At 39.7% G+C, this 288,358-nt stretch overlaps 6 protein-coding genes across 10 annotated transcripts; 4 read left to right on the top strand and 2 right to left on the bottom strand.

Moving 5' to 3' along the window:
* Nucleotides 1-51,155: 51,155 nt before the first annotated feature.
* mkln1 (muskelin 1, intracellular mediator containing kelch motifs) lies at nt 51,156-77,230 on the top strand. 2 transcript variants are annotated; one of them, XM_053313991.1, is made up of 18 exons: nt 51,156-51,269; nt 52,346-52,415; nt 56,707-56,849; nt 58,547-58,635; nt 58,735-58,844; nt 60,084-60,276; nt 60,386-60,463; nt 60,873-60,938; nt 63,491-63,603; nt 64,146-64,358; nt 65,176-65,397; nt 65,490-65,619; nt 71,092-71,239; nt 72,241-72,355; nt 73,663-73,802; nt 75,113-75,215; nt 75,414-75,468; nt 76,833-77,230. In XM_053313991.1, the coding sequence occupies exons 1-18, from the start codon at nt 51,190-51,192 to the stop codon at nt 76,952-76,954; spliced, it is 2,190 nt and encodes a 729-aa protein (XP_053169966.1). In that variant the 5' UTR covers nt 51,156-51,189; the 3' UTR covers nt 76,955-77,230. The 2 variants fall into 2 exon arrangements, with proteins under 2 accessions (XP_053169966.1, XP_053169965.1); XM_053313990.1 differs by having other exon boundaries at nt 60,386-60,502.
* Nucleotides 77,231-83,209: 5,979 nt separating this feature from the next.
* podxl (podocalyxin-like) lies at nt 83,210-105,167 on the bottom strand. Its single transcript, XM_053314051.1, has 8 exons — nt 104,683-105,167; nt 90,114-90,566; nt 87,307-87,647; nt 87,158-87,181; nt 85,987-86,110; nt 85,851-85,897; nt 85,640-85,759; nt 83,210-85,226 (listed from the first exon to the last, which is right to left on the bottom strand). The coding sequence occupies exons 1-8, from the start codon at nt 104,726-104,728 to the stop codon at nt 85,032-85,034; spliced, it is 1,350 nt and encodes a 449-aa protein (XP_053170026.1). The 5' UTR covers nt 104,729-105,167; the 3' UTR covers nt 83,210-85,031.
* A 25,288-nt stretch (nt 105,168-130,455) lies between these two features.
* LOC128353082 (histidine ammonia-lyase-like) lies at nt 130,456-143,989 on the top strand. The gene is made up of 20 exons (XM_053313773.1): nt 130,456-130,697; nt 131,299-131,350; nt 133,363-133,390; nt 133,477-133,551; nt 133,641-133,713; nt 133,810-133,876; nt 134,020-134,057; nt 135,019-135,144; nt 135,609-135,748; nt 136,016-136,063; nt 137,168-137,315; nt 138,347-138,442; nt 138,557-138,615; nt 139,162-139,242; nt 140,929-140,994; nt 141,311-141,476; nt 141,692-141,826; nt 141,922-142,030; nt 143,363-143,432; nt 143,530-143,989. The coding sequence occupies exons 1-20, from the start codon at nt 130,460-130,462 to the stop codon at nt 143,584-143,586; spliced, it is 1,872 nt and encodes a 623-aa protein (XP_053169748.1). The 5' UTR covers nt 130,456-130,459; the 3' UTR covers nt 143,587-143,989.
* Nucleotides 143,990-144,026: 37 nt separating this feature from the next.
* On the bottom strand, nt 144,027-151,391 carry nfyba (nuclear transcription factor Y, beta a). Of its 3 annotated transcripts, none has more exons than XM_053344101.1 (7): nt 151,162-151,391; nt 148,833-148,926; nt 148,595-148,725; nt 147,139-147,336; nt 146,943-147,012; nt 146,767-146,846; nt 144,027-144,637 (listed from the first exon to the last, which is right to left on the bottom strand). In XM_053344101.1, exons 2-7 carry the CDS (start codon nt 148,924-148,926, stop codon nt 144,605-144,607), a joined length of 606 nt encoding a protein of 201 aa, XP_053200076.1. In that variant the 5' UTR covers nt 151,162-151,391; the 3' UTR covers nt 144,027-144,604. The 3 variants fall into 3 exon arrangements, with proteins under 3 accessions (XP_053200076.1, XP_053200074.1, XP_053200075.1); XM_053344099.1 differs by having other exon boundaries at nt 146,943-147,021; nt 151,162-151,356; XM_053344100.1 differs by lacking the exon at nt 151,162-151,391 and adding an exon at nt 150,863-151,070 and having other exon boundaries at nt 146,943-147,021.
* A 461-nt stretch (nt 151,392-151,852) lies between these two features.
* LOC128385245 (thioredoxin reductase 1, cytoplasmic-like) lies at nt 151,853-164,752 on the top strand. The gene is made up of 15 exons (XM_053344098.1): nt 151,853-151,869; nt 152,642-152,781; nt 154,964-155,036; nt 155,217-155,333; nt 155,432-155,574; nt 156,853-156,968; nt 157,062-157,287; nt 157,370-157,409; nt 158,275-158,363; nt 158,607-158,683; nt 158,776-158,929; nt 159,100-159,207; nt 159,303-159,398; nt 161,648-161,782; nt 163,154-164,752. The coding sequence occupies exons 2-15, from the start codon at nt 152,692-152,694 to the stop codon at nt 163,217-163,219; spliced, it is 1,530 nt and encodes a 509-aa protein (XP_053200073.1). The 5' UTR covers nt 151,853-151,869; nt 152,642-152,691; the 3' UTR covers nt 163,220-164,752.
* Nucleotides 164,753-166,090: 1,338 nt separating this feature from the next.
* Nucleotides 166,091-258,629, top strand: chst11 (carbohydrate (chondroitin 4) sulfotransferase 11). 2 transcript variants are annotated; one of them, XM_053313965.1, is made up of 4 exons: nt 166,091-166,252; nt 232,772-232,857; nt 257,062-257,291; nt 257,496-258,629. In XM_053313965.1, the coding sequence occupies exons 1-4, from the start codon at nt 166,150-166,152 to the stop codon at nt 258,118-258,120; spliced, it is 1,044 nt and encodes a 347-aa protein (XP_053169940.1). In that variant the 5' UTR covers nt 166,091-166,149; the 3' UTR covers nt 258,121-258,629. The 2 variants fall into 2 exon arrangements, with proteins under 2 accessions (XP_053169940.1, XP_053169939.1); XM_053313964.1 differs by having other exon boundaries at nt 166,091-166,267.
* Nucleotides 258,630-288,358: the final 29,729 nt, after the last annotated feature.

The following is a 288,358-nucleotide window of genomic DNA, read 5'->3' as shown; positions in this document are numbered from 1 at the left end:
AACCCAACAGCAAAATTAATTAGGTATAGTACTCTTAACCAGTTAACTTTCATTATTAAGCCATAAACAAGCAGCTAGGTTACAGCTTAGAGGTATTTAATGTCTATCAACAGCTAACGTAATGTTAGTTATGACTGCATGATGTCTTGTGAAGCTGCTCTGCACTGGCTAATTCTTGACAGTTGCCATACTAGTGGCTAATGTTAGCAAGCCAGCTAACAACATGTAAACGTGACAACTTTGTAGCAACATTTTTTCCTTATTGGACAGCTATAGTCGTCCCCACCTTTAGTCACCGCACCAAGCTAACAAGTCGATCCCTGACCCGTCAAATTAATAACGTGTTACTGGAATTAGTAACTTGTGTAATTACATAATCCCTTTATTAAATAAAGTCACAATCTTACAACCCATGACGACAAATCTTTACGAAACAAGATCAGAGTCCGAGAAAAGTTTCACCGTGCTTTTAGGTGAACTACCCCTTTAACCAAGTAAAGCACTGCATCTCCAGCGTGTAGTGGTGGTATCTGGGTCACAGCAGCGAACATAAATACAGCTGCTCAGAGAAGGGGAGAGCAGGAAAACAGGAGCTGTGTCTCCAATTAGAGAGCATGATCCATGGCCACACACACACACACACACACCAGGGTCAAACCTTTATGAGTATGTGTGTGTGTGCATATAAAAGTGAGAGAAACAGTGCACACGTGTGACCTGAGCGATGAGCAGGTTTCTCACTAATGAGGCCGAACTCTTGTTTACCCCCCGCAGAGATTCACCTCATGACGGAATGAGGTCTCTGTTTACACACCTACACACACACACACGCCGGTAAGCTAGAACAAAACAGAGCAATAAGACAAATGCAGCCCCTACCTGTCAGCCCTCTAGATAAAGATGTGAAGTTGAACTACGCGTGTGTGAGAAGATACAGCTTTTATGAATGTGATACTGATGCAGTGTAGGGTAAAGGTACAGCAGTGCCACGCCCAGCCTGCCATTCACAAACACTGGTGAGATTCCAGGAACACCAGCAAAACGTGGGACAGCAAACTGCTGAGTCAACAGTGTGTATGTGTGTGTGTGCATGTGCATCTACGTGTGTGTCTGACTGAAAGGGGGTGTGAGAAAGCAGGTAAGATTTTGAGTATGGAGAAACATGTGAGAGGGAGGTGTGGGTGTGTGTGCGTGTCTGAGAGGAAGAATACAAGCCCGGTCTCGCCAGCGTTTAACACGTAAATTAGTAAAACCTTCGTGACAGTGCTGACCTTTGACAGAACAGAGAAAAAAATGGAGGAAGTTATCTTAACCTATTAAGCTGTGTTGCACCATCCAGTTTTAGTTCTCTGTCAGAGTATAAACAGCTCCATGAAAGAGGAATTCTTTTCAGACAGTTAGTAGACAGTACAAACATATCTGTCAGTCAGTAAGCAATCTCACTAGCTTTTACGTTAGCTAACTGACAGCTGAATCATTTAAGGCGGCCCTGGCTCCAGAAATAAAAGCGATATTATTTTTTTCCAAAGATATTAGTACGTGACTCATTGCTGGAACAGTGCTACAGCGTTACTTGCATGAAACTTTTTAGTAATTGAATGATTGGTACAAAAGGATGAACAGCTGTGCTAAAAAATGTAGCAAAAAAAGGACAAGTTTACAACTCCTGTGGTGCATTTCAGCATGAAATGTCTTTAAATTATGTTATGTACACTGCTAATAATGGTAAAGATTACAATGTTGAGAAAACTGACCACACAATGTGTAGCTTAATTTACTTTTGGATGAATTCAGAAACTACGAACAATATAACGTTAGCTACAGTACAGAAAATTGCCACAGATCGGATTTGCAGCTCTTGAGGGCTGTACAATTCGTTTTCTATATTCTTTACATTTTGGTACCACTTTCTAATAAGGCATACTTCATAAAAGCATTTAAAGTCACAAAAATAACTTTGTAAACACTTTAAACACATTATATATACATACATATTTACCAATGTCTTATCTATTAGTTTAAGACACTGATAAGAGCAACTTCAGGTTTGCCAGGTTGTAAAAGATAGTCATTAGTTATCAATAACTTATGCAATCATAAATGACATGCCAAGTCTGCAGATATTAATATATAGGTTTCTTTCCAAGAAATGTCCACTGGACTGGTCTTTCTGATGAACTGAAAAGCTAATAAAGTCACACAAGTGTCATATTAGAAAAAGGTACACACCAGTCAAATAAACCCAAAGGCTGTTCTTATCAGTGGCTCGTAACTGATCTGTAAAGCATTAGTAATCTTTTTATTAATCAATAATAAAATCATTATTTGTAATTTATAAACCCTTAATGGAGAGTGATGTCATATAAAGTGGCTTTCTTGTTTCATACAATGGCTACATACATGCAAATAAAGCTCATTTGTACTTCAGTCGTCACTGTAACCTGATGCCATAAAACACGTGATACAATACAAATAAAACAAAGCAAATTACTGACAGAACAGTACAACCCGCTCAATACACACCCACAAGGCAGAAGTTGTAAGGTTCCTACTGTGTCTGGGGTCCATTCTGGAGGAAAGAAAGGCAGAATAAAAGGAAGAAAGATTTGTAGAAAAAGAGATGTGACGAGAGGAGAAAGAAATATAAAGGCTGTACTCCAAGTGAAGGCTTCTTCAGTCTCTTGCTTCCCTTCAACACAGAGTATGTTACGTCCGTCACAAAGCCAATGATTCACAGGAAACTTGAGTGTGTGTATGTGTGCGCGCACTGTAATTCATAATGCAACACCATTAAACGTGTCGTCACACCAGAACTGACTCAACAGGCAACCAACTACCAGAGAGCTCCTATCTATCTAATCTATCTGTCTTCCCGAACATGATGGAGAAGGTGTGTTTCCTGTTTTCTGAAAGTGTGTGTGTGTGTGTGTGTGTGTGAGAGAGAGAGAGAGAGAGAGAGAGAGAGATGTCCAAAGAACTTCACCTTCATTCCCCAAAAACCACAGAGCACAACAAAAAAACACACAAAACATGAAACGCATGCCTGTGGTTTACCCTCACGCTGTGGCTGCTGTGTGTGGGAGTGTGTGGGAGTGTGTGTGTTTGACAGGTGCTGGTGCACAATAGGAAGTGAGTTAGAGATCAGGAATTCAGAGAAGTGCCTTCAGTTTCGATGGCGGGAAACCACGAAGGGGCAATTTGTACGTATATATAGACCCACACCCACACACTCACGGACCACTCAACATATTCATCATCATGAGTCACAACTAACTCTTTATGTGTGTGTGTGTGTTTGTATGTGTGTGTGTCCTACCATCCCCCTGCTCATCATGAACTTTAACCTAATTCTGCATCATTCTATCCTCGTCCCAAGTCACCTGATATCCTTGTGGTCACAGCTTTTTTACCCATAATCCCAAGCTGCCATGTACAACATTTCACATGTAGGAAAAGGACAAAATTTCATCATAGCTAAAAATTATTATTATTATTCAAATTAGGAAGTTCCCTTATTTTAAGGTATTACCACAGATTGATGTTAGTCACTGACATGAAAATCATCCACAAGTTGCCTTAAGATTGTTAGCTTTGTGCTAAAACATTGAATAAGAGGAAATACCTCAACAGCCTGAAAATGTACGTAAATATTACGCTTTCTAAAACAGCATCATCATCATCATCATTTTAAATTGGTAGAAACAAAGTTAAATTACATTATTGATTGCATATATTGCCATTCATTATTCATAGCTGCATCATAACATTGTATGTAAAATTAACATATTGTACCTAGTTTCCAGTTTCAGCAGATGCTTTGAATATCCAGGTGAGTCTGTCATTCCACACGAAAAAGGTTATTTATTAAAGGCGCTGTCAGCTCAAGTGGTGAGCACAGTAGTGCCACAGTCTGGTCTGGTCTGGTTAGGAATACAGGGACCATGTTGAGGACAAGGTGCACACTAGGTACCGCCCTGCCTTCCCTCCTACAGATTTTCCATTACCCTACTTCCTGTTTCCATTACAGGTACGCTGACGGGTGTGTCATTATGAGATTAGGTTTGTAAACTTTGTAGTTTTCTATGCCGTCATCCTGCGTTGTTCCGTGTGTAATGACAATGCTGGTTTACATTTAGGATGGAACCCCAGTATAGTTATTGTAGTTATAAAAAACCTTTCTAGATATTAAAACCCTTTTTAAACAAACCTTGGGCACACACCATTTAAAGTTTAAAATGAGCATCTGGGTGTTGTAGAGGAAAATGCCCACAATACAGTGATTATGGCTTAGCCCAATGGACACCGACAATAGTGGTGATTGTAGGAAGCCAGTGAGGGATCATGTCCATAGCAGCTGCAATGGGTTAGCTAAAGGACCTGTTCGCAGTGACAAGGACTTCCAGTTTTCTACTGGCAGAATAATGGTAGATATCTTTATATTACCGAAAACCCAAGTATAAAAATCTTTATACTTTCATTTGGTATATTATGGGGAGTTTCTTTTCTTTTTTGCGCATATATTTGTTTAATTTCCATTATTGGATATCTCCTGGGACTTTATTCATAAAGTACCAGTCAAAAGTCTGGACACATTTTCTCATTCAATTGGAAGATGTGTCCAGTTTTGACTGGTACCATATGTATGCTCAGTGTTGTTTAAAGTCAACATATTGTCCTGTAAGATGCTGATATACATAATAGAATTGGTTGTTGATTTATGTAACTAAATAAGTCTGACCGATGGGTGCTGTAAACAACCTTATCAGGAAATAAAATTACTATTCATTAATTTGTTCATTAATTCACATACATCAAGTATGTTATAAGAATTACACAAATTACACTAATGCCTTGATATAAATATAAACTTGGCTACAGCAGCTATGCTAACAGCCAACTTTTTGAAATATGAAATAAAATGGGTTAGGTATGACCACTAGCTTATAGTAGCTAATGTTAGCATACTGACTTAATTAGTTGTTGGTTGGTTGTTAGTGTGTCTACATATATTCAATGACCGATAGGTCTTGTATACCAAATTACCAGATAATAAAATTACTATTCATGAATTCTCATGCATCAAGTGTAGTAAAATAAGAAGAAGACATTGGCTACAGCAGCTATGCTAACTGCCAACTTTATGAAATAAAATGATGGTTTAGGTATGACCACTAGCTTATGGTAGCTAATGTTAGCAAAAGGATAGATACTCCATTCCAGGATAGAGATGCTCCATTGATTTAATTACTCTTCTCATCTTCTACCGTTAGACAACACTTTACCATCCCATAACTGTCACTTACTGTCACTTTGTAAATCAAATTAGGCTGTGTAGTTACATTTTAAAACTGAAGCTAGCATGCTAATCTCATGACAAATGTTTTTGTTATGACATTTGTTATGGCAAAACATTTTCTGGTTCTGGTTTACATTTGCTCTGTATTGTATTAAATATGATGCATACTCACGCGGTAGCATGAAACAGCACAGTAAATGATTTACCGGTTTACAAACGGATGATTCTATGATTCAACGTTTAATGAGTAACTTGACCAACAGAATTCAAAAGCCTCTAACACAGTGACATTTTATCACCACTTCCTTTTCACTTTATCAGCTCAGAACAAATAAAGCAGCTACTAAAACAAGACCTAAAATCCAACATAACATGCTTCATTCTCTTCATTTCCTCCATTCATTCATCTCCCCCCATTTATGTCTAAGCCTTTTCATCCTCTCGTCCCGCTCGTGTGCCTGCCAACATACATCAACGTCAGGTGACGACAGAGAGAAAATATACACACATCTACACTCCCAGAAGAAGCTGTGAAGGCCACACAATGTGGTTAGGAGGCAAAGTTCACAGTGAGAGGGAGTGGCATAGTGTATAAGGGCCAGAGACATACACACATACACACACACGCACACACACACACACACACACACACACACACACACTAACAACCTTTCACAACAGGTAGGATCACGCTGTTCGCCCACACACACATTCTTGTCGTTCCACAGTCAGGTAATTTAGTCCAGTGAGGAGAAGTACAATGAGGTGTTAACAACAGTGAACAGACACACACACACACACACACACACACACAGAGCATCTTCAGTTTTAATACTAACATGCTTTTCACTTTAATCTGGATTCCTGTAAATTGGAAATTAATGACAGATGATCACAAGAAATCCCTTGCAAATACATCACTTGCTCACTTATTTAGAGCACACAGAGAGAGAGAGAGAGAGAGAGAGAGAAAGAAGGAGTGAGATTCAGACCTTCTTTCCAGTATTAGCCTCCATTTCTGCCTGCTTATTTGAAGCCTATAGGCGTCTGCAGCATACATTAACATCCAGTGAAGCCTGTAGAAAGAGAGAGAGAGAGAGCACATGGTTACATAAGAAGCCCCTGTGAGATGGACAGCGTTTACTGCCTGCCCTTTGTTATCAACAGCCAGCAAGCCTCACAAGTCCCAGAGGAAAAAAAATAAAAAGACATAGAGCAAGCGGTTACATAAACGCCATTAAATGTAAATAAACACACATGGAGAGAAACAAAGCCATGAATTACACACATACACACACACACACACACACACACACACGCCTGCTGTAAACAGAATAACAGAACAATTTATCTGCATCTCTCCCCCTGATCTCTTCTCCGACTTTCATCTCTATCCCCAACAGTTCTCTCTCTTTTACAAGATCCATCTCAGCATTGCGGGAATGTGATCATCAGCTGTGACCTTTAACCCACTCACTGCTGACTGCAAAGGGACTAATGCAAGTTTGTTTAGGAGAAGTGAAGATGGAAATGGGATGAGATAAAGTATTACTCAGTGTGTTGTTTGACCTTTTGAAGAGCCTGGAGGGATAGAGGAGAAGGTTAGAATCTACTTTCAGTGGTGTCTGTTGGGATTGTGTTTGATCATTTCGCAGATGAAACAAGAATATCTTTCGAAATTTTGCTTTTTGTGCCCTGCTACCTGCTGGAGGAGAGTCTGATGTAGTTCAATCTATCCATCACAGCAACTACAAGCCAGACTGACATAACATTTGGAGGAATAGATGAACTTCTAACTTTACCACTAGCAACACCCTCAGGCTAAAATTTAATTTTATATATTGTGGGCAATATTTTAGACCTTGTGGATACAGACAAATTGACTTACATAGCAACAGCAAAGAGATGATAGGAAACGAGAGAAGAGATGAAAAGGTAAATATATAGGAATGTATAAGAATACAATTACAATAATGACTGTCATTCAGTCAGAGACACTTAAGTGAAGGAACTGACCATTAGTAGCAAATACAAATCAAGTTAGATTTACCACAAAAGACTCTGCTCCCAGCAGCGACAAGGACTCTGGGAGACTGCTGGGAGAACTATTCCACCACAACAAATGAGAGTGAGAATGACAAATATATGATCATGTGGTCTGAGGGAGTTTTTCTATCAGCACACCTTATATTATGAAATATCAGTGTGTGTGTGTGTGTGTGTCTGTGTGTGTGGGTGCGCATGTGCATAGTCACGTCAATGTCAAGCTGTTCCATACGTCAATCACACACCAAACACAAACACATATCACACCACTTGGTCGTATTAAGTGACAACCAGGCAGACTAATTAAAAATCGACTCCTCTAAGATTAGCTCTCAGTGGGCACACCGCCACCTAGTGGATGAATATAAATCATTTTTACTTAACAAAAACATATTTTACATGAGCACTAGTATACCAGATAGACATTTTCTATCACTTAGTGTTAAAGCTACAGCTTCGGTAAGAATTTTATGTAAATATGACAATTACACTGCGGTGCCACTAGATGGCATCAACATGCAAAGTTGCCTAATACAGCTGCCTCGCTAACAAGCACTTCCATTTCACTTTCACCTCTTTGATTTGATTACAATTTGAAACAGAAACGTTTCACTCCACGAGGCTAGTTCTATCATTTAATGCAATCGTGGTCATATATCTCCAAAAACTCAGCTGCCAGCTGTCTGCTGAGTAATTTTTATGGACATCTCATAGTTCTGAGTGTTTTGTGTGCAGTCCCCTTTAGCTGTGCTTAGGGGAACTGCAGTAAGAACTGTATAAGCTTACAGTGTGTGTGCAGTCAGAGCAGTAAAATCTACTGCTGTTGCTCTGGAGATTTAACTGTATCCACAAACAATGTACTGTTTAAAACAAACGCAAAATACATTGTTACATAGGCAATTAAAGGACAAATCCCCATAATACAAATCACATTATGTAGAACTAGAGCCAGATGTTACTACAACAGCAGCCACAATCATTTTTACTAAGAGATTCACTGCTAGATTCTATCAAATCTCATACTATCTCATACTTTCACTATCTCATACTTTCACAGCTCCAAGGAGCTTCATTTCTCATATCCAACCTGTATAAATCACTCAGTGGGGTATTGAGAGATAGGTCTTTACAGTCAATCTAAAATCAGCACCCCTGGCTACTGGCTTTCCACTCTGAGGGGCCGAGCCTGCAAAATGTGACTGACAGACAGAGAGGGGAGGATGCAGAGACGCATTGGCGGTGTTGTTCCCACTGCCCTTGGATTCTGAGACATTTATCCACAGGGTTTGACAGACGGGTTGCAAAGCCAGGAGAGAGAGAGAGAGAGAGAGAGAGAGAGAGAGAGAGAGAGAGAGAGAGAGAATCTGATTGGCTGAGAGACCTGTCACTGCTCGAGGGACTCTTGAGCATTAAAATAATATAACAACTGCAGGGTTAACATGACCGCAGCAAGGAGGCCAAAGTCTGCATCCCACTGGCTGGAGGGAAACATCAATCACCACAGTTTCCTTAATGATGCAACCGCAGCACTATGACAATGCTCCTTTTCTGCCAACAACCTCAGCAGTGTGTGTGTGTGTGTATGTGTGTGTGTGTGTGTGGTTTGATCTCTGGGCGCTGGTTTTGCTGCATCCACAGCACCGTACATCGTGTTCCTGAATGGCGTCTGACAGCAGCCCTCCACACTGCCAAAGAATGTGCTTCCTGGCACAGGCCCGGACCTCTGATTGGCCTGTACACACGCACACTCTCTCTTTCCCTCTATTCAACACACACAGCTGCTTGGTACCTGATACATTCACACACACTTAAAACAACAATAATCTTCACTGAGATTCTCTCATCTGGTATCTGTGACCCCTCATTTATGATGATTAGTGCTTTATTATTTGTCTTCATTTTCTTTCTGGTTTCATTCACTTTCCTCACAACAACGTCACTGACTTCTGTTTCCATGATGAGTTTCCTACATAGTCCAGAATGCATTTCATCATTTGTTGCCAAAAGCAGACACAAATCTGCACTGCATCCTGTTCCATTGCTGTTATAATTCTCCCTGCTGTTGTTTGTTGACATTCATTCATTTGTGGTCATTCATCAAAACATGATTAACGACCACTTTTCCACCACCCAAGCCACAACCACCAGAGCTCAGTGCTGAAGCAAATAACAAAGTTACTCAAGACGCATTTCCTCTAATGGCCACTAGATGGTGCCTAAGTAAATACCACAACTACACTAGAGTGAATGGGAAAGCCCCCAAACTTCTCTTAAGGAAAAAAAAGTCAAAACATGTTTTTCATAAGCAGTTTTGGTTTTGATTGCTAATTTCACTTCTGTGTGTGTTGGAAAAGATTTCGATTATTTCTGGGGCATGCTAACATGAAGCACCCTGTAGAGAGCAGTTTCAAAGAGCTGGTCCCCATGTTATTTGCACGTCATGCTTGACCATAACGTGCACAGTGACGCGGAACATGCACGCTCACGAGTCATACACATTACTTCAGAGCGCTGTGAGGCATAGGCTACTGACAGCTGGTGGTGGTAATGCGCCTTAAAATGTCACAACCTGAGATGAAGCTGCAACAAAAATATGCTAAAAAGAGGTTTGCAAATGGCTTAAAAAAGTATGAGATTGACTGAACAGAGCATGAACAAGCTCAGCATTAATGTGATATATGTTGTATAAGAACAAAACTGTGTAGTCATAATACAAAACACCTTCATTTTGGGGACATGTTTGTGTGATGCAACTTACTGGACTTTAATTTACTTTGCTGTTGATTAAAAGTGGTACTTGTGGGGGGAATAACAAGAATCAGAAAGAAATTATATACTACATGTCCTGATAATGCTGTATAACCTGACACAGCTATTTTTAGGGTGGAATTTCCTTTAAATCGAATTACAATTTTACTGTCTTAAATCAAAGCTGATAGACTAATATTTGAATCAGACTGAATAAAATCCCCTTCAAAGGGGATTTTCTTGACTAAAAGTGCAAGTTACGAATTAAGATACAGAGAATGACAGAGACTGTTCCCATTAAACTGTCACGCCATGTTTCGTGTTGTGGTCAGTTCGCATACAGTCCTCTCTGTGTCATCTCTGCACGGTATGTCATTTTCATAATGATCATCAGTGGAATACTTGGACTGAGGCGAACGTAGATTTGTGTTTTCATGTGTGTTTTGAGGGCAGAGGAAGGTTTGTGAAGGGTTAGATCAATGAATGTATGTGTGTATGTGTGCATAGTCCGAGATCATCACATTACAACTCCCAGGTGAAAACCCCACGGCAGGCACAGGCAGTTGATGTGTTACCACAGTGACACACAGCACAAGCGACTGCACAGTTTGAGTCATAACACAACGGATGAACTCTGACACTCATTAGAGTATTTCGCTTACGGCTGTCTGCTTATGAATGTTACTCTCACTTTTCAGCACTGAACCAAGCAAGAGAAGATGAAGTCTAACCATTTCAGGAAGAATCAGGCAAAACCTGGCCGACTGAGATACATTTGGGTTGATTCTTACAAGTAATTTATATTAAAGGTGTGGGTGATGTTTATGTTTAGAAGTCCAAAAATGTAACAGTGACTTATAATGATTACTTTATATGAAAGTTTACACAAATAAATCTACAGAAGATTTGATAAAACTGACTTTCAGCCAGTTTCATAGCAAAATATCTATACCTTTTGGATTCAAGTCTCCTGCTTTGCATTTCTAGCTGTTTAAAAAACGAAGATGGGCCTGCACACATGGCTCAATATGTCTAAGAATGACATCTATATTGGACAATTATTAATTTTACCTCATACTTTAAGACTAATGCCAATGTTCAGTGCCAAAGCAGACAGTAATCTGCCCCTTATGTAGAGAGGCCTGAGTGAAAGATGGGAGTGTAGCACGTCTGACTTTCCTGCAAGAGACTGTCACAGACCTGCAATTTACATTTGTCTTTTTATAAAATGTTTGTAGGTAACCTATCTTATACTTCATCGATGCCTTTGCCAATAGTGGTTGAAAGATTTTTGAGACCTACAATTGAAAATGAAGCCAGAAAAGGTAGAAAAGGTCTGCCTTAACCACATCCATGGCCCAAACCTCAACCTTAAAATAAAGGTAAAGCAAACTGGCAGAGCTTTATTTTTGGGAGCACAGTCTGGAGATTAGTTTTGTCTGGAAGTCTCAGTTCACATTGCACTAATCTGCAAGATCGGCACTGGTACTGATCATGGCAGGATTAGTCTCTAATGTTATTAAGTTACATTCTCACAATCTGTTGGATCTGAAAATATGACTTAATGATTCCCATCATCTTAATTGTCATACGTAACTGTTGATGGTTAATCTAACCTATCTTACAATTCATTGCCTACATATTGGTGTAGAATAGCTATCAATCAATCAGTCAAACAAGTATATTTTTCAAATGTAGCACCATTTAGGACCCTGGTGGTTTGAGGACAGAAGGTCTTCTAGAGCCATTATTGCCGACCTGTTGTATCCCATACCTTCTTCCCGACCGCAGCAGGTAGAAATGGTCATTATTTGGGTGGTTGGGAACCATAATGATTCTCTTAGCACCTAGTGTAAAATCAGCACCACCTATTGTGTGTTCACCGAAACAGACCTGACTACTCTTTGCGGGGCCATGCAGTCCTATTCGGTGCTGTTTCTGTACCAGACAGTGATGTTCTCCATCAGAACATTCAGGATCAGTCGAGAAGAGCTGCGTCAAAAACTACTCAGGTAAAAGTAGCAAAGAAGCTGTTCTGAAGACTGATTAGAGAATCATTACTCTGTTCGATGTCACTGTACCCCGCTCTAAGTTTAGGACTGATTTCTCTTTACCAGGAAGCTTTCTTGCTCATCACCGTTCTAAGAAAAAAAGCACTTCAAAGAAAACTGAAATAGAAGCTTCCACTGATTGAGCTTTGACCGCTGAAATATTGGCCGCTCTGAAATTCAGTTTCCTCAAACAGAGTTGAATGTCAAACAGTCTAATCGAGGCTCACACCTGTCCACTTTGGTATAATCATGTTTTGAAAAAAGCTCCTGCATACTGTCTGGCTCACTACTTTTGTTATATTAAGTTGCTGTAGCGTTTCAGTCTATCCAACCTTCGTCAGACATATGATATGCAATGTTTTGGTCTATCCGTCTACCCGGTCTATCCGTCTCATAACACATGCCGGATATTGCACTTTCCTCATAGGCATCTGCCACTACTCAGATTCCTTACTTTAATGTATAATCAGGTTGATTATTTTTTAAGTTTTTACATAATAATAACAATTTGTTGTTAAAATGTACAGGAATAGTTTAAAACTTGTAATTTTCTCTTAGTTTTTCTTGTTTTGGAGAAAATTACGCAACTTAACAGTCTCAAGAAGACAGAAAGTGTTAGCACTGTACTGTAGGGGGCGCTAGAGCCCTACACCACTGGATATAATTAGCCTACCTGTGATATTTTTTTATTTTCGATAAGCAAAAGAAATCCTGATAATATACAAATATTCGCAAAATCTGTGCTCATTTACATATGTGAATTACTGAATGGAAGCACTTCCACATGACAGCTGCTCAATTACAGAACTGACAATACCTGAAGTTGTAACTTTCAGCCTCTGCAGGTGAAATGCATGAAGCAGAGCCTCTGTAACCGCTATCAGCTGAAAAACAAACACTTTATATGGCAACATCCTTCATGCTGCAGCTTATTAAAAAGTGAAATAACATTACACAGAACTGTATTAGCACAGCTGCAGAACAATGTTCCTAATAAGTGGAGTAAACGTCCTCGGGGAAAAGAAAATGAAGTCGATTAAAAAGCAAAGCGCTGCACATCTGAGCAAGAAACATTGTATAAACACGTTTATGGCAATATGGGAAAAAAAGCATTGCTTCAGCTGACTGATGCGTCCAAACACATGTGTGCACTTTGACCCTGACGCCCTGCTCCCATGTCTCCCAGTCACACCAGCCCGAGAGGCGACGGGGGCAGAAAAACACACTCCAGCAGCGGATAAGACACTTTGATCTTTAAATAACAGCCTGAAAAACAGCCACCAAGCAGACATAACAACATACGTGATCTCAGAGAGTACTCACGGCTGTGTTTTTTACCCAGCGTTCAGCAGTCAGGAGGGGGGTGACGGAGCAATGGCAATAAATGCTCCACCAGCTTGTCATGTTCTTGCTGCTTTCACCAATCTTCTCCTCTCTCTCTTTTTTTTTCTTTCTCTAATCTCCTCTCCACACTGGTTTTGACATCACGGTGCTCGCTCGCTCTGCCTCGTGTGAACATGAATGAAAAGAGGAACATGACTCACAGATAGCAGTCCCACTCACAGACCACAAAACACACACACAATTCTAAGTAACCCGATTGTGCTTACGTATATGTATATACGTGTGTACGCTGTGTTCCTTTGAAGCGTGACGTTCACCTGCATGGCTGCATGAATCAGAGCAAAGAGGCAGAGGAAGATGATGGAGCTTAGGTCAAGGTCAGGTGTGTGTTGCTTGAACACACATACACATGCACACACATATGATGATAAACAGCAGGAGAGAACAGAAAGCAGAGGAGCAGAATATAATTACCTGTGTTGTTCTGCCTGACCAACGTCACTTCAAACTCCAGTGACAATGAACAAAAAAACAAAAACACCATCCTTAATTACAAGAGGAAGTCAACTTTGTGATTGAAAAGAAACCAGTCGACCTCATCCACACTATCTGAACCTGAGTTGGAGGAAAGTCCCACACACAGTCTCAGTTTCTTGTCAGAGTGAAACTCTGCATCCTGCAACAAGCTACGAAAAAAGCATAGCAGTCACTCCAGTCATAGTGGCAGGTCTTACACCAGCTTTTTGGGGCCCGGGAGAACCAATAAGCAGCAGTTAGGGTGGAGACTCAGCAACCTGCCAATCACAATACTCCAACTTGTTGTTCCTGCAGCAGGGATGGTGCAATCTGGCATCTTTACAGCGAGCAGTACAAAAAGGCAGGTTACACAGCAGCTCAGGCGTGAAATCAGAGGCACCGCTGTAAAACTCCTGGGTCACCTATCACCACGTTTTGTGGCTCAGGTGGATAAGCACTTTGAAAAGGCAAACAATGACCAGGAGAAATGGTGACAAACATACACTATGTGGTATGTGTGCATACTGGCTTAGAAAGGATTAGCAAAGCTCCAAGTACACATAACAAGTCCTTCAAATGAAATCCCACATATAAAAATATTTCCAATCTGACGCACCTGCCAGAAGGATGATATCATTTGTCAGAACCTTCCAAAACCGCCACAAATCACTGCTGGATTCATGAATCTGACAATGCTATGGTTAAGGTTTTATTAAAGGAAGGGTTCATAGTTTTCAAGTCTGACTTAAAACGACGGTTGGGAGCCAGAATGATCATTAAAATAGGTGTTTTCTTGCTGTAATCGTTTCTGCTGTTCATACTAACCATGAAGCACTTCCAATGTTAAAAATCAATAGCCACAAAATCCCAGTCAGGTGTGAAATATGTTGGACAGAGCTGAGCTATCATGGCAACACATCTGCAATGCTGATCCATCTAAAAAAACATCCGTCTGCTTCTACAGCTACTGAAGGAGACGGACCTAAAGATAATCGGCAAACTAGTTGTCAACATTTGCAACAGCTCAGTGTGACAGAAGTGGTGACATGATTGCCAGTGATATGTTGCCTGTTAGCTGTGTATGGGGGAAGGATTTAGACAGCTGATGGCATACGTTAAGCCAGAGTAGACTGTACCTTCTCAGAAAACCATGACGTACATCGATTGCACCGATACTGTTCGTGCTGTATTACCCCTAACGGACAAAGTGGCTATAATAACGGATGCATGGACCTCCCTTGCTATGGAATCATACCTTACAGTTGTTACATGCAATTACATAAACGAAGAATGGGAAATGAAAAGCACAGTACTACAAACTCAATCGATGACAGAGAGACACACAGCTAAAAAACAACTACCGAGGACTAGGGTCTGAATGGAAAAATTGGACTATGCAAGTAACATATACATAAGCATATGCGATTCACCCTAAAAGAGGTTAGTCTGTCTGTCTTTTGCTAAATAAAAAATATATTTATCTCTGTACAGATTACTAAACCACCACTCTCAGTTCTGTTAGAGGCAGGTAAGCCCATTGTGAATAACAACTTGTTAACTACTCACTTTGATATGTAAAGCTACATCTTTGTAATTCAGTATAAGGCACAGGCTATTGTTTAGTCAAGTCTGAAGTATTTTTCAGAAATTAAGCTGTGGTTGGTTACAATTACATAATTTAGAAATGTTTGGGGCGACTTCGATGTCAAGGTTTGTATAGCCTACAGTTTTTTGAAGTTTAATTAGCATTACATAAAGACACTTTTATTTTCTGTCTGTAAAGTTTATTTTCAAATCGAAACTTTGCACTGTTATGAAAATTCATCTACAATACAATATACGCTTACGCATCTACAATAATACCAGTACCGAAAAAGACTGCAGTTACATGCCTAAATGACTACAGGCCAGTGGCTCTCACCCCCATACCTGCCAAAGCAATAAGACTCCTTGATAGCAGCATTTTTTTCAATTAATTCATGTTTCTGTGAAGAAAAGAAGGGTAAACAAAAAATGTGTCAGATATCCACTTGTTATGACTAACTCAGACTGCTGAAGACTCATAAGCTTCACATCTACTTTTAAATGACTGTGTGGATTAATTTACATTGAAAGCACCTTCAAAGGCTCTAATGAACTCCCATTCAAAAAACTTCTCATGAAGAACTGAGTCAGTACATGTTTTTCAACAATTCATGGTCTCAATTTCTAGAGTGTTGGTGATCATTTTGGAAATTACTGCGCTGTAATAGGATTTGAAGATTTACAGAAGCTTTGATGTCTGCTGTGTGGGCGCTGATTGACAACTGTGACTGACAGTTCACTTCCACCACATTGTTTGATGTTACTTGACTCTTAATTTGGAGGGTCCTGGCTCCAAACAAAAAAGATGGTGCCGACCATAAGCTGCAACTCTGGAGGGGTAAAGCATGCTAGTTATATATATGATTCTTTAAAGTGCAGCCCATAAACTTAAAGTAAGGGACTGAAATGGCGAGAATGACCTTTAAAGTTCATCAAATGACACTTAAATTAAAAAAATAATTGCACAAAACCACATATTTGAGAAGTGGGGATTCTTTTTTATCAATTTTACCTTTATCTTTTGTCCTATTTATATTTTTCAATGGTGTACTCTGCATTAACGGTTGCTGAGGGTGTGTTCAGCATCTTCGTTGAATGTTCACCCCTGATACAACGCCACATCATAACCAACCTAGTCCACGTCAAATCAAGGGTCATATATTGATCACTTTATGGGTGGTTTGTCTGATCTTTTAAACCGACAGGAAGTGTGATGTGCAAACAGAAAAGCTGAGCTGAAAGGAAATGGTCTGAGGTTTCTTAGTTTGCTGATGTTGAAACACGTTTCCAAGTGGACTGGTCTAGTTTAAGTTCTGGTTTACCTCCTGTGAACCATTGACTGTGAGCCCTTCAACAAATCACAACACCCTCTCTTCCAGAGTCCTATCCCCTCTAATTTTAATTAAATGACTATTATTCATTATATTAATGCAAGAGTGCAAGGAATTTATGATTATCTTGCGACTGAAGCTTTTTCTAACGTCATGTCGCACTGTAAGCTCAATCACGTTTCTATTGATGAAGAATCTGGACCCCTGAGGGAAATAACTGTCTCTTTAGCTGCAAAATGCTCCACTAAGTTCACCAGCTAGTTGCCAACACTGTCTGTCTGCTGTTGGGTGAGAGAAGATGAAAACAGTAAAGTTGTGGGTTGTAAATCCGAAACAACAAGCTAAAAGGTACTAAAACTTTTCGGAGCTCTGAGAGGGTCTGCAAAGTCAGGTGAACCCTTTTAGGTAACACATAACCTATTGATTCATTTTTAGAAAAATATTGATCAGTGCTAATAGATATATGTTAAAGCAGGATGAGCTGGTAAAGACCACTTAACACAGAGGTGTTCAAACTATTCCATAAAAGACCATGTGGCTGCAGGTTTTCATTCCAACTAAGCAGGAGCATTCCAGGCTTGACTCATTTAATTAACCACTTAACACACGCCCCTGTTTTTTATGCTGTTAGCCTAAACGACATGCCCAAGTTGTGAGCAGCACAGATCCCACATAGTTTGAGACTCAGAGATGTGTCTGGTATCATTGGAAAGGAAACACTCTCAGGATTCTTGTAAAAGTGTCTGTGTGATTCTGTGACTTACTGACAAAGAGTGGCAGAGGTTACAATGATGGGGTTGTTTACTCGCCCATAGGTTTGCCTTTACAATGACATGTGTACAGACATTCAGGGACCACTCAGCAGGATATAGACACAATGAGGCCACAGCCACAGGTCTTGGCTTCATTCAGTCCAATTTGGAGTCAAAAGACCAAAAGATGAATTTTTCAGAATTATTTTTCAACAGGTATGTCCATGCGTTTTCCTCAGGTCCTTTTTGGAGACTCCAAATGGACACTTGGTTACCAAAGCTGTATAACCGCAATCAAACACCTACAACTTCACATCCCCTTTCCCTACAATCAAAATCTTGGTCTCTAATGAAAGCTGACGCCATATTATTATTATTATTATTATTATTATTATTATTACATATAACCATATTTTTTTGTTTAGCCATATCTATCTATCTATCTATCTGTTTATTTTGGTATAAGTCATATGTCAAGTCGAAGAAGAACCAACCGTGTACCAAAATGCCGAGTGCGTAATGGTTCAACTCTTTTACGCACCGGGCGCACGCCGGTTACGCTTGGAGTTTGTTTATGGACAGCCAAACCTAATAGCTTAGTGTCATACACCGTTGGAAACCTCTGACTATTGGCTAAAAGGTTATCAACTTCATTTCACCGAATATTTCCATAGGCTAGAACAGCAGTCAATCAAAGCCATGTCGTCATTGTTGTCGGTCACATGTCCTCATTGGCTTTGGAGACATGTACTGCCTAATCCTAAACACCGATTGGCTGGTGTGTGGTGTCGTCAGAAGCAGAAGAGGCTCACGGTCGTAAACATCTAGTCACGTTAAGAGAGTTGAGATGAACGTGCAGGTCAGGAAATGACGTAAACGGACCGTATATGTTTGTTATTTGTGTTATTACGTTACGTGTTGGACTAAATACATGGACATATTGAGGAAAGTATTTCGGTTTTATGGAAACGGATTTCATATTTCACAAGAATGGATATTTGGCGAGCTGTACAGAAAGTCCTGAGTCATAAGATGATCGTTGTGGATAAAGGGAAGACTTTGAAGGTATGTAGGCATTATAGCTTTTCTTTCTTAGCTCAGGGGCTAGCCGAGCTAATCGCTAATACTATTACGGCTGTGAGCAACCATATATGTCGTGAGTGGTCTTGAATGAATCAGGACAATCTAAGCTTTCCAACGATGTACGGCATGAATATATATGTTTAAGGGTTGGTGTTTAAAACATCCAGAAGAACTTGTGGCTAGCTCCTAACATCCGCCCCGTTCCGTAGACGGAACAGCGTGCGTTAAGTGGTTAACTGATCTCAACTGGTCTTCAGACAGTGCTATTGATTGGTTGGGACAAAAACCTGCAGACACACTGCCCTTTATGGAATAGTTTGGACATGCCTGGTGTAAGACAAACACAACATCCAACACAGGTAGAATTGAAAACCCAAATGGGTTTAAGTCAAGTTAAAACTGAGAATGGAAAATCTCAAATTTAGTAATGTAGTTGCAAAGAAGTTCAGCAGAATACTCATTCAAGTTCATCAAAGTCAAGCATTTCTTAATTGAATGTATGTGGTCCAAAATTCCACAGATTAAGTTTTCATTGGTTTAATTTTCTTTGTTTAAACATCTAGATACATGATTAAATACTAAATTCTAAGCTGGTTGAGATCATATTTCAGCACGTAAAAGAAGTGACACACAACCTAATGAAGGCATTTTATATGATTTCTTTACCTCTAAATAGACTGATTACAGCCAACTAATTTTCTTAAAGCTGGTGACTAGTGTTATTACAGATCAGTATCCATTCTGTCTGACTGAATAGATCAAATCTGTACCTATAATGAGTCTTCCAACTCTGTTCTTTCTCTAATAACCACTCCATCTTTTTGGTTTTCATTCACCTGATGGTTTCTCTCATAAAATATCTTCATACAACCAACCTGTGGCTACATCTGCTCCCTTTATTTAATTATCTCCACTCTGTAACAGTTTATATCACTGTTTATTTAAATACCTTTATTTACAAGTTACAAGGAACATTTTCAAAAAGTTGCGCAGCCACTTTTATCAATTAGTCATTTCATTTTCATATTTGCTAATTTCTTACAAACAGGTCAAATTTCAGGCTTTCACTGAAATTCTTTTTTCTTTCTTTTGGGTTAAAATGACCACACCTAAAGATTTACAGAATGGTTCGTTTTAAATATTTTAAAGATTTTATACAGACATACTTACATATATTTTTTAAATTATTTCATTATTAAAAATAATAATTATTATTTGTTTGTTCTCAGGGTCTTTGTTCTAGTTTTTGCTCTTATAATCTCCTTTCATTGTTTTTAGCCTTTTAACCCAAGATAAAATTAGAATTAAAACCATAATTATCAAGCACACAATTCATAAAATACAGGTCCTTGTCATGTTTTCTACTGCAATACATGGGTGTGCTGGTTCATTACTGACTTAAACCGAAATTGACTTATATGGTACTTTGAAGACCTGATTCTGAAACTGACATGACCAAATTAGACTATCTCTGTTCTTGCTTAGTGAAATAAAACTGCCTTGAAATCACCCCATACTCTGAATCAAAACTCATCAACATATGAAAAGACAGTAAGGGGACTAAATGACACATCAGGAGAAGAGAAACAGAGCGCAAGTTAATAATAAAGGTTTATTATTGACACATTTAGCACTCATGTACTTTTCTTTCTCAGCAGCAGTGAGCAGCAAGCCATCTGCTCTGCTGGTGTGGTTTAACCAGTAATAACCAGCTCTGAGAGGTGAATGTGAGTTCGGTCAACTGTTAGAAATGTTCTGAGGACAGGTTTCTAACTGACTACACACTTTCATATAAAACATTATACCCCTTTATTACAACAAGGATGTACTGTTTCTCTCCTGCCCTTACATGGGATTGTTCAGCAACAGCTAAACAAGCTACTTCATCTAGAGACTCTGTGATTATAAAAGGATAAGACTACAGAGTTCACACTGCATTCATTTAATTAGAAATATTTGAAATTTCAAAAGAAAGTGGACAAACAAAGACCGATTCCTCTACTCAACTAATTAGTTGAGTAGAGGAATGCAAAGAGGCCAAATGTGTAAATATCTCCACATTTGGCCTCTTTGCAAATGTCTGCCTGATGGATGTGATTTAATTTGTGCTGCGGTGGGTTACTGTACCCCACTAAAACTGCTCTTACAGAGTACAAAAAAAGTCACTCATTTAAAGGACCAGTGTGTAGGATTTAGTGGCATCTAGTGGTGAGGTTGTAGATTGCAATAAACTTCATGTGATTGGAGGTTTTCATTCTAACCAAGCAGGAGCACACCAGACTTGACTCATTTAATCAACTGATCTCACTCTTCGGACATTTGATTGGTCGGTGTGTGTGCTTTTGATTGGTTAGAACACAAACCTGGAGGCACAGGACCATTTATGGAAAAGTTATTCTTATTTTTAGGTGATTATACACTTATAAAAAACACTTGTGAATATTATATTGCAATTTTGCCAACATGTCCCCCTAAATCTTCCAAAATGGTTCTTTAAACCAGGGGTATATATGTAGCTTCAGAAGTGTTTTGACACAAAGAAAAGCAACCTGAAACTATGTGAATGGTTTTTCCTGCTTTCATATACATCTTATGTATATCAAAGAACACATTATGATAAAAGTGATTGTCGTGCTTTGTTATCGTGCACGATGAATGTATGTATTACTGATTACTAACCCTGCTTACAACATGCAGAGAAGGTTGCAGGAGATGCGGTCAAACCTGAAGAGCATCTACAAATTTGTTTCTTAGGCAACTCAACAAGCACCAGTTTAATACTCTGGATTAGTATGAAACAGATTGGGTACATGCAAGACATATAATACAATGAACATGACATATGGTTTCTTTGTCCATGTAATTATAGAAATTTCAGATACATAGGTATCAGTTACTGTAGTGGCAAACAATCATCCAAAAGATTAGTTAGGCCATGACATCCAAAAGTATTCCTTGATTGAGATAAGCAGATAAATTGAGGAATTGTTGAGAAAGAGCTGGATTGGTTCATCATGCCTGAAGCTGATTGCTAAGCGCTTTGTAACAACTGAAAGTGACCTAGATGAGTATACCAACATTTTTATCAACTCAGAGCATCTTCAAGAATCTTCCTCATGAATGGGCAATGATGCAAGATATCTTGCAGAGTTAGTTGAACTACTGTAGCTGGCAAACCAGTGACATGCTAGCTAGCTGGAAATATGCTGTACTTAAGTGGATTTCAAACTCTCTGACTCTTTGTTCACTTAAAGGTCTCAAAGGTCTTTGTTCACTCAAAGGTCAGTTCTTTCAAGATGGTTTGCAATGGTCAATAGCAGGAATTTGCAAGTCAGAGTTCACCAAAATTAAACTTTATGTCAAAGATTCATGCAGATTGTCTTTGTATGAGTGAATTCACAAGCTCAATTGCAAGTTATTTTCTCTGGACAGTAAGACGAGAATATTTAGATATAACTGGAGTTGAAGATAGAAGAAAATATACGAAATGTAATTTTTTTGTTTTACAGTGAGTTGAACTTCTGTCTGCAAGAAAATGTGGTCATGATTAAATGTAAATATTGTCACATTCATACCAAAGTCTGAATCTCTTAACCTTCTTCAAGGGGAATCTTAGACCTCTAAGAGCCTGTAAATACCTAGCACAAACATGCAATCAATCTGAAGTAGGCTTCCTAGGAATCCTGTGCATCTGCAGAAGTTTCCCTTTAATCAGTCCTCTAGAGAATTCACAAGAAATTCCGCTCTAGTGCTTGACATGGAGGCATTTGCCCAGATTGGCCACATAACACCATTCTTGAGCAGGGTTAGTAGGAAGGAACTGAGGCAGCAATGGGTCTTTGAGGAAAGTGTCCAAGACAACAATTGACACATGGGAAAGACGGGAGCCCAGAACACAAACGCATACAATGTGCATTTGATTGCATGCTCTTGCATCGTAGTGGGTTGACTGAACAGAAGCATCGTGGCCACAGTACTAATGACAGCTAATACAGCAACTGATTACTCATAGGCAGAATACTGTTTAAGAAAAAAAACTCTTGTGTTACTGTCAAATGAATCCTCATATCCAAAAAGACTTTGTGTTCTTTTTCTCTCATTTTGAAACTGAAAGAAACACTATGAATGCATAAAGAAAGGGGACACAAACCTAGATATAGGTACACAGGCTATCTGACAAGTCCTAGCCTTCCCATTGAATACACAGGCACTGTTGCCTTGACACTCCTGATATTCACTCAGCTTTATGATTCAGGTGGAGGCGTTCTCCCTATAATACAGTATACATGTTATGTAAGGCTTTCAGCTTAGCTTTTGGTTAGTGAGTTGGTTTTGTGTCGCCAGAAAACACAAAGCTCTTATAATGGCTGAATCGGGAATATGTATTTAGTCACAGCTTCCAATAACGGTGTCTTCAGTTGATATCTTGTCATTATGCATACAGTCTTATGCCAATTATTTAGCATTTGGCACAAGGGAACTGACACCTTTATTGTTAAAATTGCTTTTCTATGGTGATAAAAAGGGCTAAACCCACTAGAAGACATCCTGTAAAAGAGCTTAACTGCCTTAATCACAAATAAATGATAAAATTCCAAGATCCCTTAAATGCCTGGATTAAGCAGACCTTAAATGCTCATATAAAACAACACTCAAGTAAATAAAAGCCTCAATCGTTCATGTGGTAAGAGAAACATGTAGAGATTCACTTTGGTCTTTGGTGTCCGTAATCACTCGGCCATCCAGGCTCCATCTTCAGAGGAATTCCCACAAATGAGAAAGCAACATGAATTACAGGCTTAACAGATCATATCGACAAAAACAATTTCCAATAGACTTGAAAACCACCGGAGCGAGATGGTCCATCCGTCAAGTTTCTGTTTTCTCATTATTTCATCGTGCCTCAGTTGAGTGTTTTCATATCAGTGCTGCATTATGTTACGCTCTAATTCCTGTCAATCACCTGACACCCACGGGAAGAAAATGAAGTCTTTTCTTGGATATAATCCCTCACAAACACAAGGGAAACAAGGAGCTAAGTAATCTGCATTTAAATGGCCAAAAAATCAAATTTTCACAACATTTGGACAAAGAACATTGCTTTAAGGTAGACTTTAAGTCCAACTGATAACAAATTGCATTTTTCTGCTACAACATTTTCTCTGCAAATTACGTGTCCTATGTATTCCTTTGAGAAAGAGTCCACAGCTGCTAGATGTGTGATGTTGAGATAAATGCTAACAGCAACAGACTAACATACAATAACATGCTGATGTTTAGGTATGGTTAAAATGTTCACGATCTTAGTTTAGTGTGTTAACATACTAACATTAGATAAGTAGCACTAAACTCTGGAGGGAGTTCCAGAGCATGGGGACAGCAACAGAGAAGACTCTGTCCCCCCAGGTCCGACTCTTGGTCCTGAGACGGGTGTAAAGAAGGTTAGCATCTGATGAACAGATGTTATGGGGGGGAGTGTATAGGTGCAGCAGGTCAATGAAGTGAGAGGGGGTCGTGGAGGGATTTGAAGGTGAGGAGGAGCAGTTTATATTGGACGCGGTGAGGGATGGGGAGCCAGTGGAGGTTCTAGAGGACAGGGGTGATGCGGTCATTAGAACAGGTTTGAGTGAGGAGTCAGGCAGCAGAATTCTAGTAGATATTTTAGTTTATTGAGAGCTTTGGAGATGGAACCAAAGAGAATGCTATTAGAGTAGTCTAGATGGGAAGTGACAAAGGCGTGAATGAGGGTTTCATCAACTGAAAAATTTAGAGATGAGTGGAGATGGGCACTGTTGTGGAGGTGGACGAATTAAGTTTCGGTTATCTGATTGATGTGGGGTTCGAATGTGAGATTAGTGTTGAATATCACGCAGATGTGAGGGGAGGGAGACAGGGTGGAGTTAGCAATGGTGATGGAGAAGGGGGGGGGGGGCATTTAAGGACCAATGTGTAGGGTTTAGTAGCATCTACTGATAAGGGTGCAGATTGCAAAAAACCCAACTGAAAGCCCCCCCTCACTCCCCCCAAGCATGTAGCCATGAAACTTGTGAAAAACACAGAAGGTCCTCTCTAGAGCTAGTGTTTGGTTTGTTCATTCTGGGCTACTGTAGAAACACGGTGGTGCAACATTGAAGAGGACCCGCTCAATATGTAAATATAAAGGGCTCATTATGAGCTAACGAAAACACAGCAAATTCTTATTATCAGTTGATTATACACTAGTTTAAACATAATTATGAATATTATACTCCATTTCTGCCAGGTCTGTTCCGCTAGATGTTGTTAAATTCTACACACTGTACCTTTAACTTTCTAGTTAGTGTCTCCCTATCTACATTTATGGACACATATCTTATGCTGTATCTCTTCTTACTGAGTGATTGTAGATGGACAGCATTGAAAAGCTCTAAAAATCACCCTGTCAAGTCAAGACTGCTCAGTTTATATGTCTAAACATTGTACTTTTTATTTCTTGACACTAGAGCTGGGCGATATGGCTGAAAACTGTATCACGATAGAAGTGTTTCATATCAATCGATATCGATAATTACTGATTTATTTTAATGACCTATTTAAAGGTCATTAAAATAATGGGGGGAGATAATCAATTTAAACACTTTTATTGTAAACCTAACATTCCTCTGATTTTAATCACCTGTTATCAATCAAGGCAGACAGGGAAAATATAAGGTCAACATAACCATGGAAAGCACTCAAATAAATAAATACACATACTGTAAAAACCAGTCTATAAGACACAGTCTATTTTGGAGGGTCTTATGCTGGGGAAAATGCTCATTTGAATGCACCAGTAGTTACTAATTTATAAACACATATTTTTATACTCCAAAACTTTCTCAATTTACTTTTATTAGAAACACAATTTAAACACACAGATTACATCTAAAACAGTGTGTTGGGTTAATGGATAATGATCCGGTAAGGATTTAACAGAACTGGACCGGTATATTAACTCAGACCGGGTTCGGGTTAGGCTGAGTTTCAATTAAACCTTTTAAAATAACCCAGTTTACATATTTAATACAGTGGGTAGCTGTGTGCTTACTCGAGTCTCAAAAACTCTTCATCAGAGCTGTCACTGTGTGTAAATAGACTACTGCACCCGAGTCACGCTTTTGTACATCGCGTTTCAACATCAGTTTGGTCTGTAAATACTGATACCTCACAGAAACCAGTGTCTGAAATACTTCTGATCAACACAATCATCTTTCTGTACAAAATACCGCATTAATGGGTCTATTTTCATTAGCTGCAGACACAGCTGGAGCACTGTTCTTAGGACATTATAGTTCATAAGTGTGGATGCTCACATCGTTATCGCTATAGTTATCTATATACGTTGCTAGGTTATCAGGGAGCGAGTGAGTTTGTTCATGCAACCAACCTTGCTTCGCCTTTTTTTCTTACAATGAAGTGAAACTATCGAAATTTCTGCCAAACTTATTTTTTATTGATATTGATAATGTTTCTATCGTAATATCTATTGCTATCGCTTTATCACCCCGCACTACTTGACACCACCGCCAACAACATGAACACCAGAGAGACAGGAGCATTTCTTTTTTTTTCTCTCATTCAGTAATACAAATTCAACAATTCAAAACAACTCATTTTGACATGCTATCCAATACAAAAAAAGAGATTACTTTTTTTGATTTCTTGTTTCAAAAGGATATTTGAAAGTCAGTTTGTTGCAGAGTCAGCTCATATCTGCTATGTACATTTCCCTGTAGCTTAGCCTGTATATATTGTCAACTACGTACAGAGGGGTCAAGGACAGACCAATCTCTCATAAACTTAATGAGAGTGAGTGCAACACGTGTAAAAGAGAAAGGAAACCCACACCCTGTGAGTCTAATTCAATGTCCTGTTCATCTCTTTTCTGTCTCTTTTCTCCTTCTTAGTTGAAGGCGTGTTTACATTTCACACAGGAGAAAAATAGAGAGACAATAAAACCCTGTTTATTAGGAAATGGCTCCTGTGTGCTTCACTGACGGCACCACCTGACCTGCCTCCACCTCCCTCCACCCTCCCCAAACCCAGTGCGGTTGCTATGGAAACACGCCACAAGAGGCAGTGATTTTGCCTCTCTGAGTGGACTGAGTCACCAAGAAAACCCGAGGATCCAGGCCAATCAGAGACTGCCAGGAGACCAATTCGGAGAGCCAATCGTGTGTCGAGATCAGGATGATAGAGATTAACGCTTCACAACTTTTGCTTTTCATCTGACTAATCACCCCTGGGTTTTTCACTCTGTTTTTTCTTTAGTCATTGTTTTTTCTCACTTTCTACCCTCTTGACGCCATCCCCAACTGCAACTCTGTGTCACAATGACTCAGGTTAAATAGTCCTGGCAGCAGGTTATTGAAGCACACAGGTCACCACCACCTCTAACTCGAGGAAGTGATACAAAAATAAATAGCTCTCAGTGACACATTGCCTGGAACACATTCAATGTCCAAACAGGAAGAAAAGTGTTTACTCCATTAACCATTCATGCTTGTATGATCTTAAACTGTTATAACTCTACATCAGTAATCCAATAACCAGGTTATTTCCCCAGCAAGTAATTCATCCAGAGCCGAACTCTAAGACACCAGGCTAATATTGGACGATAAAGAAATTAATTAAATGGAGTATACCTCTTTCTTTATGTATTAGCCGAATTACAACAAATAATGTATAGTTATATTAGTTTTTAGGTCAGTAGTGCAGTTACGCACTGTTTTAGGCAGGTAAGTCTGACACAATAAAAATGGCCCATGGAACAGTTCCAGGAAAGGACTCGTGACTGGTTTCTGACTTTTGGTTGAGTTTATGCAGCTAAAGCTACTTAAGGTAAAATGGCATTCATAGTTAAAGATAAGGGTATGTCAATAATGTGACGTAAACTGCAGTCTCTTGAGTCAAATTCATGCAATATGTCAATCCAAACAGCCACCTCAGTCCAAATTAGAAACTCGCCTGAGACAGTTTGGTGTCAGCAGTTGCACGCTACTTCCCCCTTTGCTTACTTAGAGAGGATAGTAAGCACTCTCATGACAGTATGAGGCTGCTTGTCAGGAAAACATGTGATTTTATATGCTGGACAGTTACAAGTGTCCACAGTGGCCATTGCATGATAATGGACTATTAAATTTCCCTTCATTTCCCAAACGTCTCCTGAGCCAGACATCAAAATTGAGCTATCTGATTGAACCACAAAGTAAGGAACATGGCTAATAGTTAGGTACTGTGTGTTTCATTACAGTTTTATTTTGATGATAACACCATTCACTTATCTGTGACATGCGAAAATCTAATGTAACCATGGCACAAATAGACGTTATAAAGTGTAGTAATATTTCAGTTACAGCAACATCATATCTAGTTTGCTAACGTTATCTAAAATTAGCCACAATGTGGTCACCAGAACACGTAGCGCTGTAGCAGCAAAACCTCTGAAAACTGAAAATAGTGGTGTGTGCTATATTGCTTAAGACTGCAACTTTTCGTATGTAAGAGGAAGACTGTTACTTTCGTCTTTAAAAAGTTACATAGTCTATCTTTAATAATCAAGGGTTCAAGTTTATTTATTTGTCATTCCAACCATATCTATTAAATCAATAGAGTGGAACTAAATTGCATTACTCAGGACCAAAGTGCAAGACGAAATAGAACAAATGACTATCATACTTAAGAAACATATACAAACAATTAAATCAGCTAACAAACAACAACAAAAATTTCACCTATAAGACTGGAGATATATCGTATTTACGTGATAGCTGCTTAGAGTATCATTTGTCTGTTTTGAGCATTGGTTGTACACATCCACAGAAATGAACGCTATATGTGTGTGAGATGCAATACACACATGAACAGTAGGGGCAGTGTAGAGACAGTATGGGGATGTGACGGGGTCAGTAGAAAAGTTTATACTATATATATTATCACTCATATATATATTTAAGGTGTACAGGCAGCATTTTATGTATATTTGATCTTTTTGCTTAATTCTAATTTATTCTTTTTTTAAAAAGTTTAGTTATTGAATTCTCAGTGAACTATATTACTGCAGTGTTTATTGTTAAACCATAAAATATCATGCCTCCATTCCATAGCTTTGTCACAAGTGTTTGATAACCACATTTAAAGGAGTGGAGAACAAAATGTTTTACTCCCTAATATCATTTGACCCTGAAGTCCAGTATCGGTCAGGCACTATTTCAGGCTCGCAATCAAGATCAATCAAAGTGGGTCAATTAAGTCAAAGGAAAAGTTTGAAGAAATAACAGTATTTCACCACAAAGTGCTGCTTTACATAATTAATAAAAGTTCCTTGATAAAACAACTGGTACCTTATATTACCTTATATTTGAAGTTGAAATCACAAGAACTAAAATATGACTGTGCTGACTTCAAACTAAAATTCTGACTCACTGCGAACAAAACACTGTCTGCCTTTAGCCTGTAAGCCACAGTTATCAGCGCATTTGTTTGTTGCGATATCTCTGTTTCCTAGCTGTCAATTAAACACATAGATGGCAGCCCACTCAGCGGCTTATCTTTTACTGAAGCATCTCCAGAGATTTTTACTTCCTTTGAGTAGTATTTTTGACAGCAGAAAGTAATGACTTATGTGATTATGGTTGTTCTATCTCGTTTTTAGAAAATGTTTCGCTTTATCCAAATCAGCTCAGTCCTGCTCAATACAAATGAGTCAAATTTCAGGCCACCGCCATCCTCCATTATAAGGAATTACTTAATAGGAAAGAGGAGCTGCAGGCAATACTGTAGAGGATTTATCGAGGCCAGTTTGGTAGCATACGCAGGACCTGCTGACACGACGGAAGCAGTGCGGGTCATAAAGATAAGACAGCTTCGAATAATGGCTTTTACTGCCCCACTGCACAGTCCAATACTGTACACCCAGCTTCTCCTCTGAGGCCCCGAGGGCTCTGAAGAGAGGAGCTCGGTTACTGCAGGCGCCACACAAACACACACACACACACACACACACACACATACACACACACACACACACACACACACACACACACGTCAACCACTTATGCAAATACATTACCCAGTCTTTTCTAAGTAAATCACTTAACCTCATCTCTCATCTTCTTCCTCCTTTCTCTTCTAAACATGAGCAAAGACACACACATTCTCTCACATAACCAAAGACAGACGTCCATTGGAATCACATATTTTAACTGACTTAAGTGAAAACGCCCCCCCCGGGGAGCAGCAGAGTGGAGTGTTTATGAATCACTTGCATTTCTCCCTCATAAATATGAAATGAGCTCAATTAAGGCAAGCGTGCTGTGTGGGATCGCTCCTTGACATGGCTCTAATTGAAATGAACAGCAGCTTGGCCCTCCCCTGCCGAGGCCTGCCTAATGCCATTAGAGGGGATCTGAGGGCACGGCTCTGTGTGTGTAAATGTGGGTGTGTGTGCGTGTGTGTGTGTGTGGTTCGTCTGACACTCCCACACACACACACATCCACCTGACTATTTAATCATACACTAATCCTCATTCATACCTCAAACAACAGCAAGGACACTTATTGAATGAAGCAGACGCACACACAGAGGCGGCGCACACTCTCTTCTTGTGTAAGAAAAACCTGTAAAAAATGTTAAATAGGAACAAAAGTGCTGGTTGTGCGCCAGCAGCATCTTGGATTAATAACATCCTCCCCATCATCCATCACTCATCTAACACCTCAATGAACTGACGCAAGTCATAATGAGCACAAGCGACCTGACATGCATAAATGCAAACAGAACAGAGAGGTGTTTTTTTTTTTACTTGTACATTGTTCCCATCTAGTGGAATTGAAAAAGGACTGCAGCTATAGGTGGATTAAATGCACACACACACATACACACACAGCAAGATGTATTTATGCCTTGGGTGCAATCAGTGTTAACACTATCAATAATTCATCACATGAGCCTGTAGCATAATAAGAGAAGAAAGCTACATGTTTCATGTTGGATTTCCCAAGCCCAGGGGCAGCTACAGTGACACACACACATATATGCACACACACACACACACATGCCGCGAGCACCGCTGTTATGTAACCAATAGCCACGTGTTGCCGTGGGAACGAGGAAGGAGCGGGGTGTCAGGGCGCGGAGAGAGAGACACCAGACAGAGAGAGAGAGAGAGAGTATCAAATCAATACGATGACACTGCGAGATTGTTGGTTTAAAGTGGCCCTTCCCAGAAAAACACACACATATGGGCGTAGATTTGGTTAGAGATGGTACATGTCCCTACCAGTATCAAGGTGTTGCTGGATTGTCCTTACTAATATTTGTATAGATCTTAAAGAATCAAATTGCTTTAACGTTTACAATCAAATCTCAGCAAGGTTGCCAGGTTTGTGTGTTCATGGTAAAGAATGAAAGAGCAGGATATGTGAGATACTCAAGCTGATGATCTGTTACCCCTCAACTTCAAGCTGTATGCATTGTAGACTAGCAGCATCCTGGTAGCAGTGGAGTCAGTGAGGTGGAGAATCTGAAGCTGTTAGTACTGTCAGGAATCATTTTATCATGAAAATCCTGTCAGCAGGAGTCTGAGCAGCACAGACACACAGACAGGTGATCTGCAGACTCTCAGGTGGGCTCTGATGTCAAAATAAGTTTAGAGCTGAATAGAAAATAGAACCAATAGAGTTTTTTTGAGATGATTTAAAGATAGATTTGAGCATCACTGTGGTTCTGTCAGGAAACTCTTGAGGTGAGGTTTGCTTACAGAAGTTGTTACTGAGTAGCATATTACCTGCAGGTTTCTATACATTTATTTTAACATAGTGTGTATTCATAAATGCATATGAAGTAGTTTTGCAAAATCAGGCTCTTTATGTGTATGTGTGTTTGTGCATGTGTGCCAATGAAAGAGAAAAGTGATAGAAAGCAAGTGCACATACACAGTTGTTTACGCTATCTGACAAAAAAATATCCTTATCGAGGTTAAAACCAAACCTACGCCCTTGTCATAAAACTCATGACATGCTTGGGATGGTTCGTGCAGAGCTAGAGGGCCGTGACAGCCACAACAAGGCTGCTCATTTCCCACACGATAACAAACTTTTTTTTGTTCTTTAAATCAGCCTCTTGAAGCTGCACTCAATATTTTTATATCAACAATGAATCAACTGACTGTGTGTAATATGAAAGGGCATTTTAGCCTCTTCAAGCTCATTGTTGGTTTTACAACCTGCAGCTTTACTGTTTTTGTTCAGTCTTTTTCTAGATAATAACTGTATTTATAATAGCTTTCATATGTAAATTGCAGCTCAAGGTGATTTACATTTGACGCAAACAAGCACAGCAAGTTAAAATCAACAGCAACCAGCTGATGGACATGTATTTAGCCTCTAAAAAATGGTGGAGACCAAAACAGAGCTAAAAGGAGAGTTAATATCAGACTTACATTTGTCAGATAACCAGAAACAAGACTCCAAATGAATGCTACATTACTCTGTAACTGCAGAAATAGGCATGTTTGCTAACACTGTCACAACAATGTGATAAGTAGGGCCCAACCGATACTGGATTTTTGGAGTCAACGCCAATACTAATAATAGGGAGTAAAAATCTGATATCGATATATTGGCCGATAACATATGTACAGAATATATACATAAACACTTTTTTTTGCAGTGATCCCTCAAATGTGGTTATCAAAGACTTGTGAAAAAGATATGCAATTTTACAGCATAACAATAAACTTTATTTTAAAATAATATCATTGCACTGAAACAGCACACTTCTTTGGGAATTGAATCATTATAATTAGCTATGAAAAAAAATCAGCACATATCAGACAACATAGTCACCGATACAGATATATCTGTGATAAGTCAATATCGGCAGATAATATCAGATGACTGATATATTGGTCGGGCTTTAGTGATGATATACCAGTGTTGTATTAATGTGTTGCTAAGTGATAAAATATACTATATAGATTGAGCATTACTGTACAGCAATTACTTATTATACTAAGAAATGCTTCGGTGTCAACATCTAAAAAGATCACTTATATTATTTGGTTTGGGAAATGTGCTTATTTGCTTTCTTGGAAAGAGTTAGATGAGAAGATCAATACCACTCTCATGTTTGTACACTTAATATAAAGCTATCAGCAAGTAGCCTATTAGTGTGGCTTAGCAGAAAGGTAAGAAACAGGGTCAAACAGCAAGCTGAGCTTAGCTAAGCAAACTGGCTGCTGGTGATAGCTTCAATCTTTAAAGTACAGGCATGAAAGTGGTATCTCAAATAGGTACATTTCCCAAAATGTTTAAGTGTTCCTTTAAAGAATGCAACTGGCCAACGCTCTATAGAGAACAAACTATGACTGTACTTTCAGATTTTTTTTTTCAAATACTTGGCAGTGTTGTACTGCAGTTACTTAACTGGTTGAGATATAAAGTGATGCCAACTCTGTTCCTGTGTGTCTGCTTCTTTGGAACAAAAAGAATGCTATGAGTTGGAGTGTGTGTGAGTGTGTTACAGAAGCAAAGACAGTCCACAGACAACTGCACTCTCAAAAATCAAAAGTAACATTTAACTTCTAGGACAAACCACAGAGAGAAGAATCCCTGGTCTGGTCTGGCCTGTAAAAACAGCAGCTCCATCTCCTATCTATAGTTCTGCAACTGAGGGCAGCAGAACTTTTTTTTTTTTCTGGGAAAGTCGTGCTCTGCTGTTACATCAGGCAGAGCCAGAGGAAAAGGCTATAAACGGCAAGTGTTCCAGGTTCATTTTCGACAAACTAGGCCAGTCATGCTGACGTAAAAAGCCAGCGAGGAAGAGGGGAGCAAGTTGCATCGCTCGACATGTACGAGTGGATGTGGTTGATGAGGGATTAACAAGTGCATGTTTGTGTGTAAAAACATTACAATGTCAGCAGCATCAGCGGCACCACATCAACAGGCTTTCTGAGAAATCAAAGCTTTCTGTGTGCTGGGATTTTTTTCTGAATTTGCAGGAACTTGAGATCATTGTATTAGCCCCACCTAACCCTGGCACTTCCTCCTGTAGAGTGAACTGGTATGGCTGGTCTACTTGGTTCCAGTCACTAGGGAAACTGGTGCCATGGAGAGACCCCCCCCCCCTTCTTGGGCTGGACAAACACAGATGACACACCAAAGAAACTCTCCCAGCCGGCACCCAGAGACGGATGTACAAACCGGCAGGAATAAATCCACAAGCAAATACAGCCGTGTCAGTAGCAGAGGCCCGAAACCGGGTATCATCGACTAGTTTGTCTGTTTTTTTGTTCTCCATCTTCTTCCCTTTTCACTTCTCTGACCTCACAACTGTTTCTCTAACCCTTCCCAACTCTGCATATTTCCCCCCCCCCCTCCATCTCTCTCACTCCTGGCCTCCATTCAGTGCCGGTGTCACCATCCCTTCTGTTGCCTCGGGGATGTATCTCACTTTAGTGGGCTCGCTGATGGGTGTGAGAGTGTGTCAAGGGAAGAGGAGGAGGAGGAGGTGGTGAGAGATGGCAGAGCATGCCAGGCGGTAAACAGACGACAGACGAGACACTGGTCGGAGTTTCGTTGCCATGGGATGCTATGACACACAGGAACAGTACGAACTTCCTGTGGCCCTCGTGACCTAGCAGATAAGAACTGCTAGGTTCACTGGACGCCAGCAACCCCAAGCCGGAGAAATTTCCCTGGCTTTGCTGACCTTCAGTGCTGGTTTAAGCGGTTAGGGAAAAGGTCAGTGTGGTCTACTAGCTGATGGAAATGAGCACTTCCCCTTTTTCAGCTATGTGGTTTTGGGTGTCATGCACAGACGCCAAGCAGCATGGGATACATGACGCACGCTAAGCGCTCTCTCTCTCCCTCCTGCTGTATCTCTTTCCATCTGTGGCTGAACAAGACACTGGAGCATGGCTAACATAGCAGCGTTGGTTCATGTGACACTCCCCGATGCCTTTGGCCTACTTAGCGGAGCTGTAGCAGTCTGTACCTCTTCTAAAACTATCTCCTTTAACTAACTCCTCTCCAACTAACCTCACCACTCATTCATACATCACAAACCAAAGTATAACCACTTAGGCTATGTCTGTGACTCATTTCTCTCCTTGATCCACCTTTGCATCAGATATACAAACTCTTGTTGTGCGTCCAAGTCTTCGTCAAACCCTACAAACATCATTTTTAAAAGCAGTGCAGAGTAAGTGGAATGCAACGTGCCGGAAACAAACATGTTTCTTGCTGAGGTACAAAGTGTTTACTTCCCGTTTTACTTTGGTGATACAACCACTGAAACATGTATATGTGTCATGCTTTAACAAAGTTGTAAAGTCAGCAAACTGACTCAGCAATGTCAGTGACACAGCTCTACTAATCTAGCTAACGTTAGCTAACGTTAACAACCGTATGCTACTGGTCCAAGTGAAGATAAGTTCATTTATTTCTTCAAATACATAAAGGTTTTATTCTTATGCCTCAGGGGGTGCCAACTAATTGTCTCTAACCCTAACCCATATTGTTGTCTGACCCTCAATACAATGACAATAAAGCTACTACTACTTAAATTCTCGTAAAGATACACCGTTTCCAAAGATAACAAATCCATCAGACTGAATTTTGGGGAATAAAATGATAGAATGTATGTATATTAAATATTTTAACATATTAAATGGCGGTGTGTAGACATACACATATTAGTAGATCTGCTGTATATATTAATACTATCATACAGTGCAGTTAAAGGTAGTTTCTACAATTAAAGAGGCTCTGTGGTGGATTTTAAAGCCTGCATACGTAACTTTTGTGAACAGTGGCCAATATGTCCTCAAGTGATAGAGGATGAATGGTAAGTAATAAAATATAGTGTAACACTAGTTCAAGCAAAGTAGAAGACCCATAAAAGACTGAGCCAGTTAGCTACAAAGTAATAGCAATCAAATGTTAGCTAACGTTAGTTATCATAAGATACTGCTCATGTAACCGATGTATTAAGTAAATAGTCTTATTAATTTCACCATAAATCCATTTTCCTCTTTTGTTAACATTTCATGGTTGATTTTAGTGTATGTTTGTTTCTGTATTTATTTATTTTGTTAATTATGTTTTAACTGTGTGACCTATGACATTTCGTTGATGTGACTCAGTTTCCAGACTTGCTGAGGAGAGGTCAGCAGACACATGTTAATATGAGCTTTTTTTTAGCACTTTGGTGCAGCATGCAAGTTATGATCTTAAAGCGACTCTTACCTTTCTTGCATTTCACACAGCACTTTGAAAAAACTTGAACAGCAGAGTGTATTGAATCCAACATTTAATTGATTATAAATTCACTTAAGATGAAGATCTTATTTCATTTTAAAACTCATATAGTCTCACTTTAAATTCTATTAAAGATACATTTCCTAAGATAAAAAAAATAGTGAATTGCGATAGAATAAAACACACAAGACAACTTGAGTATTTCTCTTCAATATAGTGTTATTTATATTTCACTTAGTGCTGAAATAAGCACATCAGCATTACTTGCGATACTGTCAGAATAAAATGTTTTTAATATTTAAAGAACTGCAAAGAACTTCCCTCCAAATATTGCTCCAAATATCTCTCCTTCCTTCCGTTTATTCTCACAAATCTCTTTCCAGAATATATTATCCCTCCTCCAGTGAACTCTTCTACAAATCCAAATGTCCTTCCCGCAACTATCACTTTTCCACTCACTTCCTCTCAATAACTCTTACTTACAGTAACTACACCTACTGTAAATATCTCCTCTAATAAAGCTCCTCCCTGAGGATCTTTTCTACTACAAACTAATTTCATCAACCATCCATACAACCCCCCTCCACCCTTTACTCTATCTGTCATCTCTCCTCTACCTTCTCTACAAACATTTTCATCTCCATCTAACTTGTTTTCCAACTGCACCTCTTTCTCTTCAAACCTGCTTTGAAATCCGTCTTCTGCAGCTTCATCCTTTCAGACTGTATCATGTCACTAATCCCCCTCAACACCCCCCCCCCCCCCCCCCCCCCTCCCCCCGAAACCGGCTCGAATCTCCTCTAAACTCTTCATCGCTCTCCATTCTGCTCCTGTGAATACTTCCTGGTGGCAGAGCTCTCTCGGTCATGCTCCGCAATGCGAGTTCCTTTCTCTTGGAAGCAAATCAAAGCAAACAAGGGGGAGCGTGTGTGTGTGTGTGTATGTGTGTGTGTGCTTTATGTGTACGTGAAGAAGGAAGTGGTTAGATTTGGGGGGTGGGCAAAAAAACACACTAACAATCAAGACCTTCTTGTTAAACCGCAGCTACGACACAGACCATCACCTATTTTTTACTCTCTCTTTACATTTCTGTGTTTAAATTTCACCCCTGCAGCTCATTTTACTCCCCCCTCCTTATGCTTTAATTGCCGTGACCAGCAGACATATGGGCAGTGGTCCGTTGCCAGAAAATGTTACATCTTTGTTTAAGCCAGGCCTGATGTCCTTACAGTACCACAGCCTTGCCAAATGAGAGGATGTAGAGGAAAATACAGTCAGTTAAAGCCAAATACTGTAATGTTAAATAGTCTTTTTCTCTCTGTCGCTCTGTCCTTTCCTCCTCCCGTCCTCTCCTCCTCTCTAATAAAGACGTGGGCAGTTTTCTCCTCCATTACCCCGTGCCCTGCTGAGGTTTCATTTCACGTCCTCCCCAGGCCGGTCGTATGCCAAGCAGCTCAGTGCCAGGCCACAGTCTCCCTGCCAACTCACCCTCCATCCTGCAGGCTGCTTAACAATGCAATCCACTGCTCACCTCTGACCAGACCAGCTTCATTCAGCTTTATCGCAACGCCTCCTGGAAGGCACGCAATGCAGTTAAAGCCTTTAGTAGATTATATACCACAGTAGGAAAAATCAACATGTTGGTAGGCCAAAAAAAAAAAGGGTAATAAATCACAATCTGCGGTCATTAGGCATGAAATGAAGTATAATTATGTGATTACAAGGTTCTCTTATTTTAAGGATTAAACTTAAAATCATGTCTCTCTAAAAAATATGCAGCAGAGAGTCATTCATGTTGGAATGCATTGTGCATAATCCCCAGAAGATTATTTTTATTCATTTGGGCAACCCCTGACCTTTTCAGTGCCATCACAGAGAGGTCAAAACGTCCAATGCATGAACATTTTGTTATGGCCAGATATTATGAAATGTACTCACAGCATTTAGGATCCCCAGAGGATGAACCCCTTACGGTGTGTCATATGGCACATTTAGATATAAAGTCATAGATGCAAATACAAATCCCTGCATTGTTTAAAGTGTAAAATTTGGTTTGTGTTTTGTCTGAACACACAGTAATACTTTCTATGACCCTCTGACATTTCTTGTAGTGCCACCATCCAGCCAGAATTTCAGGGTAGATTGCCTTGGAAATTGAATTAATGCATTCATGCTTCCCAGAGGATGAACCCTTTTCATTGTGAATGCTGTTTTTTTCTGTGGTGTCACAGGCCAAAGTACTGTGTTAACTTAGTTACTGAGCACACGTTCATGCTCCTGAGAGGATGAACCCGATCCATGTTAGACACTAAATTAGTTTCTCTCAAGTGCCAGAATATAATTGTTGGACACAAGATACTGTATCTCATATTACAAACCTCATAATCTACCAGATTAGACTGGCACTACATTTACAAGCTCCCCAGGGGATGAACCCTTTACATTTTGGCCCATAAATAATCTGTCCTCTATTGAGCATATTCAGGCTCCACAAAGGATGATCCCTTTCCTCTCTAGACACTCAATGGACAAAATAATAAAAAAAATAAAAATGTTTATCTCATAATCTAACAAGCTAACAGAAATTAGATTTACTAAGCACATTCAAGGTGTGTCATACTGTGTATCTCTCAGTCTAACAGGCAGACTGCCATTAAATTTACATGCATGCTTCTAAGAGGATGGATCTGAATAAACTGTGCAGCCTCTTGGGAACACCAGCAGGGCTTCATCATAAAATGTGAAGTAGCCATAGATGAACCCTGTTTCCTTATTGATGTCAGCCTGAATAGGTGAGTACACTTGAAACCTTATCGTGGGTAAACTGTTTTTCCGTAGTCATTTCCCCTCCACGAATTCCCCAGATAATACATTCTGTCAGATGGCTCATGGGGCCTTTCATGACCTGCTTTGAGAACCTTCTTCCCATGTCCATTTTACATCCCTTAGGAAGCCCGGCGTTTGCTGAGGAAATATTTGAGGAGTGTCAATTACCGAAGCTGTTACGAAAGTCTTCTAACAGCCAAGAAAGTTCGAGTGTGTTCAGTCTGGGAGGGCAGCTGGCCAGAGAGATGATGAGGTCACTGTGAATAGCAACCAGGGAGGTTGGCTCCGAACTGGAACAGGCAACGCTCTGAACAAACAAAAGCCTGTGTCACTACTTTTAGTGAGCGGAGGGTAAACACATTTCATAATCAAATGCGCACTTGCCCAACCTACACGGACACTGACTCATGTTTTGCTGCATGTTTGTTGATTTGTGGCAGCAAAAGAGAGAGGGGGGGTGGGTGAAGATCCTGCCGTCGACAGCTGTAATGAAGGAGGTGATCGCTCATTAGTTTATTTGTTCCTGTCTCACTCTTTTATCTGTGTCTGTGGTTTTCCTGTCCCTTCACCACCACCCCCCTCTCTCTCTCTCTCTCTCTCTCTCTCTCTCTCTCACTCTCTCTCTAACTCACTCTCTCCCTCTGCAGCAGTATAATGTCTGCAGCTCTCTCGCCCCTCCGCTGCCTCCTGCGTCACTTCCCTTCCTGGTCGGCTGTCATGTAAACACAAGCACACCCCTGCTCACAGGCGTGCTCTCACATACAAGCTCGAACACACACACACACACACACACACACACACACACACACACACACACACCACACATACGCCACACACACACACATACACCCAGTCACATGGGAGCTGCTAATTATGACCACATAAACCCAGCGGAAATACAACTTTCACAGCTGGCTGTTCGAGCTGCACTCACACATCGAAGCATATAATTCAAAGACACGCACACACGCACACACACACAAAAAAAAAATGCACCATTTACTTCAATTATTCAGCAAACGCACACCAGAGGAAGAAGAAAAAAAAAGTAATGGGCTCATTTCTCAGATTAGCCTCTGATGCCGGGGCTACAAATAGCAAGGATTTTTTTTCTGTAGCGGTGCTGGTGAGGAGAAAGGACTGAGAGCCACAGACAGAGATTTAGTGAGAATAATGGAAGGATGAAGGTTTAGCTGCATACGTCGGGAGTAAGAGAGGCTTATTTAAATCAGAACTAAACATCTATTCGTCGAGGGCGAGCATAAACATCTAAAAACATCTGACAGACGTCATGGGCAGCCTGTGACGCAGATGGAGAAAGTCTGTCTTTGGTTGAGCACATGCATGCACCTAGAAAAACAGACAGATAAACAGGAACACACACACACACACACACATATATATATATATATATACATGCACAAACAGGCATGCACAGGTCATGTTATCGCTTCTGGACTCCTGTGACACACTCCAGTCATCTCAAGCATGTCACTAATCTGAGGTTCAAGCTCATTGGTGGAATTCTGTGCATATAGGTTTGCCAAGTAATGCTCTCAAGGGCGGAAATAACAGCTTACAGCTCTCAAAGTTCTCTTCAAAAGGGTGATGGATTTGTTCTCGGCTAATAAGGCCAAACACAGCAGGATTAATGCTGGTTAATGGTTAATGCTGCAGGATTATTGCAAATTTCATTATCATGCGAGGGACTGGAGGACAGCAAAGCTCATGCTCTACCCTGCTTGTACACGTCGGGGCACATTTTGTTGGTTTGTTTAGCAGGGAATGAAACATAACGCCTCGACTCAAAGCACAACACGTTCAGGTTTTTTTTTTTGATTCACAACAACAAAAAAGTGCGGTTGACTTCTAGTGAAGCAGGAACCAGTGATAACATGAAACAGTCAGAGTATTGATAAAGCAGATACGCCACTCCTGATATCACTCATACCGAGAAACAATGGTGTTCAGAGATCAGCTGTTGGTTCCTTATGCATTACAGAGTCACTGTTTGGCTGTTGCATGATGTCTATCCTTTATTCTAACACTCATACATTATATTTCCCACATCAAAAATGCTTTAAGTGGGAAAAATGGGGCAACAACCCATTGGTTCCAGACCCAAAATCTCAGCCTAAATTGCCACCTTGGATAATTTTATTGATTAATTTGATGTAATTGTTTGTTGGGGAACTTGCTCAATTAGGGCGGGTCATGCATTATTTCTTAATCTTGTGGCCCCATCATCTAGAGCAGGGGTGTAAAAACTCATTTTAATTTTAATTCAGGTCCCACATACAGTCATATTTGATCTCAGGTGGGCCGGACCAGTAAAATCATTGCATAATAACCTATGAATAATATATACATATTATAACTTTACCATAATAAACCATCTAGGGGCACCTTGGTAAGAAATATTGATAAAAATGTGTCCAAGGAAAAATGTGTCCTTCAAATCTGAATCAAATTGTTATTTCAAATTGGACGTTCACTGAAAGATCAGAAGACTTGACAATAAATGGTGGGTGAAAATAAATGAGAATAGCATCATGTTTTACTGAAAAACTGCTGCAATTTTTATACTTTGCATAGTTATCTAGTTGGGCTGGATTGGACCACTTGGGGGGTCCGGTTCTGGCCAACAGGCTTTATGTTTGACACTCCTGAGTGTTGAAATCTACTTTTATGCTTTTATTTTGTCAGTTGCAGTCTACAACATCAGAACAAAACATTCAATCCCAAACTTTAACTTAACATTCCTTAAAGATAAATAAAAATTTGACACCTACAGTTCCAATGCCAGCTAAACTCACCCTGCCGAGGAAGATTGTGTGATAGGTTCGAAAGCTCTGCCACAGTTATTAAATGGACTCTGTGGTGAGATTGTTTCAGTCACTTGTTTTATTGCATTTATTACAGTATTTTAGTTTGTATGGTACTCTGTTTGTGGATATTTGTAAATTATGTGAGGAGGCCGATAGGGGCCCAAGAAGAAATTCTTGCCCTGGGGCCCTCCTAACAAGCTAATCCAGCCATGGATAGAATACAGCCAATAGCAGTGAGTATTTCAATTAGAGCTACAGCTAATGATTAATTTCAGTATTAATTCATCTGTTCATTTTTTATTTTATGTATTTATTTATTTTTTAACCAATAATTGTTTAGTCTATATTTAGAAAACTGAAAAAATGCTTGTGACATCTTCAAGATGCTTGTTTCGTCTGATCCAAAATCTGTCAGTCTAAAATGATATAAAACGTATAAAAACAGTAAATTGTCACATTTGAGAAGCTGGACGCAAAGAAATGGATGACTTAAAATACTAAATTCATTTTCAAAATCCTTGTCATTTAATTTTTCTGTCAAATGATTTTTTAATTGAATTGTTTCAGCTCAAGTTTTAGTCATTTTGATGGAATTGTTTATGCTGCTAAAAAATCTTTACTGCCTCTCCACTACAGAATATCAACTTTAAGATATAAGAATATAGAGATAAATGTGATTCTTACATGGTGGTAGATGATTCATTAGGGATCCAAATACAAAACCCCTTACAAACATTGTCATGGAAAGATGTGCTGAGTGTGACAAGAACGTGGATGACCATTTCTCGAAAGCTCCTCCTCATAATCTCAAATTAATCACCAGATGATGCGAAATCGTGTCATAAAGAAACTCTAGAATCTAAAAAAGAGGGGGTCATTTAGCGAGTTTCCTCTCCGCTACTTCTCTTTTTCTAAATGTCTGGACATCTCTGCACATCAGCTACCTCCTCCAGTCGGCCTAGTGTGAGAATCATCCTCCGGAAGAGACACTTTGCATTAACACACTCAATTGTTTCCCCTCACCGTTATAGAAGACTGAAACTATGGCCCAAAATTAGAATGTCTGCGCGCTTACAGATGTGGCTGCTGCTGTTATGAATCAGCAAAAATGTTGATTGCTGTGTGTGATAGAATGGGTGTGTGTTTATGTGTGTGTGTGTTTGCGCAGTAGTCAGAGCAGCAGGCAGGTGTTTTGTTTTTTTTGTTTTCCTCACTGGCTCGTATTAAAATATTGAAGAGCTTACAGGCACATCTCCAAACATCCCACAGGAAAACGGGGACGTCTTTGTTAAACAACAGAGCCTCTGCTTAAAAGCTCCAACATTCATAAATTATTTTCACAGCTCAAAAAGAAAAAAAATCCATTCTCACAGTTAACACACTGCCACTTTGTAAATCTTTAATCCGACTTTGCGGCATCACTGCCTGTTAAATTGGGGACATTTAAATTGCTACTTTTTTCTTAATGAAACCGACACAGTATTAAATCTGTGCTTAATCCTTTGCTGTAAATGTCACACAAAAAGCATCAACAACTTCACTTGTTCTCGGTAGCTGGACACAGAGCTTCAGGTTGGGTTTGGGTTAATAAAAAAAAAAAAAAAAAAAAGAGGGGCGGGATGTTTCCAGTGAAGCTCGGAGCGCAGTGCTGAACATCAAAACACAGCTTTCAAGCTCCATCTCGAGGCCTTATTCCCACTTGTTTACTTCAACTTCAATTTCTATGTGCGCAACACCACCTGGAATGCGGACACTGGCGAACGCAGAGTGCGAGAAAAGCGCACATGGTACGTGATTAGGAATCTCATCAGTAGGAAGATTGCGCTTTCTCCAAACCAATACACACTTTCCAAAAAAAAAAAAAAAAAAAACAGCTGAGAGATGCGGGTCCTCACTAGAATATATAGCACACTACCAGGCAACAACACAAGCGCGCAAACGCACCTGCAGCAGCAAGACAGAGCCGATCCCACATCAGCCGAGCTATTACAAATAACTTGACTCACGCTGAAAGACGCTCCTCTTCTGCTCCGGGACCGGGACGCCAAATGCGCGCTCTTACAGGCGACATGTTCCTCCGCTTTTTTTTAAAGTGCGTGTTATAGCAGGCAGGTGCAGCTGCGAATAGAGAGGTCCCGTCCGATGAGGCGCAGTGAGTCCAGCTCAGCCCGCCCCGATCAGGATCGGCTGCGGGCTGTGCTCGGCCCCGCTGTCCCTGTCCCCGCAGGGCTGCTGACTGTCGGCAGATGACTGCGCAGGCTACATTTTGACCTCCTCTCCATCAGCCAACAGCTCAGCTCACTCTGACTCTCTGTTCCTGCCTTTTCATTATATCATGTCCATGTGACACGCTCAGGCCTCTGTCAATGGAAACTTAAAGGGACCTCCCACGTGATGGCGCTTCTGCGCGCTCACGGCGGGTAATGCGCGTCCCGGGGAAATATGATGCTGCGCCCTTAATAAAAGTAAAACAGAAGGCCTGAAACCACTCACGGTGCTTTACCGTGTTTTTACCGGAATGATAGCGATGATGATTACTGTGGAATAGTGTTGTTGTGATAGTGATGTCAGCAGTAGTGAAAGAGATGGAGATAACTGTTAGTGGGTGGGTTAGTTGGAATGAGGAAGATGATCATAACTTGTGATGATGAGGAAGATGACAAAGATAACTGCGATGATTATAAAGATAAATATTGGGCATAGTGGTTTTGATGATGATGAAGATGACTGTTAATGGTTGTGATGATGATAATGATCAGAAAGAAGATAACTTAGTTGTTGTGATGATGATGATGATGGTGACCAGAATAAAGATAACTGTTAGTGATTGTGATAATGATGATGAAGATGAAGATAACTCCTAGTGGTTGTGATGATGGTGATGATGATGAAGATGATCATGATCATGAAGATACATGTTGGGTCTAGTGGTTTTGATGATGATGAAGATGACTATTAATGGTTGTGCGACTGATGATGATGATGATAACAGTTAGTGATGATGAAGATAATAGTTGTGATACTGATGATGAAGATAACTGTTAGCGATTGCGGTGATGGTGTTGATTATCAGGATGAAGATGATTGTTAGTGATTGTGATGATGATGAAGATGAAAAAAACTGTTAGTAAAAGTGATGATGAAGATAATGGGGTTGATGAAGATGAAGAGTATATTATTGTTGTCAGTCATTGTAATGATGATATAGTATAAGCTGTTGGTAGGACAATAATGATGGTGACTTTGAAGGTGTTTCTGATCAAATCAGTGGCAGTGACTATGATGAAGATGATGGTGTTGGCTCAGGTGTTTATGGTGGTGATAGAGATGAAGATGAGATTAACGATGCCTTTTATTGGCCATTTCTTCCTTCCACAATGAGGTCATGCTGTTTGTGACATCACCATGGGATGACTCACATTGGTGGGAAACACAGCTTATCTCATATCAGAGACAGACAACTACGACATCCTCTTATGATGCCACACACGACCAGGATGACCAAACTGGCTAAATATTGAACATGAAACCTATGTTTCTATTTTAGCTGTGAGAAAACATCCAGCTCAGATATTAGAAGACCTGTGAGCACATGTAATGCTAATTATTCACAAGAAACAAAAGTTGGATGTAGCCCATATACCATGTTAACCAAGGTTAACCTCTACTGTGTGTTAAACTTTAACATGCTGGCTAACATGTTAGCAGTCATTTCAAAGTACAGCTGAGGCTAACTGGAATGTGCTTGCTGAGTTTAAAGGCATACTATATGAGTTTAAAGCTGCTCTAATCAGTACTTATTTTTTAATCTATGCTACATTGTATCTATTGTGCTGATGTACTTGTTTTACTTCCTTTTTGAAAAACGTTTTATTCTTTAATTTAATTTTTTGATATTTTCAACTCTTACTTTCACAAAAGCCCTCCTAGGGACAGATTTTGCAAATTAGCATTAGCTATAAACACTGTGATAGACAGTTCTAGCCTGTGTCTGTATATTGTATCTGTCCCTATGAAATAAACCATAATAATAACAATAATACTTTACATTAAATATTCAAACTATTATGTGTAGTGTTACTTGTATTGACAAACTCACAGACTTATCATTTGATTCTACCATTCTCCTGTCAACTCCGTCAGCAAGTTAGCATCTTTTAGCCTGCTGTTTTGGTTCAGTGTCATTGCTCTCATCACCTTGTTTTTCAGAAGCAGTAGACAGAAGAAAAGAAAGCCTCTAAAACCCCACTGCATGCTTCCTGCCTGCCACCAAACAACAATGTTTTCCTCAGGAGTTGTTGAAAGTGAAACAGAGCTAAAATAAGAGTGAATATTAAGCTAACATCATGGCTAGCATAATGTCTGCTCAATGTGTAGCCTAAATAAGTTACCGTTTGCTAACAGGCTCATTGTTCCCACTTAATGAGGTGATACATTGTGTTTTAATTAGTTATTTAGTTTTATTCAAGATTTATTTGGTAGGGACAATCATCATTCAACATTTTAGCTCACACTGCAACATGAATGTGTCAGCGTTAGCCAAGAAGCTAGTTTTCATCTGTAGCCCCTGGCCTGGGCAGGTCAACAACTTAGCCAAGCACAATAAATAGAAAAGAAAAGATAGAAAAAATGGTAATAAAATAAACATTACACATTACATTTGAACTATAAATAGCACATGATAGTGTCCAACATAACATTTCTTTGGCCAGTAGATCACAGTTTGACTGGCTCCTTGGATATTTTCACTAGCTCGGCTGCCAAAAATGAAACTAACTCCTTTTCCCATCATTTTGGTGATTTATTCATTGTAATCTTAATACATACAACAAGTTAAGGTAAGTTTATTTGTATAGCACATTTCAACAACAAGGTGATTCATAGTGCTTTACACAGAACATGCATCAAGACATGATATATAATCAACACACGGTTATTGTTGATATGTTACACAAATATGCTAAATATAAAATTAGGCACATATTGAAAGTTTTATAAATGTGGTTTTCTCCATATTTAGTGTAAAGCCAGAGAGGGAATGTTGTATGTAGGGAAAATTAGGCTACATTTTAGTGAATATGGATGACTTTGATAATAAACTCAGTAACAATAAACTGGTTAACAGCTCTGTGGCATAATTCATCCTCTCCTCTGTCCTCTTTCCTCTGCTGCTGCTGGTCAGACTCACTGCTGCAGGTACTGCTTAAGGTACTACTTTTTTTTAGAGGAGGGGCAGGCCTAATGTCTACAAGAGCTCAACTTATTTTAACATACTAATTTAAGTAGATTCAGTCGTTAGATACAACAAATGTCTGTTTTCAGCTTGCAGTTCACTCCTTGTATAACAAGGTCTGTACAGATGTAAAACATAGTGGCTGTGGATGAGAGGGGAGTTGACATCTGGAAGTTGAAGATATCATATTTAAATTTATGTTCTGCTTGTTTAACTGCTGTTTGATAAATTGGCCGTTCTGTCCAGTCAGACTAAGGACCAGTTGTGAAAAAGCCTATTTTTTTTCGATCAGTGGTTAAGGTTAGGGTTAGGTTAAGTTAAGGGTTAGGTTTAGGCAAGTAGTAGTTATGGTTAGGGTCTGGTTAAGTCTCCAGGAAATTAACATAGGGTAAGTCAGTGTATTGTCCCTAAAAGTAAACAAGGGTGTGTGTGTGTGTGTGTGTGTGTGTGTGTGTGTGTGTGTGTGTGTGTGTGTGTATGGAGCTAGTCTGTTTCTTCCATGGACATTTCTTAAAAGTATGATGGATAAATGATGCCATGGTGGGAAAGACTGCATGTAAAGGGACTTACCCATGACTCTGACTGGCTGGTGACAGCCAATCTGGCCACAGGCCATTGAGGCCAGCAGTTGTGTCCCAAGTGACCAAAATGTCAAATAAATTAATTAATAAATCAAATGTGACAGTTAAAGTTTAGTAATGTGGTTCTAATGTTGGATGAGAGGGAACTTTGACCAGCTGGTAATGCAAAGTCACAAAACTCATTATTCATCGTGCAGCGAGATATTTCACTCTGATGCAAACACACAGATTTGATTTATTGTTCAAGTAGCCTTCTGCTGCAGCTAAAACCCCCTTCAACTAGATAGTTACAGCACATTAAAATAGCATGACTAAAATCCTGTAGGGTGCTATGAGTATCAGTATATATCATATATCATGTCAGTTATATTACCTAATCCGAAATCTATGTGAGAAACGTGTGCAGATTTGCATTTGAGGACACAGCCACGCTTGCCAGTGTTACTCAATAATAAAACCATTCTCACTTGTGCTCTGTGTCTGGGGTTTAAATCCATATAAATGACCAATGCCCTTCCATTTGCAGTAAGTGGAAGCGCAGCTCTGCCAAGTGCTGGACGTGCACTTAGAAGAAACCCCATTATCATTCACTTCACATCATCGAGCCTGGAAGAGGTCCACTTGCAGATGATTCATCAAAAACTAACACCAAGATTTTACATATATATCAAATCCAAAGTAAAGCATGCAGAGTAGCTTGTCTCCACACTATCTCCTCTATGCTCCCTTCACTGCTAATCTCTATTTTAACAAGTAATCTAGTGTTTTGCTATGATCTAAAAACCTCTTCATGTTGGTTCCCACACAAAATCACAGTCATTTGTCTTACCGCCTTTAAAATAACTTCTAGAAGATGCCTCAAACAAGAGAAGCTGCAATTATCTCACCCCAGTGGATATTATGCTTGAAATAAAAATCAGGTTTGAAAGATGAGTGTGAATTTGAAAATACAGCCCTCTGACTACAGGCTACAAATATTTATTCAAGCTGTCAGAAAGATTAAAAAAAAAAAAACACACACACGCACACATACAGTAGATAATGTAGCAGCTGGTGAAATTCATAAACTCTTTCAAGAGCTCTATTTGACTTGATTTTTCCCTCAGTGTGATGGAGGGTCTCGGCCCACTTCGCCGGCTGTTAGGACCGTGTGAACATACCAGAGGTCCGGGATGTCCGAGGCTTGTGGACCCCCTGTGGTTTGAATTAGAGGGGATTACAACTCTCGCCAACAAAAGACACCTCTCCGCTTCCCCCGCCTACGTTTTTGTGCTATCTGTTCCTCTCATCCCCCCCCGTCAGGGCTGACTGGATGAACAAGTGACACTGCCAGCTAAAAATGGCTGCTTTTGTGCTGCTAAACCATTGAGAGGGTATAAAAAAGACATCTATCGCCTGTTTGTAGGGATTTTTATGTAGGACTGCAACTGACAGCTGATGTAATTATCAATTAATGTCTTTTGGTTAATCAATTTAAAAGAAGCTAGTTAGCATGAAGAATATTTTTACTTTTGATACTTCGGTATCACTTCGGCTACTTCGGTATGTTTACTTGAGTAACATTTTCAACTCAGGTCTTTTACTTGTATTGTATTTTTAGATTCTACTTTCACTTACAGTAAATAAAGAACCTGATTACTTCCACTGCTGCTCTAAACACCTCAACGCTCATGTTCGCATGGCTGTAGATTTTCAGTCTTGTGTTAACTAACTGTACAAAATAAACAGATAAATAAACAGAAACCAGACAGTGGAAACAATCTGACACATTTATCGCTAACCAATCCAAAAACATACACTTTATATTGAGCATTTGAACATCTGATAGCGATACATTGTGACAGAATATCATTTTACTTGAGATCTATATCACTCAACACCTTCTTATACTGGTTGAGCATCCCTCTAAGCAGAGGTTAGAGTGAAGGACTTGAGGGAGGAGGTGGAAGCAAAGTTATGTTTAGTACCATAACAAGCTACAGTAAAAGAGGTCCAGTTAACTGGAATGACTCTATGACCATTACTCATCAGATGATTCATCGGCTCTTTAAACTGCCAATGACTCGACAGGCAGTGAGACAGTGAGATCACACACAAAGGGTTGCCTTGACAAAAGACTTTGAGAAAGCATCTTCAATGTTAAATACTACATTACAACAGTATCTACAATATGTATGATCTGATTCTATAATCAATGTCGTGACTTGATAGGACAAGACAAGACATACCTTGATAGGAGACGATGAAAAGGATAGATATGGTGTTACAAGTCTTGTCACAAGACTTTAGAGGATATGACGACAACCCTGCAAGCAAGCTTTATTAACCGTTTTAATACTGTCTATAATAAAGTATAACTTTTCAATCTTTTGCTTTTCTATCTGAATTGGACACTTGATGAATGCCTGAGGTGAAATTCAGATATCTGAATCTCACACCACACTCCCCAAAATTTCAAGCAATAAAGCACACCATACCCCTGTGCCAAAATTTAGAACCGATTGATCTCATGTGAATAATGTGAAGTAACAAGCTCAGTATACCTAGCAGGCAAATTAACCAATAGGCTGACATGTGTAATCAGTCAAAAATACTCTGGTTAATGATGAACCATATCCATCCCTACTACATCTTTCTAATGTGCATATTTGCATTTATATTTGCATAATTTTTCAATAACAAAACATGGGGCTATGTATTTTTTCAGGAACAATGTGCACAGTGAACAGAGGAGGGCTACTAGGGGCCCAGCAGTTCATTTTTGCCCCTGAAGCCCCCAAGCAGGTTAATCTGGCCATGCCACAGCTAGGTCTGTAGTCCTTAAAGGACAGGTTCACAATGTTTCAAGTGTGTCTTAAAACAACAGTCAGGAATACTGAAGAAGGTTTTCCTGACTGTTGGCTATTAAAGTATCAAATGTGCTTTCAATAGAAGTGATGGAGGACAAAATCCACAGTGTGTCCACACAGTCATTTAAAAGTAGCTTCTATTCAGCTTCAGCAGTGTGAGTTAGACATATCAAGTGATATCTGACACATTTACAGTCTTTTTAGCATCAAATAGTGTTTCCCTGTTGAGCTGTGGTGGAAGTAGGCCTATAGTAACAAAAAGAGGGACTTTGGCACTAAAAACACTGTAACATTGAAACATAGTACATTTGACACAGTCAGAAAGCTGAAACTTCATATTAGCTTCAGATACACTTTTAATCGATTTTCGCCCAGCACTGTGGATTGTATGAAGGTAGAGAGGAGGGGCTGTATTATAAGTGCATTATGAAGGGATCCTCTAATGGTCAGTATGGAAAGGATGGATGATTACAGCAAGTAAAACATGCTTCAATGTTAATTTGGGCTCATGACTGTTGTTTTAACACAAACTTAAAAATCCTTTAATATCTGCACATAGTTTCTGGAAAGACAGACTTCTTGTCAAATGCAATTTCAATGTTATTTTTCAAAGCTGTTAGCAATAGCCACAGTAAAAGGTTTTATAATGTTATTTTCTAGGTGAATCTGATGTTGTATTATGATGGACATGCAAACTCTGACTCGGTAATTGCACTGTATTATATTTCACTGCATACTTTAAACAAACAAAACAAAACGAAACAGGGTGTACTGTCTCTTTAAGGGCCGTCACCGCTCGCCTCTCGCTAGCCTCCCGCTGCTTGTTATTTTCTGCAACAAGATGGCTGTCGTTCCTGAGAGCAGAGTCCTCACTTTCAGCGTTTTTAAATGGAGCTCTTACTCCTCCACATATTTACCAGAGTGAGTAGCGTACATGTTAGTTGTCCAGACGTTTGCATGAGATTCCGTAGTTACAGGTGGTCTTTACCGCTTCAGTGCACCAATGCTTCTCTCTGGCCTAGCTCGTCTGCGATCCCAGCCAGCTAGCGTTAGCTCAGTCAGCGGCGGTGGGGGCGTTTGGTTTGGTCATCCCCGCCGCTCGGTCGTAATGATGCTATTGATTTATTGACAGCTTTTCGGGTAAACAGCAGCATATTGAGGATTACATTAAAGATTCGGTGGCGTTGCACATGTAGTTGAAACCTGTAGTTCATTTCTAATGACAAATATAATGTACATATGTATGTATTTGTTTATTTTTCGCTGTCACTGTCATAGCCGCGTTTTTAAACATAAACTTATGTTGTCCTCTTTTCGGTAGAGCTTGTTTTGAATCCGCAGTCTATACAGCAGCACATAATACAACTAGTCATAATACAACTCAGACCAATGAGTTGCCAAAACACTTCAGTATTTTTAAAGTTGAGTCAGGAATGTGCAATCTGGTACCCTAGTATATGAAAAACGAGCGTCCACTTTAGCTACGAGCAGGTAACTAGCTGCTGTTATCTAACCCAAAGAGCCCTGCTTTAGCAACACATGCTAATCGGCTTGTTTACCCACTAACTACCTGAAACTGGTGTAACAGACTGTCAAACTTTATGTTCCCTTCTATAAATAAACACTCTTAGGAAATAAATGAATAGTGAGTGAAGTTATTACAGTTATAGCACATTCGCCTGTTGCTGCTTTAGCTCATAATTTATCTAACGTTAACCTCAGCCAGCTAACAACAGTTAGATAGTGCTTATATCATTTAATGCACTCATGGCACCTGCTAGCACAATCTAGCTGCTGCTGCTGCATTGCATAAACAGTAGTGTTGTTTACAGTGAGGTGACACACACACACACACTCGAACACACCTCTGTATATTGTGATTCCTATGTCTGAAGTTAATGTTAAATATCATCTGCTGTGTCTCAAGTGTTGCTGCTGTAATAAGTCAACTCTCTCTCTCTCTCCCTCTCTCTCTCTGTGTGTGTGTGTGTGTTTAGGAATATCTTAGTGGACAAACCTAACGATCAGTCTTCCAGGTGGTCCTCTGAGAGCAACTACCCTCCACAGGTAGGTCCGCTGCTCCTCACACAACCTGTCTCTTCCTGTGACTTCACTGTTCCAGATGGAGCCTGACGTGCAACAGCAGTTTGCCAAGATTGCTGCTTGTTTACTCATTTGTGCAGGCGAAAATATGCTCCCAGGTACCTAGACGAGAGATGATAGATTACAGGAGAGAAAGCCTCGGGAGGTGTGTATCCTGTATCAAGATCAGAGTTCAGAGGAAGTTTCTTGTACACCACAGGCGTCTATTGCTGTTGATTATTACAACCATTTTCATGTTGTTACAAGTTAAGTTTCTGAGTTTCTCCACAGACCCTAATTGGCTCTTCCATATATTTAACCTGCAAAGACGGTTGTCGATTTTGTGCAGTGAATATCATGTTTGAGTTGATATCATTGACAGCTCCAGAGTTTTGGCTGTCAGACTGTGTATCTGTGACCCGCTTTTCTGCTGTCATAACTCTCCTTGTGTGAACTCTCTGCCCCTGCACATGCACACATGTAAACCTACCTGCCCCTCTGGAACCAGCTCTGTCCTTTTGGTATTGCATGTAAACAAATCAGGTTACTGCAAAAAAAAAGCAGACTGTAACAAGGTTACATAAGTGCTTGTAAGCACATTGAGGGACTGCTAATTACAATTGTTGTCATGTGGTGGGCACCAAGCCATAATCACTGCTGTTAATACAGTAGATAAAATGACATTAGCTCAAACACTATGAAGATTTTAACTGTTTAAATATGTTAATAGTTGGTACAACATTGTGAGTGTATCCCTGAAGGTGTGTGTGTGATTGAAATAATATGCATTGGTCTATTTAATTTAAGGTATTTATGAAATATCCAATTTATTTGAAGTACAAAAAAAGCATGTTTAATTACAGCTTCCAGTGTGGTGAAAATGAAATTTTAAGCAGAGAGTCTCTGTTGTCTGCTGTGAGCACACAGCCAGGTCAATTGAAGTGTCTACCTCCCTCACACAATGACCACACTGGTTACTCGGTGTGTGTGTGTGTGTGTGTGTGTGTGTGTGTGTGTGTGTGTGTGTGTGTGTGTGTGTGTGTGTGTGTGTGTGTGTGTGTGTGTGTGTGTGTACCTGCCTTCTGAACCCACGGACCACTGCAGGAAAAATGTTGGCAGCCCCAGTTTGAGGTTAAATGTGAAAGTTTGCGTCAGACGGCGAGAGGAAATGAAGCCTTTCAAAACAATGGTTAACCACTCTGTTGTCACCTTGTGTACGCCAGTCACAAATAGTCTCATCAGTGTTTATGTTTACAGGGAAGCAGCAGGTCCACAATAGTACAGCACACAAATCTAGTTAAGTTTCTTAAATGGCAACATAATAACTTTGTAATGATGTTTTGAGTCTTCAGTTATTTAATTGAGCGACAGTCACATGTAATTGCAGTGTGATTATTAGATTATTTGTTGTGTAGTCTAGTGTGGTGGTGGTTGAGAAGTAATATTGGTATTAGAGCTGTGATGATTCAGCAGGTAATTGTCAAATTAAAACAGAATTAACACAGCTTCTCAACTGTGAGGATGTGACATACCCCTTTATCGTAAACATATTCAATGAAATATCTTTAAACTGTGAGACTAAACTGATTGAAAGGAAATTGTAATCCGATTCATCAGATTAAGATTATCCTTAGTCGAACGCTTAACTGGTAAACAAGACTAATGTCACAAGTAGGGCCCGGCTGATGCCAATATTAGGAAGAAAAAAAAATACCAATACCGATATATTGGCCGATAAAGTTATATGTATACAATATTTACATAAACACACATTTTTTTGCAATGATCCTTAAAGTGTGGTTATCAAACACTTGTGACAAAGATATGTAAAGGAGACTGTGATATTTATAGTTTAACAATAAACTTAAAATTAATTAAAATGACATCAACCACTGAAACTGTAAACACAGCTGAGAATTTAATAATTATAATTGGGTATGAATAATAATTAATCAAAAGCAAAGAACAAAAACATGCATATATTTTAACTTGATATAGAAGAAAAGAATCAAGTATAAATACTAATATATATGTGATATCATATATATGTCAATATCGGCTGACTCATATATCAGTCGGGTTCTAGTTTCAAGTGTAAGTTTTAAAGAAAAGACTCATTCTGTCTCTTTTTATATATATATATATATATATATATATATATGTATATGTATATGTGTATGTGTATGTATGTATATGTGTCAAGCCCGAAATTATTCATACAATGACAATAAGACAATGTACAAGAGGCATCATTGTGGGAAAAAAAATATTTGTCAGTCATGTTTGACATTTGAACAAAAAGTGGCATGTCAAAAAAAGTCAAAAAATTTGCCAGGGGTATGAATAATTTCGGGCTTGACTGTATATATATATATATATATATATAGATATAGATATAGATATATATATATCTCTATTCATATTCTGACTAATAATTTGCCTCTACACCAACTCACATTCATAAATTCCCCTACAGTCATGGATAGATGTTTGATTAATCTTATGCAAAAAAGACATTCACAATCATTTTATGCTTTATAATACCACTTTTATAATAAACATAGATCAAATTTGTACATGTGTGTATATAAAAATGTGTATCAGCTGCTCAGAAATAAACAAAAAGATGCATTTTATTTCCATGTTTGTATACTGTGGGTCACATTAGGATAAGTCCAGCTAAAAGAAATGTGTATAGAGTGTTTTTACGGCTTGATCAGTATGTAAGGGTTAATATACTCATACACAGTGGAGACTCCAGGAAGTTAGCATTTAGCAAGCAATTAACTTCATTGATTTTCTATAGATGAACAAACAAGTGGTTAATTGGTGAGCTTTAGAGTAGACCTGTCATGATAACTACTTTTATTGGATGATATATTGTCTCATAAATAATATATTATTATATATTGTCATTTTGAAGATCATTTTATACCACTGATTTAATAATAATAATATAATAGTATAATAATGCAAAGGGGGGCGGGGCTGGGATTGAAGAATCTGTAAAAACACAAACTGCCATTTTGGGTGGGGACAGAGTTATTTACCTTTAATTCTATATAAGCATTGTGTATATATAACAGACAGATATAATAGAGGTATTGATCTTCTCATCTTACTTTCCACCTAAAAGTGAATACCCCCCCCCCCCCCCCCCCCCTCCAAAAAAAAAAAGCATGTCTGGAAAATCTAACCAAATGATTCCTTCATTCATTAGAGACTTTTAAAACAAACTACGTACTGTAACTAATATGGTTTTGGGGTGCAGGGGGGGGGGGGGGGGGGGTTGCATATTGGTTTTGGCTTCAGGAAAACCAGATCAGCCTACCGAGACACTAAATCCCTGAGCCAAAGTTCTAATAGGCTTGTCAAAGGGAGGGAGAGTGGAGCAGAGTTCAGCTGAGATGGATGCAGGAGAACAGTGAGGTGGAGTATGGAAGATGGAAGCAGTGGAAATTGATCTCATGGAAAAAGAAACAAATGTAATGCAGTTATAACTTTATGAATCCAATGTTTGACAGGTAAAATCCTCAAATTCCCAATGTTGATCCACACAGTGATATGATTTTAGCTGTAGTCTGTTTAAATAAGGTAAATAAAATAGCTCTGATATCTTGTTTTGGGCATCAAAGCGGCACCAAACATCTGTAAATGATGCCCTCGAACATGTGAGTCATGCGGAGGATCAGGCCTTGTTATCACATGTTGACTCATCATGATAAACACAGTCCACTTTCATCTGTTAGTTAACGTAAAGGGTGAAAGTTTCTATGTGGAAAAAAGTCAGTGACTAACATATATGACTGAAGGTGTAAATGTGTCTGTCTGTCTGTCTAGGTATGTGTGTATGTGTCTGTCTGTCTGTGTGTGTGTGTGTGTCTGTCTGTCTGTCTGGGGGTATTTGTGCTCGCGTGTGTGTGTGTGTGTGTGTGTGTGTGTGTGTGCGTGTGCGTGTGCGCGTGCGTGTGTGTGTGTGTGTGTGTGTTTGCTCCACATGTGTAATCAGTGTTGTGTCCTGTGGTGTCTTCTGTTTGTGGACATGCAGGCAGCAGGTGATTAGTGAGTAGATGTCTCTGCTTGTTAAAGCAGGACCATGTGGTGGCTGCACCTCATATATCCTATGTAACGCCTCTCACCTGATCCTATAAGCACCAGCAATTTCCTACACACACACACACACACACACACACACACACACTAATAGCATCGTAACTCTCCTCTTCTCTCTCAGTATGTCTCATGTCTCCTCTCTCTTTTTTTTTTTCTCCTTCAGTTTTTAATCTTGAAATTGGAAAGGCCGGCGATTGTTCAGAGCATCACCTTCGGGAAATACGAGAAGACGCACGTGTGCAACCTGAAGAAGTTCAAAGTGTTCGGCGGGATGAGCGAAGAGAACATGACAGAGCTTTTGTCCAGGTGAGACGGAGCTGCTTCCGCAAACCAAAACAAAAAAAAGTTTGCTTTTTTGTGTTTTTGTTTCGCAACAGGAAAAACTGAAGTTGCAGCTTTAATGAAGAAATTGCAGCGCGGCTTGCAACATTTTTCTTGTCTTAGAAGGAGAAATTGGGTTTGCTTTTATGAGTTTGTTGGGGATTATGTACAGTCTGCCTTAGGAAACAATTTCAGGGGATAGAAAGTCTCATAGACAACAAAATATCGAGTGAGGAAGTTGGATTATTGAGATGTAGGACTGATTTTTTTTTTTTTTTTTCCTGGGCTCTGGACTCACAGTGCTGCTTGTGAACACAGTACACTTTTATTAGAATACATTTTCAATCCACTACATCAGTATTGGCTCAGACACTGACCTGATGAAGTGGACTGGATGTCAAACAGATGTTACTATCCACATTAAGCAGCGTCTGCATGAATGTTGTTAAATGGAATAAAAAATATACAAATATAAAACATCAGCTGGAGTTAAAATGATGTTTTTTTTGACACACTCTGTCTTTACATTCGTCCACCTGCTCTGTCGATACCTGATGAACTGCTGCCATTTATATTTTGCACCCAAGCTGTTAATTGGTGCTCTTGAAGAGCTTAAAGACAAACTGTTGCAGATATTCAGATAATCAGTTCATTGTTGAAATAATTGTTTTTGGAAAATTACCAAACATTCTCCCAGTTCCAGCTTGTAAATTGTGAAGATTTTCTGCTTTTCTTTTTCTAACCGGAACTCTTTTTGGATTGGAGACTTTTAGTTTGATAGGACAATGATTCAACTTTTAAAGAAATAGTGTAATTGTTCTCTGACTTTGTATTGACCAACAGATTCATTTAGTGTAGATCAGCCAGGTCCAAACGTTTCCATAAAAGGTCATATGTCTGCAGGTTTTTGTTCCAACCAATCAAGAGCACACGATTCCACCAATCAGCCGTCTAAAGACTGATATCAGCTTATTAAATAAGTCAAGCCTGGTGTGAAAAGCTGCAGCCACATGAACCTTTATGAAATAGTTTGGACACTTGTAGTTTAGATTCATCAGCAATGAAATAATTGCTGCAGTTCACAAACACTGAGAATGAACTTTCCAGTGAAGGAGGAGACAGGAGAAAGAGGAGATGTCATTTCTAAGGATTTTAATAATTAATTTTAATTATAATAGTGAGTTGCAGTGCAGCTTTATCAGACTTGCATGTCTTTGGGAGGGGTGAGGGGGCAAAGCAAGGAAGCTGATGTCTCGTGACATTGGAAGTAAATTGGATAGTGTGATTCTGATTAGTGATTAGAAACATATGAAAGCCTTCTTTGAGTTTGACAGTCCTCTGTGGAAATATATAAATGGAATCAACCCCCTTTTTTTATTTCTTTATTTATTTTTGAATTGCAACTGCAGGAAATGTTAGTAAGGGCTAAATCACACCATCTGGTTAATCATCCGGTTTTTATATTAGCAGACAGCCTGTTGGGTTAAAGAAAGCGACAGATCGTAGGTGCCAGCTGCCCCCAAAAAAGTGAGAAATGAAGTTTGGCCCATCGCCACAGTTGGAGGACTTATCTGAAATGTATCAGCAGACGGACGTGCTCGGCATCCCGACTCAGCAAATATAATCAGCCAAATGGCTGCATCATCCACACTCACGCTCTCTTTTTTTTCTTTCTCTATCAGCGGCCTTAAGAACGACTACAACAAGGAAACATTCACCTTAAAGCACAAGATCGACGAGCAGATGTTTCCCTGCCGATTCGTCAAAATAGGTGAGATTTGGTTGTGGTTTTTGGGGGGGGGGGGGGGGGGGGGGTCCATGTGGACCCAGCTGGTCGTGTTTTAAAGCTGTCCTCCTTGTTCCTTCTCAGTGCCTCTGATGTCTTGGGGTCCTAGTTTTAACTTCAGCATCTGGTACATCGAGCTGCACGGTATCGAAGATCCAGATGTGGTGCAGCCCTGCCTTAACTGGTACAGCAAGGTGAGGCTGCAGGTTTGAGCTGTGGGTCAGTGGTGGGAGAGAGTGGAGCACCCACACTGTGTTTTCATTGGTCAGATCAGTGTTCACACAGCTTAATAAGAACCAAAGCAGGGCTAAATGAAAGCATACTTCCATCAACTTTTCATCATTTGTTCCCAGCCCTTTTTTTACTTTTTTTCCCTTTTTTGAAAAAAATCTAGTTGATCAAGTTGAACTCGGTGCTTGGACATGTGCATCATGTAAAGTTTGGGTTTGACTCCAGTTCATGTTGTTACAGTTGCTTAGCCTTGGGTACATTTAGACAAGATGAAAGCAAAAATCCTTCCACTTATTCCACATAAAACATTTGTCTGTTGTCTGTCGAGTGGTGATAACTTTATTAACACTGATGGAAACAACACATCAACAAAACAAAACATCCCTGTATCAAAACCAAAACTACATATTTTTTAATATGTTTAGGGATGCACAATAACTTTTTTTTAATACCGATAACTTTCAGCTCCTAAAGGCTGATACCGATAACACACACACACACACACACACACACACACACACGTATATATATGACATTGACATTAATACTATGAACACACTCAAAAAATGGAGATATATATAGAAAACTGATGCACTGACACAAGTACGTTTGGTTCCTGTACTGTTTATCTACTCTTCTACCTCTTGATGGATCAGAGGAAGATTTTTTTTACTGAGAAACAGCATCTCTGCCTTTTAGCATGTAAATCTGTGTGTCCAAACATGCACACACACACACACACATATTACACACACACACATCATACTTAATCTAATCTCTAGTCCCAGGCTCTTATCATATCAATAACATATGTTATTGTCTGTCATATCTTTTTTTTTTTTTTTTTTTTTAATGTTCTATGTCATAAAAAAACGCGTAAACTCAAGAAACTTGTAAACTCAAGCTGTAATAAACTGGATTTATCCTTTAACACAGCTGCACAGGAGCTTTACACAAATAATATTCCCTGTATAGAAAATATGGTTTGTTATGGTCATATCTGATCAAGTATTTAGTGCCAGCATTTAATACCCCTGATACTCTGTTGCTGGTACTTTAACAGCATTGAGTTACAGCGTTCAGCTCTCTCTCTCTCTCTCTCTCTCTCTCTCTCTCTCTCTCTCTCTCTCTCTCTCTCTCTCTCTCTCTCTCTCTCTCTCTCTCTCTTCCTCTCTCTCTCTCCCTCTCCTCTCTCTCTGCAGTACAGAGAACAGGAAGCCATCCGCCTTTGCCTCAAGCACTTCCGGCAGCATAACTACACAGAGGCCTTCGAGTCGCTGCAGAAAAAGACCCGGATAGCTCTGGAGCACCCCATGCTCACCCACCTGCACGACCGGCTGGTGCTGCAAGGAGACTTCGACGCCTGCGAGGAGCTCATAGACAAAGCTGTGAGAGGTATCGACTAAATCGTTACAGGTTACGGTTGGACTTAGGTTTTTTTTTTTTTTCAAACTGTGCTAACGGTGAATTTGCCATATTTGATCCTCTTCTCTCCTTCACTCAGACGGTTTGTTTAACCAGTATATCAGCCAGCAGGAGTACAAGCCCAGGTGGAGTCAGATCATCCCCAAATGCAACAAAGGTACAAGCGCCCAAGAAATCAACCGAGACGACATGAACAGTGAGACCATTTTTTCAAAGCGGGAGGGAAATCCCCCCCCATCCGTCAATTTAAAAAACCTTTCAGTATAATATGACAGCTTTGCCAAAAAAACAAAACACTGTGTGTGTTGCCCCCTTTCTCCCTACTCACCCACCCTCTCGCTCCTCCCATCATCAACCCATTCCATTCCACACCATCCTCTCTCACTCTCTGCTTTTCCTCTGCGTCATCATCCACATCCAATGTTCACACGCCCTTCCTCCCTCCCTCTCCACCTCTCTCTCTCTCTCTCTCTCTCTCTCTCTCTCTCTCTCTCTCTCTCTCTCTCTCTCTCTCTCTCTCTCTCTCTCTCTCTCTCTCTCTCTCTCTCTCTCTCTCTTTTTCGCAGGTGACGGCGACGACAACAGGCCAGGGATGAGGGGAGGGCATCAAATGGTCATTGACGTCCAGACGGGTGAGACCCACGCAGCCAACGTTACGACTTGGCACTTTTAACCGAAGCTATGACTCACATCCTCCTACACAGGCTCAGAACTCGATGCTCTATTACCGTTTAATCAAATTTAACCCCCCCCACCCCCCTCCCACCCACCCACACACACCCCGTCCACCTCTCCTCCCAGTTCGCCCACCTCCAGCCCTGCTTCTCCGAAACAAAACTGTCCTAAGGGCTTTTTTCTTTTTTTTAAGAGTGTATAAATCACCACTTTTGTTTTTACAGAGACACACAACTATTGTTTTTTTCCCGTCTGAATCGGGTGTCATCGGCAGTGTTGGTGTACTTTCCCTGCCGGCCAACTCGAAAAGACAAAAGCCTGTATTGTGAAATAAAGTAGAATAACATTTTAAAGCATCAAAACAAATAGAATAAAAAGCCCATAAACTGTTCTTAATTAATGTATACATGGAAAAGTTCTCAAAGGTGCAGTGTGTTGAATTTTAAAGGTGCAGTGTGCAGAATTTTAAAGGTGCAGTGTGTAGAATGTAGCAGCATTTAGTGGCACGGTCTTGGCAGAAATGGAATATAACATTAGTAGTTTTAATTAGTGTATAATCACCTGAAACTAAGAATCCTGTTTTTGTTACCTTAGAATGAACCCCTTTTATATCTGCACAGGGAGCCATGTTTCTACAGTAGCCCACACCGGACAAACAAGTCACATACTGGCCTTTCTCGTTTTTTGTGAGTTTCATAGCGACCATACATTCTCCTACAGTCTTGGAGGAGAGGTATTTAGGTGTTCAACCTCACTATGAGATGCCAGTAAATCCTACGTACTGCACCTTTTTAATGACAAGTATTTAATATGACATGAAATGTAATGTGAAAGACATACAATACAATCACACAGTATAAAAGAATAAGAAGCTCAAACAAATATTGAAAGTAAAGCTGTGGGTATAAATAAGTGTAGGTGTTAGTACATATGGCTGTTTAACACCATCTGCTATTTCCAACACGCTCAGTGACTTAGCTTTTTCTCATGATCTATTAGTGTACGTGATATAATTTTTTTTTTTTTTAAACCGTTAAAAGTCGTAAAACAGTTTCTGCTGCCAAAGGAGAGAGGAGAAAAATATTCTTCTAGGTTGCAGTAATGCAATAAGATTATAAAAGGTATCTACACGGTCAGAGATCATGAAGAAAATGAAAATGAAAGAAACTTAATGCCACTGTACAATGTAATTCAGCCTCGAACATATATCTATATCTACTGATCATTTTGTCTTGTAACTTTATAGTAAACTCAGGCCTTGTATGTACCTGTCAGGATGCTGTAGGTTAGCTGACGTCTTGTTTTCTGTTTTGATCTGATCCTTTGACGTTAACAGAGGATCAATGCAGCATATAGGTTACTGTTGTGATATAGCCTACTGCAGTTAGAATCTTTATGATATCAAGAAAACCTGCAATCAACCTAAATGTGTGTCACGTCGCGATACAGCACCTGATCCCATTTAGAGCTTCTGAGAACCTGAGTACGGACTTTTAAACTTTACGGTTCACCTCCACCTCCCAATCCCAGCAGCTTCACATGCGATCACTGTGTCCTTTTTTTAAAATGAGGAAAAAAAGCACTTTGCCTTGAAGCGCTTCATACAAACAATGTAATCTTAGTGATTAATAAATTCAATAATTACCATCTCTGTGATCCTTCAGCCAAAACAAACCTATTTTTACTCATTAGCAGTGACTCACTGAATACTTTTCGGCTCTCACAACTCATTTTCCAGTCGGCTCTTTGTTTTGGAATTGTAACAGTAATAGCAGAACTTAGTTCCTCCTACACAAGGTTCTGATCCAATCGCAACTTCCCATAACTGTACTCAGCCTGAGCAGTGATGGCCTGTGTTTGACCCAGACACTGTTTTCACAGCAGTAAGATCACTAAGCCACTTAATTAGAGACACAACACACACCTTGTTAGAAAGTATTTCCCTAATGTGTTGTTGGGAATATTGCTAGTGATTGGGAAAAGTTCACTCTAAAGACTTGGAATTTTAGCTGCAGTACGCATGTTCAGGCATTTCTGATTATGTGGTATGTGATCAATTTGTGATCACTTATTGTTTCCTCCTTTAGTGCATAAAACAGTCATTAAAAGCAGCAGTTTACTCACAACCATATGAGCAAATGAATCAGGAAAAAAACACTTTGGGTAACTTTTAAAAAACAAAACAAACAAACAAACTGCTGTATATTCTTCATGTGGGGCTGAGAGGAGAAATCTCATTCGGCAAGCCTTTAACAACAGCTCCACACTCCTCTCTGTGCTCTTTATACAAACCATCGCTGGATACTTAAAAAAAAAACACTGTTGGAGACATTGAAGGAAAACTGTGATGCAGAGCTGTTCGGCTTTCATTTGAATTGTTTCAGTAAAATAAATGGAACAATAATTCCGTGTTGGCACGAGTAAAGAATTAAAAGGCTCAGATCAGGGTAAAAAAAAAAAAAAGATTGGTCAGTTTGCCACATACTGAGCAGTGTTTGTGCTCCTGCAGAGACTGTGTACCTGTTCGGGGGCTGGGACGGCACACAGGACCTGGCTGACTTCTGGGCTTACAGCGTTCAGGAGAACCAGTGGGCCTGCATCTCCAGAGACACTGAGAAAGAGGTGAGAGGATGTTCAAAGCTGATATTTTTATATTTACGTCATGTTGGGGAACGCCCCAGAATGTTTTCTTATTAACATCCTTTTTCCCCTTGTCAACTTTCATCCTGTTTAATTTTGAGCATTGTTTTAGAAAAGCAGATTGCAGTTTAAAAGTTTAGCTGATTTTCTGATTTACCTTCTGGCACAGCGTTGTTTTCATCTAATGTAGACAGAATTCAGGAAGAAGTTTTGTTTTTAATTAACGTTCAGGGGTGTGATAGAGCTGAGTTGTCAGTATGATTTATAGTTTTCATCAGTGCCTCAAACTCTTTAATAAGTTCAGGAACAAAATGTTTAGACGGTTCTTTCTTTTTTCCCTCTGTGGAACATATAGACTGTTATCAGCTATAGCAGACATTTGAGTGAAATCATTTGTTTGCATTATATCTGAACTGTCCAATCATCAGGACAGGTTTATTGACTGGTTTAAAACATTAAATGAATATAAAATGTTAAACAACTATGTGTGACAGTCTCTTTTTCTCTCTGTGTGTCACATCCAGAGCGGTCCCAGTGCTCGCTCCTGCCACAAGATGTGCATCGACTCCCAGCAGCGTCAGATCTACACGCTGGGCCGTTACCTAGACTCCAGCGTCAGGAACAGCAAGTCTCTGAAGAGCGACTTCTACCGCTACGACATCGACGCCAACACCTGGACGCTACTCAGCGAGGACACGTCAGCTGACGGAGGGCCAAAGCTGGTCTTTGACCATCAGGTAGCTGAAGATGAAGATGTTATTTGAATTTCTTATCTTGACATTTTCAGTTTAATGTTGTTGTTTGAGTTGTCCTTATGAAGTTGATACAATATACAATATAGGTTAGAATTTGCAAAAGTAAATATACACCTTGTGAAGTGTAAAAAAAAAAAGTCAAATATTAGCCAGGTCGCTGCCTGGAGAACAGTAAATAAGTAAATCAATTAAATTGCATTTTATTAAAAGATGAGGCCTAAGGCTCAGTTTAATGCTGATTGTTTATTATGCACATAAATACTGTATATATGAGGTTTATATATATTGAAATGTGTTTGTTTGCAGATGATGCCTTCATTTATTTTGCTGTGAATGTGAACTAACTTTTGAAAATCAATCAATCAATGTCAATCAATCTTTATTTATATAGCACCAAATCACAACAAAAGTCATCTCAAGGCACTTTACACATAGAGCAGGTCTAGACCCACATGAGAAATTAATGGAAAAACAGTAAATGGAATTGAAATGTCTAAATAATAGGTTTGATTTGAACAGACTTTCAACAGAAATGTAGTAAAATATACCTGTAAAAATGTATCAAGTCAAAATAATTAGAGATAATGTCATAGTTTTATGATATGAACGCAAGGTTTCAAATAAATCTAGTCAGATACAGGCAGGACTGACCCAAAAATCAGAAAGTGTGCAGCAGTCACTTAATCCTTCAACACAAATAGCGGAAAGCAGGAACTCATCCTGTCGCCCTTCACTTCCTCCCCTCAACCTCCGTCTGAACTTTCCCGCTTCCTTTTTTTGCCCACCGCTCTTCCCGCAGATGTGCATGGATTCGGAGAAGCACATGATCTACACGTTCGGCGGTCGCATCCTGACGTGCAACGGCAGCGTGGAAGACAGCCGGACGTCGGAGCCCCAGTTCAGCGGCCTCTACGCTTACCACTGCCAGGCGGGAACCTGGAGTCTCCTGCGGGAAGACTCGTGTAACGCCGGGCCAGAGGACGTCCAGTCCCGCATTGGACACTGCATGCTCTTCCACACCGTGAGGCCACAGTTTGAGTTTGTACTAGAGCTCAAATGTTCATCATAAACTGAATTAAACTAATCTTCCATTGCTCTCTCTTCTCTAAACAGAGAAACCGCTGTCTCTACGTGTTTGGGGGTCAGAGGTCAAAGACGTACCTCAATGATTTCTTCAGCTACGATGTGGACGGAGATCATGTAGAGATCATATCAGACGGCACCAAGAAGGACTCGGGCATGGGTAAGATTTATCATCTTAAAAGTTGTGTAGTAGACGCGAACATCTGGAATACAAAAAAACTAAATTTGTAAAGGCAGGAAAAGGTCCACACACTGTAGCTTCCAATACACGTATCATTTATTTAGATATCAAGAGTGAAGTTTGGAGCCCATTGCTCTTCTTCAGACTAAAACAAGAACATATAGACGGCATCTTAAATAGATCAAGGCCCAGGTCACCTGACAGTCACATGATGTGTCAATCTTATTCTATATTTACAGCTGTACATATAAGTGTAAAGAAGATAATACATCCCATAATAGTTATACTATAAAAGAAAACATGACAAACAAAAATAGAAAACCAAATATCATGAAATGTATATACACATATGTATAAAAGATATGTTTAATGAGGCTCAAACGTCAGTCTTGACATCCCAATAAATCATACCTGGATTAAGATTTATGATCTGTCATGCATTGCTCGTGCACTCTTCTCTCTGTTGGATAAAAACATTCAGGAAATTCTAGCTCATTTCAAAGAGGTTATTGTAAATATTTCACACCATAAACTCCAAACATTTCCAAATTGATAGCCTATTGATGTGTTTTTTATAAAAAAATACACTGTGGTTGTGACACACAATAGCATATTAGTAATTAGTAACATTGTTACAGTACTTCCTTTCATGCCCTTCCTAGAATTTAGTGACAAGGAAAACAGCTTCAAACAAGTTTTGACGTCAACAAGCTGTTGGGAAGATAAGTTTGTTAAATTGTAACTTTCCACAGTGATCGTTGAGAGCACTTCCTCTCTTCACTTCTGAAGTCATTCATGTGAAATTAATGTTGAATTGATTCCAGGCATTCAAGATCTTCCAAATTTCTTTGTAAATGAAGTCATTTTGTGTGTGTGTGTATGTAGGTGTGTGTGTGTGTGTGTGTGTGTGTGTGTGTGTGTGTGCGTGTGCGTGCATTTTATTCACCCTTTTTTAATTCAATTTGCCAGAACTCCAGATACTCTTCATTTTAAGCAGTTTATATGCAATTAAAGGCTTTATAATTGAAACAATTGAATAGAAAACAAATCAACATCAACATAGTAGAAAACAACATATTTAGCAAGAACTTGATACATAAAATAGTAAATGAACATGAATCCAACATAAATCTTCATACTCAGCTCATGTTCATTGTTGCTATCTTCAACCAATCACAGCTGAAACACTTGAAGGTAGAGCTGCAACTATTAGGTGAAACGATTTTTTTTTTTTAGCAAAAACTATCTGGTTTCAGATTGTATTACTGATTAATTCATACTAATACAAACTAATACTAATTAAAAAATCAACTCATTAGCATTATGACTAGTTAAAAAAAAATATATATATTAGTGCATTGAAGGTTTAATGATAATAAGAGAGGGAGGAGTGAGGAGTGATAATGATGTCAGTGTGATAATTAAACTGCTAGCTGCTGGTCACTTGCTAAATTTTATAATACATTTAAAAAAAAACCCAACACCAAAATGATTTGACATGAATTGAACATATTTGAATAAAAAAAACCCGAAAATATTTACTATAATCATGACCGGTTCAATTTCTACCGAAAGTGGAAGAGTGTCAGAAAAACTCCCTTTTTATATCAGCCCTTGTTTAACTCACCAGTTCCTCAAGTAAAGGAATCTTAAGCCAGTTTACTGTCCAAATACATTCCAGTTATCAGGAATACATGCCTGACATTTCCCTGCTGAGATAAATGTGGATATATAAACACAAAGACATCTAAAATACTGTCACTACTTGGAAGATCCTGTTTTCCAAGTAGCACATTTTTGTTGGTGTTTTGCACATTTACATGCAGCTCATTCTGTAGGTATTTCATTATACAGTCCTGCTTCTCTGGATCATTGATTTTTTTTTTGATTGACTCTGACTCTGAATCATTCCTTGACACATTCTTTTTGTTTTTGCTGCCCCCTTTTTGGACACCATCACCTGACTCTCCTATAGTGTGCAACAATAGGTTTTATTCCAACATGTGGCTCCATCAGACAGTATAAAGAGCTAGTGGTGGTGGCAGACTGCTGTGTGCTCTCTGTCTCCGTGACAGATTTTGTGCTTAAAAAGCTCCGTCAGACAGTCAGATGCTTCCTGCCCCGACAGACCGATACCTCGGCTGCACTCTCAGCTCCACCTCAAGCGGCCATATAAATAGATTCCTCTCTTCGCTGATCACACACCTCTTTCCCAACCCGCCACAGCCGAGCAAGCAGAGAGAATCTGGACGCAGCGAGGCTACAGGGAGGGAGGGAGAGAGGGAAGGAGGGAGGAAGGGAGGGAGAAATTGACATACTCAAAATGGGTGTGTGTGAGAATCAGAGCAAGAAAGAACATAATGTGTTTTGGCAGGAAGGAAGCATCAAGCTCAAACAGTCCCCTTCTTTCTGTCTCCTGTTTCATAAATCAGCCTCACATGTGCTCACCACTGCAGCAGCATCTCCTCCACACACACTCTGATATCAAAGAGCCAAAATCATGTTAGGCTATGTTAGTGTCATTAATGAAAAGTTATCAGCATGGCTCAACAACAGCGGGAAGTCTCATCTCAGAGCTAGCCTTACGTTAACAATAGTGTTACTGTTGTGGGGGTATTGATGATGAATCATCAGTTACTGTCAGTCGTCTGGTTCTGTGAAGCTGGCTGGAAAAACCACCCTCCTGTTTTTCCCAAACAGAGAAAACTCCTGAATAAAAGATCTATTCAGGTCTGATTTGGAAGGACTTTGCTTTTCTTTTCTCTTATTCTCTATTTATGATGAGTATAAACCTCATCAGAGCTCAGCCAACTAAGAGTTTAGTTTCTATTTCAGAACAGTCAGAAAGAATCTCAATTCTCTTTTGAAATCACGACTTGTCAAACGTGTTGAGCAAAAACCGAAACCTAAACTTTAACCAAATAGAATATAAAGTGCAGTCAGTTTTGACCTGCAACAGACATGTTGTATCATATCCTGCCGTATCGTACCATTTTTTTTTTTAGGAATATTATAACATGAGTATTATACAGGGTAATTCAACTAGTGCTCAGATTTGTATTTCTGTCATTGTTAATAACACAGCTTTCATTTTTCATGCATTACTTGTAAATAACATAACACATCTCCTTCTGCCTTCATGAAATATATTAGGCATAAATAATGACACCTTTTACATTTAAGCCTGATATTTTATACACATATAAGAAGCCTTTATCATAGTAGGAAGAACACAGGTGTTACTACTAATGATCACGCTGGTCTATTCAAGTGTGCCAGTTAGACATGACAGTGTGACTGTGAGTCAATGCACACAATAGCAGGACCCTGAAACGTCTGTCAGTACGCTTCTTTTTAGTATCAATCAATGAAGCAGAAACAAAACCAAAAGCCACACACAAACACACACACACTTTCTCTCATACATCACACATGCATACACACTTGAAAGAAGGCACTTCTATACGCCTCTGTTACACTTCTGTTAGTACATTTTTCTGTAGTAAACTTTGTACTTACTTGCATAGCGCGCAAATTTCAACAGGTTAATGTTGTCTCACATAAAACATGGCCGTTGACAGTTAGCTAGTTAGCAAGCTAGAATTAGCATTCACATTACCGTTCACAGTACCAAATCATTACAGACTGCTAAATTAACTCAATAAACCTACTGATGGCTTATATGTGAGTATACTGGTGCTTAGTGCAAGGCCATGGTGTCATTAACATTAATAATCGACTTAAACTAATCTTAGTTTTAGTTCATACCTAAATGGTGTATTTGTTCAATTGTATCTTGATCTAAGTAAAATCTAAAACTATCTAAATAAAACAGGTTTGTTAAGGATTCAGTGGTCTATGATTGGTGCTTATGTTGTATTTCTTCATATTAGACAATGAAGAAATACTGTCCACATCTTGTTAAGTAGTTGATGGACCGTGAAGACACCAGGGACAAGCAAGGAAATAAATCCAGGACGTAATCATTTTATCCCTCACTTAGTCTGATATGTTGTATTCCGTGTGTCTGTACTCTGTAGCGTTGTCAATAAAGCTAAAGCTAAAAGTCCCTGTCAGTGCAACAAACCTAAGTGCTGCATCACGAGTCGACTTTATCACATCATCAGAGATCCAGCTCGAATGCTGAGTCAGTCAGCGCCAGACTGCCTCCAGCTTATCACGAATTTTATGTCTGTTGTGCTTCCTCCTCCGTGTGCACCATTCTTGCGGAGGAAAAAAAAAAGTAATATGAACTTCTTCAGTGTGATGGCTAAAAATGGTGCTGCACTGAGCTAAAAGTTCACTATATATAGACATGGTGAAGCCGCATTAGATAACATCTCTAATAAGCAAATATATGCACAGAGCCCAGCTGGCAAGGCCTGTCTATTGATTTAGAAGTTATGAATTTTATTGTCCTTAAACACAAATATAAAGCTCCAAACATTTTTATCATCACCAAACATTCATTAGATTAATAATAAACATTTATTGCATATTTTTTGTTACCACTGTGTATTTATATCACATTTTTAATAGACAATCCTTCCTATACTACTCAGGGCTGCACACCAAGCTGAAATCTGATCAGTTGCCTAAAGCGATGTTACTCAAGTCAGCGTCGTTTATGGTTGAAGGCTACAAATTTTGATAATGAAAAAAAATCTGTGTAGAGTTAGACTGAAGTGAAATTCTAGTGAACCGGCCTGCACAACAACCCTGAAACTTGCTCATCTAGGTTGCTATTAACAATATGATCGCTTGTGTTTGTCCTGCTGTGACATGTGAAAAAAAAAAAGGGGGGTTCACAGTAAACCTGCAGGCGTTGGTGCTTTGCTTTCTACACACAGCTTTGTCTCAGGTCTGCCCCGCACCAGCAGAACGCCGTCGCCACCGCCTAGTCCACACAACACCAGTTCAATTTGCATGCAGCTCACTCCTCCCTCTCTGCCCGGGCCTTGTTGCCATGGCGGCGCGTTGCTATGTTATCAAGTCGTCAAGTCAATTTTATTTGTATAGCCCAGTGTCACACATTTGCCTCAAGGGACTTTACAGCCTGTACAGCAATACAACATCTTCTGTCCTTTTTAGACATTTGATTTCAATGAGGAAAAAGTCCCTTTTTAAAAAAAAAAAAAAACTCAAACAGGGAAAGAAATTGAGAAAAAAATTTGGAAGGGTAACAGAGGAAGATCCCTCTCCTAGATGTTGTTTATACAGAATAAAACAGAAATTACAGTATTGAACAGGAAAACATATTCAAATGGATTTATAATATATATATGTATGTATGAATATTGCTGCTCACTGCTTTATTTCTTTATATTGGGGGAAAATGAAGTCCTCTTAATACTGAAGCCTTATTATTTCTATTCTAATACTACTGACCTGAAGACTAATTTCCATTATAATATCCTGTTGATGTATTGTTTTTTGTTTTGCCTCCGTTAGTGCCGATGACGGGCTTCACCCAGCGAGCCACCATCGACCCCGACCTCAACGAGATCCACGTCCTGTCGGGCCTCAGCAAAGACAAGGACAAGCGTGAGGAGAACGTCCGCAACTCCTTCTGGATTTATGACATCGCCCGCAACAACTGGTAAGAGAGAGAGAGAGAGAGAAAGAGAGAGTGGAAGGGAAAAACAAAGAGAAAAAAACCACACACACACACTTTCTCTGCCGCCGACATGTTCCTGTGATCATGAGTGCAGTGATAAACACACTCACAGGAAATACTGACACACACACATACACACACACACACACACCAGGCTCTTTCTTGTCGAGATCTTCACCACAACAGACAGCAGAGAGCAAGCATGCAAAGAACACAAACACACACACTTTCACACACACACACACACACACACACTTTCACACTAGCACACGTCAACACTTTTTATGTAAATATCTACACAGTGTTTCCTGACCTCTCCACTCACTGATGATCCTCAGTCCTCCACAGAGGAACTGAATGTTCCCTGTGTGTGTGTGTGTGTGTGTGTGTGTGTGTGTGTGTGTGTGTGTGTGTGTGTGTGTGTGTGTGTGTGTGTGTGTGTGTGTGTGTGTGTGTGTGTGTGTGTGTGTGTGTGTGTGTGTGTGTGTGTGTGTGTGTGTGTGTGTGTGTGTGTGTGTGTGTGTGTGTGTGTGTGCATGCATGTACAGAGAGAACAGGCTGTCGGGTCTGCAGCCCTCACTGTTCCAGTACATTGATTTCAGCTGCTGTTCTTGTACTCCGTGTCCAGTGAAATAAGTCAACGAGACACTTGCAACATTATGTGGATGTGTGCCCTTTCCTTTCTACTAGGCGTGTGTGTGCATGCATGCATGTATGTAACAAACTGATTTGTTGTATAGCTTTTCCTTAAGGGCCTCAGGAAGGCTTTGGTGTTACGTTTTCTTTTCTTTCTGTCACTAATTTAAATTTGCTTCCTCTTGTTTTTCGTGTGTGTGTGTGTGTGTGTGTGTGTGTGTGTGTGTGTGTGTGTGTGTGTGTGTGTGTGTGTGTGTGTGTGTGTGTGTGTGTGTGTGTGTGTGTGTGTGTGTGTGTGTGTGTGTGTGTGTGTGTGTGTGTGTGTGTGTGTGTGTGTTCCTGCTCAGGTCATGTGTGTACAAGAACGATCAGGCAGTGAAAGAAAACCCGAGCAAGGCTCTGCAGGAGGAGGAGCCGTGTCCACGCTTTGCACACCAGCTGGTCTATGATGAGATGCACAAGGTAACACACACACACACACAGCTCAGACTCACTCACACACTTATCTCACACATCATTTTCATGACAAACACTGAAATAGTGACACTCTAAAACACTTCTCTTTTTTTGTGTAAGCTCAGTTTTATCAGATTTGTTTTTCATGCTGCATGCAGTTAACACGTCTCCTCACAAGCTGTTCATTCACACACCTGCCTGTACTTCTCCATCAGATCTGTTCTTTTGTTAAATCAACACTGATATGAGCCTGTTCCTTTGTTTGCACTGTAAAAACATTATCTGAAGACAGCCAGCCTTCTTCTATCTCTCCTAACAAAGCTGCTGAAGGATGAGAGCTAAGAGTCAAAGTCATGGAAAGGATGATAAAACCCTTTGTGACTCAATTTGCAATCTTAAGATCAAAAACATAACATAAGCTGAAATACAACAAGTTTAGCTGTCCATGCATGACATCATTTGTAAAAAAAAACAAAAAAAAGTCCAGTTCATTGTTATAGCCATTATTGATTTTTTTTTTTTTTTGCATAATAAATCAAAGGGTGCACATAACAGCACAGTTTGTCAGTGGGGTTTATCTTTGGACCCATCAATGCAACTTTATTTCTAAAGCACTTTGCACACAACATACTTAATCCAAGGAAACAAACATAATAGAAGAGAAGAAGAACAAAATAAAGAATAGTAGCAATAGGAATAGAAGTGGTGGTAGTAGTAGTAGAAGTAGGAGAAGCAGTAGTTGGAGTAGAAGTAGTAGGGATAGCAGCAGTAGTAGTAGTTACGGTACACAGAGCCTGTAGTGGTAACATAGAACTACAGAGACTTCAGGAGAAATACCTGAGCTGATTAAGTTAGGAGCAGTTAAAAACAGCTAATGAGCAGAAATGTGTTTTTAAGTAAAGTCGGGGAGAGAAACTGACAGTGGGAGGAAGAGAATTCCATTTTTTTTTTTTTTTAAGGACAGTGATAGAGAAAGTGTTTCCGTAACAGTTTGTTCTGGATCTCTGGGCGGACAGAAGCTTTTAGTCAGATGATGTCAGCTCTCTGACAGTGTGATAACTGGACAGGAGTCCTGTGTTATAACAGGGGGCCAAATCATTTAACAGCTTGTAAAATCAGCTCTGTAGCTAACAAGCAGCCATTGATCTGAGTTTGGAGATGATGCTGAGCTAAATGAAGCTTAAAAAACACATGTAATGCTATACTGAATGTGCAGAACCATCCTGTTTTGTAAGTTTAAGAAGCATGGATCAGGTCTGTGTGTATTTAAAGACTGAAAGTTTGAATATAAAATGATATTTGTGTGTTTCCAGGTGCATTACCTGTTTGGTGGAAACCCCGGCAAGTCTTGTTCTCCCAAGATGCGACTGGACGACTTCTGGTCCCTCAAACTGTGTCGGCCCTCCAAGGAGTACTTGCTCCGCCACTGCAGATACCTCATCAGGAAATACAGGTCTGCACTCTTTATTTCTCCCACTGCTGCTGCGTCATTTAGACAAGTCAAACTTTATTAGCCCACAAAGAGAAATATGGTTACACACAGGACTATGATGGACATTACCCTGAGATAGATCACAGGGTAAAACAATACACTGTGAGATAAATTCAAAATTAAGTGCAAAGAACAGTTAAATGCCTGAATTGCTTAGGTGCAGAGATCACATGTGCAAATTGAGACTACTAATTGCTGCACAGACAGAAGAGACTCTGTATGTTTCTGTCCTCCGAGCAGGAACTGTGCACCTACAGCCTGAAGGTAGGAGCTCACAGTCTCTGTGCAGGAGGAGGGGGTCCGGGGGAGGGGTTCAGGACAGTCAAATATGCTTACAAGCTGACTCACCCCAACAACTTTACTGACCACTGTGACAAGCCAGCCAAGCCTGTTCCTGTTGCCATGATTCATGAACCAGGCCACAAAACAGGAGGACAGAACAGTCTCAATGAAACTTTAATAGAACAGTCATCACTGTAGTGCACACATTAAAGCACCTCAATTTCTCAACCACAGATGGGGTTTTTTTTTTTTAGATATTACATCTGCATTTCATTGGAAGCTCAACTTGTTGTCAAACACTGTACACAAACACTTGTGATTTTCCACCAGGTCAGTTTAATTCTGCTCAGTATCTTTATACTGGTATTAAACAGATCAGGTGTTGTCCAGTGATTATCAAGTCACATTCAGTGCTTATAAAAGTGTAACAACACTATCTTATAAACCTGCTAGAACAGTGTCATTAAAACATACCTGACCTGTAAAACAGTTGTACATAGTATAGAAGAATAATCCTTCAAATGTAGATATTAGGGACGTCACTCCAGATATGCAAATCTTTCTTAATACTATCATACATTTATTTACTACCTTTATTATATTTTACCTTCACCAGCAGAGCAGACTGTAGAGGAGTGTGTCATTCTGTGAAGATGAAAAATAACAAATATTTCAGGATAAAATAGCTTTTATGTCATGATTGACCTTTTACCTAGTTATGGAGAGTCAGACAGTCCTCCACGCTGGTCATGATGGGAGAGTGAACACTGAGCTATGGGCAAGGCACATTCATTGGCTACTGTTGCCATCTAGTGGCCGGCTGTTGTAACTGCAGCCACACTGTGTGTGTGTGTGTGTGTGTGTGTGTGTGTGTGTGTGTGTGTGTGTGTGTGTGTGTGTGTGTGTGTGTGTGTGTGTGTGTGTGTGTGTGTGTGTGCTGTGCTGTGCTGCGTGTGTTGTTTTATCATCAGTGTGTTTTTGTTGTCCAGGTTTGAGGAGAAAGCCCAGTCAGAGCCACTGAGCGCGCTCAAGTACCTGCAGAATGACCTGTCACTCACTGTGGACCACACAGACCCTGATGAGACCAAAGAGGTACCGCTTCATCATTTCTATCTTATGTCAATATTTTCTTTTCCATTTTGGCTGTGTTGGCTTTGGGAAAGAAATAGCTGGAATGAATGACTGTGTTAGAGAATGTAGAGGGGGGAGGGGAGAAGAAAGACAAACAAAGATTAAAATGAAGAAAGATTAAATGTTGAAGTGACTGGAATATTTGTGTTGTGTTCTCAGTTCCAGCTCTTGCCCTCGGCTCTCTTCAAGTCCAGCTCTGACTTCATCCCTCTGGGTAAGAGTCTGATCACTACACCAAACACAAAACACCCAATTGTCCACATGTATGCAATCATGCACACAAGAAGACAGGAAGTGGAGCATTCATTGATTGGGCTCTACAATTGATGGAATGATGGCTATAAGAACATTTTTAAACAGCTTTAAGCAACACATTTAATCTGGTAGTTAATTTTAATTTATTTCTATTCAATGTCTAATTATTTTATTTGTATATTTTCTATTTTATTGTATTGTAATTTTATTTTTGTATCTGTAAAGCAGTTCAAGCTACATCCATTGTATGAAATGTGCTCTACAAATTAATTTTATTATTATTATTATTATTATTTTTGTTATTATTTAGTCTGTTACTGAACAGGATTCTGCTGGATAATGAATATTGAAACTATGTATGCGAGGCACCCATGAGCTATAGGGAAGCAATAAATGCTTCATATAAAATAAAACACACAGCACCACAGTTAGGCTTGTCTCAATAATTATGTTACCAACTTCTCATCCAATAATGTAATTATCAACATCATCATGACTATATATGAACTTATCATAGGATACATGGACATTTTTTGACCTCAGTATTGCCACACTTCACATTAGCAGCTAAGAGGCTATTCATGTCACATTGTCCATTCCTCACTGTGTACGTCCTGAGTGGAGACTGCAGAAGAATTAAACGTAAATAACACAATGACTGTGTTTTGCCGACTCTCAAATCCCACGCCCCCTTGCATTATTATACTATAATATTATCATTATATCAGTGGTATAAAATGATCTTCAAATGACAATAATATCATTTATCGTGATTATTTCAAAGACGATATATTGTCCAATATCAGTAGTTACTGTGTCAGGTCTCGTCTCAGCAGCTGAATTCGTCCCAAACTGACCCAGAATCAGATATTTAATTGACAGCAGATTGCATTGTCTGTTTTCACAACATCACATCAGAACCTTCAGCACACATAACAGAATTTTAAGCATGACTGCATCTTTGTTGCCAACCTGTTGCCCCGAGAGTTGTAGTTAGTCACGCCAAGTTTTTATGTCTGCAGCGTCGTACCTTCAACTTTTTATCAAAGAAACAGATATTTGCCAGTGCAGTTGTTGTTGTTCTTCTTCTGTGCTGCTGATCCAAGTGTATTTTAATCAATACATATGTGTGTATATTGTATAACATATTTTACTCATTAACAAATCATAAGCCCTCCGTCTTGTCTTGTTTTGTAAGCTGAGATGGATTCAATTAGTTCTTTTCCTGTTTCTCGCATGCCTCTCTTTTCGCCTCTCATCCTTCTATTCTCTCTTTCCGTCAAACTCACTCTTCCTCTCCTCTCCTTTCCTTTGGTGTCTCAGGTTTCTCAGACGTCGATCAGACGTACGCTCAGCGGACGCAGCTCTTCGACACACTCGTCAACTTCTTCCCGGACAGCATGACGCCGCCCAAGGGCAACCTGGTAGACCTCATCACCCTCTAGCCAATCATCCTCACCCACACACCGGACTTGACTGACTGACTGAACACCCCCCCCCCCCCCCCCCACACACACACACACATGCACCGGATAGAACGGAGGAGACAGAGACCAGTTATTTTTCTATTTCTTGAACCCCTGCTCGCGGGATTCCACTTCTTCACCCTGATCTCCTGCTGTTCTGTCAGGCTTGTAAACACATGCGTAAAACAACATTGTGTGATTCGGAGACGAGAGAAACTCCACAACGACCTGAAGGGGGGTGTGTGTGTGTGTGGTTTTTTTGTTTGTTTGTTTGTTTTACCCCCCTCCCCCAACCTCTCAACCCCTTTGGTTTCTCTTACTGACCAAGAATTCCTAAAGCCTGATAAACCCCCTCCAAACTCTGCCAAACATCGCTTGTGTTTTCACACACACACACACACACAAAGTTTAAGCCAAAAAAAGAGGACTGTTTGCAGTCCACCCTCCCTCCCTCTCTCCTTCTTTAATTTTCCTGTTTTTCAAGTGTTGGGATTGTGCTTTGTACTCACACAAACGCCCACACAGCGGATCACAGGCATCCATCTGTGCTCGGGCCAAAACAGATGATGAGATGACATTTGCTCAGGCCAAGTTTTGTTTTGCCCCCCCACCCCCACCCCCACCCCAAAAAAAGTGAAATTTAAATCCACCACTATTTAATTTATTTGAAGGCAGGACCGGGTTGTACACGATAGAGGAAACCATCATTCACTCTCCACGACTACAAGCTCATCGGTTCTTCTAGTACATTCTCATGCATCTGTGGCTTATTTGAAGCTTTCATTCAGACAATTGGATTGGTTCAATCTCCTGTTACACACGCCCCCATTAATGATTGTGACAGCCGCGCAGGTGCAAGAAAAAACAACAACAAAAAAACAATTTTTAAAGTGTTTGAACAATAGAGGACTGATTTAAAGATAAAGCTGAATATATATCTTAATATTAATTTCTATGGTTTTGGTTGTTATCCCCTGTAAATCGGGCTGGTAAATTAACATTTACTACCAAGACATTCCCTCAGTAATTAATGGACTTCATTCTAAGTGGTTGGTGTACAGAATATGTAAATATACATATGAGTTTTTTCTCAGATTGACGACGGTGCTTTGTGCACCCTCTTTATAAAAAAAAAAGTCACACGCAGTAATCTTTTGGCTCCACATTAAAATCTCATCATATATTGGGAAGACCTTTTTAAAACAGCTGGCGTGTGAATGAAGTGTTAGTGCCAGTAGTCCAGCTTGATAATTACAGTGGAAAGAGTTATTTTTAAGACTGTTTGTCCCAGTGTGTCGACAAGATGTTCCCTCAGTGTGACGAATTAGTACCCAGAATTTACTTATCTCCTTTTTTGTGTTCACCTGGATAGTTTTTGTGAAGTAGACAACAGTGTCAATTAGAACACTCTGAGAACGTCCGCCTCATCCAGCACAACCATGGTCACTTTCCAAAAATAGCTTACGCAGGCATTTATCTGTTATTTTACACTAATAACCTTCGCTCTATGCTATTAAGCCAAGACCTGCACTCCAATCAGTATACTGCTAATACCCAGTGGCCATGGTTAAAGATAATCTAACAGACACAATGAATTCAGCCACATAAGATTTATTTGCCAACTGTGAGCTAATGTCAGACCCTGCCCAAATCTTCCACATGGAGATCCAAGGTGAATACCCCGGAGGATTCGGGGTCTCGTTCACATCACGGATGTAAGTCGAATAATTTACCTCTGCTGTCACCAAATCAGTTTCAGGGGGATTTTCGGGGTCAATGTTTATTGGTGCTTACCGCTCCCTCAAAGTCCCGCCTCGTCATGTTTCTTGTTTATCGTCTTCCGTGACTCTCCGTCAGACACTAACAGATTGATTTTCAGTCAAATCACTAATTTCCCATCCACAAAAAACTGTGCTCATTGGTCACATGAAGGCAAGAAACGACTATCCAAGTACATTTCTAACAACTGTGATGCATCAGAACACTATGTGACCATCATCTCTGGTACATTTAACTAAGACTGTTAAGCAGAATTTGTACATAATTTGTGTGTGATGTACAGGATCAATACTACTATCTTTGAGCTGGATGAACATTGAGGACAAAATCAGTATGTCGCATCAACAAGGGCAAGATTGAAATGTTTTAATGACAGCTTGGATGTTCAGTTATGGGACTCGATGACTGACGTCCATGGTCAAACCTGTGATCAAAGTCAAATTCAGAGGTGCAGTTGTACAGATTCAAGTTGAAGACTCAAGGCATGAACTAGTTTGAATCCAGTTCAGTGGCTTTATAAAGGCAATGATTGACACTAAGGGACCATGTATTAAAAGCCCATCTAGCGACTGGCAAACTACAGTGACTATTATGTCATCGTGTTAAATGCTATCTCTGGAAAAGCCTGAAATATTTTCAAACCATTTGGATAAAGTATGTTCTATCTGCTGCTCGATTTTACAAAAAAGATAAGAGAAGAGTTTTAACCTGCCTCACCAGTTCCAAATCTTTCTAATCCTGGTAGCTAGAAATGATGTAGTGAAACACAAGGAAATTGTGGAGGTGTTGCTTTGTATGAAAATGGAAAATAATGGAAAGAAATAGAGAAATATAATCAATAAGAAAACTATTCCATGTTGGTTCACATCATACAAATCATTAAGAACATACTGTATATCATTTCAGGCTACAATCTCTGTTTTAAATTAGGAAATGGAGTCAAATTTTGGAAAGCTTTTAAAAAAAAAAATCCAGATGGACAGAGGAGCCTTTCAGAGATAAGGAATAACTTTGAAAATGTTGAAAATAATAGAATCAGGAAAACAGAAGGGTTAGCTGTGTGATTTGATTGTAATAATAATAAATGAAAGACAAAAAGTAAGGCTAGATAAATGCTAAACAGTGGATTACGGGTCACCAGAGGGAGGGGAGTCACTAGGTGAGTGAACTGGCTCAGTAATATCCAAGCTTTTGTCTACAGTAAAGTCAGCTAACATTAGCCACCATGAGGTACTGGACCTCCTAGACCAAGACTGCAGCAGCAAAAGATCTCAGTGCACAGTCATTTTTAAGAGGGAAGATGTGTTCTTTTTAGTGTGTTTTTGAAAACCACCTTACAGAGACATACAAAAAATAATGACATTATAAAGTATTTAAAAAAAAAAAAATCATGTCACTTATATAAACACAAAATCAGACTTGATGTTTAAAAAAGAAAAGAAAAAAAAGATTTGGTACATTTTCAAAAATGTGCTTATTTGCTTTCTTCTTTCTGCCACGAATCGGATAAGAAGATTGATACCTCACAGGCCTGTATGTAAAATATATGAAGCTACTGCTAGCAGTCAGTTAGCTTAGCTTAGCGTTAAGACTGGAAACGGGAAATGGGTTACCTGGCTCAGTTCAAATGTAAATCTGAGAAGGACCTATAAAGCTTACCAATTAACACACTCAAGTCTTTGCTGGTTGTCTGGCAACCTTACAATGACAGTAGGTTACCGCACCTGGCCAGAAAACAATGTAGCACATAATCACCTATAAAATTACTTGTCATTTTAACACTTAAGTTTTTGTATGTATTAATCACATAATATATAATGTGTTAATTAGTGAGCTTTAGAGCTGCTGGTGGTTGGATGTTGTTACCTTGATATAGAGCCAGGCTAGCGGTTCCCTTTATTTATGCTAAGCTAAGCTAACTGCATGCCGGCGGTAGCTTAATTTATGAGTGGTATAAAATCTTCTCGTCTCGCACTCTGCAAGAAAGCAAATAAACACATCTTACCAAAATGTTGAACAATTCCTATAAATGTACATGACTTGTAGCAAATGGGCTGAGCAAAGAACACAGGTATGGTCCTTTAAGTGTCAGACAAGAGCCCCGTATTTCCTACTTGAATGGAATTATTTGATGCTTTACATTGATTGCACTCGCTCGCTAGCTTCGCTCTCTTTATGAAATTGACAGCGTGCATATTTATTCTACAACATGAAGAACTTTCCATTGAATGCACTATTATATAAAATGTTAAATCCTCTCAAGATGTTGTTGACGGTGATTGCGGGTGCCGTGCCGCTGCACCAATCATCACTGTACATATTAATCTTGTTGGTTTTTGTTTGGCTGACACTGGAGATGAGTCATTTTTTCTGTCACTCCACACTCACATTCTAGTTGTTTGGCACAGTTTAGCAGAAGCTACTCTGACAGCTCAGACAGCAGAGGAACACTGCTGCTTGATAGCATTCTAATTATTAGGTAGTTAATTATAAAGTTTGTTTTGTTGGAAGACACGGACGGCATGTGTGTTGTGTGTCTGTACATGTTTGCCAATGCTTTTTGCTGCCCTGACACAGACTAAAAATGACACAGATCTGTAATTCTTTATAAGAAAAAGACACTGCTCATTGCTTAGAAGATTAAACTACTATGCGAGGGATTATTTATAATATTTTGACAACCTTTAGGGCTCATCAATGTTGCTGTGGGGTTTATTTTGTTTTGTGCCAGAAGAAAACTGTGTTTTAAAAAGAATAATTAAAAGCACCTTTGTATAAAAAAAAAGAAGAAAAAGCCCCACAATGCCAAATACTGCTTTTCTTTTTGCTGTTTTAGGGTAATTATCCTCCACATAATGTCTGCTGGATGGAATGATATTTTCTCATTTTCTCTCCTTTTTTTTCACTTTTCCATCTTACCCTTCTCTGGACCCCTGGGTGGGACTCAGGAGTTGTAAGGCTGGTACTCTCAGATCAGTGAGCACTACTCTGTGGATACAGTGAATGTGTAGAAAGCCTTGTAGTATTGCATTGTATGTAATGTACATAATGAATAAAGATTGTATTTTGTTCAGGTTTTCTTAATTACCGTCTCTTGTTGGTGTTTTCTGCCCCCTTGTGGCTGAGCTCAAGCATTACTAAGATATATTAAAGCTGTATGGACGATGAAAGCTGCTAAACCAAAGTTGGAAAAAAAAAGTCCTTTTATTGAACAGGTAGAAGAACATTTACAATATACAGTTTCCAGTGTGTCAGACCCCTGTTGTATGCTTTCATCAGCAAACAAACCATAAATACAATAATTACTGATAACGCACTTTGGTGAAAATGGCACAGCTATAATGAAAGTGAAACTATACACACATATAATAATGATAATAATCATAATAATGACAAAAACAATAACAAAGTCAAACGTTGGATTGGAGTGCCCAAGGTGATGGATTTACATGTATATAGTTTGAAGTGAAAGTAAATAATATATTAACTTCTTAACTGGTTTAAAGGGAAGTAATTACATTGAACAGGATTCAAAAATACAAGTTGAAACAAAAGTATGCCTGTTTTCTGCTACAAGGTTGAAGTCAGATGACTCAAACCCTCCAACAACAGTGGAAAAAACTACAGTGTCAAACTATTTACAATGTTTTCTTTAGAGATTGCGCCAAATTATTGGCACAGCGTCAGTACTGAATATCAGAAGAGCAAAGTCAGCATCAAATGTGATAGATTTTCTGTGGAGGCTGAATTTTTGTGGTATTACTGCTGTTTAAATAGCAAAGTATACATAATAGTTTTGCACTCTCCCTAAAATGCAACATCAGTTACAAGAAACAAATGTCTGTTGGTTTGGTTTCAATAAATAATTCTGTAATGGAATAGTGACTGTAAAGGATAATTCCACTTTATTACAGCAGTTATTTTAGAAGTTTTGCCATCACTCAATCTATCTCTCTGTGATACTTATATTGTACAGAAACACCAGCTGTCAGACGAGTTTGAGTTTGCCAAACTCTGCATGATAAAAATGCCGCCCTCTTACTGCTCCCATTTAAATGGGAGCAGTGTGCTGACACAGTGGTTCAAAACAGACCGTGCCGACTAAACAACACAATGTCAAGCAGTTGAACAGTTATTTAACCATCATTAACCTGTAGCTCCAGCTGGACTTCCTGGATTGTCTTTCTGCTAGCACTGTTTTAATGCAGGGCAGTTTCAGTCTGAATGCAGCCATATTTAGACAAGAAAACAGAGGTGAACCATAAAATCGTGAGCCAGACTGTCTGCCATAAACATCCATCAATGTTTAGTTCATAGAGTATGGATCAGTTTCACTAAATTTGGAACATGCAAACTCACACTTTAAAGGACCGATATGTAGGATTTAGTGACATCTAGTGGTGAAGATGCAGATTGCAACCTCAATCCCCCCACACCCCTTCCATGCATGTATGAGAATCTACAATGGCCACAAAACTCATGAAAAACGCAAATGCCCTCTAGAGACTATTTGATTTGCACAATGATTCTTATTTCTCTTAAATTCTATATATTCCACTTCTGCCAAGTCCATTCTGCTAGATGCTACTGAATTCTACATACTGCACCCTTAACTGTTGAGAGTTTCACTAATCAAATCCAGCAGCAGATTTGCAACACGTGCGTGAGTTTCTTTCCCCTTCAAATCTAGCAGTGTATCAGGCTGAACTGTCGTATAAAAGTCTGACTGCTCATGTTTCTTGTCCTGTTAGACTTTGTCATAGCTAGGGCTGGGTGTCGTTTAAAAAATTACCACACCAGTACCAATCCAAGTACCCTTAAAGTGATACCGATACCAACTGAGAAATTCATCAGATACCCATTACACATTCAGTGCACTTGCACTTGCGTAGAGCGATTAGGTGGCATCTAGGCTGCTGAACTGTGAACTCAAATTCACTGAGACTTCACCACCACAGACAGGTTCTAGTTGCTGTGGCAGTGGGCCAATCATATGTCACATTAAATACAAGAACGCTTGCATTGATTGGCTGTGAGCAAGTCCATATAAATAGTCGTTATCGTAATCGTTTGACGGGAGACATTTCGATACTATTTGGTACAGATTTATTTTGGTCAATACCTTTTAAAGGTATCGAGTACTGATACCCAGCCTAGATGTAGCGATGTTGCCTTCTTCCCACATCACAACACTACTTTGGTCAGTACAGTGTTATCTTAATCAACACAAATGATGGCCAAAACTACAAAAATAAGACCCAAGATGTAACAAACTGGAATTATCTTTTAAGTTCTAAAGTAAGGCATTGAAATAATGTGGCATTTTGTTTCTATTAATGAATACAAAGCTTTTTTTTGAAGAACACTGAAGGATTTTCTTCTTTTTTGAAAGGCCAGAGAGGAAACGGGTAATGATTTCTGTCCACTTCTCATGCTATTCCCAAACATGGCTCTAGGCATTTTGAATAAAAAACCTTCATTTGTTTTGATTTCTTTCAAACTCAGCCTTGAGCAGTAAGCTTAATGTTCAGTTGTACCAGCACAGCCTGTACAGCCACTGGCATGTTTCTCAGATCTGACACGTACTCGTGGAAAATCACCAGGACGCTTTGAAGTATCCTGAGGTCATCTATCTAAGTTAGTTACTCTAGATCGGCCGAGGCAGCTGACGTCGATGCTACCTCTCTGATCTTCATCTTCTCAGACCCCCGGAGCCACATGATGACGCAAAGCCACAAGTTTATGAGATCACAGCTCTCGGAAGAAAGTAATATATAAAAATACTCTATTTACAGGTGCTCGTGTACAAATTCACTTTCTCTTCTTGTGTACATGAAGAGAAAAGGCAAAAAAAAAATCCTACCTGCGCAATTTTCTTTTTGGGGACATTTTAAAATGACAAAAGAAATTCAATTGTGCTCTGCAGGAAGTGAGAGATATCACATATTTCTACAAAACCAATTTTAAAGGCACATTATTGATGGAGTTAGTTAATTCTTCAATGTCCATTCATTTTCCGAAGCCACTTCATATGATTTCATTGGTTTCATTCCTCAAGCTGTTTAATTTGTTTTATCCTCATTTCTTTTTCATACCAAAACACAGCAGAAACACATCACATAGAGCAGATAATGAAGGTGAATATAGTGGCTTGGTTGTTCCATAGGATGTGTTTCTATCTGAGAAAGTCTTTTCTGGCTACAGAGACAAGGACCCCGGGTCAGGAGTGGAAGGCGGGTGGGTGCAGTTTCAGTTTCTCCTCTGTCCCCACTCGTCCCTACAGGTGGGTGTCCTCCTCGTCTGGTATGTCTTCCTTCAGGAGGTTGTCAATGGGGACAATCCAGCTGTCGTTGAACTCGCCATTCAGCGCCATCTTCTTCTCTTGCATCTCCGGCTGCACCTCCATCACCTCTAGCGTGGGGTTGTCATGGTAACCGTTCTCCACTGTGTGCAGCTCCTCCGTCAGGTGTTGCTGTTGAGATTAAAGCAGATGTGATAAGTGAGCCAGAGGTTAAAGATGTATGATTCACAAATGAACAATAACCTTTGATGGATGTGAGTGCAAAGTTAAAGACACAGCTGCCCTCTGGTGGTTGCATTAGAGAAATGGCTTGAATTTATATTTACATTTGATCAAATTTAAAATTAAGGTTTGAAAGCAAGTTTGTATTTCACTATAGTTTTAAAAAAAAGTACAAATATGATTTGTTCAATGTACCATTACCTCACTCTGTAGAGTCTGTATATTGGTTTTTGAATGGAATACTTTTTTTGGCTATTCTGCATTATTAAGGCAGCAAAACCTCTAATAGTTCAGTCAGCTGCAGTTAAAATAAACTAAGAGAACATCATGTGAGAAAACTGAATAGGAGAGTTTCCACTTGCCTGGTTCTCATTGTATGGTTTGCGGTGGTGGGAGGCGCACACGGCGAGGATGACAATCATGATCAGCAGAGCTCCACAGGAGGTCAGGACGGCAATCAGAATTTTGTTATCTTGTTTCTCCTGATGGAAAAAAAGAAAACAGTCACTTCTGGTCACATTTGTAGGTTTTAAACCTGAAAGTGTTACAGAGCATCCACCTGTGAATTCTTACCTTGGTGGTGATAGCGTTGTAATACTGGGAAACAATGTCCTCCTTCACTGTAAGATACAGTTTGTTTGCAGTTAGATTGTAAAATTTTCAGTTGAACTTAAATTGAACTGAAGAAGTGAGGAGGAATATTTGTTACCTGTGCCTCTTATTTCCACTGATTTAGGTTTGTTGATGTCCGTGTATGTCACACTGCAGTTTCCATCTTTAACGTTCTCCAGCAGCTGCTTGCACAACTTCACCAGATTCTTCTCTTCCTCTGTCTAAAGGTGAATTCACACATTTTAAAAAAAGTTATTTTAAATTCATTTTTTTTACATATACATATACACACATACACACACACACACACACATATATATATATATATTTCATGAGCTGATGAGATGTCACCTGGCTCGGCAGAGGTTAGACAGGAAGGTCCTGCGCTGGGATGTGTGGATTATTTCTGGTGTATGAAGGAACTACACAGCTGTATAGGCAGCCAGAGAGTGGGTGAGTATAGGAAGAGGTGTGGGAACGAAGGAAACTAGTGAAAGGCAGGAAGGGTTTCTCACTAAGACACTTTTTCCACCCAGTGACTGGAATCCTTTTTTCTTTTTTATACTGGGCTTCATTGCTTCCTGTCCTGTTGCTAGAAACACAATAGTCTGGATGGTTCAGAGATACACCCAGTGTCTCTTCCATTAAGTCATGGTTGCTTTTATTATTGTTTTTTGTTTTTTTTTAAACAACACAATTGCAATAAAATAATTAGCTTTTTAAAAACAAAAAAACAAAACCAAAACTGATTAGTTTGGAGAATTAGATCTTGCACAAAATATTACTAAAGATTGATAAAGATTATGTACAATTCTGTCATATTTGGATATGGCACACCATAAAAGGTCAACTATTACATTTCAGAACCTTTTGTAGGTTTTCATCATGTCTATTAGTTATGATAGACTACTAATTAAATGACTTCACTACTCATAAAGTAACTTAATGACACTGTGCAGGGACATGCTCGGACTATTTTGATCTTTTAAAGAACAAAACTAAGAGGTGACAGTTAGCAGGCTTTTCCGTTAACCTCAGCTGCACTTTGCAGTCATGCAAAGTCATGCCGTTATCAGAAGGATAAGTTCTTTAGGGGAACTCAAACATTTGGGTGTAAATGTTAGTGAGGAAAGGAGGGGACAGGGCGAGGGGACAGAGGGGGGGGGGGGGGGGGGGGGCGCATGAACAGGACAATAGCAGAAGCTTCATGAGAGTCAGGCCTCAAACAGATTTAAAGATAGACATCTCTGGATAATGCAAACTCTTACCCCTCCTCCATTGTTTGGAGAATACTGCAAACAAAAAGACAACAAGCATCAGCGACCTTTGAGTCTCATTAAGCATCTTTTTTGCTCAAATTTTGATGTAAAGTAAAGTCAAGAAGTAGCTACATCTGCTCCTCATTATTACATCTTACCTCAAACTTTTTAGTTGCCATGGTGGTTTTAGGTATGATGGTGCTGGTGGCTTGTAAGATTCTAGGTGTGGTCACTGCTCCAGGCTGTGTTGCTATCCTGTTGGTCTGAGTGGTAGCAGTGGTGGCGGTGGTGGCGGGAGCGACGGGAGTGGTGGGAGTGGCGGGAGTGGCGGGAATGGCGGAAGTGACAGCGGGAGTGGCTGCGGGGGAGGCAGCGGTGGCAGTGGCGGAGGGGTTGGTGTTGGTGGTGGTGGTTTCTGAGTTCCCAGCCTGGTCTGTGGTCTTTGTTGTTTGTTGGTTTTTGGTTGTCTCCATTGTGTCTCTTTGAGATGTCACCATGCCTGTCAATACACCATCAACCAGGAGTAACACAGCAACAGTTAACATATTGTCTCCAGTTAATGATGCAAACGCCTCCGAGACAATCAGTGACACTTGTATCACTATCTAAGCTGTCTCGCACAATTTTGAAAACACTGGAATCTAAAGATAAAAGTATTATCTATACTTATTTTGACCTCAATGAGATTGTATAATTAAACTTAGATTAAGCTTCAGTATCAGTTCCATACTGAACATACAGAATGTTGTTCATCCCTCCACTAGAGGGTTCATGGTGGAGCAACCCTTTACTATAAGACGAAGCTGGTTGTTCCTTTAATATGTCACTTCTCTGGAGCGTCGGTTTAACAGAGTATACTGATGATTTGTCAAAATTGTCTCGCAAGATGAGACTGAGACACATAGACACTGACCAGCATAATAATTTCAGTGATTGAACCAAAAATACACAAAAAGTTATCAGTGCCTTTAAATTGAAAAGTTGTTCAAAGCTACATAACTCTATAACCGCTCACTCTATGTAGGTCATTGACAGGGGTTTTTTGTGTCCATGTGGTTTAGTCAAATGTGAAAATAAACATATGAATAACTTGCACACATTCTTTTTTGTGGACCCAGCATCACATTTCTGCTTTTAATCCATTTTGAGAGAATTATTATATTATGAAATAATTCAACTTGCTTAAAAACAGTAAATTCTCAATCAAACACCATATCAACTAGTTTGGCATGATCTTACATTATAACTTTTTATATTAAATAAAACTAATGGAATACAATTGTTCTAAATATTACATTTAATCTGGAGAATCATGGAGATCAGGAAATATTTCCTTTTTTTTTTTTTTTAGTAATTATTAGTATTTGTAAGTCCACTTAAATACACTGTAGGTGGATAACATATTTAATAGTTATCATTCTTTTGTGGTTTCACAATTTGACATTTTCAGGAGCATTCAGTCTTACTTTTGGTAAAAAAAAAATGGTTCAAATGTCATAAAACCAACACAAATACTAAATTACATTAAACCAACCTGATGCTGCTTATAAAACTATTTTTTAACATTTTTTTTGTATTATTCATCTTGCCAACCCTTATTTGACACTGACCCATATATATCCTTGTTTTTAATTCCTCTATAACACACATGTCTCGCTGGCCTGGTGTGTGATTAACTCTTAGATATAGTTCTGTATTATGTGTCCAACCCTGATTTATTTATTTTTTGATTTGATGTGTTTACCTATGCCGACAGTGGTAAAATATCAAATCAAATACCAACTTGTATGTCTAATATTGCACATGGTCACTAGTCATGTATTGCAGGGACGTGCACATGATTATAGAGGGACAGGGGCTCAAAGTCAGAAGCTGAATTTTTTGGCATTGTGCTGCAGGCATAATCAACATGAATCAAGTTTAAATACAGATAATATTTCAAACACAGATAACCTACAGCTTATATCCCCAGAATGCTCAAATTACTATATTATTATTATTATTATTATTATTGTTATTATTTTGTTAGCCCACACAGTAGTAGCAAAGTCACAATAAACTTTACTCCTTTACACACTCGCCCGCTCTCTCTCTCTCTCTCTCTCTCTCTCTCTCTCTCTCTCTCTCTCTCTCTCTCTGACAGCTCTGAGACCGAGTGGAGCCGCAACGGACAGAGAAGCAGCAGGCTCAACACACACAACAACCCCGTATTACAAGAAAATGGGTACGGTAGAATACTGTGGAGTTTTTGTACCGCCGTTTTTTTTTTATATCCCTAACAGGAATTTATTAATGTTATTTAAAAACACACACACACACACACACACACACACAGAGGGCATTTTTTAATACGGGGCAAAAAGGGCAGGGGCTCAAGTACCCCTAGGGCCCTATGTGTGCACGTGCCTGATGTATTGGAACATTTGGGTTATTGCTTATATATGTTTTAAATCTAAAATTTGAATTTTAGCTCCCTACCATGTTGGTCAGTCAGGATCTGATTAAGCTGTCCAAGGGCAGAAATTTGTCATTGGGCCCCTCTTGACCCCCCAAGTTCTCATTAAGTATGGCGCACACAGAAATTGATCACAGAGACATCATAATTTGCCCAGAGACCCAAACCCTAACCAGAACTGGCTTGGAATTATACAAGCTGGTGGTCTGGGGGTCCTGGGGCAGTTGCCGTTTGTTTGATAATCCAGCCTTGAATAGTAATTGGTGCACTTTCTTTAATGACATCACACTGTGCTGAAATTTCATTCAATTTCTTCAAATCTGAATTGAGTTGTTGAGATACTGTTGCAAGAAAATGTTAATGTATATTGTCAAGATTCTAGTCAGCTGTTTTAGGAGAGTTATGCCCCTTCAGAGTTTGACATTTTGACCCTATATCATTGTTCCTATCAGGTGGATCAGTGTTATAATAAAGTGGTTGTGGATATAGTGAACAAAGAGCAGTTCTTACTTGTTGTGGAAATGGTGGAATGCGCGGGTTGTCCTGTTGTACCACTCGGCATGACGGACTCCGTTTTCGTGACAGTCGATGGAGTCGCAGGGGTTTTATCAGGTAACGTCGTCTGAATTGTTGTAGAATTGATGGATTTGTTGCCGTCAAGTGTTGCAGTCAAGGTAGGGGTAGAGGGGTGGGTGGCCGTAGTAGCAGCAGCAATGGCAGCAGTAGAAGTAGCAATAGTAGTAGTAGGGGGGGCAATTGTTTGGCCCTGTGTTGCGGTAAGGACGGTTGCTTGCGTGATCAATGCATTGATGGAGGCAGGGTTGGTAGCAACGTTTGTAGGGGCATTGCTGGTTGGTTGTGCGTCATTTGTTTGGTTTGAACTGGAAGTAGGGTTAGCCAAGGGATCCTGCGTATCTGTAGCATTAGTAGTATCCTCTGAACAGACACTGTGAAGTAGGAAGCCTGAGGAAGAAGAAAACATGATTATTACTTAGAGCACACTACTAAAAGGATAGTATGAAAACCAATCAGTGGTAATATCTTATTAAATTAAACAAGTATTAAATTAAACTCCAACAATCCCTGAGAAAAATATGTTTCTCCTAAGCTGCTAACAGTGCATTCCATTTGTACTCGGAAGTTGGAATTTCCAACTCGAATGCTTTCTGGAGTCGGATTTCCGAGACGAGGCTGATGAGAGCGCTGAGACTCAAGTTGTGGATTATAAAACGAAAGCAAGGACCCCAACACTGCCCACTTAGAGCCTGGTTCTGCCTGAAGTTTCTTCCCATTCAATTTAAATTTAAAGAGTACAGTCCAGACCTGCTCTATGTGTAAAGTGCCTTGAGATAACTTTAGTTGTGATTTGGCGCTACTGTATATAAATAAAGATTGATTGATTAATTGAGATGCTAAATTTCTGTAGACCTGAAGAAGTAGCAGTTGGGGGATAATTATTCATGGGTTGGTCGTCCTTTCACATCACACGTAGTATTTGATCTGTTGTTAATGTAAAATATTCAGTACCACTTTACATTAAGACTCCCCTTATAAAAGGATTTATAAATGCTTGTGAGTTATTAATTAGATTACTTACGCTTCATAAACCATTCATTAACAGTTCTAAATGAGTTATAACCAAATTTTCCATACATTTGGCAAGATTGCGTTGTTATCCAAAGGCCAAAGCACTTGGGGGGCTCTTTCATACCATCAGCCATCAGACTGTACAACACCACAGCTCACAGTACCTCCCACTCCCACTAAAGACTGATGCTGTCCTTATTGTGTTAATCCCATGCAGTAACATTGCACGTACAGTATATAATCTCAGGAATTTGTGCACATTGCACATTTATATATTGCAGATTTATTTACAGTTTATTTACAGTTATTTTATTTTATTTATCACTTTCACCCTTATGATGCTACTGTTTTTTCCACTGTACTGCTTTGTCAATTTGAATTTCTCCCAAGGGGTATCAATAAAGATATATCTAATCTTATTTTAGTTCTTGCTACTTTTTCAATTTGATGGTGATATGTTTCACATTGGACAGTAAGGCTCCCATTTGGGATTTTTAGAATTAGCATTGTAACTTATAATAAATGCTCATAATTGGATTCTAAGAAACATGGAGAGAATCCACTCATCAAACAATGGAAAGCAACGATGCTGCCTGATGAAGACAAAACTAAGATTCCAATCTGAGATTTAGCATTACAGACAAGTATGGGCTCGCTAATTGACAAACAGCTTATTGATGATTTAGAAAGGGTTCACAACCTAATTAACAAGCCAATTATAAACCATTCACAAAGGGTAGACTTATTGTAAAATGGTACCAAATACTCAATTTTAACAAATTCTCTCGTCTTTACAATCAAAGTCTGCTTGGTATAGCCTTGTTGACCTCTGCTTCTAGATTTCCTGCTGTTAGGACAGTCGTGCGCTTTGGCTACAGCCCTCCGTCTTCTTCTGTTTCTCTATTTATAGTGACCAGCGCAGGATGCTGCACACAATAAACCTGGAAACACCACACCCACATCCACGACCTTTTTCGAGTGCTCTGGGAACAATCAGCGTATGACATCACGCCACAAAACAATGGCATCCACCTCTCCCACAGCCTCGACGCATTCTGACCTCCACCCATCTACAGTACACTGCATCCACACACACATATACAGCCACTGGATATTCAGCAAGCATATGCGGTGACAAATGATTTAAATATAGTGATGCTAAATGACATGGACATTATGTAACACTTCCTCAGAGGACCATAGCAATGGAGATTATATATCACAACTCACATATACTTCAAACAAACTAGATTTATGCACATACTGAATTTATAGTCACTTGTACTTTTTCTTGAGTAATTCCATTTTTCTGCTGCTATACGTTTCACCTCATGCAGTACTTCAGGGGGAGGTATTGTACTTTTTGAACTCCACTACATTCATTCAACAGCTATAGCTATTATTAACCAGATTGTACAGAAACAAACATGAGATGAGCTCATAAAACGATGTATTACTATAGATGTAGTTCAACTTTGCCTCCACTTGCACAAGCTATGCAATCAAAATGCTGCTTAGACATGAATGAGTCAGTAAAACAATCCAATCATTGATTATGTAATAATATCATTGTTGTTGCTCACGTATTGAGTAACAAACATTTCTATCAAGCTGTTATCAGTTTCCCTCCTTCCAGCTGTCCAACTATCACAAGCTCCTGAAGCTGTAATTCCCACAGCCTGTGAACGCAACGTTAGATTGGTGTCAGGAGTTTGCAGATAAGAGCACGTTCTGGTCAAGTGGAGGCTGGTGGAGCCAAGCCTGTCCTGACTCTGTAATAGCACAAACACATCACTTATCAGCCTTCAGCCTGCCGCCCTAAACACTGTTATTAAGAGAGTGAGCCTGTCAGAGTTCTCCACTGCGCTTTGATTCAGCTGAGTGTACATGTGCTGCTGCTGTTAGTGGCTTTCCGACGGCATGTAAGATCTGCTCCCTGAGGGCCTTTGGAGTCAGAAGGAGACAGAATATCAAACACATTGTGAAGATTTCAGTCAGACAACCATGTTTATAGTGTTTAACAGCAAGACGGAGATGGAGTATATGTGTTTAGAGCAGTTTAAACACTGGATTACTATTATATCAGTGGTATAAAATGATCTTCAAATGACAATAATATCATTTATCGTGATTATTTCTGAGACAACATATCGTCCAATAAAAGTAGTTATCGTGACAGACGTATCTATGTCTGCTTCAGTGAGTATCTGACTCTGCTAATATCAGTCCATTAATTTACCCACAAATGCAACACATACATCTGCAAATCCGCTTTAAAAAACAACAACTGTGTAGCTATGGGTGAGTCTTCCTCTCAGCCATGGAACTGGAAAGATTTTCAACATTACATCATATCAGGAAAGAGGAATTTTTTCCAAGAATGAGTGTTGCAGTGCTCAGATCTGCTTTACTATCCTCCCTAACCCTCAGACACTTTGTGATTTCTTCTAATAATATTTTCCAGCTAAATCCATCTGTCCTCTGTGCCCCCCCACCCCACCCCCACCCCATCCTCAGGTGTGGCGTCTCGTTTTTGGCGTGACTCCCACTGACCCCGGCTGTCACTGACGCATCTGTTTCTTAGCGAGCGACAGCACCCGCCGCTATCAGTACTGAGGCTGTTTTTACCTCACCCACCACATTCCTCACCACACAGCCTCCAGAAAAACACATGCACACACACACACTCTCTCTCTCTCTCTCTCTCACTCCCACACACACATACACACACACACACATTGACCCACCTGTAGTCTGTCAAATTCACTTTCACTGCCTGCATCTTAATTCATTTCATTTTCACCAAAGGTACCTTATTTTGAATAAGGCCCTATATGCTTTTTCCCCCCTTCTCTTTCTTTTATTGTATTTAATTTTGAAAATGTTCAGGTCAGTGGGGGGTGGGCTTAACCCCAACTACTCAAAGATGCTGTTTAGCGGGTCAAACTGAGCTTGGACTGTGGCAGTTTTCAAGTGTGAATGTGTGTAACTGTGTGAATGTGATCAGGGCGTTTCTGTAAAAAGAGAAGCTTCCTCTCAGTGAACTTCCCTCAATAAATAAAAGTTCACAAACATCATGAGAACAGCGACAAAAATAAGAATGATAATACAAGACAAGTAAACTGCATTCATCTTACTGAAAGATATATTCACATCCTTTTTGTTACATGGAAAATAGACAATAATTTGAAATACTCAGTTTCAAAGCAGCAAAATGTACTTAAAGTATGATATCGCAGTGTGTACGAAGCATTTCAATGTTGCAGTCGGTCAGGATGGAAGTAGATTTAAACATTTGACACTGTAATTTAGTTTAATCTGTAACAATGCAATGTACTTTACCTATTTTATGTTGATCATATTTATTTTAGATGTAAAATCTTAAATCTGTAAAATATTCATTAACTAAAGCTGTCAAATAAATATAGTGTAGTACAGGAATTGTAGCATCAAATTGAAATATTCTAGTAAAGTGAATGATTCTATCAATTATCACACTTCTGTCTGTTTCAGTGCAAAGTTCATGGCAGAGCAGAGGAAAAACAAGGTACATTTATGTCAATAATAATACAACCTGGCTCTGACCTCTGTGTGAGTGCATGGAGCTCAGTACTACTACAGCCAGAGTACACATTCAGTAGCATTGTCCTCCTGTTATGCAGTTTGTCTCCAGGTGTGACCTGCTCTTTTGGACATAGTGAGGGTCAGAGGCTGTGAGAACAGACCTACCGTTCATTCCCTGGCTCTTCTCTCTAACTCTTGGCTCACCTCAGTGCCAGGAAACAGCTCTTTTGATTTGGGCCTTTGGGTCTGTGTATGTCTTCTCGAAATAATTTTGTGCCTTATCTAAATAAATATCAGTTTGTGTACTGTGTTTATGTATACGTTATTATCGTTATAAAAAGTGGGTGTGGTGTCCTGATTGGCAGCTGCTCTTAATCCTCTATCAAGCAGCAGGACAGCTGAGGGGATGTGTCTCATGAGCGGTCATCCCACCGCCTGACTCTGCTGTGAAGACTCTGGCTCCAAATAACATCACAAAAGTAAGATGGATGCTCCAGGAAAGCAGATATTTTGGCTTCACTTTTGCATAGCGACATGAAAGGTATTAGAGATTTCAACTTTTCCTAACTATCAACGTTAATTCTTACTTGAATAATTTTGAAATCAGTACACCAGAACCCAGGCTACCTGAGCAATGCCTCTTTGCTTTTCCTACAGTTCTATACTATTTGGTGCCATGCCGGAAAAATCAAAGTTGTACTTGGATGTTGACATGAACAGTATTTAGATGTTTAGAAATTGGTGATAACTGTTGTACAAGTGAAAACATCCATCACTTTTTCCTATGTTGATTCTAAAGTCATCCAAAACATAAAACACATGACTTTGTGAGAAAGAGAAGGTTTACCTGTTAGCTAATTAGTAGCTACTGTGTACCAGACAACAAAAAATTTACTAAAATCTCTCGTTAGCTGCCTTTAGCTTGAACTCTTATTGTGTTATGTACAACAGAGACTTACAGATGCAGAACTGACATAGTTTAAGAAATATGTCAATTACTTACTTCAAACTGAAGAAACATGGCTAGCCCTACCTTGATTTTCTTTGCCCCAAAGCTGTGTTTTATGCTAACAATGAGTCAAACTATTGTCTACCTTTGTTTTATAAGCAGCAGTGTGCAGTGAAAAAACTCTGATAAACTCACTGTATGCTGTGTGCTTAGCTTCAAATGACAAACAGAAAACGTTAGCCTGTCCAAACAGAGCCGCTCATATCTCATGACTGTCTACTGAATACTTTTAAAATACCGTTAACAGGGTGCACACTAGGTGATTTATGACAGAAGGCTAACGTTGCTGGATGTTGCTATGTTTGCTAACATGTTTGCTATCAATTTTATATGACAATATGTAAGTTGTTGTGTTGATAGCTTGCTCCAATGCCCCCAAGTGACAAATAACAGTTAATATTGCTTTTATAATCAATTAATCTGGTAAATAAAAATAAAAATGTATTAAATAAATTGTTTTCATCATATTTGACATATCACTTGGTTTTAAAATAATTGTGAGGGAATACATAAAATTAATTTTAAAAATAAATTAGCAAAAATTATTAATAAAATTATAATATAGCTGGAAATAGGTCTGAGTACATACAGTTTTGATGAGGTGAGGTTGATTATTAGCTGACTTATCAGTTTAATTGATTATGCTTTGGCACAATTCGTCCACCATAGAAAGTGGCAAGAGTCTAAAGCCTTTATAAGGAAATGACCATTTGCACCAAATGTATTACATGTCTGCCCTCAGTGACCTGAACTACCTTTGAAGCTGGTCTCATAGTGAACCTGTGGAGCGTGACAGTGTTTGGCTTACATTCACTGAGACTAAGTGGAGGGCCAGAGGAGGTCAGAGGGTACTCTCTCTCTCTCTCCCTGCCCTCTCTACAGGGGGTCCTACTGTTTGGTTCCAGAAGGCGTCAACCCAATCCTGTCCAGTGTGACAACCACCATCCGTAAGCATTAAAGGAGAATGACAGTCTGGACGGAGGGTGGAGACTAGTTCAATTGTTCTCTTTTCCTAACCACCATGTTGTTAAAAAAGCCTTAAGGAACAAGGCCCCACACAGACTGAGACATGGAGAGGATAGGAAAGACAGAAAGGACCGTTTTATTGGCCCCTGCCTAAGCAAATAATGTTAGTGGAAAAGTCACCAATAAATCATGCACTCTTCTAGTACTATCACCAATCTATGATGTTCTCTTCATTTCTAAGCCAACTTTCTGTTAACCGTTTTCTTTTCAGTCTACTTTTCAGCAACCCATCTTCTGCTTGGGAGTGGCATACAGTTGTCCTTCCACTTCATCCCAGAGGTGTTGAAATAGGACAAAAAGTGAAGGACAAAACCCAAGCTGTTGCTACAAAGTTTACAGGAGCACAATATCATTAGATACTGTAGTGTTAAAGGGGCTTACCCAAAAAAGTCACCCCATCCTTTAAAAAAAGAAAACTTGCTTACAAAAACACGATTAAAAATATTAAGTTGTTGCCACATATTTTAGGAAAAAAGGGACGTATGGGGTCTTTAAAACATACTCATAATGTTATGTCAGCCAAACATTATGACAATTTGGCAACAGCTTTTAAGAAAAGTACTAGTGATCAGGAGGAATTCAAGCATTTTAGTATTTAGTTAATCAAATTTGATCAAACCAAGCCTGCACAGTGTATTAAATAAGCAGATTAGCTACATTTTTGATACTCAAACTCATAAAATACTGTATTTATTTTTTCCCAAAAAAAAGTTTACTTTGACTGTCTCTTATTTAGTAAGGAATTGTTAATGTTGTAATTTAAACCATGTTTTAAGAAAATGTATTGATTTGATTTCCCTTAACTGGAGCCCAAATAAGGAAAAACACACCGAGAAGTCCAAAAGTAGTCCAAAGTATGTGGACAGGAGTGTCAATATTCTAATACTGAATACCTATATATCAGACTTTCATGTACAAACATTTAATATAGGTATAAGTACAGAAAACGATCATAAAAACAGACAAAGCTGTTAGTTATTAACGTTTGTATTTATCTACAGAAAATGAAGGATATCATCAAACTACACAATGAATTTAGAGACAAAGAGCATACCACTAGTGGGATACTGGTGGATATTGTGTGTGTGTTTCAGTGTGTGTGTGCATGCCAACTATCCAGCCAGTTATCTGTCCAGCTTTCAGACTGTAACCCCAGACTGATGTGCGTCTGAGCGTGAAGCGTGAACATGCACTTGTGTGCGCCAAACAGAGAGAGAGAGAGTAAATAAATAAATGTAGCCGTCGCTCCAAAGAGCCGGCGGGACAAAAGCTGTCCCGTTAGCTTGGTGACAGCCCACACAAAGGCCCCTATGGCCCCACATGCAGCCATGCAATGATGGGGCTGCTCTCTCACTGCAGACCCCTGCTGCAGCCGGGGCCTTTCAGAGGTTCAGCAGCCCCATCCTCGTTATACTGTGAGAGGTAATTCAGCTTTCTGTGAGACTATGGGTGGGGAGGGGGTGATGGGGGTAGGTTGGGGGAGGGGGGGTTTGAGGAGTGGGGTAAGGGAGGGGTCCTTTGCTTTACAATGTGTGATGCAGCGAAGGGAGGTGAGGAGCTGTGAATGTAAGAACACTCTGCGGGAATAAAGGAGAGACAAGTGAAAGGGAGGAGAGAAGGAAAAGGGGGGGAGAAAATGAAGAGGGGTTTGAGATGCTGTAAATCTAACGGCCACATGGAAATGACTGACCACACACACAGAAACACGCACGCACACACACCCTGGCACACAGTATCCACAAACAACACACTCCCTGTCCCTGGAAACCAGACTGGTATGTGTGTTTATACAACTTGTGGGATGTGCTAATGGTAAAAGTTCAATGTTATAGAGCCCCATCACACCCCCAACACACACACACACATAGGGATAAATTGAGCAACAGGGTAGCAGGAATTCTAGAAGCCATCTATCTGTAGTCAGAGTTATTGTCAACATCACTAAAAGGTTCAATTCACCCAAATAAAAAAAAAACATAGGCTATATATTGGCAAACTATCTACATAAATATAGACCACTAACGGTAGGAGAAAGTATGTCTTTTATATGTGTAAACCAAACCTTTAAGAATCTGGAGTGTCTCAGTGTGTAGGCGTGCCTCATCTCTTCATCACACACACACTTTACTTATAGCTAATGGAGCAACAACTTTCTATTTTCCTTAAAAACACGAGAAGTGAGGGGAGGTCAAACAAATTGATGACACAGATGAAAAGAGTGCTGAGAGCGAAGAGAAGATGAAGGGAGGCGAGGAATGGAGAGGGGAGGCAGTGGAGAGAAGAGAGGAGGAGGTGAGTGAAGGTCCATGACGGTACCAGCCGCGGGCCTGATTAATGGACACCTGGGTGTGCGGCATGGCATGCTGGGGTAGAACGAGGGAGTGCGGGGTTAGAGTAGAGGTGAAGGCGAGCAGCTCTTTATCTACAGCATCGGACAGTGATGAAACGCTGGGATTTACTGTGAGCTGGTTCCTCCCTGAAGGAAACCTGCGTCCACATGCCAGCCATGCCTGGACTTTAAAAACAGGATCTACTGCATCTGGACGCATCGACCAGTTCCTAAAAAAGGTTCCCAGGAACTTCAGTAGTCCCGGATTTTAGACTGATAGGTTTAAGGTAATTTCAGTAACCTATGAAAATCAGTTCTGCATAGACTTATCCATCATGAGAATGCCAAAGTCTTGTTTTAGAGTAAGGGCCTTATACAATTTCTACATGGTGGTACCTTTAAATAAACATGGATATGAAATATAGCATCCAGTCCTGGCATTTACATTATTAACAGTACAATTTTGCACCCAACCCAACGTTCAGCACCAATAATAATGACGTCTTATAGTCACCTAACCATAACCTTATCATGGTATATCTGCCACAACTATAATCTTTCTGTAACCTCAACCATACCTTACTGGACGAAATGACTAAATGTTCAGCAAGCAACTTTTAATTCTGCAAGTAGATTTTTATTGTGTACTAAAATAATTTCAACCAATGGGCTGCATATAAGTAAGGAAATCAAATTTAAAACCAATACTATACTTTGGTAAATGGTTTGTACTTAAATCCAGTGGTGGAACGTAACTATGTACATTTATTCAGGTCATATCTCCAACCTCCCCTCCAATTGTTCGACAGCTTTAGTCACTGGTAGTTACATAACAGATCCAGATGTTACATATGATAAGGTTGTAAATCATGTTGCATTGTGTTCCACAGGTAGGGTTGAGAGCATACAGTACAAAGAAGTTAAAATAAGCTCCATCTCAGCCAGTTGATGTTAAAATGCTCCTTACACACTGTATATGACTACTTGTGTATATCTTTGAATACTTTTACTTACGAAGGAGTATTTCTACTAGAAAAAAACACATTCCACCACATCATTTCTGCCTGTTTATCCACCATCCAGCTGTGCCAAAAGACTCCCTGTGACTGAGTGGGAGATGGGGGCTCAAGGCTGTCTCCTGCCACCACGCCCTCCTTGGGAACCGGGATGTTGATAACGTTTTTTTTCCCCCATCCATTGTTCTCAGTTCTCTCCCATGTGTGCTGGCCAAAACAGACACCAGACGAGTATGCCAGGCAGACAGCGTCTCCCCCAGTCGCTTGGTGTTCGGACAGGATAGGAACCCTGACTGCCTTTATCTTGTAGGAAATGGACAAGTCATGAACCCGCAAACACAGAAGAAAGACAATCTGTGTAGGGGTTAGGAAGTCCTGGAGGGGACTGATACTGCTTCTTCATACAGTCCAAGCTCCAAATACTTGATTTATGTACTGACATCACCATCAAGAATTCCATGAATCCTTTCAGAGTTTATAATTTAAGCATCTTGACTATATTTTACCATAATAGACTTCCAATGATGACCAATTGACACATCACTTCAGCAGCATCATCATCATCTTTCAGGAAAAAGAGTAAGCAAGGACATTGTTGCAAATACTGTTGAGATGAAATGGTATGATCAAAACCAGCTGCTGTTAACTAAATTTGAATGTGAAAACCATGTCTTTAAGCACAAGTAGACACAAATTGAGTTCTTTCTCCTTGGCAGCAACAACAGTCTCACTAATGAACCCTTACATCAGTGTGTCCTCCTGGCAACCACACCTTTTGTTCCCAGGTTTAATGGCCTTGGTTAGTGTTCCATTTGTACAGAAATGTATCTTGGGTAGATCATTTACGAAACTTAAATGTTTTGGACTTGTGACACCAAGAACATTTTGCAAGAGGACCTTAAGACTTGTATTTAGCACTCATTTCTATATATTTATGATCCCAAAAGCCAGTTTTTTGCCACACCACCAGCTAAGACAGGCAATGTTGGTCAGTTGAGAGCTTTGGTCCACTTTATTTTAAACTCTAGTGGGCAGAGCTATGCGATATGTAGAATATATGAACTATACAAAGAATATTTCTATTTCCATTTGTCAATCCACCAATTTTACCTCTTAATCCCTAGGAATCTGCTTTTTGCTACTCCCTCAGTTAGGAGCTTGGTATTTGACTTGTGTTTAATGTAGCTAGAAATGCCAGGCTAGACTAGCCAGGCTTCTTCTGAATAAAAAAGTATGTTGTGTCTATGTTGTTGTGTGTTTATATGCCCTGTGATATGTTTATTTATGGAGAGACGGTCTTGCCCCTGTCGGTGGGAGCTCTAGTGATGAACAGGTTAATCCAGATTGAAATATCTAAACAACTGAACTGCTATGAAACCCTGACTTGTCCTGTAGCGACACTCTGATGTAGAAATTCCCATTCTCAATCTGTCCATTATTGTTATTTATTCATAACCAAATACCTGCAAAGCAAATGACATTCCCTTCAGACTTAGCCGTACTTGTGTTCAGTACTAATTTTAAAAAATGTAGCAGCATGTAGTAAAATAGTTAACAAGGTAAAAATCTGTTAGCATTGTCACTGTGAACACATTAGCATGCTAACGTCAGTATTTAGCATTGATGTACCAACATACAGCCTCAAATATAAAATGTGTAAAAATGTGAGCAAACAAACCGTAGCTTATTCAAGGAGACATATTTCTGTTGAAAATACTTGTGTAAAAGTGCAAATGTGGTTCTTTTTGGAGACTATATGACAAACAACATCTTGGTTCAATATGGCTAGCATGGAAGAACTGCTGTGGCTTCCTAACGCCTGACTGTTGTTTTTTATCAGCAATCTTTTTTCCACACACTTATGATGGAGTCAAGAGGTTATAGGTTTAAACATAATTTTAATACAACACCCTTTGTTAGGATGAGTGTACGCCAAACTGACACTCTGAAGCTCTGTCTTTTGAAAAGTAGTCATAGCCAGTATATTTAAACTCTTAAAGTGAAATCAGAATCACAAATTTTAAACTAAAAAAAAAAGCCTTGTCTGTGCAGAAAACAGTATGCTGTTCCACCCTTCGTGTGATAACAGGGTGTTAAACATACAGACACAGATGCAAGTTCACACACACAAAACTTGTCAGTCTTATCTTTAGAAAAAAAGAAGTGCTGACAGCCTGCAGATTGGGTTTGGGGCTGTGCAACGTTTTTCTTTCACACGGTTGAAAAATTTAAAAAAGCCTCCCATCTGAATCCACCTACTGTAGTGGTGAGAGAGCAGCAGGTGCATAATTAAAGAAAAACACTTTCCTCGCCTCTTAGCCAGGGAGGGAGGTCAGGGGTGCACTTCACTATTCAGCTCCTTCTGTCTTTGGACGCAGCGCTTGGAGGCCTGTCTGTGTGTGTCTGTGTGTGTGTGTGTGTGTGTGTGTGTGTGTGTGTGTGTGTGTATTTAAACCAGGATGGAGAGGATAGGAGGGGGTGTGATTGTGGAGTCCTTCACTGTCTGATGGTAGGGGGGAGTTGAAGGGGCAGATGTTTAAACTTCTACTGTGCCATTAAACATGATTATGCCCAATTTAATATGGATTTTATACAATCTATACAGAAACGGTGGTGATTTTGGCTTACCCAAAGAGGTCAGCACAAATGTCGAGAACAAAACTATTCAGTGGTGAACACTGAGGATTTTAATCAGGCTTTTCAGAGGCTAAATGAACACAAAACCCGTTGAACTGGCAGCCACTTCGGTTACAACGCGTTTCAAGCTTGGCGCTCCTTGTCAGGCAGCATCTGTCAGCTGTCTGCTTCTTAGAATCTAGTGTACAAATTGAGCAGGTTAAATTACTCTTTTCTGCCTTGAATGTCCTTTTCTTTCACATCCATTTTTTTATACTTTGATAAAATGATTCAAATCAGAATATGCAGTACTGAACTGCCATAACAATAGATTTGTATCTGTATGACACAGACCTACATATTTTATTAAAAAAACTAATATATTTGGTGTATAACTATCATATACTGTAGGACAGTGGTATGTTTGGATGCACTTTCTCATTCGAGTGAATGGGAAGGTGTGTGCTAACTTTTGACTGGTGCTTTATATTACATAAAACTCATGTACAATACATCATTTTTACTGATTTTCTAATTCATCCTTCAAATTAGTAACACAGAAGGTATGAAAATCATAATATCAATACAACATGTTGAGGTACCTATACTTTAGTATTAATCTTAAAAGCTACAATGTAAAACTATTACCACAGTTATTTTTCAGATTAAGATTTTACATCAAAATAAAATACACTATAAAGTATTTAAGATTAGTTCCATTGGTACTACTTACAGCCACTTTAAGTCTTTCTGTACCTTTACTTAAGGAGAACTTTTATAATGAAGGACTTTTACTTCTAAAGGAGTGTTTTTACATTGTTGTACCTACTTCAATTTATGTAAAAGTACTGAATATTATATGAAACTCATTGTACAACACAAGATTTTTACTGATTTTCCTAAATCCACTTAGATTATTAGATTCCTTTATTGTCATTGTATAGAATACAAAGAAATTCAAAACCCAAGACAGAGAACTCAATTTAAAAAGTAATAAATAGTAAAATAATAGGGCTAGAGAAAATATACATACTACACACGCAACCATACACATACATACTCAATCATACAAAAGTGCCAACATAGATACATACACATCCTTCAAATAAGGAACATATAGGCTATGAAAACCTGTTGAAGTACCCTTACTAGTAGTCTATTGAAGGTAGTAGTTAAAGTCACTACTGTAGTTATTTTAATCAGATTAAGATTTTACATCAAAATAAAATACATTATAAAATATTTAAGATGAGTTCCATTAGTACTACTGACAGCCACTTTAAGTCATTCTGATAATACTTGTGTACTTTTACTTAAGCAGAACTTTTATAATAAACAACTTTTATTTGTAAAGGGGGTGTTTTTACATAGTTATACCAACTTTTACTAATTCCATCTTCCAATATTTGATAGTTTAAGTAGCTACTGTACATTTTACTGCTATTACATTCCTGTACTTTTTCTCAAATAACACTTAAAAATTCATAACTTTGTATTCATAATTAAGAATTTTTCTATTGACTTTGCTACTTTTACATACTTTTCTACTTATTTATCTTAAAAAGGTCTTCCACCAGTGACTTGGTGGAAGACCATGTGTGATAAATGGAGAAAGAAGGATTATTCTCACAGTCTGCTGAGCGCACCTGTTGCTGCATCACACTGCGTACTCTCTCATTGTCTCTTTCTGGCTGATTTCTGTCTTTAAACCATGCGTAAAAGTGATGCTGCTTCACTTTTCTCCTTTCAAAGATCCACAGACACCGACTTGGATGAATACTGAACCATAAATACATAATACATAACACCATAAAGAAAAGTTCATGTTTCCAGACCAAAGCAGACAAAGCATCCATCAGCTCTGACACTGTGCGTACCATGAGAAACATCCAGGTAATATTCTCTTAATTAATAAAATCAAAGTATACTCACTGACTGAAAGCACCATCAGCCATGTGGCGTTCATCGTTGCTCTCATCCTGTTTGATTCTCGTTTCCTCTGCCAGATGTTTCTATCATCCGTTAATATGTATGTTTAGAGATGTTTTCCCAGATGATAAACTCGGAGTGTGACTGCTGACTGACGCCGTCCTGTCACGCCTTTCTCCTTCAATTTGTATCTCAAAGTAAATGATCTCGCCCAAGGTATTGTTCAATTTTTTTTTCTCCCCTTCTTCCTTTAAACTGAAAGCCAAGAATGCTTTTGTTTGTCCCTGCTGCTTCTTTCTCTCCTCTCCTCTCTGTGCAGAGTGGGGGGATTTGGAAAAGTCCAGAGTGGGAGTTTTTCTGTGGTCTCCTTGGCTGCACAGTTGTTGCCTGGTGTCTCTCTACCTCACTCTCTCTCTCGCTGTCTCCCACAGTTGAGCGTAGTGTAACATGGGCTTTCCTCTCCGCACTGGGATCTATTGGAATTTGGGCTCACCGAGAATGAGAAATCAGGGTTTTGTTACTTAGATACATCCTCTACGGGTGTCGCAGCTACTATATAAGGGGGGAACAAGCCCCACCTACTTTTTAAAATGATTAGTTTAGACCCCCCCCCCCCTCCACACACACACACACACCCTCACTTTCACCATGTGGAAACTCAGTGCATCAGTCTATCCCCAGTCAGTGTTTCATCATCAAATCCATTCCACTTACTTATTAAGAAAATGTCAAAATCAATGAAATTCCAGTCCATGTTTCTATTGCTACTTTATACACATCCATACAGATTATTACATAGCAGCACACATGTATTATTATTATTATTATTATTATTAGTAGTAGTAGTAGTAGTAGTAGTAGAAAATCTAAATGAGCTTATTTAAAGCCTCCACCTAAAAATGTTATATTTAACAATATTACAGAAAATAATATGACTACATAAAAGTGAGAGCAAACCAAATAGTTACAATATAAAATATATAATAACAACAATGACAAAATAACACACACAAAACAGAAAAATGAGTGTGTATGTGTGTGAGGGGGACATCGCCCTAACCCTCAACATATGTATATGATATATGACAACTATGAATGAAACAAATAAAACATAGACAAAAACACATGGAGAAAAGCAGTTACAAAACAGCAGTTAAATGTTCCTATAAGCATCTTTTATAACTTTTTAAAGACAAACAGTTTTTTATCAGGTGGGAAAAGCCGTACTATAATTTGCTCCCCTTAAATCTTATCGTAAATTGACCTCTGCAAGTGAGAACTTTAGTAGGATGAAGATCTGAAGATTGACAAGTTGAGTAAGAATGAAGCTGTTAATTTGCTTTAAAGTAAGTGTGAAACTGCTCAGGAATATTCCTTTCACATGAATGTACTGTAATGTGTATCATCAAAATGTATCATGAATGTGACCAGTAGGGCTCCATATGCTTAAAAGTCAAGAGGGCACATACCAAGTCAACAAATCGGATAGGTAACTTGGAGTGAATCAATGCGAAAACTGACTGGGAGCCAGTGTAGGGAGGTAGGCACAGGGGTGATGTATCATCTCAGCAGCTGGAGACGGTCAAGGGAGCCCTGGCTGATGAAAGTGTGCTGCAGTAATCAAGAGGTAGATTGTAGACAGTAGGTTTACATTGATGCTCAGATGCCAGATGGCTCAGTTAAGGTGACACACACTGTAACAATAAAATGTTCAGGAAATTTGTAACATTTAATTAGATGTTGGTATTTTGTTGCTGCTGGCCTTTTTGTTCTAGTTACAAAGTCTCAATACCATGGATATATTATAAGAGCTGGATACCTGACCAAAAATGGCTCCCATTCAAGCCTATAAGAATTACTCAGCTAGCACCAAAAAAAGTTTCTAGCTTCTGGTTTTTCTCCCATGTTATGAATGTCAGAATACTCGTGATGACGTCACAGAGTTTTGAATGACTTTTCACGGCTAGGGGAAAGTTTTACATATATAAAACCTCCATGTATCAAAAACTCATAATGGAAAAAGTCATGTTGATGACTGCTGACGGCTGCTGTTTGGGGTGTCCTAACAGCAGTTTTACAGACGTCTCTTTTACTATGGTGATCTATGGGGAAAATGCTTTTTGGGCAGAGGGTATTTTTCGCTGCAATACCACGAGTGACCACTGGTCTCACTAATGTAATGTAAATGTATTGTTTCCTGTATATAGTATTTGGAGATTGTTTTTATTGTATATAGTACATTTTTATTTTTATTTTTTTAAATCACTTTTAAAGAATACTGTTGTCTGACTGATACTTTTCCAGGCAAATGTAATTTTAATGTAATATTTTTGTATCCTTTTGATTTCTATGCACATTCTTTTTGGAAAATTGTGAATGTGAAGGATCAAAATAAATCTACTAAAACTACATTACTACTAATGTTTACAGTAGTTACACAATGCAGAAAACTTTAATTGTACACATTGAACCAACCCCCAAAAAATTGGCTCTGGGTGGTCTGGGGTTAGCCCTGGATCTTGTCAACTCCCAGATCCGCCCCTGCTTCCTGCGTCACAGACTAGTACTTTAGAGTCAGCTGTATTTACATTCAGTATAACTTGTTATGATCATAAATGAGAAAGAGTAGATACTACTCACTAAATAACTATCACTCCACCACCTCTGTTTGACATCTAGGTGCTTGAGAGTGAGTTAGGGCCAGAATCATTTGTGATGCAGATTATTTTGTCATTATTTTGTGGACATCAATGGGAATACTAACTGGGGAACATTTAAATCAATGTGCCCTATACAGTATGACCAATAAAGTCAGTAGAGCATTGTGCAATTTAAAATTTGATAAGCCAGAATCACATTTGAAAATATTTTCTTACTCTTATCTATCCATCGTATCCATTTTCTTTCTCCTTTAAACATAGCTTTAATAAGACAGTCTCAGTTTTGCTTAAATTTTTTTCTACGTGAATAGAAACTGAACTAAGCAGAAAACGCAGCAAATGTTTCGCCTTATCCGCTGATTCAGATGTCAAAACATCTGCCTCGTGTTTTAGTGATGTTTTTAAAAAACAATAACCTAACCCTGCAGTGAAGCTAAAAAAGATCTCTCACATCTAACTTTCTCAGTCATCACTTTCTTTGTTGAGACTATTTTGGGGGCTTTATTTGACAGTGCAGACAGACAGGAAACATGCAGAGAGGGGCATGATATGCAACAAATGTCAAACTGTGGATGTTGTATGGTTGTAGTAATGTGATACACATCTTAAGCATTAGGCCACATGCCATATCACACAGCACAGCTTTTGTCAGATGACTCTATACTGAAAATATATTTATTTAATCTGGCTTTTAATTGGTGTCATTTTAATTTAGTTGTATTACATGTCTAATTTTATTTTCTAATTTTATTTGTTTATTTGCTGTTTTATTGTATTGTATTATTTATTTTTCTCTATAAAGCACTTTGAGTTACATGCCTTCTATGAAAGGTACTCAATAAATAAAGTTTATTGTCTTTATTATTTATTTTATGCAGTAAACCATGTCAACTAAATGCCTGAGCAGATGTTTGTCTATTGTTTAGGCATGCTGTGTCAGTGTGAACACACAATCTGAAAACCTCAATGTGGACGTTGGTCATTTTCATGTGTAAATGGAATTTTCATAATCAACCGGCTCATGACATGAAGGCAACACAAAACACCAGCAAATGCAGGTTTTGCACATTAGTGGTGTCTTGACATTAACCAGCAATGGCCACTGTCCTATTTTCCAGAATTGACTTCAAACATCAAATCAAACTCCACAGTTAAGCAATCCCTGCTGACTTAACCATCTTCTGTCTGTATGAAGCGTTCAGGTGTCAATCAGGCATCAAAAATAATTTCTTCATATTCTATCAAATGTTCTCCCGGACCATAAAATAATGATTGTGAATGTCTTTTTTCCATTAGATGAATCAAAGAGTTATTAATGACTGAAGGAGAATGTATGAATATGAATTGGTGTAGAGACTAATTATAAGTCAGAATATGAATGGTATGTAAGGGTGAAAACTTGTTTTAAATATGCTTATTCTTGTGTATTTCAAATGTTCTTTTCTTTCTTTTTTGGTGGTTTCCCTGCTTATGTGATTTCTCCTAAAAGCATTACTTGTTCACATGTAACAGAAACACGACACCTCCAAGTTGTGTCCTTTCTTGTGCTGGCAGTTTCAAATGATGAATATTCATTAGTTCCTTTTCCATTAGCCTACAATGACAGTTTAATTCACTCTAGAAACTGGCACACTGGTCCAGCTGCTGTTGTGTTTGATTTTTGGATTAAAGTGGGCCAGTTTAGCCAGATTGTTGCCCTGCAGTACCACTGAATTGACTCAGTCACTTGTAGCCATGACGACGGATATTCACAAATGTCCCAGGAATTGCTTTCAGGGCACTTCCATCATGCCTCCATTCATTTAGCTCCAAATCTCTCTCGCCACTGAATTTAATCCATATCTTTCTGTGAATGCAAAATGCAACAACAATCACATCTAAGTGCTATTGTGCTTTTTGGGGGGGCGTAATGTGTGTTCCTCTGTCATGTTTATGGGAAGTCTGGGGAAAAAAATAGCCAAGATAAGATCAGGGGTGTGGAGGTTTTCCTGGGTGTTCCCTGCTGCTGGAACAGTTAGGAGTCATTAATAAAGCTTTGGAGGTTGAGCTTCAAACACACGATCACAACATCAGCAGTCACGCTCGGACTGCAGATCTGCAAAGTTACACTAAGTGGTCTCCGAACTGGTGTGAAATTGTGTGTGAGCAGTGTGTGTATGTACAGCGGATGTCTGACACGGTGTTCTGCATATGTGTGTGCACTGGCATTTATCTTACATTGTGTTAAAGCCCTGTCTTTCATATATGTGTGTGTGTGTGTGTGTGTGTGTGTGTGTGTGTGTGTGTGTGTGTGTTCCTATGAGATTGCTCAGTCTCAGTTATTTTGATTTACTTGTTGATTGGCACATTATTTCACTGATAGGACTGTTATGCAAAGAGGGTTAGGGTTTGGAAAGCAGCCACAGTGGCATTAAATTTGAAATAAATTTTAAAGAAACATCTGTTAGCGTGATGAAACTCCCAAGATTTCAAAGTACATTCCGGTAATCTGGGGTCAAGTTTGTATAAACACTGTGATTTTATATCATCATTCAGTCTGGATCTGTTATTTCAGCATCATTTTAACAGTATTTTCTTCCATATTCTTTAGCTGGTGATGAGTGTATTGGAGCATGGCTACATACACATATGGTGATGTCATATATATATGCACTCAACTAGCTTTAACCTAAATCTGTATTGCTAATCTTTCAAACCCCCCAAAAGATTTGTTGTTAATGTGATAACAATGACTCATAACTGTCTTAATCTTCATTGAAACTTCACATCTAGTTCATCATGTAATGAGTCAAAGTCTAGACAATCAGTCATCCATCCATTTTCTACCACCTATTCAGGTCTGGAGTAGCCCAACACATCCTTTTCCTTAACTATGTCATCATGGGCCAACATACTGAAGGTGCAGAGTTGTTGAGGTGAGTCAGAATGAGCACAGAGTTATTTTCTTCACCTCAAAGTTGATTTAAGTTGTTTAATGCTGCAGTGTGTGTTGGTCAGCATCTCTCATTTGTTACTGATAAAGTTAGCTTCGCTGCTTTGCTAATGTTACCGTTAGCATGCTAACAGCATAGAAAGTTCACAGTAAACTTCACGTTTGTCTCACAAAAGTACTTATTTATTCAATAAATCAAAATATACTTGCTGCCATTTTTAAAGATGAACTACTGTAGACAGCTGAAGGTAACTTTAGCATGTCACACTGTAAGCAGTCAGTCTGCAATGCCTGTATAGATTAATTCCACCTTTTCGGTCCAGTCAACAAGCCCAGGCATCGATAAGATAAGCTCGGAGGCATATGATCCCGTTGGTTCGGACAATTTGGAGCTGGTTCCACACTGAACCAGTTCTCACTTCCCATACTTATTTCTGACCATTCGTTTCAGTGATTTCATTGTTTGGATTGTGGGTCAAGTAATAAATAAGGGTCTTCGCCTTCAAGCTTAGCTCCTTCTAAGCTAATTTATTATTTTATGCTGCAATCATTTTATTTATGTCTTTCTATTTTTCTGTACTTTGTTTTTATTATGGGGGTGGGGGGGGGGGGGGGGGTGGGGGAGGGGTTAATTGTATGTTTTACATGTTTTTCTGTTTTATGTAAAGCACATTGAATTGCCATTGTGTATGAAATGCGCTATATAAATAAAGCTGCCTTGCCTTGCCTTGCCTTCTTCCTCATCAAAGTCTGATAAAGCATCCACATATGTGATATTGTTGCTCTGATCCACCTGTCAATCTCATGTTCCACTCAAACAAACAAGAACTATCATAGCATTTAGCTCAAAACACCACTGTTCCAGAGAGATGTTAGTCTGGATGTAGACTCTTCGTTGTGTTCTACCCTTTAAACCTAAATTGGGAAGAACGTACATGTTTAGGATTTAGAGTGAGTTCTGATGGAAAAAAGGTGGATTTCAATTAAAAGGGTAAATTGATGGTCCTCTTTTAGGAAGTTGAAAATGTGAAGCAGACTTTTAAAGTAAGTTTTTAATAAGCATGATAAGTATTTAAACATAAGGAAGATTAATAAAAATGGTGAGGGAACAAAAACAAAAAACAAACTCAAAGGAAAAAAATGTACAGTATTACTTAACATTACAAAATCCTGAATGATGGTGGGAAAGTTTGAGTTATGTCACAACTTTCAGCAAAATCTACAAGGGCATGAACATAAAACGTTCACTCTTCTGAGAAGAGATGTCAGAGGTAGCTGCCATAAATCCACTCAAAGTAGATACAAAAATATGCACTAAATTATGGGAGGATTACAATCTTATCTCCCTGTGATTGGTACCATTTCAGAAAGCTATGATACAGTGAGGAGCACCGCAGAGGGAGGCCTGAGCCTAGTGAGGAGAGGAACCACAGGGGAGGGAGAAGGGTCTAAGCGGGGGCTATGTGAATGTGGAGGAGTGAGAGGAGAAAGAGGACAGCGGTGGGGAGAGGGAGGGATGAGAGGGAGAGTGGGGGGGGGGGGGCAGTGAGTGTTTAAAGGAGACCCAGAAGGTGCCGAGGAGGTTACTGGTGGGGAGTTGGGAGATATGAAGAAGAATGCGCACTCACATTCCTGACATGCCCGTCTCATTGTAGCAGGCTAATGAGGCGAGGGCGGGAGCGCGCGGCCGCCGCAAGCCCAGAGAGGACAAAAAAAAAAACACCGGAGTGCCGGGCCGGCCAGCACGGAGCGGTTGAGCTCACGGCTGAAGAATTCCAAACGCCGGACATGAGAGGGCACGGCTCGGTACCAGCAGTATTCACGTTACACACAAACACAGCAGGGTGACCCACGCTGGCCTGGTGTGAAAAATCAGATACCAGCCAGTTCTGACACCCGCTGCCTATCCTTGAATTAAATAAGTTTTGGTATCAGTGGAACATTTTTATGTTACCTGAGTATCCAAATGCTGTTTGGAGGGTTTCCAAGCTGAAAATTTCAGAAAAACTATTGAATTAACACAACTTTAGCCTGACTAATGAAATAGTAAAGTTCATTTGGTGCATCTTCTGCTTCATTTGACTTACAAGTTAATATATACAGCAATATCGTTTTGTTTCAGCAAACAGCCTTACCATTATCCATCCATGTAAAGTTTCAAACACTCCGCTCAAATGGTTTGGGGTCATAATTATTTGCTTATTCAGCACAGTTTGCTAGTTTCCTCCATTTCACGTTGGGAAATAGAACAATAGCCTCATTTACTCATGGGGCAGTGTGGGTTACAGTATATTTGACTCCACACTACAATGCATATCCTTTTGTGAATGTTGCAATTTTACATTGTCATTCATTGTAGATTGAATGTTTACAGTTTTACAGCACTGGAATTTCAAATAGAGGCAACAGCCTATGTATTTTGATTATTATATATCTTGTTGAGACTTAGGCCTTAAAATGTTAAGGGAGATATAACTATGAAGTGTTTGTTATTTTATTCATACCAGTGGTTTGGTACATGACGTTTGAATGACAAATACTCTTTCGGGTAGAAAAAAGTGATTTCATCATTTAAAAAATAAGAAACCTTTTCTTCTCTTTCTATCAAGGACACACTGAGTTGTATGTCTTCAATTGACAATAAACATGGAGAAAGTGCAATCAAAGAAACTGATCTAAATATCCAAACCTTTTTTTTCACTCAGTAAAAATGTGTTCACTCTATTTTGTTTTTATTAGAAATTGACAACTTTACCGAATGTCAGCTCAAAATATTAGTGTCGTATCGTGTAGTCTTTAAGTACAAATCATGGGCCCAACTTGCAGTGGCAAAAGTCAGTGAGCAGTCTCAGACAAAAAGCTGTTGTGATCAGCAGTCTACAGGAAGCTAAACTTAACATCAAAGTAGATGAAAACTATATTTCCTACTCCAACCAGTGACAAGAGTAACAAACTATGTCATACTCAGGAAGCTTCCTGACACGTCCTTTCCTCTCTCCTTGACTTGACGGCGCGTTTGAACTGCCGATGCCTACACAAGAGGGTGGTGCCAGGTCCATGAGGTGAAAGAAATGTTGAAGTGCCTATGAGAATATGACCCTATTTCTAACTTTATTCATTACCTCAGTAAGCAGTTTCCTAAAGCATTTATGATCTCAATCATTAGTTTAAAGTCTTCTTCAATACATCATGATGTTCATTTTGTAAATGATGTCCACATTTAGTGCAAAGTAGACAATAAAACAGGGTATGCTTTAAGGTTTGACCACCCTGTGATTGATAAGTTGCTTACCACAGTGATAAATAGAGGTGTAGCGGGCACGCAGGTGGTCAAGTTGTTAAGAGCACACATGCCATATACGCAGCGGACCCTGGTTCAAATCTCCTGTCTCTCTACTGCTAATAAAGGTGTCTATGCCAGGCAGGGAGTTCTGGTCCACTGAAATGAGGCCAACGCGGAGGTAACTTAGAACTGCACCGTTTTGGTGTCAAAAGGACTTCCGTCTCTATACAAGTCAATGGAGAATTCACCAATTTCTCACTTTATTTCTAACCTCAGTAAACGTTTTCAAAATGTGTTTATGGTCTCAATCGCTAGTTTAAAGCCTTCTTCAATGCAGTATGATGTTCATTTGTGAAATTTTGCCTTCCCTGATTTTATATTTGATGATAAAGCAGGGTATGCATTAGGGCGTGGCTATGTCGTGATTGACAGGTTGATTGCCCAATGTCCTCGAGATCCAGCCTTTGCAACTAATCGCAACCTCCCCACTCTGCCCATGGCCCCGCCTCATGCTCATGGATGCACCTTGCTAATCAAGCTAGCTAGGGTAGCATTAGGGCTTGTTCCTGCCTCCTCCCAAATATGGTCATTACTGGCTCCAAAAAACCAAGATGGCAACAGCCAAAATGCCAAACTAGAGGCTTCAAAACAGTAGTCTACAAACCAATGGATGATGTCATCGTGGCTATGTTCACTTCTTTTAGACAGTTTATATATGTACATCCAGTCTGTCCTGTATCCAGATGGCCTGATGAAGTGTATCATCCAGGCCTCGTGGAAGTAATGGATTGTAAAATGTGTGAGGAGCTTCTGCATCAAGATGTGTAGAAGGCAATAGGCACAACGCTTACTCTGTCTTTTATGGCAAAGGAAATCAATTCCCCTGAAGATCCAAATGCAAAGAAAAAAGTCAATGTCAAATTAGTGTGAATTGACCTTTTTTCTTTGGAATGAGATCCCAGATCAAACCACTTTGAAAGCTAAAGCTAACATGACATTCCTCTGACCAGCTGCAGGAATTACGATGGCTGCTGGCAGTGTTGCATGTGCTCACACACACACACGCACACACACACACACACACAGACATTCATCAGTGCTAATCAGACTGTGAGAGTATAAACACATCTGACATAACTCCCTCACCTCACCCCAACCACTTCTACTATGGTGGTAAATACTGTACGGAGCATTTTGACCACCTGTGCAGACACTGTGTTCAAAAGCATAAAAACTTATATTAATTATATTACAAGACAACTTCTTCTAATGTGTCAAACTTGGTATTTTTAGCCCTGCTAGCAACAAATCTAGGGATTGTGATGTCAGTTGGTCCAAACAACTATTCCATGGATGCTATGACATTTTGTAAAGATAGTCATTGTCTTCAGAGGATCTTCTGATTTTTCCTTCAGTGTCATCATGAAATTGAAATGTGTGGTTTGGAATGACAATGGATTACTATTAAATTTGGCACCACTACTCAGGGTGCTAAGGAGATTAACCCTTGTGATTTTAATGATTCAGTCACCCTGGTTCTACTGGATGTTTTAACACAAAATTTGCTACAGACATTCATGGTTCCCAGATGATGAATCCAGATGATGCTCTGACTTTTCTTCCTGCTCCACCATGACAGTGACTTTTTAGGTCTGTTTTGTCATTCATGTTCTACAGAGGTATCACAAATGAGAAGTTGAGCAGGTGGACCCAAACGCAGAGAATTGCTGATTGAGGCTGAAGAAAATGTCTCTAATAAAGGTTTCCATACTGGCAAACCAAAACAGGTGGAAATCAAACAGAGGATCCACCAGAAACTGAACCGAAAACCAAAACCTACATGGCTGATTACAAATAGGGCACAGGTGAAACACATCAGGAAATAAACTATTGTGGGAATACACAGGAAGTAAAAATAACCACACACACAGAAAATCTTTCAAGAATAATACAGTAACTAAAACACAACAGAAACTACAGATAGGATGTGACAAGAGGATGAATTGTAATTGTTTTGATCTCCTGACCTTTTATCATTATCTGGCCATCTGCCTGTGCTAAACTTTGTGTTTAGTGCTATTTAGCATGTTAACATGCTAACAAACTATACCAATCACACCTGCTATACTTCACAGAGCAGCTAGCATGACTGTAGACTCTTTAGTCTTTTTGGAATATAATTATACCTTAAAGAACAATGGCAGTGTCAAGATAGACAGAGCACTCAACACAGCACATCAAGCTCCAGTTTTACCCAATCCACTCTCTGCTTTATGTTCGAGAAATCAAACTTAAAAATGTCAAGCAGATATCAACAGCACAATGAGCCTTTATGAGCCATTCAGATGCAGTGTAACCAGAGTTATAGCTGTTTCTAAATTCTTGGTAGACAGTCAAGCATGTTCTCTGTGGTCATTTGGCTCCACCAGGGGCCTTGCCCAAATCTGTTCACAGCCAGGGTGGGGACCCTTTCTGGTATGGTGGCCTTAGGATTGCATCTCCACTTTTTGCAGATGGTGAGGTTCTGCTGGCTTCATCATCAACAGATCAGTTTGGCATCCTGATTCGGTTTTTGCTGAGCATGAAGTGTCAGAGCTAGTTATCACACATTATCTCTATACACAGATGTGCTCAAACTTACCTGAGGAAGAACAGGAAAGAGATAGAGTACGTTTGCATGTTTTTTTGCATAGGCTAATTATTGTCAGCATATACTTTTCATTGCTTTGGACGTTTATTGCCTCTTAGTTTTGTGTTAGTATTGCTATCATTTGTTAAATAGTAGAGCTGTGCCTCATAGGAATGTCAGTTGGTCGGCAGATATTTGGTCATAAACCGAAGTATTAAAATCAGGGTCAGTGGTGGACTGACAGCTTGGCCAAAGCCTGGCCCATCAAATGGAAATATTCCAGATGTCTTGTGCGTCAATTCATTAAAAAAATTCCTCCAAATTCAGTGTGAGACATTTGATAACCCTGGAATCTTTGGAATCTCTAATAAAGTTTACAATAAAATCTGTGGGTTTGAGTACTGTTTGGCTTCATAGCATGAGTTTGTACCAAATAATTCACCAGTTTCAATTTCAACAAACTGATTAAATTCTTAACTAACACCCCACTATCTCTTGACAGATCTGGTAAACTAGGTTTGATCCATGCATAGTGCACTCAAAAATGTACCAATCTAAAATATGCATAAACACATTTTTTTTTTGAAGAACCCAATGCCCATGTTCCTTTCTCTGCAGCTCCTGACTGGTGACTGTTTAAGAATTTGCATGATTTTTAGCTTCAATGATGAATAATATTTGCTAGGCTGAAGTGAGAATTGCAAATCTTTCATCAGAAATATGTTCTTCAATGTTTGCTACTCTGTTCTGCATAGTGCATAGAGTGTAGGAGGGGGCATGGCATGAGAGTAATGATAGGATGCAGAGCCCTCCACACCTTGTTATCAGAAGCCTGGTACCAAGTGGAGCTGCATCTGGACTATTAAGTGCATGTGTGTGTGTGTTTTGGAAAAAGCTTAGTGTCAGGGAGTTGAGCTCTGAGCAAATGCCTTTTCTTCTACTTTGTCTGTGGAGAGCTTTGTTGTTAACCCTCCTTCCTTCAGTTCACACAATCATCTTCCCCTCTCAGAATGGATGGGGAGGACGAGAGTTCAAAGGTTTAAGGGAGGAAGGAGGTGACGTAGGATAGCCTAAGAAAGGAGTGGAAGGATGGGGGCAAGGTGTGTGCAAAGAGAAGGAACATTCTCCAGATGCAAGGTCTGAGAGGAAGCTATCAGACTGAGGAGCCTCAGAGGAACCAGTGACAGCAGGGGTTGAGCTGACAAGCAGATACCTCTATCTGCCTGTGATATGGTACACAGACTTATCTGGAGGTGCTACTCTGAGGCTACATCCCCGACTGACACCGCAAACTGTCGGCCAGATACACAGCAGACATCCACTGTCCACCAGAACGTTCCCCAATCAATAAGATGAGAAATCAATCGAACAGTTTCTTTCCTCAACTTTCTTTGAAAAATACATACGCAAAAACATAACTCTTAATTCTGAATAGATGCTCTTTCTGTCCGTGTGTGCAAGGAAAGTGTTTCCTTTATAGTGTCCACTGTGCTAAGATGTCTCTGATTGAGTTTGTGCACATTTTCATAGGTTGTCATAGAGCCTTTTCTCTGGAATTGGTGAAAACCAGCAGAGCTATCAGGAACATGAACACTGGACTTTGGTTCATCAGGTGGACACAAACATGACACCAAATCAATGCTAATGTTGCTACATGTCTGATGTGTAAGATATGTCAGTGTTGTATTACAGCTTGTTGCACTGCCCCCAAGTAGCCAAAAATAATTTAATACTGCTTTAAGTAATTCACACAATGTTTGCCAGTTACGAATGTTGAGCTTAGTTAATCATCTCCGAAACTCTGACGCATCTGCCCTTTACTGACCCACTGGTATGTGGCAATAGAGTTTTTTTGGCCTGCCTTAGGTCCATAGATAACGATTGCTGATAGTACTTTCTTTACCTTCCCTTCTGTGCCATCATCTGGTCAAAATCTTCCCACAGGTAAATCCAAAATCTAACATGCAGACTGGTGCAGTATACTTACACACATTAAAGATATGGCTGGCTTCTTATTAAAATGACTGTGTTTAGCCATATCACTGTAGGGTGACTCTATGGTTTTGATGACCTTGCGACCTCTGCTAGCATCAGGATAAAATGTCAACTTTGCACATAATTCCTAGTAAGGAGAATGCAATGGGAAATGCTGAGCATTTCATACTTCCATGACATTATAACTTCTCTGCTAACACAGCAAGCAAACTTGACATTTTAACCCCACAAACTGGCAAGAACCGTAAAAGCTAAGTGTCTTAGCTATTCTTTTATATAGTGGGGTGTTGTGGGGTCAAGTGTATAGTGGGGCACGAAGCCACAGTATACCTTGGTCATAAACCAAGAACATGGATCTAAATATTGCTCTCATTGTTTGCTGTTATTTATAAAGTGTCTTAAATACAACCAGGGAATGGCCGGAGGGGAGGATGAACAGACAAATGGGTAAAACTGTAGAAAAGGAGGAAAAGGAAAGGGAGGAGGCTGTGTCTTTGTTGAGAATAGCCCCTCAGACAGAAGATCGATGTGCAGCCAGTTTATTGTGAGAGTGTCTGTCTATTTGTCCGTCAAGGGATGTACGAGCTCGCAGGCAGACACATATGTGTGCTGTTTATTCACAGAGAAGGAGCGGCTCAGGAAGCAGCCAACAGGAGCTTCCCGGGGAAAAAGGCTAGGGGCGATCCCTTAGTTCTATAGGAGGAAATGAGCCACGTGGGCGTGGGCTTGACGGAGACCACTTCCAACCAAGGGGCCCTGAGGTGGGGCCACACACAGGAAATATGACATTTTACACTTACATTACGTCTATAGTGAAGTATTTAGCGAGCACAATAAAGCCTGATGTCAGAGAGTGACCAAGACTGCAAGCAACTAATGCATGATTCACAACCCAAACAGTTTCCTACAAACCCAGGAAACTACAGGAAAGTTTAAATTAATATACTTACAAATTACATACAGTACTTTACTGATAAGCACAAAGTAATCAAGTACATTACTTGTGAGTTAATGATTTTACTCAGCTGTGTAAAGGTTCCTCTAAACAACTTAAAAACCTTCACAGCCACATGTTTCTTTATGTATAACATCATTGCCTGTAAATAAATAAATATGGACTACACATCTCCAATCTCTACCTCGATGCAAAAATGAAGCCAAAATATCTTGTTTACAGAAGCTTTCATCTTGCTTGTGTGGCATCATTTGGAGCCAGAGTGTGTGCAGTAGAGTCAGGCAGGATGAATTTGGCTGTCACAGCTGTCAATCATAATGTTTCAAACCCTTTTCAAATATTTAAAAATAACATTTTCAGAAAACATGAGCACTTGGACAAATATCAGTGTGATACAAACTATACTAAACATAAACCATCATTAAAAACAAGTTAATTGTTGTTTTATTTTAGTTTAACTCATGTCCCATCTTCTAACATAGAGGTGGCAGGATTAATGACCTATACTGCATCTAGCCACCAGAGGGTGATCAAGATGTTTTAGCTTCACTTTTGAGGAGCCATGATGTCATGATGTTCATAATTATAGACAGTCAATGTGTACTGTGTAGAAAAGACAAGGAGGATGTTATGGTTTAATTAGTAGCCAGCTGACTGTTTGGACATAGTTAATGACCTTAACAGCTATCTAAATATTAATTTTAGTGACTGCATGGAACCTGTCCTCTCTAAACCTAGACTCCTGAATGTAACAGTGACTAATGCTAAGAAGACACAACATGCAAATAAGAAATCTTTGGAGTTACCTGGAAAGTAAAGTCATTCACACTACCAAATCAACCACAATTTATAAAGCATTTTACATTCTTTTAATAAACAGAACAGTAAAACTCAACATTTTATTCAGTTTAATGAATTTAACCTCAGCTGAAATGAGTAGAGGTATATAAACCCTAACACAAATGTTCTAATAAGTTAACATTATTAAGGTAACTCACCAATGTGAGTACAATGTGAAGATGTACTACAGCTAACTTGTGTTTACTTGGACTATTATAGATCTGACTATATAACCATGAGAAGGAACGAGATCTGGAATTTGAACCTGGAAGTGTCGCAGCAGATGGAGTAGTGAGGTGTGTCAGTGTGTTATTACATGAAAACCAGATTAAATACATGTGCCATTGTAATAAGGTATGGCTTTCTAGGTATTTAGAACTGGGGGGGGGGGGGGGGGGGGGAAATCAGCTGTTTAAAGGGACTCAGCACTGGTGACTGAGAATACAAGCCAAAAGCTCCAGTGAGGTCCCCTCTTCTCCCTTTCACTTGCACTGTCATGATAATGCAGTCATCTGTCAGTTTTGTAATAGAAATGTTACAAATAAAACACAGCAATGCTTTATTGAATGTGTATTATTTATTATTATTATTATTATTATTATTATTATTATTATTATTTGTGGGAATTAAAGGAATTAAATACAAAAGTAACAGATGTTATTACCCTTTGTAATTAAACAGTAAAATGCTGGCATATACTGTAAAACACACCATTTATTCTACTGTCATACTGTAATCCAAGGTATTGCCAAATTTTACTATATTCATTTAATTTAGTTACAATATTTTTAAAGGTACTCATCCACGGCTCTTCAGTCTGTCAACATCCAAGGACAGGACATTGAGATGGTACAGAGCTATAAGTATCTAGGTGTAAATCTGGACAACAAACTGGACTGGTCTACTAAGGAAATGCTGCATAATTTTTACCAGTTGGTGGTGCTCAATGCTTGGTTTACTGCTGAAGTCTGCTGGGAGGCTGCCTGGCAGACAATAATGCAGGGTAACTTCAAGGCCTTTGTATATGTTCTTATTAATTTACCGTACAAAACAGTGTATAAGTCTATTTCTGGGGATGTCATGCAGGGAAAAATGCTTTTCTATTAAAGACAGTTTTTTAAAAATGCACCAGTAGTTATTAATTTATAACCACATATGTTTATAATCCAAAACTTTTTCATTCAACATTTATTAGAAACGCAATCAAACAGATTACACCTGAAACCGTGAGTTATGTTATTGGTTAATGATTCGGTAATGATTTGCTTAACTGAATCGGTCAGACCGGGTTCGGATTAGGCTAAATTTCAATTAAGCCTTTTAAAATAACATGATAACTTAACATATCTGATACAGTGTGTATCTGTGTGCTTACTAGAGTCCCAAAAACTCTTCATCATCGTCACTGTGCGCTGTTAGTCTCACCAAGCTCACTCTCCTCAGACTGTCAGTCCCAGAGTCAAACAAAGCATCATCCTCTGTTCCATCCAGTGGAAAAACAACAAAGTTAGTGAATCTTTTATTCATCAGATATCTGTGTTCATACTGTGTGTCTCTGCCACAGTGCAATAGCTGATCGTCTGTGCGTTTACACATATCTTGGGTCAGCTTAGTTTGGTCTGTAAATACTGAAACATCACAACAACTAGTGAATCAGCACCCACCAGTGAATCCACCTGGTTTTATTCTTTATTTTTCCGAACAGCATCAATAGACTATCAATTTTAATCATCTGTAGACACAGCTGGAGCGTGTGCGCATGCTTTACACAGCTGTTTACAGGACGTTATAGTTCATAAAACGCTCACATCTTTCTTTATAGTTATACTTATTGTTATAGTTATCATTCTTAGTGTGGATGGCCTTTTACATACCTAAGAAACTAAGGTGCAACTTACACTAGTTTTTGTATGCATGTACGTATGTATGTGTATGTATCAAATTCAGGATGGTTCTTTAAGAGGCTCTTCAAGTCATTTCATGCTTCCAATTCAGTAGCAAAGAACCAAGAAGGAGACCTGTCCACACAGACTCAGTGCTGTTATTGCGGCCAAAGGCGCATCTACTAAATACTGATTTGAAGGGAGTACATATTTATGCAATCACTTATTTTACATTTTGTATTTTTAATTCATTTACAATACTTTGTCAAAATCTGTTTTCACTTTGACATTAAAGAGGTTTGTAAATGAATTTTAAGGCCATATTATACAGACCATGAGTCAATTTATAAAAGCAATAAAAGGGGAAAACATCCAAGGGGGTGAATATTTTTTATAGACACTGTATATACCTGCCAATAAACCTGTACAGGAAAGGTGTGCCTCCCCAGTGTTTGATCAAGATGCGTTGGTGACAGCTGTTACACCTGAACAATTTATTCTCACCTACCGTGGCACTGATAATGTTATCACTTTTGCTTCCATAACTAGAGGCTGCAGTTGAAAAGTGGTAGCTTGAGAAAGAAACTCTGTAAAAATATACTACTTCACGAATATTAATCATTAGAACAACAAGTGTTCACACTGCTGAAACATGTGATATGGGGAACTAAGTTTATCCAAGACATGGAACTGCCTTACCTAGTTGCACTAGAGCCCAATTATTGTATGTTTACTGTATATCTAAATATTGGTCTCAAACACTTAACTCACTACATTGTATGTAATATTACATTATTGTATTTTACTATACGTGTCAGTGTCTGTCTCATTTGCATTAATGAAGATGAAACGAAAATATTTCTGGAGAACACAAACAGTCTTGTTTCATTTATTTATGAATTAATGATTAATACAATAACAACCAACCAGGGACCTTGAAGCTCATACAGATGATTGTCAGAATGAGTGACCAGGAAAAGGAGTCTCCAGCCAGCTCTGCTCTTTGATTTGATTGTGGGATAATTATTGGGTTTTTTTTAAGAACAAAGACTAATCTCTTTACAGGAGAGCTCATCAGTAGACTGAAAGAGTAAGAATGTAAAATTTAAGGATTAAGATATAAAAACACCAAACCATCATTAAAAACAAATTGTTGTTTTATTTTAGTTTGAGGTGGCAGGATTAATGACCTATACTGCAGCCAGCCACCACAGGGTGATCAAGATGTTTTAGCTTCACTTTTGAGGAGCCATGATGTTCATAATTATAGACAGTCAATGTGTACTGTGTAGAAAAGACAAGGAGGATGTTATGGTTTAATTAGCAGCCAGCTGACTGTTTGGACATAATTAATGACCTTAACAGCTATCTAAATATTAGTTTTAGTGCATGGAATCTTGTCCTCTCAGAGAGCTGCTTTGTTCTCTAAACCAGCTGACTCCTGAATGTAGCAGTGACTAATGTTATGATGTTATGTCTAAGAGGACACCAGATGCAAATAAGAAATCTTTGGAGTTACCTGGAAAATAAAATCATTCACACTACCAAATAAACCACAATTTATAAAGCATTTTACAAACATTTGTTTTATAAACAGAACAGGAAAACTCAATTGAACAAAGTCTAATCTCTTTACAGGAAAGCTCATCAGTAGACTGAAAGAGAGTAAGAATGGAAAACTTAAGGATTAAGATATAAAAACACCAAAGATAACATAGTAACTGCTGTGCCCCAAATACCAATTGTAAACACTATGAATAATTATATTAATTGAAAACTGATACATAAAATCCTATCAGGTGAAAACATTTCTAAAAATTTCTTGCCAGTTCTGACATGTTAGTTTTTGTGCTTGTTCAATCATCATCAGAATTTGTACTTACCTTACTCAGACTTAAGGCGTACTCACTCTAGGCTTGCCCAAGCTCGTTTCATCCCTAAAGTCAGGTTTATTTGACTGGTGAGATTGCTCTGTTCTGTGCCGCTTGGAGAGGTGGGCTCGGGCATGATTCAGTCAGACTTGGGCACGGTACGCATCTAGTGTGATCACTAACCGTTAAGCGCTTCCTTCTTGCACGGCAGCCTCTCAGTCCATGGCGATGTAAAACACGTTTGACTGTGGACACTGACACCTGTGTTCCAGCAGCTTCTAATGCATTGCAGACCAGCTTTTTGGTGGTTCTCGGTTTACTCTTGACCATCCTGACCAATTTTCTCAGGTGATAGCTTGCGTTTTCTTCCTGATCGTGGCAGTGACACAACTGTGCCATGCACTTTATACTTACAAACAATTGTTTGCACAGTTGCTCTTGGGACCTGTGGCTGAGTCTAACGATTGTATCAAATGAGCCCTATTTAAATGGGCTCAGAGAAGTCACCAGCTGTAATCAATCATAATCACTCACAAGAAGTTAAGAGGCCATGCCATGAAACTAATTTAATTGACACTACTTTCTACATAACCAAAATTGATAATTCATGTTGCTGTATGTATATTTTTGACCTAGCAGATTTGGTCATATTTTCAGTAGACCCATAATAAATTCATAAAAGAACCAAACTTCATGAATGTTTTTTATGACAAAGAAGTATGTGTTCCAATCACTCTATCACAGAAAAATAAGAGTTGTAGAAATTATTGTAAACTCAAGATGGCCATGACATTATGTTCTTTACAAGTGTATGTAAACTTTTGACCACAACTGTATATACATGCAGGCATTATGTAAAGTACCTAAAATAGTGTGTTGTCACATGACTGTTAACATGATTGTTCCAGGTAATGACTTTTCTGGGAGGGTCACTATTGAAGCTGTGAAGTTTTGATTAAACCGAAGGCTAAAAGTAACTAGTAAGTAAAAGTAAGTAGGGGGCACTACAGAGCCGACATGCTATACCAAAGCCAAATTGTGATATTGAATCAAAAAACTTTACTAGTTCAAGCATGGGTGCAAAGGTTTGTGAGTTTTTGTGCATTGTTAAGGCCTCAAATGGGATCATAGAATGAGAATTGAATTGCATGAAATCCAAAATGGCTGATGACTTGTCAAAAACATTTAAAAAAAATATATCATGCCCAGAATGATGGGAGCAATGACTCCACTGAATTTCATGAACATCCAAGCCACTTTATCTCAACATGACTCTATGCTTTAGTGTGCTGGCCACACCCGAGTCCAGTCACTACAGAACTCTACAAATTTTTCCCAGTTCTGACGTGTTTGCCAATTTTTGTGAGTTTTTTAGCATCCAAAGCCCTTCAAAAATTCATTGACACGGAATATTGATTATAAACTCTTCAAAAACAATAGGTTCCTCACACCTTGAGTGCTGTGACCACTAGACCTAACACTTTCATTTTGAGTAAACCAAAAGTAAAAGTAATAAGAGCATTCCCTGAATCAATATGCTGTGTCATCAAATCAAAATATTTCCTTGTTCAAATATGCTCAGGGCGTACTCACTCTAGGCAAACAATAGCATTCTCACACTCATTTGACTGGTGTGATTGCTCTTTTCCGTGCAGCTTGAAGAGGTGGGCTCAGGCATAGTTCAGTTGGACTTGGGCGCGGTACACATCTAGTGTGATCACTAACCGTGATGTCAATGATACAACTGTCTCATTGAATTGCTGTGTTGCATAATTGATAAGGCTCTATGAGGCATGTGTAAGGGATGTGTGTCACCGCGCCCAAAATGATTCCAAAACAGCCACAAAGTAGATAAAATGTTGAACTCCATTATGCTGTGCTAGAGTGTTTTCTTCAACACAAGAAAATCACACTGATGACGTAGGCGTGATTGGGCCCAGATTGTTATATGCAATGTGAGCGCAGGCCAACTGGGAAGTGGGGAGGGGGGACAATCATGCTCGGGCATGGTTCAAGGCAACCGGGCCTAATGTGTGTACACTCTTATTTGTGTACACACATTAGTGACATTTTCACTTTGAGTAAACCAAAAGCAAAAGTTATTAGAGTGTTGCATATTTATTATCACTATAAGCAAGATGCTGAAAAACACACATACATGCAGGCATTATGTAAAGTGCCTAAAATAGTGTGTTGTCACATGACTGTTAACATGATTGTTCCAGGTATTGACTTTTCTTCCACAATTTAGTATCACATTAGTCAGAGAGTTATACCAAGCAAATTCCAAATTAATCTGCTAAACCCTAAAGGAGGAGTTCTAAAAAGTTTGCATAAAAAAGAGGGAAAATGCACAAAATTTAAAACGGCTAATTCCAGTTCGTGGAGCTAATGAAAGCCAACGTGAATGCTGTCAGAATGATGAGAGCAACATGCATACCAAATTTTGTGAATATCAGAGCAACTTTATTCTGCCGACTAGGGCTGGGTAAAAAATCGATTTAATCGATTTTGGATTGATTTCATTTAAATTTTGCAATATCGATTCATAGGGCATGAGATAGATTTTTCCCCATGAAGTTTTATTTATTCATTTATTTTCCCCCATGAAGTTAACACCAGTAGTCTCGTGCGTGATGACACAGCACGTTCAAGCGCACAAGCAAGCACAACCGTGCATACACAAAATGACCGACGCAGGTAAAACACCGCTCAGCAAGCCGTCCCAGCTAAAGTCTGACGTCTGGAACCATTTCAGATTTAAAACAGCAAAGGACAAAGAGCTGGATAAAACCAAAGTGGTTTGCAAGGTCTGCCAAGCGGAGCTCAGTTATTGTAGAAATACTACCAACCTCAGAAACCACTCGACAAGGTATCACACTATGCTAACGTTAGCTTCCGACAACAAGCCATCTGGGGCAAAACAAAAGAAACTGAGGGAATCACTAACATTACCAGCCGATTCTCCACGGGTCATAAAGATAACAGAGGCCATCGCAACTTTTGTTTGCAAAGACTTACACCCGTACTCGGTAGTGGAAAACGAAGGCTTCAAGCGGCTCAAGTGGCCGTTATACTTTGCGTGTCCGCGAACGCAGACGTGTGCGCTCAGACACGGGCGCATCTCGTTCCAAATATACTTTTCTGCTTTGCACTCCTGTGAGCGGAAAGAAAATGGCAAAACACACTTCTTTGAGCTTCTCAAAGAACTTCTTTGTTTGTTGTATTTAGATCAAAAAAGGAAAAAAACAAAGAAGGAGGAGGAGATGGTGTGTGCGTCCTCTTCATGTGCATCGAGTGCATCAAGGGGAATTTGGTACGCTGGGGGGCGAAATGTGCTCAATTGACCCCGAGAAGCACCACCAGTAATTTAGGATCACCAAATTTGACGATCTGGCCAGGAGAATTTCTGTAAAGATCATCCATCAGAGGATACATCAGGCCCCAATTTCAGTGGAGGAGAGGCTGGCTGTCACTCTCACACTTCCCAGGTCAGTGTGGCTGCAAGCTACAGACTGGCTGGGTGCACCGTGTCAAATATCATCCCCGAAGTTTGCCAGGCCATCTGGGAGGCTCTCCAGCCCGAGTTTGTCCCGTTCCCATCGGCGGCACAATTGGGCGTGATTGCGGATGATTTTTGGAGGCTATGGAACTTCCCCCTGTGTCTCGGCGCGATTTATGGCAAACATCGATCCAAACCCCTACAAGAGCCGGGAGTGATTTTTTCAATTATAAAGGTCACCACTCGATGGTGCTAATGGCAGTCTGTGACGCGAGGTACAGGTTCACTATGGTCAAAGTGGGAGCCTACGGGGGAGTTTTTAAAGAGAGCCCTTTTGGGGCAAGGCTCCTAGATGGGAGACTTGACATGCCTCCCCCAGCAACTCTGCCAGGCACGGGCATGGTGAATGCCCATGCATTCGTCGGCGATGCTGCATTTCCTCTTCATCAGAACTTGATGAGACCATACCCAGGTAAATACAGTAGCTCGCAAGCGTTATAATGATTTTTTATTTTATGGAGATCAACCTCAGCTTTGAAATGTACTAATGAAACGTACTTCTTGCTATATTCAATCAATTTTAAATTAAGCTAATTATAATTATATTATACTATAATACATTATTTTTTAAACAATATTTGATGAAAATGGCTCTCAGCATAAAAGGTCCCCGACCCCCTCATTATCATTGTGATTATCACACAGGCCAGAACCTCACCATGGAGCAGAAGACCTATGAGTACCGCCTCTCCTGCACCCGCAGGATCATTGAAAACACTTTTGGCATTATGGCTACAAGGTGGAGAATCTTTAGCAGGCCGATTGAGTGTGCACCACATATTGTTGTTGGCTTCGTGAAGGCCTGTGTTGCCTTGCACAATTATCTGTCTTACACAGATGCAGCCAACACAGGGGACGTGAGATATATCCCACCAGGATATGCTGATAGCACCACGGCAGATGGGGACATCCATCCAGGCGAGTGGAGACGACATGTAGAGGGTGACCGCAACCTTCTACCACCAGGGACCATGCACACAGGAAGGGCATCTGGGGCAGCACTCAACATGAGGCTAAACCTGACAAGCTTCTTTCAGACACCAACAGGACGTGTAGAATGGCAAGACAGAGTTGTAAGGAGGGGTCTTTTGAACAGTTAAAGTGAAGTACAGTGAAGTAACATAAAAGAGGATGCAGGCTGACATATCTTCAAATCAAAAAATATTTATTTATTTATTTATTATTTCACACAAGGTTTTTTGTGTGATTTATGTTGTTATGTTTTTTGCATATAACTATAAATATAAAACTGTTCTCTGAACATGAATTTTGTCGAACTTTATTCCGACTACATCCTGCCACACATTAGAGGGCACTATGGAGCCTGCTCAACATGCAACCTAACCCTAACCCTAAACCTAACCTAATCACTGTATATGTTTGCACTGTTCATGAGTTCATGAGTTGTGTGCTTCATTTTGTGACATTTAGATTATGATTGGAGCTAATGAAAGCCAATGTGAACTATGTCCGAATGATGAGAGCAACATGCATACCTAATTTTGTGAATACCAAAGCAAATTTATTCCGACTACATCCTGCCATGCTCTAGAAGGTGCTATGGAGACAGCTAAACATGCATTTCCTCAATCACTGTATATTCTTGCACTATTTGTGAGTTCTAATGTGTGTGCTACATTTTCTTTTGATTAAACCAAAGGCTAAAAGTAAGGGGGCGCTACAGCATGACCCTGTGTTTGGTGAACTGGCCACGCCTCAGCCCAATCACTACAGAACTCTACATTCTTTGCCAGTGTGTACCAAGGTGTGTACCAATTTTTGTGAGTTTTTGAGCATCCAGTGCCCCTTAAAAATTCAGTGGCACAGGAGATTAATAATAAAATCATTAAAAGCAATAGTGCTGTGACCACTGGACACATGATACTTCCATTGTTTAGTAAACCAAAAGTAAAAGTAAGTAGAGCGTTTCAGAGTCAACATTCTACGCCCAAGCTTGGATGTTATCAGACTGGAAAATGTACTTCATGTGGGTGTGTTTCTTATGCTTCCTCGTCATTTCCTTCCACTTAATGTTTTAATATTAATTGCAATATGATTACCACCATATGTTTTATTCATCTGAAATATAGTCCTTAACCTGCTGCAAAACAGGCAACAATCTTATCAAGAGCCTAAAGAGGTGGGTTTGTTTCTTATGCTTCCTCGTATTGTAGATTGATAATAAAAACAATGATTGGTAAGTGTTTCCTCATGTTTTGCCAACAGTACATTTCCCTGGATGGTAACAGTCTGACCACAGCTGATCTGGTCAGCTTGGGCCAAGGCTTGTTCAAAATAAAGGTGAGGAAAAAACACTTCAACATCAGGAGAGAAAGTGGAAGAAAAACAAGCTGATTTTTGCTGTTTTATTTAATTTTTGTCTGTCCCAGTTAACAAATGTGGCCGAGGAAGGGATCAAAAAGGGCAGAGAGGTTATCGATACTTTTATAAGAGAAGACAGAGGTATGGTGTTTCTCTTCCCTCTTCCTTTCTTCCAGATTTGAAACATAATAGCTTATTTTAAATACTTCAACAGTGTGCAGAGATTAATAATAAAATCATTAAAAGCAATAGTGCTGTGACCACTGGACACATGATACTTCCATTAGTAAACCAAAAGTAAAAGTAAGTAGAGTGTTTCAGAGTCAACATTCTACGCCCAAGCTTGGATAACTATGTTATCAAACTGGAAATCGAAGCTTGATAAGCACAGTTTCAGGAGCGGGAACACACACCAATTACACCCCTTCCGGCTCCTATATAAAAAATAATTCTGTCAATAAATCTGTTAAAACGTATCTCTTGGTGATGTGTTCCTTGCTCGTGAAATGTACTTCATTTGAATTTATACCAAGACACCAAACATTGCAACCCCTGTAATATTTCACCTGCTTTTACCTATAAAAATGTGGTTGGTGGTTTGGCAGAACTAAGGTCAAAAGAACTATGCCCAGACTTTAAAGCACAGATAGAAAATTAATAGAGATTGTTAATGAGTCAAAGAAGGACTGAGTAAATGTTTATATCTACATTCATGTGGTACTTGTGGGAGTCACTGTGGGAGGACCTACTTCTTCTGTCCCCAGGATATAAGTGTTGCAGCACTAGAGCCTGTCAAGTGTTCTGCACAATCTTCTTGACTTACCCAGTTTTTTTCATCTCTCTGCAGGATGCCCTGTGTGTCTGTGTGTGTTCGGGGCGAGTGGTTTAGGGTCCCCTTTGGCAGCCCCTCGGGATCTGTCCAATTGTTGGGGATCGAGGCCCTGAAACGCTACTACCAAGCCAAGAAGTTGGAGGATGCATCAGGGAAGTCGGAGTTCAGCATGCTGAGGTGTCGGGGTGAAGAGCTCCTGCACCCCAAGGATAAGGCAGAGGATGTTCTGGAGGACAATGACTTTGTGCAGTTGGGTAAGGATCTCCAACACATCTATAAGCATGCACAGATCACTTATAGTAGAGCTGTCACAATATCAAAATTTCACTGCAAGATCATTGTGGCCAAAATAATTCAGGATGTTATTGTGACATCTATAGATATTTAAAAAATAATAATAAGGCTATCAATCAAATTCATCTTTAACTTTTGGTGTGTGTTCTGTCTCTTTTCTGGCAAATGAATTACACTCAAAATACAAGTGTAGTAAGGTGTTGAGATAATCTGTCACCATAACTGTACAAAAGTGTATACAAATTACAGTTAATGGATTGTACAAGGCTAATACACTAATAAACAAAATATTCACAAGTTGTGTTTGTGTGTGTGTTTGTGTGTGTGTGTGTGTGTGAGTGTGTGTGAGTGTGCTGGGCGTTGGTGATAAGAGACAAAGCAATAAAACAGATGCTGATTATATGATTACTGTGTAGAGGCATTGCATTATTTACACAGTATTGTCAATATTTCACTTTTTAGATGGCATGGTTTTTATCAGTATTGGTGTATCATGCACCCCTTAACTTCCAGCTCAACTTCTGAGACTGATTAAACTTTTTTTCCTTCTGTTTTTTGGAGTCTTTGCAGCGGAGAGCGGCAAATATGACTTTTCTCCTCGGGCCACAGCAGCGTATCCTTCCACTGTCTTTAACAAATATTTAAACAGAGATGTTTGATTTGATGCTGTGCTGTGGATTCAAAATGAGGAAATCTTTTTTGTGTGTCTTTTTGTTGTTTTATTGTTTATTTCTTTATTATTTATTTTGCTGTTTGTCAATTGAATTATCTCTGTCTTCTTGTGTGTACATGTGTGTCTGTGCTTGGGTGTATGACACTGATTGAATGTCTGTTTTTGTCTGTGTATATAATTGGGTGGGTGAGGATAGAAAAAATCATCTGACAAATGCCCCCCCCCCCACTAAACATGAAGTCAGAGCTGGTGACTCGGACTTCCGACTCGTACTCGAGTCGCACTTAAGTCGCACTACACATTGACTTCAGACTTGACTCGGACTCGAGGCTGGAGACTCGCAAATTACCATTATTTTCATGTTATCATTTATATTCTCATTATTTATTATCTGTCATTCGTCTTCTCTGTTTGCATTTGGGAAGTGATCTCTGGCTGTGACTGAGGATGACAGTAAACACCAACATCACGCACGCGCCGTGTGTATGCGCGTATTTCGAGCAGAGCCCGTCTACTACTGTATACTGTATTAGAAACTCTCTGATTTCAAGACAATGGCGAGTGAAAGAAGCCCAACAGGAATCCCTTGGATCGTTACATTTGGCTACAATGCCTTCACGCAGTCAGCCAACAAACGGACAGCAGTGTGCAACAAGAAGATTCAAGATTTTGGTTCAACCACTTCAAACTTCATCCGGCATCTGAAAACGCACCCAGACCGGTCAGTCACTTGCTAATGTGAAAGACGTTAAAATTAGCAATTAGCTCTCAAACGAATATTAACATTACATTCTTGCTGCTGGCCATATGATGTGACAGGCTGAGTTAACATTTCATAACAGTGTGCCAGAAGATTATTCTGTGACATTGTCTTAAGTTAAGTTACAGTACAGTCACCCAGTGGCGTTTTATGTGTAAAAAATGAGTGGAGCACCTACACATTTAATGCTTTATAAGAGTCATACCCAAGCAGCCTATTCTAGATATCAAGAAGGATATTTGTCACATATCGAGAGAGAGAGGGAGAGAGACAGAGGGAAGGAGGGAGGGAGAGAGAGAGAGAGAGAGAGAGAGAGAGAGAGGAGTCATACGGTAATAACCATAACGGTTATTTCTTTTATTGTATTTTACAGCATTGTTAAAAAAAACTCTTGTTAAAGAAAAATACAGTTATGAAATAGAAACAATCCTTTGTATTTTTTCCACATCACATTGCTGTAGATTCTAGTGAAACAATCATCAATACTGTCTTATATAGAGGATTTTACAGCTTATAGAATTTGAATTTGATTTAGTGTTTGGGAGAGACTTGAAACTTGACTTGGACTCTTAACCAGAGACTTGAGACTTGACTTGGACTTGACCCTCAAAGACTTGAGACTTGACTCGGACTCTCACTCAAAGACTTGAGACTTGACTTGGACTTGCAAAAAATGACTTGTGAACACCTCTGCATGAAGTACAGGTGGGTTAGAAAAAAGTCAGGAGATCATCATGTTCTGTGTAGCAAACAGCCAAGTTTCCATTCAAATACAATGCAAACTTTATTCCAAATTTCCAAAAAAGCTGCAAAAGAGAATTTGAATGAATGTGCATTTCCATCAACTACTGTTATATGAATATTAGGGACTAAGAGTGATTATTTGAATAAGAGAACAGCAGTGAAATCTCAAATAACGATAAATACATTTGAAAATGTGATGGAAATAATAATGTCTTTATATCATTTGAATGCAATCCATTCAGTGGTTGATGAGATATCTCACTCTGGACCAATATTCTAGACTAGACAGTGAAATGAGTTGGAAAACACCGTAATCTGGCAACATTGTGCAGATATTTAATTTTTTCCTTCATTTCCTTCCACTTAATGTTTTAATATTAATTGCAATATGTTTACCACCATATGTTTTATTCATCTGAAATATAGTCCTTAACCTGCTGCAAAACAGGCAACAATCTTATCAAGAGCCTAAAGAGGTGGGTTTGTTTCTTATGCTTCCTCGTATTGTAGATTGATAATAAAAACAATGATTGGTAAGTGTTTCCTCATGTTTTGCCAACAGTACATTTCCCTGGATGGTAACAGTCTGACCACAGCTGATCTGGTCAGCTTGGGCCAAGGCTTGTTCAAAATAAAGGTGAGGAAAAAACACTTCAACATCAGGAGAGAAAGTGGAAGAAAAACAAGCTGATTTTTGCTGTTTTATTTAATTTTTGTCTGTCCCAGTTAACAAATGTGGCCGAGGAAGGGATCAAAAAGGGCAGAGAGGTTATCGATACTTTTATAAGAGAAGACAGAGGTATGGTGTTTCTCTTCCCTCTTCCTTTCTTCCAGATTTGAAACATAATAGCTTATTTTAAATACTTCAACAGTGTGCATTATGTGTTCACTGCAGTGGTGTATGGAGTCAACACTGGTTTTGGGAAGTTTGCACGGACACTCATACCAAAGGAGCAACTTGCGTAAGTCTGGTTGCTATAAATAAGTAACAGGTATCAACACGCTGGGAGAAAACAGCACCCAAGCACAGTCAATTAAACACACCGTCTCCCCTGAAGGTGTGATTCTGTTTCATGTACTTGCCCATTCTTTTCTCCACATGCAGGCAGCTACAGGAGAATCTGGTTCGTTCCCATTGTGCTGGTAGGTTTACACCTGTTTACTAAATATTAGAAGCTAAACATTTTCTGAGTTGTGGCTTTCAATAAATTACTTTTATTTTATAATTATTTATTTATTTTATTTAAAGGTTTAGAAATCAGGGACAATGCACATTAATAAAACATTTTAACAAAATGTAAACATGCCAGAATTAGCCGAAAGGCTATTTTACATCTGCTGTCCCTGGACTGATGTTAAATAGTCGCCCTAAAAGAATGTACTTGAGGTCATAGGTCATCTTCACATTTGCACATACATGGAATATATGTGAGTCAATGACAATTTTTTGTGTCCATGTGGTTTAGTCAAATTTAAAGGGGTTAAAATGTGAAAATAAACGTATGAATAACTTGCACACATTCTTTTTTTTGTGTTCCAGCTTTTTTTCAGCTTTTAATCCATTTTGAGAGAATATATTAGAGGATTATGGCAAAAATGTCTAAGTGGAGTAACCATAAAAACATGATCTTGCATTATAACTCTTTTATCTTAAATAAAGGTAATGGAATACAATTGTTCTAAATATTCAATTTAATCGGGGTAATCATGGAGATCAGGAACTTTTTTAAATGCAGTAATTATTAGCATAAGTGCACTTAAATACACTGTAGGCGGATAAAATATTTAATATTTATCATTCTTTTGTGGTTACACCATTTGACATTTTCAGCAGCATTCAGTCTTACTTTTGGTTAAAAAGAATTGTGCAAATGTCATTTCAAATTACTTAAAAGCAACAAAAATACAAAATGTACATTGTAATGAACCTGATACTGCTTTTAAAACTATTTTTTTTAACATTTTTGAATTGCTCATCTTGCCAACCCTTATTGAATGCAGATGGTTACACTTTTATAAATGTGAGCAACTATGATTGTTGTAGCCTGAACTAAAATCACACACTCACCTTTAGTGCATGTGTGTATGTGTGTCTGTTTGAAAGGAGTGGGCACCCCACTGAGTGTAGAGAGGACACGCATGCTGCTGGTCCTGAGAATCAATGTCCTGGCGAAGGGCCGCAGTGGCGTATCCATGGAAACAATTGGCGCTATGATCAAAGCCTTCAATGGTAACATGATTTATTTTATTCCATTGTACTCTGTTCTATTCTATCTAGTTATATATTAGCATTAGTGTCATCTTATGCTAGCTAGCTAACTGGCAAAATCATTAAGTGACCACTAAGCTGTCAGTTAGATTCCTAATGTACAGACAGGTAACACTTGACCTTTGACCTACCCTCTTTAGTATTTAAAAGCAGTAAATTAACACATTATAAATGGTTAATAACTCACTACAGTGTAGACATAAGTATAACTTCTATGAAGTGTCTGTAGCTAGTATATCAACAGCCAATGCCTTGATAATACAGCATAATACAGTACAACATATTAACATATGATTACGCACATTAACAAAGTTCATATTCATACAAAATATAAGTCAATAATTAATGTCACATAATCTGCTTCATGCTATGTAGCACAAGTAAAATACAATTTGTGTGTGTGTGTGTGTTTGTGTGTGGTCCAGCTTCCTGTTTGTCCTGGGTGCCAGAGCAGGGCACGGTTGGGGCGAGTGGAGACTTGGCCCCCCTGGCCCACCTCACCCTGGGCCTGATGGGGGAAGGCAGGATGTGGTCACCACAAAGCGGCTGGGCAGATGCCAAAGCAGTGAGTTTCCTTTCAGTTTTATCGTTTTTGCATTAAGTTATTTTTTTCTTACCACTTTCTAATAAGAAACACTTTATTCCAGTTTATATATTGCTGGTTAGGTTGCCATGTTTGTAAAATATATGTTGTCCACCTAACATATTTGTTGGCTTATGGCCTTTGTAAATCAATTAATAAATATGACTTAGTGAAAATGGTTCTCATTTCTCCAAAGTTACAGATTCATTGATTAACTGATTATGTTCATGTTTGGTTTTATTTTTACAGGTGCTGGAGGGCCATGGGCTCAAACCAATTGTGCTGAAACCAAAGGAGGTTGTTGGCTTAATATCTGTTATTTATTTTCCTTTTCTTTCAGTCATCAGTTCCGTTAGTTACTTCCTCACCAAAGACATAATAGTCAGATAATCATACAGGCTGAAAACAAACCCCCACGTGAATCATTTATTTGGAAGAAAACACAAAGGAGAATGTACAGTGATTACCTAAGTGATGTGTTCAGAATTCTCGACCTGCGAGGTGACCAACAAGGGTACAACAGCTGCAATGTTATCATGGAGCTGTGTCTCATTCATTATCTTATATTTCTCAAGTCAGACTGCCTGAGTGGAGCATTTTTACCAGTGTGTTAAACACTTCATTAATTACTGTACTGTCTTAGAAGCAGACAAGCGATCCTACGGTCTGTTAACTTCCCCTCACCTTGCAGGTTACTTTACCCACAACTGTTGATCCATAACAGGAACTGGATACTGACCTCAAAATTGAAGCCAACTCACATGAAAGAAAATTTCCCACTGAACACATAAGCCATGAATATTTACATTTTTTGGGGTGGCCTACTGCACATGTGTCATAGTGTTTCTGCCACTGGCGTTCCTGCTAGGACAATAGACTTACATGAAGGTGACATTATAAATCATCTGTTTCCCACACTCTATAAATGTTTTACAAAGACAAAATCTTCATGGTTTAAAAATTTATAACACACAGAGTAATAATTGGGTCTGAGGTGTCATGTACCTGTGAATGTTTTACAATGTCTCTTTTATAATGGTAGTCTATGGGGAATGCTTAATGGTCCCATGTAAGACCACTAAGATATATTGCCAGCAAACCTGAGAGGCAATCACCTGTATTTACCACTTTTAATATATTGCACCATGCCCAGCCTGCAGCATCATTTTTAATTTTACTTAGATATAAAATGATTTAAATAATCTAGTGTAACTGCTGGCTTGTTTACAACCGCTGGCCTTGTTGGACCTGCCAACAAAAGTGATGGCTCAAGCTAAATTCAGGTGGTGTAAAAACAAAAAGTGTAGTTTTCCTTTAATGTGGCTTTGCAAATATGGTACATGTTCATTAAATCTCAGTTGATTAGATTAGATTATTTTGATAATTGTGGTTGTTGAATAGGGACTGGCTCTGATCAATGGGACTCAACTGATCTCGTCTCTGGGGTCGGAGGCTGTGGAGAGAGCCATCGCCGTGACCAGACAAGCCGACGTGATCGCTGCCCTGACTCTGGAGGCACTGAAGGGCACCACAAAGGCCTTCGACAGCGGTATCTTTTAATTCCCTGAGATTTGGCTGGAAGGCAGCTTCCTCATAAGCGTCACCTCTCTCTTCATACAGCCAATCATGATTTATATGGCTTTGTTTCTGCTATGACCACACATCTTATCAAAGATCAGCAATATGGTTTAATTGAGAGATGCAAAGGTTTTATGGAATGCTAAAAAAACAATTGTTTTATCTTTTTAAAAATGACAAGGTGTTCACATTTTACACAGTTGTGAATACCTATTTAGCTTAGTGTCTGGACAGAAAACTACCCTCTATGGGGAAAGAGTGGACAGGATTTATACTCTAGGGGAGGTCAGGTAATTTGTATAGCATATAAACTAGTCAAGAATTGTAATCCCATATGAATGGCTACATAGACATGGAAATGGCAAAACTAGCTCACCATTACCCAGTCATCACCTTCTCATTCACAATCATGGACAGTTAGGTAGTTTGATATAACACGTTTTCATCACCACTTATTCACTCACCTCAAATAAATGACAATATCTTCATGTGAACAACTTGAAAGACTACAGAATGATGATATATGAGGCAAGTGAGGCACAGTACTACTACATTGTAACTAACTGTTAGCAGTCTTTAAAGCTGCCCTAATTTATATTTCATAGATCAATTATCACTTGATCGGTTCCCCTCCAATCTAGTGTTTAAGCATCTTTTCAGTTCATTGTTTTTTGTTACAACCTGCAACTTACCTGTTTTGGTTCAGTCCCTCAGCTCTCATGCATCTTGAACATAGTGGAGCATTGATCAGCTTAAGAACCAGATATTTTTTGTCAGACATTGATGGAGACCAAAACAGAGCTACAAGAAGAGTGAATATTGGACACGTTTTCACAAAACCAAATGAATGCTAGTGCTGTTGGGTTAAGGTTATGGTTAGGGTTAGCCCTTTGGCCAGTTAAATATTTGAATGATTTAAATGTCACAAAAGTCTTTTTTTTTCCTATTTCACCTTCTGTTACACAAATACTTGTTGTAAATAATCTAACTGTTGTGTTGCAGCTATTCATGCAGCGAGACCTCACCCTGGTCAGATGGAGGTGGCTGAGAGGCTTCGCTCTATTTTAGACTCCAAAATCTTTCCTTCACAGATCTCAGGTTGACCCCTTACACGCACGTCTTTACACAGCGGCCCTTTAAATAACAATGACTTGTGTAATCATAATGTATTACAGTTTCCTTTCTGATTTCCTTATTGTGTTCTTCCTGTAGAGAGTCAGAAATTATTTGACCGTGTTCAGGATGCCTACACCCTGCGCTGCATTCCACAGGTATTGTGTGTGTGTGTGTGTGTGTGTGTGTGTGTGTGTGTGTGTGTGTGTGTGTGTGTGTGTGTTTGTGTACTTGTATGGCTATCATTGTGAGAATCAATTTGAATGTTATAAGCTTAGGAAGTGAAGACATTTCAGGAATGTGAAGATATTTGGCCAGCCTTCACCTTTAAAGGGCTGTTTGAGGCTTGACTTTAAGGTGAAGATTAGAATTGGGTTTTGGTTGAGCTCAGGTTAATGATTAGGGTTAGGCATGTTGTTGTGATGGTTAGGGTTAGATGCTTTCATATCAGCTGGACATTTCTTGATAACTGACAGATCTAACCTTGTCTTGGTGCTGACTTGCACCTCTGCTGACTAACAGCTTGATCTATTCAAGCCGGTGGAGCCTGGTCTCTATTCGACAGTATTTATGGTGTCCAATCTTTTAAATGATTGAAAGATAAATGGAAAGGTGTGAAGTTGAACTCATTAACAGCAAAATGACAATAATTGAATAGGTGTAGAGGCAGGTTAATTCTCTTAATCTGTCTCTACTTGTTGCAGGTTCATGGAGTGGTGAATGACACCATCACGTTCGTCCACAAGGTGATTTCCACTGAGCTGAACAGCGCCACTGACAACCCTGTATCCTTCAAAACAGCGTCTCCTGTTCCTCATATTGCTTCTTTTTAAAGCAGCTTTACTTTCCGATCTCCTCACTAGCACAAAATAAGCCCATAAAATGATATGATGTAAATCTCATGTGTTTGACAATATTGTCTATGTGCCACTTCCTTTTGTTTCCAGGATGTGGCCTTTTACATAGCCAATTTTATTGAAGAGACAATATTGACTTTTTTAAACTTTATTGAAGCTTTATATGTTGAATAATACTGTATACCTCAACATGGGTTAATGATTAATCTATACTTAGAATCCAAGAGTTCCAGAGGGACATTCTTTAGCTCATCTGATGCCACTGTAGTTCATAAATCACAGCCTAAGCACAGGCCACACTAAGCATGTGTGCTTTGCTGTTTATTTTAGGCTGAAGGATAAAGTTATATTTCATAAAAGTGTGTTTCTTTTTTATGATATTTGTGGAGGTGGAAATTGTTCCAGGCAAGGGTTAAACCCCTGCTATTAAACAACGTGGGAAATTTCTTACAAGCCAATAGCAAGATTGCCTTATTGTACAATTTGGAAACGCCTGACTTTGCCCTGTTGCCAAATGAAAAGTATTCAACATTCAAGACAATTTATTATTCCCTTGAAGGGCAATTAATTTGACAGCTTGCACCACATACTCGTAAACATAATTAAAAAGATAAAAACACAGAAGAAATAAGAAGAGTTGGCAGCTGCGTGCAAAAGTGCAAAAATCTGTGTGCAAAGTCAGCAGGCCCTTGTCCAATGAATAGTTCATTGAGTAGTAGCCTATACAAGCTCCAAATGACGTATGAAGTATTAACGAGGAAAACCTTCCTGAACAGATCTAATGCAGAGGCACTGAGAATGAAGCACACAGACTCCATCACCTCCCACTGGGATTGTCCCACTGTGTCTACAAACAAAAACAGTAAACCCCAATTAGCATTTATACATGCTACATTAATATATTAATAGATAGTTTATACATTATAATGTAGTTATAAGTCATGTAGATATACAGCGATTTTAAGTGTTTATTAATGTACAGTATTTGTCAACACTAATAATTATCTGGTTTAGATATATTTTAAATGTAAAATTGTGTTTTTGTTATAGTTAACAAATACATGAATTAATACCAAAAAATCTGCTTATAAGTACATCATTATTTATTAAAGGTCTATACTGCTAATAAATACTATGCTGCATTTGGGAGCTGCATTTGCTGCATCTAATTTTCTTTTCTTTTTTTTAATTATTTATTTATTTGACTTTATTTCTTATTAATAACCAGGTTAAAATCCTTAAAAAGACACTGCTTTTTTTCTTATTAAAAAATCCAGAGTCTATGCATATGAACATATATTTATGCACTGGAGGCTTCAGGTTTCCATGTCACAAATTATAAAAGTTACATAATGGAAATCAGATTTTCAAACTTTCCAATTTCAGCGGATGAATGTGAAAACAAACTCTGCACATACATCATTCTGCACAGTGAAGGAACAATAACATTTTTAAGTGGAGAGGGACTTTAAGGGAATTTTGCGCCTACAGGTTGCAATACACAATTTTGACCACAAGGTGTCATTGTTTCACCGTCCACACACACACACACACACACACACACACACACCTGACAAGACACTGGTGCTCTATGAATCCTTAACGCCTCTCCAGCTGGTGTTTGCAGAAACTGGGCAGACAATATCTGGAGGGAATTTTCATGGAGAGTATCCAGCCAAGGTAAAGTCACACTGAACTAATCAAAGAGAGCCCTGTGTGATGCATTGGCCTTTATCTTCCTCTGTCTGTGTCTCCTTTTGCTGGGTGTCTGGGTGATGTGTGTTTGAGTTGGCAGACAAAATGTGGAGAGGAGGTGTCATACACAAAGAGTCATCGACTAAATGCTCCAGTTTTGGCAGGAAATCAAGATTTTTTCCTGGGCCTTTTTTCAGGGCATCAGATAAACACTTCTCCCTTCCACTTTGGCATGTAATGCTTCTGTCATCTTGAGTGAATTTCTGGTGGTTGAATATGTGGTGCATCTATGCTGTTTCAGGCCCTGGACTACCTGGCCATAGCTGTGCATGAACTCGGCAGTATCAGTGAGAGGAGGATTGAGAGGCTGGTGAACCCATCCCTCAGTGAGCTGCCTGCCTTCCTTGTCAAAGAAGGAGGGTTGAACTCTGGCTTCATGATCGCTCACTGCACTGCTGCCGCTTTAGGTTTGTCACCAATTTTCCAAACATACTATACAATATGAATTGTTGTGTTTTCCCACCCTCTACTTGTTTCCATTTACTATTTCAGGTTTGAAAATCAGCCTAAACGGACTCTTTGGATTTAGTCATCTTCATTTTTTAACATGTTCTTCCTTTAAAAGTTGAGTTCTGTGATTTCTAAACTGCAGTTTGCATTAATTTAAACACTGTTCTTGCAGTGTCAGAGAATAAGGCTCTGTGCCACCCATCCTCCATTGACTCCCTGTCCACCAGTGCAGCTACGGAGGACCATGTGTCGATGGGCGGCTGGGCTGCTCGCAAAGCCCTCAGAGTCGTGGAGCATGTGGAGCAAGGTGATACACCACCAGGCTCAGAATGGAAACACTGGTAAACAGTATACACAGTATGTGTCTGTGGAAGCAGATGAACGTGTGCTTTTGTCCCACAGTGCTTGCCATAGAGCTGCTGGCTGCCTGCCAGGCTCTGGAGTTCCTGCGTCCTCTCAAATCCACTGCTCCTCTGGAGAAGGTCTACGAGCTGCTGCGCTCTGTGGTCAGGTGAGACGAGACAGTTCTCCTGTAAAAAACAGTGAGGCCTACTGTTCCAGGTAGTTCTGAGGTATTTGCTGACATTTGGCATGTATACCTGAGCAAGACTACATGATGACTGATTTTAACCGCATCGCTGTACATTTCCAAACATAACAGTTGCTAATTATACATGGCAGCTGTTCAAAAAAGCTGAAAAAACTGATGGAACTGATAGATATTACTTGTCACCACAAATTATCTTTTTGACTGCCATCCATGTTGCTGCATTCTGAACAGTTTATATGTCACTTTGTAATGTTTTTATGTGTATATATATATAAATGAAATGCTGCAAATGGAGAGAATTCCAACATACTGACAAGGTAGCTTCAACAGTAAAATTTCTGTCCTACAGTATCAGCAATTAATGTAGCGACACACTTGGGCGATGTTCATTTTCGTGTTCAAAGATAGAAATCTGTAAAAAGAAATAACAAGGGGGCGCCTTGGTAGTCGAGTGGTTACCGCACATCATGCTATATAAAGGGAAGGGAACTTTGCTGCAGGTCAATCCCCTCTCTCTCTCTCTCCCTGTTTCCTGTTGGCCTCTATGCCAAGTATGTTCAAATAAAGGCAAAAAATGCCCCAAAATAAAAACCCACAACGCATTGGTGTGGACCTGCTGCCGGCTTGGATTGAGGAATGTAGAATACAAGTTGAAGGAAGTGAGTCCAGTGATTACATCATCCAACTGTGAAGAACACTGAATTGGAACCAGCTACCAGCTGCACTATTTCACTCTCATGCAGTGCGTAGCCACATGACACTGCATTTTGATGAATCATGAATCATCTGATCTATGACATTGTAATAAAAAAACAACCCAAAAACCGCAAAATAGTACTTAGCATAATCTCGCATAGCCTAAGGCGATGTCTTACAATGACCAACAATCAATGATAATCAACCAAAAAACGGCAAATTGACAAGGTAGAAACTCGGTTTTATGCCTAGAGGTAGGACATTTAGTTCCCACTTATCCTACACATAGCACAAAGACAAACAGTTTTGTCTGGTCAGAATGTAAAGTGAAGGTTTCTGCATGCTTTAAGTCAAGACCTTTTTAATAGCACATACAGTAGAATGTAATAGTAGGATGATAAACCCTAGAATCTGTGAGTAGCTTTTTATAAGTAACATTACTGCCTTTCATGATGGCAGTTAAAAGAAAATATGAAATTGAAGAACTTTTAATTGCTGTTGAGGCCTTTTTTGATGAAACTGACTTCACTGTTTAAGGCTCTATAAGACCTGTAGATACCCTGTGTGCAGTAACCTGAGTAACCCTTGTCCCTGCAGTCCTTGGGACAGAGACCGCATGATGAGCCCTGACATAGAAGCAGCTCATGTGCTCGTCAGACAGCAAAATGTAAGTGTTCCCCTTGAACTTAACCAAACATTTTACTGGACAAGCATAGTGTTGATATTGAGATGACGCAATGGTTTGTGTGTTATTCTGCTGCCAGGTCTGGAAGACTGTCAAGCCGTATATGGATGAATACAGGAAGAAGCTGAAGGCATGAAGGATAAACTAAACAGATATCGAACAGAGGAAGGATACAGCTTCAAGTTTACTTAATTAGCACTTAATACATTTAAAATTAGGATTAATACGCAATTGCACCTTACTATCCTCAGTCTGTCTGTACTACTCTCGCTATTAACTACTGTGAGCATGTTATCTTGTTTTAATAATTTTCTATTAACATTAATATCTCATTCATCCTGAACTATGATTTTTCTTTTTATTATTGTTCTGTATGCTTAAAAAATGATCACTCACTTTCATTCATTTCAATCTCATATATTGTTTTAAGGGTATTTCTGTAACATCTGTCCAGAGAATACAGATGTATAACAGCTTCTTGGATAACTCTGGGACATTTACAGCAATGTTTACTGATGTAAAACTGTAAACCCTGTTACATAAACAAACAAATAAATGAATACAAAAGGCGAGAAGTTTACACATCACTTCTGAATTTTTATTCAAAGGATTTACATAACATTAAAGCACATGGTAAATTTGTGTGAAGTTACAAAAGAGCTGCGTGATCTGGTGTGACAGTAACAACGTCGCTTCTCTCGGTTCAAACAGAGAAGACGTTAAAAAATAAGCTTCCGATACAATACCCCCCACCGATTCCCTCCCTCCCTGCCACCCCTCCCCGAAGAAACCAAAAGAAAATATGCATAAAAGCAAACACTTGAACAGACACGCACACGAAAAAAAGAATTCCAACACTAAATTATGTGATAAGACTAGCTTTTAAAAGAAGCCTCACTAGCCTTTAAAAGCCTCACGTTTTTTCCCAGCTGGTTTGGATGAGCTCCAAAACATTTGGTACCTCACAACTAGAAACTACGCTTTCTACTCAACAGGTAGTGATTTCTCTGTACATGAGGGGGTTTCAGCAGACGCCGCCCCACTCCCTCCCTGTGCGAATAGATGACCCTGACACTGTGGCGGGGGGTTGGTTGGGGTTCAGAGGTCATCCGGCGAGCACAGGCCGCTGTGTTTAGGCTCGGAGAAAGGTCTCGTCATGAGAACTGGATCTGCTGTACGGTGGGGATCTGCAACACAGTCCAGAGGAGAGGTTCAGGTTACTCTTTTAGATGACAGTTGGAACAGATCATCTACAAAAAGCCTATCTACAACAATACCACCTGATGATAAAGTAATGCCATGATAATATAGTGGCAATGAAATGAAAAGGTTCTTAGATTGAGTCATTGTAAATAAATGTGAGTAGGGCTGGGTATTGTCAATGATTTCCTGAATCGATTCAATTCCGATTCACAGGGTCCCGATTCGATCCGATTCTCGATTCGATTCGATTAATTATCGATTCGATTTTATGTTCCCAGAGTTTCTGTTTTGTAAGTCAGACAATATTTTTAACACGCAGTCATGTGTGGACACCAAATTCTTGAAGTGTAAAGTTAAATCATGAGTCTGATCCAACACTGGGATCTAGCATGATAGCATCTATGTGTATTTACCCTTAAGACCAGTGGCATTTTAAATCATGTCACTTTGAATTATGTTGTCATCATGTAACCAATGATTTTCAAAAAATGGACATAAAGATTATGGATAAGCATGTCAGTTCAAATACAAGACAAAGTTGTAAACTCTGAAATTATAATTATTATTTTAAATTTCATGCTTCCATCTATTCTCTCTGATATTAATTGATGGATCGATTTTTTGGACACACCCCTTAATGTGAGCATGAGTGAAGAGTTGAAACCATGATCAACACTCAACCAAAACATAAGAGTTGTGGTTATATAACACACCTACAGTAGTGTGTAGGATAATCTCCCAGTTACAATCGGTACAAAACACATGTTGTCCATACTTGTGTTATTAAACAGTTGGTTATAAGGAGTGAATGTGGTTGGACAGTTTGGATGGTGTGTGTGTGTGTGTGTGTGATTGGTCCATATTTGGGGTTGTTGCTACAATGCTCAGTTTGCCCAACAAACCTCCATCCAGTCTGCCGTTTGAACCAATTATGAAACTCTGCTGTAAAGTGAGGTCATGTATCAATCTATTTATTATTATCATTATTATTATTTACTCTATAAAGTCTCATTTAAATAAGTTGATTATTTCAGCCCAAGTATCTAAAGTCTCTTCTCAAAATATAAGAATATTTCATAAAGGAGTGTTCAAATGACACATTCATATCATAGTGTCATACTTCTGGCTGCAAAAGAGACTAGTGAACCTCAGTTGAATTAAGAAACATGGAGGGAGCTGCTCCACTGAAGGCAGACGTCTGGTTTCATTTCCAGTTTTAAAAACTATGAAGGACAGAGACGAGCAGGACAATAGCAAAGCTGTATGTAAGCTGTGTAAAAATGGAGTTCAAATACTGTAGAAATATCACAAATCACCTAAACCACTTAACGAAGCATCACCCAGATATGCAGGGGCTGAACTGCTGTACAGATTTTTCTGTGTCCTTTCACTACATTTACCCCACAGATATAATCCTGACACACTCACTAAATAAAGTAATAACACACTTGTGTGCACATGATCTCTGTATTAAAGACAGCACTGATACTATTTTTATCTAGTCACTGATACAATAAAGATAAGCACATCACTAAGTTATGTTATTCTGTGTAAAGCTTTTCTCCTCTGTCATAAGAAAAATGTTTTGTATTAAAATTGCTCAGCAAACAGTGGAGGAAGTATTTAGATCCTTCACTAAAATACTAATGTCACTGCAGTAATATGTATTAGTATTGGTATGCACTATCACGTCACTGTTGTACTCATACATACAATATTATGAGACATAATAATGTAGAAGCAGGACTTTACTGTTGTAGTGGGTTGATATGGAGCTCATTTTGAAGCCATTTATATAGGACTGATTAGTTTCATTATAGTTCCAACTGCTCATTAATTTTTACTTTAATTAATACGTTGAGTTATGTAAAATAATCAGAAAAATAAAATAACAATGATAAATAAACTGAAAAAATATAATTAAGTTCAATTATTATTCACTCTCCTCCAGCTCACATAAATGTAATACCTTAATTCCTACAGTTCCAGACATTTAAACACATTTTTAGACCATGAAAAAACTAACAGACATTTTTAGACTATTTAAGGATCCATAGGGACCCTGTAGGAACTTCAGTGCTGCAATGAGCTGCTGTGTCAGTGTGCGTCTTACCTGTTGATATGAGGTGGTGTACACCATGACGTTTTGCTGCTGTCCATCTGCTGTGATAATCCCAGCTGGCATTGCATTTGCTGATGAGGGGAGAAAAAAACGTATTTTAATGAGACTTTACTTCAAACCATAAAGAGCAAATTGAGAGTGACGGCTTCTACTCAAGCTCCACTTACAGAAGCTGTCCTCTGTCAGTTCCTCTCCCAGGCCTTCACCCACCGACACGCCGGGCATCCCCTTTTCCCCCTTCATTGCCTGGAAAAAAAACACCAGACAAACATGGCGTGATCTGGAAATAATCAAATCTATTTCCAGGCCTTGAAATCAGACGGAGAAAACAGGAAGTAACATCAAGCATGAACTGCCTCTGACCTCTCTGAACTTCTGCAGGTAGAGCTTCAGCGGCTCCACGTACATGTCGAAGCCCAGCGTGGACATGGCGAACAGGATGTCCTCTCCGTTGATGGTCTTCCTCTTCTCCTGGTGGCAGCGCTCGCTCGCCTCTGACGTGATGAAGCTGATGAACTCGCTCACGCACTCCTGCACGCACTCCTTGGCGTCTTTGGCAATCTGCGGGGAAATGTGAACATGCGTTAGGGAGGAAGTTGAATTGCCTCAAGCCTGTGGCAATAAAGAAGAGTTTGTTTTATTTGTGTCGTTTGTTTTAATTTTGTCATGTTGCTAATGAGTTCATTACAGCGCAATTCATCATGTTTTAACAGCTGTAAATGTCATGTTGAGAATTCTAATTATAAAAAGATAATAATACAAAGCTAATACTCATTTAGACGAGAATTAAGAGGCAGCTCCTATTGGAAAAAAAAATTCAGTGCCAAGCAAGGTAGAAAAAGCACTCAATATTCTGGCAATAAAGAAGGAAAATTCTGTTTTAACCTTTCTATAAGAATGAAGATCGTCTGTTAGTCAGTAAAAACAGCTTAAAGCTTTTTGGCAATAAAGACATGCTTGTCATATGTTCTGTTTTTGATGTTTGTTAAAGTAATTCCATTTTATCTGACTCAATTTGGGTGTTTTAAGATCATCCTTTTATCACAGACATGATGGGTTTTCCATTTCAAAATAGAAAAACAAGTCTGTTTATATCAGAGCTTTAAAATGCATGTTTTTTTGTGTTTTTATTAATAAATTGATTTCTCAAACACCAGAGGCGGTGTTTCTATCACTGGTTGACATCATGTACATCGTATCGCTGGTTCAGATGATCAAAGGTACTAACACACACACACACACACACACACACACACACACACACACACACACACACAAATACACACACACACACACAAATACACACACACAAATACACAGGAGGGGGCAGAGCTTAAGCTGCTTAGACTGTTCTATTTCAATTCTAAGTGTAAAACACATATTTATGAGGTTAATAGCAGACTGCTTGGATTGATGGATATATTTTGCCCCACTTTCCAATAAATAAATTGATTGTTGAATTGATTGTGCATCACACAGCTCAGGTCATTAAGACGAGTGTTAAGAAAGGCTCCAGTGGGACGGATTTGGAAATGCAGCTATAAATAAATCTAAAAAAAAAGAAGCATGAATTGACCTTAAGAAGACAAAAAAGAAGAGGAAGGAAAATCCTTTCAAGTTTCAGTGGAATTTTTTTTTTTTTTTTACTTTCTTTTAAAGGTGACATCATCTATTATCTAGAGACAGACAAACTGTAGGTCCTCAGAGTGTGAAAAACTCCTGCTATTATGAGAAACCGTGTTCCATTAGCTTTGTCATACCCAAAGCTAATACAAAAAAAGCTAAAATAAAATACTCATGAATGAGATTATTCACAAACCTTTCCAGTCTGTGGAACGGCGTTCTTCATGATGCGAGCCACGTTGGCGATAGGAAGATAGATGTCCTGCTCCCTGTAGTTCTCTTTCACACCACCTTCCTCATGATCGTTCAGACTGTCATCAGCATCGTCTGTAGAAAAACAAACAGAATCGAAAATCGAGTGTGAGCTAAAAACACACACACACACACACTAGTCTGCTGGTTTTATTTGTCTTGTTACATGGTTTCCTCCTCACCATCTTGAGACTGGAGCACGTAATGACCGGGTGCCATGTATTCCCCAGTGATGCCCAGCTGGGAGGCGTCGGTAGTCGAGCTGTCTCCGTCCATCTGCAGCACAAACACACACACACCGTCTCATTACACCGTCTGAAACTGTGCATGTAGCAAGCAGAGTGGAATCACATCTGACGCTTGACATGAGAGATATTTCTTCATGCCTCCCACACACACACACACACACACACACAACGACGGTTGTGTTGCTAAACTCAAAAGAGAAAAATGAAATAAATAAATAATGACAGCTTGGTGGTTTTTCCTCTGCACTCTGAAAAGCCTGACCTAGATCACTTCAAGCGCGGACAACAAAACAAAGGAGAGTAACATCACTTGTGGGTGTGGGTGGATGCCAACTAACTCCCACACACACACACACATACAAACCCTACAAATATATATTTTCCATATATTACAAAAACAATGCACATTACATTTCATACCATACTGTTCATGTACACCATCTGAATTTTAATCTGCCACTGTCACGTGTCTGTTTAGTATTTTTAAAGCATATAGATTACATTTGAACTTGCTTCTACTTGGAATACATCCATAAACAGATTATACATGTTGGTTATACTGTTATGAATTCATGTGGAAGGCATGTGTATCTGTTTTCAGCCACAACCTCCTCGTCAACTCTGTGAAAAAAAAACATCTGAGGTTTCTGATACATAAACTGAAGACACATGCACTGAAATTTAAAGCCACGTTGAGTCTTACATGCGGTATTATAAAACCTTTTGCTTTGCACAGTAAGACGAGGTAAATCAATTCTCCATAGAAAAGCTCAGACACACAACATGGGATTAACATACATCTACATACACTCACTGGCCTAGCTGCATGGCCAATACAATAGCTCTGCTAGAAATTCTACATTTATAAAGCTAGTACATTTACAGTTTTTGTTGACATTGTGAAGAAGGTAATAATTCTGCTTCATGTTTATTATTAAGGTCATAGTGGGTGACGGTGGGTGTACTAGGGTGCATTATATTGAATGGTGTTTTCAATATTTTGACCACTCCATTAACATGCATGAGGAGGGCAACATATAAGGAACACCAGTCAATGTAATGCACCTTATACCACCACTTAATACCATGTCAGTAATAAACATTAAATACAACGATCACATTTTTGACAATGTTAACAAAAGCGGAAAATGCATAAACTTCCAAAAAAAAAGTAGAATGAATTGGAAGAGCTGGCACAGGTGTACCTAATGAATAGGTCGGCGACTGTACACCTAAATGAAAGAAGGACTTCTGCTTGTTTTGAATATTATTTCCATATTACCCAGAACTCAAATTTGACAGTTTTAACAACGTAGACGTGAAACTAACAACATGGTTGCAGTTGTCTGACCTTAAAGTCGCCTAACACCAATTCAAACGAGACTTATTCGTTAAAAGGCGCCGGTGTGTGCACTTTGCTTTGTCTGTGTGTTTGTGTTTGTGTATGCGCGCGCACATAACGAACCCAGCCGGCCTCTGTGTTCGTGAGCTCACTGATTGGCAGAGCTGCTGCCGCTCTGGTATTGAGCCAAATGTTGCATTAAGGTCATTATGTGTTTTCATTTCGAAAGATACCCGCTAATGTTGGCTAGCGCTGTAGCCTCTTCTGGAGGAGGGGTGTATTATAGGAGGTTGGCGGAATATAACTCCCCTCCAAATAACACGCAGGTTGCATTTGATATGTTAGCGGGTTCGTGGCAATGTATTAGGTGGAAAGTACTCATTTTGGCTCCATATTAGGAACACTGGAGCTACTAGTTGACTTTAGTGTACTGTGTTCGTTAGTATTGTAATTTCAATGAGAAAACGTGTTAGCTTGACAGCTATAAATCCGCAGTGAGGACAGTTTACGTTGTATAGTGTAACGTTATAGCTAACATATGCTAGCAGATGTAAACCGCGGGTTTTTATTAAAGCTACGGAGTTCAGCACAATGAAGAAGAGGCTGTCCGGCTGGCTATTACCTTCTGCAGTTAACCTATTGAGGCACATATTTCCCTTAGACACATTCTGATTGTAAATCCACTGCAACCCGCGCCTGCAGAGACTGCGTCGGCCTGTTCTTTGTCGTAGAGAACAGAGGAGGACGAGGCCGCGGCCGAAATGTTTAACAGTCATTTTTTAAGTTTCGCCCGCCGGATACTTCCTGATGAGCAGCCCTCATTCACGCAGACAACAAATAAAAAATCAGACAGAGACGGACATTTCCATTCGAGCTAACGAGAAATCGGTTAGCAATCATTGGCCGGAGCCAGGCACAAACCTGCAATGAAGCCCTGGTTGGTTACCTTCCTGAGACGGCTGTTTGGTTGGACAGAAAATGGCTGCGAAAGGACCAGTCCCAGCGCGGAGCCGCTCTTGCACTACTGCGCCTGACCGGGAGAGGGCCGCGCTGCGTTCAGGGACTCCTCGCAAGCTCAGAAGTGGAACCTTATACTCTAATCATATTTCTGGAATTGTAAACATGGCATATGCTTCGATGATATTTAATAGGGGAGCAAGCACGTTCGTATTATAGCCACTGCTTTATTTCAAGTTCGGCAATGACACAGTAAAAAGTTATCGTATTCTGCAAGCACAGAATGAGAAAATACATACAGGCGTGCATTCATTATTCCAAACTATATGTCCAATTAAATAGAGAACATTTATAACAACTTGATGTGTATTCATCTTCACTAGGCACACTGTTACGATAAATAGATCATATAACATCTCAAAAGTTCTCTCTTTCTGAGTCACATCGTGTGGTCATTGTGCTGTGTTTTCATAAGTCCTACATTTATTGCAGCACGGGAACGCATCTCTTCTAGCAAATAGGTTTCCCAGAAATATTTCACCCTCCCTCCGCTGGTGGTGTAAGAGAACTGTCTGGCTGTTCCCTTAAAAGTTCCCACTCCACTATCGCCTGCAGCCATGTATCGAAGGGTCAGCAGAAAGCGTTTTTTACTGAATGGCAAATTATAACGAAGTAAACAACGAAACAGCGGTTGCATGTGCATATTTATCTCGTATTTTCTACATTGTATGTGTTTAGAAAACAGCTTTAAAGTGTTAACGTTTCATCTCAGTCTTTTTTATAGAAGCAAAGGTGTTGTCCTGATCAGCTTTACTGCCAACAAAAGTCAGCGTGTATGTATGTAGTATAGTAGTATAGTCTTTGCTATGCTGTGTTTTAATGATACGCTGTTTTAAATACAAGTTTCCCAGTACTCTGTAAAGACAGCTGTTGAGTTGAAAATGCTGACGTTGATATTGAAGAGTTTCACCACCAGATGTCGCCCTGGGAATGTCACAATAACTATTGAAAGCTCATTCCTGCAAAACGCAGCAGGATTTCTTAAAAAAGAAGAAGAAACTCTGGTCAACAGACCTACACTTTAGTTACAACATAACATTTTTATTCAAAATCAACTTTAGTGTCATGTCCGGCATGGTAGATATGATTACTGTGATCAATGATTGTTGATTTGATTGGATTCCATATTATAACACTGTGTGTATTTTTACATTCTGAAGTCAGGAAACACAACTTTCTTGCAATTTGTGTGTAAAAATTACACATTTTCACAAAACATTGTGTAGCTGTCTTACAAAAACATCAGTATTGGCAATCCAAAAGTGTCGGTCAGCTAATGTCATTTAGCCCAATCCACATCTATTGCTGTCCGAGAGTCCAGGGGCCAAAGTCCCTCCTCACTGAGGGTTGTTTTGGCTTTGATTTTGTGTGTCTGTGCTTTTAGATCTAATATCAGAGGACGGCTCTCAGAGTTCAGGCTTTTGACGGTGAAACATGGACTCTCAGACCGTGCCGTCATTGGGGTCCTATGACTACGACCTGCTGGTTATTGGAGGGGGGTCAGGAGGGCTGGCTGTGGCAAAGGTCAGCACAATTCTTACTCTGCTTTTCGGAGAGGTTGTCTTTTGCTCTCTGTCTTTTTATGAAGCTTTGAAAAGCAGGGTTGACAGACAGCATAAATCCATTCTTTTGCATAAATACTCTCTCATGCACTCAGTGTAACATTTGGAATTTTCTAGTTGCATGAGAAGACAGAAAAATTCCAGCATACTCCTTCTCTGTTTGTCTATAATTCTGCATGGACTTAATAATGTTTGACCAATAATACACCAGTGCACATAGATTAGCAGATGTTCAACTAACACTGAGTGGTTGGTGAGGACCAAGAACCTGCAAAGTCTTCAGAAGGCTAAGGACAGTCACAGAGCACGGGCAAAGCTGGAAATGATCAAGGAATCAAACCACCCCAACCACCCGTCTTTCTCAGTCTCTCTCTACAGTTACTCACCACCATCCAACACACAAACTCTCTTCCCTACTAGGCAATATATATAATTTTATCACCCATCACTTATGTGCAACACAATACCTGCGTACCAATGCACAATATAATGTATTCCTTTATATTGTAATTCGCCTCTCTCTCCTCTCTCTTCCTTTCCTCTCTCATTTTATACTCATATCATTATATATTCTAATTGGAACTAGAGCTCCAAGAAGCCAAATTTCATCGCTATCAATGCTGCCATCTGCTGTGTTGCTGTGCATATGACAGTAGGATCTCTTAAATCTTGAAAACATACACATGAAGACAATATGCCAGAGTCCCCTTCTGTTGTGCTTATTGTTACATCAGTGTGATGGTAAATGGGCTGTACTTATATAGCACTTTTCTAATACTTTGACCACTCAAAGCGCGTTTACACTACATGTCACATTCACCCATTCACTCACAAATTCTTAAACCATTGGCGCAGGAATTCAGGGTTCAGTATCTTACCCAAGGGCACCTTCACATGTGGATCGGAGGAACCAGGAATCAAACAGCCGATCTTCCAATTAGTGGACGACCCAATCTACCTCCTGAGCCACAGCTGTCCCATAATGTTGTTCTCTTCACTGTGCAGAGTTTGTTTTCGCATTCATCTTCTGAAGGAGGAAAGTTTCTCTGTGCTCACCTTAAATCTGATGATTTGCAGCATCACAAATAATTAGGAGCCAATAATGATCCAATATGCAACTTATACAAGTGTGATGTGGAAACGTGAAGCCTCCAGTGCACAAACACTAAGAATAGTGTTTGTATATTCATAGGTAGAAGGATTTGTATCATTTTAAGAGTTCTTAACAATATGGTTTAACTTTTTTGTGGGGAAAAACACATCAAATGCAAATTATTATTTTAAGGAGATTATTTGTATTTGTGTGCCTTAAAACATGTCTAGAGGGAATCTTTAATTGCAGGTGACGGCCACACAACACACATGGCACAGTAACCCAAATGTCACATCAAACATTGCATTAAAAGTACATTTTAGATTTTGATGCATACACACCTACACAGGCAAAAAAATATGCATATTCATAGAATGCTGTGAGCATCATATTTGTAGGTTTCATGCTTCTGAGCTTACACTTAAATCAAGAGCAAACATGCAAAACACCCACAGATACCTTGTTATGATAAATGTAGACATATCAAACACCACCAGAGCACACTTAACTCCTCGATTCTTAAAGTCACTGTGCGGTGTGCAGTCTGGTATATATTTAATTATTTAAATGGGTGCACCTTTAAGTATGCTAAGCACGTAACCCCTCCTGATAGTATCCTGGTTATTGGTGGCACAATTCAAAGCTCAAAATCTAAGCTCTCCATTCATTTGCATGTGTACTTTCCACAGCTGTAAGTCCCCACCTCTCATCATTGCATGCATCCAGCAACTCCAGCTTCTCTCCCAGTGGTTTAAAAAGGACACTCCACCAACTCAACCTCATAATTACTGCTAATCTGGTCAACGAACGCAAAGCAAGAGCTCAGATAATTATCATATTAATGGGCTTTATGGTAATGGAATAATCTGTGGGCAGCTCTAGAGAGGAAAAGTGGAAATGAGATGAAGGGGGCAAGAGCAGGGACTGTTGAGAAGGACAGATGCTTAACCGGTTTTAAATATTTAATTTCTCTATCTCTCTCTCTGTCGCCGTCTGACTCTGTTGCTCTAATTTATGCTGTTTTTTTTTTCCTCTTCTCTCGCTCCTCCAGGAAGCTGCAGCGCGGAGGAAAAAGGTGCTGATCCTTGACCTCGAGGCTCCATCTCCGAGAGGCACAGAGAGGGGTGAGTGTTTAATTCTCTGTGTGGAGAGGTGTGGTGATTATAACTCATTTCTCCTCTCTCCTCCACTTTCGTAGACATGTTAGGTATCATACACTGTGTTTTTATTGAGTTCTACTGTCACTGTCTTTATCTTTTTTCTTTCCTTTTCTTTCTTCATCCTTACTTTTCTTTTTCCTCTAGAGCTTGGAGGTTCCAGTCTCAATTTGGACAGTGTCAGGACATTTCTACAACAGGCATCACTACTTGGCAAAGCTGTTAAAGACTCTCAGAAATATGGCTGGAGGCTCAAAGAGGAGGGTAATTTAGACAGTTATGTGCTATTTTTATTCATTACGGTTAAAGTAGCAGCAAATGAGCAGTTTCTGGTTATTCTGTTCTCTGTGCTGTTATTTCAGTGCAGCACAGCTGGAGTGAGCTGGTGGAAGCTGTGCAGGAGCAGGTGAAGTCTCACAGTTTAGAGCTGAAGAGAGAGCTGGAGAGCTGTGGAGTCTTGTACCTCAATGCTGCTGGAGAGATAGTGGCGCCCCACACAGTGCAGGTAAACACACCATGATGAGAAAAATAAAATATGGAAATAAAAAAAAGGAAGAGAAATAAATAAATAAACTCAAGATCAAACGACCACTGAGGCACCTCAGCAATTAATCTTACGCAGGGGAAAAAAAGGGTAATGTCCAGGCAAGCAGGATGTTTCTTTGGTTTATATAAACATATTGCGAGCAAAGAAAGAACAATAGCATCTCTCTTGCCCTGGTAAAAAAAAGCATATGCCCTTCCTGATGCCTGCTGGTCTTCTACCTGTCTATTTATAGAAATAACTGCCCAGTACCTTTAAAACAAAAGCATCAACCAGTACTCAAATTAATTAAAATAATACTTACATTATAATCAAACTAATTAAGCTGTATTCTTCAAAACAAACAGCAACAGAAAATACATAAATTAACATTTAATCATTAATTTAACAAGAACAACAAATAGCTCCGACAAATATTATCAGCCAACCTGATCACGTGTTATATTGTGAGTTCTCAGTGATGCCTTCAAGCTGCCACTATCATGTACCTTCGAGGAGAACTCCACATTTCTCATTCCCTCTGCTATCAGGTGACTAAACTCCGCCAGTAGTCATTTTAAATGACATTTTTAATGACTCTACCTTCTGATAACAGACCTTATGTCAATTTTTTAGTTTTTTTATTGCGATTTATTTGCCTTTAGGTATCTTATCCTGTTCTTTGACCTTTGTTTGTTGGTCTGCGTCTTTGACATTTTTAAAATTTCTGTCTGACTGACAGACCGGCAATGCTATCACTATAACTGTAATAATAATAATGATAATAATATTACATTTATTTAGTATAGCACCTTTCACAAAACTTGAAAACGACCATAAAAACCTGCAAACATTTAAGACAATGGTATTAAAAATATACAATCAATGAGGCAGAAGCAAGAAAAACAGAGAAGACAATAAAAATATCAATGAATTAGCAAAAACACAGGCAAACAGAGGACCTCTAAAAGAAACACAGAAGAGAAACACACACTAAAACATTGTAAGGTGAGAGGAATGCTGTAACTGCTAGTGTGGCTAAAAATGAATTGAGTCACTTCAATATAGATAGAGATGTATCAGGACCATAATCTAGTGGTCATTATTCCTCTTGATGGAGGCAGGAATATTTTAATTGGTTGGAAGTGAGTTTTTAACCAGAAGTAGCTACTTGTGGAACTTGAAGAACAGAGGGAACATTGGGGGGACACTTTCAGAAGCAATGTAAGCTGTCTTTCTTCTCAATTTGTGTCCAATCAGGTGACAGGTATAAACGGGATTAAAAGGCAGCTGACAGCAGAGACCTTAGTCATCGCTACAGGAGACAGACCTCAGTACCTGGACGTACCTGGAGACAGACAGTACTGCCTAACCAGGTCAACCCACACTTCAGAAACTGGAACATGTTTAAATAAAGAAACACCGCTTTACATAACTCCTTTAATGAACTCCCTCACCTCTCCCTCCAGCGAGGATCTACTGTTCCCGCCTCACCCTCCAGGTCGGACCCTGGTGGTAGGTGGCTCCGCGGAGGGGCTGGAGTGTGCCGGTTTCCTGTCTGGGCTCGGACTGCCGGTCACCGTCATGCTGCAACCGCACCTCCTCCAGGGGTTTGATCAGAAAATGGCACAGAAGATAGAAAATCACATGTTAGTTGCTGGAGTGGACTTTCTTCATCACTGTTCCCTCACTAAGGTACTTAGTAAAGACGATTAAGGAATGATGTTATCTCTATTAAAAAGCATGGGAATCTTTAATGTCTCTTTGTCTCTTTTAGGTGGAGCAGGCTGGAGCTTGCAGTGAGGATGTTCTTTCAGGTAACTGCAGCAGCCTTTCGTCAGGATGAGGAAGGAAACTGTCACAATATCCAAAAATAATTCACAATGAACTCAATGTGCATTGTAGTTTCTGTTATCTGTTTACTCCTAAAATTAACTACAATTCTGACCAGAATATCTTTAAAATGTAACCCTTTGGTAGCATCAATATCTGGCAGTATTTTAGATTTTTCTAATTGTCAACAAATCCCATGAAAAGGCAAAAAACAACAACAACAATGCTTTAGTCTGTCTTGATACTTTGTGACTTCCCTGATCTCTATTGTGACTGCCTGTCCATTGGCTTCTACTGAAGACTTCACAAATTGGTCTAATTTCTTTAAAAGGCTCAGTGTGTGCTGTAGTTTTTAGTAAGCAAACAGTAGCAAATGGACTATTTTCAGTTGCAGATTGAATCACATTTGGTGTGTGTGTGTGTGTGTGTGTGTGTGTGTGTGTGTGTGTGGGGGGGTGTGGTATTGACTAAAATAAACAGCAATGTGTGTGTTTATGGTAATAATGATGGAACATGTAGCCTAGTGCAACAGTGTGACGCATTGATGTGTTTTTTGACAACAGTGGAGGCACAGAGGAATAAGATATATTAGGGTTTGATAGACACACACACTTAGGATGGAGTTGTTGTTTGATTTTGATGAGATTTGCATCAATAAGAAAAAATATAAAATATGTAACTCAGTTTTAATTTAATGTGATAGAAAATGGATCTACTGGATTTATTTAACTCAGTGTGAGTCTAATACAGCTTCAAAGTAAATTACAAGTTAAATTCTGATTCTAACCAGATATTTGTGTTGAATTTGAAGGTATTTTAAAAATATACATAAATCAGGTGTTTCTGCAGTGACGACACAGCAGCTGTCCAGAGGAAAGAGACTCAGAGTGACCTTTGTCTACAAGGATGGCCAAACTAAACAGGAAGACTTTGACACAGTATGTGATCTATGCTAGTTAATCTTTATTTATTTTGTTTAATTTCCACCAGTTCCACCCACTTAGTTTGTGTCATATTTCTTGGGTCATGTGAAAATCTAGAATTTTCTCGAAAAAAGTCAACATTTTAGAGATTAGTCAAAAAGCCTTGTTCTTAGCTTGGTGCAAGTGGGTGGAAGATTCTCACAACCCATGATAGTAAGACAGTGTGTGAGAAATATCCTGACGCTATTTTGTGTACAGGTTCTACTCTGTGTTGGGAGGAAGGCCTGCACCGGTGACGTCGGCCTGCAGTGTGTTGGGGTGGAGTGCAGTCAGGAGTACGTCCAGTCGGTCCACATTCAGTTTTGGTTGGTTTGCTCGTGGCAGGTTGTGTTAAACTATTGCATGTGTGTGTTTGTGTGTGTTGCAGTGGTAGAATCCTGGTGAATGAGCGGGATCAGACCAGTGTAGATCATATTTATGCCATTGGATCGGTGCAGCACGGTCGCCCCAACACCACAGGCCTCTCAGTGCATGCTGGGACGCTGCTGGCCCGTCGGCTTTACGCAGGAGACAGCATCTTGGTACACAGTTTATTATCCAATCATATTTAATGTAACAGCATATGCATGAATCCTTTGAAAGTCAGACAAATTCAATTAAAAGGTCTACTTTTTAGTTTTAAAGCTTGTGCATGAGCCAAATGTTGCATGAGAAACAATAAAGTTATCATCTTATCATTTTTCATTCACAGTGTGATTACACCAACGTGCCCACTGTTGTGCTCACGCCAGTAGAATATGCTGCCTGCGGTCTGTCCGAGGAGAAAGCTAACTTAACATTCGGAGAAGCGTCAATAGAGGTTCGCAAACACCCCCACACACAAGCCTGCACACTCGAAATGTAAGGAGTTCAAGTCTTTCAGATTTAAAGTCAAACTGTGTGTCATTTTTGCAGGTGTATCACAGCTACTACTGGCCGCTGGAGTGGACTCTTCCTGGCAGGAATAAAAACTCCTGCTATGTTAAAGTCATCTGTCACATCCCAGACCACGTATGCACCATGTTTTATTTGTTAAAGCCGCACTAACCAATATTGGATAAAAGGACTATAAAAAATGTGAAAGGTGTCACTCTTAGTTATGAACCCACAGAAGATAATCAGCTTCTGCAGTCCCACTCAGCTTTGTAGAAAGGTTCACTCACTCACATCATGTTTCCAGCAGTGTCAGTATAAGTATTCAATAAAAAAATCTCTAAAACAACTGTACACCACATGCTGAGAACCAGAAAACTATCAGACATAGTTAGTGACTAGCTGGTGAACATAGTGGAGCATTTAGCAGCTAAGGAGCCTGATATTTCTGTCATGAGTTGGAAGAGACCAAAACAGAGTTAATATTAAACTCAAAACCTATTAGTGTCGCTTCAATACCTGGAATGGAAAACATTTCCTCTAAATGATCCATTAAACCTGCATTCAAGCAAGCCTTTGCCACCACCATTTTACTGCCACAACAGTAGGTTATAGCCAGTGGTGTACTGGCCATAGGACTTACTGGGACAAATCCTGCTGGTCTGGTGAGCTGGTGTACTGTCACAACATATCCATTTTTACCAGCCCTCTCGGGGTGCACATGAGAGCATGCTGCATGGACCCCCATTTACTCTCACTGCCAGAAGGGGGAGACAAAGGTCCTGCACCCCAGCTTGTCTTTGTTGGTGTGCTTTTTGTTTTGTTTTTTAATCTAGCGTATACAAATGGATTAATAAAACCAGTGGACAAAATAACAGGAACATCTGACCTGAGAGTATAGTACTCCAACTATGGCCTTGCAGTTTACTATAAAGTTGAATTAAAATAGTTTCAACAAAAAAACTGAGCATTAGCATTTGTCATAGGTTACTGTGTAGGTTGTTGTATGCTGTCTCATTTCACATTTGAGAGATTCATTCAAATAATATCTTTATTAAGACAGCTATATGATCATTTAATGATAATTGATACTATATAATATTAGCACTATCCAGTACTGTAAAAGTCCAGACATATCCACCTAGTTAGATGAACCTCACATTCCTCCTTCATAAGTCTAAAAAGTATAAAAAGTAACACCTTAGCTAGAAAAGAAGATTTTTTTTTTTTGCTTTCCAACAGGGAAAATTAGTCATAATGCCACAAGTTGTGTAATAGCTCACACCTCATTAATCCACCCCCCCTTTTAATATATTTTTAGCTCTTTCCACAATGGACTTGGCACTACTTGAGATAACTGCATTCAGCACGTCTGCCAAGCTGGTGATAACTGTGTTAATATCAATGTTCTCATTTACTCATTTACACTGATTCTCTTTGTGTGAATTAGACTCAGACCCTCAGACACTTTTTGTCACACTATAAAACTTCATTATTTTTAACAGTGATTTGTTAAGGTTTTAATACCGAAAGCAACGCTCCAATGGGTTGTTCAGAGGTGCATGGTACAATGGAGCGATGTGGTTTTTTAATTGTGAGAATGTGTTGGTCAGACACCATGTGAGTGACTATGACTCTGACATGGGAACTAAACTTTTTTAGGGCCTTGAAACCACATTGAGTTATCCAGACTTCTTTGACGTGGTGGTGGTGATGATTCAGAAATAACTCACTGAGGAATTGAGACTCTGACCTAACCTTGGTGACTTAGGTTTACACAAAACCGTGGTAGCTCAGACTCACGCTGAGAAACCAAAGCTCTGGTCTGATATGACTCAGCCATGGGAATTTATGAAGAGAGACTTGGACTTTGAACCAGGCTCAGACTTGAGAAATTAGGATTCAGGACTTCATTCAACCTTTGATTTCTAATTCTGACACCCACTGAGTTGGACATGACCTTGCTGACTGAGATTTGGTCTCCGATATAAGAATTAAGGCATTAGAACTTTGTGAGAAATCAAAGGACTTGGACACAAATTGGACTTACACATTACAAGTCACACATTAAACCATCAGTGTGGAACTTTTATCTATAAATGAATGTCATTTAAATGTTATAATTCAAGCCCTTTCCAAACAAGTTTGCAGAATGCTGACTAAACCTATCACCACCAAATAAATCTCTGTATTTATATGTATACTGAAGATTTTAATTTACTGTGGAGTTTGACATTTAGACCCAGGCTTCAAATGACAACCTAAGTGGTCAGAACCTTGAAACCTTTGACTTGTACTTATCAAGTCTTCTTTGAGATTGGTTATACATCAAGGTCTATGATGTCAACTGTTAGTGAACCATCTACAACACTGCTGTGTCTCAACAGGAACGTGTGGTTGGTCTCCATGCCATGGGCCCCAATGCTGGAGATATCCTTCAAGGCTTCGTTGCCGCAATGAAATGTGGTCTCACAAAACGACAGCTGGACGCCACTGTGGGCCTCCACCCCGGATCAGCCCAGGTCAGCACCACTATTTCCCAATTAGTTCATAAAAATAGCTTCTATTCGATTGCTGTCAAGGCACAAAATGTCCACCTGCTGTTTTTGATACCTATTGATTTTTTCCCCCGTAGCAATGCTATTAATTCACCATCACCTTCTTGATGGCCTGTCACACTGTGTTTTGAGATACTGTGCTAAGAGCTCAGTTTGGAGACATTACCATGCTCAGTCCTTGAAAAAGCTCTGCCGTCTTGGGGTCAATGCCAGAGCAGCGAATTCAAATGAGTTTCCTTCTCTGAACGCTCCCCCATCTGAATTATTCATGGACAATATTTAATAAACCCCGTCGCTCACAGTTCATCTTTGTGGCCGCTGACCCCCGCAGTACATGAGCAGGTTAATACATGACATTTTCGAAACTTAATTAATCAAGCATTTAATGAGGTGTTAAACAGAGGTCACTGGTCCTGGCCATGTCATCTAAAAAGGAGTTTGTGGATGTTATGTAATTGGTATCCATCAGATCCCCCGCTGGATTGATTGATCAGGTAAATTGATTGTTTTGAGGGAGGGAGCTGTTATTATTCACCCTCTATTGGCAGCATGTGTTACGGGTCAGAGGTCAGAGATTGGGTCTTGACTTTTCAACTGCTTTAACTTTGATGTAACTAAACTCCATTGCAAACACTGCTACAAAGGTTTGGCATATTGATTTGTAGCTGTCCATATACTGTCCATTATATCTTTAGTTAGCAGCAACATATAACCACTTTTCCTCTTTGTTGTCATTTTCACCTCAATACGTTGAATACTTTTCATGTTTTTTGACAGCAGTTTGGATGCTGCAGGATTTTGTGATTATAGCATCTCATAGGACAAGCTACACAAATCAATATTGTAATATATGTTACTCACAAAGGCGAAACCCACAGAGAATTGTTACCCTCACTTCGACAGAGCCTTTTAGAACATTAGCACATTTCGATAATTCTTTCTGTTTTTACGGTTTGAAAACCCCCCCTCTCGCTAACCTGACACAGCAGAGGCTGTTTTCAGTAAAAAAAAGAAAAAAAGCTCTGATAATACCAGTGTACACTACCTGTCCAACACCAAATGGAAGACAGACAAATCTATTGGAGAATTTAGTAACTAATGGACCACTCTTCTAAAAGCAGGGTAGTGGCAGATAAATTAGTTGGACAAGAACACGTCTTCAGATAAACTGGGGATAACTTTGCCCTGCGTCTGCCAAATGACTACATAAGCAATCATTTTCTAAAATGTCCACCATAAGAACTGTACATGGCGAGTTTTTGACTCCTTTCTCTATGCCAAAGTGTCTTCTTTGCTATGTGCTCATGCTGATAAGGTACTTTCTCTGCTCTCCAGGTGTTCACCTCTTTGACCCAAACTCAGCGTATGTCCGAGGCCTTGATGGTGAGGGGGAACTGCTGAGGTTAGCACCCTGCTGTCAATCACTGTCGCCTATAGCAACAGTATAAGACGGCGGGGGAAGTCCTTTTGATGACAGTCTGAGCAGTTAACATCAGCAGGACGGCAAATTGACCATCTAATGACGTCTTCACCTGAAGCCTGATGGACAGGCGGGTGGGGACTGATGCTCTGCTGCTGGCATAGCTCCTGTTTCATGTCTGTTTGTGTTTGTTTGCAATTTTTAGGAACGTTTTACTTTCACATGTACAGTACGATTGATGCATTCTTATAGCTCTCAACTTTAAAGACGATAAGATGGTCCCAAAGGTTCTGCCTTTGAAAAGCCTCTGTAAGCTTTAATATAGCTGAGTTTTTAAAGGCTGCAGGAGAGTGATAAGACTCTAGGATTTGACGCATTTACACAGAGTAAGAGCTCAGGCTTATACTCTGTGTTTTTACTGCTGCAGCACAAGCCTCGAGGGTTTTACAACCTTAATTTCATGTAATGAACTAGACGAGGATTATGGAATTACCCAAATTAATAGTGTTTATCGGCGAATGCTGTCGCTTTAATTGATGCATATGGCGCCTTCGTTGAGACAGTAGGCCAGAGTTCCTCATGCGCTGCCTCGTTTGTTTTTCCTATTTTATATTCTCTCTCTGATTCAGCGCCGCCAAGCATAGCAACTGTCTTAAAAACAACTGTTGAATATTCATTGAGATCATTAAATGAAGTGTCTCATAAGAATGAATGCAGGGACCAGGGTGCAGATACTTCCTCAAAGCGTGGCGCTAACCCTCAAAGTTTTCCCCACAGCCATGGCTCTGCACTTTGCATCTGAATCTAAAAAATGTACCCTTGCAAGGGTGTCATTTTAATTCTCTTCATGTGTTGTCATGAGTCCAGAGGTTCCCATCCATCCCTGCTAAAGCCTATACTGTCATGCATTGTGCTGTCGTCTGCTGAACATTGTAGCAGAACAATTAGATGCTAATTTTTCAAAGGTTTTCTCCAAGACCTCTTTTTGATTCTCTGCTTGACACACGCTTGTGTTGAGTAAGATAGATATTCTAATTAGAAAAAGTGCACAGGAGTCTCTCTTTTGGCACGTGTCTGAAAATGCCATTAGAGCATAATTTGATCAAAGCAAAACAGCTTGTGTAACTTTATCCAGGTCTCACAGCAAAGTTAAGACATTGCAAAGAGGTCCATCTATCACTGCCTGCTTTAACCCAGACACTGCTTGACTCTGGTGCAGTGTGTGGTCTTACACCAGTAGGTGGCACTGTAGCTGTATGTGGAACAGATAAATGAAGCGATCCTCTGCATTTTGTCAGACTGGAAAGAAAGAGAAATAAAACTGAGACAGATGTGTGGACTGAAAAAACGTATTCCAATAAAACTGATCTTACTATCACTATAATGTCTGTGAGTGCTATTACTGTCTCTACTGCTACAACTAACACTAAATACTAACACTATCTCTATTACTATTAGGTGTACTACTACAATGAATAGTACCTCAAGAACTGGTATTACTGCCATTACTATAACTATTACTGCTACAATATGTGGTCATATTACTACAACTACGTTGCTCATTTTATTGTTACCACTAAAACTCAGTGGAAGCAGTATAGTGAGAATAAGGTGATTATGAGGTATCTGAAGTATGCAAACTGTAGATTCTGAACTGATTCTATATTCTGCTTGAGTAAAAAAATCAAAGTATTCTCAGCGTTTTGATGTTGTAACTGGTTCATGTGGAGCTAATTTGATACTGATGATCCATTATCAGATATCAGATTATCTATATATCTATACCTATCATCAAATAAGATCTTAGTCTGCCAATTAACCAGTACTGTGACTGTATAATTGCAGTGAAATTAACAAGTTCAACACTTACATCTGAGATGTCATGAAGTATTGGTGCTATATAAATAAAGATTGATTGATTGATTGATTGATTGAAGCACTTTTCTTAGTACTTTTAAGGTAGGTTAGTTTCCTTGAGTATTCTCATATTTCAAACCTATACACACTTTTTTATTCCACTGCATTTATTGAACAACTAAGAAAATACATGATCACCCTTTAAATGCACTCAATAAAAAATGCATTAAATTACATGACTTCAGTGAATGTACTTTGTTAATCTTACTATCACTCATCTAACCACTTCTACAATTACCGCCACTATTGCATTAGTAGCTAGTGTAATTATCATAAATTCTGCTTGTTGTTCCTCTATTATTATTACATATATATTACAATATGGCCAATCTGGGTAAGTGACCAGGGGCCCTTAAGTCTTCAAATGTGGCTTAAACGTTCTATTGATTATGATGATTATGGTTACTGTTAGAAACCTAGTATGTGCACAACAAAATATGTGATTTAAAATATGAGTTACTAGATTTCCTCCTGACAGCAGCATTATGCGATCAGAATGAAATAAAAGTTGTTTGGGGGACATGAGCTCCAGGGGCCCCAGGGAGTACTAATGCAGCCTTGGGAGCTAGATAATAAGAGCCACTGTACAGCAGCCTATTAATTAACCAGAAACTGTTACTTGTAAAGCAACACAGATATAAAGATATACAGAGCATACTTCTGAACATATATTTTACACTGTATTACTGCTCTTTTGTTCTTATGTAAACTGTCAAACAGTCAGTTTTAAAGTGGTGATCACACATTGAAGCGCACATCTGGACGCGCTCATTTCCTCGGAGCGGAGGGGAGTGCCATCGTGCCGTCCAATGCGCTCCACCCCTCCTTTAACCCAGTAGTGGTACGCTCCGTGTTGGATGCGTTCAGCTCATTGACCGGTGGACAATCCTCATCAGTACCACCAGAGCCCCGGAGCTTTCCCGGCAACAAAAAAAAACCCGGCCCTTCACTCCCTCACAAAGCGAGCAGCAACCTCCAGCCTCTCCGTCCCGACATGAAACAGACTCTGAGCGAACTGATGAGGATGAGCAGGATATGCCGGATGGTTTTTGCCACTTGTTTGGGATCCTTTATTCTGGTCATCTTTTATTTCCAAAGTATGTTCCAACCAGGTAGGATCTCTCACTCCTCTCTTCTTTCTCGGGTGTGTGTGCGCGCGCGCGCGTGTTGATGTATGGCATGTTGTCTTTCAGCCTCCTGGCATGTTGACACATCGATTTGTTCACACTGTACAGTAATGCAGCACATACATAATTGATACTTCTGCCGCGTGAACGCGTAAATCATCCAGCAAGGAGTCCACACTGTTTTAAATCTGTGATGTGGCACAATCACAGGACACTGGGATTGATTGTCTTGTTGCGCTTTTGTCCGGCTTTTTGTTGCTGGAAGTGTAGGATTGCGCGTTTGGGTGTGATTGGATGCGAGCAACCAGGCGCTTTTCTGTCTCTCTTTCTCTCTCTGTCTCTCTCTTTCGTTTCAACCCCTCAGCTGACAAGTGGCATGGAGATGGCAGAGTGAGGCTTTTTGTCTCCAGAAACGTGGCACAGGCACGGTAATGGGATTTTTGGGCAAAGGTGGGCACGTGTCAGTCTGAAGCGGAACCCCAGATTTCATCCAAAGATGAAGCAACAATGGAGAGAATGAACTTTGGGTCGACACATAAATATAAACCTCTAGGGAGCGTTTAAGGGCTGATGTCCTCTGATTTGTGCGCGCGCGGAGATCGCTTTTAATTATTCATCACACAAGAATGAACATCCACTCTATATCAGCGGGGGTCCCTGGGGGAGATTTTGCATCAAATTCAATTCAATTAAAAGGATCTGATTTATTTGGTGCTTTGCCAAATTTCGTTTTATAAATGAATCAGCACCAGTGGAAGTGATATCCGTGCGTGTGTTGTCCAGCAGAGGCCATGTGCGCCAAAATCAAAGCTGCAGCACAACAGGTTAACTGGAAGGTGGAGAATAAAGAAAAAAACGCATGTGCATTTACTTAAACAAAAGATTAATCAGTCAGAGGAAGAAGAAGAGAAAAAAAGATTATTCATGCTGATGCTGGAGTCAGTGTTTGATATGCTCTGTTCATTTTACATGATGCCATCTGGCTCTTATAGAATATGTTAATATAAAAGGTCCAGTGACAGAGTAACATCATCTCCACAGGTGAGGATGTGAGAGCAGAGAAACCTCATAGAGATCTACAGTAATCTGAGAGAGGGGGAAATAAAAAGAAAGAGAGAGAGAGAGAGATGCATCATGAGATACAACAGAGAGCAGAAGCAGACAGCAATATCATCCACAGCAGCATGAAACTACACCTGACACACTGTCGCAGCTCTGATTCAGGAGGCTTTTCTCTGTAGATACACCGGCTCAGTGTGAGTCACCAGTGTTGCTGCTGGCAGCGGAGGACAATTGAAATGTCTAATCCCCACAAAGAAAATCATCTACAGTACACTTCTTCAGGGAACTAATATGATTTCACGTCGCTTCACCGTAATATTACTACACTGTAACTTTTTTTAAGGCTCTTTTATGTCTACTGCTGTAAGAAAAACAACTAAATCAATGTTTGGAAATGGATCCGAGGGCTCCAAAACTTTTGCATGTCAGTAACCAGTAAACACATTAGTAATTGGACCTCATTTACTTAAAGTCTGGTTTTAATCTTGGCTTTACTTCAGTGTTGAATGTAAAATAATAACAATTGCATCATCAACTTTCCTTTGCCATAAACTGAGCTTGTGCACATGATGAAGGTGTTTTTTAATACACCAAATAAGGAAATATTTAATGTTTTTATGATATATGAGCTATGCATGAACAAATATACACTCATTTTGTTTGCAGAAGCATAGCAAATAAATGTACAGTATGACAGATATATCAGCTAATTTCTTATATATAGGCATCAATGTATAGGTTAGCTGATCAATGACAAGCAATTAAAGTAGAGAAATGCCAAACAGTTAGAAACTGTACCACCAGAGAGCATTGACAAAAGAATTAATTTAAGGTAGCAATTTTACTCTATATTTACTTTATTACTGTATATATTAATATTCATATAGCATCAGATTTTTTAAACTTTCAAATCTTAGTATCCACCCTTAAAAAACTGGTCAGGGCTATATACACTATATTATCCTACATATCTATGGTACTCATGGTCAATTACACCCTGAAGGAGTCTAACTACCAAATTATAAAATTAAGTTTGTTTATAATTTGGGTGAAATGACCCTTTAAGCCTTTAATAAGATCCTGCTCAAGGGAGCCTCAGTCTGAAAGAGCCCCTGTAATCATATGTGATTTAGCACAACAACAAAAAAAATCAGTGTATCCTGTAGCGGGGGATATTGCTATATGCTATCTGTACATCATTAACTGAACTTCCAGTGAGGGAATTGATTGTAAAAATTGAACCGAGACTCCATTAAACCTCTGTCAAGGACCCCTGGATCCTGCTCTCAGAGTTATGCCAATCTCCAGCAGCATTGCGTCAGCTTATGACACTCACGCACGCACGCACGCGCCCACACACACACACACAAGCACACACACACACACACACAAATACACACATACACACACAAGGGTCACGAAGTGGATGGGTTTTTCTTTTCTTTTTGATGACAGGCTGCTGCATCCAGGGTGCTCTGATTGAAGAGGAGACGTGTAAAGCAGGGTGTGTGTGTGTGTGTGTGTGTGTGGGCGCAGGGTGTGTATATGTGTGTACATGAGCTGGGAAATAAGTTTCAATGCTGCATTGTGTATTTACGTGATTATACAGGTGAGACAGACACCAGTGAATAGTCTGTGTATGTGTGTGTGTGTGTGTGTGTGTGTGTGTGTGTCTGTGCGCGTGTGTGTGTTGATTACCTTTACAATCCCTCCTCTTATCTCTGTCTCAATCTGTTTACTTTCTTTCTGAAAAGACTTTATCACTCTTTCGTAGCTCCTATCTACACATTTTCCCATTTTTACTCTCCCTATTCTTCTCTCTCTCTCTTACACACACACACAACACAACACAGACGCAGGGCAGTACCATTGTTGTCCATCAGATAAACTTCCAGGCAGTGTCTCCGTGGTTCAGGCATGTTTAGTGGGCCTGGGAATCCCGTCTGGCCTCCTAATGTAAACTCACACCTCTCTTCCGGGACCGTTGGGGTTGCGACCTCTTGTAAAAGAGACAGAAGAGGAGGGAAGATATAGTGGTATTACACACTGACCTTAACTAGCACACACACCGAGCAAATCTCCAAGGCTTCTAGTAGCCTACATCCTAAAAGAAAAGAGATCTTCACAGTGCAAATAAAACCACTCACAGACTCCTCCACCTGGCATGGAAGCCAGTGAAAGAACAGACCTGCAGAGACTGTGGGTAAACTGGCATTAGCCTGCAGCGCTGGATTCAACCGCAGTTTGGGAGCACGTCAAATTAGATTTTATTTAATGTGTAGTGCTAAAGAAGACAGAAAGCAGACAGGCAGCAGAGCATAATGCGAGCCAATTCTCATGCTCAGTGTCCAGTTAGGCTATTTGCACCGCTGTGTTAAAGGGACAAGCCAATTTTTTGTGTTGGATTATCTTGACAGTGAGGATTATTTGTATGCAGCAGTTATAAATCTTCCGGCGAAATAAAGTTTATATTCAAAAGTAATTTACTTAAAGTGACAGTTTGCCCAATTTGCAAATATACAGGCTCTATTTTCTGTTTACTCCTTGTATTATCCAGTTATGTAAATAGTTTCATTCTACCTGCTGAGCTTTTGAGATATTTGTCTGTGAGATTTCGGCTGCCATCTCACAATAATCAGATTGGTGTTGAGTTTGGCTCTTGTATGCTGCAAAAAGTATTTAAAACTTATAAACTTTCCAAAAACTGTCTCCATTACTCTGAATAATTCACAGAAAAAAGTTGCTCCAGTCAAAACTACTTTACTATCAACCTGAGAAAATGCACCCACCCCTGTTGTTGTCAGTGCTGGGCAGTAATGCTTACTTTTTTGACAAGTGTTGCCATTTTAAATTCAGCATGTTACAGTTACTAATCTCAGGTGTTAACTCAGTGTGTTAACTCAGTGTCATTAGCTTGGTGTTAGCTTGCTTTTAGCTTGGGGTTAGCTTGGTGTTAGCTTGGCGCAGGATCATGAGATTGGTGCAGGTAGTTAGCTGTAATGAGAGTAGAAAAAATATTCTACAGTGAAAAATACACATACATTTAAATACAGAGGATGTAGTGGTTGTGGAGGATTTGGGAGTTATGTCAAAAACTTTAATGAACTGAGCTGAGAATGAAATTAACACATTTTTCCTGCTAGAAGGACTTTTTCAATGAGAAACATCTAGCCTAATTAGTAATTGATTTCAGTTTTCATGAAACCTTCATGTAGCTCCTATAAACCAAGCAATTTCCTATGAAGGATCAATCCAGTGTCTATCTATCTATCTATCTATCCATCTATCTATCTATCTATCTATCTATCTATCTATCTGGCTATTTGGCTATCTGGCTATCTAGGCTATCTATCTAGAGCAGGGGTGTCAAACTCATTTTAGTTCAAGGGCTACATAGAGGGCCCAGTTTGACCTCAAGGGCCAGACCAGTAAAACCATTGCAATGACCTACACATGACATATAGCCTAATATTTATATTATAGTTTTACTATAGTAAACCATCTATTTACTTCAGAAAAATAATCCAACCAGATTGGACATTTCAGTGGGCCAGCTTTGGCCTGCGGGCCGTATGTTTGATACATCAACATACGCAGTAGTTGCGTATTGCATTATATACGCAATAGAGCTTTCCACCAGATGCTTTTGGCCAAATTCTGATCTAATATTGGTTACTAGTTGCCCAAAGTCCTAATAAGTACAAGAATTGTGTTCCAAATTGAAATAAAATATATTTAACATTTGGACAAAAGGAAAACTCTTCTGACAAAATGACTGCTGGCCTCACAAGAAAGCTCACATTAGACTATCACTCAAGTTACTTAAGGTGCTTACTGACAGCAGCTCTGCCTAAAATATTGAGTCATGAATGTCAGGCAGCACATGCCTTTTCCAAAAAGAACATTTTTGGAAGCATATATGCTTACAGCTGCATACACACAAACACACACACACACACACACACACACACACACACACACACACACACAAACAGCCTCCCAGTCAGTCATGCCAAATGGTGGTTGTCACATCTGTTATTATATTTCAGCCAAAAGGGCCGGCTCGTTTAGTTTAGGTGGACCTGTGCCCTTCCACCTCCATCTTGTCTCTGTGAATTCAGTCTGAGCCTAAGGTGACTCTGCAGCCATGACAGATCCAGCCTGCCTCATCAGTCCGCTCCGCTGGTCCTTTAAAGGCACTGGAGCTGCCGAGATTGGAGAGGCTAATAAGGCAGTTTGCTCTGTGGGCTGCTTGTTTAGTTTCTTTGTGAAGTGCCTCTGGGATATTTTGGAATCTGAGTATATGTGTGTGTATGTGCGTGTGCTGCAGCTCTATTCACCCACTGTAATATGTCTCTCTTTTTCAGCTTTGTAACTGTGAGTAGTAACCTGCTTGTGTGCCCAGACCTCAAAGTTGCATGCTCACATTTCACATCTGCCACAAAGCCCTTGTGCCTCTTGAGCGGTCAGCTGTGCCCAGACACTGACTTTTTTTTTTTTAAACTGTGTGTACAGTATGCCTGTGTGTGTGTGTGTGTGTGTGTGTGTGTGTGTGTGTGTGAGGGAGAGATTTCCATAATGTCGGAACATGTGCCGGTTTGAAGCAAGGAATGGGAAAGTCTTGGGAAAGAATGAAATATTCCTGCCTGGAATTTCTACGGGAAACTCGAAATTCCTCACCTCCACTGGTGCGTGGTGGTAGCGTCAGCTGTAACACTGGTAGTACAGGGAGAGGGTCGCTGGGGTCGCTGACCTCAAACATGGGAGCCTTTAATTGCAGACATGGGCTCAAATCCTCAAAAACCTGTCTATCTGGCTTCAGAGACTTTTATTCTGAAAAAATACACATTTAATACTTTCAACAAAAAAGGAAATTACCTAGTGCAATGTACAGCACGATTAAGATATATACCAATATACTGAAGTTGTTGGTGTAAAACAGGAGTTTAGGGCTGCAGCTAATGATTAATGTGTCTTTTTTACAATTAATTATTTAAGTGTTGAGTCCATAAAAGATCAAAAAACTGCGAAAAATGCTCATTACAAGATTTAAGAGCCTTAGGAGACGACTTCAAAGAAATGATAAGATATTAAGATGTAAAAGAGAGAAAAACGGCAAAGCCTTACACTTGATAAGATGGAATCAACAAACACTTTAATATATTTGCCTGACAAACTTATTTAAAGATAAAACAATAAGAATGAAGAAGAATAGCTTAATTGTTTTAACACCACTGGAGATCACGAGTATTTAGAAAGATGGGGTTGGATATTCTCATTCAATGTCTGTGGTTCATAATTTGTTTGTCCATTTTTATATATGATGACACAGTTAGGCACTGCTGCTCTGCTCATCATCACAAAATCACAATCTCTGAGCCACAAACTTTAAAGGAATAGTTTCACATTTTGGAAAAAGTGCTCATTCACTTTCTCAAACTCTGTAAGAAATAATTGGAGAGCTCTGCATATAATTAATTGCATTTCTTTTGTGGTTCTCTATCGCTGAATTGTGCCTGTTGTTTGCTGTGTATTAGATGGCAGCGCCCATCTTTTTGGTCGTGCAACACAGAGCCTCTCTGATCTTATCACATGCAGAGAAATTCAGCTGAGAGTGGCGATGACCCGAAGAGATGAAAAAAAAACACAGCCTTTGTTTGCGTGTGTGACTGCAGTCATGTCAGCGGGTGTGTTTGCGCAGCCCCCCAGTCATTGTCCCTTACGCCAGCACACTCCTCTACACTCTGCATGTGTGTGTGTGTATTGTGAGAGTGTATCCCGGACGTCCTGTTTGTGTGATCTTAGTGCAACTGCTGTTTTCCTGCCCAGGCTCTGCTGCTAAATCCCGGATCAAACCTCTGCGCATCAGGGGAGGGAGGGAGGGGGGTGGTGGAGGTTTTGGGGAGGCGTGTGGCTCCCCTGCTGTGTCCCACTATGACTTTAGCATCTACATTTAATACTGGTACACCCAGATTAGTAGCATCAGGCTTCTTTTTTTTTAATGTCATCAGCATCTTTCAGAATGTCTAACAGGCATAAAAAAGAGGCAGCCACAGTTAAAATCTGTCAGTGTTTGCAGCTTTTTAGCCTCTTTTTTCCTCTTTTTTTAAACGACCGCTAAGAGACACCTATGCACCTCACTTCTGCATTTTCCAGTCAAGTTAAGTGAACTGTCAACGTCACTTTTACATTAAAGTCTTCAGTGTAACAAAGTCAAACCTTGTAACTGTATTTCTGTATCACTTTCAACATGACACCTGTCTGAATTGAATGCCGTCACATGAATGTAAAGGCAGCAGTAGCAGCAGCAGAGAGCCTGAATGTATAATATATCAGTTTAATAAAATATGAAACTGTGTGAATGAGACAAATTTGAAGTTGCCAAGGAGATTATTCACATATCTGATCAGTCTATTAAAAATTTGATGTTAGTTTTTACTTTGCAGAGTCTCTTTCTATACTCTCAATTTTTATTCGTACCAGCTTCCTGAGTGAATTATAAATATTGAGTAAAAGGCTTTATATACAGCACATGAGCAAATAGGAATTATAAGATTAAGAGTTACAATTTAGCATCTTAGTCATTCTCTGCTTGTGTACAGTCAGTTGGAGAAAACAGCAACAGGCAGCAGAATCTCTCCACGATACACTGCTGATAAGATTCATTAGGGTGAGCATCTCTCATGCTTAAAAACATCATTACTTAAAGGCAGCAGTACGTTTTTGTAACTAGCAGCTACACCTACTTCATGCAGTGATAGACCAGGTGTGTAGAGTTGAGAAATTGGGCAATGAACTCTTCTTTTTTTAATCCTCCACACATCTCCTCTTTTTATGTGTACAGTTGAGTGCAACTTCATGAACCGTCATCTACATTTAAACAGCGCATTTAATCTCTCTTTCGGTCTATCTTGTCAGAACAGGTAAGCGGTTGCTTTTGCACATGTTCGGACAACGCTTCGATCATACCGATCTCTTCAGAGTTCAAACAGTACACTAGATTTTAATCAGTGATGCAGATTTTGAGGGAACACAAAACACTTGCGCTCACTCTCACGCAACAGATACCAAATAACATGTGAGCGTTGATGTTTTTTCCCTTTAAAAGGACCAGCGGGATTTAGTGACATCTAGTGGTGAGGTTACAGATTGCAATGAACTAAATACTCCCATGTTTTTATGCCTCAGGGAGTGCTATCTAAATTTCGTCATATTGTTGTCTGACCCTCAATATAATGACAATAAAGGTACTACTACTACTTTGGTGGCAGCGAAACTTCCAAAAATGCAAGTCCCTTTCTAGAGTCAGTGTTTGGTTTGTCCATTATGGGCTTCTGTAGAAAAATGGCAGTGAAACATGGTGGCCTATGTGGTAGAGGACCCGCTTCCTATATAGATATAAAGGAGTCCTTCTAACATAACAAAAATACAACCATTTTTATTTTCAAGTGATTATACACTAATTAAAACATACTTGTAAATATTATATTCCATTTCAGATGCCACTAAATTCTACACACTGCACCTTTAATCTTAGAACAAACATATATGGGATGTACAACATTTCAATCTCCTTAACTGTTAGATAAAGCCAGTAATGTTTCTGTCTCTTGCTTCTTATACTACAAGTTCATTATGGCCTGAACTCTTTAGCACAGGCTTGTAAAAGTCTCCAAAAATCATCATGGCGAGCTCTGGTTATAATCAGGCTTGAAACAACGTAGTGTCTCCCCTGGCTTTAACTGCTCCACGTGTCTTCCTGAGTCTCTCTTTGAGTAATTCTGAGCAGACGGACTCTGCTGCCCGGCCGTCTGGAGTTTGGGTCAAGCAGCAGCCGGGGGCTCGGCGCTGAAGACTCCTCATTCACTACTGATGACCATCTGCATGAGCGGCTGCCTAGAGGAAAGACACACACACACACACACACACACACACACACACACACACACACACACACACACACACACACACACACACACACACACACACACTTTTTGGACATCAATTGTGATCCAATATATCCTGTGAAAGAAGTTAACCTAGACTGGGGAAGAGTTCCTCATTTTCCTAGCCTTGTTGGGACTTATTTTTCCTCTTGTGAGTATAGAAGTAGAAGACACACACACACACACACACACACACACACAGTTTTTATGACCATTAAGTCATTAACAGACACAGTGAGACATTCCCATAGCTCGGAACAACAAACAGTCTTTATCTGAGTAAAAACAATAGACAGACACTGTCCTTCAGAGTGAACAAGTGTGCGTGTGCATGTGTGTGTGTGTGTGTAAGAGAAAGATAGAGAAAAAGCAGAGGAATGGCCCACGCAGACCTAACCGCCTCCAGTTTTGCATCCCTGATAACTTCATTTGTGTGTCATCAGCGAGGCCTCCTTGCCTGAAGGGATTTACACATATGACACACACACACACACACACACACACACACACACACACACACACACACACACACACACACACACACACACACACACACAATCTCTCAGACGCAGCAGACACATGGGAAATGTGCCGTCACCCATCCTTTTTTTCCCCCCTTTGAAAAATCAGCGTCTGTCTGGAAAAGAAGTCTGCTGTGTCTGTGTGACCCTCCTGATCCAAGTTATACAAGTGTGTGATTGCAACTAAACTATATAATATCAAGCAGCACAGGAAGTGTGTGTGTCCTCATGTCGAGGCACAAATGGGTGAAAGGTGTTGCGGTGCAGACGTCTTTATTTAACAGATGTTCTTGAGGGGGGTTTATCGTGATCCCAGAGGATTGCGGGGACGTTAATGATAGGAAATGTCAGCGTTAGCAGTGTTCTCTACGCCCCAACATCTGCCTTGAACGCATCGTAAAATGTGTCTCAGGTTGATTGGGTTGTTTTGACGTGTATCCATCCATCTTTTTCTAAAAGCAGAGAGCAGATAGTGAAACAAAAACACAACATAATCAGGCTTAAGTGCATCGGCACATTTAGATATTTAAAGCATTATTTCTCATGGTGATTGTGCTGGGTTTTAAGGCGTGTGTGTATGTGTGTTTGTGTGTTTGTGTGTGTGTGCAGGCAGGATAATGGGTTAAAACCTTGTACAGCAATAAACTGAAACATGGCTACCATCTGTCAGACTTCCATGTTCCACACTGACATCTGGCATGTCTGAGTCTGTGTAATGTGTGTGTGTGTGTGTGTGTGCAGAGGAAAAGGGTGTCCGCCACTGGAAGGAAAGGGACCAGTGCTTACAGTAATGGAGACTCCAAACAAAAGGGGATGTTTGGATTCTTCAAAGACAGCACGAAACATGTATTCTGAGGATTTCATGAAGTAAACAGCACGCTACTCAGGCTTTACAGTATGTGGTTCTTCTTTGGAAGAATGGCACGAATGCAGGAGGTGAAAAGGTTCAGCTTTTGTTGAGTCCAGCTTTCTATGTACACTTGCTGCAGTTTAGGAAACCATTTACCATTCCATTGATTGTAGTTGTTTTGTGAACTTTCTGTAAGCAGAGTAGATTTGTTCTTGTCTGTAGTGACAGTAAGATTATTAAGGGTTGTTGTGGCATCCTTCGTTGCCCTGAATTTGACTTTACTCTATAAAACAAGTTAACTTTTACTCATGACAGCCCAATGTCACACCTCAATCAGGCATTTTCAATGGAATCACTGTGATCAGTTTGTTTGCGGAGCCAGAGTAAATTCGAGCAGACCTTTTCTCGTAAAGTTCCACTTGTTGCACTAATGAATCATAAACCAACAGTAACGCCATCCTCTGACTGAACAAAATAAGGTTCAAACTGGAAGAACCTTTCATGTTAGCTGGGTCAAACAAGCCGCAAGTGTTCACTACATCGCCAAGATTCCAGCAGCAAAACTTTTTACGAGGACAAAAATAACTAATGCACGACTTTGTGGAGCGACCGCACACTTGCACACGCATTTAGATCTATACAGCAGATGCATTCTGTGTAGTTAAAACATGCACCTTCTGTGTTTTTTGTAAAGTGAATGCTGATTGGGCGTTCTTTGGGCTCCGCTAGCATGTTACGAACACATGGAAGCTGCTACCTGAAGTGAAGAATGCATTAAAAGGATGATTCATGAAGTTGTTTAGATTTCTTTTATGGTTTCCCCCATAACTGGTTAGTGGAGGAGTCAGGGACTTTCTCATGCTTCTTTCTCACACATCAGCATCTGATTGTGCTATTTATTTCTATTTTTCCCCAATTGTAAAACCGTCTTTTTCTTTTTTCCAAGATTATGACGTACATGCTTCTATAATTTTGGTGAATTACTGCACAGCATGGGTACAGTGCCATTTATTAAATCAGTCACCTGCTGAGCTCAATCAGACATGCTGACACATCTGGTCTTGTCATATTTACTAGATAATTGCCTAACTCATTAAATACATGGCCTTCGGTCTGTGATGTATCACCACTCATGATTATTTCCATTATTGATTAACCTGTTGATCATTTACTCGATTCATTGATTAGCTGTCTGTCTGTCTATCTATCTATCTATCTATCTATAACACTGTGGGAAACCCTGGAACAATACTGTACTGAAGCTTTTACATTAAGCCAATCTTTGGGATAAAAGTGGATCATTTCCCATGATGCAAAACAAATGCATTATGTCATTCTGTAATAAAATTGCTTTAATAGCAGAAACATACCAAGATCTATTAAAAGCAGGGTGCGAAAAATTCTGTCTAAAAACAGAGTAACCTTTCTTTCCCATAGCCCAAACATTTTAATTGAATCAAATAAGGTAAAAAGATATATAAGATCTTAATTATGTGGAATGAGACGTCATATTGATAAGATCATTGTGTAATTATAGAGAAAATTATAGAGAAATCTGAGCACAGCTTTAAATGAGATGCATCAGGCTGAGGTTGGGGTGGGGTGTCAGTGTATTTTGTCTGAGGATCTTAAACTAAGTAGGTGTGTGTACGTGTGTGTGGAGAGTGTCAGGATGTTGATAAGTGTACAGTGGGAGTGGAATAGATCCCCGTGGTCATTATGCACGGCTGCCCCGGCCCGTCCACAGGCCCTCAAGAGCAGGCGGAGATGGGAATGTAATCACACCGCCGCTGCCGATAAATATTGATTTGGTTGTTAGGTTTTAGCCCCGAGCGGTAAGTCCAGAGCTCCAGAGCTTGAGCGTTGTGTGTTAACCACATTTGGGCATTAATAACAGCGGTGCAAGGGAGAGCAGGGGCATTTTTGCATTTTTAGGTGGTGACTGAACAGCTTTCAGGCCCCGATCTCACAGTCAGTGTTTACCTCTGGAGTGCAAGGAGCCAGGGGAGTGTGTTTGTGTGTAAGCACTCAGAAGGTCTGAGAAAGTGTACAGTATGTCCGATCTGTGACATGTTTTCCTCCAGAGGATAAGGCAACAAATGTGTGTGTGTGTGTGGCTGGAATCTTTATCTTTCAGAACATCAACACATTGATTTTAGGAATTAAGGAAAGTAACTGGGCATGGTGAGGCTCTCCACTCTTTGAAAGTCAACCCAAAACAGTCCACAGTGTGTGTGTGTGAGAGAGAGAGAGAACGAGAGAGAGAGAAAGAAAGAGGGTGACAAGCGTGTGATGGCGTCCTTGGCTGCAGACACCATGGCGTAAGAGAAGTGAATCATGGCTTTAATTAAGTGGAGGAGGGCTGAACCGTGTCTCATTAAACGGCTAGTGGAGGAACATTTGAACTGGCCTGCTACTGGGACACTTAACAGATCAACTGGGAGGAACTTTCCACTCCTCCTCCTCCTCCTCCTCCTCCTCCTCCTCCTCCTCCTCATCTTCTTCTTCCTCCTCCTGCCTCTCTGGATTTTTGACTCATTCTGCTCACCGAAAGAAATAATCCACTCTCGGACACTCTTTAAAGACTGCTAAGTGCTAAATGTCATTGGTGCTTGGTATTCTGGCCGTTCTGGGAGGGATTTTGTAATGAGGCGTCACAATTAACTTTGTCAGTGTACCTACTTTTCCTTGTTCTACTTCAGTTAGAGATTTCCAGATTATAAAAATAGCAGTTGGGATAAATTTAGACCCGTTAAAGGGGAACTCCAGTGATTTTACACATGAAGGCCAGTTTATTAGTGTTGGAGAGTGTTAGTCAGCCTCTGAGAGAAAAGTTGCATGTCTTCTGTTGCTCTGGGGAAGTTTTGACAAGTCTAAAAATATAACCATGTCATCAGGGTTATCTCAGCTTTTAGACTCCACATTTATAACAGAAAAATTTGGGGCGTTCATTTTGAAAAACAGGGGCTTTAATGTATCGAATCAGTTGCTTTATAGGAAATGTAGGATCCCAGTGTTTTTGGAGCTTACCCCATATTGATCATGTCTTTTTCGAAAAATCCCCCAACTTCATGGAGCTTCATTGAATCACAGCAGTGCCCTTTAAAAAAGTAAAGTAAGACTTTCCTGCTTACCTTAGTCTAATTTTTGCCACTGTCAGTATGAGAACTTGTCTCAGTCTCTTTCTTGATGGAGCTTTTTCCCTGTATGAGTGTTGAAGGTCGATTTTGGCGCTAGATATAAAAGCCTCTTTGATTCTCAGAGACTGACACAAAAAACCTGACAGCTGTGATGTCTCAAGTTTGCCAGTTCATTCGCAGGAATATGAAAAATACAAATACCAATGGAATTCCAATACACACAAGATACAAAGAGTATCAGGCAAGTGTCTCAGGCAAGCTGTTCAGTTTGGTTAGCAGGTATTTTCCTTCTCCTTTTGCTGTTTGTCGCAGTGTCTTGACAGTTCTCAGTTTCCTCCACAGTTTCTGATATGGAGAGTGAAATTAGTTTTCTTTCAAATTGCTGACGCAACAGTTAAAATCTGCTGAGATTAAACCATTATGTGCAGTTCTACCTGATTAATTGTACAGCCTCCTCACACCCCCTCCTCATTTTCCCCAATACCTTTCCGTCTTCTGTCTCCTTGCCTCTATGCACCTCTCTTTCCCATTATCCCATTATCTCTCCATCTGGGCTCAGTGTCGGGGGAGATTTTCCAGCCACAGTTCGTCTGCCAGCGTGGCCGGTTTGGCCTGAGGAGTGGTGGATGCTGCCACCGGCCTGCTGTAGACTCCACAGTGCGGCATGGCAGAGCAGCGCAGAGCCTGGTCAGCTGGCCGCTCCAACTGAGACTCAAAGACTCCTCTCATGTCCCTCCAAAGGGGTCAGGGCGGACATGTTGGCAGAGCCAAGCAAACAAAACTCTCCTCATCACTGACTCAGCAAAAACTGGGCATACACTTTGCACACACACACACACACACACACACACACACACACACACACACACACACACACACACATCTGCCTTAACAAACCTTGAAGATGAAGCAATAGTGTAGTTCCACAAGGCAATCCTGCTGCACAAATGAACTTATTCTCTTAGAAAGATTGCTGATATTCTTGGGAGCGTGAATGTGCTCATAGCAATGTGCCTTGCTGATTATGTGATTGATGAATCTGACCTGAAGGGTGTGGTACAGTTGAGCTAATGTCCAAAATAGAAGGGATTTATTCTCTGGGGAGCATGACAGTACAATAAGACCATAGGTGTTGATCTTTCATGCACCATAAGTGGAAATTGGGGCATGTGGAAAGGAGCTATAGAAAGGTCAATTGCGTCACAAATGTAATAGAAAATCTAGCCAACCATTTTGTGGATACCATATCATGGAGTAAAGTGTTGATCAAGGTGATATTTTGACATCACAGACACAAAATCATTGGTAATCGACCTTTCTGGATCAGAATATAACTACAAGGATGTAGACCAAAGTCTTGGACAGAGCCATTTATATAGACGCCAACTAAATGACAGACTGATCAGCAATGTCATTCTTCAGCCAAGGTAAAACAATGACCCTAAATTCATCCAAGTACATGTCCCTGTTATTCTGTTTGATGAGCTACTCTATCTATGGTCAAGGAAACTCGTCAATATTTACTGATGTGTATATGTTGATGTGTATACTATTTAACTCATAATATCCTTTTTTTTTGTGTGAGCGTCACATAAAAATGGTTCCAAACATTTCTAGAAACTCAAAATTCTCCCTGGCACCTCCCAAATAAGTAAGTATGGTATTTGAACCAATTGTATCATATTAACTTCAATTGCAGCATTAGATGGTCTTAAAATGACAATAATACTGTTTACCATCATTATTTCTGGGACAATATATCGTTTAACAAAAATAGTTATCGTGACAAACCTATAAACGACAACTAAATGACGGACTGATCGGCAATGCCATTCTTCAGTGAATGTTAAAAAATTACCCTAAATTCATAGTTTATATCCCTGCCATTCTGTTTGATAAGCTACTCTAGCTGCTGTTAATGAAACTCTTCAACATTCTGCTGATCAGTGTTTGCTCATGGCGGCAAAGTAAATTTGAGCAGTGACTTCACGTAGAATTCCACTTCAAGGAACTTTGACACACGATTCCCATATTTCAAATCGCACTAATGCTCTAGACCAACATGTAGACCAATGGACAGATGGCCTGACCAACAGGGCCATCTTTGGCTTAGCTGATGACCAAAAAAAAAAAAGTAAAGCTTTCCCATGAACCCCTTTCTCTTTCTTTCTCTCTCTCTCTATCCCACCTCCCCTCCAAACCGCTGCGAGCATAGCGTCTGTGGTGCAATGTCTGGCAGGGTCACGCCAGGACACACCATGCCTGAACATGAATGAGAGGAGAGGGAGCAGGAAAGGAAGGATACGTGGAAAGAAACAGATGCAGAAATAGAGGAAGCAGAAAAGGACAAAGGAAGTTATGACAGCGGTTGAAAGAATGGAGATCACGCGATGGCATTGAGGATGCAGAGATTGAGTGAAGAAAAGACAGCAATAACAGATGGGGAGATAGAAAAAATAGATCCCTGACCTAATGGACAGTAATAAAGCAGAGCAGATAGTCCTTCCACATCCTTTAGAGGTTTTCTTTATTAGAATTGACTGTAGTTAAGCTTTTCTAAATGAACAGATCTACAGATATTAGGTTGTAAAGTTTTTTTTTAACCCCTGGCTGAGATGATTGGCAGCTTCTGTCTCATCCACATGGTATTGTTAGTTCTTGCATTTCTCAAAATCACCACCACATTTTCCTTAAACCCTGTTGCTTCCTATCATGAAGAGGATGTTGACATATTCTCTCATCTCTGGTCTCACTTTGGGTGTGTTTGTTTTTCCTGTGGCTTTGTGAAGACAGATAAACGTGAAGGAAGCATTTTTTTTTTTATCTTCCGGCTTTCACTCCTTCTGCCATATGTGCTGTTTGGAGAAACTCTAACAGCCGGTTCAGATCAAATATTCACAAAGAGACAAGATAAAGCTGGTAAATAACCTGGTAAAAAGTGCCAGAGTGTGTTACCAATTCCCGTCAAGCACAGAGCTGTTGCGTACCTTCTCCATTACCATTCCCCTGCACCACACTATATTCCATTTATTGTTGCACGTTCTTGTTGATTAGCTGAAGAGCAAGTATGAAATTAGCTTAGCTTAGATAAGGGCAAGCCTTGCTCATTTCAGAGTTCAAAAATATGCTTTCCAACACCTTTATGGTAGATTAAAGAACAAGTTCTATCTAATTTGCTTTAGTTGTACACAAAAAGAGTAAAAACATCAGGTTACAGTTTTAAGGTCTGGACACACTATTATTTAAATGCCAACATTTCACAGCAAATTCAATTTGTTCCAATAGGATAGCTGTAATCAGTGGATTCATGTAAATCCACATTTATGTTTCCCATAAAGTTCCATCTTTATAATTTTTTGACCTGCAAATTTGTGCCATTGATCAATAGCAAGCAGCCTTGACAGTGCTGACCCTTGTTAGCTCAGAGAGCTCTATTTTCTCACTTCAGTAACATCTATTGAACAACTTAATGTGCAGTGATGAACAGAATGCTCAGAGGAAGTAAAAAGAACAGTTGAGAGAAAATGGAGGGAAGCTTTGGGAGCTATTGTGACTAGCGCTAGTCAGTTGGGTGGGCTAGCAAGTTAGCAGTTAGTTTTCCAGCTACAGCAGTTCGCCAACCTTCCAGACCTTTACATGTGAACAATGTCCCTTTGTGGTTAAACTGCTGCTTTACCGGTTCTTATGTGCTGAGGGATGGGAAGCAAAAACCAGTTCCAGGCTAGAACTGGATCCAAATTGTCCAATCAGCTGACCCACGCACACTGTAACATTAAGCAACTCATACTTACTCTGATATGAGAAAAAGAAAAGAGAATAGAAAATAACTCAGCGTCTTGGTGTCTCATACAGACAGAAGACTAATTAATTACAAATTCAAATTAATTCACAGTAATTAAGTCATTAATTAATGCAGTTAACTTTTGGCTGTGGACCATTTATCTTATGTACCAGTCATGTTTCATATATTCATCATATGCAAGATCCTTGATTAACAGTGGAGATAATAAAACAATCACGTTGACACAGTGTATAGGCCTACTTTTTTCCACACAGAAAATGATGAGGACTCCTTTATTCATGAGGAATCAGTCAGGCAGTCAATAAAGAATTGGACTGGTAACCAGCAAATGAGAATGGCTCAGGCATTGATAACATTTTTGCAATTCCCATCCCTATTCATGCTGTAACCATTCCTTGGTTACCAGCTGCTTCGCACAGTGACTTCCTGTAATCTCACCTGTTAGTTTCCCCCTTTGCTTCCAGTCTTTATGCTCAGCTAACCGTTTCCTGGCTCCAGCAACATAATTAATGCACAGACATGACAGTGATATTAATCCTCTTATCTAACTCAGCAAGGCAGCCTCCTCTCCTGCTTTGTCCTGTAAAATGCACCTCTGTGCTGATTTCCCTCCAAAAATCATACGCTGACAGTAAGACGCAACGAGACACAGCTGAGAGGCAGACGAGCTCCTCTATGATAGCCGCTCTTCTTCTACAGTAATTATAATAATGTCTCAAAATGAATGTACTTATGACTTGAAAAGGCTACATGGAGCAGCTTTGAAAAGACACGGTAGAGTTGTTTGTGAGTCTGTTTATTGTACTGGAGAGCCAGAGCTGGGCTCCAGCCAAACCACATCCAGACAAGCACACGTCATAATACCAGAGGGTTAATGACAGCTGTCTGCTCCTTAGATCTCCATTGTAGTCTGCTTCCCTTCTCTTCTCTTCTCTTTGATATAAATGGGTCAGCACAGGTTATATAATCTTGTCCTGAGCTTTACATGAGTCAGATTTGGTATGAAAGGTTAATGGAGCACAGAAAGGGTAACTTACTGTGTCTACTATCACAGTCTACCTTGTATAACCCTTCTGTACTTTCCCATACCACCATGAATTATATCTTCTTGATCCCAGAGATCCCTGCGTGATTATTGAGCTTCAGTTGCTGCATCAACTCTTTATACGGTGAGTGAATAAAACATAAGACATCCTGTTACAAATAAACCCAACACTGCAGGAATTGACTTACTGATGAAGTTGAAGCAGAGCTGTTTAAAAGGGAATCAATCCAATTTCTAGCATAAGTCTGTGGTTTAAAGGAACTCTCCATTTAAAATTGAATCTATTCACTTGTAAATATTTAATCTCCAGCTGTTTCATTTAATTCAAATGGTGACTCCAGGCGACTTCAGACTGTTCAACAATAAATATTGGACAGGTTTATTATGTGTCACACTGTGCGAGATAGATCTAAGAAAATATTGGTCACAATTGGTGTCAAGCTGTATGATATCAATTTGAGGCTGTGAGATAGAGCGATGAATGCCTGGTGAATCATTCAGTGTTAGAGTAGTGTAAATAGATTCTGTATGACAGCAGAGTCAATGTGCACTGCTGTCTGATTGGTTGGTTTGTAATTGTGGGTTGTAGCAACAGTCACAATGTTAGAATATGGTCCTAAATTTCCTGATTTTGTTTGCAAAACCTTTTAATCGGTTGATGGACATTGTGTGACATTTCTCTAATGATTGTCAACTGATGTCTCAGATAAGATATTAAAATACAGTACTTAGTATGTATCATGGTATTGCCTCCTCAAGGTTAGGTGTACGTGACATATTTTTCATTTAATTAAGTTGTTGGTAAAGCAACATGAAACTGAGCATATAGATCAATGGTGGAGGGATTGAGTCGTACTTTTTATTTGATCATGAGAGTGGAGATACAGGCAATAAATGGCAGGAGAGAGAACGAGGGAGAGGGAGACCGTCCTTGGTCAGAATTGAACCAGGCCCCATATGGAGTGAGTAATGGTATATTGAACACAGTTGTCCTTGTACGCCATGAAAGCAACCTTTTTTGAGTTATATCAAGCCTGTATGTCGTGGATACTTGATGCACATAGATAGATTTTCATGGTTACAGTATGTATGTGTTTGTAAATGGAGACGACTAGATATTTATCTGTATGACTAATACTGTAGTCTGGCGTGAATGGTCAAACAGCAGGTAGAAATGTGTATTTAATACTCATATAGGGTGTGTGTGAGTGGAACTGATATTACTTTGTCTTCTCTCCTCGCCTCTGGCTTTTCCTGTTCTTTCTTCTCATTTCAACTTTGATCTTGATCCTTTTTTCCCTCCCTTTTTCCTAACTCTCTTCTCTCTAACTCTCTTCTCTTCTTTTCTCCTCTCCTCTCCTGTGGTCCCTTATTTCAGAGCTCAGGTGCTTTCACCAGGCAGCCCAGGAGAACCTCACAGTAATCTGTCACTCTCCGCCTGAGAAGGCCCATCTGTGCTTGTGTGTGTGCATGTGTGCGAATGGTATATGTTCCCGAAGGTTATCCGTCTGTGTGCTTCATGAATAACCAGCAACGGTGATTAGAGGATATTTATGTGGACTGGCAGGACATCTGTTACCTGCTGATGGAAGCAGAGAAGGATGGAGGGAGCCTCAAGTAGAAAGAGGAACAACGAATGAAGGAGGGAGATGGAAGAGGAGTGGTGAAACAAATGAACAAAGCTATCGGTTTGGTGGGATGGGGTTGCTATGGCGATAAGGAGGGAGGGTTGCAATGGGAGTAGACTGATGTCCCGGTTGGCTGGGGTCCATAGCATAAGTGTGACTTCTGACAGTGAGCGTGTCTGGAAAAGCTTTGTCGGAGTCTGCTTTCGCCTTGTGCCTAAAGGTTTGTATACGTCTGCTCTGTACAGGATAAATTACAGCTAAGGAAAGAGAAATGTCTATATTTACCATCAGTGTCAGATGAACACCCTCATCATGTCAACTTTTCAGAGGCTGAGCAGCAGCCTTGTTTACTGCACGGCCACGGTGTATTTTTGAATCAGTCCAATGAGGTTTGAAAGGGTTTCATTAGCCAAAGTATGTATAATTTTCTTAACCCATAAAGAACATTATGCTGCTTAAATTGGGATTGAAATATATAAAAAATTACCTAATTCAGAGTCATTAGGTTTCCACGTGGCGCTGGCAATAAGCTATAAAAGGAAATGAGGTTTAAATGAAATGGATAAAGGCGATGCATCACATTCTCTGCAATTCTGTGTGTCACTTCTTTATTTATTTTAACTGTAAAACCAGTCTTAAGTACAATCCTGCTACACACATGCTTCTAGTACTAAGCCAAATTTTAATTTATTTATTTACTGTTCGTGATGTCATTTTGTCTGGGTTATTGTCTGGTTTTGCTGCTTCTCCCATTTCAACATATGAACTTTTAAATGCATTTTTAAATGGATTTTGTGCTCCATCACTTGCATTGAAAGCACATTTGAATAGGACCTTTTAAAATCAGTATGGACAAGAAGAATGATTACAGTGAGGAAAACCTCTCTCACATATGGGAGGGAAATAAAGAAAGAAATACATAAACTTCTGCCCTGACCCAAAGTAAAGAAAAGCTTAAAGGTGCAGTGTGTAGGATTCAGTGGCATCTAGTGGTAAGGTTGCAGATTGCAACCAATTGAAAACCTCTCCTTTCACCCTCCCTTTTCAAGCATGTATGAGAACCTGTGTTGGCCATGAAACGCACAAAAAAGTGAAAGCCCCTCTCTAGAGCCAGTGTTTGGTTTGTCCTTTCTGAGCTACTGTAGAAACATGGTAGTGCAACATGGTGGGCTCCAAGGAAGCGGACCCACTCCCTATTTAGATAAATAGGGCTCTTTCAGAAGTAATGAAAACAGAACGATTCTTATATTCATGGGATTATACGCTAATGCTTATGCTTATGAATATTATATTTTATAGCATTTTCTGATCTGCTCCTACATATATTTACTGCTGATATATATGTTTTCTTGTCTTGCAAACTCAAATCTTCCTCCATGTTTTCTTCTCGTCTTGATAAATTCAGCATTGGGTGCATTTTCATGGCAGATTCCAATCATACCAGAATCACTAATTTGTCACTCTTTTGAATGTAAGTACTGTTCACCTCAACATTTCCTTAGAGGCATTTCAAATTAAAAGCCTTCCAACTTTTTAGATTGTTTTAGATGTTTTTTGTCCTTTTTGTGTCATTGTTGTTCATTAATTTATTCATTCTTCCATTCATTTTATTCAATTATTTGCTACTATTCCCCCTGTTAAAACGACTCCATAGCAAGTATGTAAATTCCTCTGTTAATCTTCAGCTAAGTTATAGTGTTATTTTGAAGTCTTTTTCTGTTACAACTTTTTAGTTTCATGCCCTTTAATATTTTCTTGTAAAAAAAAGGGGAAAAAGCCTTCAGCAGCTCAGAGGCATATTTTCTTTTCTCTTTCTTGCTTTAAATATGAAACAGCTGCAGGAAATATTGAGTTTCAACCACAGCAGCTTCACACTGATCAAGAAACTGCAAATTAATTAAAAAGAGTTAAAAAGAGGAACTCAGAGGAGCAGGGTGAGTGTGACATGACTCATGTTGCACTGATAGAATTAGTGATGTGTAAATGTAGCCTAAATTATAGTGCATTTACTCTTTAGACACCACTACCAGGCCTTTAGTAAGGTAAATCAATGATATACTGCTTGGCAGGCCCTTTCGCTTTCTTTCCTCTGCCTCGCCCTCTTTCACTCCCTCTCTCTCTTTCAGCCCTTATTTCTGCCTGCCTCTCTGAACCCATTCATATCCACTGTCTTCTCTCTAAGATTCTGAATTGTGATGACTTGGAAACATGTTTTCTGTCTTTGGTGCCACTCTGGATCGATTTATCCAACACATCCTCCTGCCAAGTCATGGCTGCGGTCAGCTGTAGATCTAACTGAAAGACAATACAGACACCTAAGACACTGCTGTCTATATCCCTGTGCTGCTTCCCTCAGGGTTCAGCGGCTCACTGAATCATGCTCAGTCACTCACACACACGCAAACACATGCTAACACATGGGCACACAGGGCCATAATTTCCCTCGCTGTCTATTTTAAGAGGACTTGCAGTCCTGGAAAAAAAACACACACACTATAATTTAGCGGTGCATAACTGCAGTGTCGCAAGAGCTGGCGGCATTAAAGGTATCTGAGTGCACGAGAGAGAAGTCCAGACAGACACGGCGGGACAACACACATACAAATGACTCAGTACTTGTGCCCTTCATCCATCTCTCACTCAGGCTAAAACTATGTTCCTGCAAATTAGGTCTATGCATTTCCTGTCAGAAGCTCTATAAAGAAATGAAAATACTGCCATCCACTAAAATAGCCGGAATGGCTCGGTGCCCACATGGAGACAGACGCATTTGTCGCAGGTTCTTGGCCGTCCTGCTATCATTGTGTGTTGTGCTCAGGACGGCGTGCAGCAATAAACAAATGAAGGCTGAAGTTGGCAGCGTGTCCGGCGATCTGTCTTCCTGTTTCTGTGCGGACGTCAGCGGGAAACACAAGATCAAGCAAAGGCTCAGAAAACGTAGGCCCTCCGTTCACACGTCCCCCCTGTGTTTTGTGTTAGTCACCACGTGTGAAAAGTGTGGCATTGTGAAGGTGACACATAAGACAAAGTAAGAACAGTAGCAGGCAGCTGTTGTGTCAAGGTGCCAGTATACTCCATCAGAACTGCTCTTTGGATGCTTCTGAAATCTGCTCTCCTCCAACCTTTTTTTAAATATTATTATTTTGGGCTTTTTTTGCCTTTTATTGAACAGTTGGTGGCAGAGAGGCCGACGGGAAACAAGGGGAGAGAGAGATGAGTATGACAAGCAACAAAGGTCCCTTGCTACAGTCGAACCAAGGACATTGCGGGTATATCAGTGCTGCTGTGGCTCAGGAGGTAGAGCGGTTGTCAACCGATTGGAAGATTGGCAGTCCAATGTGTCCTTGGGCAAGATACTTAACCCCCGAATCGCTCCTGATGCCTGTGCCAAGGGTGTGTCAATGTGTGTTAAAGGTTAGTCTCCAACTGATGAGCATGTTGGCAGCCTGTGTGGTAGCCCCTGGTATCATTGTATGAATGTGTATGAATGGGTGAATGTGACATGCAGTGCAAAAGCACTTAGAGTGGTCAAAAAGAGTAGAAAAGCACTATATAAGTGCAGTGAATTTACCATTTACCATATGGCATGTGCTGTAAGTACTCGGCTACGAGGGCACACCTTTCACGAACCTTTTTAACATCAGAACCCCCCACCTACGATGGTCTGGTTTTTACTCCACCTTGAGGTTGGACTGAACATCTAGAAACCTTTTGCCTTCCCAAATGGCCGGACAAAACGTGGTATGAACCAGTTCTTTTCTAGCCAAAGTGCCCTCTCAAGATGTGAGCTCATCTGCTTTGGCTGGTTGGCGATGAATCAGGGCTGTTTGCGCCAAACCTTGAGAGGCAGGAAGTGTAACATTAAGAAATTGTTATCAACTTTGAGTCACCACATGCTTTAACCCTCAATACCCTGATACTGGTAAGGACCTTGGAAATCCAGCATTGCTAAGGGTGTATCTGAAAGTCATTATAAGGCCACTAAAGGCTGGTTTTCTTTCTCACATTTAACGAAGTGGGTCAAAACGACAGCTAAGCCCGATAATGATTCAACTCATTAGCTCTTCTCTTCTACACACTCTATGCATCATTTCCTGTCCATGCATTAAATTGGCATATTTGCCAGGTATGTGAGATGAAGCGAGGATATAGAGGTTATAGAGCAACACTTGGTGTGAATTCATTAAATGGCTTAGCAGTGCTGGGGAAATATTGCAGTTTTTTATTTGATATTCAGAGGTTTGATTTAAGAAGAAAAAAAAGGAAAGAAAGAATTATTGGTGTCTTTGGAAAGAAAAAAGGAGTCAATCAAATACTCTTCCTGTCTCATCAATCTCAATTCGTAAGTTATAGATAAGAAGAAATTGTGACTGACTCTGGTTTCTTTGGTCCTTGGTCAGATTAAGTAAAGAATCTTGAGATTAAATTTTGCTAATTTATGATAGGTATTTGTTTCTGAAATATTATAGACTGAATAGTTAATAGACAGTCCTTTTATAGAAATAATTGCTGCTCACTCCTACTTTAGCCTAACTCCATTGGCTGCCAATAAATTTCAAGGTCAATTTTAAGATTCTTTTAATCACATAAGACCCTACGCAGTTTCTAAGATACTAAACCCTTACACTACAGAGCAGTCACTTGGGTCATCTAGCTAAAACCTGTTGGCCATAGCACGTGCCAAACCAAAAAACCAGAGGCTACTGTGCTTTTGCTGATCTGGCACCCAGAGTTTGGAACAATCTCCCCCCTTTCATCAAATCAGCTGAGTCTATTCACTGTTTCAAACAACATTTGAAAAACTTCTTTTTCATGGTTGGCTATTCCATAACTTTCAATAACTCCAGTTGGTTGGTGGTGACTGGTGCACCAATGTCGATGTAACCTGCTTATAATATGGGCCAAATCCTGAAAAGCATTGCACGACTTGCAGCCTCTAAACTGTAAATGACACAAAAAGATAGCATATAATTCACAAAGCGCCCACAAAGGGTGAAATGCACTGTGAACTGCACTGCAAGCAAATACTGTCATGGTGTGCCTATTCCATTTGCATGTATGTAAAGTATGTAATATTTATACATTTGACATAAAATTGGCCCCTTTCTATGCAAATAAGCTTTGTGTCTAATTCAGGGTTAGGGTTAGGGTTATGTCGGATTTAAAATTTAAAAAAACAGCACTGACGGAGCTCAGGATTCATTCATACAGTGAGGGTCTGTTTTATTACAAACAATCCCATCGTATAAACCTGGAATCTGAGTATAAGACCTGACCTGTAAATGAAAAACATAGAACATTAATTTTACATCAGATCATGACTGATCCGATGTTAATGAGGTTACTGCTGTTGCAACAGCCTCTTTCTCAGTTTGGATACACACTTATAATTTCAGCTTTTGTGTGATGCTGCTGCCAGCTGTGACATACAGCCAGCTGTGGGAAACAAACCTAATCAGTACTGATGTTTCTGTGAAACATTTATTCAGTGAGACCTGAAAGAAACTGCCTCCGTCATTTTTTTCATAGTGCAGGTTTTATTATGGACCAATATGTCTCCTTAAATATGGAAAAGGCCGGAAACACTAGAAACAGATCCACTTACTCAATCACACACAAAGCTAGGGAAAATTGCACTCAGCTGCAAAACTTTAGGGGTGTGCTGTGCTATCATTAACACAATTTACTTTATGAATAGAAGCTTGAAACTGGGTAGATAACAGGTGAAAATGCTGTGCAACTGATTGTGCTCTTAGCTGGTGCAGTGCATTCTTAGTGAATTTGACCATAAGTCTTAGTATACACATTATTTTTTCTTTAAGTAGACTTACAATTATCAGTACTGCTGTGTTGTTGCCATTTTTGTGGCCATTCTTTCTCATGCTTCTTTTCATGATGAAGGAGAGGACGTCCCCATTTTTAAATTCCACATTCCAGCTTGTTTCCAATTGGCAGAAATAGCCATCCATCAATCAGTAAGTCTTTATTGTCCCCAAGGGAGAAATTTGGTTTTCAGCAAGGTGGCCTCAGTCCAAAGAAGCAAAAATAGTAATAACAGTCAAATAGACAATATAGTAAACACAAACAAGATAACAATTTATACCCTCTTTCTAGGAAATAACCTCATTGCAACACAGGCTATTCGGATTATATAACACCCAAAGACTAAAATATAACCAAATGGAAGTAAGTCTGGAGAAAGGGTGATCTGGGCAGTCAGAACAGCCTCAGACTTCCTAAGAGTATACTTATTATAGATGTCAGAGAGCTGAACCTGGCACACTCCAGTCATTTTACTGGACTCTTCGACAAGACTGTTCAACAATCTAATTTTGTCAAACAGCCTGAGGTTTCCATACCACATCAAAATGCAAAAGTATAAAAAGAGATTCAATGAGACTGCAATAAAACAGAGTCACCATGGATCCACAAACAATAAAAGAGTTCATTTTTCTAAGAAAATACAGACGCTGTCGAGCTTTCCTATAAATAAAATCAACATGTGATTTAAAACATAGTTGTAATCATCTACCAGGCTGATGGCAACATTGAAATTAAGGAATGACAAATGACACAATGATCACAAATCTTTAACTATAGCATGTTAGTGATCTTGTTCCTGCTATGTTAAATGTATATAAACCACTGTATCATCAGCAAATGTTAGAAGATGCTGATTCTTGAACTGTGGCAGCGCACAAAACTCAAGCCAAAACTGCTTGAGTCACTAAACAAATCATTGACACTAAGAAGCATGCATGACTGAACTTAAGTCACTCTTCAACTTCTGCACTCATCCAAACAAACTGCAGACCAGTCTATAAAGGCGACATCCATCTTGTTAATGAAGATAGTGTGTCTGTTTGTGTGTGTATGTATGTGGAACTCCAAATATAATGAAAAGGGAATTGAGAAGAGAGCCAAAAAGGTAATAGGTTCATTTCATTTGGGGCCGTAATAAGATATTGATTTCCCTAAATGTAAGCAGAGATGAAAGCAAAGTGGCAGTTGCTGCTGAGGAAGAAACTAATGAAGAAGAAAATGACAACATGCACTCCAGTATGAGACAAGGAACACTGTGCAATAAACAACCCAATAACAGAATTATGTTCCTGATGTTGTGTATTGGTGACACAAATACACACGCACAAACACACACTGTAGTTTTTTTTTCTACCTACCTTGAAAATAATTTAAAGGTAATGATGAAGACTGTGGAAATAAATAATGTGACTCGTCTTGTTATCTTAATAATGAAGTGTGCTTGCTGCTATATTTACACATATTCCAGTGCGTGGATATAAATAAACACACCCTAATACACTCCTACACACTTATTGTTAATACTGAATACCTATTGTTGGTTGTGCAGATACTCATATAACTACACACATTATATTTACCCATCCCTATGTACTTAAACCCAGCTTAATATGCACACACAAAATATACACACTAACTGTCTGAATCTATTGTCAGCTGTATATACACAACCAGCAAAAAACTGACTATCCAGCTATTTTCAACCACACACACACACACACACACACACATACACACACACACACACACACACACACACACACACACACACACACACACACACACACACACACACACGACCGCACACACACACACATCTGTGTACATCATTGACATACACACTCATTTTATATCCATTTTTAGCTGTGTGAAATCATTTAGATGCACAAACACACCATCCATGAGCATACAAACTCATTTTATATCCATTTTTAAATATGCACATACACATACACACTTTGAATCTATTTTAACCACACACACACGGTCACTTTTGGGGCTGTTTCATAGACTTTAGGAAGGGACATTTAATAGGGAAACAGCTCTTGTCCCCATTTGGAAGAGTTGTCCCCAATTAACTTCAGTCTGAAATTTGTCCCCAGTAGTAGTCTATGACAGACCACACACACACACACACACAGCAGTTTCTCTAAGTGTGTGTTGGCTCAGACAGCAGCAGTATCTAGAAGAGTACAGACAAACACACACACACACACACACACACACACACACACACACTCATAAATCATCCCAAACCATATCCCCTCTGCTCCCTGCTGATTAAGGCTTTTATAATTACAGCCCTCAGAGTGCCCAACATGTTCGCACTTCAAAGACGGCCGGCCGTGATTGGAGGAGCCACAGCATTACACCACAGCCGTCCTATCATTTCCCTCCAATCAATCTGTCATCATGTCTTTACTTGTCTTCTTCTTTTTCCTCATCCTAACATGTATTTATGAACAGATCCTCTCTGATAGAAATAAATCCGGCATTAAAAGCACACATGTAGGTACACTTTAAAAAAAAGAAAAAGATTAGGCTACCTTGCAATTTTGCATTTTATGGAGGTTAATATATGGTTGGTAGTTTCTTTCTGGATTGTCCTACATCTTTGTTTTTCATGTTGGACACAGTGCTCCAGCTTCTCATTTACAAGTGGAATAAATCCACAGTCCTCTCTCAGAGCCGAAAAACACTCCACTGGTTGTGATGCAACAACAGTGAGAGGCTATTTCACACATTAATACTTGGTTTTATAGCTATATTAGGAGCTCTTTGTCCTCGCTGTCTTAGCCTTGTTGTCCTTCTTTTGTAAATTTTCATGCATTACATTTCTCGAGTTCAAAGTCAAACATGTTTCAGGCTTTTCATTAACTTACCAGTTGCTCTAATTCTATTTCTTAAAACTTGTATAACACTTAAAATCCTTCAGACTATGTCATGCTGAATTCAGTTTGCTCAGTATAATCATCACACACAGTTATGGCAATGAAGGCATTGTTATGAAGTGTTAACTGCTAAGTTTAAAGCTCAAGGTGAAGCTTAGAGGCAAAATCAAGGTTGAAAAGCTAAAAGATAAGCAGTTACATATTCAGGATAGGTTTGTTTTAAAGCATCCTCTTGTATTTTGGTGCTTCTTCTAATAGATTTAAAGCTGCTTCCATCAATATTTTAATTCATCAATATTAGATTTTTTAGTCCTAGTGATGAACCCAGAGATTATTATCACCACCTTCACCAGCCGTTCCCTTCAGCTCAACAGAGATTTTTTGTCTCTTTAAGCTTCTTGTTTTTTTTTGTTTTTTGCCTGTTACTGTTAACAGTGTTTCCAGATCAAATGATAGCTAAAATGAGGGTGAATATTTGTGGGGTTGACAAAAAAGAAATACTCTTAATATTGCTGTTTACTAACATGTCAACTTTAGAAGGTGATATTGTGTCAATGTGGTGTTTTCAGTGTTTTCTGCTGCCCCCAAGTGGCCAAAACTGAATCACTGCAGCTTTAAATCTTTTTTCCTTTATTTATACAATTTCTTTTTCTGTTTTGTAATTTAGATGAACTGATCCATTAAAGCAAGCAAAACTGAATTAAAGTGGTTTCACCCTCCAGTGCATCACTGTTTATTCCATTAATGCTGCATGCGTTTTAAATGTACACACACACACACTGAGCTGATGTGTGTTCGATTTACGTGAGAAATGCAGCTTGTGTTTTGCTACAGGTTAAATCACACTATTGTCTGGTTGACCAGCTGTTTGATCACCATCGACAGCTTGCGTAGACATTTAGTAGGGAATAGGGAATAGTGAAGTCCCTCCTCTTCTAAAGTGAGCCTGGCTGCTGAGCTGGTGTTACTGTAAAATCAATCCTATTCCTCTTCCTGTCAGCGCTGTTACTGCACTAATGTTTGTTGTTTTTTTTGTTTCTTTTTCCCAACAAACATTCGATTGGTGGAACTGGGCTGAAACTGGCTCCTTCGTTCGCTATTTGATGCTTCAGCAGCATTGGTCACACATGCAACAGAGCACAAATAGAGCTGACACAGGAAGTGCTCCTGCTGAGGCTGTGAAGTCATTCACATTCGCTTTGTTTCCTTCCAGCTCTCTTTGATGATTTTGGCACGAAATAATGTCATCAGTAAAGTTGCAAAGAAAGTTTGAGCCATCATTGATCTTGATGAGCTGCCTTCATCCACTACTTTGGCTATATCACTGCTGCCATACTGATCACACATTATACACCCTGTAACATCATCAATATTATTGATTATTAAACATCAACATATTTATTTATTGGCTTTTTTCACATTCATGTTGTTGCCATGAAAAGGTTCATGTAGAATTGTGTGGATTAGTTATCAAGTGGCAACAGACCAACTGAAATCACTGTGCTCCACCAGGAAATAGTCAAGTTTTTTTTTTACCCCTTAAAAAGAGCCAATCTTGGCGCTCAGCTCACTGTGTCTTGGCACTAGATATTTAATAGGACAGATGTCCATATCATGTGGCAAGGAAGAAATAAGCAAATTGCCTAAAATGTTAAACTATTCCTTTAACTAAAGGTCCTTCTCCTGGTGCTGCAGCCTCATTCTAAGGTTACAGTGTGTGTCTTGCAGTCTTGCATGGACTGACCACAGTGTTGCTGCCGCTGTGATCTACTGAGCCTCTTCAGCCTTGGGCCAGAGAGCACAGATAGATAGCACTGCCAGGGTTGTCCCCAGCAGTGCGTCTTAAATCACTTCAATCCACTGTGGAGATTAGGATGGTAAAACATGCACTGTTATGCACTCATGCTCTGCTCTTCTTTACCATCTTTATCATATTTCTTTCTTCTGCTACAACAAGCCTTTGGGGTTTATCTAAATCGATCTTCCTTCCTTCTGCCTTAGTATCTGTTTCACCCTCTGTTTTCTCTCTGGATTGCCCCGGCTTTAGCTTTTTCCTCTATATTTAGTCCCCAAGGCCAGCTGTGGCTCAGGAGGGGGGCTGATCTGGTTCTGTGCAGCGCTCGCTGGGACTCCACCACCCCCACAAAACCCTTAATCGCATGGGCTGTACCCCAGAGAGGAGCTGGATGAATGAGATGCTGGCGAGAAGAAGCGATTGCATGTTGGAAAAAACGGGCTAGGACCGGGACGAGCTGAAAAGTACATTTGAAAGAACAAGAGCTTGAAAGCAAAGCAGAAAATGAGCCCATAAAATCAGCTCATTAGCTTTGTGCAGAAATCTCATTTTCAGCCTCTGAATGGAACAAAGAGAGAGGAGAAAAGAAAGAAAGTTGGCACAGAGATGAGAATGGTTTACCTTGAAAAAACACAAGTACTCCTACAAATAATTCTAGTTTGGACCTTAGAAGCAACACCCATTTCACAGTTTCTTTTTACTGCAGATAATATGATGTTTTATAGGTTTAATAAATATTTTATAGAAGTTTATTACATTTGTTTTGTGCATAATGGGCCAATTAATCCTAATAAATCTCCAAAGTCATTCTCTAATTTGGTTCTATGAATGAAATCTGGCGGCTGATTTATATGTTTGGGTTAATCACAGTGGACAGATGAAGGTAGTTTTAGAGATATTGGAGGTCATTCAGTCTTAAAACACTGGTGTGAAATAGGCTATTACACAGGCTTTGGGAAAAATTAACATTAACGAAGCACTTCTGTCTGACCTCCACAGTCTGATTGTGTGGAACAACATGTAGCTAAACCCAGCAGGAATTATTGCTAGTTTATGATTTAATTAACTAAAATCCATGATTTAATACAATCATTCAATCAATCTAACTATCTAACTATAAGTTGAATATCTGCCAGGAAATGTAGTACCAAGCTTGCATCAACAGGGTGGTGGCTCATCCTCAGCTGTAGGCAGAACACACAGTCCTTAGTATGTCCCTGTAGATGCTACACATATGTATTAAAACATGAGAATTTAATGAATTATGAAGATAAAAAATGTGTTTCATGGAGCAGAAGCTTGTGGCTCTTGTGCCCCTAAATTCGGCTGAAAAGTTTTGTAGATCATAACCTTTATTTTAATGTGATTTGATAACCAGTCTCTACTTTAAATATACAGTATGACAGGCTCTCATTTATTAGACAAATCTCTAGGCAAAAGTGCTTAAAATTAAACCCTAGACATATATTATTGTGTACAGGGTTATTAGGGCAGTGCCACCACAGTAAAGGTGGCCAATTGTCTTCTAGCATCTAGATTAATTTGTCTATATGGCTCCAACTGCAAATTGGGTGTTATTATATTTTGAGGTTTTAAAAGGTCAAAATTGATGAATGTATCAGATACATTAAGAGTGACACTGTTACAAAGATCAACTAGGCTACCATAATAGGCTGCTAGCGTGCAAAGATAAACTACTCATATCATGCTGATATGTGTTTACAAAAATAAAAGCTATTTTCAGTTACTGTAAGCTATTGTAACTGGTAGAAAAATAAGCAATTAAGTACAACATTTAAATTTGGAGGAATATAATGAGTTTCTAGCTGCTATTGTTGCTGAACATTCCAGTTATGTGATGCTAACAGTGTCATGCTGCTAGCTATCTTTGTGTCTGTGTGTACAGTCCAATTTTCTTGGCAAAAAACGCGTAGACATATATCATAACGTTGGTTATTTGTGCAGTGCCAGCAAAGTAAGGGTGGCTTGTCTACATGCACCTAGCTTAATTCATCTAGCTCCAATCTTGGATTTCTAGCCGCTATAGCTACTGAACATACCAGTTATCTGATGCTAACGGTGCTGTGCTGCTAGCTGTCTTTGTGTGTGTGTGTGTGTGTGTGTGTGTGTGTGTGTGTGTGTGTGTGTGTGTTTGTGTGTGTGTGTGTACAGCAGCTGACACAATGATAACTGCAGCTACATTCAGAGCTCTGACACTGACAAATTAGGCAATCTGTGTACTCTTTTTTTTTCAACAAAATCACTGCTTTCTGTTCTGCTACAGGAGAGAGAAGCGTACAATTCTTCAGACAATGAACTCTAAGAACTTAAAAAGGTAGACTATATCAGCAATTCCCCTAATATATAAAAAACAACTGTGATAGTATTTTAGTACTTAAGTATTTAGAGAACAATTAAGGTATCTGTTATTTGGCTGAATGTGAAAACTGTAAACCTCAATATCCCAAAACGACTGAACCTGATTACTCCAAGGTTGCAAACTGGTCAAGTGTGATCAATGTGAGAGCTGAAAACTTTTCAACAACCAGGTCTCAGGTCAGTCAAGATTACAGAAAAAGGTATGAGCCTCTATCTTGAGCCTCCATTTTGCTCCAACAGTCAGCAATCATACAGTTAGAAATCCATCAGAGAATTGGGCAGGGACACATTTCTCCACCCACAGCAGTAGACCAGAGAGTAGACCAGAACACAGAGCAGCCACACGATGTGTTTAGGGTAAATATCTTGTTTCTGTCAACTGGAAAACTTGCTTTTTGTGACTTTGTGATACCACCATTACCACTCCTTATGCCTACATGTCATACCCACAGCTCAGCGGATCATATTCCTGCAGCCAGATGTGTTTAGATTCAAGTCTTGTTATGACACACAGTAGTGTCCATGAATAGATGGTGACACACCCTTACTTAACATTGTTTTGGATGTAAACTATATTCACTTTGTCCTAACAATCTATAAATGTTATTATTGGAGACTGTGTTGAGGCGCAGCATCTAAATATAAATGACACTCATTTACAGTGACAGTATCACATTGTTCTGTTTTCATACACACCCATTGCACATAGAAATATGTATATTAGTATTTTATTTGTGCCTACATGTCCTTTTTTTAACATTTGGCTCTGTGTGGGTTTCTGACAGGCATTCTGGGAAGTGTAGGAAACCACTGACTGAAGCAGGAACAGATGGGGCTGGTTTAGGGAGTGTGGGTGCCTAAAAAAAAACCTAATTACAACATTTCATGCCAAATATAACTCACTTCTGAATATCACAGAGTGATGATATACAGTATAGGACATGTACAGCTGCATTTAACCATGGATGTATAAAGAGAACTGGATACAGCGTTGGAAGTGGGGCCCTGTTCAAGTTACTCAGTGGCGCATGAAGCCAAAAATGACCCGGATGAAAGCTTGCTGGGTGCTGAGCAGGCTCTCTAGAGACTTGCGCTGGCTGAGAAGGCTAACTTCTGGGTTTATCCCTCTGATTACTTTGAATGGAGATCAAACCTCTAGACTTTTAAAATGTGATCAGACCAAATGGATCAAATTCTGATCATGAGTAATTTTGCTGATTTATCCGCTGATTTGCAGACATCTCTTTCACAATACAAATCCATTGAAAAAGTATTTTTGGGCCAATGTGCATCACGTTAAGATGTAATTACGCATTTGGCTGCTAGGTCAAATTTGCTTCAAAACCTGGTGCTGTTCCTGCATTCAGTTCTTTTTATACATCCATGCTTTTAATCCTCATCACTGCAAGCTAAACTGCAGCCTAAAGCAAATAGCAAGTTTTCCACCAAAAAGAAGTCTCACTTTAATCAAGAAAAGATCAGCATTGAAAGGATTATAGCTAAGAAAAGTGATATCACTATACACTTTGTCCTCTAGGTGAGGACCCATATAACAAGTTTCATCATGGGAAACTTAAAGAAAGCAAAATTATGTCACTTTTAAATCTTCTAAATACAAATAATGTATCAAACGTACCCTTACTTTCTGTTTTCCCACTAAATGCTACTTTTTCTAAAATTGTTTAGACTACAAGTCAAATGCCTGAGCAACAAGGTGTAAAGAAAGGTTCCTATGTAAAAGGAAAGACATAACATACTCCATAAGAGTGGGTAATGGTGTGTCAGCTAAGGCAACTACTGTAATAGACATGTTTGGGGAAACATAACAGCAACCAGACTCTGAGCTGTCCTGTATATCACTTTTGTCTGCTGAGGCCACTTTTTACGCTGCTAAGTAAAACTTACATAGTTTTGCTTTAACTTTACATCCAATACATCATACATATAAAAAAATATCAGGAACATATGATAGAGGATGAATTTTAAGTTTTTCTATTCTATTTGTTAACTCAGCTTTAATGAGGTGATAAAACCTGGGGCTAACTAGAAGCAGGAAGGCTGCAGACAGGCTGTGTTTATTTCCTCTGGCTGCCAGAGGAGGATCATGCACAGATGAGCGGCCACTCAGACACAGAAATATTATCAAGTGTTACACATACACAGCACATTTTTATTTACTATAGTCACTTCATTTTGAGAACATTAGGAAAACCACCAGCAACTGATCATCAGAGCCACAAAAGAAAGTCTAAAGCTAAGAATGATAATGACCACAGCAACTGGTTTCATTTTTACCAGCATTGGTGAATATATTCACAATAAGGAAAGGATGATTGCCAATAATTTTGGTAACCCCCTGCCCTTTAGTGTAGTGCTGCCAAAAGGATCAAATGTTCACTTAACCAACACTTACAAAAACAAAGGCCCTCTACACATAATCAGTGGGAGAATTGCGTGCCATTGCTGTGAACCTTTTTATTTTTAGATTAAATGATGAACTGAACCTCTCAACAGTACCAGCTTTGGCATTATAATTTTGTGCTTCACCGCTGCGTTCAAAGTTCAGTATCAAATCTGACCTTTTAATGTGTAACCAGCGATATGAAAGCTGTTTGAGACCGTTCTGCATCCTACCTCATACTGCTGATAATGTGTAGTGGGGCTAAGATCATGTCTTCATTGGGAACTTATTGAAAGCAGCAGGTGAGTAGTGTAGCAGCAGCTCCAATCTTCCAATGAGGATGTGTTAAAGGACAACTCTATTGTGTAGGTCATTTGAATTATGAACAATTGATTTGAAGTCTAAAGCTTAAACGAACTGCCTTCTTTGGGATCAATAAAGTTGTCTGAATCTGATTCTGAATCTGACTAAAGGAACACTTTGGGTCATGGTTACATGCATAATGCAGCCTGTGTAGACAGCTGCATTGATTAAAACAGAAATGTATGCTCCATTAGATTCATCCTGACTATATCTCTGTGAAATTTGCTGCGAATATTTACCGTCAAGTATGAATCCTCATTATTTTGTGACCTCCTTGAACTTTATCCAGTGCCATCAGCCACAATATTCCAGTGGTACACAATAAATAACAAAACTGAAATGTGTTGAGCATGTTTATCCATTTTGATATCAATGACCTCACTCCTGACTAACATTTTTAGCCTCATCCAGCATGCTTTACTGTGCATCCTTTGCAAGGCCTCCAGCAGAGCTTTTGACTCTTTTTGACTTTAGCTTGTAAAGTCTTCAGGTTTTATGTTCTGATAAATTTGCAAATCATGCCCTCCCCCCAAACTTTCAAAAACTCCATCTTTTCTCTTTTAGTGGATGTCATTAAAACAAACAGACGTGCACTTGCACCGACTGACTGTTGACATTTGCTTCAAGTCTGAACAGCAGATTGAGATTTTGTTTGAAATATATCGCTGTCTCACACGAACCCGAATTAATTCAACTTCTGATCTTCACCAGAACACATCTAAAAAGTAGTCTAAACTTTAATCTCGCTCCTTGAAGGAGGCGGATCAGCCAAAGTGACCTCGCTTGTCAAAAACAACTTGTCTCCGAAAGTCTGAAACTCAACCTGCTTCTCATACCGACTAAGTACACACACACTCACACTGAGAATATTTACTCTCCTGGCACATCAGACAGATCAGTCTTCTACACAAACAGAAAAACTTGATTAAGACAATAAAATAAAACAAGCGTGACCGTGATGGACTTAAAAAGAGACCTTCAGGTGACGTGTGGAGAAAGGAGCGCTGCAGCGTGAGAAAATAGCAATACGCCAGCCATCCTTTCACTTAAACAGCTGACATTGGAGCGACATTGAGTTCTGACAGAGAGAAATACTGTTGGCTTCATAGCCTTGTACCGCCCCCCCCCCCCCCCCCCCCACACACACACACACACTTTTGCTTTGTCAGAATGTCATCAGTTATTTTACACCCAGCTTTTTCTGCTGACTCCAGCTTTCCACCGCCCCCCCCCTCTCTCTTTCACTCCCTCCTGTTGAAAGACTCACTGTACCTTGCTGGGTGACGTAGATCAAGGCGTTGTGTCAACAGCAGCTAACGGCGAGCTGACATCAACTAAACAGGCCATCTACAAAGAGCACTTGGTGAGCAGGTAGCACTGAAAACACTCTAAGCTTATGCCATGTGCTGCGTCTTTGTGTCCTGTAGTTCATTAAACCACAAAACCCCAAAAAAAGTAATTTCATTTGGGGCGGTCTTGCATGTTTCAGCTCATTACAAATCACTGCTGACTATTTTGCAAACTGTGCTCAAGTTTCCTACCTTCCATACAACTGTTGGTGCACATTCAGTGCTGTACAGTATGAATATCTTCTTCAAATACAATTTCAACTTTATTTATATAGCACTTTGTATCGTATTGAATTGTATTGTATCATATTGTATCTTATTTTATCTTATTGTGTCATACTTTATCTTATCTTATCTTCTTTTCTTCTTCTGCATCTAATTCTAAAGCAGTTACTCACTGTGTAGATCAGGCATGTCCAAAATATTCCATAAAGGTTCATGTGGCTGCAGATTTTCATTCCAACAAAGCAGGAGCATACCAGGCTTGACTTGTTTAATCAAGTGATCTCAGACAGTTGATTGGTCAATTGCTCTTGATTCGTTTGAACAAAAACCTGCAGGCACATGACCCTTCATAGAATAGTCTGGACATGCCTGATCTATATGGTTACTTGTTGCTGGTAGCAAGAGATGTGCAGATTTGCCAAAATGTTAACAATATTAGATGAAAAAACCCATCATATTACCCAAAATGTGACCCAAATATATACAGTACATTAATACAGTATTGTAGCTTCAAACATTCAGGAATGCCATCTATATGACGTTCTGCTAATACTCACAAAGTGCATTGTGTCACATTATTGATGCAAAAATTGCAGTTGTGTTACTCTTCATCTGTCAGTGATGACACAAGATGATGGTGACTCATAAATGTCTGAAATCGTGAATAACTGTTTACTACAGAGGAAACTATTAAGTGTGTCTATTACTCAGGAAATGGCCATTGATCGTTTAATCTAACTACAGCAGTAATTAATGCATTGATGTCATCTGTAATGGATTACACAACCCAAGCAAGTTTCATGAGTTAGTTCCTTGATTTAGATGAAAATCAATGGATGCCTAAAGTTGATACAATACATTGAAATTTCCCCAAACACAGTAGAATGTGTTTTAGTTATAATGTAAAGAAATACCTCTGAGCTGGGTCCTCAACTGATTTCACTGTGTGGGCCACCAGGAGAAATTCACCGATCGAGAAATGATGGCTGGCACGAATATAAGACTCGCCATTAAATATGATTGAAGTTGATTGCTTTTCGAAGTCATTATTCATGGTGCTATATTAGATGGTCCCCACTGAGCATTTTACAGGCTATCATTAGTTTAGATGTATGATGGATGGTGCTGGTGAAAGGTTGTAGATTATACCAAACACATATTAAAAACTTCACTTAAAAACTGCTTTTGAACTGCTCTCTCCTCAAAGGGATCAGAGGTCAGGGATTTGGTGTCTTGCTCAAGGAGACTTCAGTAGGGTGGATGCTTGGGATTTGAACCTAGGCTGCTTTATCAGCACACCACTCCACTGTGCTTCCCCAAAAATCAATGTCGCTAGGCTGGTTCTGTTGGAGACCTCCAGCGTTGCATATGGCTTCGACTTGTTCGGGGCCCCAGAGCACCATGGGAGGTCTGTTAGACAATACACATCTCCACATGAGGCAGGTCATAAACACAGCAGCTCTGTGAAGGCCGTGTGAATGAAGGGAAATACACATGACCTCAGAAAATGAAAATAAACAGCTTGGTGCACATAAAGTAACAGAGATCAATTTAGACAAAAGTGGAAATAAATACATGTAAAGATGTATTCCCCTGATTTCCTATTTTTTAAAAAGTCAATTTATCAGTCAAAAACAGTGCTAGTCAGCCTGTGGAAAAAATTGTGTAATGCCTGTATGATGTGGCTCTGGAGGAGCTTTGTCAAGTCTTAGTCAGTAACTCTGATGATGTCATGATGGTAGATGCATGATTGGAAACGTAAAATTTTTCTTTTTTTGGACCTTGATCCAAAGTCAGGATATCTCAGCCTTGGCTTCACCAGCAAGTTGATAACGTAGTCTGTCTGAGCTTTTCTTTATGAAAACAGCTGCTGGGATCAAAACCGTTAGATTATGTGCTGTAAAACTAAAACAATGAGCTGGAAGACTCAATAAATGTTCCATAGAGCTGAAGGGAACTGTCGAGATGGTGTTAATTCTCTGTGAGTTTGCCACTATGAGTAGCATGAGTCATATTACACATAGCTTTAAACCTGACTGTAAACACACTTATTATACCTCCCCTAACTGTTACCTGACCTTTACACTGTTATCACATAATGTTTCCACAGTGAAAGAACATAATCTTAAATGATATGTATCTACAATGTATTATTATGAGCTTGACACCAAGCATTCAAATCAGCACGCAGTTAATATATACATTTTATTCATAGGTTGCCCAAGTGGGAATTGAATTCCTAACCACAGTGTGGAGGTCACACTCCCATCCCATTAGGCTATTGAAAATCAGTTGCGCTATTATACAGTTTTGTGTGTGTGCATGTGTGTGTGTGTTTGTTAATTTGTAACAGGGGGGGTTAGGATTAGGACTGCAGGATAATCATATAGATCTAGCTAAATTCTTGATACTATAATTGCAATTATAATTTCAATTTAACAGAACTGCTATTAGGCTGTATGCTTATTTTATGTAGGTCTGTTCTTTCACTGGGTGTGGACAATGTAATAATGCTTACAAAATAAACTTGAACTTGAAATACATAACTGTAGCAGCTGAGCATGATGCGGTCAGTGTAGGTTAATTTCCTCAGGCACATGACCTGCTTCACTTCCAGCTTACACCAAACATCTATAGTAAAAACTGTATTGCATCCCATAAAATATATAGTTACTGAAGTGGTTTGGTCTGGATGTGTATTTACTGCAGTCCCGACACAGTATTATAATATTGTTATATAATATTATAGGAATAGTGTATCTCAGTGATCCTGTCACTGTTCCGCAACTACACATTACTACTTGTCACTTTGATCATGAAGGTAACACTACTCTACAGAGTGTATAGACTACCTTATAGTATAGAATTGAGTATTTATAATTTATAATTTGGAGAGTATTATAGATCCAAGATGAAACTGACAGAAGGGCAGGACTGAGAGAAAAAGGTGATACTACAGGGTTGTGGTTTTATCAATACACAGCACAGTCAGGCTGCTGATATTTGAGAGCCATAGATTCTAACTTGCACAAACCTTCAGGTAGGCTAGACTAACATATAAACAACCCCCGCACACTCTCTACTGAAAGGTTAATAAAGGGGCTGCATTTTGGTCAATTTGCTAAGAAGGGGATTGGCCTCCCTCATCCCACCTCAAATCGTTTACTGCACATGTGTGTGGTTTACTCCCTCTGTCTTACAAAGTTCTTATTGACAGCCTGATGAAGCTGTTGTGTAGGATTCAAACTCCCATCTGGGTTTTAACAAGCATGATTTTTTAATTATCCCTCTAATTGATGTGCCTAATGAGCCCCATTGAAACAGAATGGAAGGTCAAAGGTCAGAGCTCTGCTACTCTGAGGCACACATATAGGCAAATAACAAAATAATTAATCTCATTGTTAAAACCAGTGGTCTTCTCTCTGAGTGCTTTTGACAGGCATTTGTATGACTTTATTATACCTTGACTTGTATTTTGTGGGATCTAATTTTACCACCAGAAACTGGCATATAGCAGTTGTGTTGACTGAATCACATTAATCTTTCATTACTTAATTCGGGCACGTTTGTTTTTATTAGTTTGTCTGTCAACATGGCGTTTGCAAAACTGATTCATGGGTTTCCGTGAATGCTGGAGAACAGTTAGGCTGCTGGCCAAAGAACAATTGATTAAACTTTGGTGGAGATCCAGATCCACTGTTTCTTCCATGAGACAATTATCAATCTTTTGCCATAAACTGTAAACTGTAAATCAGACTGACAGAGACAGAAGCCTGACTTCACTAAGTTCATGTTTGCAGGAGCACTAACAGGAATAAAATGGTTTGTGTTGAATGTGTTTTCAATTTAAAAAAAAACTAAAAATAACATGATGTATGCTGTGATGGATCACCCCTATCAAGCAAGTCCAAATTAAACAAGTGAGTGTTTTGAAGCCTGAATCTGACATCTCACAGCAATTAAAAAAAAAAAAAGAAATACTGTGTTTGAACAATACAGAGAGGATTGAGGCTGTGGCTGGTTATACAGCAGGACCCTCGGGCACAGCAGGGACGGGCTCAGCTGCCAAGTTGCCCATTGTTTGCCACAAGAACAGAGAAAGCCAATTAAATGAGCCAACGGTGGAAAGTCACACGCTTGCGCATCTGTTATAGCTACACCTCCATCTCTCTCTCCCTCTCTTTTTCTCTTTCCCTCTTACTCCATCTGTCTGTACATCAGTGAGTTTTCAGTTGCCTGGTATAAAGCTGTATCTCCAACAGGCTCCATTTCAGCTCAGAGAGAGCTTTAATCATCCTTCCACAGGGACCTGTGTGTGTGTGTATGTGTGTGTGTGTGTGTGTGTGTGTGTGTGCGTGTTTGTGTGTGAGCATGTGTTCGTTATGGCCATGTACATCCTCCTACATGATTTTCTTGTAGTCTGTAAAACCTCCAGTTGAATTAGGTTCTACTTTCTCATTATTGATACACATATTACATCACATTATTCACATTATTGCACATATTATTCATTCTTGCATCTAAATGGTTTATCCCAGATAAGAGTCCAGCATCAGTAAAGTCAGCAGTGAGTCAGTGAAATAGTCAGGAAGTGTCTCGCCACCTATGAATTGACCCACTGTATAAACATGAACATGAAATCAATATTCTTATGTTAGCAAAAATGACTGTGTGTATTGTGAAAGGTGTCGCTCAAAGTGACAAAGCTATGGAGAATTATCGCTTGATTCAGTTTTATGGAGCGTTTTAGCATCTTTCAGTGTATTGTTTTGGTTTTCTGGTCTGTGACTCTACTGATTCAGTTGAGTCTCTTGGCTCTCATTTCACCTTTGCAGCAGCAACAGGCAGCTTTTTTTCAGCTAAAAAAATAAATAAATGAATAAATAATCCACTGTACACTGCCTGTCCTGTACAGCAAATCATATTAGCAACTAGTCAATGAACACAGAAGAGCATTTAGCAGCTTAAGAGCCAGATATTTTTCGCAGGAGTTGGTAAATATTACAGCTAAGCCAGAAGCACAACTCTTAATGAATGCTAATGTTGCTCTGTGATTGCTCTACTAACGGCATAGCACAGTTATTAAACAACTTTATGAAGCGATATCCCTGTTGAGTCAATGCTGTTTACAACTCGTTCCGCTGCCCCCATGTGGCCAAAACAATCAATGAATGCAGCTTTAAGTCTTGTATCAAAAGATTTAGACAAACTAATACTGTTCCAGCTGTGTTAAATGATGCTTTTTGCTAATCTGCACAAATCACTGCAGTGCTTTTTTTATTTCTTTTTATACATTTTTTATGGCTTTTGTGCAGCCCTAAAGTACACCAGTGCCCTGAGCATTCACCTATAATACCTAGTGTGTGCAATCACACCGCTCTAAGCCTATTTGATTGCAGGTAGAGTTGAGTTCATGGAGCTTATATCAACAGGTCAAGTCTGGTCAGGTAATTTCAAGATAGGATCAGCTCAGGTGCTGCCTCTAAGGACAGCTAACACTGATTTTTATATTTACAATAGAGAAATAAAACCTTTAATATATCCACAACACACAAAGAAGCATATTTACTGTGAATAGATTCTCTCTGCTGTTAAAAAGTGTTGATTGGATTGTCATAGCTGGTCAGGTCGGACCTGTTCTGGCTGGCAGCATCAAAAAACTGTGTATAGGACAGAGCCAGCACCCTGGCAGTGAGGAGCTCCACACCGTGTTTGTATTTTCATGCTTATAAATCGATAGCACGAGCCCCAGCAGTATCACACTTCGCTCGCTGGTGCAATTTTGCAAGTGTTGCAGTGGCTAATTCAAACAGTGGGCCCCCACACCATGAATCCAACTTCTTTGCTTCGCTTCCAACATCACTTTAATTACCGCTCTCCAGTGGAGAGAGGACAGCAGTGTTGAGAAAGTTACGGATTTCAGATGTAATGGAGGGTTTTAGTTTCCCCCAAAATCGTTTAAACGTTTTTTCAGAAGCCTTTTCACAAGAGAAAATTTCTGGGGAAAACTCTTTAGCCTGATTTTGATTCATCTGTTGCCAAGAAAATGGTCCAAATTAAAGATACTGAACATTGGCACAAAAAATTGGATTCAAAGAGCCCAGTTGCTGGAACCTGAATGTGTGTGTGCATGCTGTACATGTAGAGGCACGTATGCACTTGCTTTTGAAAGTCTATGCTTTGCCTTGGATGTGTTACAGCACCACAGATTTGAAGTAATCTCTCTTGGACATCTTACATCATCTTACACTGAAACACCCACATAAAGAAAGAGCACTGAATTCACACTGAATGAGACTGAACTGGAATGAAATCACAGCAAAAAAGAAAAAGAAAAAAGAATTGACAACCAGAGCTGTGTGTGTGTGTGTGTGTGTGTAAGAAGTCACAGCGGGGTGCATATTGCTACAGGGAAGTGAGTTCAGATCTGGACAGAGAGCTACAATCCAGCTCTGTTTAATATTGCATTTATATTACATTATAATATAATAAATTGCTGTAATATTACATTACAGCAATTAATGAGGGAGAGAGAGAGAGAGAGCAAAAAGAGAGAATAAAAAACATGAATAGAGGTCTGAAGTCCCACTAGTGACCCCTGGAGGCTGCAGTGTTTATTACACTAAAAATCCTAAATGTAGATTTTGTTCTGAGGTGGCACTAGTGGGACCTATCCTCTTGGGACCAAGAATGGCCACAAGCCCTTGACAAGCATCAGCTGCTTGATAACGAGCTAATAATTAGAATCAAGTGTGTTCGAGTGAGGAGATACCCAAAACATGCAGGGCAGTAGCTCTCCAGGGGCAGGGTTGGAGACCACTGCCCTAAACAAAAACTCACTGATCTTCACTGTTAAATTAGTTCTGTAACAGTATCAGCATGCTAATATGCTGTTGTTTTACAGCTATTATTAGTACTAAAGACAAGGTTGAGGCTGATGAGAATGTCATTTGTCTTGCAGGTATTTGGTCATAAAACAAAGCACTGAACAAACTGAAACCTTAACCTGATAATGGCGCTAGATCCAAAGTCAACGAATCACAAATTGTCATGGCAATTAATAGTAATAACTGTCAAGACATCTACCCATGGGAAAAGTGGCATTATAGGAAAAGTATGGGGTGCATGTCTGTACAAAATGCAATGACAATCTAGTTGTCTAGCTATTTCAGTTTGGACCCAAGTGACCAAATCTGTACTACCTCAAACTGAATACAGGCCACCAATATGAGGTCTGCTATCTTTTAGGTACTAGATCATACCATTTTTCCTTTACAGCCAAAAGTGGGGTTTTTGTGTGGATGTGTCTGCCATCCACTGTTCTTTTCACCTGGAACATTTTTTGAATCGTACATACACAATATTGGGGCTTGTTTATGTAACACCACCCATCACCATGAATCACAATGACTGGTGACATAGTGTAGACCTCACACAGTCAAGGCTCACTCCCCATAATCCGCCCCACTTGTCAACCAAACTGTTAATGGCACCCACACTCTCCATCCCTCCAAGGATGTTGAGATAATGCGGAGAATGGATTGTGTTCCTCTGTGTATGTCTTAAGGGTTACTGAGGGGTGATGTTGTGTTCCAGTGAGAGGTTGGTTCCGCTCTTACTAGGAAGGTAAACTCTAGTGTGTCTGTGTGTGTCTGTGTGTGTGTATGTACTTTCCTGTGCTAAGCCGTTTCCAGATCAGTGTGCTGTGGAAGGTTTTAAAGGACTTTAACCGGCAAGTGTTGTCGTCTTTACGCTGATGAGCTGGCTGCTATCAAATCTAGGACTTTTTAATGAAAGTGTTTTACAGTGCATGTGTGCGTGTGAGTGACAGACTGTGTGTGTGCGTGCATGCATGTGGATGTGTGTGTGTGTGTGTTCAGATTCCAAGCACCTAAAATGACTCTCTGTTGCGTGTAGACTGTTTTACCCCGTGGGCATCTTTGTTTATAACAGATCTGCATTTCACTGACTGATTATCTATTTCCATTCTGTCTTCTCTTAGCTCAGCTGTGTGTGTGTGTGTGTGTGTGTGTGTGTGTGTGTGCGTGCGTGCGTGTTTCAGCAGCAGTGACCTCTCTCATCCCGTACTTTAATCTGACCCAGTGAACTGATCCAGCAGCAGCAACAGTGCGGCATTTAGTATTTAGCAGTAGCGTCAGCCTGCTGGAAGGCGAGTCCCTCCCTGCTGTGTTATGAATGCAGCCCCCGCCATGCGTATTGCAGGCAGTGGTGTGTAATGACGAGGCCCCCAGCTGGGTTGTGGTCAGGGGCCACTTGGGTAAAGCTTCTATCATTTTGCAACACTTGAAAATTCAATAATTAATACTTCAGGCGGTTTCGAAACATTTCACACAAGCTGCGTTCAACCAACACTTTCATCCAAAGTGTCTCAATAATAGAGAGTTTTATATTTTTAGCATGGGTGGCCCCAGTGGAAATAACAAAAGTAATGCAGAGCAAAGAGACGAGGACGAGCGTTTGAGACATCACACAGGTATTGATGTTCATAAAATTTGCTGTCCACAGGGAAAAGGAGTCTGTACAGCAGCTGCTTAGGACATCTATCCTTAGAAATTTCATATTATGAAGCTATGAGTTTTTAAAAGGCTTTGACTGATGGTCTAAACAGTGAAAAGAATATCTAAAAAGAATTTGTTTCAGCCCATCAGGCTAACAAACAGAAAGAAAATTCAGCCAGTTCTTTCTGTCATTAGTTAAAGCTTGATGTCCAAACTGGTTGCTGGCCAGCTTCCTTTAAACTATGAATGTTGCTGTTTTTAAATTGCGCTTTAAAGCCAAGCATTAATAGATGGCCAATCAAATGAATGCTACACATATTTGGCTGCTATAGCACTACATCCATTAAAAACACGTGATTACTAGAGCTCCACAGTAGTTTGTTTAAAGTTACAAAACCAGCTTTGTAGCTGGAATATAGCTATGCAGCCAAACCTGCTAAAACCTCAGATTAAAAGCAAGTCTTACTAAAAGCTTATTTAATCAATTCAGCAACTTAATGGCAATGCAACAAGCTAAACAGTATATTGACATTACATCACCCTATAAAGCTGAACTTAGTTACATATCCAGCAGATTTAGCAACATTAGCATTGTGTTTTTGCTCACAATTTTCCTTTTTATTCTGTTTTATTCCACAAGCTCCCTAGCTAAACTATGTAGCCGTTTAGCTGCTAATACCTCCACTATATTCACCAGCTAGCTGTTAACTTTGCTGCTTGGTGCAGGGTAGGTATCTGTGTTGTTTTTTTTACTGAAACCAGCTACCTGCTACTGCCAGAAATGCTGATGAGATGTGAGACTGAACCAGAACGGCAAAGTTACCACCATAAAACCAAAACCAAAAACTGAAAGACACTCAAATGCTCCGCTAGCTGCGGCTAACTGCATTCGACTGATAATTCTCACTACAAGCAACCCCTTTTCACATCACACATGGTCATTAAATCCTTTCTTAATGTAAAACTAATGATTAGAGCATCTTTAATGCTATGTGTAGTTTTTGAAATCAAATCTACTCATTTATCCATGTACTGGAGCCAATGATCTGAGAAACAGGGCCCTGAGGATTAGTCACCACACACGCCGTTAAGTGCTTTTATTCATGATTTCATGCTAATAAATTCAAATGCTTTAGAGACAACTCTCTGCATATTGAATCTCTTTCTCTTCATGTCATGTTTTCTGCCTGGCACCTGGTTTACATCAGGATCTGCTGCATGTTTTCAGTTTATCCAGATGGGAACAAACGTAACCAACGCTGGCTGTTTGTGTCGTGCTAAACTGTGCTGCACATGCCTTTCACAACAGCAGAATTATGTTTTAAATGAAACTAGTCAGGGTGTTGATACATGTTACAAATAGCGCAGTAAAAAAATATGCTCCGTAAATCATCAAGACAAATTGTTGTGATTTATAATAGCCTGTGCTGTTACTTGTGGTGAGTCATTTTTATTCTGTCCATGCAGTCACTCCTTCTCTCTCTCTTTCTCTCTTACTGGTTTCCTGTGGTTGTTGGTGTTAGAAGAACCCACCCTAAACACTCCATGCTGTTAAAAAACAGCTATTTGGGGCCCATTTTGATGTTTGGTGACATTAATACCATGTCCAGAGCTGCTGTTTTCCACGTAAACAGGAGCAGCAAATTGACCAGAATCAAATGCAGCCATCTGAGGAATAGAAGATATGCACAATACACACTGTTATAGGGCTACCAGTTCTCTCAATTTATATGTCAGTCATTTTCTCAGTTAATTGCTTAATCTATTGGTCTATGAATTTTTTATGCCAGCCACAATTTCTTAGAGCTCTCTGTGATGTTTTTAATTAACTTTTTTTGTCCAACCAACGGTCAAAGTATATGTAAAAAAAAACAAAAAAAATAAAACATCTAATCCCAAGAAGCGTGAACCAAATAATGCATGGCAATTTTGCTTGACAAATGGCTGAAATGATGAATAGATTATGAAAATTGTTGCAGATTAATTTTCTATTTACTGACTAATCGTTACAGCTCCTGACATTTGATGCTTTTCAGTATAGTGTGCAAACAAATTACAAGGAAGAGAAGCTTTACATTGATAAAATACTACTTTAAATAAATATGTCTTGGTTTTCTTTGAGGCAGCAGACTTACCTCCCAAGAAAGATTTACTCAATCTACATGAGCTACACTTCTTTTGTAAATAGCTGGAAATACTTTTTTCCCACTGCAGTGAGGATAAGATACCAACAACAGCTTAGATTAGTGAATGGGGTTAACATCAGATCAGTTGCTGGTCTGCAGTAAAACCTATAATACAGGCTTGACTGTCCTGATTTCAGTCTTAACCTTATGCAACTGGGAAAGTCTAGTTTCCATTACATTACATAAACGTTTGTCCAACACGACTTGTGGATTCCAACTCTGCTGGAGCAAGAGCAAAATGTCATCAAAAATTAGAAGAACAACCCTCCCAATTTCCCCAATCCCAAACAGCTGTGTTTAGACAGCTACAAAGCAAGTGCTTAGGGTCGTGAGTAAGTACTTATATGGAGGGCGGAAGTGCAGATTGAAAAGGTGGTTTTTCAGCCTTAAGAAATAGATGTGCAGTGATTTCTACTATCTTAACTTCAGTAAGGACTTCATTCCACCTCTGTGGGGCCAAAACACAGAAGAGCCTTGACCATGATGAGTAACCACAAGGTCCTTGGAGTGACGGATTGAGCAATTACCCAGAGACAGAGGGGCAATGGGGTTTTGACCATGTACCACAGTACATGAGCTGCACAGGAAACCTATGTGGTGAAGTTTTGGGGGGTTGAACACCAGGCAGGTGGCACGATTGAGGTCTGGAGGCAGGTCAACACAAGGGCTTCAAAGGAAGGAGTATCAAGCATCTGGATGAGCACCTGGGCCAGAAATCCTGTGAATCCTCTTGATGTTTGCCAGACGTCAAACGATTGAGTCTTAGTCCATGTCAACAGCCAAGATCAAACTGGTCATATATATGATATGACCACATTGGCATGTTCTACTCTTCAGTGCCATCATTCAGCCATCAAATCCCTGCCTATGTTCTATGTACCACATGTAAAACCTACCTGAATACAACCGTTTCTGCACCACTTCTTTCTAAATTGTAAAAAAGCATTCAAGGAAATGTAGGGAACCACTAACTGCAGTAAAATAGGTTGCCAGAAAATGGGTTTATTGAGAAAGTAGATCATAACAATTAATTCCAGAAGAACTCCTGGGGTGTGTTGACCAGCAAATATTGATTATCTATCAACATGAGTGTGCGAGGCATTGGTTCTGCAATGTGCCTCTAAGTGAGCTGCAACCTCACACTCAGTTGTAGTTTGGCCCAGAAACCACCCTGTGGAGCTTGGTTTTAGCTTGAGCAGAGCCCTCCCTTGCCTGCAGCATCTGGGGCATTGCTCCACCCGGGCCTCATTCTTCTTCTTGAGCGTATTGCTGTAGGCAGGGCTGCAGTCACCCCTTATGTTCAGCTTGAATTGATAACTCAACTCTTTAAGAATCACTTCACGTCCACTCTTCCTCCATCTCCCCTCTTGTGTCTGATGGAGCTGCTGTGTCTGACTCATCTTCCTTCATGTGGAACCAAGGACTGTAATATTCTAATTTATTTCTTATATCTATTATCAGGCTCCTTTGCTTTTGATCCTTGGCCTCTATAATGTGGGCTGGTGATTTTAAGAATTGGAAGGCTTTTCTAAGATTGCAGTTACTGTTAAACTGCCCAGACACTATAGCGTGTATCAGCAACTGTGTTTCTACAGTATAATTACCTCAGGCTTTGTGCTTCCAGCCTCACAGCAAACTTTGGGAAAAAGAGTTTTTCCGAAATGTTAGTGGAAGGGAGATCATTCCCAGGAGTTTTAGTACAGAATTTATTCATTAACATTCTCTGAGTGAAGAACAATGTTCTCATCTGAAGACTCAAGGTGACCTTCTGTTGAATATATACAAGAATTAGAAGATCTGCAGAGTTTCATTCCACAATTAAATATCTATTATTTGAATAATATGACCCCTGCTTTGAGGAAATGATTGCTAGCCTGAGGGTAAAAAGGGATTATCCAAGATAAAAACTTTGTCATTAAGTGTTTGATTCAGAGATAATGCTATCTTAAGAGAATGTATTCACCTCACATCATTGTGTTAATACCAAACATCAGCTGACAGTTGTCACCATGTGACCAAAGTATAGAACTTTTGTTACCATGATAACACGTGGTTGTACTACATGTTGGGGGCAGAGTGGTTTTGGTCTGATGTTCACAGGCAGCCGATTTATTTTTTCTCCAGTGTTCATTCATTCACTTTTACAGGGGGTTCTTGCTGTGTTCACCAATCTAGTGTTACCCACTGCTGTTGCAAGAAAGGGTTCGTAGACAAGGTACCAGCAGAGATGTGTTGAATGGTTAGTGGTAGGTGCTGACTACCAGTAAGGGAGTCCCACATGGTATGTTTCGGGGGGTCTCTATTGATTTAGCACTGTCTGTTCTATTCTTAAGTTGTGGTGGAATTGTATTATCTCCTTCTGGCCTTGAATTACCCAGAACATGCTGCACCTCCCTCCTCTTCATGGGCAAAACTTTGCTCTGATGTTGGATATTGGTTAGTATGCATGAGATAATTTGACCTGAAAGGGTTCAACCAGAGACAGACAGTGAACAGAGACAGTGGTTACAATCCCTCTGCCATGTTTGACTACATGGTAGAGGGATTGTAGGTTGTGGCTCTCAAAAAGACCAGCAAGTAGACCTTGAGCTCAAATAATCAGTTAAGATGACTCTATGGATGGCAAGGCTGGTTGGGTGGTCCTACTTTGTACTACTTTGGTCTAGACCTAATTACATCAACACTGTTGGATGGATTACCATGAAATTTAGAACTCTTTAGAACTTTTTCTGTTCGACACAAGTTTTTTACTTGTTTCACTATTTCAATATCTTAGATAGATTGTCACAAACTTTTGTACAGGCAATCATGGTTCCCACATGATGAATCCTCATGACTTTGGTAATCCACTGACTTTTCTTTTAATGCCACCATAAGATAGCCATTTGCGGCTCTAAGTGAAATGTCTTTACACATGTTGAATGGATTGCCTTGAAATTTGGTTCTAGTAATAATTGATATGTTCCACTGAGTCATGAACTGTAATTACTTTTGTGATACCTAAACCCTTCCTCTACTTTATCATTTCTTTCTAATATGTTGTAATTTGTCCAAACATTTACACACTAAACCAAGATGGTGAACAAAAACATTATACCTGGTCATATGTCAGCATGTTAGTATTGTCATAGTAATCATGTTAGTGAGGTTAGTTGGTAGGTCAAAGCAATATTGTGTCTCATAGCTGCTGGCATAGCTGTACACTCTTATTTTGTTACATATATGCTGTTACTGGAAATGGTTTGTACCATTTTGCAATTAAATATTTATTCTTATGATTGTTTACTAAGTTGTTACTAATGACCTCATTAATAATTAATAAACACTTAATATTAAGTAGACTGGGATGCATGTTAGGCAGTAGGCCAAACAAAGAGACTCTCCTCGTGCATCAACTGAAGACTTGTTACACATTTAAAAGGCATCAAACACATTATTATGAATTCCTATAGTGACTACTGACTTTGAAGATTTTAGGAGTATGTCAGATTAGTAAGCAGCACCAGTTTTTGGATACAGTCATTTCTTTGCTCAAGTTAATCTGTTTATTGTGCTTTTAAATCTCACCCTGCAAACAGATTTTAAACACACCTTCTATCATTTTAATACACTCAGCCCCCACATGTCCTCATCATTACTGCTCAATATCGTCCCTTTCGTGAAGGAATCTCGCGGCTAAAAACCCTCATGAATTACTCATGACCTCTCGTCAACTGAGAGCATTTCTCCAACTTTAGATGTTTTATGCATAAGACCCTCGAGTGCCGACAGAGACAACCAGGGAAGACAAAGATAATTTTCTCTGTAGTTTGTTGAGAATTAAGTGGCTTTGTTGCTGCCGCGCTACATCTGATTCTTCTTCCAGCATGCCTCTTGTGTCCACCTGCCTTGCCTTGCATTGCCTTGCCTTGCCTTGCCTGCCGGTCTGTGATGGTTTTCGGATGACAGCTCGACTTGTCAGCCCGCCGTCAAGCCTCGGGGATCAGATACCTCCGTCTGATCCAAGCACGTTTTTCTCCTTCACTTAGTCCTTGTTCATTTCCATTCAGTCTTTATTGCAGGGTGGAGTGTTTTGGGGGGTGGAGAGGGGTGCTGTTACTGACAGAGCAGCATGACATGAAGTGTGTGTTGGAGTGTGTGTGACTCCCACGGGGCGTGTGCGAGGCGGTTCAGTGAGTTCATTCTCACTGAATCTCCAGTCCAGCCGTCTGTATCCAGGCAGATTCCTGTCCTCTCCTTCTTCTCTGTCTCACTTGCTCTCTACATCCTCAGGACCCCCCCACCCCCTGCAGCGTTTGCATCCCATGGTCTCGTGGTTATTGCGGGGTCTGCTCCTTTGCCCTGGAAGGCACCTCTCATGTGACTGGGTCTCTTCCACACTTGGCCACCTTCCGACTGAATTAGCCCATGGTTGACCGCATTTCACCGCTGTTCCATTTCCACTCAGTCGGATTGTATATGTGAGAGTGTGTGTGTCTGCCCCAGAGGAGGGGCGGACTATAAACAGTCATCACTTGTTGACTTCCTGCCATCCATCAAAGCCTTGAGCTCCATTAAGTCCACGTGGCCTCAGTCTCCCTCCATCTACTGAAGTCATTATTGCATTTCCGACTTCTGATATGATGCATATACCCTCAAAGAACTTAATTTTGTTTGCAATTTTTATTTGCTTATTCAATACTAAGCTTATTTGAAGGCAGAAACATATACAGGAATTTCTGACCAATGAAATGTCCCTTAAGTTTCCATTTTTAGGAATTCAATGCAGACTTTTACAGTCATATGAAGGTCTTAAACAATCTTTCCCTTGTAGACTTACATTTGGAAGAAACACTGACTGTCAGTGAAGGCTGTGCTCGAACATTCCCATTTAAAGCCATCAGCTGACCTACATGTATGGCTTGTATATGTTTCCACTATCAGTCTGACTCATGCTTTACTAACAGATTCCATACTGACGTGTAATTGGCCACGTGAGTTACTGGTATCGTAAAGGAACCACAAAGCAACATCTGTGGTCTTGGTTCCCATCTTCAGGCTACTGGGCATGAATTCCTTTCCTTTTTAGTGAGGGGAGTGTTGAGTCAGGCAGTGAGAGGACAGCTATGACTCAGGTGTCCTGGGACATCGGGAGTATAGCAGATGAGGAAAAAGGGGATATGATGTCATTGACAGGGGCAGACAGTGGTTTAAAAGGTCACCACAATTAGGAGAAAGCTGATTTTCTCATAAGTCCAGTGGTATGAAGTCACACAGATAGTTGCTGCTGTCGCCACCACAATACAATGAAGGTGCATTGAATTTAGTTTGTGATGCTAACAACGGTGCAAAATTAGATTTCTTTCCACAGACCTCACTGTGAAAACTTTCTTTGGAACTACTATCAAAGAAACAACTCTTCTGAAAACTGCTGACAATGAGTTCTGTGGATTTTGGAAAAGTTGCATTTTGACAGATATCTAAAGCCTGGAAAAGCAAAACCAAACATAACTGCACACCTAGATATTACTAGAAATAGTTTTTGTTGTTATTTGGGTGGACATAAAATTCAATCTTTTACTCTCTAGCTGCCAAAAACCAGATTAGAAAAAGCTTAGAGTTGATAAAAAAATGTCTATGTGTTAATTTAGGTTGCCTTTCAGTATCTGCATTCCCAGCTATAAACTTTAGGAGTACCATTGAGGCTTTTTTTCCTTTGGTTTTATCTCTGAGGCTACATACTGTATAGTCTGCACTAACTTTTGATGGGTCAGTACTGTGTGCAGCCTGAGGAAGCACTGCAGACACTACTCAGGTTAAAAAGAAGTGCTGCCATCTCCTCTGAATATATTTCAGGTAAAAAAAAAATTTAAATGAATAAATACATATATACATAAAGTAAAGGATAGGGCTATTTTTGTAAGTATACAATAATCCTAAACTCTATTCTAATTCACTAGTTTTTATAGCTTTTATATTCCTGTGGCCTTCTTTAGCAAATTCAACTTTCCTCACATTACCACAGAACATGAGAAAGGCGTGAAATATATAAATTCTGTATATCTCTGTATTAAGAGATTATTAATAGTCACTCCCCAGCACTCCTGAGTTATCACCATCCCCAATAATTTAAGCTTTACCTGTTTGATTTTCAACATAATCATTTTATTAAATACCGAGTGATGTATTCTCCCTCGTCAGGCCTTAATTATTAAGTTAATTAATGGAAGAAGCCTTGAAGCTGCAAATGTTTTATTTATCATTTCTCAGAAACAACATTTATCTCAAAGATTCTAACATAATAATGTCTGAATTCATTAAACGTGTTTTTCAGGATCCATAAATTATCTAAGTGCCTGTGTAAAAACATGCCCAAACGCTGCTGAAAACCTTGGTTACATTCTGTTCTGCCACCAGAGAGCTGACAATGATTCTGATCCTGTGATGATCCCGATCCTATAAATAAAGAAGTATGATGAAAGATGAAAAATGTGTTGCAAATACCCAGAGAGAGCACAGCTCAGCAGGTTATATAGCTCAGGTTGAGTGATGGTTATCTATACTGTAGCATACATACAGCACATGTTACTGCAGTGTGTCTGCACAGGAGTAATGCATCAGTAATGGGATCCCTCATGTTAAATGAATGAAAGCCAATGGCAGAGCAATGCAGAGCAGAGATTTTCTGCATGTGAAACTCAGTAACTGTATAGGAGCTGCGGCAGCCTCCTCCTGACCTGCTGGGTCTGCTGCTGTTTTATGCTCCAGTGTGTTCAGTGACGGGTCTGATGTGTTAAAATAGGCCTGAAAAGCCCGGTCTGCTGCTCTTGTAGTACAATGTAGATGTCTTATAAACTGTCAGGTGCTATCTTTGTCTCAGCTGCTTATGCATTCTGTCAGTCCTTCTCCTCTCCTATTATCACAAGCACTCGCCGAGTTAGAATCACTTTATCCGCCAGCTGCAAACAATGCACAGGGATTTTATCTTTGACATTGGTGCAGGACTGTAAAAACGGCCACTTATATTCTTTTGTTATAACAATTACAAGTTGTCAGGACTCAAAAGAATAAATTATAAGCATTTAACGCAAAAAATTGAAGTCTCCTGCTTAACAAAAATGGGAGAGTCATGGTAACTTACATTCTTTGATTGTGAAAAATCAATTTAAAGAGTTCACTCTGTGTTTTGCATAATCAGTTATAATCAGTTATATAAAATAATTTGTTTTTGATTAGTGTGATCAGATACGTTTGTTAGTTTCAATTGTGTAGTTTTCACTTTCAACACTTTCAACACACATAATAGGGAGTTCAGTCTTGAAGTGAAATGAGTACTGAGTGTCCAATGAATCCTTTAAGTTGACTCTAACTGACTTAATAAACTTATTTAGAAACATTAGCATATACTTCGCAGCATGTATTGCATTAAGGTTAAAATGCAGAAATCCTTCTTTTTCCCCAATATGAGAAAGGTGCCAGATGCAAGGGGGATGTGTATCAAAGGAGTCACATGGTAAAAATTAAAACAATGCAAAACATGATGACGATAGGTATTGTATGCACTGCATCCATATTGTGTATGGTAGAGTAGTAATGATATGAAATGTTGCTCCTGGGCTGATCATGACCTCTAGCAATACAGAAAAAGCTGTACTGATTTGAAACTTAAGGCATCAAACTTGACATGATAAGATTTTTGCAGGTGTAGTCCTATTTGCTAGTTTTAATGTCAGGTCTACATGATCTTTATCAGCAGATGCTGTTTGATCTGCTTTCATAGATTTATACTTTTACTTATATACTTTTATACTCGGCTTAAAAACTCAGGGTCAAACTTCATTCTTGACTTTGACATCTAGAGCTTTTGATCACATCACATAGTCTTCACCAAGTCTCAGAGCAGTTACTAAATGGACCTTGAGCTTGAGATTGTTCTGTCAGCTGCTGTTTCAAAGGTCAAGAACGAGTTTTTAATGCCAACAAGGAACAAGAAGAACATCTACAATTCCATGCCATGCTCTACTGATGAAGATCATGTGATATGATCAAAAGCTCCACAACAGTTACAAAATGGACCTTGAAGTGGGATGATGCCCTTCATGATATGTTGCATAATTTAAAAAAAAATACATATTTTGTGACAAATATTCCTCTCTACTGCATATTGGTGCATTGATTGACACTTCACGCCTCCTGCTGCATAGCTGTCAATCAAAAGCTTGTCGGATTATAATGATGCAGAATGATGATAAAAGCTGAGCAGAAAAGAACTTAAGAGCAATATCTGATCGTCTCTCTTTTCCTGATTCTGCCGCTGAGCCCGAGGTGAGGACTGCCAAAGCCGTAATTGCTTGTGTACTATCGCCATGTTACTAATCATCATTAAAGGGATTAGACTGAGCACTCTTACCCAGGAAGAGACACACAAAGCCAATCATCACTGGAGAGTTGATTGGTTTTGCGCACATGCACATATTGAGAAAATCACTTCTCCGAGTTCTTATTGAGCTTTGTTTAATGAAGTTGTGCCAACATTGCTAATCACCTGTATCTCTACTTCTCTGCTCTGCTTGCATTGTTCATTTAAATCCCAATTAGGCTGCAGCACTTCAGCTTTCTGTAGAGTAATAACAGCCCTCACACACACTCACACAAAAACTTTAAAGATGTAGTGTATGTCAGTGTTTAGATGCAATCAGTCTGTGTGTGTGTGTGCGTGTGTGTTTGTGTGTGTGTGTGTGTGTGTGTTGGCTGATGTGTGTGCAGCTCAGTGTGAAGTGGATCTCCGCCCTCTCCCACTGTGAAGGTAAGATTAGCAACAAATTAATCCTCCTCCAGCGGTTCATAATCCTTTGCTGATAGATGGCGGCAGATGTTATGCGTGATTGCAGGGAATGTATTGAGCATGCGCAGGACCGGACCTGCTATTATGTGTAGCCCAACCCCGAGAAAATATAGTGCAGTGCGGTCTATACTGCAGTGCTAGTTTTGCGTTAGGTAACTTTGAGACTTGACTACTGAGTTGAATAAACAACTGACAGTCTCGACTCTTTAAAACAGACATAATAAGGTTTACCAGATTGATTTTTCTGTCTTCTCGTAAGACACGACTCAAAGATAAAAGTAAAACTTCTTTACCCCCAATCAAAAGCTTAAATCATTAACTCACTGTTTTGGCCACTTGGGGGAAATAGAAAAAGCTATAAACACAACACATTCATATTATCACTTTATAAAGTTGGCTAACATGTTAGCAAACAGTTACCTATTGAGAGTCTGACTTTTTCTGTGATGATTCTTGTATATGCAAAGATGAGATCAGGAATTCTTTCTTAATTCATGTTTAATTACGAGCTTGGGAGCAATGGTCTGCATGCATAAGACAACTGACAAAGATTTGACCAAACACTTATACTCTGGTTTGACCAAACACTTATACTCTGTCAGGCATTTTCTGAGGGGTACCGTTAATCGGTCAGTTGGGGCATTTCCAACTAAATTTGTCATTCTGATGATAGACATACTAGACTGTCTGGCACATAGCCTGAGCCATTTTACCATATATAGAAATAAATACTAACACCTATTTACAGTAGAGGCATTAGTATTCATTCCGAGTCATGTTTGTGTCCACATGACAAAAGACCAAAAACCGTTAAAACTGTTTTTAGCTGTCTTTGGTCTCTACCACTACCAAAATCTGGTCCTTTAGCTGTAAAATGCTCCGCTGTGTCCACTAGGCTATATTAGTTAACATGTTAGCAAACAGTAACCTATTTACAGCAGCATTAGCATTCATTTTGAGTCATGTTCATGTCCACTTGACACATTTATGAACTATTCTCTCTTTTTAGTTCTGTTTTTGGTCTCTACAACCTCCTAAGAATATGAGGCCCTTTAGCTGCTAAATGTTAAGTTGTGTCTACTTAGTTATTAGCTAACTTTGTTTACGGCTAACACGTTAGCAAACAGTTGCCAATTGACACATACAGCAGCACATACAACAGCATTTGGAGTATTTTCTTGTATCCACTTGACAAATAGGAAGTATACTCTCCTTTTAGCTCTGTTTTTGCTCTCTACCAACTGCCAAGGGGAATATTTGGCTCTAGTTCAGTAGCCAGCATTATCTGTCTGCTCTTTGGGGCTTGACAGATAATTTACAGTGGATTTACCAGCCTTTTCACTGAAAACAGCGTCAGAATGATGATACTTAAACAGTAAAGTACAAACAGTAAAGTTTCAGGCTGTAAAACTAAAATAATTAGCTGTCAAATGCTAACACAGTGAGGAGAACTACTGCTCTGTCCTCAACACCTGTCATTTTAAACATAGTCATTAGAACCTATGTTAATGTTAATAGTAAAATACATATTGGTGCATCTTTGTGAATAAACCTATTGTTCTTGTTTCATTTTACTTAAAAACACTATTTAAGAGAGCTCTGAAAATCTCTTAAAATGGTTAAAAGTAGCTAGACTGTTAGGGTATTTCATGTCTCCAATACAGACGTTTGAGAGAGGTTTTAGAATATAGTATTGACTATGCTGAGCAATATTCACAATTCAGAATAGGGTTTTAGAGTTTAATAGCTAACCAGCTGCAGCAGCAGCTTCCTTGTGAGTTATTTCAAAAGATCAGGATTTTATACCACTTCCTTTTTTATACCACTTCTTTGCAAGCTGGCGTTGCTTTTGTTTTAATGTATCTTTTATACACTAGTTTCCTCATATTATATATTTTCTCTCCTCTTGGATCCAGTTTGATTTCCTTTTAGCCAATTTCCTATCATTTAGTCTGTTATGTAAGGCCTACTTGTTGGTACTTCTATATGTTAATTGCTACAGGAACAATACAAGATTTCACCCACAGAAAAACTGAATGCAGTATAATTTCACTGAGAAAATGTAATGCTTATAAAAGCATGAACAGTAGGCAGATGAAGGGTAAATCATATTTCTGACTGGATATTTGTGCACGTGTTTAACATGTGATGTCCTCCTACTACATCTACTCGTGTGCTGCCAGTTGCTTGATACATGTGTTTTATTTTTCACTTTTACTGCGGAACTGTTGTGGCTTTTCAAAATTTGATAAAAATGGTCTCAGGTCAATAGACAGAATGGTCACAACCAAGAACAATAAAAAGCAGTTTGGATGATATGCATGACACACACTTTATCCTGAGCTCTCTGATATTGTCGGCTCATGGCACTCTTGATTTACGACGTCCTAGTATCTTGTTGCTTGGCAAGCAGCAGCTGCTTTGGATGATTGCGTTGGGATGTCACTGTTTTGTCCTTTTTTCTTTACTCAGCCAAGAAAGACATTTCGTTCTACATTTTAAGTGAGTTGTGAAATCTGTCTATTTCTGACCTTCCTGGTCACAATGCTGCTTAAATTAGAGGAGTTGTGCTCCTGGAAGCAGCTTGGGGGTATTAAGTTTTACTAGGACACGCTCTAAGTGTTCCCTCTGGTTTTCAGTGGATGACAGAGAGGCTTGCTTGTTGTACTGTGCTGGGAATTTCTCAGCTTCTCTCCACCTGTTTTTAAAAGGATTAATGAATTTGAAATGGAACCGTTTCAGATCATTTTCATCGGGGGGGGGGGGGGGGGGGGGGTGACAGGGAGCCGATGGAGAGGCAGAAGCAGAGGTTGATGGAACTCAAGTATGAAGGCTGAATGGTGTGTGTGGATGTTTGTGCAGCACACAGAGCGTCTATTACCTCCAAGGTACACAGTGGGCTGCTGGTGTTTGGGCTGGCATGGGCACAGCATTACAGCCAGGGGAGGAGGAGGAGGAGGAGGAGGAGGAGGAGGAGGAGGAGGGAGGGTGAAGAGTTAGGCAGAGAGAGGATGGTAAATGGAGTTCTTGAAAGTTATGTCTCAATAGTCGAGTGCTTCTGTGCAAATCTTGCCAATTTAGAAAGACTGAAAAGAAATGTTGAGTGTTAATGAAGCTTCCTTTATAATTACTGCAACTTTTTCCCCACTTGCTTCAATCATAATTGCTTATTGTCTACGATAAAATGATAAATCTCATGAATGCGTTTAACCAGTTTTTTATCGACAAGGTCCACAACAAAATATCTGCAAATGTCCACATTTATTTATCAATGCAGCATATGGCATAACAACAAAATAAAAAATAATGAAATGTTTTATCAATGAGGAAAAACTGAACAACGATGTCAAGGATGGACAAATATACTGTCTTGTCCATCATCAGGTCACCTTTTCCCTTATTTAATGTAATGAAAAGCCAACAATAATGGAAGATTTAAATGCATCTGTCACAGTGTGATAAACCAACACTGACAGAGTTCCTTTATTCTTAAATGCATCTTTTACTTAAACTGTTGGATATTATTTAAGATGTTCTAAATAAGGACGACTTAACAATAAAAAATAAATGATGCTATAGTTAGACGAGTAATCATGGAATTATGATTGAAAGCTCTAGAGAAGCAACTAAATGGAATTGTGAGATTGTTTTATAAATGGCTGTGGGTTTTTTTGTTTTATTTGGGGCTTTTTTACCTTTATTTATACAGTAACTGGCAGAGAGGCTGACAGGAAATCAATCAATCTTTATTTATATAGCGCCAAATCACAAGACACTTAACACATAGAGTACGTCTAGACCGTACTCTTTAAACAGGGAGAAAGAGAGGGGGGAAGGACCTGTAGCATAGGTCCCTAGCTGGACGAAACCAGGGATGCTGTGATTACATGGCATGCGCTCCAACCACTCGACCTCCAACCACTGTTTTTAAGGTTGAGCCTTAACTTTCAGCCTTAACTTCGAAGCCTGTATTGACCAAGAAGTTAGTAGGTCAGAAAAACATGACAACTGGGCAACCCAATCTGCTGCCGAAGATCATTTAACTTTATGAAAAAAGTGCAAAGTGAAAGCTTGTCGCTTGCTCTGGAAAAGCCTCAACTCCTCTCTTGAGAATCAGCTCATTTGTCCCACCTCAGTTCTTGGCTTCCTCCGTTTGCAGGGATTATGTGGCTTCAGTTGCTTCCTCTGGAAGTGAAAGGGCACTGCTGTTCAATTTCACTATTCATGTTTCTCCCTCAAAGACATGTAGTCTTACATTATTGAATATGTACTTCTTCTGGTAGCAGAAGCATCAAAAATGTACATTTTCATCAGAATATTTCCAGTAGAGTGGAGGAGAACTTTCACATTTGACAGGTTGTGAGAGGAGAGCACTTCAGCTTCATATTTATTGTTATGCTTGAGGTTATTAGCACATCATCATCAGTGTGTTTGTGTGTGTGTGTGTGTGTGTGTGTGTGTGTTTGTTGTGTGTGTGTGTGTGTGTGTGTGTGTGTGTGTGTGTTTGTGTGCACTTTGCAGTAGCGCAAAGTCAATACCTGTCAACACTGAGGAAATGAAAAAGGTTGTACTTTCCCATGACCTTACCTGATTCCAGACCTGAGGAATCCAGCCAGCAGGTGCAGGTGAGAGAATGGTGAAGGGTAGTGGTTTCCATGGTTACGGCTCAGTTCCCACCAACCAATGAGCCAGGTGTTGGCGGGGGACTTTAGGATGACCTTATGTTCCTGTTGACCTGGTGGGCGTACACTGGTTACAGACTCAGCTTTGTCTCGTAGGTTCCACTGGTTTCAGTATGTGTGTGTGTGTGTGTGTGTGTGTGTGTGTGTGTGTGTGTGTTGAACAGTTAGTTGAAGGCAGCACCAGACAGACCACAGGCAGGATTACTGGCAGATTAAACAGTTCAGCCGGTGTCTGCTGTCTGTGTGTATAATGTGTGTGTGTTTGTGTACACATACCTGGGGGCATCAGAGCAGACCAGAGTGCAGTGATAAGGCTTGTGTGGACGGATTTAAATGACTTATATGTCAGTGTGTGTGTGTGTGTGTGTGTGTGTGTGTGAAGTGATGCACCATGTGAGGACAAAGGGATTTAGACAGATGAGCTTTTCCCTCTTTCCTCTGCCTCCAGCGATGGTCACACACATTACAAAGGAATTAGTTTATCTGTGAAATTGATTGAAAACACCAAGAACAATAAGTAAAGTTGTTGTTTCCAATTGATTTTTCTCAAATTAGTTGAACTTGAACATACATGCTTTCACAAACAGGCAATTGAAACAGATTTTTGGATAAGGTCTGTTTCTTAAATTGTATTGTTATTGAAATGAATCTGCTAAAAAAAAAGGTTGCGGTATGTACTGTGTTTACAGTCATTGTGCGTAGGTTTAATTGAAGAGCCTGAGTTAGGCCAGAAACACCTCACAACTTGTTACTTCTTAAGGTTGTAAATATATTTTGGATGTTTTTCGCATTGTGTTACAGTATGTGTTATATGCATATGTGTTATATTATAATAGTTAGTGCTGAAACTGAAAAATAAGTCAGAACGTATTATGATTTCACTACATAATACACAGTGAAACTGTATTCCTTATTAATATTTATTTCTATTTCATCACAGCATCTAACATCTTAATACCAGTTTCACATATTCTCCATATCCTGCAGCCACCAGTGTGGATGCACTGACAACATAACATTATATGTACATATTACTGCTGTATTGCTGGTACAATTGCTTCACTCTACTCATACATTTCTTAATTGTTGTGATTTATTAGACTATTACCATGCCATGACTCATGCTTTGTGTACATCAGACAACAACAGCAGAAAGTTGCATTTTGACTAAATAAACAGTTGCATTACAGCACAGAAAAAGAGGAAAAGCTTTGTGTGCACCAGTGTGCAAGATGAACAAGAAGTCAGTAGCAAGTAGCTGTCATGCTAGAGGAAAACAGACATCATCCACAGGGATTATTCACAGCCTAGCAACCCGAGAGTTGTTTTTATTATTGGCTGTTTACTGATTTAAAACTGTAAAGTAAAAGCTTTGACAATCATTAAGAAAGCCATTAATTACAAATAACAGCATGGTCTCATTCACCACATAGTAAAACACTGTTTTTCACCGCAGTGACTAACTCGGGTGTCCCTAGAGGGAAGGACAGATGACTGGAAGTACTGAATGTGCTGGTCGGTGCTCACACTCAGCACAGACAAGCTTTCAACCTGATTTATTTTGGCATCCGTCGTCATTAGTGGCTGGCTCACTGGTGCTAGCAGATAAATATCACCACAGCTCTGTGACCCATCATTGCCACGCGGCTCAATCTCATACACACACACACACACACACACACACACACACACAGACACACTCTCACACCAGGGCCTGAATCCTCATTACCCTGCGCTCCGCCTCAAGCCGATGTGTCCACAGCAATCAGTAATCACCATTGCTCTGCTGATTCAGCCTGCTGGGAGTCGATGTTGTGCTGTTGCACGTTGTGTACAGGCTTTACTGCGTGTGCGAGCCCAAAAAGCAAATATTCCATGATTGCATTATTGCACAGAGAGCCCTCGTCTTTTAAGAAAGAAGTAATTGCCTGGTTACATCGTCCACAGTAGGATGTGGAGTGCCGGACTGCATTATTAAACAGCAGCTTTAGCAACAAGGTTATCAATCACTCTCTATGTGTGTGTGTGCATGATTAATCATGCGTGTACAGTGTGTGTTTGTGTGTCAAGGGTGTAAAGGCATCCCTCGCCTTTCTATCCTCCCCTTGGCGTTTGAAGGTCACGGCTGTCTGTTGGGGCTTGTTACACTAACAAGCACTCTGCTCACTCCCCAGGGCTCCGTCAATGGATCTGGTTTGGGCCAATAGAGGGATTACAGTTCACATACAGAGATACTGGGTATATCTGTGGTCAGCGCCAACCTCAGCACATTCCATTCTTCAATTTTTAACCAGGATTTTAAAAAACACCACCCGCCTCCTGCGAAATGTGGATCCCCTTCTTTGAATCGATGTTTTTCTGACATGTGAGATGAGAGTAAACGAAGATGGACCCTTAATTGATTTTTGAAGGGATATTTGGCCACTGCAGCAGCAACAAAATAGGATGTAATAGATGAAAACACACTGACATTCACAGATAACATCCTCATCATGCTGATACTGAGAGTGTGATTTGGCTAGAGAGGCAGAGATAAATTTACATGTTTGTAGTCAACAGATTTGTAAATTTACAGTTCAGGGCGCGAGCAGGTGTGCAGATTGAACAAATGAGGCTTCTGACATTTATCAGCTTTACACAGCAGATGTGCAAATTTGAATCCTGTCCTACTCTTTAAATGTACATTTTTAACTAGAAGCAAACATATTATACAGATATTCAGAATGATGTGCATATTTGCATAATTAGCTCCTGTTTGACATTATTGGATCACGTGATTTCTGTCACAGATGGCAGTGTTGATCAGTCAGCCCCCAACTTTGCTCCCGGCAGAAATATCTTGGTAAATGTTAAAGGGATTTCCATGAAATCTGATACAGAGAGGATGAATCCTAATGACTTTGATGATTCCCTGACTTTTCATCTAACTTCAACAGTGGGTAGGGCTGGGTATCGGTACTCCATACCTTTAAGGTATCAACTGAAATCGAAATGTCTCCCCTCAAACGGTACCTGCAATCAATCCTTTGTTCACCCAGAACTAGAAAATATGACTATTTGTATGGACTTACTCACAGCCAATCAACACAAATGTTCTTCAATTTAATGCTACATGTGATTGGCCTACTGCCACAGCAGCTACAACCCGTCTGTGGTGGTGAAGTCTCAGTGAATTTGAGTTAGCACACTTAGCAGTTCAGCAGCCAAGATGCCACCCAAACACTCTAAAGTGTGTCTACACTACACGCCTGTTACACCGGATAAAAGCAAGTGCACTGAATGTATAATGGGTATCGAATGAATACTCAATTGGTCTCAGTATCACTTTAAGGGTATTTGGATTTGTGATGGTATTGTAATTTCTTTAACGATAAATGTGTCTGATATCTATATAATGTGTCTGTAGATTTGAGTGAAGTGTCTCCACAATTATTACATATTTTCATAAAATTTGGTACACACATCCATGTTCCCCATAAAGATCGATTGTAATGACTTTGATGGTACCCTGAAAATCATTTAGCACCATCATCTGGTGCTAAAGTTAATTTTGTTCAATACCTGAAAAATAGTGAAAATTGTCCAGTACATTTTCCCAAAACCCAAGAGGCCAAATTGGTTGGTATTTGTCTGTGGTTCAATTGTGTTGAACCACAGACAAATACAAATACAATGAATTGGTCTGACCAGCTGTCTACAGCCCAGAGTATTTTGTTTACAATAATATAAAACAGAAACAAAGGAGAAAATCTTCATGTATGAGAAATGCCAAAAGTTGGCTTTTTGCTTGATTGAACACTTGAATTACTGTCAATTATTATGTTTAGTAATTAACCAATTCATCAAATAATTGGTTGAATGCAGCTCATAAGGATCAAGTTCCTAATGGATGAGCTTACAATAATCCATCAACAAGTATAAATAGGAATAATTTGTTTCTCATATTGTATAACCACAGTCATTTGTGATATGAATCACCAGTATTCAAGTTTACTGATGGAGATACTGTATGGCAATGTATCCAGAAGTGTGAAGTTATTTGTTATTCTCATCATCGGGTTTCCTGATGGATGTAACACATGTTCATCCATGAACATGAGGCAGATGACGTGTGGAATAAACTGTCATTAAATCCCTGGCCTTCCAGTTAGTGGTTCATTTTCTTTCCTGTCGATCCCGCACCGTCTTTCAGCACTTTTCCATCCAGAGTAATTGGAGAGAGTGTGTTGGCGGGGGCGGAGTGTTGCGCTGCCTGCTCCCACTGAGCCGCTGCCAGCAGCTACTGCTCTGTATCGAGTTGTGTAAAGAGCTGAGATCCAGCCAAACAAACGCTAAACTGTAGCTTCGCCCTTGGCATATAGTCACTGCTCTCATTATTTATCCCTCTAGCTTTTTGCCTCCTACTCGCAGCATTTGGTCGTTTTAAGCGATGGTTCCCGATGTAGCGGCCTTGAGGATGGGTCCAGGGGGTCCACAGCAAAACAAAGTGTAGTTAGATTTCACTCTGGTATCAATCAGGGGAAATGAGCCGAGCGAAGGACTGACTCTTCTCATCATAAGTTTCTTTCTCTCCACCATTACTGAAAGACAAAAACAAATCTCCAGGAGTGTACCCTTATCAAACTAAGTTTTGTGCAGCAACAAACACTGTGCTGGCATACCTTGAGTATCTTAGTCAATCTATCTAATATCTTAGTTATCTTACCATGTGTTTTTCTGAAGGCAAAGAAAGCAAACGTCAATAATCTTTACTGTAAGGGTCAATGTCCTGGCCAAGAAAAGGTCTACTAGTTCATCTTCTGAGTACCTCTGCTAAAGATGAAAAAAAGCAAAAGTCAATATTCTTGAGCGTGAGAATCAATGTTCCTGACCAAGAAAAGGTTTACTAGTTCATCATCCGTCTTCCTCCGGCGTAGACGAAGAAAGCAAAAGTCAATATTCTTTACCATAAGAGTCAATGTTCCTGACCTAGAAAAAGGTCTACTACTTTGTTTTCCCTGTTACTCTGTTGGTTTGAAAGTCCTCAGTTCTTATTGGTGTCTCTTCTATGTTTTGCAGTCATGCGGAGGAACCCCTTTGTGGTGGATGGCTGCTGTAGGAAAGGATCCCGCAATGCCCTGCAGGAGCTCTACAACCCCACACAGGTAGGAGGGTAATATGCTTACATAACTGCTCTCTCTTTTTGTATCTCTCTATCTTTTTATCCTCATCTGTTCCTATTTGTGTACTCTTCCTCACCCAGCTGTCAGAGGTCTGACCCAACAAGGTCCTGTAAGGTGTTGACCCTAGCTGGCTTTAGTTTAAGAGTTTTGTGTGTGCCTCTGAGTGAAAACCTTTTTAGCCTCCCTATTCCTTAATGGACATTGTTGCTCAGCCTCTACATGTACCAAGTTACACCTGCATTAGTGCCTCAATGTCAACCTGGAAGTGACAACAATCTGAGTGCCCCCCTCCCTCCCTCCCTCCCTCCCTCCTTCAAACTGTCTCCCCATGAAAACTTTCAGGGGACAGGATTAGCATAATGGCTTCTGTCCGGTAGTCAGGGAACATTACAGGCCCGAGGCGATAAAGCCATCTTCAATCTTTCAGGAATGAGAACGGACAACAGGGGACAAAAAAGAACAGAGGCTTTAACTGAAGTCTTTACACTTACCTCTCTCAAGGACGGAAAGGAAAGAGCAGAGGACTGAAATAAAGTGTTTAGCATCAGCAGGTAGCATTCTTCACTTGTCTCAATGAATAGCAGAACTATTATTGTGCTGTCAGTGTCTGTTCCAGCCAGTGAAGCCTCACTTCATTTAACATCTGAATTTCACTGTTTGAATTTAAAGAGCTTCACGAATGGCAGCCATCTGGGAACATGACACCTGCTTTAACTACTTGATTGTCAGCATGAAATTAAAGCATATTATGGGTTGCAGATTTTATAGGCTTTCAGCTTTATTGGGCAGTTTACAGTAAGGAGACAGAACAAGCAGGACACTCATTGTTAATGGTTAGTATTAAAGCAGCAAGAAGCTAGATTAGGATGTAAACAGTTGCCCACAAAGAGTGAAAAAAGTGTCCCACCAACATTGTGGTTCTTCAAATTTCTTAATCATCTTCAAGGGCGACACTGGCGGTTTTGCACAACTGAACTCATTAAATGCAAATCTTGTGTATTTTATGTTCAGTACTGCTGACCACTTTCCAAAGCATACCATCCGTTTTCATGATGACTTCCTACCTCCCAGGCAGCCATTAGATTTAAGGGCAAAATAAACCACTGGCACTTTATCGTTGGCAGCAAAGAGGTATTGCAGTCATAAGCTACAATGTAAAGAAATCAAATTTTAAAGACAAAAAGCAAATATTTCTTTAAAAAGGGTAATGCTAAATGAGACACTGATATTTGAAAAATGCCAGTGATAAGTGGTATGCTGTCAGCCCAAAAAGTCTCAAAAAGGTCCAAATGGAAAGTGAGCGCACTGTCAGCAATACTGTCAGTAGTAATTATTGCACAGGAATACTGTGTGTGCACAATTACAGTAAGTATGGTAGGTTGAACCAGGAAGTCTGGCATTAAGCTAGAGTGGAAATTACAATGAGCGGTTTGGATTGAAAAGCTTTCTCCCTCAAACAATTGTGGCTAATATGTGGTTTTGTCTAATTGCTTGTACTTGTTGCCTCTTCGGACCTATTCTCGTGATGTTGCTGGACTTACTTCGGTAAGTACAGTGCCATTATAATTCATACATGGTAGGAGCTATGAATATAAAAACCAGGTTGTAACAGTTTTCCATTAAAAATGTTTTGGGATGAACCTCTAGAGTGTCCTTGAATGCCTCAATGAGGAGCATTTTCAAAACAGTCCCTGCTTGCAATGATAATGTAATTCTGACTAAAAGCAAAGCACACTTAATGTTCACTACGATTGATAAAGAATCTCAAGCAAGTGAACTGAAACCAATGGATGACTCGGAGGTCAGAAATCAATTCAACAAGTTAACTCCCGAAAATGGCTGGCAATGATGGAAAGTATACACAATCTGTACTTTATAGTCTCAATCATGCAAAAAACCCTTTCCCTAAACAGATAGAGAGCATTTTTGGGAGGGAAGCCATCATATATATAGAAACATATATTTTGGGCAGCTGAAGTTTCCTTTCTTGAACAGTCTATCAGTAGTGTGATGCAGCAGCTGAAAAGAAGCGTGAGACAGGGAGACACTGCTGGAGGTGATGCTATCACAGTGATGAATTGGATAGTTTCTGCTCCTCCTCTGTTCTCTCATCACTGTCCTCCTCACTATCTATCACTTACTGTCTGCCAGCTTCTTTCTTCTGCAACTAACCCTGGCCTGTCGCTTTCCTCCCACTTCCAGCTGTCCTTTATTCCCTCTGTTCTGCCTGGTCTGTCCTTTTCTGTCTCCCAGCACCCCCGGAGCTCACGCTATCCCTCTTTCTCACATTCTTTCTATTGGTTTCTCTTTCTCTGTCGGCCATTTATCATCGTGCGCCTTTTAAATGCACACGGGGGGCTTTAAGTGGTTTTCTGGACAGCTAAGATTAGACCAGGTGAATGTGGAGTCCCTGTAGGTTTATTTTTCATGGAGGATTTTTCCACACATTCTCACTCATGTGAAGTCCCATTGATATATTTCTGTGTGCACAGGGGGGTGTTGCTGCAGCCAGAGCAAACTTTAGCAGGGTGCTTGGGGTCAGTGGTCAAGAGAGAGTTGTTATCATGTGTGTGTGTGTGTTTTGTACGTCTGTCCTTGTGAGAAGCTGGCTGAATTGTAGGCCTTCAGAGTCAGGACATTTTTGCCATATTTTGGCCAGGACATTTTGACTTCCACAGTGTTTAACTTTAGGTTTCAGACTTGGGTTGAGGGCTAAGGGAACACTAATGGTACAAGTAAAAAGAATGAACAGAACATCAGGGGAAATGGCCCGTCAATGTAGTTGTAAAAACAGATACCATCCATGCAGTAGATGTAATTTATGTGCACCTGTAATAGCTTTGGTGCTTTAAAGAAATGGTTAAAGGAATGGTTCAACATCTTGGAAAGTGTGTTTATTTTTTAAAATAAGGACTGGAGACAGCGGGAAACAGCTAGCCTAGCTCCACATCAAGTCTACTTGTAGTAATATGTAGTATCTCCTTTGTTTAACAGTAATGTAAAAAACAACAATGTGTGGTTTTAGGCCAGAGCTGGTGACTCGGACTTGCGACTCGTACTCGAGTCGCACTTAAGTCGCACTACACATTGACTTCAGACTTGACTCGGACTCGAGGCTGGAGACTTGCAAATGACCATTATTTTCATGTTATCATTTATATTCTCATTATTTATTATATGTCATTCGTCTTCTCTGTTTGCATTTGGGAAGTGATCTCTGGCTGTGACTGAGGCTGACAGTAAACACCAACATCACGCATGCGCCGTGTGTGTACGCACGCATTTCGAGCAGAGCCCGTCTACTACTGTATACTGCATTAGAAACTCTCTGATTTCAAGACAATAGTGAGTGAAAGAAGCCCAACAGGAGTCCCTTGGATCGTTACATTTGGCTACAATGCCTTCACGCAGTCAGCCAACAAACGGACAGCAGTGTGCAACAAGAAGATTCAGTTATTTCTTGTTAAAGAAAATATTTGTTTTTTTTTCAGGAATGTGAAAGAGGTTTTAAAGAACCAGTTTTTCATTTTTAAGTTAGTAAGTCAAATGAGTACAACTCATAATTTACTTGCACCATTGTGGGTGTGTCTTTTCATTTATTGTTAAAATGCAAAATATTGTGTGCTGTGTGCCTGTTATCAAAATACATTGTTGGTGCGATATATTTCTTTTATTGTATTTTACAGCATTGTTAAAAAAAGTCAAAAAAAGAAAGAAAAATACAGTTATGAAATTGAAACAATCCTTTGTATTTGTTCCACATCACATTGCTGTAGATTCTAGTGAAACAATCATCATTACTGTCTTATATAGAGGATTTTACAGAGCTTATAGAATTTGAATTTGATTTAGTGTTTGCGAGAGACTTGAGACTTGACTTGGACTTGACCCTCAAAGACTTGAGACTTGACTCGGACTCTCGCTCAAAGACTTGAGACTTGACTTGGACTTGCAAAAAATGACTTGTGAACACCTCTGTTTTAGGCGACTGTGCCCTACATGCTAGACCTAAGATACCTAAGTCATGTGGATTTTGAGACATTGCCAAGTGTGTTACCATTTTCCCTACTGGAGAGTGGCAATGCTACATGTAGCAACACTACTAGTTAAACTACAGTCAAACCACAATTCACAGTAACAATCAGGTGGTCTAAGTAAGGTGTTGGGCCACCATATTTCAGAACAGCTTCAGTGTGCCTTGGCATTGATTCTACAGTCTCTGAACTCTACCGGAGGGATGAACACCATTTTTCCAGAAGATATTCTGTCATTTGGTGTTTTGATGATGGTGGTGGAGAGCGCTGTCTTATATGTCAATCCAAAATCTACCATAGGTGATCAGTCAGATTGAGATCTAGGGACTGTGAAGGCCATAGCATATGATTTACATCATTTTCATATTCATCAAACCATTCAGTGACCCCATATGGATGGTGGCATTACCATCCTGGAAGAGATCATTCCCATCAGGTAAGAAAATGTTTCATCATAGGATAAAGGAGACCACTCAGAACTACTTTGTTTTGATTTGCAGTGACCCAAACCATTCCAGCAAAATGCCCCCCGCAACATAACAGAGCCACTGGATCCCTCACTGTAGGGGTGGATTCAGACCTGTACCAGTTTTTTCTTAAATTTGTCACCCATTGTAGATTTTCCATCAGGAAACAGGGTAGCATGATGGAACTCTACATTGCTTTATTTTATTCTTCTCTTGAAGAATTAAAAATCTGCACCCACACCCCCTGTCTTCTGATTCAGGAGAGAATCAGGCATCAGACTGGTTTGATGAGACAGAACAAAGAGAGGGTGGAACGGGCAGCTAAACCACAACTATAGCCAGAGTCACTGCATAGAAGTACTTGGAAGGCTTGAAAACAGTTATTTGTCAAGGCTGTTTAACTCCCAGTGAAACCACACTTCTTTTATTACAATTCCTAACCCATATGCATGTTAAACTAATAAGATACATTGTCTTAATTAGGCTATTCCTTTAACATACACACTGTTGAGCGATAGCAGACTAATTTGAAGACCAAATGTTGAGGCTGCAGCTCCGATTCAAAAAAAAGGGGGGGGGGGGGTAGATTAATTCATTCATCATCACACAGAACAGCACTGTAACAACCAAAACAAAAGTGAATGATTTCAGTGTTTCCCCATCCATTGAAAACATAGTGTATTACCTAAAGAATGCAGTCAATGCACAGTACTCACAACTACAGGACAAGACAAACATTCATGCCTGTAGAGGCCTGTAGGTTCTTTATTGATTACTAATTGATTTATGTGTTGCATTCAAATGCTGTCCTGACTGTGTGGCATTTTAAAAACACTTGTGTCTTACAGTAAATACCCAAATAAACCCTTCCTAACCCTCTTTCCGTCACCCCCCATTAATATTTCCCCCCTTCCAGTCTGCACCCCTCCTTTTCCTGCACTTTTTCTCCGTTTAGAATATTTTACGTCCAATTAATACATGTTCTGTGGTTTCCTTACAATTACAGACCTGAGACTCAGACTGAGAGAGGGAGAAAAAAAACAACATTTTGGAATGAAGTCTTCAGTTTAAGGCTTCACTTCCAACCTGCTGAAGCCTGAAGTTACAGTAGTCAGGGACAAGGTGTCTTTGAGGCCTGGAAAAATTCACAGAGATCCTCTTTGCTATTTTTACCCTCTGGTGTGTTTGCACTACATTACAGTGAAGCTGAAGTCCTCAATGCCAAAATCAGAATCAGTGATTTGCCAAATGCAATAAACCTGCAGGAGGGGTGATTTGATGTGGCCACACACATGGTCAGATATCATCTAAATACAGAGAAGAAAACCACTTTCCCTTCTGTTTCTGGTATTAGTCTTTCCTCCTGATGGAAATGTTTTTTTTCTCTTCCTACCAGTAATCACAGGCTGGCTCACAGAGGCATGTAGACACCGTTATTACAGTTAAACGCTGTTTGAGAGATCAGGACTGGTGAAAATAAAGTGCAGATTTGCGCAAGGTCCTGCTGTGGGTTTGTTCAGGGAGGAATGACTCAAGGCTAATGCTGGCACTAATGGAAATAGAGTCTGTATCTCTCTTGTTATATATTGAGGATCAAATGTCATAAGGAGAGAGAGGTGAAGAAAATCAACCCAGAGTGAAGATATTTTGAGGATATCTGATTCTGTTTGGGTGTAAGGTCATAGCTAAGATTAGGTTTAAATTACAATTGATTACAGTGACTTTTTGGGCAAATTACTCATTCAATTACTCTGGCTAATTAGAAGTCTGGGCAGGTGGAAGCTGGGTGTTATACTCCACTGGCTACCGATTGTATGTTTTTCCATTTTTTTAATCCTCACATGTGTTGGTTGTTTGGTAAGTGGCTGAATTCTCACTGAACTCTCAGAAAACTCTTATCGACCAATAGATTTGGAAATGTCAGAAATAGCAACACCAATGCTGTGTCTCAAATCTTGATCTTACACTTATGCACTCAAAATATGAAGCGTACGTCACTTCATATTTTGAATGCATATTTAGTAGTCTGTAATGATTTGGTACTGCAAATGATAACGTGAATGCTAACACTAGTTTGCTAACTAGCTAATCGTCATTTCCGGTAAGTGTACAACGGCCATGTTTGATTTGAGACAACACTAACCTGTTGAATTTCGCGCACTACACAAGTAAGTACACAGTGTACTACACAGAAGTGTACTAACAGAAGTAAGTGATTTGAGACACGCTTTTCTTGGCAGACCTATTTCATAGACAAATGAGGGTTGAGACTACAGTAAGAAAAAAATCAATAAAAAACAGACCTGACAAATCAACAGTCACTCTAATATTATACCAGACATTCTCCATTTTTTTGGTAATCCTCTGAGTCTAAATTGGATTATATACAGTTGGATGACAACTGAAAAGAAAAACCAACACAAAGTGTGGTGTTGAAGTGCTGCAGTACTCCTTGTCATACAGTAGATTCCCCAAATCTCTGGAACTCGTCTGGAGGGATGAGCACTAAACGATATTCTCAAACTCATTAAAGGCATGAAAAAAAAATCATTTCAATGAAGTCACTGCATGTGTCAATGTGGATCCAAATGCAGGAACATTGCACCAGTGCATCAAATAAGTGCAGCCCTGATGGCAGCCAGAGCTGTAAAGTCCTGCCTCAGAGTATTATAAAATTCTGTGCTGCGTTATCTGATAAGCTTTTAAACCCTAAGATATGATACACCACTCTGAATTTTTGGATTGTGTGTCGGTGTTTTGACAGTAACTGAAACATCCCCCACTTTTTTTCTTTTCAGTCTGATTGCTCACTATTATGTAACTGTCAAATCTCCCAAAGGTGTTGAATTCACAGTAGTGGAGATCCAGTGACTGTGGAAGCAGTAATATACTGTATGACTCACACTCATCAAACGGTTCAATGAGCCCTTGTGTCCTGTATTTAAGTATGTACATCTGTCCTGTTTCTACACTCATTTATTTGGGTTTTTCCTCTTTATTTGTCACTTGTCTCCAACACTTCTCCGAAGACAAATGACCAGGATTTAATGACCTGGAAACTGGTACTTCCCATAACCTGAACCTTTGAGAAGTTGAAGGACAAAAACTTGTGGTTGGCTCTCCCACTCTTTATAGGCATGTCATTAAAAAGGTTTTCTTCATTGTAAAAAAGTCCATGCTGATGTACACACAGAAGTGAAATGGTGGTTACTGCTATGTTGTTGTGTTTGCAGTGGTGGAGGAACTACTCAGATCCTATACCACAGTAAAAGTACCAATACAGCAATGAAAAAATACTTTATGAAAAGTAAATGTCCTGCTTGAAAAATCCAGCTACGGTAAAACTACATAGCTTAAAGTGTTACAGTAAAAGTACTGCAGTATTATGAGTGGTGTAGTATGCAGTATTTCAGTAAAAGTACTGCAATATTACAGTAAAAGTACTGCAGTATTATGAGTGGTGTAGTATGCAGTATTTCAGTAAAAGTACTGCAGTATTATGAGTGATGTAATATGCAGTATTACAGCAAAGGTACTGCAGTATTATGAGTGATGTAGTATGCAGTATTACAGTAAAAGTAGTTATATACTATTATATATGACATCATTAGATTATAAATAGTGAAGCATCAGTGTTAGAGCAGCATGTTACTGTTGTAGCTGCTGGGGGTGGAGCTAGTTTACATTATTTTATATACAGTTAGCTAGTTTACTCTACTTTATATACAGTTAGCTAGTTTACACTACTTTATATACAGTTAGCTAGTTTACACTACTTTATATACAGTTAGCTAGTTTACTCTACTTTATATACAGTTAGCTAGTTTACACTACTTTATATACAGTTAGCTAGTTTACACTACTTTATATACAGTTAGCTAGTTTACACTACTTTATATACAGTTAGCTAGTTTACACTACTTTATATACAGTTACCTAGTTTACATTACTTTATATACAGTTAGCTAGTTTACACTACTTTATATACAGTTAGCTAGTTTATACTACTTTATATACAGTTAGCTAGTTTACACTACGTTATATACAGTTAGCTAGTTTACACTACTTTATATACAGTTAGCTAGTTTATATTACTTTATATACAGTTAGCTAGTTTAGTCCAGTGGTTCCCAACCTAGGGGTGGGGCCCCTCCAAAGGGTCAGCAGATAAATGTGAGGGCTGGTGAGATGATCAATGGGAGAGGAAAGAAGAAAAAACTAAGTTCTGATACACAAATATGTTTTCAGTTTTTGGACTTTTTCTCTAATCTTTGATTTTTGCTGAAATATTGGATCATTTGAACATTTATTGAATTGAAAGCATGTGAGAAGTTTAGAGGGGAAATCACTATTTGGTGGACTTCTTTAACAATGTGTTGTATTTTAAAAGCTTGTTATATTATCCATTGTGAATAGTAACTGAAAAGTAACTAAAGCTGTCAAATAAATGTAGTGGAGTAGAAAGTACAATATTTCCCTCTGAAATGTAGTGGAGTGGAAATATCAAGTAGCATTGAATGGTAAGTACAGTACTTGAGTAAATGTACTTAGCTACTTTCCATCTCTCTGTTTGACATAGTTGAGATGTTACAACACATCTGCTTGATGATGTCTCCTCTTTGCCCTGTACATAAAAGACTCCAATCAAACCAGCCTGCATCTATGATCTTTCAGTAATTACCCTGTAGTCATGATCATGAGGGGTTTTGATCAAGTAGTTCCAGGGTGATGAACATGTCATCAGTCCTTATGGGAGCAGCCAACAGCTATCATTGGAAATGGCTTGAAATAAACACACTCTGATTATGCATCATGTTCCAGAGAGAGGGGTAATTTTAGTGCCTCATAAATGAATGCGTTCACTGAAGGGAGGAAAGTGTGTCTCTGTGTGTCTGTGCCACTAGATAATACCTGTCTAGGATGTTTCACCAGCTGCAAATATCCTGCTAACCGCACAATCCCTTCAGTTCATTTGTGGGTGTGTGTGTTCGTGTGTGTGTGTGTTTTCTCACTGTAATTCCCTCGAAGCGCAGGCAGACACAAGTAGCTTTTGTGCTACTGGTTTATTTGAAGGTTCTTTTCCAAATCCTCTGTGAAAACTACAGACAATATTGACGAGAAAATCTAGGACCATGTTAACTTACCCAAGTAATGTACAGGCAAACAAAACAAATACTTTTGTTGGGAATAGTCTGTGAGACATCAGAAGTTTCTTTAAAGAGTTCATATCAAATTCAAGTCCGCAGTGACCAGCATAAAACTTTACATCAGAGCATATAAAAAGAGAGGAAGTTGCTGCACCAAGCAGAGGAGTTTAAGTATGTCTTGGTCTTATTCACGAGTGGGGGTAAGATGGAGCGTGAGATTGATGGATGGAGATGGATCATGCATGAGCAGCACTGGATCTGGTGAAGAAAGAGCTGAGCCTGAAAGCGAAGCTCTCAATTTACCAGTCAATCTACATTCTAACCCTCACCTATGGTCACGAGCTTTGAGTATTGAGTTTGCAATGAGTTTTCTCCAAAGAGTGTTTGGGCTCAGACTTAGAGATAGGGTCAGAAGTTCGGACATCTAGGGGGGGCTAGGAGTAGGGCTGCTGCTCCTCCACATCAAAAGGTTTGGCCACCTGGTCAGGATGCCTTGTGGAAGCCTCTCTCTAGAGATGTTCCAGAAATGTCCAACTGGGAAGAGATCCCAGGGCAGACCCAGAACACACTGGAGGGATTACATATCTCTCTTGACCTGGGAACGTCTTGGGATCCCCAAGGAGTAGCTGATGTGTTGCGAAAATGGATGGATGGAATCTACGTTCCAATCCACACCTATGGGGCGGCTGTGGCTCAGAGGGTAGAGCAGTCATCCACCAATTGGAAGAATGGCAGTTCAATTCCCGGCTCCTCCAGTCCAGAACACACTGAAGGGACTATATATTTCCCCTGGCCTGGAAACACCTTGGGATCCCCCAGGAGGAGCTGATGAGCATTGCTGGGGAGAAGGGTTTCTGGGTTTCATTACTCTGCCTGATGCCACTATAAGACCAGCCCCAAATAAGTGGCAGAACATGGATGGATGGATGGATGGATGGATGGAGATGTTATGCTTGCTTGCAGGTGTTGCTTAAGAGTCTTTTTCACACCACAGCAGCCCAACAAGGCTTTACATAATTTTAAACTGAGACTCCAACATAACATTACTTCTGCTACATGAAATAATGTGCAAATAACAAATCCGACTTAAATAAATTCTCAATTACAACCTCCGCTTAAGAGAAAGTAAACTAATTATATGAAATCATCTAAACAATATAATGGCAACAGCTTTCCTCTCCCGCCCCTTTCTGATTATGCTGGAACAGAAGCAGCAGGGACTGGCACGGACTTGAAAGCGCCGTCGTACCTTTCATCCACAAAGAAAGCCAAAGCAGCTGTCTCGAGTGTTGCTCTGCTGTAAAACCATCAGACCAGAGCACAGCCACACGCTGCGGTTGTGAGTTTAAGATGACTCTGTGTGTGTGTGTGTGTGTGCGTGTATGTGGGAAGCTGGATAAGTCATTCCCAGTTTAAAGACAAAGGGATTTAGAGGAGGAGGGTTTAGTCTTTTTGTCTGCGTCTACCTCTGGAGGCTGCATATGAGCAGGGTTGAATAAAGGAGGTGAAAGGGAGAGAGACAAAAGGATTTAGAGGAGTTGAGCACTCTGTTGTGCTCTCTGAGAAGATAAACTGCACAGAGAGAATAGACTGTACAGCGCAAGGGGCCGCAGAGAATACGATTTTTTTTCTTTCATTAGGATCAAAGGGAAATTGTTTTATGATCTTGACATTACAAGCATCTTTTCTTACTATCGTGAAATAATTACATTGTGGACAACACAATATACACAGTTCAAATCTGGTTCAGCATCCCTATTATCCTCATATATCTCTCTCCAGAAAGCTCTTAGCCCTGTCACAGAAAAACACAAGGAGTATTTTTTTTTAATACTCTGAACATTTGGTTTAAATTGATTTTCCTCAAGATTTCATGTTCACACTTGCTTTCCCCATTTCACCTCATTTTCAAGCAAAATAGATCCTGACAAGACAAGTTCAGAAAATGATTTTGAAAAAATATACAAATGAACATCTGATTAGGCAGCACAGTGAAGTAATGACAAAAACAAAAAAAGTGTAACATTGGGATGAGAGAAATTAATGATGTTGAACTAACAAGCTTTAGTTAGTTCTAATGAAATAAAATGGGTATAATGAGAAATTCTAATGATTTACACAGTGCTGAAAATGTTTGAATTTCTAGTTTTTTGCATTCAGACATTTATCAGCCAATGGGTTATGGGTTGGATGTATGGTCATGTGACTCCAGGCCCATCATTATCCCAGATAGACAGGGAGGCAAGGGGAGTATCCAATAAATGTCCATAAACCAGAAAAATACAGCCTAAAATGTGTCTATTTGATATGCCATATTTAGCTTGCATGTACATATACATATACACATATATATATATATATATATATATATATATATATATATATATATATATATATATATATATATATATATATATATATATATATATATATACTTACACATACATACATAAAAAAACTTGAATATCCTATTTAAATGCTGCTTTACAATGACCCTGATGAAGGCCACAAACTGAAAAACGTTGATTTATTATACTATAAATGTTGCTGGAGCTTTGACTTTTGTGGACTTTTTGCCCTTCTTCATGCACCTTGGAAGTAGGCGAAGTTGTGCCAGAAACCTCTACTGTATTTCTACTGAATTTCTAGTTTTCAGATCACTTTCAGGACTGTTCATCCATGTCAACCTTAAAAAGCTGAAATTGAAAGTTCTGGCGTTGAATTGGCATCTGCTGAGGAAGATTGTGTTTGAATGAACTTTAAATCTCAGCTATTATATTTTTGTCCTCAGCAGTCATTGCTGCAGAAGAGCTTGAAAAGATCGCCTGTCAATCAAACATTTTGAACAGTACTTTTTCTGTTCAGCCATGTGCTGCTACCAAACCAAAAGGTTTCATGAACTGGTGATAAATTGAATTAGATGATCTAATTATCTCTGTAACATCATCAAAGATCCCCTCCTGACATGCATTAAGACATCACATATCAACAAAATTGAATAATTATCACTTTAATACCCTTAATCTCTGGCATCTACACCTTCTCCCTCATTAAAAGTGAAAGAATCTATGAATATGCAAATATGTTTCATACTCATTGTGTCCAGTTGAACGGTTGGACACAAGATGTCTACTTCACTGTGAAGTCCATTCCCAGTGTTTGTGCACTGGAGCCTTCAAATTGCAATATCACACTTGTGTAAGTTGGATACTGGACCAGGATTGGCTCCAGACTAATTGTAATGTCACACATCATGCTCATAGGCCCGCCTCTTAAAATCATTCCACTGTCAGCAGATGAATGTGAGAACAAACTCTGCACATACATCATTCTGCACAGTGAAGCTCAAACATCCAACTGAAGGAACAAGAAGAACTTGTTGGACTTTAAATGAAAAGGGCATGTCTGGAAAGAGACATCAATAAATGCCAGGTGAGAATGTTCTCTCCTCTCATTGGTCAGATGTTTCTGGGGTGGAAGCAAGAATGTAAAACGCATCAAGAAAGGCCCGAGGAAGGTTCTATGGCCTGATATCAAGAAGAAAACTTACTTTATTATTTGGTCAGATCGGCATTCGATTCATTCTTTAGATAGGTGCCATGAACTGTTGATTTTCATTCACATCCCAGCATGCAAAGCGCACGTGGCTGTGGGACTGTTCACCTCAAATGAACCACAGAATCAGAATTTGACCACTTCCTCCAAGACCCTGTTTACACCTGGCATTAACGTGTGTCTCAAGTGATCCAATCACAAGTGAACAGCAGAGGCACATTGCTGTTCACGCCTGTCTCTATTATGGGTCCTGAACTGACCACTTGTGTCCAGATTTCATTGCTGCCTATATCACTTCAAACAGCCCTGCATACAGTTATCACATCAGACAAACACCACAAAAATTTTTTAAGAACTAATATACATGTATGGGCTATCCTAACTGTTCAGATTACTCCTAACATGTACACTCTTTTGCCAAACCACCACCACGTCCTGCATCGACAAAATACTTTCTTGTCCTGGCATAAGGACACATTACCATTTACATCAGTAAAGACATGTGGTCAAATGTGTCCCAGACCATCTCAGCAAGTGGTATGAGTGGTTGGATCACAATGCATCTCGGAGATGGTTTACACTTGTATTTAGTGCTTTCCAGATGTGAGCTGGAGGATCCGGGAATCAAACCACCGATCTTCCGATTAGTGGACGATCGTTTTACCCCCTGAGCCACATCCGCCCACAACAAGGTCTAAAAGGTCTTTTGTGTGGTTGCTATGGTACATTTGCTATGTTTCTGCCTAAATTAATAGTACCAAGGAGGAAAAGTAACCTCAGCCCCATTGAACGGTACAAAATGAGACAGATTTGAAAATGCCCAAGTCACGTATTTGGGTTGAGCAACAGAAAAAACAATCACATTTACCTTTTAGCAGTTTCCTAACATCATAGCATATCGTTGCAGGGTAATGAAGCCTTTACAATTCAAACAATATTTTCGGAGTTTAGTTGCCTATGAGTGTTAACAGAAACCTTCTATTTCGGGTTTTTTTTCTCTCCTCCTCATCTCTCTTCTGTGGTTTTTGCTCCCTGAGGGATAAAACACGCCATGCAGAGAGGGAAAAAGGGTAAAGTGCTCATGAGAGAAGAAGAGAGAAACTTTGATAGCTCTGAGGGGAAGTCAGAACAGTTTGTCATAATCTTGTCTATGGTGCTATAATTATACCCCCATTTTTCTCTTTGAGATACAGTTATATACACACACACACACGTATATACACTAACAGGCACACTGGTCTTTACACGTAATCGCACGCACACACAAATATACAGTACATTCTTTGTGGTCTACAAACGTGCAGCAGCACAAGTTCACACATAGTAAATACATATAATCAGGTCTTCATAATGTAATTTTCTCTCTGTGTCATGTTTTATTCACACGGTACTGTAAATGTGACGTGCAGGAATCAAAGAGAGAGCACTGTAAATGTTTATCAGAGGTTTTATGGTGCGTTCACAAGCCCGACTGACTTTCTCCTGGGAAGCTGGTGTCTCTGAGCTCAGGTTACAGATTTAATGTTAGCGTGGGACAGGGAGAGTCAGGGTTACCTAGGTGTCACGTATCCTGGAGATGTAACCTGAAATGACCATTGTTTTGTGTTTATATGTTTTATGTTGTGTTTATGTGCATATATCAGCATTTTTCATATGTGGTTCTGCAAGTGTGAGAGGGTAGAAGATGAGTTATTCTCATGGTGCATTCAAGGACACACCAGCATCCCAATGTTGGTATTTGGCTACTAAAGACAAAACATGCATTCACTAGATACTTTTCCAGAAAATGAGATTCAGAGAAAAGACAAGGACTGCCTGCGTGTAGGTGTCACTTCAAATCTGCTTAAAACATACCAAAACATACACCTTCAAATAAGCAAACACACATCTATCATTGTAACTACTAAATCTCCAACTAGACTTTATACAGGGTCATTACACCAACAAGTCCAAATTAAAAGGACCAAATACGTCATCTGACCATGTGACCACCTGAATCTGGCGCCTCTATGAGCAGTAATCAGCAGGACAACATTTCTCTGTGCTTTCCAAAACCGTCACTGTTAAAAGAAATAATGATGTTTTATGATGTGACAGTGCTGTGATTAAGGTCTAATTAGGTTCAGACACAACAACCACTTGGTTAGGTTTAAGGGAAAGATCATGGTTTTGATTAAAATAATCGGCCTATTAAGGTTGGAGACACATGTGGTGTGAGTTAAAGTTACTACTTCCCTAAAGTAAGGCCACCATCATCGCCATGGTTACAATAATAGCCATGGGGTTAACGTTAAAAACTGTCCCAAAGTGGCAGTTGGTCTCCATTATATATGCAAAGTATAAATGACATTGCATTAAATGGTTGAAACACCCTAATTGAACCAATATGGAACAGTTCCTGCTCACAAGCATCCACTAACAGTGATAGATGATGACGATTTAAGAAGATAGTGTCCTGCAACTCATATAATATACTGCAGTGATCAATCTAAATGATGCAAATATTCCAGTATGGTCTCAATAATACAAATGTCTGTGAGCAAGATCTCTGACTTTTGACCTCCCAGATGGACCAGAATCTTCACTACTTCCACCAGAGTTTTATTCCTGTCAAGCTGGAAAAGCCTCAGTTAGACCATTATGACACACTAAAAACTCTCCATTAAAACCCCGCTAGTGAAATTCTTACGATGGTCTGTTAACAGCTCCTTTAGGGGAGGTGAGGCCTCAGGGTTTCACCACAGATTTTTACAGACAACCATCCCTGAGGTGCCTACAGTAAAATAAGATCCACACTCTTCACATTATTATGTGAGCAACTCTGCTTACATCAGATATTTGCTGAAAGGTAAATAGCAAGAGTATCACATCTTTATCACTATTATCACTAATTGGTTCTGAGAATCAATAAGGAATCGAACAGACACCCCTGCAGCAATTTAAAAGCATCACATTATGGATACTGTACTGCACAAGTGTATGTGTGTGTTTGTTTGGCCGTGTTGACCCCTGCAGGGAAGCCCGGTGCTTCTGGCCCCCTGTATACACACTGCGTCCATTCACTGTGTCTCTGCAGGGCCCTTACGTAAGAGGCATCACTGCAAAAATCATGAATCAGTAGATTCACAGCTTTAAAGTTTCCTTCTTTACTGCTTTTAAGAAAAGTTCAATGCTGGCCTCTGACTAAAATAGTTTTAGCATTGTAGTCAAATGTGTTCAAATGACTCAACGTTTGATTAAAAACTGAAAATGTCCTACTATTTCTAACAAAATCACATTGAGGTGCCTCTGATTAAAGGATGTGTTTCCAGGTGTTACTGCATATATGAAAACATATGTATGAAGCCTTTATGTCTCCAGAGGTAGCTGCGTGAAATCTGATAAATTGCCTCAAGTGATGTCACTCAAGTCAGTGTTGATTGGGGCTGAAGACTACAAGTTGTAAAAGTAAACAAATCTGGGCATGTGGAGTTAGAAAGAAGTGATGTTACCAGACTTCTGTCTCGTACTCCTCATCTGCATCTCATACACCTGATTCTGCGACCTGACTGTCAGCAGTTCAGTTGCATTGTGGGTATTGTAGGAAGAAGAATGTGTGGATTAAATATGACAATATCTGTAGTTCTGCTGCCATGATTTTGACCCCTTTTTTAAAGAAAAATGCCTGCCATGAGTTCAATGGTGTTCAGGTGCAATGCTAAATTTGTGGACTACTCCTTTAACACATGAACCTACATGAACAATAAAGCTGCTCAGATGCCCGTGGTTGTCCTGAGCTTTTTCCAGGTATGAATGTGTGGAGCTCCATGAATATGAAGCAGGACATCCCAAAAAAAAGGGGGAAAAAAAGGGAGTGTGTGTGTTCTCAGTCGTCTTCCTGGATAAATAAAGGTAAAGAAACATTTCCTCAGGCCTTTTCTGTGTCGCGGTGGGTGCAGGTGCTCGGGGGCCGACGTGTCCCGCACGGGGCCCGGTCTCCCTCTGCTGGTGCGACTTCTCATACATGACATTATGGAAAGTTAACATGCCGCCAGCTTCAGTGGAAAGGATGAATCCGTCTCATAAACTGTCATTGTCAGTGTTTTATAGAAGAGCCTCGCCTTGTTGCCTTTTACAGAGGCTCAGGTGAAAACACAGAGCTTTATACAAGTTGAAAATCAGGTGTGTGTGTGTGTATGTGAGTGTGTGTTTGTTGGGTACAGTTGTGTTACACTGGCAGCTTTATTCCTGCCTGCTCTCATGAATGCCAGTCTGTAAGCAGAGAGTCTGAGAGACAGACTGCCTTTAGTACTCTGTCTGTGTGTGTGTGTGTGTGTGTGTGTGTGTGTGTGTCTATGTATGTATGTGTGTATGAGAGAGAAAGAGAGATGCTTTGATGAATCCTATTGATCTTTGTTTAGATAGCTTCACAGCTAGAAAGCAAAGAGAGATGCTGATGCTCAAACAGAAGACGAGACATGCAGACAGATCAGGTTATAGGAGACAAAACAGAAGTGAAAAAAACAGCTTTCCTCCGACATTAGTGACATCAAACTAAAGCGAGGGGAACTTTTACAACAGCACTTTGCTTTCACCGTATTCACTGGACGTAAATTCACCAATTCCCCTACACAGTCATTTTGTCTCCTCCGCCTGTTTCCAGCCACTTTTAAGCCTCTCAGATACAGGAGGGCATAAATACTCGAAAAGCAGCACCAGAATAGCCTCACAGGAAATAAACAGTGCTGCACAATTAGTTGAGGAAACATCTAAATAGCAATATTGACTGCTGCAGTGTTTAGACTGCAAGAGGAAGCATGTTTAATGTCTTAGAGGGAAAGATGTTTCAGGAAGTGTCTCCAAACAAAATGTTTGTGACACTGCAGAATCCCTAGGCTATAAATCAAATTCGCATCTCATTTTCTCCTCAACAGTATTTAAAAGCTATTTTTCAAGTACGGAGAAATAAGTGATTAACAGGAAGCTATTTTCATATGTATGCTAATTCAAGCTGTGACTGCAACAAGCAGCAGAAATATCTCAGCTTGATTTTTGGTCACTGTTACGGAGCATTGCATTATAAGTCCATTAATCAAGTCAATAGATACTGAGATTTCTCACCAGACAAATATTTCCTGTCGGCCAAAAGGAAAAGTTATTGTCACATTCAGAGCATCCACTGAAATTAAAATGATTAACTAAAAAAAATTCAGCAGTGCGTATGTTTTGGCTCAAAACTATAACTACCAAAAATAAATGTATTTTTTAACAGTAGCTATATGATCCAAGTTTGTGTGTGAATTTGTTGTTATCATACACTTTGAGCTGATATATATTTTTAGAGAGGGAGAGCGAGTGCTAGCTATGTTAGCTATGTAGTGTAACTAGCTAGATTAGAGAGCCAACATTGTTAGCTTTTAGCTCTTGCTTCAGTCCCATCTGTGATTTGAATCCTCTGTACCACCTGAACAATATTTACTGGTTTAACTAAATTTCTCAGTAGGGTTCCCAGCAGAAGAATTCCAAGTAGCTAGCTATTTTTTCCAACTAACATGCTACATTGCCATGTTATGATAGTAATGTAGCTAGCTCCTTTCAGTAAGTGTTGTGTTGTGTAGCTTGTAGCTTCACTAGCTACAGTTTGAATACATTTCCCAGTAGCAGAGTAGCTGGTGATGCAATTTTTTCCACTAACCTTTTACGTCGCTATCACATGCTCGTAATGTATCTGCTTGTAATGTATCTTGCTAATTTAGGTAAAAGTGCTGTGTCGTAGCAAACTGTTTCCAGTGAAAAGTAGCATGTAGCTTCACTAGCAGCAGTTTTGAAAGTAGCTTCCACAGCTCTGGTTACTGCTACCAGTTGATCACTGGAATAGCATGAAGGCTCTAATAAGAATGTGTAGGTGTCATACTTGTGGGTGTGCAAATGATACAGGGCCTTCCTCATAAAACCACTGCTCCATAGCACTACTAGTGGTCAAAAACTCCTCAGGATACCTTTAAATATAGTACACAACACTATACATTGGGTTAGGGTTTAAACCTTCATTATTTGATTCTACATGGCTAGGTTTTGTGTATTAGTCACATTTAGGTCTTGTTTATCAAACTGAACAACATTTACACATGTGCATTATGTTTAAACTAAAAATAATATGCCCTTAAAAAGATTACACCAACTAATAACACACATTTTAGTTAATATTGTGCTCAGGTGGTGCAAATCTCTAAGAAATTTGAAATAAATTAAAGCACCAAAACTCAATTAACACTTAATTCACACTTAATGAACTTTGGAGGCTCTTGGGGAAGTGGGGTAGCAGGTTAAGTTGTCCAGCTGGCTTTCATTGAGTATGAAGTTGGAAGATAGATGGTCCTTTCCTCCTCCTTTAATCCTTTTCTAGCTTCTTTTCTCTTTCTTTTCTTTCTTTGCAAACATCAGCAGATCAGGAAGAAGCTATTCATTATCGCTGCCGTGTCTGGAAGAGTCCGCTCCGCGCTGATTCTCAGATCATATTTCAAACTCATAACAACTTTCATTGAGAATAACACAGCCGTGGCGAGGAAATGAAGACTTGAAATATGGAAACATGATTTGCACGTTCCCCGTCATCAGTTTCTCACACGTTTTAACAACAAATGTACAGAGACAAGAGCTGAGAAGGGACGTGAATGCACAATGGGCTTGTCCTGAACTTTAACTGGCATCTGGAGATAAGAAACGTGGAGGTTTTTCTATTTGCATATACAACACTGATAATGACTTTTTACGGTGAGATTAAGTTTAAATATATGCATAAGGATTTTCTGTCCTCTACTCCTCCCATTTCAATTTTCTCCCAGTTTTGACAAGTTTTCTAGAGAGAATGAAAACAAAATCACACGCACACCCTCACATCTGAATCAATACATAGTATATGCTGTCGTGCTGAGTAATTCATCACATAGCGCAGCTGCACAGGGAAACTGCTGAGCTGCAGGTTTGAAGCCCTTCTGGGACTTTAACCAATCGGAAGATATCAAAGTAAATTGACCATATGATATGAGGCTGCTAACTACTTTTATAGCTATGGTTTTATGACTTTTGCCAGCTCTTATTCAATGCTGACCCACAAGTTCATATCCACAAGGGATTAGGGTGGGAATGTGCAAGCAAATAGGCTGGTAATGATATCTACTCTCCCACGGGAACCGCTTGACATGGCGAGAGGTCAATGACCTCCATCACAGCCTCCCCTCAGATTGTATCGACATATCGCATCTCTCATCTCCTCCTCCTCCTCTATCTCCCTCTCATCCTCACGCCTTCATCCAAACTGCACAAAAGACTTGACTGAGCAGCTTGAAGAGGAGATAAAAATGGCAGAAAGTAATCCTATGGAAAGAAGTGAGATAAGGAGAGGAAAAGTGAAGCAGAACAGGAGATGACAAGATTCCCTCCTTGGTCTTTTTCTCCCATGTTAATTACAGCATTTGTCCTCCTCTGGGATGGGGGGGCCGCACACTTGCTGCGACATTTGCGTGAATTGCAGCTTGATGTCTCAGAGTGGATAAAACAGGAGAGATTTTCATCAACAAAGAGCTGATTTTCACTCTGCGCTGTTACGCCTTAGCAGGCTTTGATGTATCGGCGCTAGCTTGAATAGGGAGGAGTGTGGAGCTCACAAAGAGAGAAGAAGTGGGAGGGGTGCAAAATGAGGCCTTTCTCCTCGAGCAGAGACGTTCATAATCCATCATGCCTTGTCAACTTGCACATCCCTCAAAATGCTTTGAAGGGCTGTTTGATATGACAGGGAAATGAACAAGGTTAGAACAGAGGCGATACAGAAAGAGTGTACCAGAGTTAATATGATGGAAGTCATATCAGTAGAAGTCAAGTTAGTAGCTGCATTAATTCTTTCCAAGAAATAAAGCAACCAATTAAGCAATAAAGTTGTATAGACCGCCATGGTTCTAAACTAAAAGTTAATTTCATCTTCATCTGGTGGGAACAAGAGCCAAACTGTGTGAAGTTGTTTTCTAGTGGGATTGAGTTCTTGTCTTGTGGCAATAAAATCTGTTTGTTATGCACGCAAGTGAAGATCTAGTGGGAACGAGACCCAAATGTACATCCTTCCCTTTTTTCTATTCTGATTAAAAGGGACATATTTAGCTTTTTATGACTTCTTTTTGTTATTATACATACTGTGAAGATGTCAGATATGCTAAACATAGTCATAGTTCCACAACTTGTGGTGATTGTATATAGAAATGCTCCCTGCAAGTCAAAAGCCAGGGCTTCAACCTGCTCATAATGCATTGTTCGCAATGGTTGCTATGCACCCATGTAGCACTATGTGCCCATAACAAATTTCCCTTAGGGGACTAATCAAGTTTATCTTATCTTAATGTTTTTTTCTACCTTGCCAATAAAGCTAATGTCAGCTCATTGGGCATGCCCATAAATGGCCGTCCGTTTCGTAAATTTGGCTGCTACGGTTGTTGCTAAGGTATTTTCATGTGTTGTTTTGCATTGTCCACTCGCATATTTCAGATCAGATTTTAGCTTCGACATGTACAGATGTATTTGAAAAGTTGACATTTTGAGTAATGAACAAGGAAAAGAAGTGAAATCCCATACCCATACCCATAGTCTGTTTATGTAGCCTCCTAAACCATCTCCCAGAAGCTGGCCAATCAGAGCAGAGGGATGGGGGCCTTAAAGACACAGTAGCTAAAACAGCTGATTTTAGATAGGCTGAACGGAATGGCTCCATAAAAGACCAATATGTGTTAAATAAGGTTTTTTTTCAACTGTAAATAATGCGAAGATATTTCAGAGGAAATTAAAAACATAGACCTTGAAACATGCACAGTATGTCCCCTTTAACAAACCAGAACTGCATTTAAAACTGGCCACAGTCTGCACACACAAACTGGTTGTACTATGAGCAAAACAACTTAATGCTACGGTAAATAAGTCACGGATGAAGAACATCTAACAAAATCAGGTCAAAAGAGAACCTTAAATAACATTATTTCTATGATGACTTGGCAGGTTATTATCTTGTAGGAATGAGATGGGACGAATATATTGTGTGTACAAGATATTTCTTTGGGGATAAACATTTTGTACCATAAAAAAATGATGTTGTAGCATGGATTTGAGATCTTCATGTGTTGACTGGCCTTTGGAGCTCTTTTACTACATCTTTAAATTATTTATGAGACTGTTTCTGAGTTGAATAGCATTGAAAATATTGTTCAAAAGGGAATTCACAGTAGGAAAAACCCGTCCACCCACCTCTTCACCCAGACAGAGAGCATCGACCTATGAGTATACCCACATGACTCTCCAATAGTGGAGTTTATTGAGAAAGTACCAGACTATAAAATGTGACTTTTTAAAGGCACCATTCTAAAATATGATTTTCAGGTCATGTGTTTGACTGCCATAAGTTCTTAGTTACGGTGTTTCCTTGCTGGGTGATTGACATACAGATGTGGGACCTTTCACAGAACTGCTTTTGTATGTTGTCATCACATTAAAAAGGTGTAAGAGATTGGTTTCCTCCCATGTTCTTGTAGCTCAAACATGATGAATAGCCCACTCAGAGACATGGCTAAAGAGACTTCAAAGAAATATACAAACAAACTTCTTTAGTCAAGTTGTCCTCATGTAAAGTGCATGGTGGTGGTCCCTGGGTTGAAGTTATTTCAGCATTTCATGTCAGCAGCTCTCTCTCTTCCTCTCGGCCATGGCTAGGGCAAGCACTGAAAGGCCACACTTGTTGTGAGTGAAGATGCAAGCCACAGTACAATCAATTTAAATTCCATGAGGAAACCGGGGCACTGCCCTGGAGGGGAATTCAGACCCAGAGGAAAAATAATCAAGAGGCATATGAAAACATTCCTGCTTTTCAAACATGAAGCCCTCAGGTTGCTCTCTGCCTCCAGACTCTTTTCCCCCTCCTCTCCCTGCTATGGTCCTCTTCATCACAGCGTCATAGTGAATATGAAATATACGCCTCAGATGAATGACCGCTGACTGGATCTGTGCATACTGAACACTCAATATCTGTAATATTCTCCAATATCATTATTTTCCTCCACACCCTTGGACTAATCTCCATCATAGTCTGTGGAGCGACTCAGATAGGGAAAAAAGATAGAGTCTATAAAGAGATGAGTATGATGATAAAGCCTGAGATTAATAACACACTGTCACTATCTGCCTGCCAGTCTTCCCATCTATCTCTCCCTTCATCTCTCCCTCCTTATTTCTTCCTTGGTTAATTTCATTCATTTTAGAGTGCTTTATTGGCACTTTATAATTTTCTTACCCAGCCAAGAATATTATAAAAGTAACACAGAAAAAAGGTGTTAAAACAACAAATGGATTTAGAGACATAGTAAAAAAAAAAGTAAGAAACAATAAATGAGTCCTAAGTCTCAGCAAAAAAATGACAAAATATAGTTTTCATCAATGGGGATCTAATATATAATATTCAGTATGTGCAATATATTGTGGATCCATATTTTTTGCAGTCATTACATAATAGTGTAATGACCATTATGAATGCTTTGCATGTTAATTTATATAGAGTCTTGAAATACATATGTACAGTTGAAATTCATTTGAGTCCATCATGTCAATATATTTGGAAACGTTTTGGTTACCAAGGTAACAGAGTTCAAGTGCAACTACTGATGTCCTATCTAGTTTAGAGTTTTAAGAAATTGACCTCAGCATCCTTGGGTCAACTCTGGGCAGGGATCTTTGTAACATTTTGTAATATCTTAGATGGGAAATTGCAACAGTGCTTCAAAAAGCAGAACTAGCACCTTCTATCTTCTGCCAGGAACATTAGCCATTGAAAAATGAGCAGCAGTACACAGTATACTGTTGTTTAAAATCACTCATCCAAGGGCTGAGGGTCTCTAACCCTCCAGATCTAGATGAAAAGCATCTCTTTTGACATTGTCCCCTTCTCTCTCCCTATCTCTGTCTTTCCCTGAGCAGCCAGAGTTGTCAGGAGCAGCTGTCCTCCATCAGACCAGAAGGGATCAGGTAGTGGATGCTTGTCGAGTCTACAGTGCGTCCAGCCGTAAACGGAGAGTCCTTACTCCCGGCGACCTCAAGCACCTCGTGGTGGATGAGGATCATGAGCTTATCTACTGTTACGTCCCCAAGGTGGCCTGTACAAACTGGAAACGTGTCATGATGGTGCTCACAGGCCGAGGCAAATACAGGTGAGTCTAGCAGTGACAGACTAATGTATTTATGGCACTCTGTCTGAGAAAATGTGAAAAGAAGGCAGAGAACATTTGTTCTCAAAGGGAGTTAAGTTGCTGCAGGCTCTCCTCAATACACAGAACCTTCGTACTCATAGAAAAATGTGAATGTACATTGTTTTGTCACTGGTCCTTATGTTTCTCATGCCTTTTTCCCCACAGTGACCCAATGGAAATCCCATCCAATGAAGCCCATGTTCCTTCCAACCTTAAGACCCTGAACCAGTACAGCATTGCTGAGATCAACCACCGCCTCAAGAACTACCTCAAGTTCCTGTTTGTTCGTGAGCCCTTTGAAAGGCTGGTCTCTGCATACCGCAACAAATTTACTCTCAAGTACAACTCATCCTTCCACAAGCGCTTCGGCACTCGTATTGTCCGGCGCTACCGCAAGAATGCCACACAGGATGCACTGCTCAATGGTGCCGATGTTAAATTTAAGGAGTTTGCTGAATACCTGGTGGATCCAGCCACGCAGCGCGATGGCCCACTCAACGAGCACTGGCAGACCGTTTACCAGCTTTGCCACCCATGTCACATTCATTATGACTTGGTGGGCAAATATGAAACGCTTGAAGAGGATGCCAACTACGTATTGCGGCTGGTGGGTGTTGGTGACTCCTTGCGTTTCCCGAGCTACGCCAAGTCCACCCGCACCACGGATGCCATGGCAGCCCAGTTCTTCAGCAATATCAGCACTCAGCAGCAGATCCAACTCTACCAGCTTTACAAGTTGGACTTCCTCATGTTTAACTACTCTACACCCAGTTACCTCCGGCTGGACTAATGGAGGACAGAGCTGGGACTCTGGGAATGGCTGCCTTGTTCAAGAAAAGGCAACAATGAGTGATGGGTGGAATTTTTCGAAAGCAAATTTAAAAAACTGTTGTTGTACCTTGCAGGCGTGGGGTCTGGATTTAACATATAAACAGATGCTGAGAAAAGGTAATGTGTGCTTGTCTGTGCATAAGGGGAAGAATGTCCAATCAACTCTGGGTGGCACAGAGAGCTATGATTGGATGAGAATGTGGGTGAACAGACCAAACGCATGCAAAGACTAAAAGATGTGGGTGAAGCAGGTCTTCAAGGTTTTAAAAGAGGAACTTTTCCTCACGGGACGGACTTGAAGAGGGATTCTGATGATGTTCCCTGACATGTTTAAAACAAACTGCTGACAAATTAGGCTGCTTCAGATTCTGCAAAGCAAACAGTGGCCTCGCACGCGCCCTGACCCCAATGCATCGTGGGAGCTAAGCTTATCTCCCCCTTCCCCTGATCAATAGAGAAACTCCGTCAAATTGTAAAACGCATTTCATGTCCTCCTCTGCTTTGACGGGATGCTGTGAGAGCACCTGTCAACCTTGCCCTATTTAGATTCATACATTACAGAGGGAAACTGGCTCATAGATGCCTCGAGGATGCCCTGTAATAGTCGGGCACTGACTTCACTCTCAAGACCTCTCCAACTGTAACTATGGCCTTCAGCCAACAGTTTAAGGAAACTGTTCTCAGTCATTATATGTTGACGGAAGGGATCTCTTGCTTTACACCCCGAGGACCCTGTGAAACCGGAGAGTCCTACTGCAGCAGAGACATATGGAAGCGCTAAATAAATCATCGCCTGTAACACCAAGCATCCTTAACATTTTGAGGTCAAGAAGGTACTAGATGCACTCGTGTGATTGGGCACACCAGCTGTGAGTGACAAGTCTCCCTGAGCTGAAAGAAAAGAGACGCCCTGTGTGGTTGTAAAGGGTTAAAGGCACTGGATCCCATAACCCCGCCCTGCGGACCCCCCCCCCCCTCGCCCCCCAAACATGCCCCACCCAGATGTTTGGTGGACACTCCCAGGGCTGTACCCACAAAGTCTCCACTCCAAATATGTCTTTCTGTAAACTAAGATCCTTTTGTCTTCATGCTTATTTTTGTTTTTATTGTCTTATTAAGCATTGCTGCGAGCAGCAATAACAAAAGATTATTTAATTTGCTTTGTTGATTAAAATAAGAGACACAGATTTCATATTTTGTTTTTCTGGGCTGATGAACAATTTAGGACATTTTAAAAGTTGAACTGTTGTTAAGAGTTCTGTTTTGTCATGCTGGTTTTTTCCTTCTCAACTTGCCTCCGATACAACATTTTCATTTCCGAAGGACTCACGGTACGTTTCAGCCCACGGCTTTGTCCTTCTGTGTCTGAGCTCATCAGAGATTTATGAGTTATCTTCCATTTCCTGTTGTCAAAACATTTGGTGCCAAAATGGCTGTGAGAGCTTTAGAGATCCACAGTCGGTGTTCAGTGCACATCATTGCTGTTTCACAAATTCATGGGAAGATTGCTACCCCCCCCCCCCCCCCCCCCCCCCCCCCAGCTCGCAACCAGACCATGAGAACTAGCTACTGCTCTCATATCAACAATCTACTGCCCACATCACAGAATCAGATACTATATCTCATACTGTAATGTGATTAATGTCAGCGATGCTAAGCAATGTCAAGGTTAATAACTGCACTCTCCATCACGCTGTGAATTGGATTACAGGCTGTTGTGTAAGCATTATACAGGAGGGAGGAGGGATGGAGAGGGAGATACAACATCTGACCTGTCTCTCTCATACTGAAGAGCAAGAGGGTCATTTTGTTTTTTTATACCTTTATAAATTCTCAACCCCCTACAGCTTCAAAGGAAAAAGAGAAATTTTTTGGGAGAAAAGCTGCATATCATTGTTGCGGTTGACTACACCAGAAATAATCATTTTCTCATGCATTAGAGCACACTGTACCTCTTTCTTTGTCTGCCAACCTGAGTTTCACAAAATTCTGGTTTTAAAGTCAAATCAGGGGTCTTACACACTTTTGACTATTGGTACAATTGGTTCACCAGATTCGTTGTAGTGAAATTACAAATGTGTCAGAACAATATCAAGTGAAGTCTTGAAGTCTTGTCTTGAAGAGGGTCCCAGTCAGAATCAGGTTTTAAGACCTGCATTTTTATGCTCACATGGTCAAAGCAATATATTTGTTTATTGTGGCCCTGTCAAGTCAAATGTATTTGTACAGCCCAATATCACAAGTTTGTTTAAGAGGGCTTTGCCTTCTATAGAACAGATAGTAAGACGGCAAATATCCTGGGACTGTCAGATAAGGATTTTTCTCCAAAAAAGCAACAAATCTTTTAACTGTAAAAATGCAAAAATCCACAGAATAGACATATTCTGTTTCTCCATGTATCACAATATTGAGAGACGAAATTACGATCTTAAGTAAATACAGCATCATATAATATTAGGTCAGTATTAAGTGTGTTAAGTAAAGGAGTCTTGAAGAAGGGTATCACAATCTATCAAATCCATTATTTCAGCTAATGCATGATGCATATTCTGAAATATATTTATGATAAGTCAAATTACCACACAGCAGCCCTGAGGACATGTGTTGTAATATTGTACATAAAGCACAGAGACAGAGGGAGTTTAAAAGGAAGTACGCCGTTTTTCCTCAGGCCCCCCTAGAAGGTGAATCCAGCCCTGCCAGAAGACACAGCTTTAAAACCGAAGATATGACTATTAGAATATTATTATGATTACATTCTAACTAAAGCGATCTATTGTAAATGTTAGAGCTGTTTACTGGTTCAAGTTTTAACTGCTGTACTTAAAGTCCTAAGGATTTTCACCATATTGGACCCATTTTTATACTATTTTTGGCTGGTGCTTATTCTGCTATTCCACCTTTCTCTATAAAGTACAGTAGTGTATACAGGCAAACAAGCACAAGGGATTTATAGGAGACAACACATTTGTGCACGGGACATAAGAGTAGAGACGTGTATTTTCCACAACATTTGAGAGTTTTCTAGTGATGTTTATAAAGAAGATGGATACAGGAGTTGCTCATCTTCTTCTGCTGTGCGTCTGACAGATAGCTGCTGCTCAGATCATGTTTCCTTCCCCCTCAGTGATTAAAATTTAATTTTAAACTTCTAAATTGATAGTTAAGTAAACTGTAGCTGTTTACACGATAGCTCACACTGCAATTCCAGTTCCGCTCCACTGTAAAATTGTGCCTGGCTGTGTCCATGCGTCTTAAACAGAAGACGCATGGATGGAAGAAGCTGGTGAACAAAACGTCAGGATAACTGAAAATGAATGATAACCCAATCTATGGAATCAAGATTGTAAATGCACAGACACTTCCTAAAGGAAACACTTTGGTGGATATTTTAGCTCCAGACCTCCCTCTCTTGTAACTTTTGAAGTATTATTAATGTACATATGTATGCACATGTGTGTGAGAGAGTTATAATGAGAGAACAGCTTTGGTTTTCTTTTTTATATAGACCTATCCTCACACAGACATCTGGCTCTAATAGAGGAGAAAAGCCTCTGGGCTGGCCTGTGGCCCCGGCTGTCATCCTCCTGCAGAAACAATGCCTGTATTCTCAGCGCAGTCCTCCTCCTGGGTCAGGCCCACAAAAATACACATACACTCAGCTTGCTTGCACATTAGCGCTCCTGCTGATGTTGATGCCACGCAGCATCTTATTAAGCAGTTGTAAGCAGAGGCACAGGCAGGTTGCACCTCACCACTTTAACACGCTGACTGGGCCTCGGTTTAAAACTGCTCATTTAGCCCCCAGAATGGAAGACGGACGATACACAGAGGACCTCTTAGCCTGCAAACAAGCCATTACAGAGGCCTCACTCTATTTTCTCCTCTCTCCCATATCGCTCCAAAAGTGGCCTCCATTATAGAAAAGAAGAGGAAAAAAAACAAAACAGAAGCAAGTCAGTGTCAATGATCCCTCCCGTCCCGGTAGGAAAAGGGCAGGCCTGCTTAAACAAACAGAGCTGGTAAAACAAATCCCCACAGGGAAACAGCACAGCAGCATTTTGAGCGCTCTTTGCCCCTATTCTTAACTACACAGTGTGCGTGAATCCAGGCCCGTTCACTGCCCAGTTGTTTTGTACTGTAGGAGTGTTTATATTCAAGTCAAGCCAACGGGTATATTTATGTTGTTTTTGAACGACGTCTATTATTAGACTGAATTACATATTTGCTGTTTTACTGAAAGGAAATCTTCTAAACATATCTGAGAATGTTTTTCTCTCAAGGAGGAGTGGATGATTTGTGTTTATACCTTCATTTTATTTATGCACAAATTAACGCAGCTTGTAAATAGTAGTACAGAATGGTGTGATAGCGCGCAAGTATCATTACCAATGAAACAGAGAGTTCAACACATTGGGGAATACACTTGTTGTTTTGCTGAGAGTTAGATGAAAATAAAAATGAACACTCATTATCTGTTTCATGTCTCGTACAGAGCTAGAGCCAGCAGTCAATTAGCTTAGCATAAAGACTGGAAACAGTGGGAAACAACTAGCCTGGCTATGTCAATAAATAAACAAGACTCTACAGTAATGCTAGTAGTTCTGTGAGGCAGTATTTAGTTACAGTGGAGTTTTGAGTCAAATGCTAGTGTCAACATGCTAATATGCTCACAATGACAACACTAGCATGATAGCAAGTAAAATATTTGCCATACTCACGTGACTGTGTTAGCTTGCTAACTTTTGTTATTTCGTGCTAAGCACAAACTGATGGGAATATCATAAACTAAGTAAAGTATTGGGAGAGCTAGCAGTGGATTAGCTTAGCATAAAGACTGGAAACAGTGGAAAACGACTAGCCTGGCTATGTCAATAGGTTAAACAAGACTCTACAGTAATGCTAGTAGTTCTATGAGTTCTTTGTATTTAGGCACAGTAAGGTTCTGAGTCAAATGCTAACATGCTCACAATGACAACACTAACATGTTTAGCAGGTTAAACATTCACCATATTCATGTGACTGGGTTAGCTTGTTTGTTAATTAGTGCTAAGCACAAACTGATGAATATTATTAGCAAAGTAAAGTATTGGGCAAAATTAAAATGACAAATTGACTACTACAATCCATCATCTGGGGATAATGACTACCTGTCATGATAATCTATCCGATAGTTGTGATATGTCCAAATTATTGAGCCACATCACTACTGTGGCGGAAAACTTGTGTAGCAGCACTTATATATCTCCTCCTGTTTCAAATCTGTATGCTGAGTTAAGCTAAACAACCCTTTTATGTCTCTATAGCTTCATATGTAGCATACAGACATGAAACTGGTGTCAGTCTTCTCATCTAACTCTGCAGCAAAGCACATTTTCCCAACATTTCCCAACTGTTCCTTCAAAGGGCAGAAGATACCGTCAAGTATTTCTTTAGTTTTCGGGTTAATACTTTGGTTCCTTTTTGCACCAAAAACACAAAATTATGAAAAAGTATCAGCACACCTTGCATCATCAGCACAGAGGGACAAAGCCAGGAACTTTTTATCGACCCCTCTCCTCCTCTGTATGTTTCATCCCTGACATATCTACAAGCCTGAAGCAGTTTTTGTACAGTGTAGACATGATGTCATTGACTTCTGCTGTTGTTTTTTGAGCTGTCATGTTTTGGATGTTAAATTGATTCATTACTCCGGTTGCCTCACACATGCACACACAGACACCTACGCATGCACACACAGACACCTACGCATACACACACACAGCTTATCACCACATGGCACTCTTGCTTTTCTGTGCCTTTCATTCACAGCAACACAGAGCTGCTGAAAGAAAAGAGTCAGAGCTCCCTCTCTGTTGTCTCCGCTGTGGTCACCTGGGCCTTCTTCCATACTGACACACACACACACACACACACACACACACACACACAGAGAAAGAGAGAGAGCCTGGTAATGCCAGTAATAATTATTCTTTACTTTTCTCAAATCACAACTCCAGTGTGTGCCAGCAGGACAGATGGTTCTGCTTCTCACTGAGCTATTTCACACTCTGTTCTGTAGATTCAATCATTAGTTGATCCTTAACACATTCATTTGGGATCACCGGTACAATCACCAATTATACAATACAATACAATAATCAAACAGCACAAAATAGTAATTTTAGATGAACATTATCGGTCATGAGATGCAGTATTTGGCTGTTGTTTTTTTTTCACTTTGCAACAGTAAATCAAAAATACTCTTAACACCACCACGGATGTTTGTCACTAGAGAAGAACTCCATTCACACTCCTAAAATTCATTTCTCACATGCTAAACCCATTGCTACTTACACACACACACACACACACACACATTGCAGTATCACTCTGCTAAGCTCCTGCAGAGGCCCATGTGACTGCACCAAGACATGTAGAGAACAGAGGGAAGCGCTGATCCTCCTGCTGCTGCCTCCTGGGCTCTCGGGTCACGTTCACACTAATAAGGATGAATATGAATCTCTTTTTTTCCCCCTCTCTCTTACTGAAAAAAAAGAAATGTTCATGGTGGATACATTTGACAACACACCTCGGGTTGTGAAAATTGAGCTTTTTCATAAACGCTGAGGTGTAATCGTTGTGGGATTTCTGGGTCCTGAGTGTCATGTGATCAGTTTTTCAAAGAACAGCAGAAAGGACACAAAAAGGACAATTGTTATTATTGTTTCAATTTGGGTCTTTCTTACATTTTTGCAATTTTTATCAGTTACTATAAGATGGTATTAACCAAGTTAACAGCTGGCAAGTGGAAACACATCAACTTCACTATGAAATCCAACCATGTCTTTGTTTAGTGTCCAATTCTCGCATATTTTGGGTGAATTACATACTTACACAATGTCAATAATGTAAATTAAAATATACATTTAGTAGATTATCTCATGTTGTAAATTACTATCATCTGGATTCAGACAGCTGGACACTTAGAGGAACTACAAAAATAAGACCCAAGTTGCCCAGTAGAACAAATAAAGTATTTTTCTTTTCTAGAACAATCTGGAGACGCTGATGTGGTTTGACAGCATCTCACATGTAAACAGAATTTTTCAATTATGCCCACATTAGCGCGGCCGTGCCCTGAGATTGCCTGCCAGATTTCATGTGTCTCTGTGTTGCCCTTACATCTTGTACATCCTCCTTCAGTAAGCAGAGGTCACACACACCCTCTGCTGTACATTAATGTGTGTGTGTGTGTGTGTGTGTGTGTGTGTGTGACCTTTTGAGGAATGACTCCTAAATTAACTGTGTCTGTTACTGAATTTATACCATATCATCAGCATTTCTCTCCACTGGGTGTATCGGAGTGCCTCATGTGCTGTATCTATAAGTGGAGCGGCTGGATCATGGCTACATGAGTGTGTGTAGGTTGGTATTTGTGTGTGTGTGTGGTGTGTGTGTGTGTGTGTGTGTGGACACTTTGTGCTGTACCCGCTCTGCCTTAGAGGGTACGTCCCCCAAGGAAGGTGACACTCTCATTCAAAAACAGGCGCCACTTATTTATTTATTTATTCTCCGAAAAAAAACTACCCTAACTCTTTCCTCGCTATCACCATGGCAACACACCTAAACTCTCCATATCTCTCTCTCTCTTTCCCTTTTTCTCCCGGGACAGCCTCTCGCTGCGCTGTTGTACTTGGTTCATTTTCAACTGTATTCACAGAAAAATCATGAATAATTGACTGTGTACTGAGTGTGGGAGTGTGGTGTCGATCCTGCAGCAGCGTGACCCGCGGCTCATCCTGTCTGATGTTTTCACAATAAAATAACATTGAAAACTCCTAACGCCTCTGACTGCTTATTTCATGCGTGGATGTTGCCTCTGGGTCAAAACATGCAACAGAAAATAGCATGGCTACATCAGATGCAGAACACACAACGCGACACTTGAACGCACCATCCATTGCTAGAACAAGGCTCCATGTTTCATAATTGACTCCCATGTTAAAGATAATGGCGAAAAAAATTAAGCTTATTGTTGTTAGACAATTATTGTAATTAATGATATAATTGACTTGAGTTTAATTGATTTTAAAATGTATTCAGTGCACACATACAGGTATTAAAAGCCCCCCACCACACTCAAAAATATGCATTTCATCTTGTTCCTACAGTTCCTAATGTTTCACCATCACTGTGTAGAAAAAAAAGAAGAGTCAGCCAATCAAAATCCAGTTTAAAAAGTTTAAATGTGGTTCCAAGTCTTGACTTAAGAACTGCACATTATGTCAGAGATATAATTTTGAGCTAATCCGTTTAAAGCCTCCTAATGTAAGTGCCAAATCTTGTTTTAAACTGTAATCAAGACGCATTTAGAGGACAAAGGAAAATATAATGTGATATATATTGAAAAGTATAGACTTAATTAAGCCTAAAGGAGTGGTTTGACATTTTGGGAAATATGCTTATTAGCTTTCCTGCCAAGAGTAAATTGATACCATTCTCATGTCAGGAGGAGATTATCTCAGCTTAGAGTAGAAACTGGAAGCATTGGGGAGGAAAAAAATACACCTCTTAACACCTCAAAAGCTCATTAATTAACACATTCAATCTCCTTCAGACAATCAGAGTCATGTGTGATTCCTTGGTGAGCAGCGGCCAGATGCAGCGACTTCCTGGAGTGTCCAAGAGTTTGCATCCAACTCTCAGCAAAAGAGCCAATAGGCAGATATCCCAAAAAAGGGCAAACTTCGAAAGATTACATGGTACAGTAGTACTGTAACTTCTTCTGGAGCTTTTCCAGCATTCATACAGTATCTGGTCACAATTAGGTAGATTCTAGCATAAATTGGATCTTCCAGTAGCAGCCCATCATGTTCCTGCCTGCGTTACACCTGCAGGTTTGAAGCCTCGGCTCATTAAAGCTGCAGCAGCTGTGTTTGTATCTGAGCCCACGTGTGTCCGTCCCTGTGCCTGCGCAGGCTCTATGCAAAGACCCCGCTCCCTCTCATTACGCCAACACTGTGCTCTGCTGCATTCAGTGGTTCTTTTAAAGTGGCCCGCTTTAAAGCAAAAACAGAAAGAGAGAAAACACCACATGAAAAAAAAAACGGAAAAAAGATGATTGCTCTCATCCGTGAAACACACCACAGATTGGAGCGTTGTTAGTAAAATATACAACCCCAAGCTAACTGACCCACAGAGCCAACTGTGTGTCACAGTGCAGGCCCAAATTTAACCCTTCGACAAACTATTTCCTGCTTTACAAAGAGTTCAGATGCTTATCAACATATAAATATTGCAGATTTTAAAGACTCTTTGGCACTTCAACCTTACTGGACAGTTAGCAGTGCAGAGAGAGAGGAGGTGGGAGAGGATAGGAGCCAAATGTATCCAAGCCCATGGGCCAAATTTGAACTCTGGTTACATACTGATATGTATCTGGGTCAAACAGAAAACTCCGGACACTTTTTAGACAATCAATATTTGCACAGAATGTCAGCCAAAGACAGTTTTAATATGAAAAACAACAGTATTCTCCTAGTGCTCTCACAGTGGTCCAGTCTTTCAATGCAAACTGGTAAATGTGAGCACACCCAACCTCACTGAAATATCACACATTATAACAATCATGATCTTAGTTTTGTGCAGAAAGTTAGTTGAGTAGATTGATACAACTCCTATGTCTGTAGGCGTTATATAAAAAAGAGGACAGCCAGCAGCCAGTTAGCCTAGCTTAGCACAAAGACTGGAAACAGGGGGGAAAGTTAGCCTGGCTCTTGCTTAAGTTAAAAGTCCAAATACGCTGTTTGACCACATGACCCCCTGAACAATACATTCGAGAATTTTCTAATCTGTGGCCTCCTATTGGTGGCATTTCACAAGACAACATCATCAACATACAAGGACATACATCATCTCAATCATGCCACTACTTCATAATGTGGTCATAATTATTACGGCTATTCAAGCGTAACTTACGTAATTTTAGGAAACAGGTATTTGGACCTATTTTGTTCTTTTTCATGGGTGGAAAGAATTAAAAACAATACATACCAACATTAGTGTAGCTTACTAACAGGTAGCTATGTGGTAAGGATCGACCAATAATCGGCATGGCCGATAATATCGGCCGATATTCAGCATTTTAATGATAATCGGCATCGGCCGTTTTTTCCACCGATAACCGATAAAGAAGTTTATTTTAAAACGCGCTCCTTCGGCTCTTATGCAGCCGTCTCTCTCTGCCTGAAGTCACCACTCTTGGCTGTGTAACAATGTCCCGCCTACCACGCCCACTGATTGGCTGCACGGCACAAGTGACAGCCAATCAACACTGCAGCTTCTAGATGCAGCGCCACAGAGAAGAGAAGAGAGGACTGCTCCGTGAAGCAGCAGTGTAGTGTTTGAAGGCAAGGCAACAGAAAATGTCGAAGTTGCAATAAAAATACTCTATAGTGAAGTTTTAAAGACACCACAACCTTATTATGATCAGTTTCAATGAAAACATTTGGACCTACCTGCCTGCCTATATTCACATCAAGTGCGACACGATTTTGCAAATAGCTTAAATGATTATGCTTCTAAAAATAAATAGCACCACGGCAAAAAAAAAAAAAAAAAAAGAATGATCAAGTGAACATGACCTGGAGCTCCTTTTATTTAATAAAAAGAAGACACAGCAACATATGGGTACAGCAAGTAGCCTACAGATTAAGAGCTGAACCTGTTGAACTCTTTTTGTTTTTATATAATAAAACTATTGCTTGAACCATTTCAACCAAGATCAGAGTTTGTGTTATTCTACACACTCTTTTTATCACAGATTTTCACAGATTTACAAAAACAAACAGTATACTGTATTCAGTCTAATCCCAAGTGTGTTATTCAAAATTTTGACACCAAAATTACATTTTTTACTGCAAATTAATATCAGTTCTAAATATCGGTTATCGGTTTCCTTGATTACTAATAATCGGTATCGGTATCGGCCCTTAAAAAACCATATCGGTCGATCCCTACTATGTGGTGTATCTTGGTGAATAGTAGCCAGGTGTAGTGACTTTCTGGAGTCTTGTTATCACTAAACCACATTTTGTATAAAGATTAAATGCATAAGATACATAAAGATTTGTTCATTTGTGGGCTTCAGCACTGCTGGTAGGTTTATTTTTTATCTTTTGCAAAGCTAGGCTAATCACATCCTCACTCAAGCTCTAGCGTCTTCTGTTTTTTGAGCACTTTTTCTCATTTTTTCGGAAAGTGGAAAACAGAGAGGTTACAGAAAATGAAGGGATTGCGTTTTCAAACCAGGAACATTCCAATCACAGTATATGACACGAGTCATAACTACTAGGACTCCCCTCTAGTTTCAAATTTTAATAAACATATTTCCCAAAATGTCAAACTATTCACTTAATCACAGGGAGAGGTGGTTGAGTCTTTAGTTCCTCATGCTCACTTGATGTCCTTGAGCAAGACACTGACCCCCAAACTGCACTGTCAGGTAGAAAAGAAGCATCAAATCAACGCGGCCCATTTATTTGTGAGTGCTTGGTCTGAAATAGAACCAGTGACAACATGTTTTTCCATGTCTACATACAGTAACACACTGTACGTGTCCTGCTGTAAACAGTACATGTTAAAATGACAGGGAGTGGTGGTGTTGTTTTGCTGGGCAGCCTCTTTGACCCCCCATCAGCACAGACTGAGACTCAGACACACACACACACACACACACACACACACACACACACACACACACACACACACACACACACACACACACACACACACACACACACACACACACACACACACACACACACACACACACACAAAATTGGCAGCGTTCCTCTTCCTGGCTGACCTTGTGGTCTCGGCCCTGAAATACACATTGCCCTTCCTACCCTCTCTAACTACACACCCTGTCATTAAAGGGAGGCCGGCAGCAACTGGTGTGTGTGTGTTTATGTATGTGAGTGTGTGTGTGTGTGTGTGTGTTGGTGGAGGTTGAAAAACAGAAAAGCAGCATCATATTCAAACCAAAAGTGACTGAGAGAGAGGCAGGCTTCCTAAACAGACTGAATGCTTCTGGTCTGCTCTGAGAGAGAAATGAAGGCCATGTTTGGATTTGTATTTATTTATTTCAAAATAGAGAGGAAAATACACTGTAAAATGTGAAACTTTATTGTTATAAGTTTTCTTGTCTAAATATTTCATATTGAATAAACCCTTGACTTACCACTTGGTGGATTTAGATTTCTTGTTTGTTTGGCACAAAGATTTTAAAGCTGTCGTTTCTGCTGCTGTGTGTGACAAAGATAATGTAGATGATAATGTGTATTAATCATCTGAGTGTACAGAGGTAGGGACTGATTTCAATATAACATCACAATGGTTTACATTGTTTTTATTGTTATGGAAAGAAACAATCGTGAATTGCTTTTATATGTATGACATAGCAAGTTTCTATCATGTATGCTTTCTTATAACCACAAATTGACCCCGAAACAATGCATGCTGGGATGCCTGCTAATGTGTTGATGTTTCTTTAGAAACTCTCAGAATCCATCTCTTCATTTCAAGTCAAAATACTTCAAACCAGAAGAACTCAAACTGAATGTACATGAAATTATTAAAATTATGTTAAGTTAGTGATGAAAATGACTGTGTGATGTTTTACAGTGTAGTTTAACCCTAAGGCAAGCGAGATATTTTAATATCTGTCTGTTTTAAATTTAAAAAATACAATGATGCAGATTCTATGTGATACAGATCTGAACTTTTCCTTTCTCCATGACTTTTTTAATTGGGAGCTTATAAAAAGACATCTTTGTAACTGAATGTGAGGCAGCCACTGGTTCACTCTCACACTATTGGGAATTTTTGAGGGGACTATCCGAACTGATGGAAATCCAAAAAAGTTACTCTTAAAAAACACTCCAGGCCAAGGATTTATCGTGTTCTACAGACTCAATTGTGCTGCCAAATGAGGTCAACTCAATCTGACTTTGTCACATATGGTTTCGAGTAGTCCCTAGTTAAACCTAATCTTGAGTTTATTGATCTGGTTTCCCAGAGGACTGAATAAAACTTCCAAGAGAGCGGGTTTAACTTCAAATGAATGCTTTCTGTCAGCGGATTTACTTACAGATTACTTCTATTTGGACGACAATGAACACACCCAGTAAAACAAGAATTTCACATATTAAACTACCACGTTTAAGTTGCTACTATTGACATTTTCATAATGATGTGTCAAATGACAATGTGTAATGCGAGAGGCGTCACCCATGCTGATCAGTGACTCTACAGCTCCTCTCAGTTTTATGCAGCTTTGTAGTGAGTTTCAGCTCATTACTTAGCTGTCCGACTGCAACAACTACTGTTTTGGTTCACTCTGAACGTTCTCATGGCGTTGTTTTTGGAGTAAAATGTTTAAAAATACACTATACACTTCATGCTCAGCATCAGAGCAGGTGGCTAAAAGCAAGACGGTTAGCCTAGCTTAGCATAAAGAGCTGTTGCTGGCAGAAACAGACCTTTTCCAAAGGTAGGAAATCATTGCTACCGGCAAGAGGTGCAGCTGTGTGTATACACAGGTATAGTATATGGTTTATAACCACCTATTGTACCAAGACACCACTACACCTGGCCAAGAAACAATGTGGGACATAAGCTCCATAAAATTACAACATGACACTGGTTTTTGTACAGATTAAATGACTGAAATATAACATGTTCATTAGTCAGCTAAAGATAGTGGAAGGCACATTTTTTAAACCTTTGCACAGAGCAAGGCTGTTTTATGCTAAGCTAGGCTAATTGGCTACAGTTTCATATCTCTGCAAGAGCGTCATAGAAAGTGGAGAAGGTGGACACAGTTGCAAAGGCCAAATGCACGGTTGCAAATAAAATTTATAAATTTATTGCTGGGATGTGTATGTACAAAAACAAAAATACAGAGCTGAACTCAACAAAGTAGAACAAAAATTGACAAGAACTGATGAAAGTTGACAACAAAGACTGAACAAATAAGCCAAGACCTTAATACAGACAGAACTATTATTGTTCTTATTGCTTTTTGTACTCATTATTTATAGTTCTTTATTCTTTTTCTTATTGCTGCTCTTCTATTCTATTTCACTGTCCACTTGCTGCTATAATAATGCAAATTTCCCCATTATGGGACTAATAAAGGAATATCCTATCTTATCTTATCTTAACTAATATGTTACAGGTGACTAGACAAGGGCATAGTGGGAGTTGATTAGCTGGGAGGACACTGGTGACAGGGCAGGGCTGACAAGACTGATGCAAAGCAGGTATGGATGGAGAGGAATGCAAGAACATGAAAGCAAACTGAAAATCAAAACCCAGAAAACACGTACACAACCTAAACATAACTACAACACTGGAAACCAAGAGAACAAACACAAAAAGTCCAAAAACCAGACCATGATAAAGACAGCTGATACATGTATTTCCCAAAATGTTCAACTAGTCCTTTAATTCACAACTTCAACTACTTTATTCTGAAACTAGGCTTAATCTCCCAAGCATATTGCCTTCATTTGGCAAACTGTAAAGTTCAGATAAGGTCTGATTCAAGATCAGACATAAATCACTGTGTCCTCATATAATCCTACCAAAACATGTACTGTACAAAGATGGAAATAGTTCCTCTGGTATGAAAACGAGTGTGAAACTTGAACTGACACACTGCTGTAAATAAAACGTGATAAGATGGTTTTTCACGCTGTGTTATGACAGATCACAGATAACATCAGATTTACTGAGGTCTCTGATTTGAGTTTCCCGCGACTGGGAAAAGCAGACTCGTGACCAGAATGATAAAGGTTCAAACATCAGAATGGCTGAGAATTATGGATTTATTTCAACATTTTATTCCTGTAAAAGGTCATCTATTCTGTGTGAGAATGCATGGCTCAAGGGCCTCTACCCCCAACACCTTCCAATCTATTCTAGTTTTAAACCAGGAAGCTTACAGTCACAACTCCACTTCTCTATCTTGCCCTTGAGCACTTACTGCCTTAAAGAACTGTCAGCGCACAAGAATCAGGAAGGCTTTTGCTCTAAAATATTATACGATTAGTCCATTTTTTGTGTATAAAAGGAGAAAACTGTTGGCAGAATATCCAGGCTGAATGGATTATCTGATGTGATGATAAATCACCCACTGATTCATGCAAATGATGACATTTGAGTTTTAGGGCTAAATGAACAGAACAGAGGCAGATCGCTCCACTCGGATCTCGAGCATTTTGCTTCCTAAATGTCATCTGTCATCAAGAGGAAGAATTTATAGTGTAATGTTGGCCTGGTGGTCAAAGAGACTACACTTTAAGTTCCACAGCCTTCTTCTGCTATGTTTTCATGTCCCCAGATTAGAGCACCAACTGTTTGTCTTGATGAAACAAACTTCTAATATTCGTATAATAGCAGAGGATGGGAAGACGCATTTATCCAAGCTTGTAAAGCACAGTTTCAGGACGATTCATTCAAATCTTGTTCATAAATTTGTCAAACGTATCTCATTGGTGATATGGTCCTTGCTCCTGAATCGAAGCTTGTGAAGCGCAGTTTCAGGAACGGGAACACACCCCAATTACACCACTTCTGGTGAACCCACTTGTTCACCTTGGCGTTTGGCGGAGTATAGCTGCTTTTATTGGGTCTTTTATCTGTTTTATTTCTCTATATTAGTAGGTTTTTAATGTTTTTATAGTTTTTATTGTTTGTTTGTTTTATTGTTTCTGCTTATTTCACTGTAAAGCACTTTGGTAGGCCATTGGCTGTTTTAAATGTGCTACATAAATAAAGATGACATTGACATTGACATATATATAAAAAAACCTCTTCCCCCTCTTTCGCTTGACTATCGTGCGTGCAGTCTCAGTCAAGCTTTCATGGTCATCCCAGAAACAGATCGTACTTCCCGCATACTTGCATTAACATAACTTGAACAAACTAGGATTATAACTCCAAGAGCCAACTCACCACGGATCACGAACTGCAGATCAACCCGTCCGACTTGACTGAAGATTCGTGTGAAACCGGTTCTCCTCTCGTCACCCTGCAGCAGACCGACGGGGCCACTGCGCCCGAGCGGTGCACATCCCGGCCTCGCAGGCTCTTCAACTCACGCTCCCCCGATGTGACACACTAGAGCAAAAAACCCGGGAAGCAATGGGCATAGCCGCTGGAGCAGCAGCTTCAACTCTTCCCTCCTCAGCTGTTTCAACAGTCCATCGGCAACAACAGCCACCGGGTCTCCCACGCTTCCGGGTTTTCGCCAGAGCCAATCACCGCCCAGATTAGCATGCATGACGTCACAGAGCCCCGTAGCCCCACAGCCACAGCCCCCCCTGGCGGGGGCTAGGTAATAATGCGCTACACATTCTACTTATTCGACTTCTCAGTATTTATACCAACGTCATGACATCAGTTCTGCATCATACGTTATCCATCGCCACTACTTTGTAGTAAAGAATTCATAATCAATTTAAAGTTACTTCCTCTTTGTCTTTTTCCATTTACCAGCTGCAAGCTTCTCGTGCAGATAGCTCTAACATAACTTTGCCATTGCACACCGTTACACACACTTGCACATTACAAACACACTAGCACGTTGCTAGTACATCTAGTTAATCGTCATTTAAGCATCATCTGCGATTAAACACATCGTGTCGCACGTTACTAACACAGCTTATCACAAATACTAACCGAAATCGCTCTGTATTGTCTATGTTAAAAGCAGTGCTGTGGTTGGAAAGATAAACAGCATGGGTCACAGGCATCCCGGTGCCTGATGTACCAGTCTAAGCAAGGTGTTGCACTGCGGTTGGAGTGAGGAAACTGCATGGGTCGCTGGCATCGTGGTGCCTGATGTCTCTGTCTAAGCGAAACACTGCGATTGGAGTGAGGAAACAGCATGGGTCACGGGCATCCCGGTGCCTGATGTCCCTGTCTAGGAATAGCGCTGCGGTTGTAGTCAGGAAACGGCATGGGTCATGGGCATCCCGGTGCCTGATGTCCCTGTCTAGGAGCAGTGCTGTGGTTGTAGTCAGGAAACGGCATGTTGCTGGTATCACGGTGTCTGATGTCCCTGTCTAGGAGAAGCACTGTGGTTGTAGTGAGGAAACAGCAGGGGTCGCAGGCATTCCAGTGCCTGAAGTCGGGTCAAAGCGAAGTGCTAGGAAAACTGTAGGGGCATCCCCTGCTGTTTTCCTAGCACTTCGCTATGACGTAGATGATATAGAAGCGATTTCAGGTTAGTTGTATTTGTGATAAGTTGTGTTAGTAGCTTGCAATAGGTTGCTTTTAACATGGACGATATGGAGCAATTTCGGTTAGTATTTATGATAAGCTGTGTTAGTAACGTGTGACACGATGCGTTTAATGGCAGATGATGCTTAAATGACGATTGATTAGCTGTACTGGCAACGTGCAACTGACTTGACTTTTGAATGACTTTTGGGACCATTTCCATCCTGTTGGTGGAACAGTTTGGAGCTGAGGGCCTCCTGCTGCTTCTCTGTCAGCTTTCTGGCATACTGATGAGCCTGGCTGATGATCTTAGGATCATTTAAAGTTTGTTTCAAAAACACTTCAGGACACCACAGAGACATCATGACCACTGTACTGTAACTGATAATAAATGTGTATAAAATATGACTCATTTAACTGAGAAGGGACACTCTCTGGAGAATTGAGGAGCCTTCTGGCTGCAATCTCGCATCTTTATGCAAGAATTCACCTCGAAATGCCTGAAATGAAAAATGAAATACGATGAGCAGATTTAATATATTTAACTCCAAACTACTGCGACTTTTCAGGATTCTAGTCTCACCAGCTTGAGAAGAGGCTCGACATCAGGGTCAAAATCCTCCAGAGCCTTCAAACACAAAGAAAAACTTAATCGTTCATCAAACTTCATCAAGAGATCAGATGTCTTTATGCTGAAGTACATCACTCAATTCATGAGATTTTACTTCGTATTTTACATTAGTATGGACTTGACACTACATTGGGCCTTATCTGATACTGAAAATGTCAGAAAATGTTTAAGTCCACATACTCTGATGGGTCTGTATGTTCCTCTGCTCTCTTCAATGAACTCTCTGGGGTATATTGTTACTGTTGTACATCTCAAAATGCAACAAGCTTGACTTTCAACACAACAGCAACACTTCTGAACTTCGATGAGACTCGAGAGTACTCTGACACAGCTGGTCCTCAAGGCACAAATAAACAGAGTGAGTTCTGGATGAAGAGTGTGTGAAGTCTGCAGAGAGAATCTGATTGTTGAGTCAATGTGGTAGAACTCATGTCTATAACGCATATACGCACTCACACAGAAACATACTGTTGGTGGATGTATATTGGCATAAAGTACAGTACATTATTCACAGTGGATTATCATTATTCTAATTAACCCTGTCATTATTTTTAATAACACAGTAGTTCCACTTCAGCAAATTAACATCTGCGCTGTAGATGTTGACTAATTGGTTACTTGATAAAGAGCCAGCTAGAGCTTAGGTTATGTTAAACCATTAGCACACATTTGTTTGATTATTTTTAATTAAAGGCACAGATATAAGAAGTACAACCAACCAGTAGAAATCACAGGACCAGAACCATGTATCACTCTCACAGTAACCCACTGGTATTTTAATACTCAGACAAGTTAATCAAAATATTTCCACATATCACAAATTGTCCAAGAAATTGAAGGTAGGTACACCATGCACCTCAGGGTCCTGGGTGCCAGTTTCTGTCCAAACCAAAAGAATCAATATTCCAGTGCACACCAGGATACTGATTGATACTCTTCATTAGCAGATTACATTAAATAAAGAGCAAAAAGGGGCAAATCATGAGGTCTGTCTTTCCCCAATACAAATGCACCTCAAAAAGGCAACTATAAATGAGGAAATACATGAAGTTTGAATAGCCAGGCTATATATATACTGCACTCTAACATTAACTGTAACTCATTATCTTATGGAAATGCAAATGAAATATTTTTTTAGGAGTTTTTCCTTGCTGCTTTCACCAAGTTCTGCTGATGGGGGTATATTGAGTGTCTTTAAATTACATTGAAGAGTACTGTCTAGATCTTTTAGAACTTTTGTTGTGATTTGGTGCTATATTAATGAAGATTGATTGATTGATGGATTAATTGACTGATCTAAATTTGTACAGTAGATTTATATTTGCTTTTGTCTATTTATTGTTGACTTTTTGAAGTGCATCTTTGTTGAGGAATTTGAACCTGTTGGATTCTCTGCTATCAGCACCTGATTATTTAAAAGCACACCTGATGGCAATCAAGCACAGAACACCTTTGTGCATGGTACTCATCAGGGCATTTTTTCTTGGGGCAATAGGAGACAACAGTGGCTCTGTCAGTGAAAGCAAGATGTAGCTGTTAGTAACCTTCCTGCCCTTCATCACAAGAACCATAGTCTTTCAGCCAAGTCTACTACCACCCTTGTGCACTGATCCTCTATGGTACTTCCCCAGTGATTTACCAGTTTACACTTGCATATTCCTGGCATAGCTAGACTGTGCATCACACGCTACCCATATTTAGATACTGTATTTGTTCAGTATGCTTGGTATGTATTGTCTGAAGGGACCAGACATTCATCCACAGTCAAGTGAGGGCCTGGATTGTAAAGAAAGGGTTATCTCTGAACCCACTTGTCCCATACATCCCGTACTGCTGCGAGTTTGTCACGCTCTTGTCGGCTCTGCCTTGATTCTCTGTCATCAAAGCGTATGACATGGGAGAAAACATGGATTGTCTTTAGAGACAGGGTTTCTAGAAATATTGCTCTTCCAGTGTCAGCATTCCAAAGGCTTGCTGTTGCTTTGCCTTTTGACTTGTACACTCCTGCCAAAATGAGCAACTCAATATCGGCTTGGAAGTGGGTCACATTCAAGTGTTTCCAACTGTCCCCACATACGCACATCCCCTCTCAATTTGTCATCTCAAGTGTATCCCTTTCAACTGATGGCATTACAAAGAGCTCAAATGCTGGGTTTAGGTCTTAGACATGCCTGACAGTGTATCTAATGGGATCCGGAACCATTTTTAAGACATTAGCAGCACTAAGTCTGTCCTGTCATTCAAGTAGTAACTTCCCATTTTTGTAAGGTAACATGTCTGCTGGTGTTTGAGAGACAATTGGAGGTTCAACTCTAAAGGTCTCATTCTCAGCAAAGGAAGGATGTCTCATAATCAGAGTCCTCCTCAACATTATCCTCCGTCTCAGACACATTCTCGGCTATGTCACTTTCACTGTCAAAGAGCTGTGACCAAACCTCACTGGCAGAAATCCTCTGCTTAGAGCCCTTTTTCAATTAAGAGAAAGCATGAACAGAGAGAGCCCACAGAGCACTAAGAGAAATGGTTTAGAAGGCTACTGTGGAAGCTTTTATGTGTTTTCTCCGCCCCTATGTTGTGTGAACTATCAATTTCTCCGCTCCCATGGCACAGGAAATATTAAAATTCTCATGGGAATTATGTTTCCCCTTCCCCCATGTGAGCTGTCAGTGGTTCTCACACTACTACAGGTATGGTTATGTTAGGTTAGGGTTCTAAAGCAGAGGGAAGTTTTTTTGAAGATTATAAGATTGCTAATTGTTATATTGTATAAAGCGTTATAGTGACTTCAGTATTATCCAAAACAACTAAGACAAATGTGGGTTAGGGTTAGGGTTATTGTTGATATGTTGATATTTCTTATGTTTTATACAACAGCCTGGAGACTGACCCCAAAGAACACTGATGCATACAAATTGTGTACAAGACAACATATTAACAGGACGACATATTAATATATCCAAATATGTTAATTCATCTTTATGCAGTTTTCTCTATTAAATAAGGAAACACTGTTGAACCAAAGAAAAAAAAAAATGTTTTATCAAAACTAGACTGCAGGACTTTTGTCTCCCCCTTCTGGCAGTAAGAATAAAGATGGACACAGCTGTGATTGGCTGACATAGGCATGCAATACACTGCGATTATGTGGCATGCACTCTAACCACTCGACCACCAAGGCGCTCCACATGCAATACACTCTTATGTGTACCCTAAATGACAGGCACATAGAGATATCCTGTAAAAATTGATATGTTTTGATGGTCCACTGGCCCACAAGGATTTGTCCCATTATGCTCGATAATGAGTACACCATTCGTCATAACCTGCAGTTGCAGCTGTAAAAGTGGATAAATTGTTTTGAGCGTCACACAACCCCAAAGAAATGACGCATTTCACTATCATAATTTGCTCCATACATTTCGAGAGTCATACAAAACAGCAAGCGTAGGAATGTCTGGCCTGACTGAGATTTATCTGGTGTTGATCGGCTTCATCAGCATTGTGTGAACTTGTTTGGCAAGGGCTTGAATGTAATGGACTTTCATTTATATGTAAAGGTTCTGCATTGCAGGTTTAAACATTGAGTGAGGTCAAATTGAGCCGAAGATTATAGGAGGACTAGAGTAATAAAACCACTCTACCACAAAGTTTAGCAAATGACATTTTCCTTACAGTAAGGACAACTCATATATTGGTGTAATACATTTATGGACGGTCAGAGAATGGTGATGTTGGACTAGACTTGCTTTTATGGCGCTTTGCTTCCCATGAATTAAACTTCAGACAGGTGACAGAATCCCAGAGCAACAGATCTGCAATTACAAGCTGTTTGCCAGACTGGATATGAGGGTGGACAGCTACAAACTCAGCATGAATAATTACTATAGAAGCTATAATATGCAACTTGTCACCTTTGGGCTGCACTGTATATGCTACTCATCCTGATGAGCTGTCGGAGCCGAGGCAGTTTCCAGCTTGAGGCTGAGCTAAAGACACCACAGGCGCTGGACAAACAGATGGTGAGAGCAGCCAATCTTCACTTAAGATGATATATAGAAGGAGGCACAGGACGTTTGCCTTTACTGTTGTGCTTTTCACTTCTGTTTTTGACTTGAAGTTGATGCACTGCAGTTGCTACATCACTGGAAGGCATAAGAACAGTTATATAAGCTGCAGTAATAAATTCTTTTGGCACCCTGGAGGCAGCTTGAAAAGCTGTAAACACAAAATATATTAAAATTAATATAGTGAATGTGTCAGCAAACAGTTGCCCGGCAGACATAGGCACTCATCAGCAGTCATGTTTCTGACGACCTGATGAATATATTAATTATCCTTTTAGCTCTGTTTTGGTCTCCACCAACTCCACATATTTAAGGGTTAGGGTTAGGGTTAAGGTTAGGGTTGTTTGATGCTGGAGCTTTTTTTGCTAGACAGAGCTGCTGCTAGAAACAAGGCCCCATGGTATTGGAACTCAATGTTTTGTTCTTTTGGTTTCACTGTGTTACTTTTATGTTGCCCAGGGCTTTGGACTATTTGGTTTTCCTTGTTTATACTACTTGACTATCTCTGAACGTTCTTGCTTTCTTGATTTACTTGTGGTGTTGCATACTTGAGTTTTGCTCCTGTTCGTCAGCCCTGCCCTGTTCCCATCCTGCACTAGAGTCTAGTCACCTGTTTTTCATTCCCCTCATTAGCTCTGTTAGTATTTATCGACATCATCGTGTATATATCAACCTATCATATGATACATGGACTTGACCTTGACCATTTGTTTGACCTCAGTATTGCCACACTTCACATTGGCAGCAAGAGACTATTCATGTCACATTGGTTAAACAAGTAGTGTCCTCCATTCCTCACTGTGTACGTCCCGAGTGGAGACTGTAGAAAAATTAAAGGTAAATAACTATGTCCCCAACCATTATGATGTTTTTACACAAATGTAGCCCCCACTTTCCAATCCCAACCCCCACTCCCCCTTGCATATAGTATGCTATTATATGATCATTATATCAGTGGTATAAAATGATCTTCAAATGACAATAATATGGTTTACGATATTGTCCTACATAAGTAGTTGTTGTGACAGATCTATAGTTAAGTCTCAATTTTCTGCTCGTTGCTCATTGTTGGATCCTTTGTCAAGTTTTCATCAGTTATAGAATAAAGACCTTGACTTTCAGCCCTGCATTCAGTCTTTGCATTTTGATACACCTACTCCACTTTTCATGACACAAGGTCAAGGAGTCTGAGCCCAAACAGCTGAGTTCCAGCTGAAAACCAAAACGATGATGTTAAAAATCTCCATACAGCTGACAGGAACTGCAGTCACATGATAATTATTTGTGAGGTTGTCACTACTAGCGACACCTTTCATATCACACATAGCTTTTTTTATAATTATTTTTTGGGGCATTTTTGCCTTTATTGGACAGCAGGGAGTAAAGAGATAGACAGGATATAAAGGGAGAGACAGATGGGTATGACATGCAACAAAAGTGCCTGGCTTGAATCAAACCAGACATCAAATCAAACGTGTGGTGTGTAACCACTCAGTTATCAGAGTGCAGCTTTAATGCTGCTGTGTGTGGGAATGGAATCCTTTCTTTGCTACCATCCAGTATTAAGAATGACACTGTGGCAGACAGTGATGCTGCACAATGTTGTAATCATGCCAAAAAATTAGAGATGTCACTTTTCTTCAATATGCGCTGTTGAATAGATATGTTTGATGTGTCATGAAGAATTAGCAGTGACAGCTTGCATATGTGTTGATCCATCTGAACTATTTGATTTACACCTGGCCTCATTTAAAAGCTACCAAAAAATCAGAATGAGTAGAAGCGATTCTGAAAATAGTGCCACCAAGGCTGAAATGTCCCACGGGTAGGACGGTGTCATTTGAGGTTAAACTCAATCATGGTTGGGTGGAGGGTGAAGGACAGTTACAGGCTGCTTCTTCAGAGTGAAGTCTAGCGATGACACATGGAGATCAGAAGAAAGTTATCACTCAGCCTGAAATGTGTCCTCACTTCGGTGTCCGTCTCTGGCGGCTGGCAATTACAGCGTTCACAGGGTGGCACAGTTGTGAATCTTCCCCACAGAGTACTGGCTGTCAGCCTCCTCCTGCTGTCTCAGTTTGGGTTTGGTGCCAAATGAGATTGATAACCACCTAAATAAAGACAAATCGACCTGCGTTTCACTCTAAGAGCACTGAGCACCCACTACAGGCTGAGTCATCCGTCCTCGCCAACAGCGCTATCGATCTTCCATTGTTGAAAGTACAGTTACTGTCAGTATAAAAGATAGAGGACACAGTGATGGGGGTGCAGAGGTCACAGTGTGACATCCAGGCCAACCACCAGCTGTCTGCAGGTTTTTCTAAGAAATGACTCTGACTCTGAGACAGCGGGATGTTGTGTGTTTGAGTAACAACCGTTTGAAAAGGACATGGAACAGCAGGTCAATGCAGATCAACATGAGAACTCAATAAATTCAACAAAGAAACATTTCGAGTATGTACAGTCTGACACCAGAGGAATGTCACCCCAAGGTGTCAGGAATGTACTCTGTTTGCCCAATAAGAATGCATAGATGCTCTGGTCAGTGGACATTTAGTTCCATGACAGGATGTACATGTACTCAGGGGAAATAATCAGACCCTAGCAGTGTTCAGCATCCCACTGAGCTCATTGGAATTTTCTTTTAGACAAACAAAAGTTATATTTACACTCAGTATTTATCAAAACACACAAGACCCACAGGGTACCTTTAAACATCTGCTTGGAACAATAATGTGTGTCTATTATGGTTTTTAAAGGGAAAAAAATAATTACCACATTACATCTTGGAAAAAATAGCATCTACTCCTTCACCCTCATTAAAATTTCCAGAATCTATAAATATGTAAATATATTCATTTCAAAAGTTTAACTGCTGGACACAAGATGTCTCCTGATTCACTGTAAAGTCCATTCTCAGTGTTTGTTTGTCCAAGTTTCCACATCACACCAATATAAGTATAAGTTGCATACTGGACCATAATCAGCTACACCAGGCATGTCCAAACTATTCAATTAAGGGCTGTGTGCCTGCAGGTTTTTGTTCCAACCAATCAAGAGCACACGATTCTACCAATCAACTGTCTGAAGACTGAGATCAGTTGGTTAAACGAGTCAAGCCAGGTGTGTTCCTGCTTGGTCGGAATGAAAACCTGCAGCCACATGACCCTGTATAGAATAGTTTAGAACATATAGAATAGTTTGAACATTCCAGGGGTACACAAATCCTGCTTGCACTGGAGCCCCCCCCCCCACCATCCCTTAAAATCAGATTTTTAGTGAGCTCACAGAAACTCTCCACTTTCAGCAGGTATTTGTGAAAACAAACTCTGTACATACATAATTCTGCACGGTGACACTCAAACATCCAACAAGAATGATCAAGAACAAGAAGATCACATTTTTTAGCAGAGGGGGACTGTAGGATTTCAATTATAACAAGTTTTGACACAATTAGACCTCTGGTCCACAACTGATGAGACCAGGGTAAACTCCACTTAATATTTACAACAAGAAAATGTCATTTTCATTTTTATCTATTAGGGCAAAGCACAGAAGTCAACATTTCTGTAAATGTGCCAGTGTTAGCCGGTCGGCTAATTTTGAACTGCAGCCCCTTTGGCAAGATGTTCTAAAACTAATGAAGTCACATTGGTGATGAAGCCAGAAGGCTGCCTGTAATCTGAATTAACTGATGTAATTTAGGTTAGTGATTTTCAGACTGTGGGGTGACATGCTTTGGGGGTTGTAGAGCCAGTAAGGTGACCTGTGGGGAAACTGACAAGCAGAAATTTAAGTGAAATGATTTTGATTCATTTGGAAAGCACAAACAAACAAGAGTGCCTCTGTGATAGCAAGGCTATCAACATTCATGCTGTTTTGTTGTTGGAGTCAATTTTGAGACAGATTTTGACAGGTCAACACCTCAGTAAAAATGTTCAAAAAGTCAAGAAAAAATGAAAAAGCATATGTAGATATCAGGATAATTCAAATAGCAGGTCAGCCTTGAGTGTTTTGTGTGTAAAAATTCATAAAGTTCTTTTAGTACTATTCAAATGGCTTTGAGAAACAGTGATGTAGGTCATACTACTAGAATCAAAATGAGCTGTTGGAGCCTTGCCCCAGCCCTCCAACCATGTCTAAAGTGTTTATACTCTGAATGGCATCACTGAAGGATGAGGCGAAAAGTCAGTCATAGTCTCTTTAATGTATCACACTGCCTCAATGTCTCTCCAAGAACTTTGTTTTGTGTGACTTTGCAGGCTCCACATGGTGAATGATGTTGTTATTTAATTACAAAAAAATGTAACTGTAATCCATTACAATTACTGAGAGAAAATGTTGATGATTACATTTTACTCAGGAGGGTTTTTCCTCATTTTTTAATATTAAACATGTTACTGAATACATATATTGCTGTTTAATTCTTTGAAATCAATATTTTTTTTAATATTTTCTAAATAAATCATGATGTGGGCTTAATTCGGAGCACTCATGGGCTGAAATGGGGTCACAGTACCAATTAAGTTCATGCCTAACAGCTGAAAACATTAGAAAAATTAGAAAATTAGAAAAGTCATCAACTTTAATAAGTTACATTACTTTGATTACATCATTGAAATAGTTACATTACTTAACACATAACCTATTACATTTCCTAAGTAACTTTCCCAACCCTGCAAATGGGGGATAACTGGTGCAACATTGTCCTCAGGTATTGATGATGTTGCACTCAGTTCTTCACATGATATAAATGTGTTGCATGAATGAAAGAAAGAGAGCTTGAGAGAAAAAGAGAGCGGTTCAAACCCTGCCTCACTTTCACACTCCTGCTCACTCACCCAATGTCTGCATAATGGAGGCATCACTGTTGGATTGTCTGTCTGAGGCAATCTGACAGGTACTCTGTTTGAAACACACTGAGGCCTTAACAGCTGTGGACCCCCACATGCAGCATGTTGCAGTGTTTATATCATATGAACATCCCCCTCACACTGACCATATAATACCACATAATATTATAATTTGATTGGTTTCAGCGTCACCCTCATAAACATCTTGCTCCTTTTGCCTTACGGTGTAATTTACGGTCCCTGATTTGACTGTGGCACTCTGTTCCAAAGTATCTGCACACCTCAGCTCGACTGGCACAGACCTCTGGAGAAATCTGTTTCCAATTACACCACGTATGAAACATCTATTGTTTTCCTGAGCTACTGCCAGACCTCCCAGAACCCCCTTCTGTCTGCAGGTTCCACATTAACATACTGCTAATAGCCCCAAGGGTGACTGGATGACTGACATTGGGGGGGTGGGTTAGGTTTCACAGGCCCTCTGGTCCTGTCTGGGTCACCGCCACCGCAGAGCCGCCAGACTGGGGGAGAGAGCATGTACCCCGAAAACATCACAGCTCGATTTATCAAGCGAGCGCAACGTCCGATCGACCTTGTTAAAAATGTAGCGTCTAGACACTCACAGTGGTGCGTTGTTAAACACAACACGCACTCACACACCAACTGAAATGTATTAATCATAGCTTCCCCCTCCTTTTTAATAATAAAACAGTTCAGTGTGATGTGCGGCTGCCGTGTGCTGTGATAATAAGGTGTTCATTTGATACAAACCTCCTGAGTTTCATCTGAAGAACGCCACTGTTTCTCTCGTCCTGTAAGAAGAAAATCCATAAGCATAAATAATCTGTATCTACTGCCTTTGGCTTTGATCACATGAGAGGTAAGAAAATCCATTTGGCGATGTTGAAAAGTTGCGATGAGTGTTGGAATGCTTCTCACCGTGTTCAAAGAGATATGGGAAATCCATCAGTTATACAACCCAGGACTTTTAAATTTAGACCACGCACAAGGTCTGTAAGTGCCCCCCCTTCTTCTTTTGATCCTATAACTGCCTGTTCCTGTTTCCAAGAAAGAAACACCTTGTGACATTCAACTTTGAAGTTGTATCTTATTTCCATGCTGCCATGTTAGCTCGGCTCTGTTCTCATAGAAAGCCACACAGTTCCCGAGACGTGTTGGTTCGCTTTCGTAACCTTATCGGCTCACGGAGGTACAGTAGGGTCGACTGCGCTCAATCGATCCTGAGGCTACTTCTGAAGATACTTTGATGTTCGATGGTGTTGCAGCTCACTGAGAGATGATTCACTGGGCCAAATTAGCGAATTGGTCGACCCTCATCTACAATGGCAGTTGTCATACCGATTATCCATCAAGTAGAGGTAAGTGAAAAAGACAGATGCCTGCAGCCAAGGTTTCAAGAATACTTAAGGCATGAGTCCAAGTCCTTGTATAGTACCTATCATCTCCATTTCTTTTATTGTATTGATTTAGTTATATTTTATTAAATATTTTCCATTATTGAATGGCAGGTTCACAATTGTTCAAGTCTTAAAACTGCAGTCAGGAGCACAAATGATCATTGAAGCCTGTTTTCTTGCTGTAATGATTCCTCCTGTTCATACTGACCATTAGGAGACCCCTTCATAATGCACTTACAATGGAAGTGATGGAGGACAAAATCCACAGTCTTTGCAAACATGTATTTAAAAATGTGTCTGAAGTTAATATAATATCATGATAACTCTGCTGTCAGCACTAGCTTCTTCAATCATAGAACACTAAAAAAAACTAAAATCATTTCTGTCTGTTAAGGATCTGTAGGCTTTGATCTCCTTCTGCATTGGCTATTGTAATTCTCTGTTTGGGAATTAGTCAGTCAGCTTTATCTCGCCTGCAGCTAGTTCACAATGCAGCAGTGAGACTCTACTGGTACCAAAAAGAGAGGCAGTGTCACTCCTGTAGTGGCCTCTCTTCACTGGTTACCAGAGAAATGCAGAATTGATTTTATGATTATTTGTTTGTTATGCAGTGCATGTACTGGCACCAGCTTATCTTTCTGAACTTCTCACCCCATATTGTACTGCCAGAACCTTCAGATCTGCTGACCAATCACTGCTCATCATTCCACACTCCCAGTTATAATCCAGAGTTGATTGGGCATTGTTGCATTGTTGCTGTGGAACAGTCTCTCTTTATTACATCCTCCCCCTCCTCTGATATTTTTAAAAACCCATCCTAAGACCCATTTCTTTTTCTTCAGCCTTTTAATAGTCATCATGAAGACATGAACACACTGTTTATTTTATTTTATTTATTTATTTTCTCTCTCTATTAATTATTTGCTCATAGTGCAACACTGTTTTGTTTTTAGGATTTAAATCCCATTATTATTTATTTCATTCTTCTCTTTTATTAATTTTCCCCTTGGTCCTCATAACCATGTCTGTGTTTTCATTTAATTGCATTTCCCAGTCTCTCTAAAGCACTTTGGTCAGCTTTTGTTGTTTATCTTTAAACATTACAGTCTTTCTAGTGCCAAATTTCCTCTTTTTGTAACTCTCCCTCCACCACAGCTCAACAGGGAAACACTGTGGACACACTTTGGATTTTGCCCTCCATCGCTTCCATTGAAAGCACATTTGAAGAGGATATTTTAATAGTCAGTATGAACAGGATGAAAGATTACAGTGAGGAAAAACCTCTTTACTGTTCACATGAACACCTGACACTTGAAATATTGTGAACCTGTCCTTCAGGTTCTAAATGTGGCCTCCACACTGCAAGGAATACAATTCTAGTAAAAAAGAAATACTGATGGATGGTGGAAAATTGTTCCATATAATGTTGTTGGATATGGAGCCCAAAAAGTCCTGAAGGACATTTATTTTTAAAACTCTGTGTTCAAAGCTCAAATATCATCTTTCTGAACTTCAGTGACAATACAAGCAAGCTAACGAGTAGCTAGCTAGCTTGTTTTCTGTAACACTTCATCAACTTACGTGACTTTGTGCCAAAAACGACTTTGTTTCTCTTTCTATTAAATATCTTAGACACAGACTGAACTTTTCAGAGTGTCAATATATTGAAGTTGTTATATTATTCTCATGTAGCCTTGAACTGTTGCATTGTTTAATCTGCTGAGCATACGGATAGTTAAAGGGAACTATGTTGCACTAATTAATAAGGGTTTTTATAAGTGATAAGAAGTGAATGCTTGCATTGTCCTGTCATAGTCACACCACTGTACCAAAAAAAACACAAGGTAGCTTGAAGTGGAAAAGTACGGAGGGTGAAAAGATGACCTTGAATGTGTTTTCAGCAAGTATGAGAAAGTAGGATGTTTGTCTCTTAACAGTTGTGTTTCAGGTTGGGCTCTAA

This window comes from Scomber japonicus, chromosome 23 (genome assembly GCF_027409825.1).
Source record: "Scomber japonicus isolate fScoJap1 chromosome 23, fScoJap1.pri, whole genome shotgun sequence".
NCBI lineage: Eukaryota > Metazoa > Chordata > Actinopteri > Scombriformes > Scombridae > Scomber > Scomber japonicus.
Note: the sequence above shows the minus strand (reverse complement) of the source record. Positions and strands in the feature narration are given on the sequence as shown.

Bases quoted from the DNA above. Each gene is read 5' to 3' on its own strand.
- LOC128353082 (XM_053313773.1), top strand. From the start codon at position 130,460: ATGCCCTGTGTGTCTGTGTGTGTTCGGGGCGAGTGGTTTAGGGTCCCC. The intron at 135,145-135,608 runs GTAACATGATTT...TGTGTGGTCCAG, and splicing joins TATGATCAAAGCCTTCAATG to CTTCCTGTTTGTCCTGGGTG. The intron at 138,616-139,161 runs GTATTGTGTGTG...TACTTGTTGCAG, and splicing joins CCCTGCGCTGCATTCCACAG to GTTCATGGAGTGGTGAATGA.
- LOC128385245 (XM_053344098.1), top strand. From the start codon at position 152,692: ATGGACTCTCAGACCGTGCCGTCATTGGGGTCCTATGACTACGACCTG. The intron at 155,334-155,431 runs GTAATTTAGACA...CTGTTATTTCAG, and splicing joins CTGGAGGCTCAAAGAGGAGG to TGCAGCACAGCTGGAGTGAG. The intron at 158,684-158,775 runs GTACGTCCAGTC...TGTGTGTTGCAG, and splicing joins GGGGTGGAGTGCAGTCAGGA to TGGTAGAATCCTGGTGAATG.
- mkln1 (XM_053313990.1), top strand. From the start codon at position 51,190: ATGGCTGTCGTTCCTGAGAGCAGAGTCCTCACTTTCAGCGTTTTTAAA. The intron at 65,398-65,489 runs GTGAGGCCACAG...TTCTCTAAACAG, and splicing joins ACTGCATGCTCTTCCACACC to AGAAACCGCTGTCTCTACGT. The intron at 65,620-71,091 runs GTAAGATTTATC...TGCCTCCGTTAG, and splicing joins CAAGAAGGACTCGGGCATGG to TGCCGATGACGGGCTTCACC.
- nfyba (XM_053344099.1), bottom strand. From the start codon at position 148,926: ATGGACGGAGACAGCTCGACTACCGACGCCTCCCAGCTGGGCATCACT. The intron at 147,337-148,594 runs GTTTGTGAATAA...ATTTCCCCGCAG, and splicing joins CCGTTCCACAGACTGGAAAG to ATTGCCAAAGACGCCAAGGA. The intron at 146,847-146,942 runs GTAAGTGGAGCT...TCCCCTCATCAG, and splicing joins ACTGACAGAGGACAGCTTCT to CAAATGCAATGCCAGCTGGG.
- chst11 (XM_053313964.1), top strand. From the start codon at position 166,150: ATGAAACAGACTCTGAGCGAACTGATGAGGATGAGCAGGATATGCCGG. The intron at 166,268-232,771 runs GTAGGATCTCTC...TATGTTTTGCAG, and splicing joins CCAAAGTATGTTCCAACCAG to TCATGCGGAGGAACCCCTTT. The intron at 257,292-257,495 runs GTGAGTCTAGCA...TTTTCCCCACAG, and splicing joins ACAGGCCGAGGCAAATACAG to TGACCCAATGGAAATCCCAT.
- podxl (XM_053314051.1), bottom strand. From the start codon at position 104,728: ATGAGAGCAACGATGAACGCCACATGGCTGATGGTGCTTTCAGTCA. The intron at 87,648-90,113 runs GTAAGAACTGCT...GTGTATTGACAG, and splicing joins TTCCACCATTTCCACAACAA to GCATGGTGACATCTCAAAGA. The intron at 86,111-87,157 runs GTAAGAGTTTGC...ATTCACCTTTAG, and splicing joins CTCCAAACAATGGAGGAGGG to ACAGAGGAAGAGAAGAATCT.